Source organism: Canis lupus, chromosome 1, assembly GCF_003254725.2.
Source record: "Canis lupus dingo isolate Sandy chromosome 1, ASM325472v2, whole genome shotgun sequence".
Taxonomy (NCBI): Eukaryota; Metazoa; Chordata; class Mammalia; order Carnivora; family Canidae; genus Canis; species Canis lupus.
The window spans coordinates 52,942,723-53,231,080 of record NC_064243.1 but is presented as its reverse complement, the minus strand read 5'-3'; the positions used below and the strand labels follow the sequence as shown (position 1 = coordinate 53,231,080).

At 37.2% G+C, this 288,358-nt stretch overlaps 2 pseudogenes; one reads left to right on the top strand and one right to left on the bottom strand.

Annotated features, from left to right (window-relative positions):
- Nucleotides 1–19,692: 19,692 nt before the first annotated feature.
- Nucleotides 19,693–22,802, bottom strand: LOC112643467 (mediator of RNA polymerase II transcription subunit 4-like; annotated as a pseudogene).
- Nucleotides 22,803–232,875: 210,073 nt separating this feature from the next.
- LOC112643466 (heterogeneous nuclear ribonucleoprotein D-like) lies at nt 232,876–233,847 on the top strand (annotated as a pseudogene).
- The last annotated feature ends 54,511 nt before the right edge of the window (nt 233,848–288,358 follow it).

Sequence of the window (288,358 nt, the reverse complement as noted above, 5' to 3'; positions counted from 1 at the left end):
TTTTGTTTTTGTTTTTTTTCAAACTATTTACTCTTAAAAGTAGATCTTGGCATTAAAAGATGTGTTACTGTGTTGGGGGTACTGACAGAAATGGCAGCATTCCTGCATTCAATAGGAGAGGCAGACAAATGCTCAGAATACCACTGTGGTTAACTCTTGGTAACTAAGAGTTCTAGAAGGTACCATCAAAGCAGATGAAGAGCACATAATCCAGATGGAGGAGGAGGGGAGAAGTCAGGAAAGACTTCAGGACAAATCTCAAAAGAGAAGAGTTAGGTAAAAATAATAGTAGGAGTTCTCCAGTTTGAGGGGAGAAGAAGTTCCAAGGAAGGAGGAGTGAGATCAGTTTGGTGGGCATGGCTGCTACACACTGTGCTGGAATGGCCCATAGGGCCCCTGGAGAGCAGAGGCAGAAAGGTGTGGCCAGAAAGGTGTGGGACATCCAGTTTTGCCTCATCCAATCATTTATCCCACGAATAACTACTGAATGCCTAATGCTCAAAGCAAAGGACGCTAAGTGACTGAGACACAGTAGTAAATAGAGCGCACGTAAGAGTGTGGATGATTCCAGAAGCTCAGATTCTAACTGGTGGAGAAGGTGGAATCAGAGCCATAGCCCATCAACAACCACATTTCCACATCGCGACCTGTGCCAGAATGGAGGTTTTCATTCACCCTTGAAGGCACGTTGGAGCGAGCAATGGGAGCATGTTAAGAAGAGAAAACATTGATCATATTTTAGTTTGACAAGAATAACAGGCATTACAGAGGCCAAAGGAAGGGAGATTTCAAGGGAAAGTAGGTGTAGTAACATATGAGTACATATGCATGATGAGGGAAAATATCTGCTGTATTTACAGATAAGCAGTTGTATCATCAATGACAATCTGCTTAATTGTAAATATAGTTTACAGATATTTTAGCCCTTAATACCCATTATATTCTAGATCAGATTAAGTAGGAGAAAATGGCAGACACCAGGTTTTGGTATTGTGAGTAAAGCCAACAGACACAGTTCAATGGGAGCTCAGAATATGGCCAGTTAAACTCATCAGAAGAATTGAGACTTCATAGAGCATGGAAAATTGAACTGAAATTAGAGACTAGAAGCATATAAAGGAGTTTGGCATTTGACAATGTAATAGGAAATACAGAATATGCAAATTTGATGTTTTATCAGTCAGGATATTTTCAGTGGCAAGTGATAGAATCCAAAAGTTCAAATTAACTTATAAAATAAAAGATGTTGGCTTGATATCAGAATTGGCCACATCTCTAGCTTCAGACACATCATCGTGAATCTGTGTCTCCATGCCTTGGCTCCATTTCCATCGAAGATACCCTCATTCCAGCAAGTTCTCTTAGCACTATGAGACAGTTCTTAGTAGCTCTTGGCTTACATAGTTACAACACCATGGGATCTAAGTCAGAGATGTTTTTTTCTCTGAGCATCCATCTCAACCTCTAGATAGTGACTTTGAATTACCTTTCTCTGACCATGGGCCCAGACCTAGGACACTACAATGACTACTGACCTTTAGATTAGGTAATGTCGACTCTGACTGTATAAAACTAAGACCTAACAGTATAGGCAAGAATGGACCAAGATGGGTGTTGGTAATGGTCCGCCAGAGTGGGGAGGGATAATTCATCACTAATGTCATTTAGAATTCCAGGGACATGGTGAAATTAAAAGCAGACTCTTTTTTAAATTTTTAAATTCTCTATGGACAATGTTCTTGTTATCCCTCTCAACTGGTATATAACCAGTGTAAGGAGATATCTTTTTTCAAAAAAAATTTTTTTTTAAAGATTTTATTTATATATTCATGAGAGACACACAGAGAGTGGCAGAGACAGAGGGAGAAGCAGGCTCCTCACAGGGAGCCTGATGCAGAACTCGATTCCTGGACCTGGGATCATGCCCTGAGCCAAAGGCAAATGCTCAACCACTGAGCTACCCAGGTGTCCCTCAAAAAAAAAAAAAAAAAAGGTAATTTGACCATTTTGTTCTTTCAAGAACAGATTGTTCTTTCAATCTTGATTTTATGGCACTTAAGTAAAAGACAATCATTACAGAAGATAAAGTTCTAAGGAAGGGTATAAAATTAAGTCCTCAACAGCCTTGTAGGGTTAGAATGACTCTAGAGAAACAGAATCATCCAGTAGAAGGAAATCCATTAAGTGCGAATGAGAATCACCTGCTTTGAAGGACTATTCTCTTCTCATATTTAGCAGGATGTATCTTGTTATCACTCATCATTAAGGCAATTGATAATCTCTGCCAATCTTTAGAAATTTTATATCTGTGATCAGGCTTTGGGAATATATTTCTTTGATCATATTTCCTAAGAAGTTAGGCCATATGTCATTGGTCTTCAGTAGCTTTGGGGAGGACAAAGCATTCATCTGCTGTGCAAGTCTAGGCTCTTTAAGGTAGTACTTACAGAGAGGGAGAAATCAGGCTTTGTAAGGACAGGGAAATAGTGGATGAGTCCTGCATGAGTCCCAACCCCTGTGCATGTTCTAATCCTGATACTAACCAGGGATGATCCTGGGGAACTCACTTTACTACTTTATGATATGAGTTGCTCACCTGTAAAATAAAAGCCTGGGTTTGATCATTGCCAATCTATTGTAAACACTAATACTGTATGGAATCTAGAAACTTTATATTAAGGTTGCAAAAGTGTTTGGATACTTCTTTTATCTATGTATTTTTACTTTTTTCTAAAGAATCCTGAAGTCCTCTTAGGACATAAAGTTAATCTTTAGGATCTACGGATTCCAAATGAAGTCCAACATTAGCCCAGCCAGACAATGGAGAAATTGCAGAAAAGAAAAATATACTGAGTCAGTCATCATTAAAACGATTGCTTTAGGGTGTCTGGGTGGCTCAGTCAACGAAATGTCTGCCTTCGGTTCAGGTCATGGTCTCAGGGTCCTTGGATTGAGCCCTGCCACAGGGTCCCTGCTCAGTGGGGAGTCTCCTTCTTCTCCCTCTCTCTTTACCCCTCCCCTCCACTCATGCTCTCTCTCTCTGGAGTGCTCTGTCTCCCTCTCTCTCTCAAATAGATAAACAAAATCTTAAAAAAAATAAATGAAACAATTGCTTCATCGCTGACATGTTGCTAGAGCTGACCCAATGAAGTGTATCTGAACATTGTATTTAAGAGCTCTGTGCTGGTAAGAAGCTCTCTCCCAGAGCATGTGTAGTCTGAGTAATTGTGTCCATCTTTGTGTGTGTATGCATGTTTGTGCACTTGTATGTGGTATGTGTATATTATGTGTATTATGTGTGATGTGGTGTGTATGTGTCATGATATGTGTGTGATATGTGCACTTGTATGTGGCGTAGGTGTGTTGTGTATAGCATATGTGCTGTGTGTGTTGTGTGTATGTGGTATGTGTGTAGTATGTGTGGTGTGGTATGTGTGTCATCTGATGTGTGTGGTATAGTGTATGTAGTATGTATGGTGTTTGTGAGTATGTGGTGTGTGTATAGTATGTGTGTGGTGTAGTGTGTGATGTAGTGTGTGGTGTGTGTATGTGTCGTATTGTGAGTGTGTGCAGTGGAGTGTGTGTGTGTGTGTATGAATATGTGTGGTGTATGTGGTGTGTGTAGTGTGTGTGTGGTGTACTCTGTGTGTTGTATGTGTGATGTATGTGGTGTGTGTAGTGTGTGTGTGTTGTATGTGGGGTGTAGTGTGTGTGGTGTAGTGTCTGGTATAGTGTGTTATGTGTGTGGTATGGTGTGTGTGTGTCCACCTTCCCCTTCTTTCCTGCTCCTACGCAGAAGAGGCCTGAGTCCTGTCCTACTACTCACTCTTCCCAGGTTGGAGCACCAGGCGGAGGTGGGACAGCTCACCTCTAGAGCGCACATCATGTTTGTGCTCTAAGCAATGTGTGGAGCTGTGGTGGGGGGATACTGGTGGTTGTCCCCTTGGCCAGGGATGGAACAAAGTCACCTGCCCTCTGCATTCCTACTGATGGCAGCATGCTGACCTCAACTGTCCCACTGGTCTGTTTTTCAAGTGATCCTGAGGTGCAGGCAAGGAGGAGGGTGTTAGGTTTGGACCACCTCAGGCCCCAAGATGTGGAGACTCGTGAGTGTGTGCTAAGGAAAACAGGGATGCTCCAGTGCCATTTTGCACCTGTTTGAGCAAGAACTTGGTTGTGACACATCTTGCACTTGTTTCTAGGACTTCTGGGCTGATTTCCTGCCCCCAGACTCCCACTACCGGCCATCTCAGCCTCCAGCCTGCAGCCAGCAGCTCCTTCTCCCTCTCCCTCACTTATCCATGCCACTCTTTTGGCTTCATTGTCTGTAAGAATTAACATCAAATACTCTGTCAAATTGTCAACTTATGTCACACATTTGTTTTGATGTCAGCCTTGATAGGCATTTCCTTACTTGTATTTTCTGCTGCTTTAGTTAGAGATGGAGTTCATTTGCAGATAATAAAAATCCTAATGGGATCCCTGGGTGGCGCAGCGGTTTGGCGCCTGCCTTTGGCCCAGGGTGGGATCCGGGAGACCCGGGATCGAATCCCACGTCGGGCTCCCGGTGCATGGAGCCTGCTTCTCCCTCTGCCTCTCTCTCTCTCTCTCTCTCTCTGACTATCATAAAAAAAAAAAAAAATTAAAAAAAAAAGTTTTAAAAATCCTAACAGTAGTAGGTAAAATAGATGAATCTGAATTAAACAGTTTCTTTATCACACATCAAGAAGCCTGGAAGTGGTCATCCAAGTTGGAATTGTGGCGCTGTAATACCTGCCACCAAGAACCCAGCCCCTTCTGTCTTTTCCTTGGCAACCTGCAAAATGTGGTTGCTCTACTTCCAAAACCCCCGCTGAAGAATTTCTACATAGATCTGGCAGGCTGTGGTGTGTGGCAAAAGTCCGGAAAATGTCCTTTTATTAAGGAGCATGGTGTGGGTAGATACAATAGCATCTAATAGTCTCTGGAAAACCTGCACTTAGATCCTTTGTTCACACAACAGGACAGATGCCTTATGCATGGCATAAGTCCACTCTGGGGTATTTTGAATTTTAACAGGGACCAAGCATATACAATAAAGGAATTAAAGCACATTCTGAATGTGAGATATTAACCAATCAATAGAGTTGGCCATCTGGGGGGCTATGGGACCTCTCAAGGCCCTTGCCATCACATCATCTATGGAAAAGTTGACAATTCATTTAATTATTAGCATTAGTCCTTGACATGCTCAGCAGCTATGACCTAAGACAATATAATTTTAACATGATAATAAAGCCACAAAATACTGTATTGATATAATGATGTCATCACCAAAATGCAGGATCATGAAAGTATCATAAAGGCCACTTGGATGGTTTCTATTGTTCTTCTATTGTTGTCTAATTTTTATTGCCAGGTTCCCTTTTCCTAAGACAAGAGATGAGCAGAAAGAAAAGCCAAAGCAGGAAGTCATGAAATCATTAATTTCCTTTTGCTTCTTTTTGTCTTCAACTGTAAGAAGGAGTTACATGAATTTTTCCCCTGAGTCTGACCCTCCTATTTAAGACAATTCACAGGACATGTTAAACAGTTTGGGAAAACATGTATAATTGGTGATCTAGGAAAAGTATAAGAGTACCAGATATGACTTCTCCTCCTGCTATGCCGCTATGCCATGTTCCCATACCGTTGGGGAACTCACGTAGATGTTTGAATACATAGAATTGATATTTTTAACTTAGCCAGCTTTGTGTGAAGGAACTTTGCTACCAGGGAATTAGACAATGAGGTTAGCGATATAATAATCCATGTAATTTCATAAAATGTGATTGGAAAATATACAGTGCAATAATTTCCAATCAATGCACTGAATTTAATAATTGCACTTTAAGATCTTCACCAGTAATTCTCAGAATATTAACTTTTCCAACTACTGAGTCCAGGATCACACAAAGGATTTAACACTTTGAAAGTTGACGAGTCTATTTTATTAGCTAGTTCAGATCTACTTTCTTTCTTGAGACCAGAACCAGAAGATTTTCTCACTTACTCATGGGGCAAAACAGAAAAATAAAAGTTAGGAAGAACCAGGTATAAAACAACCAATCTATGGAGATAATTGAGTACCAGTAAAACACAAGGGAAAAAAATCAGAGGAAGGGACACAGTCTTGCCATTATTTGCACTTTTGGTGCTCTTGTTGGGGTGGAGTGGATTTATTCTAAAGTAAAGCATTCAGGTGACATAACGTCAGTTACCATTAAATTCCTTTAGTTAGTTTTAGTGAAAAACTACATATATTCAAAGAAATACCTGAGATGGGAGGGCTTTTTTTTTTTTTTTTTTTGCCTGCAGTTTGAAGTGTGTATTATAAACAATCCCTGTCTAACTCTTGATATTTTCCCTGAAGATAAATATTTATTCTGTGATTCATTTCTCGTGTAATAAAAAGCAAATTTAAGATTATTTATATCTGTGAATTAGTTAGTGTTTTTCTTGCCAAGTGCTAAACTTGGGCAATTTTCTATTGATTAAGTTTACCCCCACAATTCATCTATATTATTGAAAAGGCTTAAAGAACATTTATTATTTCATTTTTCAATGGGGAAAAGGAAAATAAAAAAATAGGTCAAGTGACAGAAATTGAAGAGTACATGGATGAAGCCAAAACAAAATCTCAGGCCCCAAAGTTCTCAATTCCTTGCCAAAAAACCCCTAAATTTTACTTCCATCTGCCCTATGTACAGGTTTTATTGGACTGGTACATTTCATTTTGTGATGTAATTGTTACATTGAAATAAACCAACTCAGGAGTGTCTTACCATCTTTCAATTATGAATCACTGTACTTCAATCTTTGCTTGTCCATCAGCCTATTTGCAGGACTCCAGTGACATCATTTTCCTCCACTTCAAAGTCCTCACTGACCTCTTCAGCTTGATGAGAAATCTCATGACTCCACCCACACTGTCTCCGACCAAGCCCATCTCATCAGAACCCAGCTATGACAGGTGCTGCTTGCTTCAGGGGGAGTCTTAAGACCACGGGTATAATGCCTCTTCACCTTTGGGTGGCAATTGAACCCACAAAAATATCTTTATCCTTTTGTAGGTTCTGTTTCATCATGAATGTTAACCAGAGAGCAAATGCTCAGAAGAGAAGCTTTCTGTAGTGGGAAACCTGCTGAGTAGAAGAATAGAGGTTCAGAGAGTGTCTTACAAGATGGAACATTCCTGATGGTGCCAGTGCGAGGTCAGGAACATGACTTTCTCCGTTCATTGCTTGAACTGCAGGCAATGGACACCATGATCATGTGTTGGGTGGTTAATATAAGTATACGATTTGGGGGGCTCATGACTTTTACTGTAGCTCTGAATCTGTGCTTCTGTTTCTTAAATCCTCAACATAGTTACTCACTGTCAATCTCTACATAAAAAGTTGTTTCAGACCCCATGCCCATAACACATTCTATTAATTAAGCTCCAGTATTTTTCTACAGTTCTTTAAAACATTTTAGAGGTAGGGGTATCTGGGTGGCTCAGTTGGTCGAATGTCTGACTCTTGGTTTTGGCTCAAGTCATTATCTCCAATTGTGGGATGGAGCCCTCATGGGACTCTGTGCTCTGTGCAGAGTATGTTCAGATTCTTTCTCTCTCTCCCTCTGCCCCTCCTTGCACATGCCCACTTTCTCAAATAAATACATACAATCTTAAAAAATTTTAAAAAGATAGAGTAAATTTCCACAAAATGAAGCGAACAGTTTTAAGTGTACACTTAGATGATTTTTGACAAATGCATGCTCTGGTATAACTGAAATTTACCAAGGTACATAGTCTTTCCTTCATTTCTCAGGGTTCATCTGTGTCTTTACCTTCAATTCTGTCCCAAGAGACAATAGTGTTTGCTCTTGACCACCATATATATTTTTTTAAAGATTTTATTTATTTGAGAGAGAGAGTGAGAGAGCATGAGCAAGCACAAGTGGGGGTAGAGGCAGAGGGAGAGGGAGAAGCAGAGAAGCTGAGCAGGGAGTCTGACATGGGACTCGATCCCAGGATCTGAACTGAAGTCATTCACTTCACCAACTGAGCCACCCAAGTACAACTCTAGGCCACCATATTTTTTTCTGTTTAAGAAGTTCATATAAATGGAACCATATAATATATACTTCTTAATGTCCAGTTTCCTTGCTCTATTCAGTACTTTGAAGTTAATTCACATGTATCAGTAGTTTGTTCCATTATTTTATGGCCCTATTTTTTAAATTCATTCTGCTGTGGATGAACATTTGGATGATGTCTAGATTTTGGCTATAATGAACAAAGCTGCTATGAAATTCATATATATATATAATCTTTTATATAATATTATATATAATTTTTTTTGTGGGTATATATTTTCAATGTTATTGTTTGCTTCACTGGTTAGAACCTCAAGAGCAATCTTGAATAAAAATGGTGAAAGAAGACATCTTTAATTTGTTCCCCATTTTAGGGAAAAAAGTATTATTTTTCCTATTAAGTATAATATTAACTATATTTTAAAATGACTTTTATTAATTTGAGAAAGTTTCCTTTTATTTGCTGAGAACTTTTATTAGAATAAGGGTTGAAATAAAATGTCTACAGTTTATTTGATAAAATTATATTGTTAATCTCATTATTCTGTTAATATGGTAAGCTAATTGATATTTAATTATTCGATCAACCTTACATTTCGAAGAAAAAACATTATTAGTCCTGATGTCTTTTTTAATGTATTTCTGTATTGGATTTATTCATGTTTGCTAAGTGTATTTTTATCAAGTTTCATGAGGGATATTAGTTAATAGCTCTCATTTCTTATGTCCTTATCTAGTTTGCTTTGGTTAAATAAAAGGAATTGGTGGTTTTTTCCTCCTCTAATTTCAGAAATGATGATAGCATTTACTTTTTAGTCTTTGAATTAATTTGCTGGTGAAAGCATCTAGGCCTACAATTTTTACTGGGGAATGGTTCTCAATAATGAACTCAATCTCTTTAAGAGATAAAAGGTGATTCAGATTTTCCATTCACCTTCAGTCAACTTTTAAAGTTGTATTTTTCAAAAAATGTGACTGTGACTATATTGTTAAATTTTTGGCAAAAAGTTTTTCATTCTGTTTCCTCATTTATCTTTTACTACTTATAGAATCTGTAGTGATATATCATTTTCATTATGATTTTGGTAGTTTGAGGGTTTTTTAAAAAACATTTTTCACCTTTACTCTCTTAAGCACTGCGGTTTGTTATTTTTTCCAATTGTCTATTTTCCATTTCATTCATTCTAGTCTTATTTTTTATAGCTTTCTTTCTACTAATTATTTTGGCTTTAATGTGTGCAACTTTTTCTAACTTCTTTAAGTGAGAGTTTAGCTTCTGGATTCTACACTTTTGTTTTCTGAGATAAATAGATAGAGGGAGCTTGGAGGTTGATCCTTCCCCAGGCTGGCAACTGATGAAATTGCAGCCCCATCAACGTCTGCATTGCAGCCTGATGAGACAACACAGTAAAGACCCAGCTAAACCATGTCCAGATGCCTAACCCACAGGAACTGGAATGATAAAGATGTGTTGTTTTAAGCCACTAAAGTTGCAGTAATATGTTACATAGCATACCCAATAATTGCTTTACTTTACAGTATTTTATTTTTAAATGTGAATTAATCAAGATAGTTGATAATGCTGTTCAGATTCTTTATGCTTGTTGATTCTTTGTCTTGTTCTCTGTTACTGAGAGAGGTATTAAAATCTCCTACTATGTGGGTTTATCTATATTTTCCTGAACTTCAGTGAGGTTTTGTTTGGTGTATTTTGAAAGTCTATGCTCAGCATGATATTAAGTTTTATTTGTCAACTCCTCTAGCCTGTAGTTCCCAGTTGTATCATTAACACTAATCTAGGGTATGCTGTGAATGTATTTAGTAGATAGGATTGATGTCTGTAATCAATTTGCTTTAAATGAGGAAGATTACTCTGTGGGTGGGCCTGATTTAATCAGTGGAAAAGCTTTAGGAGCAGAGCTAAGGCTTCTCTGAAGAAGAAATCCTAGCTGTGGACTATAGTTACCTCTCATGCTTGTGAACTCCAGCGTGCCCGTCCTAATGTTCTTCTGTACAGATTTTGGACTTGCCCAATAAATCCCCTCAGCCATGTAAGCCAATTCCATTCAAGAAGTCTTTATATATATATATATAAAATATATATATAATATATATATTAAATATATATTAAATATATTTATATTTATATATTCATATATATATTTATATTTTTATATTTATATTTATATATATTTATATTTATATATATTTATATTTATATATCCTAATATATATAATATATATGGAATCCTACTGATTCCATTTCCCTGGTGAAACCCTAATGGATACAGTCAGGTTCACACACATTTATGATTATAAAGTGTTCATGATGAATTGAACTTTTTGTCATTATGAAATGTTCCTCATTATCTTAGGTGATACACCTGGTCTCAAAATTTGGGTTGCCTGATATTAATATAAGCATTTCATCTTCTTTATGCCTTCTGCTTGCATAGTATAACGTTTTCTATCATTTTACTTTCTGACTGTCTCTAAAGGACATTTCTTGTAGATAACATCTAGCTGGATTTTACATTTTATGCATTGCAATAATTTCAGGCTTTTTATTGAAGTGTTTTGTCATACATATTGTCTGCTAATTTACTTCTACATAGACCATTAGCCCCACATTAATTACATAAATCGTAAAAAAATAAGAGTTTAAAATATTTTTGTTATGTTTTCATACATATGTTGATTTTGGTGGTCCTTATCTCTTCCTGAAGATTGCAGTTTTCCTCTGATACCTTTTCCTTCCTTGTGGTGCATGTCTGCTTGTGATAAGTTCTCTGAGTTTTTATTATTTTTTTAAATGTCTTTCTGTCTTCTAAGTTTTTGAGTATATTATCACTGGATATAGAATTTGAGGTGAGGCTGACATTTCTTTTTTTCTTTCCTTTCATACTTTATAATCTGGCATTCTATTGTTCTGATCTCCTTTCTTTTTTTCTATTATTTTTATTATTATTTATTTATTTTTTGCTAAGTCAGCTGTCATTTGTACCATTGTTTTCGTCTTTACTTTGTCTTTTCTAAATATCATCTCCTTATCTTTTATTTTTATAAGTTTTTACAATGATGTACCTAATTATGATAGTTCCAAAAGCATTTTATTTTGAAATTATTGCAGACTTACAGAGAATTTGCAAAAATAGTATGAATAATTCCCATATGTCCTTTATTTGGATTCCTCAAATGTTAAAACCAGATTTATTTTACATATACATATATGGTAATATACTAATATTACATATATTTTTTCAGAATCTATTAAAATTGTAGAGATATGCTTCCTTACAGGTAAATAACTGTGTGTTTCCTGAAGTTGAGGACATTCCTTTACATATCTGCAGTGCAATTAGTGTATTATGCTCCTGGTTAGCCACCTATCTTTATTTAAATATAATCAATTGTCCTAGTCATGTCTGTTTTAGCAGAAAGAAAAAAAAAAAAAGATCCAAGATCCAAACCAGTAATACCCACTGCTTTTAGTTCCCACTTCTTTGTCTGTTTTAACCTGGAACAGTTCGTTGGTCTGTGACATTTTGACAAGCAGAGACTAGTTATTGCATTCAGCATCCTCTGATCTGCGAGCGCTGGAAGCTTACTAACAAGTGGGTTCGGGGTTTGCACTTATAACTGGAACACAGGATGACGTTTTGAGTATGTTATGTCAGGTGGTACACCGTACATGCCCTTTTACAAATGATGTTAATTTTGATCATTTTGTTAAAGTTGTGTCTCCCAGGTTTCTCTAATATAACATTACTACTTTATTTTTGTTATTAATAAGTATCATGTGAGGAGATACTTTGTCTTTTCTAAATATCATCTCCTTATCTTTATGTGGTCAATATTTTGTTTCTCCTTAAATATTTCATCCACTATCTTTAGTACCCACTGATGATTCTTGCTGGAATAAATTATTGCTGTAATGAGTATCAAATGGTGTTTTTCAAATTTGATCATTCTTTCTAAATTAATGCTTTGGAGTTATAGAATGAGGGAGAGCTTTTAAGTTTCTTCTACTAATTTCTTCACTTTGATATTGAATCATGCATTCTTACTTTTTAAAAATTTTATTCATTTATTCATGAGAGACACACAGAGAGAGGCAGAGACACAGATAAAGGGAGAAGCAGGCTCCATGCAGGGAGCCCGGTGTGGGACTAGATCCCAGGATTCCAGGATCACGTCTGGGCTGAAGGCAGATGCTTTAACTGCTGAGCTACCCAGGCATCCAGCATTCTTACTTTAATAAATGCATTTTAACCAGTGGGAGCCCCTTCAAACTGGTTCCTGTGTCCTCTTGTCATGGTCCCATTATGTTTTCAACACTCTTAATTTTTGGTGTAGCGATATGCTCTATTTCATCCTATACTCCCCTAGTCTCAGCCCTGGAATCTATATTCTCTCCAATGAGTCCTGATTTATTTTAGTGAGAATAATACATATTATTTGGAAACCAACATTATGTTGTCTCATAATATGATGAGATAAACTCACTACTACTGGATATTAGGGCTTTAGTTCTTAAAAATATGTGCGTGTGCATACACACAACACATACCCCTGTTTATCTCTCAATATATCAACTATATATGTATTTGTTAATATGTACATCAAATCTACATCCATCTATCAAATCATGGGCTCATACTGGCACCTCCAATTCAAATGCAGTATAAAAGATTTACTCTCAACTCCCTCTTTATGCCTCACCTGGAAAGTCCTCGCTTCATCTGGCTACAATATATTTACTTATTTGCTCAATCCCAGAATTTACCAAAGTAGCATTAGAATTCCTAAGTTACACTCACTGAAAAAGAGAACAAAACCCTTATAACTATAGTTTAATATTTGTTTATATTCCAGTTTTCTGTTCAGCCTGAGGATGTCTAATTAAAATAGACTGGCTAAAAGTCATGTGGTTCAGTTATTTTCATTCTTTTCTGTGTGGTTATGTCTCTCATTTGAAATATAATTAGGTTGCCTTCTGTTTGCATTCTATTTTATTATTATCGTTAACTTTATTATTTAATTTTTTGTGTGTGTATGATACATAGAAATTATTTTAAAAGTTAGACTATGAGGGGATCCCTGGGTGGCGCAGCGGTTTAGCGCCTGCCTTTGGCCCAGGGCGCGATCCTGGAGACCCGGGATCGAATCCCACATCGGGCTCCCGGTGCATGGAGCCTGCTTCTCCCTCTGCCTGTGTCTCTGCCTCTCTCTCTCTCTCTGTGACTATCATAAATAAATAAAAAATTAAAAAAAAATAATAAAAGTTAGACTATGAAAAATAGTATACTGACTGATAGGGGTTACTTTCCATCTTTTCTCAGCTTTTCCGATCCTACTTCCTATTGATTTTTTGTTTACACATTCCGTACTTCTTAATGCACTAGTAAGTAGATACATATTTATTTTCCTTCTATTATAAAAGGTCACCAACTAAAGATATTTGCACTCAATTTTCACTTGGCAACGTATCTTGGAAATCAGTTCACAGAGCTGTTCCTCATTCTTCTTTAAAGCTGCATAATATACCCTTGTGTAGACGTATTAGTTTTTTCAACTCCTATATTATGGGGATTTTGTTGTTGCTAATAATTGCCATTTATAAACAATGTTGCCATGAACAAACTTATGCATCTGTGTGGTTGTATTGTTGAGGTGTATCTTTAAATTTAGAGTAAATTACTAGAAGTAGGATTGCTAAGTCAAAAGATAAACGCTATGTAGATTTGCTAAATATTGCAAGAACAATTTGCATTTCAACCAGCAGTGTAGGAAAGTGCTTGTTTCCCCAAAACCTTAACAAAAAAATGTCTTGTCACATCTTTAAATTTTTGACAATCTGAGATGAAAATGGTAACAGTGTGGCCATTCTTATATAATTTATTGCATTTATAACTCATATTTAATAAAATATATCTATCCTGATTATATAGTTTGATGACTTTTGACAGATGTCTACATTAGGGTAAACACCAATACAAGTTATGGAACGTTTCTACCCCCAAAGGTAGTTTATGCCTCTTTGAAATAATTCCTCCTTTCTACTTCTCATGACTGGTATGCTTTTCATCAGTGTGGATTAGTTTTTCCTGTTCTGCAATTTCACATAAGTAAAATCACAGCATGTGCTCTTTATCTGCCTTCTTTTGTTCAGCATCCTTCTGACTTTCATCCATGATACTGAGTATATAAATAGTTTTTTTCCTTTTAATTGCTGAGAAGTACTACACATATGGGTATATCACAAATTGTTTATCCCTTAACTTGATGATGGACATTTAGGTTGTTTTCAAGTTTTGGATGCCTGAATAAATCTGCTAGGAGCATCTGCTTAGAAGTGTTTGCGTGAACATATATATTCATTTCTCTCAGGTAGATATGAAGGGGTGTAATGCCTGGATCGCTGAGGATATTGATGTTGTTCAATTGCTTTCTAAATGATTGTACCATTTGGCACTCCCACACACAATGTGTAAGATTTCCAGTTGCTGGGCATCCTCTTTGCATTATCTCTTTCCTTTCTTTTAGCCTTTCTAGTATGTATATCACTGAGGTTTGACTTTGCATTTCCTTGATGAATAAAGATGTCAAAAATTTTTCATATTCTTATTGATCATTTTTGTATGTTCTTATTTCAGGAAATTGCAAATATTGTGCTAATTGTCATTTGTTGTTTTCTTATTATTACGTTGTAAGAATATATATTCTGAATACCATTATTTTTTCTGATAGGTATATTAAAAACCTTTTCTCTCTGCCCATGGCTTGCACTTTCATTTTCTTGACACTACCTTTGAGGAACAGAAGTTTTATATTGGATTCAAGTCCAATTTATTAATTTTTGTTGTATTTTTTTGGTATTGGTGTCCTAACTAAGAAATCTTCATGTATTCAAAGTTGAGTATATTTTCTCATATGCTTTCTTCTGTATGTTTTGTAGTTTTATTCCTCATGCTTTGGTCAATTTATGTTATGCTTTGGCAAGAATCAATTGCCCATAGACGTGCAAGGTTACTTTTGGATTCTTTATTGTTTTCTATGGTTTATATGGACGTTATGCAAAATTACCCAACAATCCTGAGGGAAGGTGTAGCAAATAGCATATACGATGATTTATGGGTGTCCCCATTTCATAGTGCTGGGGTCTCATGAAATTGGTCCACCTGATATCTCAGAAATCGACCTGGTCACTCAATAGTCAGTCTCCTCCTCTAGCATGGCTGTGAAGGTTTTTTATTATCCAGGCTAGGCTGGGGGATAGGAGTGAACTTTCCAGCCTATCCCCCATGGTAATTTATATCTCATTTAGCATGATCAGTTTTGTTAAATTCATTCTTTCAGTTCATTTTGAAAAGGGTCTGAGGGCGTTAGCATTATAAAAAAAGCAGTGTGTCTTTTGCCTCTGCCTTTTACTGATGCTATAAACTGAGGGAGTTGTATACCCTCCTGAGCCTCAATATATATAAAGTAGGGATATAACAATATACACGATTTAGTATCTACTATTGTCTAATAACACCCACTCCACAGTAAAATCTTATATATTAAACACTTATCAGTGGTATATAATAACTCACATCAAGAATTTCAATTAATGTTTATTACAATATTTTTGTTCTATTACATCTCAAACATTTTGTCTTTTAAAAAAATCTCCAAGTAGTTAAGTATATAGGCTCTATGAGATGTCCAGGGAGACAGTACTCAGATATGCCATTTCCATCAGATGTTCACTGAGCTGTCTTTAAAAGAACCCCTTTATATGCTTTCAGACATATCAAATCTACTTGATGCTTATAACATCTTAATTTGTTCTTCATTGAAAATTCAACTTCAGACTTCAAAGTGAGAACATAACACGAGGAAAAATCAGTACTTACATGCTCAGAGTTCAGAAAAACCAGGTTTTGTATCATAAGGTAGATCAATTTCATGCTTACATCAGGAAATCCGTGCCTTTCAGCTTTGCACTTTTAATTAATAACAGTATCTGAAGGTAATGACTCACGGCTTCTCAAATAAATGTGTACCATTTTCTTGAGTAATTTGCTGATACATCGGACATGGCTAGCAGAATTACATGCCTTTGGTGAAAGGCAGAGGGATCCATAATTCACATGAACATAAATTATTAAAAAGAAACCGTTACTGTAAAAATAATTCATGAATCAGACAACAAGATGACTCTTCTATGGGAAAGTATAAACATTTCTATTGACTACAGCGTTTTTTTGTGAATTTACATAAACTATAAACTGATTATTGTGTTTATATAATAGTTTAGATTGGCATGAATTTTCAACTAGTAGTCTAGTAACTTTATGGGGATTAGGAAACCCTGTGCCTAACCCTGTCTTTGAGCTCATGAATAGTAGCTTCGCATTACAGAAATATGTGATAATTTTAGTGTTTTAATTCCTGGGAAAGTCACCTAAGAGCTTATTGTAATAGATGAACTAAGCGAAATAAGGAATATAGCCTGAAAATAAATTTGTTACAGAAACTTGACTTCTAGGAAAGGACTCTATTGATTGTACAACAGATGCCCGCTACTTCCTCAGCTAAACCTCATGTTATCAACTGATAGTATTGGCATTCTGGTTCATAAATCAATCTCTCAGGAGTTTGGTTATAGTGAATCATTTTTCCTGAACTTGATCACCTCTGAATAAGCAGATAAAAACAGAGCTGTAGCGTTGTGTTACTGTTGTACTGAGACCACAGGCAGAGGCTTCCAGGCAATGAATTCTGCAAGTAATCAGTTCAACCCCCTGTTGATTGCTGCTGCTGAGGTCACGGTGGCATTCCATTCTCCACAGATGTGAAAGGTTTTTAGCAGCACACACCCATGAGAGTCCCTTTCAGTGGAGACACTCTTGTGCCTGACGTATTTCAGGTTGCCCTTTGAGGAGCTTTATTTATATTGTTAAGAACTAAATATAAATTTTACCTGCAGTGAGAGATTCAGGTTTAACACACTCGACCAAATACTCTTGAGAAGACCTGTTATTTTGCTCTTTCTTATTATCTCACTAGTGTCTAGACTTTATTCTTCTCCAAATTCCTTAAGCAGCTTGCTGTTTACTCAACATGCACCTTGGCTCAGAAAAGGGATTTGGAGAACGATAAATACTTTTTAGCTTAATGTGTTCATATCATGTCGAATGGCATTACAGAAACAGCAGTATTTTTTCTCATTCCAAAACAGGTATTTTCAATGCCTATGTGATAGCAGGGTGGGACTGCTTTGGAGGTGACAAGGGAATCCAATGAGGATTGGCATGTAGAATTTAAAAAGAACCCAAACAACCCACCTCATTAGTTAATGTGTTCAAGAATGAGCTTTCCAGCTCTGGGATGGCTTGAAGATGTGTCCTCATGCCACTGCTATATACTATGCTCTCCAGGTAACCAGGAAGGCTGGCTCATGTCTGCTTGTTCTAGAAGGCAGCCTGGCACTCACTGTATGAATGTTCCTACTTATAGAGAAATGAACTGGCAAAACTCGAAGAAGCACATAACAATTATACATCCACCTTACAAAATATGTAAGTATAGGGGCACCTGGGTGGCTCTGTGGTTGAGCATCTGCCTTTGGCTCAGGTCGTGATCCCAGATTTCCAGGATTGAGTCCCGCATGGAGCTTCCTGCAGGGAGCCTGCTTCTTCCTCTGCCTCTCTCTTTGCTCTTCTCATGAATAAATAAAATCTTTAAAACAAACAATATGTAAGTATAAATTTCTGACTCTAAGGTTGAAGGGTTTATTTGCCATTTGGGACAGCACTTCTAGACTCCTGTGAGTCTAGACACATGCACAAATTGACACGGACCTGTCACAAACACTCCCTGTTTTAATTAGTCGACGGTTACTTATCAAATGTCCACCCTGGGACAGATAATCTGCTCACCCTGAGAATAAGTGGTGGATAAGTAAGACAACAATCCCTGACTCTGGAAGCTTCTATTCTGGTGAGGAAGGTGGATGAAGGGATCGTGTGATGCAGAGATAACATACTTCCAGGACGGAGCTTCTAGTTAAGTGGGTGGTCCGGGAAGAGTTTTCTGAACAGGTGACGTTTAAGCAGAAAGAACCTTAAACATGTAAGTGAACATTTACTTAGGATCAGGTCCAAACACTTTATTCGGGCATGCAGGGAGGGATCTTCATCATCTAATTCTTGCTTCTCCTCCGGACTTCTTGTTACCGACTCCCAAGTTTTCAGATTTTCTTTGATCTCTTCACAGAACACTTTATAGTGGCCTCTGTTTAGTGCTAATAATTCCATATTATGATTTAATGGGATACCAGGAATTGTCATTTAAAAAATCATCATCATTAATAACCAGAGAACACTGCATAATGCATATCTATGAATGCAAAGAAAATAAACAGGAAATTTTGTCTGGTTTACAGTCACTTGAGAGTCCATTCTAGGCAAATACACTTTGTGTGTGTGTATATTTGTGTGTGTGTGTGTGTGTGTGGTGGTATTTGGGAGCCATTAGCTCATACCTTTCGCTTTCTAACTTTAGGAGAGGGTGAAAACATTTTTTAAAGAGACTCGGAGGTCATCAATAGGAAAGCAGCTCTGAATGTGCATTAGGTGTGCATTAGGTAGAGTAAGAGCTGGTACAGTTAATGGACCTCAGCCTTTCAGGGGCTTCACACAGTGAAGTTTTGGCACTTGCTCACATAGAAGTCCAAGTTCATGGTTCTGATCCAACCATAATGGCTACCACTCTGTGGTTGCTCACACTTTGCTCCTCCACTCCCCAATCAACAGAAGGAACATGACAGGGTGAAGAATTCATCTCGACTTTTCTTCTGCTGTGACTTTTTAGTGACAAATATACTGCTGTTTATGTTCTATTGGCAAGGACTATGTCCGTGGTCCTTTCTAGAGGCAAAGAGATGGCTGGAGTCCGTCACTCTGGCTGTGGCCAGTGTTTCCAGTGACAGCTCTATACTATGAGGAGAGGTGCATGAGTTTTCTTGTCCATTTAGCCAGGTAATATGTTTGCACTCATCTTCCTAAGGGGAATATTCTTGCCCATTCCCAAGGGAGACAACCCAGTGTCCCACCAGTCAGTACAAGTCCAGACCTCAGTACTATCTGCTGACAGTGTTTAAAAGCTGTCACCCCGTAGACAAGTCATGTTTACCTCCCTCACACCAGCAGTGATGTGGAACAGGTGCATGGTAACTGGAACACAATCTCCAGTGCAGAAAAGAATTAAATAATGGGAGGCAGATAGCTTCCACCGTCTATGGCATTTAAGAATGAATTCTGAGTAGGTTTTGTGAAGACCCTGTGGCTGATGGTGGATATTTTTTTGATTAACTCTAATTCTGCTCCTTGGGAGTAACTCTCTTATCCATTTTTCCCTGTCCTGAGGAGGTCCATCATAGTTGTATAGAACTGAGCAAACATTATTTAAAAATCTACAGCATGTCACATACTTTTAAGTGACAAGAAGAACATAGTCAATGGGGATGGGAAGTTTTATCTTTAAATATGATGGCTTAATAGTTTCAGGTAGCATTTGATTAAAGACCTAGAGGAACTGAAAGAGCTAGAACCAGAGGCAAAGTGAGGTCAGGGAAGAGCATTCTCGAAGAGGAGCCAGCTCCATAGTGGGTTGAAGTACAGCAATGAATCCTATGTTCCTGGAACAGAAAGAATGAGGACAAAGAGTCATAAGAAGTAAAGTCTCAGAAGCAAGAAGGGGATGTATCTTTGTGAGCCCATACTTACTACCGCATGGACTTTGGATTTTCTTTCGAGTGAGATGGGAATGCTTTGGGAAGTTTGGAGTAAAAGAAAAACATGACTACGCTTGTTACACTCCACTACGTGCTGGATGGAGATGGAAAGCAGAAGCAAAAGCAGCTGAAACAATCTGACATGGTCCAGGGTGGTCACCAACAAGCTGCCTTGGGCACTAACCCATCTGGCACCAATGTGCTTTACAATAAGGATTTGGAATGTCTGATCATCAAGTTGCTTTCCAATGCTGAGTTTCAGTGAATAACCACATCTTTGGCTATACAGTGATTCATACTACCTTTTTTTTCAACTTCAGATGAGTTTATGAAGATGGTTAGCAGACAAAAACCTAAAAGAATTGCTTAAACAGATGTGCACTGAATCCATGCAATGGCATGTATTCCGAAAGAGGTCTCAGACATCATTTCCTTTGTTTATTGAATACCCTCATTTCACTTTTTCACACGAGAAAAGTGATCCCTGGGGTAGTTTTGATTTTGGCGCAGCTGAGAAGTGCGAGTGCTAATCTTAGAAATAAGTTTTCCTAATTAATTGAATTGCTAGAAGTAAGACAGATAGCTGCAGATAGAGATTGCAATGAATATTTTGTCACTTTTTAGTGTTTATTTTTCCTGGTTGAAAAATTAAAAATAATTAATTTATGTATAGTAAAATTCTCCCTTCTGGTGTAGGGCTCAGTAAGTTTTGACAAATGTATATAGGCTTGCAATTACGACCACAATAAAGATTTTGTACAGTTTCATCACCCTGAAACATTTTCCTGTTCCCTCTTGTGGTGAGCCCTTCCCCCAGCCCACAGTCCTGGGCAGTCACTCATCTGTTTTCTAGCTCTATAATTTGCCTTTGCAAGAATGTAATATAAATGGAATAATGCAGTATGTAACTTGTGGGTTTGTCTCTTTTTCTTTCTAGCTTATAAGTTTTTGCTTTCTGTTTTAAGATCCATGTGTGTAATTTTTTTTTTTAATAAACACCTTTTCTTAGAGCAGTTTCTTTTTAATGCTTCAAGTTTTGATTTAAATTCTAGTTAGTTAACGTGTAATATAATCTTGGTTTCAGGAGTAGAATTCAGTGTTTCATCGCGTACCTACAACATGTGGTGCTCATCACAAGTACCCTCCTTAATGCCCATCCCCCATCCAGCCCATCCCCCACCCACCTCACTCCATCAACCTTCAGTTCCTTGTCTATAGTCAAGAGTCTCTCTTCCAGTTTGCCTCCCTCTCTTTCTTTTTTTTTCTTTCCCCTATGTTCATTAATTTTGTTTCTTAAGTTCCACATATGAATGAAATCACACGGTATTTGTCTTTCTCTGACTTATTTCACTTAGCATAATAATCTCTAGCTCCGTCCATGTCATTGCTCTTTTAGAGCAGTTATATTATTTTTATTTTATTTTTTAACAAACAAAAGTGAATTTATTTACAAAGGCTACAATAATTACAGATAGTACAAATTGAGACAATTTCCTCCGTTATTGTGACAGAAGCTACCAGCTTTCACTTTCAAATAAGAGTTTTGTTATTTTGAGATATTATATACATTCAGTGATCCACTGCACTTATTTTAAATGCTTTTCTGAATAATTCCAGGGGCTGATTAGTGATATGTACACGGGTCATTTCCCTCAACTTTTATTTCCAGACCTACTAAGTACAAGTCCAACTTAACTGGAATAACAGGGTAAAGAGGCACTAAAATGCTTTTTTTTCCCCTCAACAGTAGATTTTGATTATTCTTTAAATATTCACTTAGTGGTTTAGAATTGAAATCATGATTTTTGGCTTTAAAAAGGAAGCCCAGTGATTTTTAGTGGGCTGCACAATTCCACTGTAGCCAGTATTATTTGGCTATTTTTTTTTTTACAGGCTTGCAATTGTTTAAGAAACAGAATTCTATAATATTCAATTCTGTTTTGTTCGTTTTTTAGAGAGGGAGAGTGGTGGGGGGAGACGCAGAGGGAGAGAGAGAATCTTAAGCAGATTGCACGCACAGCGTGAAGCCTAAACAGGGCTTGATCTCATGACCCTGAGATCATGACCCAAGCCAAAATCAAAAGTCCAGTGTTTAACCTATTGAGCCATCCAGGTACCCTCCCCTCCTGCCCATGGTATTCAAGTCTGTATGAATTTTGTTTCTTGTTTTTTGATCAGAATCACTACTGATAAATGTATCTGTTGACATAGTCTACATCTTCTTCATTTTCTTTATTATGCCCCAGAGGTCTCAACAAACAGTGACTTCTGTGACTTGGTGGTAGCATATTCATTGGCATGGCATTTGACTGCCATGGGCATTGTGGAGCAAGGACATCTGGCAATCTCCCTGTAGCAAGTAAATCCCCTGGTAAATGAGCATTAACACCGTTAGTGGGAGGATTGTTCATTTGACCCACTAATCCACTTCTCATCTCAGTTCAGTCAGATATGGTCCCCTGGAACCCAGGTCAGTGGTGGCACACACAGGGTTACTTGCACTAATCCTATGTGCACACTTAATTATTTCTTCGGAGGAGATGGCAGCTTTTCTTGCTTTTTGTATTGATTTGAGTTTTTTTTTTTTTTTTTTTGCTTGGTAAACAACTGTTGCCAGTAGTTGCTCTACTTCTTTTAGCTATTTCTGTAGTTGCTGAACATCACTGTCTCTCTTCTCCACTTTCTTTTCTACAACTTGCATTTAATGATGGATTTTTCCTTGATTAAGTGCCAATTTCATCAGTTCTTGAAATTCCACATCTCTGTGAATTAATAATTCCAGGACCTGGTTTTCTTCTCCAGGTGGTAACAACTTTTGGTTTCCTGAAATTGCTAAGATTTCTCTAAGTTCTCTCAACAAGACTTCCAGCCACCTCTTGGCAACTCCTTCTCCTTGTCTCCACTCAAAAACCACTGCCATGCTCCCCACAGGCCCACAGCTGGAGACTTAGAGCAGTTTTAAATTACCTGAAAAAAATTGAGTGGAAGGGACAGGGAATCCCCATGTAACCCCAGCCCCCACAACATGCACAGCCTCTTCCACTATCAACATCCACAGTGCTACATTTGTTATAATCAATAGACCTACATTGACACATCATTATCCCCTAAAATCCATAATTTAACTTATGGCTCACTCTTGGTGTTGTACATTCTGTGAGTTTGGGCTAATGTATGATGGCACGTATCCATCATGATAATATCATATAGAACGTTTTCACTGCCCTAAAAGTCATCTATGCTCTGACCATTCCTTCCTCTCCTCTCTCCCAACCCTGGGTAGCCACTGATCTTTATATTGTTTCCATAATTTTGCCTTCTCCACAGAGTCATATAGTTGGAGTTCCATGGTAGAAAACCTTTTCAGGTTGGCTTCTGTCACTTAGTAATACCTATTTAAGGTTCCTCCATGTCTTTTCATGTCTTGATATCTCATCTTTTTTTTTAAGATTTTATTTTTTATTTATTCACAACAGACACAGAGAGAGAGGCAGAGACAAAGGCAGAGGGAGAAGCAGGCTGCCTGTAGGCTTCCTGTGGGGATCCTGATGCAGACTTGATCCCAGAACCCCAGGATCATGCCCTAAGCCAAAGACTGAGCCACCCAGGCATCCTGATATCTCATATCTTTTTATTGCTTAATAATATTACACTGTTTGGATGTACCACAGTTTGTTTATCGATTTACCTCATGAGGGACATCTTGGTTACTTTTAAATGGCAATTATGAATAAAGCTGCTGTAAATATTCATAGGGAGATTTTTGTGTGGATATATGTTTTTAACTCATTTGGGGAAATATCAAGAGCATGATTATTGGATCATACAGTCAGAATGTACTTTGTTTAGTATGAAATTGGCAATCTGTTTTCCAAAGTGTCTGTGTTATTTTGCATTTTCACTAACAATGAACCACAGTTCCCATTGTTCCATTCTCATCAGCATTTGGTGTTTTGAGTGTTTTGAATTTGGTCATTCTAATAGGTATGGAAAGGTATCTCACTGCTGTTTTAAATTTGCAATTTCTGAATAACCGTGGATGTAAACATCTGTTCATAAACTTTTGTATATTAACCTTGTATCCTGTAACCTTGTTATAATTACCTATCAGTTCTAGAATTTTTTTTCTTTTTTTGGTTGATTCTTCTGGATTTTTTACATAGGTAATTCTATTATCTGGGAACAAAGATATTTTTATTCATTCCTTCTCAATCTGTCTACCTTTTATTTCATTTCCTTGTCTTCTTGCATCATCAAGGACTTCCAGTATGATGCTGAAAAGGAGTGGGGAGAGGGGACATCCTTGCATCTGATATTAGTGGGAAAGCTTCAACTTTCACACCATTAAATATGACATTAGCTGTAGCTTTTCTGTAGATGTTCCTATCTATTTGAAGAAGTTCCCTTTTACTCTTAGTTTGCTAAGGGGTTTTGCTTTGTTTTGTTTGTTTTCAATTTTTTTTTATGACTGGGTTTTGGATTTTGTCAAATGCTTTTCCTGCATCTACAGATATGATTCTGTGATTTTCTTCTTTTTCAGCTTGTTGATGTTATGACTTACATTAATTTTGAGATGTTAAAACAAACTTGCATACTTGGGATAAATCCCATTTGGCTGTGGTGTATAATTGTTTTTAGACATTGTAGGGTTTGTTTTTCTATATTTGTTTGAGGATTTTGCATCTATGTTCATGAGAGATGTTAGTCTGCAGCTTTCTTTTCTTATAATGTTTCTGTCTGATTTTCTTATCAGAGTAATGTTGGCTTCAGAGAGTGAGCTAAGGATAGTCCTCTGCTTCTATCTTCTGGAAAAGACTGTAGAGACTTGGCATAATTTCCTTCTTAAATGTGTGGTAGAATTTGCTAGTGAATCCACACTAGCAAATTCAGTGTATTCACTAAATACACTGGGCCTAGTGCATCAGTGTCTTTTGTAACACTTGTTCAAGTAGTCTATTTCTTCTTGTATGAGTTTTGGCAGACTTTGTTGTGCAAGGAATTACTCTATTTCATTTGTGTTATCAAACTTGTGGGCTTAGAGGGGGTTTATAACATTCCTTTTCTATCCTTTTCATGTCCATATGATTTGTATTGATGCATTTCCTTTCATTTCTGAGATTAGCAATTATGTTTTTTAATCTTTTTCTTGTCTTAGCTAGCTGGCTTATCAATTTTATGATCTTTTCAAAAATTGAGTTTTGGGTCTTGTTAATTTTCTCTGTTAATTTCCTATTTTCAATTTCATTGATTTCTGCTCTAATTTTTAGTATTTCTTATGCTTACATTGGATTTAATTTGCTTTTTTATTTTCTCAAGTTGTTAAGGTGAAAGCTTAGAATTTTGATTATAGATCCTCCTTCTTTTCAAATATATGCATTTAATAGTTCAATCTTCCCTCCACTGCTTGTGCTGTATTCTACAAACTTTGAAGTTGTATTTTTGCTTTCATTTAGTTAAAAAATGTTCTACCCTTACTTCAGATTTCTTCTTTAACCCACATGTTGTGTTGTTTAATCTCCATGTGTTTGGGGATTTTCTTTCTCTGATTGATTTCTAGTTTAATTCTAATGTGATCTGATAGCATATGTAGTGTGATTTTTAACCTTGTATGTTTCATGGCCCAGAATGTGGTCTGTCTTAGTGAATGTCCCAGTGAGGTGGAGTAGAATGCTGATGATGTTGGATGAAGTAGTCTATAGCTCTCAAATGTATCCAGTTGACCAATGGTGTTGTCGAGTTCAACTCTGTCCTTACTGACCTTCTGCTGCTGAATCAATCTATATCTGATAGAGCAGAGTTCAAGCCTCATGTATAATATAGTATAGTCATCTCTTTCTCATTGCAGTTTTATCAATTTTTGCCTCACATGTTTTTATAGTGACATTTTAAGGATTTTATATTTTTGGAGGATTATTTTAAGGATTTTAAGGATTATTATATTTTTAGAGGATATAATGACTCCTTTATCATTATGTAATACCCCTCTTCTTTCATGATAACCTTGCTGTGAAGTTTGCTCTGTATAAAATTAATATATCTGCTCCTGCTTTCTTTTGATTAGGGTCTGCATGGTATCTGTCTCCAACCGTTTACTTTTCATCTATATATGTTTATATTTAAAGTGGATTTCTTGTAGACAGTATATATTTGGCTCTTATTTTTTGATCCAGTCTGATGATCTCTGTATTTCAGTTGATGTAGTTAGACCATTGATGTTTAAAGTGATCTTTGGTATAGCTGGAATAATATCTACCACATTTGTTACTGTTTTCCATTCTTTGTCATTTTTCTTTGTTACCATCTTTGTCTTCCACTTTATTTTGCCTTTTGTGATTTTAATTCTGCATTTTATATGATTAGCTTCCCCCCCTTTCTTAGCAATTATATTTCTATTGTAACTGTTGTTAGTGATTGCTCTAACTTTGCATATATATTTACAACTAATACAAATCTGTTTTTGAAGAACACTAAACTGCTGTGGGGTAGTGAAAATACCTTACAAGAACCAAGTACTCCTAATGTGTCCCTCTCAGTGCAATATCAGTTTTACCTAGCTGCTTTAAAGGAATCCATTTTCACTTCATGTAAAATAAGAAGAAAACAAATAGAAAGGTTATAAAATGTTGATGCAACCTTGTTTTGTCTCTAAATATTTTACTTGTAGACTAAAAGAACTGGACTATGGATTGTAATTTTTTATACTTTTTTCTCCCCTTGGCTCAGAGATATTAGTGGGCAATGATTTTGAAAATTCTTTTCTTAAATATTCTTAGCCACTCAGTACTGATAAATGTGAATAAAGGCTCACTGATATTTTTCCTTGAATTCACTAAAATGTTTAAATTTATTAAAAATTCCCAGGAGACCTATTTGTTTTCTGAATAAAAATTTAGAGAATTCAGGCACATCTTGGAATGCTATCAATTGAACTAGGCAAAGTTTGGTTTTAAGGAAGCTTCATTTTTTTTTCGACTTCCTGTATTAAAATAGTAACCAGGTAATGTGCTACATAACTCCTAGGGGTGTTATTCAAAGAGACTACAAAATGCACAGTATATTATGTGGTAGCCTTTTGTGGGAAATAACAAGTGTGTATGCACTGAGAAGGTGTTCCATTAATTCTGTCTTCCCCTTAACCACAGTCACTGTTGTGAGGGTAAGAAGGAAGAGAAAGTGTTGGAAAATCATTGTGGATTGTGTTCTATCTGTGTGCATTGGAATCCTACAAAAAGACAGAATGTTTCACTAAATAAGTTTGGAGTTCATCTTCAATCTTTTATTTATTTCTCTCATCTTTTCCAGGCAATCTTTAGGAAGATGAATGGTGTTGATTTAATTATCTTTTAAGCTGCTCTAGACCATAACTGCATGCATCCTTATTTCTGTGAGTGAATGATTGAACAGTTCTATTACTGAAACTATTAGATTTGGAGAGTTTATTGATTTGAAGTCTTGGAACAAGAATGGTCAATACACTGGTTTGGTACTTTAGCTCATTTAGATTCAAAAATTCCTAGAGATAGTGGAGACTGAGCTTCTGCTTTTGAATTAAAGATTACAATGGCTCAGCAATTTCAAAAAGCCTGAGCTTTCTCTTCATGGACTTCAGAAGATAATGTTAGAAGATCAATCTGTGCATGTGATTACAAACACACATCAGCCTTTGACATCAACTCTGTGAAATGAGTATGTCTAGCCTGATATAATCTGGGTCTTGAGAAATGGTGCCTTATGGTAATTGATTCCTTTACTTGAATCATCTTGGTAATATTTTACTCGGCCTAATAAAATTGGTGTATTCTCTGGTTAGATTTAAAATTGATCACCCAGACATCATTAGTAGAAAGAATTGATGAATTTTTTAAAAAATCAATCAACACTTATTGAATTTCTACAAGAAGCAGGGAACTATTGTAGGGATCATCTGGCTTTTGCTGAAAATCAGGTTATATTTACAAATTATTTTGAAAGATTTAAAGTAGAATTAAATTGGAATTGCTTATTCCAATCCAAAATGGAAATGACTTTCGGCTTGGCAGCACCAGACTCCTGGCCCTTGTTTTTAGGAAATGTACCAAGTCAAACCAACTGGAGATGGGACAGAACAGAATGCAGTGCTGGAGAAGGCCCAAGTAGAATGAATGCTACCAGTCTTTAATTTATGAAGCTTTGACGGTCTGAATTCCTCTAAGCTTGGGAGAAATTTTAGCCATTTTCACACTGCCTCCATGCCAGTAGGCTATAGGGGTCCAGCTGGCAGACTCAAATGTTTAGGTTGTTGGTGTATAAGCCTTCAGGTCCATAATGACTTCAGAGACCACCTTGGGAGCTGGTTAAGAATAAAACTGCAACCTGCAGACCTGTTTTGGTGGACAGATAACCTAAAAAAGACATGGAGGGGTCATTAGGACCTCTGTGTTGGTGCCAGCCATTTTCAATAACTCAGGAAACTCTTAATTATATAGGGAAGGATTTGAGCTTTTTATCAGAAATTTAAACCTCTCCAGGAAAACATGATTGTTTCATTTGCAATAAGTATCCTTGAGAGGAGGTTGCAAGTAGGGATTTGCCTCACAAAACTGTGGTTTTGTCTAGGAAAATAAGTTACCTGAAGATGAAGGCAACAATTTCTGTACCTGCTATTGACTCAAGGCTTTATGGTTGATAAAATTAGTTGTTTCTGATCCCAAATGTTGCCTTTGAGTACGTGGTGAGTAGGGCCTGCATCAGGAGACAAATGTGAGAGCCAACGTTATTTCTTTGATGTGTCTATGTAAGGAAATCTGGAGGAAGATGTGAAGGGGTTTTTTAGGGCAGAGGAAAAAATGACTCAAATGAAGGCTCAGTAGGTCTTGGCTGTCATATCAAGATCTCTTATTTCCTTGTTTCTCAAGCTGATTTACCCAGACCTACATTATTTGATGTGTCCAGTTTCTTCCCCAATGTGATTTTTCAGAGCTGAGTTCATTGTTTTTGAGATGATCTCAAAATGTGATATTCTCTTAACAGTGACCTGACATTCTTAATAGCAAAGAACCGAGAGAGGGGGAGAGAGAGAGAGATCCTCTGCTGACCTTGAGGGTATTTGTTTCTTGTGAGAAAACTGGAGAAGTAGATGTCTAGTAGTGGGATGGGGCAGCAGTAATTTCAACTGCAGTGCCGGTGTTATACAGAATGCAAGATAACCAAAGCCATTGGAGACAGGTGCGTGTTGGTTTAACTCTGTTACCAGTTCTAGTTCCCTCTTTGTTTACTCCCAGAGTGACAGGATATATCAATTCTTAAGCAAATGCTTTCTTAGGAAAAACGTATTTTGTTTAAATACGTATTTAAGACTTCATAAACAGTGGCATGAAATCTGCTAAATTTGGATTTCTAAACAATTGTTTGCAGATTGAGTAGAAGCTCATTTGTCAGGATCTTTTTTGATAGTATAAATAAGTGCTTCTACTAATAGAATGCATGAAATATGATTATAAAAGTTAGTACCGCCAGGGAGGCCTACCCATACGGCTGCTTAGGGATGCTGCTAAGGTAGGCATGTTGCACTCAACACAGTTCAGAACCCATACTATATTGGAAAAATTTTTTTCCTGTGTGTAATTTGTGCAAGGATACTTTTTAATTAACAAGAATATAGACAAATACAGGATATATGCAGACCTGTATGCATGAATATCTATCATGAATTCTATATTTTTAAACATATTTATTTATTTATTTATTTTGAGAAAGGGAAAGAGAGAAAGAGAGAGACTGAGAATAAATCTCAAGCAGACTCCACACTGAGCAAGGAGCCCAACATGGGGCTCTATCCTACGACCCTGAAGTCATGACCTGAGCCAAAATCAAGAGTCATAGGCTCAACCACCTGAGCCACTCAGAAGTCCCCACTAATTCTATCTTTTGATGTGAAAACTAAGGAGTTTGACAGACAATATTGCTGTCAAGTGTTCAAATCTTTTTCTGTTGCATTCTAGATATCTATGCTTTTGGGTTCTAGTTTTTTATTCTTCTACAGTTGCTTACTAGTTAAAAAATATCAGCCTTGTATAAAGATCTATGCTGGGACAAGTGTTTGGTGTAATTCTGAAGGTTTGAAGAACCTACATCCATTTTTAGTGTATTTCTGTCGTCTTTTGCACTAATGGTTGTTGCATAGCCATAACCTGAGCCACTCAGAAGTCCCCACTAATTCTATCTTTTGATGTGAAAACTAAGGAGTTTGACAGACAATATTGCTGTCAAGTGTTCAAATCTTTTTCTGTTGCATTCTAGATATCTATGCTTTTGGGTTCTAGTTTTTTATTCTTCTACAGTTGCTTACTAGTTAAAAAATATCAGCCTTGTATAAAGATCTATGCTGGGACAAGTGTTTGGTGTAATTCTGAAGGTTTGAAGAACCTACATCCATTTTTAGTGTATTTCTGTCGTCTTTTGCACTAATGGTTGTTGCATAGCCATAACCTGAGCCACTCAGAAGTCCCCACTAATTCTATCTTTTGATGTGAAAACTAAGGAGTTTGACAGACAATATTGCTGTCAAGTGTTCAAATCTTTTTCTGTTGCATTCTAGATATCTATGCTTTTGGGTTCTAGTTTTTTATTCTTCTACAGTTGCTTACTAGTTAAAAAATATCAGCCTTGTATAAAGATCTATGCTGGGACAAGTGTTTGGTGTAATTCTGAAGGTTTGAAGAACCTACATCCATTTTTAGTGTATTTCTGTCGTCTTTTGCACTAATGGTTGTTGCATAGCCACATGGGAATATGTGTGTATAACATCAAGAAACTTATTACCTAAAAAAAGACAATAAATCCCAGTCTTTTGAGCAGGAAGAGGCTAAAATTTTTTGAGCCCACAGTCTGGACAAATTATGTTTTTTTTCAGTCAATGTCTAAGTAGAAAAACAGAAGCCATGTTAGATATATTAAATGGAGAGAGATTTAACATAGGAAATCAATCACAAAAAGATTAGAAGGTCTGGAGAGGCAGAGTGGAGGGAAAGGTGGTTCACACTTGTGAACAAAGTTACTGCCCGTAACCTGGAGAGCTGTTTGCCCCATGGGTGCTATAGAAACCACGTATCTGCCCCTGAGCAGAAACCCCTTTTATGCAGTCCTGCTGGTGCTACACACCTCCCAGGGAAGTAACACATCTAAACCAGCCAGGCCTTGCATTCTGGCCCTATGGATGGCACCTGTGGTAGTCAGAATTATAATGTGGTGCCTATCCTGTAGGAAGCCTCTCCTCTTCATTGTGGGTGGACCTGTGAACATAAAGGATGTCACACCCATGATGAGGTTACATCATATGACAAAGGTGAAGGGACATTTGCTTAAGTAATAAAAAGCCCTGATCAAGAGACTTTGAGTTAATCAAAAGCCCATGGGTGGGCCTGGCTTTATCAGGTGAGTCCTTTAAAGAGTTTGGGAGGCAGAGCCACTGTCTCCTATTGGCCCTGAAGAAGCAAGTCACCATGAGTCTTACAGACACAAGGAAATAAATTCTGCCAATAAATGTCATGAGCTTGGAAGAGCAGGGATCCTGAGTTTCAGAGGAAATCCCAATGCCAGCCCACACTTTGATTGTGGCCCCGTGAGAGCCTGAGCACAAGATCCAGTAAGCTGATTCACAAAATACTGTGATAGAACAAATGAGTATCATTTAAAGCTGCTAAGTTTGTAGTAATCTGCTGTACAGCAATAGAAAACCAACAAGGCCCCATACATGGGTCGTTGGGTCAAAGAATTTATCACACCTTTGAGTGTAATTTTTTAAACTTGCATGGTATGTTTTCCAGTTGTTGCTCTGAGTCTTCAATAGTCCATTCCAATTGCTACAAGACAAATAGATTCCGGGTGTGGCAAAAGCAATGAATTCTGTGGATGGGAGCCCATTGCAACACTTTTCTTTCTGGGGAAAAAAATAGTGTGTGTGGGGGGGTCCTTGGTAGATGCAGTGTATCATGGAATACCATGGCAGTGAAGAGAGCATCCAGCAAGGCTGGGATGGTGGTTCTGGCAGAAGCACTTTGGGTGACAAAGGCACTTTCATACCCAGGTTAATTGCATACTCTGATAAGGCCAAACCTGAAGGAAGGCTTTGGTATAGCCAAGCTGCCAGAAGGTAGCTGACTGCTCCTCCCAGGGGTGATGTCATGCTGGGGGCTCCAGTGGCCTCCACTATCAGCAGTTGGGCAATCAGCTGAGTCTCTAAACAGATGAGCTGTGGTGATGAGTCTCTAAACAGGTAAGTCCAAGTTGTCAAAGTCCTACATAGCTCCTGTTCCTCTCACCCTGGCCATTTTCTACTGTGCATCAGCAAACACTTGGGCTGATGAGGAGCTGTTGGGGAGATGAGGAAAATGAGTGGCATGCCCAGAACATCACTCTGTCCACCTGATTTCTGAGGGCCTCCTCATCAGTGGGTGCACTTGGGTGAGTGTCCACACAAAGCCTTCATACATTATAACCATCCTGAGGGTCTATCTACAGATCTTTTCCCCAGAGGTTCTGGTCATCAGTATTTCCATCTTTTATTCCAAATTCCTTCTCATTTGGCTAAAATGAGAGTTGTTAAGTTGTTCACTATGAGTCAGCATGGATCCACACAGCTGGCCATCTTTCAGTCCTGGCAAATCGGAAACCCGATGTGCTCTTGGAAGTTCTTCCCACCTGGGGGATTTTCTTTTACTGCCACTCTCTGTGCCATCCTTGTGTGGGGCCATCATGTACAGTAGCATAACAGACCACAGAGAATCAAGGGCAAACCAGGCTCAGGTTCTTAACGTCCCTCTTAACTGGCCATTGGGAATCTCTGTGGGTCTCTGAGTGGAGGTCAAATGAAAGTGGGCAATGAACAAGTAAAAGTGCCATCAAAGGATGAGCTCCCAGCTCACACAGCATATTCATGCCTTTAGGAGCCACCACTGCTTCCTCTTGGGCACACATCTATCTTCCCAAGGTGTCCATCTGTCACTCTGGGGGACAGTGCATCGCTTACACCAGACCACGTTCTCTCCATGCTGTGCCCACCAAGAGTGGACATAGTGAATGTGCCTAGAACCAGAATCTTCCCACCCAGTGTGGAGGGAGGGAGCTGGAATCCCAATATTCTCAACTGAAGTGGGGTGAGTATGCTGGAACTCCAAAATTCCTCCTTTATGTAAAAAGAGGGAGCTGGAGCCCCAACATTCCCACTCCAACTACCAACATTAGTTATCGCTCTGGGTTCTCCTGCTGGGGGACCAGGAATTTCCCATTTCAGGCTCTTCTCACCCAGTCCTTCCTCCTCCTTCTCTTTCTCAAAGATGTCCTGCACTGTGATCTGAAGGTTGGCCACCTCTCTGGCTCCCTACCTTTCCCCCATCACGGGCTTTCCCCAGCAAACTGCCCCACTACCCATCCTCTCTCAGTTTCTGATTCCCAGAGAACGGCCACTGACACATTAGCTAGGGGAAATTAATTATAACTGTTATCCTAACTTTCCGTGTCAATTAATACTGTTTTACTAACTCTCTGAGGGAGAGAAACCCATTAAAGAAACCCATTTAATGGTGCTTAAAAACTTCCATTTATTGTTTTCCCTTTGTTTTTGGTGTATTGTTATCTCTGCTTGGATTTCAGAGTAATTCCTGAGAAGTTTATTTAAGGTCTGGGTGCATAAACAGAGATTACAGAGGAGCTGACTTGTGTTTAGGGGCAGCAGGCGAGGAAGCAGCTGTTGTGTTGTGTGGGCAGGGTATGGGGGCAGCAGGGTGTGGCCCCAGGCTTTCCGAAATGGCAATCCTACAAATAGCCTGTCTGTGGGGCAGAGAAACCCACAGCTAGCATTTGGGGAGCTTTTCAGGGAAAGGTTTGAAGTCTCCATCATTCAATTATGGAATAAATCTCCCTGTTTGCAACCTCTCTCCTCACCCCAGCCCTCTGCTGTATCTCAAATTTGTTTCTCAAATCTCTATCCCCCCAGGTTGAGTTTTTCCAGAAAATAAGCCTCTAGTTTTGTGGATTGGAGTTTGTCAGCAGTGGTCTGTGTGGGACAGGGAGCCAGAAACCTGTCCCCTCTGTGTGGAGACCCTGGTGGTCCTATGGCCTGCAGCCCACAAACCCCCAGCTCCCTCATCCCCTTTTCAGATGTTTCTGGGACTCCAAACCAGCTTCCAGCCCTTCCTCTCCTCAACACCTTTTATAGCTCAGTGAGTTACACCAACATAGTGTTCCCTGTCTAGGTGTCTCTGCTGTTTGGGTTAATGCCTCTTTTATTTTGCTGCCATGGTATCTGCAAAGTTTGGGACGGAAGGGGGCATCCATGTGTGTTCCATCCACTATTTGAAAACTGGAAGCCTGATGTTTAGTGTCCATCAGTGATTTTTGGTATTTTTCCCCTCCTTCTCCTCATGGCTAATGACTGTTTCTGTGCATTTACATCACGCACGGTACTGTACTCTAGTGAGCTGCTCGTCTTGTACACCCCATTAAACTGTTCCTGAGATGATCAGGGGCCAGATTTTGTGATTTTAACTCTGCATTGTGTCTTCACCTAGTAGAGGAATAATAACAACAAAATTGTGAAGAAAGAAAGATAGCGCCACGGTTGGGTAAACCTGAGGATATGTTGCATTTCTCTCGAGAAGATTTATCATTCAAATCAAGTGCTTACATTCGTATATGTTAATCATTATATTTGTGTGATATATATGAGCACAATGTGTGTGTGTGTGTGTGTGTGTGAGAAAGAAAGCAAAATGCAGGATATATTCCAGTGATATTCTGATTTATTCTGACTCACGAAAATTGCCTTTGATTTTAAAGCCATGTAGTCACTTATATAGATCATATGCATGCATAATCTTATACTTGAATATTTGAATATGACTTCATCAGAAGTTCATAAAGTTTAAAGTTTAATTTAAGAGTGCTGGGAATGGGAGTGTTTCCTATGAATAAAATTTCATGTTTTTAAATCTTAAATGGGCATTGGGAACTTTCTTTCATTGAACAGAGATCATAATTTTCAATCTACTTTTAGTGAGAGGTTTTCTCTTCTTCTTTTCCTCCAGAACAATGTCTCTGGAATTCTACAAATAGAAATATCTTATAAAATATCTCTTACTGGAGATAATTTGAAATTCTCCTTTTAAATAAGCACAGGTTATTCAGTCAGTATTTTTATCTGACTTGATTTTTCAAACTTCATACTGTAGATCTATTGATAATCTGGTCATCTATAGTACATATTCCTAAATTTGGACTACCCTAAATATTATACAGAACTTAATATTTTTTGCAAGACTAAAATTTTCAGTTCGTTATATATTAACCTATTTGAGAGTGTTCAGAATGCAGAAATACTCAACCTCTCTCTGATGCTTATGCTGTGGGACATATTTCCATAATCTCAGTACCAGAGGTACAATTTAAACTTGCATAGAGGTTAATATTATAGGGCTCTTGGGCCGTGAAGCTGACAGCTTCTCCCACACTTGAATTCTGATTTTTCTTCAGGAGGACCCTACATTTTCATTAACAGTTGATGCATATTTTACAGATGTAAGTGAGCTGCCTCGGGCAGCTGCAGAGAAAAATGGTTCTTTTCTGATTTCATCTTGTCTTCCTGTTCATTTCTGCAAAGTTTCCCATTTAGTCTAGACATAATTCTGCTATAGAGCAACGCAAGTGCAAAGTGAAGTCCAGCAGTCATGTTCGGTCTCTAAGACACCAGAGAAACCCTGCATCGGATTGGCTAAAAGTTTTTAGAGAAAATAAATCCTCGGCTGAGTTGTTTTGCCAGCCGAATTCCTTAGAGGGCAACAAAAACTATAATTAAACATAAAAATGAGGAGCAATTTAAATAGCACTGTATGTAATCTTGCACAGTTACACTGTATTTACATTCCTATTCTTAGGCCCTGCCCTTTGTTGACAAAATATTTTATCTGAGTATGGCAAACAGACAATGTTGCATTACTTTCAGGTGTACAACATGGTGAGTCAACTTCTCTATACTATGATGTGCCATGCTAGCCCAAGTGTAGACGGTGACCACCTGTCACCGTACCACAGGATTACAAGATGATTGACTATATTTCTTATGCTATGCCTTGTATTCCCATGACTCACTCATCTCATAAATAGAAGCTTGTATCTTCCCACTTCTCTTCACCCATTTTGCCCATTTCCCTCACCTCCCCTCTCCTTTGGCAACCATCAGATTCTTTGTATTTATAAGCCTGACTCTGCTTTCTGTTCATTTATTTATTAATTTTTTTTCTTTTTTCTTTTTTTTTTTTTTAGATTTCATGTATAAGAGAAATCATATATTATTTGTCTTTCTCGATGTGACTTATTTGGCTTAGGATATCTCTAGCTCCATCCATGTGTTGCAAATGGCAAGATCTCACCGTTTTTATGGCAGCATATTATATAATATATACCACATCTTCCTTCTCCATTTACCTATTGGTGAACATTGTAAATAATATTGCAATAAACATAGGGATGTATATCTCTTTCCAAATTAGTGTTTTCATTTCCTTTGGGTAACTACCCAGTGGTGGAATTATTGGATCATATGGTATTTTAATTTTTAATTTTTTTTGAGGATCCTTCATGCTGTTTCCCACCGTGGCTGTACCAATTTACATTTCCACCAACAGTGCACAAGAGTTTCTGTTTCTCCACATCCTTGCCACCACTTGCTATTACTTGTATTTCTGATTTTAGTCATTCTAAGAGGTGTCAGGTGATATCACATTGTGGTTTTGATTTGCATTTTTCTGATAAGTGATGTTAAGCATATTTGTATTTGTCTGTTGGCCATCCGGATGTCTTCTTTGGAAAAATGTCTCTTCAGATCCTCTGTCAATTTTTTAATTGGATTATTTGTGCAGTTTTTTTGGGGGGGTGTTGAGTTATATATGTTCTTTATATATTTTGGGTATTAATTCCTTATCAGCTATATCATTTGCAAATATCTTCTCCATTCGGTAGGTTGCCTTTCTGTTTTGTTGATTATTTCCTTCACTGTGCAAAAGGTTTTTATTTTGATGTATTTCCATTAACTTTCTTTTGCTTTTGTTTCCATTACTTTAAGAAGCATATCTAGAAAAATATTACTGATGCCAATGTCAGAAATTACTGCCTGTGCTCCCTTCTAGGATTCCTTCCTTCCTTCCTTCCTTCCTTCCTTCCTTCCTTCCTTCCTTCCTTCCTTCCTTCCTCTTTTCTTTTTTCTTTCTTTCTTTTCTTTTTTTTATAATTTTTATTTTTATTTTATTTTATTTATGATAGGCACACAGTGAGAGAGAGAGAGAGAGAGAGAGAGGCAGAGACACAGGCAGAGGGAGAAGCAGGCTCCATGCACCAGAAGCCCGATGTGGGATTCGATCCCGGGTCTCCAGGATCGTGCCCTGGGCCAAAGGCAGGCGCTAAACCGCTGGGCCACCCAGGGATTTCTTTCTTTTCTTTTCTTTCTTTCTTTCTTTCTTTCTTTCTTTCTTTCTTTCTTTCTCTTTCTTTCTTTCTTTCTTTCTTTCTTTCTTCTTTCTTTCTTTCTTTTTCTTCTTTCTTTCTTTCTTCTTTCTTCTTTCTCTCTTTCTTTTTCTTCTTTCTTTCTTTCTTTCTTTCTTTCTTTCTTTCTTCTTTCTTCTTTCTCTCTTTCCTTCCACTAAAAACTGTTTAGTTTTCCCAACACCATTTATTGAAGAGACTGTCTTTTCCCATTGTATATTCTTGCCTCCTTTGTCATCGATTCATTGACCATATAAACATGAGTTTATTTTTGGGCTCTCTATTCTGTTCCATTGATTGATGTTTCTATTTTTGTGTCAGTAGCATACTGTTTTGATTACCACAGTTTTTTAGTATATCTTGAAATCTTTAGATCCTTATTTGCTTTATATGTTTATTTCCACTCTCCTCTGACTCACCCTCACAATGTTTACACCTGTACTCCTGATATAATGGCACACGGAACATAAAGTTATAAAACATAAAGTATATAATAGTTTAATTTTTTTCTGAAAGCCTTTAAAAAGGCTTCCTCAGAGTTTCACAGAAAACTGTTACTCAGACAACAGAATGTGGATGTCTTTGGTGCAAAATGGTGGTTTATTAAAGCACAAAAACAGGACCCAGGGGCAGGAAGAACTGTTGCCCAGGGCTTGTGAGGAGTAGCTGATTATATACCTGCAGAGATGGGGGGAGGTGAGGAAAAGGGAGGTTTCAAGAAGATTTTCATATGCTAAGAGGACCTACAAGATACCAGAGGCCTGAGGCCCCTTGGTGTCTCCATGGTTGAGTGTCGGCCTTTGGGTCAGGTCGTGATCCTGGGGTCCTGGGATTGAGTCCCACATCAGGTTCCCTGCAGGTAGCTTGCTTCTCCCTCTGCCTTTCTCTCTGTGTCTTTCATGAATAAATAAATAAAATCTTTAAAAAAAAGATATTGGAAGCCTTGATATTGTCAAATTAAAGATGGTTTTTCCCTCCAGCAAGGCAGCAACCTTAAGACAATTGGAAGCTTCCTGAGGAATGTCACTTATATCTCACCCTGGGCAGGTTGTTTGTGGTATATCAGCTTGTGCTTTATCCTCAGCTAGTCCTCTGTTCCCCATCACTACCACTTCCAATCATTTTTCTAAATAATTATTCTGGTGGAAGAGGATACAACTGAATAAATGAAGGAATGAAAAATGATTTAAAAATGAATCACATGTGCTAGAGACCAGATATTCTACTACCTTTCTTTAAAAAAATTGAGATATATTTTTTATATTTATTTTTTAAAGGTTTTATTTATTCATGAAAGACTCAGGCAGAGGGAGAAGTGGGCTCCCTGCGAGGAGCCCATTGTGGGACTCTATCCCAGGACCCCAGGATCGCAACCTGAGCCAAAAGCAGATGCTCAACCACTGAGCCACCCAGGTGTCCCTAAAAATTGAGATATATTTTAAATACAATAAATGTGGAAATATTTTTTAAAAAAAGATTTTATTTATCCATTTAAAAGAGAGAGAGCATAAGAACATGAGCAGAGAGAAGGGCAGAGGGAGAAGCAGACTCCCCACTGAGCAGGGAGGTCAATTCAGGGCTCCATCCTAGGACCTCAGGATTGTGACCTGAACCAAAGACAGATGCTCAACCGACTGAGCCACTCAGGTGCCCCAAACATGGAAATCTTAAGTGTACAGCTCAGAAGATATTTACTCATATACATGCCATACGGATTAATACAGAATATTTCCAACACCCAGAATGCTCTTTAATGGAGCATCATAAGCAATATCCCTGCCAAAGGTAACAATTATTCTGATTCTAATTCCAAGATTACTTTGCCTGCTTTTAAATTACATCTAAATGGGACCATCAAAGATGAAGCTTATCCCCTCTAACTTCCTTCATTCAGCCTTTTGACTGTGAGATCCATCCATGCTGTTGTGTTAATTAGTAGTGCATTGTTTTTTGCTGCTGGAATCACATCCCTGGAGTAAATTCTAGTAGGTCCCAATATTATATGTTGGAATTTGATATGTTTTTTATATGTTGCTGGATTTGAGTTGTCAATATATTGTTTAAGATATTTGTGCTTGCGGTGGAGAAATAAACTATTCTGTAATTTTCTTCTTCTGTAAATCCTCAAAATATTTTGGTATCAAGGTATGCTGGCTTCATAGAATGAATTGGAAAGTGTTGCCCATTTTTGTATTCTCTGGAAGAGGTTGTGTAAGAATTGGTGTTATTTCTTCCTTGAATGAAAACATTTACCAACAGAATTATGAGACCTATAGTTCTTTCTTCAACAGATGTTGGAAAATTTGGGTTTTCTTTTATGTCTATGAATAGTTTCACAAATCGTGATTTTTAAATAACTACTATATTGCATCTCTTCAAATTTATTGGCATGAGGTTCAAAATAACCTCTTGTTAATCTTTTAATATCTCTAGTATCTGTAGTATCTCCTCATATTCCTCATACTGGTAATGTTTTCTGTTTGAAAATCAGTCTTACAAGTTGTATATAAATTTTATAAATGCTTTCAAAGAAACAACTTTCAATCATGTTGATTTCTTCTATTGTACATTTTTTTCATTCATTAATATTTGGTCTTTTTAAATTTTTTCCTTTCCTCTATTTCTCATCCGTTTAATTTGCTTCCTTATCTACTTTCTAGACATGAAAGTTTAGGTCATTGATCTTCTACCTTTGTTGTTTCCCCTCAAATATATTAATCTAAAGCTATGGGTTTTCCCTCTGAATACTACTTTAAATTCATCCCACTTATTTTTAGATATTATATTTCATTATTATTCACCTTAAACTCTTTTCTAATTTCCACTGTAATTTCTTTAGTGATATGTGGACCATTTAGAAATGTGTTACCTCATTTAATGCAATCCCTATCAAAATACCACGGACTTTTTTCAGAGAGTTGGAACAAATTATTTTAAGATTTGTGTGGAATCAGAAAAGACCCCGAATAGCCAGGCGAATTTTAAAAAAGAAAACCATAGCTGGGGGCATCACAATGCCAGATTTCAGGTTGTACTACAAAGCTGTGCTCATCAAGACAGTGTGGTACTGGCACAAAAACAGACACATAGATCAATGGAACAGAATAGAGAACCCAGAAGTGGACCCTCAACTTCATAGTCAACTAATATTCGACAAAGGAGGAAAGAGTATCCACTGGAAGAAAGACAGTCTCTTCAATAAATGGTGGTGGGAAAATTGGACATCCACAAGCAGAAGAATGAAACTAGACCACTCTCTTGCAACATACGCAAAGATAAACTCAAAATGGATGAAAGATCTAAATGTGAGACAAGATTCCATCAAAATCCTAGAGGAGAACACAGGCAACACCCTTTTTGAACTTGGTCACAGTAACTTCTTGCAAGATACATCCATGAAGGCAAAAGAAACAAAAGCAAAAATGAACTATTGGGACTTCATCAAGATAAGAAGCTTTTGCACAGCAAAGGATACAGTCAACAAAACTCAAAGACAACCTACAGAATGGGAGAAGATATTTGCAAATGACGTATCAGATAAAGGGCTAGTTTCCAAGATCTATAAAGAACTTATGAAACTCAACAGCAAAGAAACAAACAATCCAATCATGAAATGGGCAAAAGACATGAAGAGAAATCTCACAGAGGAAGACATAGACATGGCCAACACGCACATGAGAAAATGCTCCGCATCACTTGCCATCAGGGAAATACAAATCAAAACCACAATGAGATACCACCTCACACCAGTGAGAATGGGGAAAATTAACAAGGCAGGAAACAACAAATGTTGGAGAGGATGTGGAGAAAGGGGAATCCTCCTGCACTGTTGGTGGGAATGTGAACTGGTGCAGCCACTCTGGAAAACTGTGTGGAAGTTCCTCAAAGAGTTAAAAATAGATCTGCCCTACGACCCAGCAATTGCACTGTTGGGGATTTACCCCAAAGATTCAGATGCAATGAAACGCCTGGACACCTGCACCCCAATGTTTCTAGCAGCAATGTCCACAATAGCCAAACTGTGGAAAGAGCCTCGGTGTCCATCGAAAGATGAATGGATAAAGAAGATGTGGTCTACGCTATGTATACAATGGAATATTACTCAGCCATTAGAAATGACAAATACCCACCATTTGCTTCAACGTGGATGGAACTGGAGGGTATTATGCTGATTGAAGTAAGTCAGTTGGAGAAGGACAAACATTATATGGTCTCATTCATTTGGGGAACATAAAAAATACTGAAAGGAAATAATGGGGAAAGGAGAAAAATGAGTGGGAAATATCAGAAATGGAGATAGAACATAAAGACTCCTAACTCTGGGAAGCAAACTAGGGGTGGTGGAAGGGGAGGTGGGCAGGGGGACGGGGTGACTGGGTGACGGGCACTGAGGGGGGCACTTGATGGGATGAGCACTGGGTGTTATTCTATATGTTGGCAAATTGAACGCCAATAAAATAAATTTATAATAAAAAATAGAAATGTGTTACCTACTTCCCAAACATTTTTTAATTTTCTGGTCACTTTCTGTTATTGTATTCTAATTTGATTCAAAGTGGTAAGATAAACTGCATTTTTATTTCAATTTTTTAACTTAAGCTTTTTAATTTGAGTACAGTTAACAAACTATGTTTCATTCGTTTCAGATGTACAACATAGTATTGGGCAAGTTTACACATTATGCTATGCTCCCAAGTATAGCTACCACCTGCCACCACACAGAACTACTATGTTATTGACTATACTCCTTATGCTGTGCCTTTTATCCCCGTGACTTATTCACTCCATAACTGGAAGCCTGTATCTCCCACTCCCCTTCACCCATCTTGCCATCCTCTCCACTCTCTTCTCCTATGGCTGCCATCAATCAGTTCTCTGTATTTTAAGTCTGATTCTACTTTTGTGTTTGTTTATTCATTTGTTATTTTTTTTAAATTAGCCATATAGCATCTGTTTTGGTAAATATCTCATGGTTATGAGTATGAATTGCATAGTTGTTCGTTCATGGAGGCAAGTTGGACAATCATGTTATTCAAATCCTGTATACCTTCAGTGATTCTAGGCTTGCTAATTCCACTAGTTACTGAGAGAATTCTGCTTAATTCTCACACTATGAGTATGGATTTATACCCTGCTTTTAACCTGTATGAAAATAATTCCTCTTCTACATGCCATTGTTGCCATATGCTATGTTTCCCCACCACCTTTCCTAATTTTAAATACAATAGGTTCCATATTCAATCTTGTGTATTTTTAAAATTGTAGTTAACATTTATTTTTATTTCTTTAATCAATTACCGCATGTGTTATATCCAATAGAATTATGACAAATGGCAATGATGAGCTGGGGTACACTTGTTTGGGTGTATCTGTATAACTGGACCATTAATAGGCTTATACTGTTTAACTTTTAAGAAGGATGTGGGCATTGATATTTTTGTTTGTATTGTTTTTAGGACGTATACTGTTATTTCTCTTTTTACAGATAACTGTTATTTTAATCAGGAATAAGTGGATTTTGTTGCATCTATTAAAATGTTCCTAATGATTTAGGACAGTAATTGATTTTTAAGTTGAACTTATTTTTGCAATTTTCCATTCCTTCTACTCAGCTTTAATACTGTTACACTGAAAAATTGTAGCTTTTTTTTTTTTTTTTTTTTTTTTTTTTTTTTTTTTTTTTTTAGTGTTTTGCTTAAAACAAGCTGCTCCAACATTACTGAGTTTGAGTTTGGGCTATTTTTTTTTAAGATTTATTTATTTATTCAGATTGAGAGAGAGAGAGAGAGGCAGAGACACAGGCAGAGGGAGAAGCAGGTTCCATGCAGGGAGCCCGATGTGGGACTCGATCCCGAGTTTCCAGGATCACACCCTGGGTTGCAGATGGCGCTAAACCACTGCGCCACCGGGGTTGCCCAGACTATGGTTTTTTTAATGTGCTACAGTTATTCAGGTGTTACTAAAGGAGTTTTCATTAGGCAAAAGTATATTTTGGATCAAATTTTATGTATATTGGAAGTTTTACTTTTGAAGCTCAAGAAAAATTGTTATAAAAATTGTTGGTAAAACTCTTTGAACTTAAAATATTTTAAAGAAAAAAAATATTTTAAAGATAATTATTTTGTAATATTAGATGTATATTACATGATTATTGATTTTTCCTAATGTTCTTTCATTTTACAACATCCTTTTATTTTATGGCAGTTTTCTATTTATAGAACAATTATGAAGATACCACAGAGCTCCTGTATATCCTACACCCAGTTATTCTTATTATTTTTTAAAATAATTTTTAAAAATTTATTTATTTATTCATGAGAGACACGGAGAGAGGCAGGGACATAGGCAGAGGGAGAAGCGGGCTCCCTGCAGGAAGCCTCATGTGGGACTTGGTCCCTGGACCCTGAGATCACGACCTGAGCCAAAGGCAGACACTCAACCACTGAGCCTCCCAGGTGCCCTAGTTTTTCGTATTATTAACATTTTATATTAGTATAGTATATTTGCTATAATTAATAGACAATATTGATACACTGTTACCAACTGAGTTCATATTTTATCCTTAGTTTTTACATTCTATCCTTTTTCTTCTTCAGGGTTCCATCAAGGATACTACATTACATTTAATAATTTTGTTTTATTAATGAATACTAATTTCTTAGGACTACCATGACAAATTACCACAAACTGGATGGCTTAATACAACAAATATTTTTTAGGGTGTTGACAGGATCACATTTCCTCTGCAGGCTCTTGGACAGAATCCTTCCACGCCTCTCCGTAGATTCTGAAATTCTTGCCTTTCCTTGGCCTGTAGATGCATCGCTCTAATCTCTGCCTTCATCCTCTTTTCCCTGTGTCTCATCACATCTTTCCTTTGTGCATGTCTGTCTCTATGTCTACTCTCCTCTTTTTATAAGAACATCAATACTAATGGATTAAGGGCCCACTCTACTCCACCATGATATCTGCTTAACTAAGTATATCTGCAAAACTTTTATTTCTGAGTTCTGAGATGGACATTAGTTTGCAGGGGAGGGCACCTTAAGAAGCTCTTGGCTGTAATGGTTTCTTTGCTTTTCTTTGTTTTTGGTGATCTTGACAATTTTGAAAACTGTTAGTCAAATATTTTCTAGGATGTCTGTTAATTAAGATTTGTCTCATGTTTTTCTCATGACAAGACTGTGGTTATGTGTCTTTGGGGGGGGAAGATCACTGAGGTGAAGTGCCATTTTCATCACTATGAACATATCAACATGATTTATCACTATTGATGTTGACCTTGATTAATTGATTGAGGGAAGTTTTCTTTTAAAATTTATAATCTACTTTGGTAATTTTTAAAATAAAAGTTCCCCTGACACCCTGCTTTTCAAAATAATTAACATACATCTTACATACTACTATTTATCATGAAGTCAGGGGTTAACAGATCCAGAGACAGGGACAATGTATAAATGGATTGATTGCAAGACAAGTTCAGACAGAAGAGAATTCAGCCAAGCATTCAGGGCCTTGGCTGTTCCTTTGCTACTCTTGCAAAAATGAAATAACTGAGTCAAGGCCCTGGGCTGCCAGGTCCACTGAGTAGGAAATGAGGGATATGGCACAAAAGAGGAGTTTGGTAGATATTTCTTTGGACTGGAATGTGGTCATTGGTTATGCTGATTACCAACAGATTATATAGATAAAGGGAGATGAAATCAAGAGATAGAAGCATGGGAGTTTTAAATCAAAACTCTACAGGGCTGCTTAACTAATGGTTTCTGTTTCTTTTCTACCTAGGGTATAAGACTGCCCTAAAAGTTTGCGCTTAGCCAGTCCTACTCTATGTGATTAGGAACAGACAGGGAACAGTGACCAATCTCATATTGATGCCAGAGGGATGAGTCAGTCTTATTTCTAAATCTGACAGACTTACATCAGGTAGGGATTAGGCTGTGTGCAAAAAATTAATATCAGATGAAAAGAAGGAGGAGTGGTTTGCCAGCTAAAGGGAGCCAATAAATGGATAATGGATAAATGCCAAAAAAGAAAAGGAGGAAGATTTAACAGTAGCAAAATACACACTGAGATCTGAGAGCAGCAGAATGACATCGTCCGTATTACAGATGGCCAAAAGAGAGAAGCCTCCTCTTCCGTTTGAGGATGAAGGGCGGGAATAGATCCCAGCAGGTTTGGAAAGTGTTTCATCCAGATGTGCCTTGAAGATGCCAGTAGCACCTCTAGACGAATGCTTACTCGATGTAATTTTAATGTTACTTTGTCTTTTGGTTCATCTTTGAAAACTATGTCTCATACAGAGGACTCCGCATTTTGATTACCTTGAAATACATTTCATACACTAATGACAGAGATAATTCTTTCCTTTATTTGGCGGCTTTTAGAGTGAGAAGTTGGTGCCTGTAGCAGACACTGTGAGGTCTTGTCATAGGCCCTTAAGTTCTAACATTTCTGCTCAAGCTTCTTTTACTTCCTACCAACAGAAACTGCAGCTCTTAGCCTGACAGCTTTCACTGATGAGCAGACCTGACCATGCCTGGTATCACAGCACTACAACAAGCCAGAGTGCAAGGGATTTGGGGCCACCAACTCCCTTCCTCATTGCCACTCTGATACATGATAGAAAGTGGTAAGTTAAGACCCAGGATCCTTCACTCCCAGGTGAGTTACTTCTGAGGTGTTTGTTGTACACTGGCTTCCAGAATTCTCTATGAGGATGAAACTCTGGTTGACTACCATGACAGCTAGATTCATGATACACACTATAAAATTTCTTGAGCTTTCCTCCTTTTTCCATCTCATGTCCCCACTCTGGCTGTTTTTTTCAGGGATTATTTCCCAAATAAACTGCTTACACACAAGTCCTTGTCCCAGGGTTTATTTCGTGGGATGAGAATGGGACCCTTGTTACTGTCAACAGTAAGTGGTGCCTTTTGGTGCTCCCCTCACTGTTTTTCTTTTGTCCAGCTCTCATTCTGTCTCCCTCACTCTCCTCTAAGCAAAAACACTAGAGTTATGGGTTGTTACATATTCTTTGTGTTTTAGTTTATTACAGCCATTTTGTAAATGCCCAAATTGTCACACATTTAGTCACTGACAACACTTTCATGTTATCTCTTTAGTCTTTTTTTTAAGCTGTTATATTTTGGAGAAATTTTAGGTTCAAAGAAAACTTGAGTGGAAAGTACAGAGAGTTCCCATACACTCCGTGTCACCTCCCTCTCCAACACACACACACATAGCCTCCCGTACTATTGACTTCCTGCCCCTTTGTTACAGAAGATGGCCCGACATTGACACAATATTATCATTCAGAGTCCAAATTTACATTAGGTTTCACTTCCAGGGTTGTACATTCTCCCAAAATGGGCAAATATATGGGTTTGGGTGGATGTATAATGACATGTACCTACCATCACAGTGCCATGTAGAATAGTGCACTGCCCTAAAAATCCTGTGCCCCTGCAGTTTATCCCATCCCTCTTAGTCCCTGGGTCCCTGGCAGCCATTGATCTTTCTCACTGTCTTGTAGTTTTGTTTTTCCCAAGAGTGTCATGTAGCTGGAATCATAAATTATCTAATCTTTTCAGCTTGGCTTCTTTCACTTAGTGGTATGCATTTAATTTCCTCCATGCATTTTCATGGTTAGTGCTGAGTAATATTTTCTACTTCCTGAATATACCACACTTTCTTCACCTCCTGAAGAACATCTTGGTCGCTTCCAAGTTTTGGCAATTATGGGTAAAGCTGATATAAACATTTTTGTGCAGGTTTTGGTGTGGAGATAAGTTTTGAATACATTTGGGTAAATACCAAGGAGCATGACTGCTGGATTGTATAGTAATAGCATGATTAGTTTTATAAGGAACTGCTGGACTATCTTCCAGAATCACTGCACCATTTTGCTTTCCCATCAGCAACAAATGAGAGTTCTTCTTGCTTCACATCCTCACCAGCATTTGGTGTTGTCAAGGTTCCAGACATTGGCCATTTTAATAGGTGGGTAATAGAATCATGTTGTTTTAATTTGCATTTCCCTGAGGGTATATGACTTGAACATCTTTCCATCTGTTTACTAGCCATCTGTATATTTTAGTGAAGTCTGTTCAGATATTTATACAGCCCACTTTATAATCCAGTTGTTCATTTTATCATTGTTGGGTTTTAAAAGTTCTTTGTATATTCTTTCTATGACAGTCCTTCATCAGATTTGTCTGATTTTTTCCTAGTCTCATATTTGTCTTCTCATTCATGTTATTCATGCTTTTTAAAAAAGACATTTTCTATTGTAGGTTAACAAATACAGACAAACATGCACAAATCATATATGTACTGCTCAATAAATTATCACATGATGAAGGCAGCCTTGTAAGCAATACCTCAGATATTCTCATGATTCTCTGATCAATCATCACTGTTTAGGTAACCTCTATGCAGAATTCTGTTGCCATAGATTAGTTTTACCTGTTTTAAAACTTCATAGAAATGGGTTCATTCTGTGTCTGGCTTTTTTCACTCAAGGGTATATTTAGGGGCTTCATTCCATTTTGATAGTGGTAATTCATTCAATGTTTTTTGGTTGCATTTCATTGTATTAATGTAGCACATGATATTTTCCATTTTTCTAAATGTTGGACATTTAGGTTATTTCCAGGGTTAGTTATTATGCATAAAATTATGTTGAAAAATATTGAAAAAAATTTAAGGGCATGAATAACATTTCTTGTGTAAATACCTAAGAATGAAATTACTGATCATAGAGTAGGTATAAGTTTGCTTTATAAGAAAAAGCAAAATGCTTTTCCAAATTTGCTGTGACCTTTTACATTACTGCTAGCAATTTATGAAAGTTTCTGATTCTATACATCCTTGTCAGCAAAAGGTATTGCCAGTCTTTTTATTTTAGCCATTCCTGTGGATGTGACCCAGTATCTAAGAACTGGTATGGTTTGCATTCCTTTGATGATTGATGATGTTGTGTGTCCTTTTACATGCTTACTGGAAACTCATATTTCTTCTTTTGTTAAGTATGTGTTCAAGTTTTGCCAATTTTTAATTGCCTTCTTTGTCTTTTTATTGTTGAGTTATGTAAGTTTTTAATATTCTGGATGCAAGTCATTTGTCAGGTACATGTAGTGAGAATATGTTCTTGCAGTGTGTGACCTTCCTATTAATTATCTTACCGATGTTTCTGTTGAGCAGAAATGGTTTGAACTCCTTTTTGAATGTTGTTGAAGTCCGATTTATAAATTTTGTTTTATAGCTATTTCTTTTCCTCTGTTTTCTAAGAAATCTGTGACTGTTGCAAGGTAACTAACTAGTTAACTAACCAACTATGTATGGATAGTATTACATATTTATTTACATGTTTATATATATATATTTATATATATGTATATATATTACTCTTAGAAGAGAAATTTAAATGTAAAACTTAGTAATTTCCAGTAAATTTACATAGTTGTGCATTCATCACCATGATCCAGTATTAAAACTTTTCACCTCAAAATGAATCCTCATGCCTGTTTGCAATCATCTCCATTTCTACATCCAGCCCCAGGTAATGACGAATCTGCTTTCTGTAACTATAAATTTGCCTTTTTGAATGTTCATATAGATAGAATCATACAATACTGTGGAGGACAGAATTTAAAGTGGCCTTTATCACTTTCATCCCTTGGTATTATAATGGTGACTTAAAATGATAAAAGGGAGATTATTCTGGTGGGCCTAATGTAATCATTTGGGGTTTGGTTGGAGCAAAGGGAAAACAGAGATGATTTGCAATAGTAAGAGGATTTGATGGGCCCTTGCAGTCTTTGGAGAGGTAGGAGGTCCCATGTGAGGATGAGGGAGTGGTGTCCTGGAGTGGAGAGGGTCTCTGGCTGGCAGTGGGGGAGGCGAGGAGAGGGTGGCGGTATGAGGAACTCTGTCTTACAGTTGCAAGTACCTGGATTCACCAGCAACTTGGGTAAGCTAAGGAAGCAGGTTCTTCCCCCAGAGCCTCCACATATGGACTCAGCCTAGCAGATACCTTGATTTTCTAGCAGAAGACCCAGCTGAGCTATGCACAGACCCCTAAACTACAAGTGGGAGGTGCTCGATGAATGTTTTGCAGCCACTGAGTATTTATGATGCAACAATAGAAAACTGTGACAAATATATATTCTTTTGTGCCTGGTTTATTTTCCTTACATGGAGGCTCAACTATGTTGTTGAATGTACCAACATTTTATTCCTTTTAAATGATGAATAGTATTTAGTGCCATTTTAAATAGTTTTAATAATCTTTGTTAAGTGTAAGCAGTTAATAATACTCAAAGCAAAACAATTTAGTGCATGTATATTTATAGTGCGAACACATTCTATAAACGTTCAGAGGGGAGTGCAGATGAATTCATATTCGATGAAGATAAATTTGGTTAGCTTTTACATTTATAGTTTTAACTTTTACATTTAAGTCTATGATTAATTTGATTTGTTTCATATATCCAAATTATTGTTCAATTCATAACCCTCCAAAAAAATCACACCTAGAGGAAGTGATGGCCTCTGACTTTGGAAGGTATGGGAGCACTCACTATTAGAAATACATATTTTAGTTAAAAGGCTTGAATCTTGTTGATACGATTTCGTTGGTATTTTAAGACTTTTCATTTTCACATCTTTCTAATAGGAAATTTAAGTTGATCTAAGATTGCAGAGAATACCACGTAATTATACATAAAAATGACAGCACTGCTCTCTACATCATGTTTACTAAATTAGTCCCTTTAAGCTAAAAAAAATAAATGATAATTACAGACAAAGTAAGAAAATGTCAATGAAAGCCTAGTGAAAAATTCTGTAAGTGGTGCCAAAAAAGGAATATTGTTGATGTGTAGCCGAGAATCATATGAGACTCTGCCTGTTGCACAACACTTTGCCTCTTTCTGAAAATGTACTTATTTCAATTATTTGCCCCAAGAGAGAAAAACAGCATAAATTAGAATTTGAGGCAGTTTTCCAACTCTCCCCAATTTGGACACTAAATTTTTCTAACACCATTTGTTGAAGAAATTTTCTTTTCCGTATTTAATTGTTTGATGTTGTTGTTGGAAATTGATTTTCCATAGAAATCTTAGTGTAATTCTGGACTCTGTTTCATAATGTATTTGCCTATCTTCATTCAAACCCCATACAGTTGTGATATATGTCACTTTATAATGTCTTGAGATCAGCTTGTGTAACTTGCTCACTACATTGACTTTTCTAACATATAATCACAGTATATATTTCACTCTATGTAGGATTTCTTTAATGTGTGCTGCAAAAATTCTTGTAGTTTTTGGAAAAGATCTTGAACAACTTTTGGTGTATTTATTTTTAATCATTTAAATGTTTGATATTATTATAAATAGTACTGCCTTTAAATTTTATTTTCCAATTGTTCATTCCTTACACATAAAATTGCAACCAATTTTTGTATATTGACCTTGTATCCTGTTACCTTGTGAATTCACTTGCTAGGTTTAATTAAAAAATTATTTTGGATTTTCTACTCCCACAAGTACATTATTTATGAATAAAGCCTATTTTACTTTTTTTTTCCTTTCCAATCTCCATATGTTCATGATTAAAATTTTTCTAAAAGTAATGTGTTTGTGTATTGGAAATAGAAATACTATGAGATTTGGCCTGAGTGGTTCTACCTCCACCAAAACATTTTGTTTTTCTTACCCAGGAGCCCTACTATATAAGAGCAAATATTTCAGTTTTCTATACAAATATTCTATGGATTGGAGAGATTATGTAACATTACCAAGACCGATAGATATTAATTTTTTTATTTTGAGCTAGGATTTGGACAGGACCTTTCTGATATCAAAACGATTTTACTTTAAAACAATTTTGAGTATCGAACCTGTGATTTCTGTGATAGCCATTTTTTTATGTTGTATGCACAATATGCATATTTTCTGTCTTCTATATGATTGATTAAAACTGAGCAAGCAGAAAGATCTTCTATCATATCAACGAATACATGATATTCAACAAGTTATAAATCTACCCAAGCAGACATCAACCTTATTTAAGGGATGTCATCTTTAAATATTCCTAGTAAAAGTCCTCTGACATAATTGAATAACAAACAGATACTAGGTAATAAATACTACATAGATCCTTAAGCCACAATGTACAGTGTAAGAGAATTGTACAGATTATGTGCATGGAGCAATGATGGTCACATGAGTTTGGTAGGCTATTGGGCAATCTTTGTTCACCTATTTATTTTTTGATTTATGAAAAGGCATTTCTCAAATGCCCCTTGGGTATCCAGTTGGCAATGAATATAAATTTAAAATACAATAAACCCTTCTTCTCTATAACATTTTTTTCTAACATACTGAGAAAAGAAAATGCTACAGGGAAAGAATTTAACAGAGGAAATCATATGAGCATTAGACAGACTCATTAAATGTTGTACATTGGGAAATATAAATGGGTTCCACTGAATATTTAATCAAAATTAATTAAAAAGAAATCTCTCACAGACTTCTATTGACTTTCTCTGTGTATGTCTAAATAGTATTAGATCCTATAGCAAAGCAGGACTTCATTGGTATCTCTAAATAATATATACCTCACTCTTGGCATTATATATTATGTGTATGAAACATGGGGTTGAATTATATATGCATATAAAATGATAGCTAATGATATAAACTCTGCTGTCATGAGAGAATTGCAAATATTTAAAAGCCGTTCGTGCTTTCAATTTTATATTTTTTCTATTTCAATAGCAATGATCTATCAATATTTTTGTACTGCAGAGATTGCACCTGGTGGGAAGGGATAAGAGGATGAGGAGGGAGAGAAGGACCTGGGAAACATAGCCCACTCTCTGGATCACACAGAGATTATGGTGACCCAGTGGCTGGTGAGATTTGGAAAACCACAGAGAAGGGGAAGAGGGTGTGCTGGGAGAGCTAATGAGTATCAAGGGTAATATTTGGTTTTATTTAGCCCCAGGCCTTCCCGAAGCATTTGAACAATATAGGGACAGAGATAGAGATGGAGATGACACCAGTATAGCAAGATAGAATAACTGAATGATACTGTGGGTTTTCTTTTGCATCTCCCCATGTCACTGACTCAGGAACATAGTCTGCAGTGGCTCAGATCTAATGGACATTCTGTTATTTACTTAACCACATTTGTGTGAGTGGCCTCCCTGAAAGCTTAAACAGAACTAATGTCAGACTTTCAGCCAGAGACTCTCAATTATGGAATAGGAAAGAATTTTTTAGACGTCTGCTGAGGAAATTGAAAAATAATCATTTATTGGTCAATTCCTAACAAAAATAAATTACATTTAGAGGCGGTAGCTGGCAGCCTCTGACTTCAGAAAATATGGGAGAATTTATTGTTATAAATATGCACTTTATCAAAAGACTTTGTTCTGGTTGATAAAAAAGACTTGTTTTGTATTTTAAGATTTTGTGTTTGAGACTTTATGTATTTTAAGACTTTGAAAAAGAAATTTAGGTTTGCTCAAATTGTAATTATATATAGAAAAGCCACAGCACTCCTCTCACTACCATGTTACAAATTTAGTCCCTTGAGGCTAAACAATAAAGGATATACAGTTTGCAGTAAAGATAAAATAGGAAATCATTATGGACTCACTATGGAAATGTACAGTGAACACTGTGGGGGAAAAAAGGAGTGTAGGTGATGTTTAGTATAGAATCAGATGAGTTTTCTCTGTGGTTATGGCCCTGTGTCTCTTTCTGTGAAATGTATTTATTTCAATTATTTACACTGAGAGGAAAAGAGATGTCTGGAGACAATTTTTGGTTTTTACAATTGCAGAAGGCTACCACTGGCACTTAGTGAGTAGAGGACTGGCATCCTGCAATGCATGAGACAGAACCCCCCACCAGGGGAAATCTAACACCCTCCCCCTCCCATGCTCTAGAAGGAAGTATTTGTTTGAAGTTCTATGTAGACCAGCAATGGACCCTGGGCCTGTCACTGCTGACTTCATATACAGAGGTTCATGAATGCATAGCACACATCTCAACAATTTTTAACTGTACCTCACAGTAATTCTGAAGTTTCTTCAGACACATAGGTCCTTTGAATATTTCTATGACAGGTAAAAAAAAAAAAAAAACCATGGAATATGCACAGAGGGAAGCTATCTCCAATAAAGGTTAGTATTTTCTCAATATTAAAAGAAGTTATCTTCAATGGAGATTAATACGAAGGCTGCTTTAAAATACTCAAATAAGCTAGCATTTAACCCCCTAGTATTTACTCTATAGGTCATTTTAATCACTAACAGATGCTGATGATACTACTGAGAAACAGACAAATTCATATAGCCCAGCTGCCTCTGAAAAGTTTCTTGTAAAACAGAAACTCCCACCTGAAGAAAATGAGTCACTGTTTCTGTGTGAAAACAGACATTTCTCCTGAAAATAACAGTTTGCTTGGGCATGGAAATATTTCACCTCTCTGAAAGAGAAATGCTCAAAAATCAAGAAAATTTACCACGCGTTCCTTTAAGCTACTTTCTAAATTCAGGTTTGCCTTTTGCCAGTTGAGGGAAAGAGTTAATGTTGGCTTCATACTGTGTCTAGAGCCAGGAAAGTCACTTCCACAAGGATTCAGTGGCCATGTGTGTGTGAGTGTATGCATGTGAGGGAGTGTGCACACACACAAGAGTAGGAGGGTGTGCGCACACACAAGAGTAGGAGGGTGTTTGTGTGTGCCAATGTGTGTACAAATGTATGTATGAATGTGTCTGTGCATTTACACACTTGTGTAATCATGTGCATGTATGTTTGTATGTACATGTGAAGGAATACGTGCACACATGTGAGGGTATTTGTGTGTGCATGCAAATGTGTGCATGCACCTGTGCATGTACACACTTGTGCATGTGTGTGTGTGTGCAATGCTATAGAGTCTCTCCAAGGAAGCAACCAACTCATAGTACTAAAATCAAATGGCTTTTACAAGCACATGTGGAGAACATGCCCTTTGAAGAATGAAGAGGCAGTTAGTTTACTGAACAGGACCTCTTCGTGAGACAGTGTTTGCTCCCTGTGATGTTTTGCTTGATCATCAGTAGGAATTGGAGTGGGGCAGGATGGGTAATTGTAGAAGAAGCTACATAGACCTCTATCTCTTCAACTTCCCTGAACACTGATATTATTTCCAGATGGTCTCATATATCAACAGCATTTACTAATTGTGTAACTCTAGGTAAGCTGTGAGAAAGCAGCTTTCTCTAGAAGACAGACTCCTGATGTCAGCTCAGCCCTGTGTATTGTCTCTCCATGCTGTCACTGTCTTATGCCTGGAGTCCTAGAGATGACAATGCCTGAACTGTCCCATGGCATGTAGGGTCATAACTACAACATGCTGTATGCCAAATGCTGTTGTGGATATGGAAAGATCCTGTTGCTCTATAGTTTACTGTAGACTTAGATCTTGAGACATGTTTGAGATTGAAATTTTTCCTGGAAGAGAAAGAAGGCTAAAGAGAAATTTAAGACAAGAAAGATCATGGGGTAGTTTATGATGGAAAGGAAATAATTTGCTTGTTTTGGAAGAATTTGCTTCTCTTTGGTACATATGTGTCACCAAGAAATTCCTGTATTTCTCTTTTTCTCTCTCTCTGTCAGCCTGCTTGGGCCACCAGTAACAAAATGCCATACACTACGTGGCTTACATAATAGACGTTTATTTCTCGCAGTTCTGGAGGCTGGAAAATTCAAGACCAAGGTACCCGCTGATTGGGCTCTTCATGAGACCTCTCTTCCTGGCTTACAGACAGCCACCTCTCACTGTGTCTTCACATGGAATGGGGGAGGGGGAGAGAAATCCGATTCTGCTTCTATTTCTCTTCTTATCGGGATACTAATGCCTTGTGGGGACCTCAGCCTCATGACTTCATCTAATCCTAAATATCTCCCAAAGCCACTACCTCTAAATATTGTCACACTGGGGAGCAGGGTTTCCAGATGAGAGTTTTAAGGGGACACAATACTGAGTCCATAACACTCTGTATGTATCATCTCAATTGATCAACCTGTCTATACACACATAAGCTGTTTGTGAAGGGTACACACACATAATTGTAATTCTTATTCTATGGATTGTAAGGAACCAGTTTTGATTTTTATACGGAATGAGGAAGAACTCCATGAACAAGTCTGTATTTTATGGACTGTAAGAGTGAGGTTTCTAGTGGAGAAAGCTCACCTTGTATGCAGAAGGTGATTGAGGTCCGAGTGGAGCCAGCTGAGATCTGGGCAGGAGAGGGGGAGTGAGGGAACATTGCAGACATAAGATGGGTGAGTTTCGCTCATTAGTTGAATGTGAGTGCACAGGGAGACTGAATATGAATGAAAAATTCTGGATATTGCAACTTTATGGCCAGCAATGTCAGGAACCTAGATACTGAACACCAAAGGGAATGTGAACTGTTTAGAGGGAGAGAAAAGTGGAGGGTTATGGGCATCACAGTGTGAACCAGCACTCATGGAAGAGCATGGGATTTGAAGTCAAGCAAGTTCTGGTGCAAACATAAGCTTTCTTGTTATTAGGGGAAGCACGGGAAGCATTTAGTTCTTCACTGCCAAACTGAGATACTTGGGAGATGCCTACAACACCAGTAAAAATGAAAATACATAACTTATATTGTTTATGAATTATTCTTTGAGTAACTGGTAATTGTGCTAATATATGGTGAACACTCAGTATTGGTTATGAGAACCTTCTTCCCACTCTTATCAAGATAAATACAGTACTGGGTAACAGATATATAGCTTTATAGCTTTTGCTGAATTAAGGGCATACTCTCAGTTCTTTCCAAATAGCCATGCATTGAATTGTTAGCAAAATTCTCTAAGGTACTATTAGTATTTTTATTTTGCACATGAGCAAAAGGAGACACAGGAAAATCCAGCAAATAAGGTGGCAGAGAAGAAATCACTTTGGAAATGAGACAGGAGAAGGTGATACAGAAGCCAAGAAGAAAACCTGATGGAGAAAGAGTGGGAGATTCACTGTGTGTGCAGGCAGGCTGCTGGGAGAAGGATGAGGAGTATGAGAAGAATGAGGAAGAAGAGGAGGAGGAGGAAGAGGAGGAGGAGGAATAAGGGGAGGAAGAGGAGGATGAGGAAGACGAGGAGGATGGAGGCCGGGAAGGAGCTGGCCTGTGTGTTGCAGGGAGGGTGGGAGAGGAGAGGCAGGCAGCAGTGGGGTTGAAAATAGATGGAAAGTAAAGCTGTGGAAACAGAAACCAGTTTAGTAGCAGCAGAAAGGAGAGAGAAAACTATTTAACTTCTAAGGAGGTCTCATGATGGATTCATGGCCCGACTTGTCCTCATTTTAGTTTTTAGAAAAAATTATTTATTTATTTATTTATTTATTTATTTATTTATTTATTTATTTGTGGGAAGAGGGGCAGAGTGAGAGAGGATCTCAAGCAGACTTCAAGGTGAGCACAGAGCCCAATGCAGGGCTCAATTCCACCACCCTGAAATCATGATCTGAGCTGAAATCAAGAGCCGGACACTCAACCGAGTCACCAGGTGCCTCAAGTTGTCTTCATTTTAAAAACAGAAAAATGATACAAAGGTCTTGTTTGGGCAACACTGTAAATCTCTCTATGGGTGGAGTTTCTATCAATATACAGAACTGGAGATTCCTGATGCCACCTAGCCTCACATCTTACCACTCTGTCTTTAACGGAAATAAAAAATGTAAAACTAAAAATGGCTTCATCATCTAAAGCTATAATTGCTCCTTTAGTTTCTGCAGAACAGGCTTCATCACAGAGGAATAGTACAGTTGTATGCTTCACATTCCAAAGATATTGTTTTCAAAAATATTTTCTGGATTATATCTTTACAAATATTGCTTCCCTTTTCTTCTTTATGGGTAGTTGAGTTAGTTAACTCTTATTTTACAACATTCAACTGAAATCTCACATGGTGATAGGCTAGGGTCTCGCTGTCAAGGTCTGTAGGAAGCTGCCAACATGAAGAAGCACTAGGAGAGCTACCAGGAGTCCCTTAGGTCCTTAGGAGAGAAGATGGATCATGTGTCCACTTGGACACGCTGAAACACGGCGGTGCTGGTTTTGCCATCATTCACCCCCAACACACAGGATTGTTCTATTGATGAGTTGGCAGTGAGCATTTCCCGGAGAAACTCTTCAGCATGCTCTTTATTTTCTCTTTATTTAACTTCTGGTATTTGTTTCATGCCTAAGAAGACTAAACTGGCCAGGTGCAGTGGGCAGGTCAACTAAGGAGGGTAGCCCTGGAAGTGAGCTGAACTTCCACCAAAGTTGCATGTTTTTCAGAAGTTACATGTGGGCCCCATGAATTAATATTGTTTGTATCATGTGAGAGGGCAAGAAGGTAGAAAAATTGAAGCCCATTGAAGGGGAGCTGAAAAGTGGTTTCGTCGAAGCTGCACAAAGAAGTAACCTGATGCGGCCCGCACAAGGTGAACATTAAAACTACAACTGTGATGTGGATGGAATGATTACATCTGCAGGGTGCAAGGACAACTATGTTTCTTCCAATGCAGGGGTATGCTGGCACTCAGGAGAGCTGGCAGTGTGCAACTCTACCCATTTTTGTATTTGGTGACACTGCTTTGGCAGCATCAAATCAGCATCATAGGAACATTGGCAGCATGGAAATCAGCAAGAGCCACTGATCAAAGCCTTTTTTAGTCTTTGGAGACTGCTCATTGGATGTGTGCTGGCACACTACCACTTCAGTCTCCTCTCTCCTTCACCCTGGCCTTGTAGGGATCCAGGAAAATCACGAGCAATTTGGAGAAGAGGAAGTAGGAGAAAAGGGGAAAGAAGAGGTTCTCCCCAAGTGTCTTTGAAGCCCAAGATAGACTGGGGAAAGCAGAGGAACTCAACAGAGAATGGAGGTAGATTTACGTAAAATGGGATGTGATGGAAACTAGGAGGGTCCTGCAAGATAGCAGAGCTGATGGAGTTTCTTCAGGGGCAGGAAGCTGGGAAAGTCTTGGGAGTGTTCAGTGAGTAGAGTGAACAAAAAATAAACACATTTCATATTTTTATATCTTAAGTGTGTCTTTTTAAACTGGTTACAATTTGATGGAATTTTCCCTTGGCAATTGAATAAGACCAATTCTGGTATTTTTGTGATTTAGAAATTATCTTATTAAATATCATTTTATGTATCAGAGGATTACTCTTGTCCTTAGCTACTAGGAAAGAAATGCTCTTGGTAGCTCTCCTTTGAAGTCTCAAAACAATAATTTCTTGAGGAGTTTGTGGCTTAAAAGCCCTAAAATTAGAGAAACCTTAAAATAGTAATACTCACATGGGAACTAAGGCTTCTTTGTTTCATCAATGACAATAGTTAAAATCAAGACAAAACAGATAAGGAGTTACGCTTACACTTTGTATGTGGAAAGAATCAAAGGAATGCCACTCCAGTCCTGACAATGAGAAAAGTCTGGAAATATACAAATGATAACTTTCCTTGAGCCCATCAGAGAGCATCTAGTGTTCTTAATTGTGAATGCTGACAAGACATTCCAAGAAGAAAAAGGATGTATGAATGATTTCACCTTTCGCTGCATGTGGGAGAAAGAGGTGGCATTGTAAAAGTGGGTAAGAAGAAAGCAGATAAAATTTTAACACATTCTTGAGTGCCAAGTGTGGGCTGGATAACAGCTTACAAACAAGGAGCTCAGACATGAGAGGAGTCCAAACAGTCTAAATTCTTCCTCATGTTGCTTCCTTAGGTGTCCTTGAGGAAGAGAGGGGACAGGGCCAAAGGCTGAGGTGAGTCCTCCCTGGATGGTGCAGGCATCCCAGTGATGACCGGCTGCTGCCAGGGCCAGCTAACAAACATCACCCACTCCCTCACACCCTTCTCTATATGCGGTCAAAGCTTTGAGAGGAGGGGCAACTAATACTCTACCTACCAGCCCAGGCAAAGATCTAGTGCTTCTGGAAGAGGAAAAGTATAAGTAAAATGCACCTGTAATCTTGAGAGACAATAGAAACTCTCCTGCCCTTGGATCCAAGTGAGGATTCACTCTTTATGGGGTAAGATCAAAACTGAAAGGTTTCTGTCCCAGGGGAGAAAGGAGGAAAATCTCTTAGGCTCAGGACCATGCACTAACGCAAGGCAGGTGCTGGCACCATCTAGGAGCCTCCAAAGATACAAAGCAGAGTATAACTACCACTGGGACTAGGCCCAGGAATGCATAGAAGGCTCAACCTTCAACTCCTGAGAATACAGGGTTTGTCTAAGAGTGATGCTGGTTCAGAGGGAACTTCTGGAAGCAGAAATTCAGAGAAAAATCCTATGTCCTCTGGGGCTAGAGGCCAAGCACAAATGAGTAGCAATTGCTGTCGCAGAAGTTTGGAGCCTGTGGGGGTGATATAGGCAACAGAAGCATTAACAAAGCCCAGGTCCAACTCAACTAACTACATTGAATCTAACTTCCAGGCCAGTGGCCTTCAAGAAGAAGAGACGTGCCAGTTTTTGTATATAAATAAAATTGACCTCAATATCCATCATCTTATTCTATAACTTCAATAAAAAGTCCTGCATTCAATTAAAAAAAATGAGAAACACAGTAAAAGCAAGATGGAAAAAAAATCAAATGTCAAGAGATAGAGCAATCAACAGAACAAGATTTGGAGAAGACTTGAATGTTAGAACCATCATTCAAACAGGAACTGTGAAATCACTATATTTAGGTTAAAAGATGTGGTGGAAAAAGCATATAGTTCAACATGTATGGGTAAATGGGGAATTTCGCAGAAAGTTGGAAACCATAAAAAAAGAATCAAGTAAAAATGTTACAAATAATAATACACACAATGTCAGGGAAGAAGGGCTTATTCTCTGCACTTATCAGCAGACTAGGCATAAAAAAAGCAGACTAGTTGATGAACTTGAGATGGGGTTAGTAGAAGTTTTCAAACTGAATCACAAAGGAAACATAATATGAAAAAATAGAATAGCACATTCAAGGATTGTGGGACATCAAAGCATCTAAGAACATTGTAATTGGAATTTTAGTAAGAGAAAAGAGAACAGAAGGGATAGCAAGTGAAAGGTTTGCAAAATCAGTGAAAGAAATTAAACCACATGTTCAGGAACCTCAAAGCCTACCCATATCATGAAAAATCAAACTTGATAACTAGTCACAAAATAGGTAATCTCCAGGAAACCAAAGAGAGGAGTGCCTGGGTGGCTCAGTCAGTTAAGCATTTGCTTTCGGCTCAAGTCATGATCTCAGGGTCCTGGGATTGAGCCCAAGTTGGGTTCCCTGCCCCATGGGGTGTCTGCTTCTGCTTCTTCCTCTGCACCTCCCCCTGTTCATGCTCTCTGTCTCTTGCTCACATTCTCTCTCAAATAAATAAATAAATAAATAAATAAATAAATAAATAAATAAAATCTTAAAAAGGAAACCAAAGATAAAAGGCAATTCACAAAGGAACATTAGCTAGAGGAGCTAAGTAAAGTCAGAGCAGTCTCCTAATCAGCAATGATGGATGGTCAAAAGGAATGGAATGGCATCCTACAAGTATTTGAAGGTAGAAAAAAGTCAACTCAGAAGTCGTTATTAAATAATTAAGATGAAATATAAAATATTTATGGAAAAAAACTTGAAATAATCCATTGCTAGTAGACTCACATGTTAAGAAGTGTTAAAATTCTCCAGGTGGAGGATCATGATACAAGTGGAAGTTCAGATCTAAACAGAAATGAAGATCATTAGAAATAGTAAACATGAGGGTAACCATAAAATATAGTTTGTATTATTTTTAGGTCCTTCAAAAGATAATTGTTTAAAGAAAAATAATAGCAATGTATTATAGAGTATATGATATCGTGGAAGGAAAATGTATGAAAGCAATAGTGTAAAGAATGGTGAGGGGTGGAAGAGAGGAACATGGAAGTGAGCTATGGGGAAGATCTTAGCCACTGCAGAAAGTAGGACAGTATTTGAAATTAGACTATGACAGTTAAAAAGTATCTTGTCAACTCCATATCAGCCACTAAAGATAATTTTAATTATCTTTTTAGATAATAATTCTAATTTTTATTAGAATAAAAAATTAAAATTAAATTAATCAAGCATATAGGTAAAGAAGAGAAAGTAACAAAGAATGGATGGAGAAATAGAAACCACAGAACAAAATGGTACATTTTATTCCAACCATATTAATAATTACATTAGTAGTAATTAATAAGTATTAATAGTAACTGACCCATCAACTTTATTCCTAAGTAATGAGTACTTAAGAGTAATGAAATGAAAACTTACATCCACACAAAGACTCATACATGATTGTTCACAGAGTGATGGAGAGGCTCTCTATCTTCCATTTGTCAATATGTTTCAAACTGTAAATCTTTAAAGGGGACTATTTAACAAGTGTAAAATATACTAAATAAATCTCACTTAGAAATCTCAAATAGGTAAAAATGCTATTCCAAAAACTATAAAAAACAAAATACCAAAACAACAAAAATTATTTTTGGTCATTAAAATAGTATAATTTTATTTTGTGTTGGTTATCATTTACTCAAGATTTGTCTATATTTGTCTATGATTATGAGGAAATGATGTAAATTTAAAAATGAACAATTTAGCAATAAAATATTGACTATTCCTTGGAAGGAATAAGATTTTTACTATTCCCTGGAAGTCACATATTTACCATTAAAGTCACACATTTACCATTACACATAATCCCATGGTATTATTGGGATGCGTGAAGAATTAAAAAAAGTGACAATTTAAAATATTTTTTATGTTTTCTTAAATTTTATAATAAATTTTTGTGTTAAAATGAGTAAAATCAGGATGCCTGGGTGGCTCAGCAGTGAGCGTGTGCCTACGTGATCTGAGGGATCACGGGATCCCCGCAGGGAGCCTGCTTCTCCCTCTGCCTATGTCTCTGCCTCTCTCTCTCTGTGTCTCTCATGAATAAATAAATCAAATTTTTAAAAAATTAAAAAATAAAGTGAGTAAAATCTAGATATATCTCTTTAATGAGCTAGTTCCCTGCAACCCTCATGAAGTTATTATTACACTAATGTGTTTTATAATTGATGACATTTTAGAAATGAAGAAACTAGGTAGCAATTCAAGAATAAAATGCTGCATATTAGATCTTTTAAGTGCACTTTGCATGAATCCATCACTCCTGGAAATGCAGAACAACTTTAAAAATGCATTGTATGAGTTGGGGTTTGGTCTTTCTCTGCGACTCTTCTTTTTTTTTCTCATTCTCCCCTCCCCAGCCCCGACTTCTGTAAACCTCTAAGAACTATAAATTGAGTTTACTTGCCTTAACTTTTAACAAAGAACTGGGTCAAATTCTAAAAATAAAGGCGAGTAGTCCCATTTGGCCGGCCATGGCCAGTCCCAGATCAAATCAATATTGAGTTGTCCTGACTATATACCGTTGCTTCATTTCAGATTGTAAATAAGAACTAATGTTAGAAAGCTCACTGAAACAACTCTGGAAACACTCAAAGAAGTGATAGTTTCAGTGTTCTCGCTTTTGGAAATTGAAACTGACCCTGTGTTTGTCATCCTTAGCAGACCAAATTTTTAGCACTTTGGGGCTGGAGAATAAGACCAGGTTGCTTCTCTCACCAAGCCTCTCACCTGGCAGTAAAACTGTATGCATATTATTCTTGTTTCTCCTTTAAAACATCAATAGACTTTATATTGCATCATGAAAAGGTAGTAAAACATGAGAGCAAGGTTTATTTTACTGATGAGATGAGATACTTCAATATTAGCAATAGAAAATGACCCTGATTACAGAGGACAGAGTCTGGAAATCATCTCACCAAAATTCGCCAATATCTCTAGAGTTAAAACTTTGGGAGTGTGCCCTAAGGAGGTGAGCATAACTCCCCATTCCATAAATGTGGGTTATTTACAATGATTTCCTTACAAAAAGTACAGCAGGGAAAGAGGGGGGAAAAGCAGCCTTCCAGTGGAGAAACCTGACGCCACTGTCTCAGCCAGATGATCAAGGTCACCATAGACAGTGATGAGCCATGCTGACGGTGTGTAACCTTGATATGATGTGATGAGAATGACCTTCATCTCTGTGCTCTTCCTCTTCCAAGCCAAAACTGCTGTCTAATGTTGAAAAAACATCGGAGACATGCCAACTGAGGGTTGTTTGACCAAGTATTTGATGAGTATTCCTCAAAACAGTCATGAATACCAAAAATAGTCTGAGACCTGGCATTAACCAGGTGTCATGAGACACAAAGACAAAATATAATGTGGTATCTGGATGGTCCTGGGACAGGAAAGGACATCAAACAAAAGTAAGGAAATCTATGTAAAGTATGGTTTCTAATTAATAACAATGGGTTGATATTGATTCATTAATTATGACACATGTACCACATTTGTGTAAGAAGTTACTAGTAGGGGAAACAGAGGGTGGGCTATATAAAGATATATTTTCAATTTTCTGTGAATCAAAAATTTTCTAAAGTAGAAATTTTATTTAAAAGAATTTGGAGGAGGTATCTCATTGTGGTTTTGATTTGTATTTCCCTAATGGCAAGTGATGCGGAACATTTTCTCATGTGCTTGTTGGCCATGTCTATGTCTTCTTTGGTGAAATTTCTGTTCATGTCTTTTGCCCATTTCATGATTGGATTGCTTGTTTCTTTGCTGTTGAGTTTCATAAGTTCTTTATAGATCTTGGAAACTAGCCCTTTATTTGATATGTCATTTGCAAATATCTTCTCCCATTCTGTATGTTGTCTTTTAGTTTTGTTGACTGTTTCTTTTGCTTTGCAGAAGCTTTTTATCTTGATTAAGTCCCAATAGTTCATTTTTGCTTTTGTTTCCCTTGCCTTCATAGATGTATCTTGCAAGAAGCTGCTGTGGCCAAGTTCAAAAAGGGTGTTGCCTGTGTTCTCCTCTAGGATTTTGATGGATTCTTGTCTCATATTTAGATCTTTCATCCATTTTAAGTTAATCTTTGTGTATGGTGTAAGAGAATGGTCTAGTTTCATTCTTCTGCACCAGTGAGAATGGTGCAATTAACAAGACAGGAAACAACAAATGTTGGAGAGGATGTGGAGAAAGGGGAACCCTCTTGCACTGTTGGTGGGAATGTGAACTGGTGCAGCCACTCTGGAAAACTGTGTGAAGGTTCCTCAAAGAGTTAAAAATAGACCTGCCCTATGACCCAGCAATTGCACTGCTGGGGATTTACCCCAAAGATACAGATACAGTGAAACTCCAGAGCACCTACACCCCAATGTTTATAGCAGCAATGTCCACAATAGCCAAACTGTGGAAGGAGCCTTGGTGTCCATCGAAAGATGAATGGATCAAGAAGATGTGGTCTATGTATACAATGGAATATTACTCAGCCATTAGAAATGACAAATATCCACCATTTGCTTCGACGTGGATGGAACTGGAGGGTATTATGCTGAGTGATGTAAGTCATTTGGAGAAGGACAAACATTATATGGTTTCATCCATTTGAGGAATATAAAAAATAGTGAAAGGGATTATAGGGGAAGGGAGAGAAAATAAGTGGGCAAAATCAGAGAGAGTGACACAACATGAAAGACTCCTAACTCTGGGAAACGAACAAGGGGTAGTGGAAGGGGAGGCGGGCGGGGGTATGGGGTGACTGGGTGATGGGCACTGAGAGGGCCACTTGATGGGATGAGCACTGAGTGTTATACTATATGTTGGCAAATCAAACTCCAATAAAAACTATACAAAAAAATAAAAGAATTTGGGGGATACAGGCATGAATGCATCACTGCATTCTATTTCACGAATGTTGCTGTTTGAGTATGTCAAAATAAATGACATCATTTATTAAATGGAGATTTTATTCTTATGTATTTTTAACCTCATTTCATATTTTCCACATAGTCTTATTTACTTGCCGACACTCACTGTTCCCCAATAGTTGCTGGCAGAAATTCTGTTTTCATCATTTTCAACAATTGCCATATTTGCAGCAGAATATTTAGCATAAGGTGTGAGTATCATTAATTTGACCTACTTAAAATTTTGTCTCGAGTCAAAATAAGGCTTAAAGTATACAGAGTACTGCTCATTGTCACAGCAAGGCAGTGACAGATCCAGAATTAAAGACCCTATTTGCTGAAACTCTAATTTATTGAACTTTACATTGCACCTAACTCACAAAGTAAATCTTGTGCTAGGTCACATACAGTAAGATATACTTTGTAATTAATGCAATTATTTGAGATGACATCAATTTGTTTTCCTGTTGATATTAACATTACCAGTTGGTTTCTAAAATGAGATTCTGTGTTCTCCAAAAGGAACAAATAGTGACCAAAAGAATATTGGTTTTGTTTACTAAATATCATTGTTCATATGCAAATAACCTCACATGAAGAGTTTTATAGATTGAGAAATTGGGTCATTGTCTGAAAAGTCTTTTGCTTCTTTATTTTTGAGAGGTATGGAGTACCTTTTTCTCAAAATAGCTTTGGTGGTTATAAGTTCAGTGGAGAGTTGAGTATTTGTTAATAATAATTGACATGCAAAAATTATTTAGAGCAGAAAACCACTGGCCTAGCCTTCCCAAGTGTCAAGAATCTCTTACTTCATAATTGGAGATAAATCCCTTTGTCCTGGCTTTCAGGGTATCATTTGGAGATATAAACTCCATTAAAGAAAAAAACAATTTCCTCTTATACAATGTTCAGAATAAGGTGACAATTTTTAGTCAGTATCAGATATAAGCAGCATTAATGACTGTTGGCATCAAATGAGTAGTTATTCAATAGTCTAAATGTCTTAAAATGGATTCTGCTCTTTGTTGAATCTGTAGGGTAGATGAATCAGATAGACAATCCAAAATTCTTTTAAAAATCTACCCTTTCTTTTTCTGCCCAATGAATTATTTTTGAAAAATGGGACAATTTTTTGATTTAACATGACACAATTTATAACAAAAATATTTTGGCAACATTTTGTCGGACATGTACTTGATATTGACAAGTAAATACAACAGCAAATATGTATATGTGGCGGGAGGGGCAATGACCTTTGCTAGTGGGATAGTCCTTATCTATTTAAGTGCAAGTAGCAAGAATATTGTTCTCACCCACACAACAATAACTAGATAACCACAAATTGAAACTTATCTTGAATTCATCAGAGATCTGAAGTCACTGAGAAAACGAACTTCAAACCTGAAGAGAGACAGGTGTCTACAGGGAGAAACGGACCCCAAATATTTGCTTACCTGGACAGACATCGAAGAAAGAAGTCCATCAATAATTCTTAATGAATTTCCAGGAGCTGAGTCTGGGCTAGTCAGAGAATGTGAAAATCCTTCAGGTCACAGATATAGGAGTGTTGACACACTTTCATAGGCTCTTCTTCAGAAACCTCGTCAAGCACTACAACCTGAGGGGGATGTCATGGAGAATCCTGGGAACATTACCCTGTGGTGCTTCCTGGGGAAGGGAATGGCAATCTTCATAGACATTCTGCTCATACCTGTTCTCCCCTTCTTCTCAAGGGACAAAACCTCTAATCTGCAAGGGGAAGGCCTTGAAGCTGTTGACCAAGGTCACTGATGGAAATCCTACCGATGATGAGGGAAAGAGAAAAACAAAAGCTCTATGCTTTGTGATGGGGGATGCATTGGTAGGCCCACCACTGAAACTGCACGATACTGTGCTTATCAGAATCACACCTGCAGACCCAACATTAACTTGCCTACCATTAAGACTTAATCGGAACATTGCACCTATAACACAAAACCACCTTTATTCTTTTTTTTAAAGATTTTATTTATTTATTCATGAGAGATACGCAGAGAGAGAGAGAGAGAGGCAGAGACACAGGCAGAGGGAGAAGCAGGCTTTACGCAGGGAGCCCGATGTGGGACTCGATCCCGGGACTCCAGGATCATGCCCTGGGCCAAAGGCAGGTGCTAAACCGCTGAGCCACCAGGGATCCCCCTATTCTCTTAGAGTTCTGAAGCTCGCAGCCTAAAATCAAGGTGTTGGCAAGGCTGTGTTCATTCTAGAGGTGTCAGAGCTTTTCCCACTTTATTCCTTGCTTGTGGATGGACTCTCCCTCACATAACTCTCACCTCTTCTTTCCATCACCCTATCACTCACCTATACCCCAATCCCTTCTGCCTCCCTCTTGTAAGGATACGTGGTTATGTTTAGGGTACAGCCAGGTAATAGAGGGTAATGAGTCCATTAGTTTAATCACCACTGTGAGACCTTTTCACCACCTCACATTTGAGAATGGCACATTTTCAGGTTCTGGGGATGAGAATGCTTATAGCGTTTGGGGGACCAGTATTCAGTCTCAATTCCATTGCCTCAAAGAGTTGCTCCTTTCCCTTTGGGTTTCTGTTTGCTTGTTTTCTCTATATCTATAACACTATTTGCTGACTCTTCTCTCTAACTGAAACACTCTTATCCAAACTGCTAGCATTCTCTTACATCCTGCTCTCCTGGTCTCAGAAAATTCTCTTACTTTTTCGTCCTCTTGCTTGAAAGGAGTTCCTGACCTCTTCTATCAAAGATATACAGAATCATCTCTTTAAGGGATCTGAATTTTACCCCCCCCCCCATAAAGAAAGAAAGAAAAAGATTGAAGAGGGGAAGGAAAGAAGGAAAGAGGGAAGGAAGGAAGGAAGGAAGGAAGGAAGGAAGGAAGGAAGGAAGGAAGGAAGGAAGGAAGGAAAGAAGGAAAGAAGGAAAGAAGGAAAGAAGGAAGGCAGGCTTAATTTTAAGCAGTTAATCTTTTCTGCCTGCCATAAGCATTTGGAGAGACAAAGGAGCATATTGTCTGACCATCTGCTTGAAATGGGAGGAGAAAAAAATAGGAAGAAAAGACACAAACAACTCACTGCAGTTGAAAGTAGCAGGATCTGAGTTTAAATCTAGGTTCTGCCCCGACTGATTTGGGGCTTTGTGTGTAAAGCAGAGATGGCAATGCTTACCTCACAAAGCTGTTACAAAATGATCAATGAACTTGAAAATGCCATGCAGATATAAAGTTGTATTGTTTTATAAGGTTAGGAACAAAACAATCATTCAAGCTCCTCATTCATTTCTGTGCTCCTGCTCTTTTTCTGTTGTTTTTGAGCTGGAGTATATAGACAACTGTGACAGACCGAGCTGGAAATGTATTTTTTTTTCCTCTTTAAAATTGAGGAGAGCACACAATTCCAAAGCCATTTTTTAATTTTTGTGAAATAGCAGTGGATTGACCTGTACTAGGTGATTTTGCTGCAAAGCTATGTGAGACTAACCTCAATGATGCAATTGATTTTTTCATAGTTCCTTATGAAGCCCGTTAGGCAGGTTTCGAGGTGTCGAGTCCATTATTGCATGGAGAGCCATTGGCCCTTTTTATGACTGGCAATATAAGAAGGTTCATTAGCTCCCAGCACCTACACAAAACGAGAGCCAGGGTGGAGGGGCCAGGGCAGGCGCTGGGCAGAGGCTTTTCTTCTTCCTGCTTATTAGCACCTTTTAATGGACAGTAAATCACTACCTTCACTTGCCTGTCGTGGACTCCTTTCCCAAGGAACAGACACACACAAAGGGCCTTAGTGACCTGTTCTTTCCCTTCTCAGTGTGGTTGTTAAAAGTTCACAGTGGCAAAGGCAAAAAATGTTTGGAGAACATGGGAGAGGGCAGCTAGGTTTGGGCTTTTGCAGTTACTACTTTCCCTGCTCTGTGGCATGGACACATAACATGAACTGGTCAGGGTATTTTTGCTCACTGAGTTAGCGTAAATGTTTCTCAATTTAAGTGTACCTGTTCCCTGTATTTTAAACTATGTTCTCCTAAATGAAAGGTAACTGGGCAGGTATTTAAATTCAGAAGCATTGTTAGAAAGAAAAACTAAAAGCTGTGAAGCATTTTCTTCTGAATCTGCCAACCAGATTTTGGGGGAAGTACAATTAAAATTCATTCGTGACATTGGAGCTCTAGTCCCTAAATAGGCAAGTTCACAAAGGTCAAGGTGGCTTTTAGATGGCCTGAAAATTCCAGGGACTCTGATTCCACAACTTGGGTTCCATGGTTCAATATTTTGTTCCTTTTTAAACTTTCATCATTTCTTTATTTTATATGAAATATATCTTCTTTGGAAAGATATAATATTCAGGATGGGAAGAAACATAAAATCCTCTCCCGTATACTATACAGTTTCAAACATTATTGTGCATGTACTTGGCCATGTATAAGAATTGGGTTCATTGTTCCATGCACACTAGGAACAGTGTTTCTGATTAATGAATACAGTGTAGTCATCGTTGTAATGTGCACATATTGTAAAATTGCACAAATTCCTTGAGAAATCTTTAGTAAGTGTTTTGTTGCTCTCAGCATTGTTTTCATTTCCCCTCATCCCTCTTTTCACCCTTTTGCTATTCACATAGGAATGCAGTAAACATCCTCGAAGAAGGCACTAATGTGTAGTGTTTAGGCACACGGTTTGTGGGATCTCTGGGTTTTAACCTCTGCTCTGTTGACTATGCAGATGGCTGTGAGACCTGGGACACGTTTCACAAGTGCTCTGAGCCTCGAGTTCCTTCACATGAAAATGGGGATAGTACTCCATAGGGCTTTGTGAGGATGGACGTCAACACCATTTGTGGCTGTCCACTCCGTTCTTGAGATGCAGTAAATACATTGTTGTGGTGGACATTCTACATCAGCTCGAGATAGAACTCTTACTTGCAAAAAGCATCCAGTGGGATGCACACGCCTAAGCTGTCCTCCACAAAGCTTGTCCCAAATGACACCACACGCAGTGTGTGTAGGTGCCAATTTTCACTTAGTCTAATGAATGTTAGGTGTTTCCATTGATAAAAATATTTTAGTAAAAGATTTTCTCATTATTAATTTCCACATCTTTGGTTACTTTTTTTTACACCTATGTGCTTACTCAGCCTTTGTGTATCTTTTTTAGTGTCTTGTTCTGTATGCTTCCACTTTTTTTTTCTATTAATAACACCTTCTCTAAGTAGGAAGAATTGTAGTCTTTTTTGTGACATGGTTGTAAATATATATATTTTTCAAATTGCCACTTAACTTTTCATCCTTGCCTGTGTTTGCTTTTACACACCCATACAGGTCCTAAAATTCTTTGTGTCATCAAATCTATTAGGCTTTTTCTCTGAGATTTCTGTCTTGGAGGTCATCGTTGGAAAGTATTTCTCCATGCTCCAGTAGAAATCAGAATGCACTCAGATTTGCTGGTCTATCATGCTATATTTATCTAGAATTGCCAAGGAGTACCTGTTTTTGTGAAAAGATTTCAAAAATGTTATACACTTAAACCAACCGTGCTAAATGTTGACGTGAGCAACCAAAGGTTAGTGTAGTTTTAAGGGTCAATAATTGATGAGAATTCCCAAGTATCAATGTAAAATATTGCAGTGGTAGTTTTTACACTGAAGACAACCGTCTCCATTACGGATTATTCTAAATCAAACATTCCCAGGCATCTGGTAGTATACATACTAGATTTTACCTAGATGGTACCGGGTTTCTGACTGAGCCAGCTGGTCAGATTTCTTGTTACTTTTGGAAAATACCTGATGTTTCTAAGAAACTCTTTTATTGTCTAAGGTAAGTAAAAGGAACTAATGGACTGATGTGTGAATAGACATAAAATAGTTGGCTAAAAATAATCAGGGATAAAGAGTATTTGAACACATGAATGAACAAACTGTATCATATATCTATCATCTACAGAAATATATTTACAAATTTACCATTTACACAAAAATTAAGAATATGTATTATTTTTAAAAGCACATGGAGTGTGTAGCAAGGATAAATGAGACAAGACCCAAAATCTCAATATCAGAAATCCACAGAGGATGTAATTACAGATGGCATCAACATGAAAAAGCTCTTAAGATGATATTGTGTGTAATTACATCGATAAATTTGAAAGCTGAAAAGACATGGACAAATTCATAGATCTGGCAGGGTTTCCTGGTAAGGTTTTATCCTCCCTGACTCAGTGGTTGCTAGGTAGATGAAAGCATGCTCTGGCATTAACATGGTCTCTGCGCTGCTTTGTCTCAGCACTGTGACAGTGGCAGCTTCCTGGAGTTTTACTTGATTTGTAGGAATTTCTCTAAACTTTTCATTATTCCTGTTTTCTTTTACTATGTGAACCCTTTCCTATTTTCTCCATCTCATAAGTGGAAAATGGTTAAGATAAAATACTTTTGTAGAGCAATTGATATTACTTGGAATATCACTTGGAATCAATGGGTTTAATTACAAAATTTTAGCACCTAAAACTTGAGATAAAGAATTGAAGGCACATGCGTGTAAACCATTTAAGGACAAGTTTCTTCTGTTGGAAAATACTCCATCTCCAATTCCTTCATGGTTGCTGGCTCATGTATCAGCATGGTACCATTGTGACTGATAAAATGTGCACTCACAGATGTGCCCAGGAGGGGAGGCTGTGATCCACAGGCACTTTATAAAATTGGTTATGGAGGCAGTAGGTAGCTACTATATAACTTGGGAAGCAGCAGTTTTTGATTTTCAACTCAACTACTGTCTTCTTTTCTAGGATTTTCTCTTTCTCTTCCTCCTGTGACAAAATTGCGTTTTTCATCTGGGTTACCCACAATATGATTGTATCCTTTAAGATGATTGCTTTTTATGAGGTGGAATGCGGTTGTGTGGTACCATTTTGAGCCACACTGGGACTACCTTGCTTACTTACTCAAGAACTGCTGCTGTGTGGCATTTACATCTGTCCTCAGGAATCCTAAGGCAGCTGCACTCCGGTGCATGGGGTTGCAGATCACTGCAACCCTGTCTGCTCACATATCAAAAAAGGCAAAAGGGCTGTGATTTAAGAATAGCTATGAAATGTGAAATTCTTAGTTTGTGAATGCATTCTCCAATGCTTCTCTGATCAACAAAATCTTATGGAATTTTCATAGAAAATTGTGCTGGTTTCCAAAACTCTCTAGCAACTATCATCAAAGCAATTTCACAGTTTGTTTTTAAAGCCTAAACGAAATGATTGATTATCTTAGTTCTTCCTCTCTAATATCTCAATGGCAACTGCTATCCTTTTGGGAAACAATGTGGGGTAAGTTACTAAAATAAATGTGTTAGATTTTTATCCTTGCTCTTCTTTCTCTGAATCCACAGATCCACATACACAGAAGTGCACATGCACAAATACACATGTACACACATGTGTGTGTTTGCCTTGGAAGGAAGGGAAGGGACCACGGTCTTCAGACGGCATGAGGTCTGGAAGGAGGCTGCCCAGGGCTAACCACAGGCCTGTGAAACAGTCGGTGGACCAGATGGCTGCACCACTGCTGCCTGTGTTACCAGTGTGGACTTTCATCTTCCAAGTCACCTCATGGTCCACAGGATAGATGCTAGAACTCCCTCTCATGCTGAGGCTTGAAGGAGGAGGAAAGAAAGACCAGTGCCTACCACTTCAATGCCATAGCCCAAGGAGCTTTCCTGGATGCCTTGCTCTACAGCCACAGCTTAAATCTTACTGATAATTCTGCTCCAAAAGATAGGCAAAATATTCATTGAGAAAAATCTCTACCTTTAACAATACAGTGGGAGAAAAAAGAGAAAAATGAGTACTGGGTAACCACTATCAGCTACTTCATACATGCCTCTTGAGTTTTTTGCTGTGTATATATCATTTATTTAGAATAAAAATAATAAAAAGAAAAACTAGTGTTACAAGACAGTAAAATAAATGACCATGGGAGAAGATAATAGAATAAGAAAGAAAACTAAGGCAACAGAAACTCAAGCTCAACATGCATGGCTGAGCTGCAGTAGCCAAGCTGGGGAGTGACAGGGTTCCTGGGTCAATGGGAATCCCAGGTTAGAGAGCCCAGGTACTTCCATCACCATAGTGGGAGAATGTTCTGCTTTTTTGGGACATATAATAGGGTCTGTCTTCTGAGAACACATGGTCTATAATGCATTAATGCTCCTCCAGCTGCATGGTACCTGCCCCCTCCCCTCCCCTGCACATTGAGCTCTTACCAGAAGTGCGTGTTATCACTCCTTGTTTGCTGGAACCAGCGTTCTCTATAACTCCTAAAAGGAACCTGGGAAATAGTTTTTGAATTAATGAATACAAATATTCTAAGGATTCCCTAAGCTCTAAGGCATGTTGCTTTAATAAAGATTACATCACTTTAAGCCTAAAATTTGTTGTCTAGATTTGACATAAGAAATGTCATGCAGCATTATTTTTTTATTATTTTTTTATTAATTTTTTTTAATTTTTATTTATTTATGATAGTCACACAGAGAGAAAGAGAGAAAGGCAGAGACACAGGCAGAGGGAGAAGCAGGCTCCATGCACCGGGAGCCCGATGTGGGATTCGATCCCGGGTCTCCAGGATCGCGCCCTGGGCCAAAAGCAGGCACCAAACCGCTGCGCCACCCAGGGATCCCAACATGCAGCATTATAATAACCCAGCACACTGATTCTTTTTAAATGATAGTGTTTAAAATCATATGAATGTGTTTTAAGAGAAAGAAGTCTGAAAAAGGAAAAAAAAAAAGGAAATTAGGGCTATTGTGATTAAAAAGAATTAAATAAAACAACAGGAGTAGCTAGTTTGAAAAGTAGAAGTGTCAAACAAAGTAAAAGTCCCATTTCCCATTCTGGGGTCTCTCCCCAGGGATGATTGTTGCCTGCTTGTATCTTCTTCCTCCACATTGCTCTATCTACCAGTCTATCTATCTACCCGCTTACTATCATCTGTCTCTATCATCTATGTATCCTTTTAAATTTATAAAAAGTGTTTACTTTGCGAATTAACTGTATTTGGAAGAATTTTCCATTTCAGCACAAACAGACCCATTTTATTCTTTTTAAACACACATACACAAACACTGGATGATATATGTGTAGGTAAAAAATAACAAAATGAACATAAAACTGTGAAATAATACACACACATTTGTGTGTCCTTCTTGAGCAGAGGCTTCACTAATTTTCTCTCTGTGACCCTATTTTCAGTGGTCCACATCACATATTATTAAAGTCTCTTTCTGAAGGATACCAGGTGGTTTTTAATCACCTTGCTATTATAAACTATAATAGAAATAAATGAATATTCATAGATGACACCACACATTGAGAATGTTATCAATAAGATACATTTGTAATAGAATCCATGTGTTGAAAGTGCTTGTGATGGGTGATATTTCGGTTGATATGGACAAACTGTGCTTTCTAAATTTTGGTCCAATATACTCTCTGACCTACCCATTTGTAGGAATATCCACTAGGTAATGTTGCTCATCCAAGTATCTGAGAGAAAGTTAAAAAATAAAGTAGTGGTACATATTTGAGATCCCACTGATTGTCTATATTTATAGGTGAATAAACATCGGTACAATGCTAACAGTACTTACTTGAGATGTTTTCATTTATTTCAATGCCTTTTGGGGGGTTTAATAACTTTTCTAACTGGTTATTCCTGGTTTACTGAAAATAATTGCAATTAAATTTTAGATCTTGTTGCTTTTCTACTTGCTCTAACTTTTCTAATGTTTTTGGTTAATTCTCTGAGGTTCCAGGTATGTGTATATATATATGTATATACCTGGATGTGTATATGTGTAGATATATTAACATATATATATACATATATGTTAGATATGTTAATATTAATATATTCATTTTCTTTATCAGCAAATATAAATATGTGATTGTGTGTGAGAGACAGTTTGTGAGAAAGACAGAGAGAAAGTTTATAGAACTGTCATTCTAATTTAATTTTGATTGTTTTTTCTAGTTATTGCTGTGTAAGAATTTTCTTGAAGCCTTATAGAATCTTTTGTTATATTGCATTTCTTTTTGATCTCATAATAAAAGCATATTAATCAATTTTCTAAAAATAAAGCATCCTTGAATGAACCTAGGTCATTTGGTCATGATGTCTTCATTTTTAAATTAATGTTAATAATGTTAAATTTCATTATATTTTATTCATATTTTTCCTAAGTAATCTACGTGAGATTGGTTGCAGTATTCTATTGACTTGAAATTTTCTGAGATCAATGGCAGCTGGATTAGTTTAAAGAACTATCAAAAGTTTTCCTTTTTTCCAACGGTTTGAAATAGACAAATTAACATTGAAATAATTTCACTGTTGGAAGTTCCAAATGATTTTTATATGAAATCATCTGGACTTTATTCTTTGAAGAAAAATGTGTAACTGAACTCCTTTTAATGCTTCACATTATTTCTGTTTTGTTTTGAGTTTCTAGTATCTCTTGGAGCAATTTTGGTTATTTTCCCATAAGTTATGTTTCACAGAAATTTTAAATTAATTTTTATAAAATATACACACATATTAAAAATTGTTTTGTAGCTATAATTATATTCTCCTTTACTGTTGTGATTTTTGTGCTTTGAGTAGTGCTTTATCTTTTTCAAAAATAATTATTCTCAGCTCGTGGTTGATCCATTTACCACAGGATTTTTTTTTGTCTCTTTCATGTTTTCTTGCCTTTTCGATTTCCCCAATTGTTCTGATTTCCTTGCTTTAATGTTGTTGCTCTTAAAAAAAAAAAGAAAAAATAACCTCCAAAACTTAACACTACATGGTACGCACAGTTAAAGAAAAAAAAATCCTATTTATTTGTGTAATAATTTTAGACTATGAATTTTCCTATGAGTGTAGTTTTAGCCATATCCAATAAACTTTAATGTATAAAGTTTTCAACTATCCATTAATTTAATCTTATAAATTGTGCTCTTTTGATCCCTTACTTATATTATTAAGTTTGTGTTCTTGCTTTCCCAGGGAATAGAATTCCAATTTGCTATAGTTCCTGAAATGTGTGATTTTGGACTTAACATTGCTGTTCTCTGCTACATAAATATTTATGCAGAAAGCTTTACTGAACATTGTGCCCCCTCGCTATCATACAGTGTTTTCCTCGATCTCATTTACACCTTCTGCCCATGGAAAACCCATTCAGCTTTCTTTCTGTGAAGACTTTTCCTGGGGATTTTTGGCAACCTTTTGTACTTAACAAATACTAACATTTCTTTTTAACTCAGTCTTTGAGTTAACTTTATTTTAATGAGTTTGTTCTGTATTTATGTATTGATGTAGAGTAAATATTTGGACCTAATTCTGAAATCCTGAATCGTTGTGGTTTTGATTACCTTACCCATAATTTGACTGTATATTTAATAAGGCTCAACGCACTCCACAACAGAAAATCAGTTTCTACCAGAGTCTGTGCAGGAGGACGACCTCATGGTTCTGGGAAGACACTTTGGAGATGGTGAGAGGGTGGACTTCACTACAGAGGGACACCTCCTTTCTGCCCACAAGCCTGTCCCCAGACACACAACAGGGAAGAAACTCAAACCATGATTCGGCCTTTGTCCCTCTGCTGCTGCACTAGCCTCTACACACTGTCCCTGTCCTGCCTCTCTCATGCCCTGATTGTCATTTAGTCCCTTGTCTGTGGAGAGGATGGGCCTCCTTGGCCAGACTTCACAGATGCTGAGCCTTCCTGGCACCTGCCCTGCCTGGCCCTCGACTCCCACCAAACCCAACTGCTGACTTAGAACAAAGCTTCTTTGCTCTCCTTTTAAAGTTTTATTTATATTTGTGTTTGCTTGTTTTAAAAGATTTTTTTTTAAATTGTCCTTCATCCCATTGATAGTAGCCTCATTTTCTCCCCAAATAGTTCTTCTTGGAAATTGACAACATATATAAACTTATTAGAAATTCTTCATCATGCTCTGGAGCTCCAGGTTCTATGTGAACTGGATACAAGGTCCAAACATTTGTAATCGGATTGGTGAGTGGTATTTTGTTGTTCTTGTTGTAAGTTTGAAATTACAGTTGAAACTCTACCTTTGGTTTTCAGGTACAGCAACCGTATTGAATAGCATGCACTTTAACTGTCTGTAGCAAGGGTATCTGAACAGTTCATTTTTCATGTGTATCTTTCATTGAAAGAAAGTTTGGTTTCAAGAAAGAATGTTTAGAGCTTTTAAGACTTTGATTCTTGGTACAACTCTATACCTCTTATGTACCATAGAACATGGTGGGTGCAGATTCCCCAGGGTCATCTCTTCCCACTCATCTAGGATGGCTTTATCCCACTAATGACTTGAAGGTATGACTGTCCTTGGATGTAGTGCATGAACAGCATTTTCTAGAGCATTGTAAGGTAGCAACTAAAAAAGGCAGTATATTTTCCTAATGTTTGTCTGGTGATAGCACTACCGTATTGTTAATTTTTTTTTTTATCATTTGTAAATGTTTTTTTAAATCACATTTTTGGAGACAAGTGAGTACAATTGAATGAGTGCTGTGGCAACGTCTGTTTTCATTTGTAAATAGTTAAGTGTGCATACGAGGCAAGACTTCTGAATTTTTGGAGGATTTAGTCTTAATTTTTACTTTATTCTTAGAATATTAAGAATTGCTTGCCTTTTATTGACCTTCATTCTGAGTTAGATGTGCAGGGGTGTACTGATAGTTTATGTATATGTATTGCAGGTAGTTATCTAAATGATAAAAAGCTATGTTCACAAGGAAGAAACAAAAGTGAGCTTGGGTTGTCCCTTCCACTACTGAGTCATTTTTTCCCCTTCCTCTGTATCTGTTTCTTTATCCAAAAAATAATGGCATCTCAGCAGATGTTTTATTAGCATCTGGCATTAGTTATCTGTGTCCTTCACTTTTGGTGAATAAAAAAATCATCCCATTTTTTTTTACATTAGACATCTAACAAATATAAAATTATCAAATACTAAAATATACTAAACATCATAATGACATTGGACATATTTAAAAACTTTCAAAATTCAAAGAAAGGGCCCACCATAGCCAATAGGAATCCAAAATCTGAACTTGATCAGTTTATAAAAGATTATTTACAGTAAAAATTCTGAAGTTTAACATATGTATTAATAGAACTAACCCATTTATATATACACATTTCTATTTTTAGTAATGTATGCGAATATTTGAAGTGAAAGAATATTCATATTTGGAATAAAATTTTCTAAGAATGTTACATGTTTTTAATCATGACCAATTGTAATAATTGGTCCTGGAAATAATTGTAAACTTGCATGTATTTATCCTGGCATTATTTTAATTTTCTCTTTTATTATCTCTGTTAATTTTCTCTGGTAATTAAAAAAATTGAATTATAACAATGAGAGTGGCATCATTCTATGAATTATTATTTAACAACAAAGTTTCAAACATCTGGGCAGTGAGTAGCTATTTATTTGGGTTTTAGTGATTATTCATAAAGGTTCAATAAATAAATAATAAAGGATAATTTTATTTACCAGCTATGGAACTGTTCTCCAGCAACATTTTTCTTTGATCTCTGCCTAATTTTCCTCTTGTAAAAATTTGACATCTGACCTTTATTAGCAGCTTGTTTTTTATAATCATTTAGTAAAACCTGAAAATTCCTTTAAAAATCCAAGTATTCTAATCCAGAAAGAGCTAACGAATTCCCAGGTGAATTGATATTCTTTTGCCTGAGCTTATTTTTTTGAAAAAGATTTTTATTTTTATTTTTTTAAATTTTTATTTATTTATGATAGTCATAGAGAGAGAGAGAGAGAGAGAGGGGCAGAGACATAGGCAGAAGGAGAAGCAGGCTCCATGCACCGGGAGCCCGACGTGGGATTCGATCCCGGGTCTCCAGGATCACGCCCTGGGCCAAAGGCAGGCGCCAAACCGCTGCGCCACCCAGGGATCCCTGAAAAAGATTTTTAAATAAAGTATATATAAAAATAATTACTATCCTTCACATACAAAATTCCACATACAAAATTAAAGGATACTCTCTGCATTCACTAAACTTGCTGCTGTCATTCAGGACTTATTTAGAATAACTCCAAAATTAGTTTTGGAGGTTGGAACACGGTTGTCTGAATGTTCTAAGTGATAGCTGACTTTTTCTTGTGTGTGTCTGTGTATATGTGTGCATGTGTGTGTTAACAACCTACTATTATCCAGAGCCTAAAGTGCTTGGCAGTCAACCCATATAATACTATTTGGGACCAGAAATGAGATGTGCTTATAAAATAATGAAATTTATTTCATTTGATCTTCTGAACTGTTCCTAGAGTCAATTCATTCAGAAACATTATAAGACCACTTTGAACAATGCCAGATTCATTGTTATGAGTGCATAATCTTTTATAATGAATACTTTAAATAGAGTTGTAAATGATAGAACATCAATTTAGGTTGACCTAAGTCAAAACATAGTCTATCAGATCAAATGACCAAAGAGGCTGTCTGGCTCCACGCATGGCTTGACCAAGGGATTCAGATGTATCTGCTCTTGTTTCTACCTCTTAGCCTACTTTGAACTATGTTGACTCCATTTAAGCTCTAACCAGAAGTCCAACTGAGAAGATTTTGCCTCTACATGATTGCTTCAGAAAGATCCTGGGGCCCACTCTCAGAGGATCAAATTGGATCTAAGGAGATGGAATCACATTTTTTTTTTTTTTGACAGATCCTAGGCCATGGATCTATCACTAAATCAACTGGGCGAGGGAAGTTTAATATGTCCTTGGTCAGATTTGTGCCACATTCTCCATCCCTTGGCTGGTGTTGAAGCCCCACTCCAATGCCAGCAGCAGAGGAGCAGGGCACTTATTTGTTTCCTCAAAGCAGATCTATTAACTTAATAAAGGAAAATGGATGTTGGCTTTGGTGGAGCAATAAAATTGCCTACAAAGTGATGCATTTGAAGCCAAAGTTTTTGGTTTATATTTTTTGTTTTGTTTTTAGAGAGAAAGTGTGTGAGTGCAAACAAGGGGTGGGGAGGGGCAGAGGGAGACGGAGAGAGAGAATCTTAAGCAGGCTCCATGCCTAATGCAGAGCCTGACAGTGGGGTTGGATCTCACGATGCTGAGATCATGACCTGAGTCAAAATTAAGAGTCAGAGGCTTAACCACCTGAGCCACCTTGGTACTTTTGATTTATATCATTAAAGAATTTCTTCCATTATTGTATAGTAACCAATAATGTGAGAATTTACATATGAAGGTCTGCAAAAAAGTGAGTTTTAAGATTAGATTTATTAAAAGTATTAAGGAAATATGTGGATTCAAATTCATATATTATTTCCTCTCCATTCATCATACTCTGTAGAAAATCCAGGTAAAGAGCTGGTTTCACTATTATTATTTCTTTATTTGTTTAGGAAAACTGCACTTAACTACTTAGGCACAGTTCTGTGTTTAGAGACTTTCCCAGTATGACTTGAAAATTAAATAGTCTAATTTTTTCATTATTATAAATTTAGTTATAATCTGTAGAATATCCATATTTTTCATGTGTTTGTGTTAGAAGTTTCACTATATGGTGCTTTACTTTTTCTTACAATCAACTTGTTGCTATATTTTTGTCTGATAAGATACAGATTAATACTTGGAGAATTTATTATTAGGAAAGTGACAATTAAGTGTCCATTTCTTTTTTTCATACTCTATATTTGGATTAACCCCAAAGCATCCTTTTTCTTAGGGAAGTCACTAGACTACTCACTATTTCTCTCTTTTCATTATAAAGTTACATAATACCACTTATTTTCTAATTTCTTATTTTACTAAGCTATTCAATCCATTATTTCAGGATGGTGTCCTGAGAGAATGCAGAGAAAGGATTAGTAGAGATAATAGAGGAAATAGCCTTGATTACCAAGGAAGTTAAGAGTTAAGGGTTTTGAGGACTGATTGGTCAAATTTTGCAGTGTTGGTATTTGTGTTATATAGTAAGTGGAATTACATTGAATGCCTCAGATATGTATTATTTTTGTCTAGATTTTTAGTATTAATGAATAAAAAAGCATTTAAATCTGATAAACATTTTTCTTCTTGGTATAAAAGACATTATTTCATTCTTTAATGGATTTTGAAAAAAAGATGTAGACTGGATATAAAGTAAAAAACATATTTTTATTTTGTTTTTATTATTGAGTTTATTTTTTGGTCTTTCATGCTATTTACATACTTCTAAAAAATCCTATTGAAATGATTTTAATGGGTAAAAGTTGAGAAGAGGAAAGTTGTTACTATTGTATATAATTTGTTTTCACTATTTCAACAGTTTCATATGGAAAACACATCCATTAGCTAACTGCTAATGTGTAAAATTGGAAAATTTTCTATTTCTATAAATGAAAAGCTTTAAGAAAATATTCCTCAGATAAGAAAAGGGGAAATAATTTTATAGTAATTTGCCATTATTATTTCCTTTCACTACCTATTTGTAAAAATAATCAGTCACTAATTGTGAGAGAGATGGTACATTGTATCTGAAGATTCACATGCTCCTGTTTTTTTGTTTTGTTTTCTGTTTTTTGTTTTTTGTTTTTTGTTTTTAGGTGCTTGTGTGGGACTTTCTGTGTGGTTCTGGCCAGTGAGCTATGAGAGTTCATAGTGGTAAAGGCCAGGTGCCTCTCTCTATCTCTCTTCCTTGCCCACAAAAATTTCAAGGCCACATGTGCTATATGGCACTGCCACAAGATGGAAGATAGCTGGTCTACCTAATTTGTGCTTTGCATAAGTGACAAATACAATCATATTTTGTTAAGCTTCTGATGTTTTGAGACTTGAGCATTCTGGCATGTAAAATTGATCCAGATTCACAGTTCAAATTTTGTTTAAAATATTTGTCTGACTTTCAATTTTTAAATAGTTCACGTATAATTTTTATAAACAAATTTAGGGAAAAAACACTCAGTGCCATCAAAATTAGTACTATTATCCTTTTGATGGTCCAACAACATTGCCCATTTATATCTCTTAAGACTCCCAGGATATGAGATTGCCACACCAGTTCGTCATGCCAACTCTTTTTATTTCTAAAATCTTTGCTAGTAAGAAAAGTCTAACGGTCTCTGGCATTGCTTTATTTGCACTGATTGATAGTGATTCAGATTTTGTCTTGGAGTCACAAGTGATACTTTAATTGTGTTGTATTTTGTTCATTTTGTTTATTCATCTTTATAACAGATTAGTACTTTTCCTATTAATTTAATTTTAATTATGAAACATTCCAGAAGTATGAAGGGTTATAAGAAAGGTAAAATAAAGAATACTAGTGAACCTGCCATCCAGATTAAGGAATAATAAATGCAAAGGACTGTTAAAATCATCTGTGTTAACTTTATAGCTCTCATTATACAATCAGCCATATTTCCCTCCTGACTTCCTAAAATTAACCATGATCTTGAATTAGGTGTTTATTTTTTTTAATTTTTATTTATTTATGATAGTCACAGAGAGAGAGAGAGAGAGAGAGAGAGAGGCAGAGACACAGGCAGAGGGAGAAGCAGGCTCCATGCACCGGGAGCCCGATGTGGGATTCGATCCCGGGTCTCCAGGATAGCGCCCTGGGCCAAAGGCAGGCACCAAACCGCTGCGCCACCCTGGGATCCCGAATTAGGTGTTTAACATTCAGATTTATTTCTTTATATATTTACTTAACACATACATAAATTATACAATTTATGATATATGTGTTGATGTAGAACAGTAATTTACTAAAGTTTTAGTTGTGTCAAGTATTCTGTGCTCTAATTCAATTTTGTGCCAGTTCTTAGCAAGTAGTGGGTATCTTATAAATTTAAAACTGAATTGGGGAAATGTTACGCATTACTTAATTTAGGATTCACAAAGTTGCCTAAAATATTTGTGTAAATCTTCATCCAAGTATATGTATATATATGTGTATATGTACATATGTGTATATATATTATTATATATATTATATATATATATATATATGCTTTTCTCTTGGGATTATTTGAGATTATTTTTATTTCTTCTCTAAGCATGACTTTCTATTTTCTTAAATGTTATATATGTAGATCATAAAAATCAGAAATATTTACTCTCCTAAAAAAAGGTAACTATTATTTTTCTAACAGTCAATCTTTAAATTTATAAACTAGTCACTACATAAGTTTTAGCCACAACCCATACTGTATTTCAGATCCTTGTCAAGGAATATAGTCGAATGCTACAATTTAACAATTTATAAGTTTTTGAAAACCACAATGTGATATACAATAAAGTAAGAAGCACTAGTGAGGACTTTGAGAAATTGGACCTCTCAGACATTGCTGGTGGGATTGCAAAATGATGCAGCCTCTTTGGAAAGCAGTTTGGGGGTTCCTCAAAATGTTAAACATACATTTACCATAGAATCCTGCGATCCCACCTCTAGGTGTTTATCTTAGGAAATTGAAAATCTACATTGACACAAAATATCTATACAGGAACATACAACAATATTATACCTAATAGATAAGAAGAGAACAACTCAAATGTATATCAACTAATGAATAGATAAATCAAATGTGGTATATCCATAAGATGGAATATTATTTAACCATAAAAGTAAATGAAATACTAGTATATGCTATACATGGAGAGAACTTGAAAGAATTATGCTAAGTGAAAGAAGTCAGAAACAAATGAACAAATTTTGAATGATTCCACTTTTATGAATGTTTAGAATAACTATATCCATGGAAACTAGTAGATAGATTTGTGTTTGCTAGAGGTGGGAGGAGAGTGGGAAATGACTACTGACAGGTATGGGACTTATTTGGGAATAATGAATGTTATGAGATGAGATAATGTTGATGGTTGCACACCTGTGTGAACATACTAACAGGTCATACCCTCCCCCAATATTGTATGCTTGAAAGAATGGATTTTATAGCATGTGAATTATAGCTCAATAAATATTTTATTTATAGCAGCAATGTCCACAGTAGCCAAACTGTGGAAGGAGCCTCGGTGTCCATCGAAAGATGAATGGATAAAGAAGATGTGGTTTATGTATACAATGGAATATTCCTCAGCCATTAGAAATGACAAATACCCACCATTTGCTTTGATGTGGATGGAACTGGAGGGTATTTTGCTGAGTGAAGTAAGTCAATCGGAGAAGGACAAATGTTGTATGGTCTCATTCATTTGGGGAATATACATAATAGTGAAAGGAAATAAATGGGAAAGGAGAAAAAATAAGTGGGAAATATCAGAAAGGGAGACAGAACATGAAGACTCCTAACTCTGGGAAATGAACTAGGGGTGGTGGAAGGGGAGGAGGGCGGGGGGTGGGGGTGACTGGGTGGCGGGCACTGAGGTGGGCACTTGACAGGATGAGCCCTGGGTGTTATTCTGTATGTTGGCAAATTGAACATCAATAAAAAATAAATTTATTATTAAAAAAATCTTTTATTTAAAAAATTCAGAACTATATCATTGAAGTGCAGACATTTTTTCACTTATTTACTTGATCGGTTTATTGGATTATTATTGATATATCTGTTTTCCAGGATCCATTTAGAGAATATTTGTTAGTTTATGATCCATAAGGAGCTATATCTTATCTAAAAGTGTGAAATCATATTTAAAACTGATTCATTATTATACTTGTGCCATCACTCTGTAGAGCACTGTCATTTCCATCAGCTGCAGCTCTGAGACTTATATTCCCCAAAAGGAATAATCAGGCTAATGAGGACAGATACTGCCTACCTCACAGAGTTGCACCATCTGTCCCTAGACTCTTATTTTACATAAGGTTAGATGATTTGAATCCCACACCTAAGCTTTCTAACTTTGCTCCTAGTCTGAACTCCTTGACAAATTTAATACTGGCTCAAGAAAAAGACCTTGGGAGTGAGACTGCATGCATCCATATCACGAGAGAAAAATTATTTTGGATTTCACTTGTAGGCAGAGAAGTCTTGTCACTAATACATTGGAACTCAGGAACCCTAGTCCACAATATTTCCAGACCAACTTTTAGAACACCAACACTTGCTCAGAGGTAGATTCCTTCACCGGAGCTGCTTCTAGAATAATGTAAGCACCGTAAGATTCTGTACCAAGAAGGGGTATTTTGAGAATGCAAAATTCCTTATTAGAATGCAGCCCAGGAACTGTTTTCAGAAGCACTTGTCATCTAAAAGAGTATTACCATTTATTTGATAAAGGGGACCAGATATCTTTTTAGAGCAGAAGACCCTTGGCAGGTAGTCACAGAATACGGTAGTATTTTCAGGAGTACTCATAAATGCTTGAGTGTAGGGAAACAGTGATTCTGGAAATGGTGCACCTTCAGACAAATCTGTGCACTTTTGAATGGCTGTTCTGTGTACTTAAATCAGTGATACATGGTATCATGTCATTATCAGGGTGCTCAGAGTCAAGCAGGGCACATGTATGACTATATAAGTAAGGTGTAATGAGGGAAAAGGTGTAACCAAGAATAACATAAAGAGTGAAGCAAATTAAATGCAAAACAACTACTATTTGCCAGGTATAGAAGAGGGATACTGGAAAAATTAATATTGTGAAAATGTCAATGTTACCCAGGGCAATATACACATTTAATGCAATCCCTATCAAAATACCATGGACTTTCTTCAGAGAGTTAGAACAAATTATTTTAAGATTTGTGTGGAATCAGAAAAGACCCCGAATAGCCAGGGGAATTTTAAAAAAGAAAACCATAGCTGGGGGCATCACAATGCCAGATTTCAGGTTGTACTACAAAGCTGTGGTCATCAAGACAGTGTGGTACTGGCACAAAAACAGACACATAGATCAGTGGAACAGAATAGAGAATCCAGAAGTGGACCCTGAACTTTATGGGCAACTAATATTCGATAAAGGAGGAAAGAGTATCCATTGGAAGAAAGACAGTCTCTTCAATAAATGGTGCTGGGAAAATTGGACATCCACATGCAGAAGAATGAAACTAGACCACTCTCTTTCACCATACACAAAGATAAACTCAAAATGGATGAAAGATCTAAATGTGAGACAAGATTCCATCAAAATCCTAGAGAAGAACACAGGCAACACCCTTTTTGAACTCGGCCATAGTAACTTCTTGCAAGATACATCCACGAAGGCAAAAGAAACAAAAGCAAAAATGAACTATTGGGACTTCATCAAGATAAGAAGCTTTTGCACAGCAAAGGATGCAGTCAACAAAATTCAAAGACAACCTACAGAATGGGAGAAGATATTTGCAAATGACATATCAGATAAAGGGCTAGTTTCCAAGATCTATAAAGAACTTATCAAACTCAACACCAAAGAAACAAACAATCCAATCATGAAATGGGCAAAAGACATGAACAGAAATCTCACAGAGGAAGACATAGACATGGCCAACATGCACATGGGAAAATGCTCTGCATCACTTGCCATCAGGGAAATACAAATCAAAACCACAATGAGATACCACCTCACACCAGTGAGAATGGGGCAAATTAACAAGGCAGGAAACAACAAATGTTGGAGAGGATGCGGAGAAAAGGGAACCCTCTTACACTGTTGGTGGGAATGTGAACTGGTGCAGCCACTCTGGAAAACTGTGTGGAGGTTCCTCAAACAGTTAAAAATAGACCTGCCCTACGACCCAGCAATTGCACTGTTGGGGATTTACCCCAAAGATACAAATGCAATGAAACGCCGGGACACCTGCACCCCGATGTTTCTAGCAGCAATGGCCACGATAGCCAAACTGTGGAAGGAGCCTCGGTGTCCAACGAAAGATGAATGGATAAAGAAGATGTGGTTTATGTATACAATGGAATATTACTCAGCTATTAGAAATGACAAATACCCACCATTTGCTTCAACGTGGATGGAACTGGAGGGTATCATGCTGAGTGAAGTAAGCCAGTCGGAGAAGGACAAACATTATATGTTCTCATTCATTTGGGGAATATAAATAATAGTGAAAGGGAATATAAGGGAAGGGGGAAGAAATGTGTGGGAAATATCAGAAAGGGAGACAGAACGTAAAGACTGCTAACTCTGGGAAACGAACTAGGGGTGGTGGAAGGGGAGGAGGGCGGGGGGTGGGAGTGAATGGGTGACGGGCACTGGGGGTTATTCTGTATGTTAGTAAATTAAAAATAATAATTAATAAAATAAAATAAAATAAAATAAAATAAAATAAAATAAAAAATAAATTAAAAAAAAAAGGAAAAATAAATATTGGATGTGAGCTCCATAAATGAGTGACCAGGGAAGGGAAGGATGTTTTCATTTGAGTTAAATCAGCGCAAAGGCATGGGAGAAAGATGGATTTGTAAACAAAAAACTGGTGAAAGTGTAAGATGCTTGAGGAAGAGTACTTTTGCAACATAAAGCCAAGTTACAAGGGGCATTATAGATACTAAGGCTTCTCTTTCTTATTTTTGGAAGGCATTAACAGCTATTTGTAGTGTTTATAGTGATGAAAAACTTCAAACACACAAAGCAGGGAGAAAGTTGCTACATACCTATCACATAGCTCCAAAAATTATCAAGTCATGTTTAATCTTGTTTATCTATACAAAACAACAAAAACACACATATTCTCCATCTCCAAGATTATTTTGAAGTGAAGACAAAGTATCAATATTTTTAACCATAAATATTTAGTGTATATCTCTAAAAGATAAGGACTCTGAAAGAATATAACCATGATCTTACCTGAAACAATAAAAATAAATTGCAATATTAACAACAATGTGGTTGGTGTTCAATTGTCTCATAATTTTTATTTATTTATTATTATTTTTTATTTTTTAAAAGATTTTATTTATTTATTCATGAGAGACACACAGAGAGAGGTAGAGACATAGGTAGAGGGAGAAGTAAGCTCCTTGCAGGAAGCCCAATGTGGTACTCGATCCCCAGACTGGGATCACGCCCTGAGCCAAAGGCAGGCACTCAACAGCTAAGCCACCTAGGCATCCCTGTCTCATAATTTTTAAAGTTATTTTTGAAGTTGGTATCAAAGTGAAGTTCAGACATTGTCATTACTGGATGTGACTCTTAAACTTCTTAAATTGACAGGCACACCCAACTCATGTTTTCTTTGCAATTTTATCTGTTGATGAAACTATGTCCTCTGTCATGTAGACTCTGTGGGGAAGTCACTAATTGCATGCCTGTAGAATCCTTCATATATTCATCTCACCCTGAATTTTCTGCAAATTGGAAGTGAGATCTAAAGGCTTAAGAGGAAATCAAATTTCAGTAAGAATACCTCTTACAAGGTGTTGTCTGCTTCCTTCTGTCAGGAAATGGTTATATTTCTTTTGTGATGAGAAATGTTTATAAGGATGCTTTTAACTTTGGTCCACAGTTTCATTAGATGTCATAAAATGGTAATAATCTAATTATTATTCATTTATTCATTCTTCATTAATTAGCTAGGTCACTTCTCTGAAGAAAACTTATCACATTTGGTTATGCTGTGATAAAGCTTATGAAAGAAAGGCAAAATAAAGGTTTGATTTTTTTTTTTTTTGCTAGTTTTCAAACTAGTGAGTGGGTTCCCTAGTATCTTGGTAAGGTGACAAAAAAGCTTATTTTTTTTCCATTTATTTTAGATCTAAGAGATTTAAACAAATTTGTGGCACTCGATCGACTATGGTTTACACTTCATATTTTGACTATTTTTGACTGATGAAAGCTTCTCCAATTTGGCTACTGGGTCTTTTCATAAACATTTTTATGGGGAGATCCCTGGGTGGTGCAGCGGTTTAGTGCCTGCCTTTGGCCCAGGGCACGATCCTGGAGACCCGGGATTGAATCCCACGTCGGGCTCCCGGCATGGAGCCTGCTTCTCCCTCTGCCTATGTCTCTGCCTCTCTCTCTCTCTCTGTGTGTGACTATCGTAAATAAATTAAAAATTAAAAAAATAAAACATTTTAATGAAAATATAGAATGCATATCATTGAATTTGCATAAATTAGAGTACTCAGTTCAAAGAAACAGAATATTACCAGAACCCTAAAGGTTGACATTTGCTAAGTGCTAAGTACTGAGACAGGGGTGGAAGGCAGTACTGGAGATAATATTTCTGCTCATTTCACAAAACCATTTCCATGCATTAATTTTTACTTGGTAGAATTAGAAGTCTAGAGTCTTCCTTCCATTAGAACAATCTGATTTTGGAATGTATTGATTGATATCTAAAGGCATTCTAGGACCTGGAATAACTAATATTTGTAGATAATGAGCCATTTTTTAGAGAGGAAAATTTCCTTTTATAACTTATTCTTGTATGGAGAGCTCCCCCTTACATAACCTATTCTTGACAAGGTGTTGCTTCTCCTATGTGAGTCATAGCTCTGTATTCTAATTTGAATGTTGTTTGCTAGCCTTAGCTGTTTCAGGGAATGAAATCAGTTGAAGAATTTGCAAACAGGAAAATAAGTTGTGGTGAAATGTGAGAAACCAATATTTATGAAACATTATTATCTGTCAGGTACAGCCTTTGGCATTTTCCATGGGTATCACAACTAGCAGTTACCAGAAATTCCTGGGCAAGTAAAATTCTCCATCTCATCTGATAGAAACACTGAAGTTTTAAAAAGAGTAAAGTGACGCATTCAGGAGCACACAAATGGCAAGTTGTTGACCCTAGAACTAAAATCCTTTAAACTGTAACACACTTTTCTTTACAATATGCCTTTGTTCTTCTTCATTCTCAGGCTGCCATAAGAAAGATTGTGCTCACAGTCTCTTGAAGTGGACTGGAAACTTTCCCCAAAGTGTTCTGATATATCTCATTGATAAAAATCAATGAGTGTCCACAAAAGTCAATTCTATTAAATTTATAATGTTACGCTACCTCAAATTATCAATACTTGTCTATATCTATACAAGTCACTGAAGATGTAGGAAAGACACTGAGAGATATTCCATACATTGCTTTGTCAATACTTACTCTGCCTACAGGTTAATCATTACAAAGGACTGTGAGGCTCTTTCATTATAATTGAAATCACAGAACCAATCTCAAGAAAGGTCCAGAAAGATATCTTCACAAGACACAGGACATTAATCTATTGGAAGGCTGCTTCTCCTAGGGTTACTTGGAAATAGGCAGAATCATTGGAGACATTTTCTCTTGGATAATCTGGCTTCTAATGTTCATGACACATTTGGAGTTTCACTAAGGATATATATGGGGAAAATAAGTAACAATCCTTCTCTGTTCTCACTGTGGAGCCCCCTATTATTTTCATCCTCAGTAGTATCCAAAGGTAACTGTCTGAAGATCCACATCAGTGGCTGAAATAATTGTCAGAGAAGGCGAGCATATTACCTTTGCCAAAGGAGGCTAAACTTCAGTATTCCCTGTGGCTTCCATGTGTTCTGTATTTGTATCCCATGCTGATTTTGCCAATAATGCTTTTCACATGAATAAATCACTGTTTTGTTGAAGATTTTTACCACCTATTGATAATTTTACTTTTAATTAGTAAAATATAGGGTTTTTAAAAAAGATGTATTTAGGGACACCTGGGTGGATCAGCGGTTGAGTGTCTGCCTTCAGCTCATGGGATCCAGGATTGAGTCCCGCACTGGGCTCCCTGTGGGAGGCCTACTTCTCCCTCTGCCTGTGTCTCTGCTTCTCTATCTATGTGTCTCATAAATAAATAGATAAATCTTTTTTAAAAATATGTATTTATCTTATATTTATCTTAGAGAGAGAGAGTGTACATGAGTAGGGGAGGGGCTGAGAGAGAGGGAGAGAATCCTCAAGCAGACACCCCATTGGGTGCGGAGCTTCCATGTAGGGGCTCAATGTGGTGGCTCAATGATGGGCTCGTTCCCAGGACCCTGAGATTATGACCTGAGCTGAAGCCAAGAGCCAGAGGCTTAACTAACTGAGTCAGCCAGATGCCCCAGTAAAATATATTTTTTAACAAGACTAAGAGGTTTATCAGAAACAGATTGTGAATTGAATGTTCTGTTCTGTGGGGCTGCTGATCCATGGGTTCTTGTTTACTCAAATCAGAACGTAATAGGGAAGCCCTTTGGAGCAGGTGACAGAAACAGAGTTTTTCTTCTCAGTTTTAACATTTGAAAAAATCTCACCCAGGGGACACCCCAGCCTAAATGTGACTCATGCATATGCCTTACTGTCTACAAAGAACAGCTGCTGCTCGGTGTCTTCATTCTCCAAGGACAACCAGCTAATACCTCCATTAGTCCTCTTCTGTTGTAATTCAGTAACTGAAAATCAATTCATCCACAAGGAAATGGAATTGATGGAACATTATCTTTTAGATCCAGATGATCTTCTTGTTTTCATCCTTTAAAGATAATCTCTGTCATCGTTGCATATCCTTGCAGAGTATGTTCAAAGTGAGAGATAGTACCAGATAATCTAGGCAATTTGTCGTTGGATTATCATATGTTTAACAGAGAGTGCAGCTGTACTAAATAGTTTTACTGGCCTTGAGAACATGATGTGGAGTTTGACATCTTTATTTTTCATTTATCCCCATAAGAAAGCTAGAATTTGGGCAATGGAAGAGAAAAGTCTGCAAAATCACCACCCTCTCTCTTCTCAGTGCCATGTGGCCTTTCAAGAAATTAGGAAATGGGTTATCTCCTTTCTTCACTTTGTCAAAACTTTGTCTCAGAAAAGACTTTGTAGATTACTTAATGGAAAGATACAGGCATGTAGTTGGTGCTCCATAAATATGAAGGAAGGAAGGAAGGATGGATGGATGGATGGATGGATGGATGGATGGATGGATTCCCGGGAAATTAACTTGCATGGATTTAAAAAAATATATAGATAGATAGATAGATAGATAGATAGATAGATAGATAGATTTTATTTTTATAGCAGCTTTAGGTTTACAGAAAAAAATTAACATAAATTAAAGAGGAAGCCTATATATTTCCTCTTCCCCTACCCTTGGATTTCTATTATTATTAACATCTTGCATTGATGTGGCACGTTTGATTGATGGACCAATACTACTGTTACATTATTATTAATTAAAGTCCATAGGACTTTGATTAGGATTGACTCTTTGAGTTGTAAAGATCTATGGTTTTTACCAAATTCATAATGTCATGTATTTACCATTACAGAATACTTTCACTGCCCTAAACACCTGAGCTTCAACTATTTATCCTTCTCACCTATCCCTAAACTCTTGGCAACCATTGATCTTTTTATCTTTTCTAGAATGTCATATAGTTGGACTCATGTAGTATGTAGCCCTTTCAGACTGGCTTCCTTCACTTAGTATAAATTTAAGGTAAGATTCTCTGTGTGTGTGTGTATGTGTGTGTGTGTGACTTGATAGCTCATTTCTTTTTATCACTGAATAAAATTCTATTGTATACATGTACCACAATTTCCTTATCCATTAACTGACTGATGAACATCTTGGTTGTTTCTACATTCTGGCAGTTATGCTTCTATAAGGAGTCATGTGCAATTATTTATACTTGTATAAATACTTGGGAATGTGATTACTGGATCATGTGGTAGGGCTAAGAAAGCTTTGTAAAAAATTGGGACTGTCTTCCAAAGAGATTTCCATTTTGCATTCCCACCACTACTGAATGAGAGGTCCGGTTGCTCTACATCCTTGCCAGCATTTAGATCAGTGCTCTGGATTTTTACTATTCTAATAGGTGTGTCATATCTCATTATTATTTTGATTGTGCAATTCCATAATGACTTACGATATTGAGTATTTTTCAAGTGCTAACTTGTCTCTGTATGTCTTCTTTGGTGAGGTGTCTGGTCAAAGTTTTGCTCACTTTTAATTGGGTTGTTGGTTTTACTATTGAGTTTCAAGTGTTCTTTGTATATTTTGTATACAAGTCCTTTATTAGATAAGTGTTTTGTTAATATTTTGTCCTGATCTGTGGCTTGTCTTTTCATTCTCTTAAGAGTATCTTTTGCAGATCAGAAGTTTTTAATTTTAATGAAATCCAACTTATTAATATTTTTATAGGTAATACATTATTTTATTTTTTATTTTTTATTTTAATTTTTTAAAGATTTAAAAAATTTATTCACAAGACACACACAGAGAGAATCAGAGACACAGGCAGAGGAAGGAGCAGGCTCCATGTAGGGAGCCTGATGAGGGACTCAATCCCAAGACCCCAGGATCATGACTTTAGCCAAAGGCAGATGCTCAACCCCTGAGCCACCCAGGCATCCTAAAATTGCCTGAGGATTTTGAATCATAGTTATAAAGCCTTAAATAATCACACTTATAGGAAAATGTGGAGCCCAACATGGGGCTCAATCCATGACCTGAGATCATGACCCAAGCTGAAACCAAGAGTTGACTATTTAATGACTGAGTCACTCAGGTGCCCCCATAGGTCATGCTTTTTTTTTTTTTTTTTTTAGATTTTTTTTTATTTATTTGAGAGAGAGAATGAGTGGTGGAGAGGGTACAGAAGAGGGCAGAGAGAAAGAGAGAGAGAGAGAGAAGAAGAGGAAGAGAGAGGGAGAGAAAGAGAGAGAAGACACTTTGCTGAGCAGGAAACCCAATGTGGGGCTCAATTCCAGGACCCTGACATCATGACCTGAGCTGAAGGCAGTCACCCAACCGGCTGAGCCCCCAGGTCATGCTTTTGATGTTGTATTTAAAACTCTGCCAAATCTAAGGTGTTCTTTTTTTTATCCTATGTTATTTTATTATTATTTTTTAAAGATTTTGTTTATTTATTCATTTGAGAAGCAGAGAGAGAGAGAGGCAGAGACATAGGCAGAGGGAAAAGCAGGTCTCTGTGGGGGTCCCGATGCAGAACCTGATCCCGGGACCCCAGGATCATGACATGAGCTGAAGGCAGATGCTTAACCACTGAGCCACCCAGGCATCCCTATCCTATGTTATTTTCTAGGAGTTTTATAGTTTTGTGTTTTATATTTAGGTGTATTATCCATTTTGAGTTGTCTTTTGTAACAAGTACAAAGTGTAATGTCAGTGTTTAGATTCATTTTTTGTTCATGTGAATGTTCTGTTATTTCAGCACTATTTGTTGAAAGACTGTCCTTCCTCTAAACGATTGCCATTGCTCCTTTGTCAAAGATCAGTTGACTATATTTGTGTGGGACCATTTTTGGTCTCTCTGTTCTGTTTCATTGATCACTTTGTCTGTCATTTTACTAGTAACACTGTCTTGATCACTGAGGCCCGATGTTTGGTGAGACTGAAGTCAGGTAGTGTCATTTCTCTGGTATGATTTTCTCCTTTAATATGGTGTTGGCTTTTCCATTTCTTTTGCTTCTTAGAATAAACCTCAGAGTCAGTTTGTCGATATTCACAAAGTAACAGTGAGATCTGATTAGGATTTCACTGACTTTATAGGTCAAGTTGGGTAGAACTGACAGCAGTATTGTGACTTTCTATTCATGAATGTGGAGTATCTTTCCATTTGTTTGGATCTTATTTGTTTAAATCTTATTTATTTATATCTTTCTAAGATGGATACTTAGATAACTTAGTTTATGTCATTCAGCTTTCCTTATCTATGCATTCATGGCTGTACATTTCCTCGTCGGGACTGCTTTATCTGCATCCCATAACTTTTTATTGGTTATACTTTCATTTCCACTTAATTCAAAACATTTTTTTTTTCTTTGAGACTTCTTTGGCTCACATGTTTTTTTGGAAGTGTGTTGTTTAATCTCCAAATATGTGGGATTTTCTAGCCATCTTTCTCTTACTGATTTCTACTACAATTCTATTGTATGAAAGCATACTTCATGATGTTGACTTTTAAAACTTTGTCAAGGATTGTTTTATTCCCAGGGATGTGTTCTATATTGGTGAATGTTCTTTGTGTGCTTGAGAATGTATATTCTATTGTTGGATGAAGTAATCTAGAAATATTATATAGATTCAGCTGATTGATGGTGCTGTTAAGTTCAATTATATCGTCACTAATTTTCTACCTGTAGGATCTGTCCATTACTGATATAGGGGTGTTGAAATCTTCAACTATGATAGTGGATTTCTCTTTGCAATTTTGACTCATCTATTTTGACACCGTTGTTAAGAGCATACACATTAAACACTGTTACGTCTTTTTGGAGAATTGATGTCTTCATCATTATGGGGTGCTCATCTTTTTTCTGGTAATTTTCCTTGTTCTGAAGTTTGCTTTGTCTGATGTTAGTATAATTTTTCCATCTCTCTTTTGACAACTATTAGCATGGGATAGCCTTCTCTATCACTTCACTTTTAACCTATCTGGTTAAATAGCCTTTATATTTAAATGGTTTTGTTTTTTTGGGTTTTTTTGTAAACAACATATAATTGATTCTTTATTGGATCTTCTGAAAGTCTCTGTATTTTAATGTATGTATTTAGAATATTCACATTTAAGAATGATTATTAGTATATTTGAATTAATATCTACCATATTTGTACCCTATTTTTCTTCATTGCTTTTTTCTTTTTTTAAAAAATGACTTCCACTCCTTTTCTGTCTTCTCTAGCTCTGAGTATTTATATGATTCCATTTTCTCTATTCTCTTAGCATGACAGCTTTATGCTTTTTTCTTTTTATTTTTTTAGAGGTCACACTAGCTTTTGTAATATACATTTACAAATAACCCAAGTTACTTTTAATTTTTTTTTTATTTATGATAGTCACAGAGACAGAGAGAGAGAGGCAGAGACATAGGCAGAGGGAGAAGCAGGCTCCATGCACCGGGAGCCCGACGTGGGATTCGATCCCAGGTCTCCAGGATCGCGCCCTGGGCCAAAGACAGGCGCCAAACCTCTGCGCCACCCAGGGATCCCCCCAAGTTACTTTTAAATAACACTAGATTGCTTCATGGTTAGTGTAAGTACCTTATAACAGAGAATTTCTAGTTCCTCCCTCTCACTTCTTGTAACATTCTTGTCATTCATTTCATTTATCTACAAGATATAATCACTGGATACACTGTTGTTATAGTTATTTTGAACAAACTGTTCTATCAATTAAGAATAGGAAAAATAGAAGATATTATTTATCTTCATTTATTCCCTATATAATGCTCTTTCTATATGTAGATCTGAGCGTGACCAGTATCATTTTCTTTCTTTCTAAAAAACTTATTTTATTCTTGCAAAGCAGACCTACTGGACACAAAGTCACTCAATTTTTGCTTTTCTGAGAAAGTCTTTATTTCTCTTTAATTTTTAGATGATAATTTCATTGGATACAGAAGGATGGAGTTTTCCTTTTTCTTTTAACAGCTTAAATATTCCACACAACTCTCTCCTTGCTTGCATGGTTTCTTAAGATAAACCCAATGTATTTCTTATCCTTGTTCCTCTGTAAAGTAATGTGTTTTTTCCTCTGGCTTCTTTTAAGATATTCTCTTTGTCTTAATTCTGCAGTTTGAATATCATATGACCAAGTATAGATTTTTGGTATTAATCTTGCTTGGTGTTCTCTGAGCTTCGTAGGTCTATGGTTTGGTGTCTGTCATCACTTATCCATTTTCTTTTAAAAAAATTGATTTTAGGTGCAGGGGAATGGGGAGAGGGGCAGAGAGAGAGAGAATCTCAAGCAGATTCCATACAGAGCATGGAGCCCAACACAGAACTGGATTTCACCACCCTGAACACAACCTGAGCCAAAATCAAGAGTTGGATGCTTAATCAACTGCACCACTGAGGTGCCCCTACATTTCCATTCTTCACCATTTCACTTCTTTGTACCTCCTCTCTCTTTCTCTTTTTCTTTCCTCTCCCTCTTTCTCCTTCTTCTTGTTATTCCATGTATGTGTCTGTGTCTTACATCTTTTGCAATTGGCCCATGGTTCTTGAATTTTCTGTTTTATATTTGTCATTTTTTTATCTCTTTGCATTTCAATTTGAGAGATTTCTATGAACATCATCAAATTCGCTGTTTTTTTTTTCTTTGACCATGTCTAGTCTATTGATGAAGTTATCAAAGGCACTCCCCATTTCTGTTACAGTGTTCTTGATTTCTAGCATTTCCTTATGATTTTTTACTTAGTTTCCACCTCCTTGCTTACATATTCATGTTCTCACATGTTGCTTACCCTTCTGTTAGAGGCCTGAGCATATTAATTTTATATATATATATTTATTTATTTAAAGATTTTATTTATTTATTCATGAGAGACACACACACACACACACACACAGAGAGGCAGAGACACAGACAGAGGGAGAAGCAGGCTCCACGCAGGGAGCCCGACATGGGATTTGATCCCGGGATTCCAGAATCACACCCTAGGCCGAAGACCGGCGATTAACCACTGAGCCACCCAGGGATCCCCTAATTATATTTATTTTGAATTCCCAGTCTGATAATTCCAAAATCTTTGCCATTTCTGAGTCTGGTTCTGATTCTTGGTTTGTCTCTTTAGAGACACAAAAATCCAAAAAAAAAGGATTTTTGCCTTTTGGCATACTTTGCAATTTTTTGCTGTGGAAAGTGACATGGTATATTGAATAAAAGGAACCAAGAAAGATCCTTAGTGTGAAGTTTTTGTGTTTATGTGTCTGGAAGCTAGGCTGTGTTTACCATGTGCAGTATCTGTGGTGACTGTCTGAGGTTAATGTAACCTTCAGTCTCCATGTTTCTATCTCCCCTGTTTTCTTTGGGTATCCCTAGAACCTCCTGAAATGGGACTGAGGCTTGCAGTTCTTTTAGCTGCAATTCCCTGTTACCATGCTGAAATCCCATCGATTGGAGATAAGAGTAGGAAGGGGAGCATTCTGTAGTGAGGAGATTAGGTCCCAGTCTCTCAGTGAGCCTGAGTTGGGTATTTCCCTCCTCCCAGATCAGCTAGTTTCAGTAGAAACCCAGGCAGTAGGGCTCTGGTAAAATTGTCTTCCCTGAAGGCAAACCTTTGAAGGAGTACAGAGTCCTGGGCTGACTTCAGAATGCTCACTTTCTCTCACTTCTGTAGGATGCATGAGAGCTTTTTCTCAGAACTTCACTCTGAGGACACAGGAAGGTCCTAGTGGTAGAAGTGTGGGGCCCTCAAAACTGAGGTTTTTAACTCCCAGGCTCCTCTGCACTGAGCCTCCAGCATTTATTCAGTTTTTTTTTTTCATTTATTCAGTTTTAATTTAAATGTTTCTGCTCTATGCTTGGAAATGATTTCTGCTCCTGGATGTCTGTTGGGGGAAGCCGTGATTCTCTGTATGTGAATGTCTGTCCCTCCAGTTGTTCAGGCAGTAGTTTGCCTGTGACCTTGAGTCTCTGAGAGAGAGAAAAAGAACTGTTAAATTTCATTTCATTCAACTATTTTCTGGTTATGGGGATGGGAGTGATGCCTTCCAAGTTTATACATATCAGACCAGGAACCATGCAAACACTCTGCATGGATTCTTGAGTTAGTTAAACACCAAGCATAATTGCTTTTCTTCATTTTATTAATGTGGATGGAGTGGTAAGATGAAGGTGAGAGTATACAACTGATATCTTTGTATGGAACTGGAGCCATAACTCCTGTTTTCCTTTGATATGTTTAACTTGTGCTGAAATTCATGAAATACAGATCTGTGAATATTGCTGCTTAATTTTTTTAAAAAAGATTTTATTTATTTATTCATGAGGGACACATATAGAGAGAAAGAGAGGCAGAGACACAGGCAGAGGGAGAAGCAGGCTCCATGCAGAAAGCCTGATGTGGGACTTGATCCTGGGACTCCAGGATCATGCCCCGGGCTGAAGGCAGGCACTAAACCACCGAGTCACCCAGGGATCCCCTACTGTTTAACTTTCAACTTTATGTTAGAATTTAATATTCTATTTATTTATTTGAGAGAAAGAAAGAGACAGAAAGAGAGGGAGAGAGAGTAAAGAGCAGAGGGAGAGGGACAAGCAGACACTGTTCTGAGTGCAGAGCCTGATGTGGGGGTCAATATCAGGACCCTGATATCATGACCTAAGCTGAAATCAAGATATGGGCACTTAACCAACTGAGCCACCCAGGCACCCCTACATGTCAAAATTTATAAAATTGAAATTAAGTCATATTTATACATGGGTTATATAAACACATGCTATGCTCATATGTTCATGTATATTAATATTTATATATTTCATATCTATGTAGTATTGTCTTATATATTTAATTTTATATATGCTTATATATATAATATTTGCCACCTTCTATAAGAGGAAAACATTCTTAGGAGCTATAACTCAATAAACATATTACATGCACTGGGTTGAACAAGACAAGTCTAAAGCCCATTTTACCCCTTTCCTGTTAACGTCCTTGTTAGCCACTGACTATTTTATGGACATGGCTTACCTTGATGAAAAAGAGCACATGTTTTGGATTAAGACATCTTGGGAGCAAGTTTCAAGTCTACACTTGTGAGCTGGACAATCACTTTGGGAATGAGTCCCTTATTGACTCAATGGTAATGTTAATAACACTTTCCTTGTGTGATGTGCTATTGTGAATAAATGCACAAGGGTAGCCTGGAGCCCATTATGTTATGAATACACCTTGTTATTGATGTTTTCATCATCAGTGGCATCATAGTCATTGCAGTTTGTAGCATTTTTTTTTTTTTTACACTTTCTGTAGCTTTTTTGTTCAGCTTTAGGGGAATTAAAGAACACGACTGAGCACATAATCTGGGTGCGGTGCCCAGAAGCTCCTGGCTTCAACTCACTTCAATTTCCTGGCATCTCCAAGATCAATATGTGCAGCCCAGAACTTTCTTCTAGGCTCTGGAGCCATATCCCCAAATTTCTCATTATTCCTCTCTATCCAGGAGAATAGGGAAAACCAATTCAGTAGCTCATCTTTCCCCACAGATCAATTTTAGCCCAATTAAATTAGCAAATATTTAAACATGTAATGAAGGCTGATAAATTCAATGAGTTAGTACTTCTCTATACTGACATGTGAGTTTAAATTCCTTTATTAAAGCATTTTGGCTCTACATATCAAAACCATTCAGATATTCTTAACATTTATGCCAGTATTTTTGCTGTTGGCAATCCAGCCTAGAAAAATAATCAGAAATGTGGACAAATATTAGTGTGCAATTTATTATATCATTTCCTTGTAGCAGGGAAGTTATAGGGTATTGGCTATATGTACTTTCACAGTATAGAAAATGCCAGCTACATTATGTGAGGTGAATAAACATTGAACACAGTTCATCTGTGTGAGCATTTCAGAATAAACATTGTATGTGAGCACACTCAATGTACTCAGTAAAGTTCAAAAGCCTGCCTGGAAATGAGGATATTCCCAGTTGTTATTTTCTCCTCTATGCATTTCTTTAATGCCACGTTTTATAATTCTGATAAATTAAATATGAAAGTACGATAGAAAGAAGGAGTAGTAGCCCCACAATTATGAAAAATGTGTTTTATAAAGACCATAGGCTTTCTTAATACTTTTGTTCAGACTCCAACAGCTGGAGACTCAAACAGTGCACCCTGTGATTTGTTTGTGGTCTATTTTTAGGGTTATTATTTTAGTGCTTATTTAGTGTTCCTCATACATCAGACAAAATAGTACACATTGTAGCTCTCACTTTGAGAAAGCAAAGGAAAAAAAAGTCTAGGGAAAATGAAAGGAACAGAATATAGTGCCTGCTGAGCTCCTCAGATGGTGATGCCCAATATCCTTAGTAGCTTCCTCTTTAAAGCTCTTAAACTACATTTTAGATTGTGCATGGAGTGGCCATCCTTCCCCATTCTGCTGCAGCTCCCATAGCTTTTCTTATTTATTTATTTATTTATCTATCTATCTATCTATCTATCTATCTATCTATCTATCGAGATTGAGAAAAAGAGCATGGGCAAAGAAGAGCCGAAGGAGAAGGAAAGAGAGAATCTCAAGCAGACTCCATATTCAGCAGGAACCTGACATGGGGATTGATCTCATGATCCTGAGATCATGACCTGAGCCAAAATCAAGAGTGGACCAACTGAGTCATCCAGGTGCCCCTCCTATAGTTTTTCCTATAAAAGACAGAAGGAGCAGAGCAGGTGCTTAGCTCCTGGGAGACATGACCACTGTCAGGAGCCTGAGAAGGGAAAGATGGGGGAAGAGCCCACACCAGCATTTTATTTTCATTGTTTTCGTTGGAAGACCACATTCCTCTGGCCACTTAGATATATTGTTGTTTTCCTGTCACTGAGGAAAGGAGATTCTGAAAAGCTAAGTAAGGTTCATGGCTAGAGATGGCAAGGTTGGGCTGGGAGTCCCTGGTGTGTAACTCGGAGCCCACTTCCTTGTCACTCAGTCATTGTTCTGTGCTACTTTTTTGGGGATAAGAGAAGGAATCCTGTCTCAGCTCCCAGCTCCCTTGGGACTGAGTATGTGCCAGCCCCCGGGAAATGGGGGCAGAGCTCACAGGAGGCTCAGGGGTCCATGGGGAGAGGATTCCCAAGCCTGTGGGCCGGTTTTCCCCTCATCCAATACCACAAATCATGAGTTCTTGCAACCGTGCCCTCCTGGTTCCTGCTCTCTGCCTTCCCTGCGGTGAATTCTACACACTGTTGCCAGAACACAGCCCTGAGCAGACCTTTACCTGGCACAGAAAAGGTCAGCGACTGAGAGTCTGAACTCGTAACCCCACCTAGCATTCAGATCTCTTCAAATCCATCCTCAGGCAGCCGTCACAACTCATTTTCTCACGTGTTCTGTGTGCACCTTTGAAGCTAGTCCAATGGCATTGAGCTCACTTGCCTCGTCCCAGGCCTCCCCCATCCTCCCACCTCCAGGGACTCTCTACAGGCCCTCCCCCTGCCAGGAATGCCCTCCCACATCCCACATCTTTCAGCAACGGGCCGCAGCGTTGTCTCTCCCCAGCCGGGAATCGTGGTTTCCATCTCTTCTGCTCTCAACACATTCAACGTGAAAGCGTTCCAGGACGCTGGTCATGTCACTGTGCCACGGTGGGGGCGACGTCACAGAGCACAGTTGGCTTCGGGGTCCTCATTCTACACATGGACTTTGTCGCTTGTCCCGTGCGACCCCCGACAGAGCACTTTCACTGCCTTCAGCCTCGATTCGTCATCTGCAAACTGCACAAAGCAGTAACAAACTCACCGGGTTGTTGTCAGGAACAAAGGTGATACTGTCTTGTACCTGGCGTCTGGCAGATGCTGGACACATGTAAACACGCAGCAGCCGCAACATCAGTCTGTGGCTCTATTCGATGTCTTCTGTGTCCCAGCTCCTCTCTTCTTTACATTTCCCCTGTGAGGGGGTCCTGCCATCGTCAGCCTGCTGGAGGTGGAGAAATGGGGCACACAGGGACAGAATGATGCACCTGAGTCCCGTGGCACTGACAGGTCTGCACCCCCTCTCCGAGGGATGGCGGTGAAGCCTGCACTTCCCACCACACCCAAGTGCTGTCATCCTTGCCACCCTGCCTCCTCCAAGCCTCCTGTAGACTGATGGCCCCCAGGAGAAGGGAGCAGATGGGGATTCGTTTTATCCCTGATGTACACGATCGGCAGCCACTTTGGGGACGTAGAGAAAGAAACCTGAGCCTGGCACCTTCTGGAGGATGTAGATAGCATCCTGGAGTTCTTTTGCAGTCAGGATAGTGCCTATCTGAGTCCAGACGGTGACAGGGCGGTTCACGGCCACTCTCTTCCTGTTCACAAACACACGGATGCCAGGTAGCACCGAAATCCTACAGCCCATCAGAGTGTCCGTTGCACAGGTGTGCAGGCCTGTTCATTGCTTACTTATTCCATCAGGGGAGGGTAGCATCATTAAGTGACTAAGGGGTCACTAAGTCCTGCCCCCTTTAATTTTCCTCTTTAACTCTTCAGCTGGAAGAAAGCTCAATACATTTATCATCTCCATAATTCATTCTCACGGCACTGCCTTGCTGGGCTGCTTTGGCCAACTGGCTCTCCTCCGTGTCCTTCCATCCATGCCACTGACCAGAAATGTCCAGGAGTCCTGGTATTTCAGCCTCATGGGACTTTCAGGAATCACGCGTCATCCATTTTCTCCAGCAAAAGACAAGTCACTAAGATAACTTACTCTTATGGCCTTAATTTGAGAAATACATGAATTTTTTTCCCTGTATTTTATTTAATTCATTTTAATGGAATGAATGGGATGACAAGGAAAGAGTCTGTTTATTCTGTTCCAGCATAAATATTCATCGGTCAATAATCCAGGGAATTATCAACAAGATGAAGAAAATAAAGAAGTAAACCTGCTAAATATATTATTGGAAATATGTATAGCCATACTGGAAATGAGGAAGATTTGACCTCTGGGTGTTTATAAGGTTTTAAGCATTATTTCCTGGAGGATCCCTTCCAGATCACTTTCCTTTCACACAGAGAAAAGCAGTGTGGTATCTGGGAGCCCTTCAGGGTTAGTCCTGCCCACCCACCCCTCTGGGTGGTACTGCAACATTCACACACCTGTGTGTTTCATTGAAAGATCTTGAACCTACTGGTTTCTCCCTCCAGCTGTAAATGCAGCTCATACGGGGTTGGGACTTGCAGCTTCCCCCACTGCAACTCCTCCACTGCCTTCCAAGCTGCCCTGAGGGTTGCCATGCTCTTGGCACATGCCATGTTTGCATTTCTCTTGCAGTGACATCAAGCAACACACCCCAGGAGGGGCCGTGGCCACCACTCCCTGGTGCCCAGCATCCTGACCTTCTCCGGCAGTCCCACCCCAGTTGGCCAAGGGCTGAAGGCCGCACTAATTAATTTCTCCCTCCTCATCCCACGTGCTCATCTCAGGGTATCTGGTCTCTAAATCGACTTCCTGGTCCAAATTAGCTTAATGCACCACAGAAATCTCATCTCGACCTCGTGCCTCAGGCAGTAGGCAGTCTCCAGGGAGAAATCAAACACTGAATCAATCTGAAGAAGAAGAAAAAATAGAACTACTGCATCAAATTTATTTTCAGCACCTTCGAGATTAGAAAGGGAGAGGGGAAGAAGTAGCACTTCCCTGCGGAGTAGCCTTCCCTGAGGAGTGCTGGCACGTGTGTGTACGCGCTCGCACACAGAAGTTCTCAACACAGTCCTTGGCTCCTCATCAGATCCTGCTGGTGCCAAAATGCAAAGTGTGCATTTATTTGCTACATCAAGGCAGAGAATAAATCGTAAGGGAACGATCTAAGCAATTACCTCAAAGTTCTCACCAGTTGTCTCTCCTAATTTGGCCTTGCGCTCATGTATATACTGTTTAAATGTAGCAGTTAGGTAGGGACTTTCAACGTATAGCATGCCACTTGAGTTCAGAATATGTTTCTCAGCCCTGATGCCAGTCTTCGGCATGTCTGCTGGTGGATGGAACAAGGAGGCGGGAAGAGGGTTCATCTGCAGGTGTGTGAGGCTGAGCTGCGACCTGATGGGACCTGCCGCAGGGATGCTCAGGCTGGTTCCCCTCGTGGCCGGCAGGTGGCAGCAGAGACTCGGGATGGGCCCGGCACCTGCAGTCCCTGCTGTAAATGCCACCCCCCCCACCATTCATCTTCACCCGTCAGTTTCTTCATAAGTGCTTTCTGTAGAGCTGACCCTGAAATTGCATCATTTAATCCATAATCATATATTGCCAACGTTTCTCCCTTTTACCGCTTATCAATGGCATTAATTCAGAGGAAACAGGGACCACTGATAGCTTTGGGCAGCCCTCTGCATAAAGAAGATATTCATAAAAGGCAGGCGCACCGCAAGGACAGCCAACTTGCCCGAGACAAATAAATGAGTTTTAAGGGACTAGGGGAAACACACGGGAAAAAGAATAGACACTTTGTATTTCTTCCCTCCCTTTTTTGCTCTTCTTTAGCACATTTTGTTTTGTACTCAAAACATAAATTTTGTTTATGACATGTTCCCTTAGATGTCCAGTTGAATATTTCCCTATATTTAAGAAATCCTCTCTGATGTAATATTTTTAAAAACCCTTCCCCTGGAATATATAATCAAAAATTGCTGTCTAGGACTGAATTTCACATAGTAAAAATAGGCCCTGTGATTCCCCAGTCCCTTTAAGTGAGATCTGAGTGGTCTGTTTGCAAAGTAGAGGTCTGTCTGGGAAGCGATAAGATGCAAAAGTGAAAGTATTCCACCTACCACAAGTTCAAGTAACTTAGGGTTAAACTGATGAGCTGTAAGGAGAAAATAAACAGTTTTTTTCCCTTCAAATCTCACAAAATCCATGGGAGAGGGAAAGAATGTTCTGCTTATTAGAAAGATTGTCATGATCTCAAAAGACTCTAGATGGTACTACAGAATCACCCTGTGCCTTCAGCACTACCATTCATTACAGTCTTTTTTTCCCCACTTTTTAGGGCGTCTGGAGTGCTTACATCAGAAAATATATTAAAAAGAGAAGTTACAAAGGAAAAAGGCAATGCTGTAAATGAAATCAATGAGAAATCTGCAGCGTCTGAGAATGATGAGCTAGATGTCATATATGCGTTTAATTTGAGGCCCCATATTTAGAATAATTTTCAACTGAGTATAACAGTCAAAATGTTCTGGAAGTACTTAATGGTATTATGCTGCAGCATTAATGAATTATGCTAAATTGAAATGAGATTTTCATGAAACTTACCAGCAAAATAAAAGGAGACATAATTTGTCACGAAATAGGTGCCATGCCTCTTTTTCTCTGCATTAACTTTATGTGTAAGTGTGTGATGTAGGGATATATCTGCTTGTCATTTTAATTTCTTTCTAGTGAAGAAGCAGTTCTTTGCATGGGGCAATGCCCCTGGGTTCAGACACAGGTGTGCACATACAAGCCTACACACACACCTGAGCCAGGTCTCCTCAGATACCCAATGCCATATGTACTATTTTAAAAGCATGCTTTTGCCTCTCCAGAGAACAAAGTCATTAAAAATATCTCTCCTGTTGGAGTGTAGTGATGAAAGGGCAAAGAAAGCAGGTACAAAACCACAAACAAGTAAGGCATGATTATTTACAGAGATATTGGTCAGGGTGAGTTTCTTCCACATAAATACATGGCAGTGGCCCTTGGGAGAGGGTCTTCCTGCTTTGGTTCTGCACCTGCTGACTGGCCCACCATTGCCCTGAGGCTCCTCACAGCCACCGGAGCAGGACTTTGGGATGTGCTGTGGAGATTCTATTTCCACACTCTTGATTGTGCTATTTCCAACCCACCTCCCTCCACTCACCCCTGACCGCTAACAACTTTGACATTTGTTATTTTCAATATTTTCCTTTAAATTTAATCCCTACCTTTTCTATCATAGACTATCCCCTTCTTTTCAAAACACACAAACACATGCACAGACTGCCGTGGACTGTGCTACCCCATGTGACAGATCCTGTCCTGTAAGCTCTGCATCACATGACCGAATTTAAATCTGTACATAATACTTCCTCGGAAAAGAACACCACTTGACCAATAAAGATATTGAGAGTCTGAGAGGCTAAGTAGCTTGCCAAAGGCTCCAAGTCACAAATAGTAGAAAGAAATGAAAATATAGTCTGGTCTGATTCAAAATCCGGGGTGTTAACCATGATGTTATCATATTGTATGAAAATCATATTGTATGTAAAAAGAACATCAATAGAAAATTCAACAAACAAAAACTCTCTTCTGGATCCTCCATCTGCTTGTACCCACCTCATCACCATCACTGATTCCTTTATCGAAGTCTTGTTGCACACCTGTGTGCACCAGTCGCTGCTATCCTGGGAGTCACGGTATTGGGGAGTTAGACACAGATACCAGCTGTCACAATACACAGTGTCTGTTGAGAGAGGGCCCGTAAAGCACACTAAGAACATTCTTCAAAGACTACTCTACTCTTATTGGCCACATTCATTTCCTGACTCAGCTGAGCACAACCTGACTCTTCTCCATCACATCTCTGAAAGTTATTTTTCAGAGATCAATTACTTCCGAATTGTAGGTAACAGAGAATAGGGGAGTTTTGGGTCAAATCTAAAAGCAAAAGCTGGCCAAATTTGAAGGCACAATTCAGTTGAGCCACAGAGAGAGTTGGGGCAGGTGATTTTCTGGGGAGAAGACATAGATTAGAGACATTCGCTTGAATGCTAAGTACTGCATGCCCACTCCTGACTTTGCAGTCTGTGTTGTCCAAATCCCTTTAGCCATGCCTGCAATATTGAGGACTTCAGTTGTGATTGCCCATGACTCTAAACCAGTGCTACATGCTGGCTTTGGTGGGCATGGCTGTTATCAAGATTTTCAATGAGGAATCAATAGTGCACCAATGGTTCCATTGATAATGCTTGGGTGCCAGTGGTTTCCCTCTATCACAAGCTTGATGTCTGTTCTGCCTACAGCTCCATGGGAGCACCTGTCCCCGTGATCTCTTGGACAGAGCAGTTTACCACAGCCAGGCCAGTTCATCTAAATCGGGTGAAGTTCAGAGAAATATCACGAGCATCCTCACATTCCATCTGTGTGTGCAAGGTGTGTCTGTGAGCACGTGTGCATGTGTGCATAGGCACGCATCTGTGCATGCATGTGCATATGTGCATGTATGTGTATTCACATCCAGGCATGTGTGCCTGTGCACATGCATCTATGCACATATGTGCATCTCTGTGTGCATGTGTGTGTGTGTGCATCTGTATATGGGTACACATTTGTGTGTATCCCTGCCTGTATGAGTACATATGTGTATATGTACCTGCACACTCATGTGGGGTGGCCTGCTTTGCCATGGAAGGACTAACACCCAGGAGTAAGTTCCTTACCTTACAGGATTTATTTCTTATTCACATTATGAATATGGTAGCCGTAGATTGACCACAAACACATAGGTCCTGCTCAGCACTGCTGCCCAGTTCACTGTGGTGGTCAATCAAATGAATGCTGGTCTGAATCTGGTGGAAATTACTGTCTCTCTAAGCTTCTCGTCATATGTGGTATGTCATGTCCACTCATGTCCCACTCACTGGCCAAAGCCCCACAGCTTCTGAAGAGAGGTGACAGTGACACGGGGAGATATATGATCATCTTATGGAGAGCGAGTAAATAATTCAGAACAATAGTGTAACCTACCCCAATGTGTGCAGTGGTCCTCCTCCACAGTGTGTCCTGTGAACCTCGCTAGTGCAGGACATCCCCAGAGGTCAGCCACTACAACTTTATTATGCAGAGCAATGCCTTGCACAGAGAAAGCATTCAATTAATGCTTCTTGAATTGAATTGAAGTGAACAATATGCAATTAAAAAAATGAGAAAAGCCCACTTGTCTTTTCTTCCCTCATCCCCACTGAAGCAGTGTTTTTGTTTTATATATATATTTTTTTTCTATTGAAGTTCAATTTGCCAACATATAGTATAACACCCAGTGCTCATCCCATCGAGTGCCCTCCTCAGTGCCTATCACCCAGTCACCCCATCCCCCCACCTGTCTCCCTCTTCCACTACTCTTTGTTCATTCCCCAGAGTTAGGAGTCTTTCATGTTTTGTCACCCTATCTAATTTTTCCAGCTCATTTTCTCTCCTTTCTCCTATAATCTCTTTCTCTATTTCTTGTATTCCCTGTATGAGTGAAACCATATAATGTTTGTCCTTCTCTGATTGACTTACTTTACTCAGCATGATACCCTCCAGTTCTATCCATGTTGAAGCAAATGGTGGGTATTTGTCATTTCTAATGGCTGAGTAATATTCCTTTGTATATATAGACCACATCTTCTTAATCCAGTCATCTGTTGATGGACATCTGGGATCTTTCCACAGTTTGGCTATTGTGAACATTGCTGCTATAAACATTGGGGTGCAGGTGTCCCGGCTTTTCACTCTATCTGTATCTTTGGGGTAAATACCCAGTAGTGCAATCGCTGGGTTGTAGGGTAGGTCTATTTTTAACTCTTTGACGAACCTCCACACAATTTTCCAGAGTGGCTGCACCAGTTTGCATTCCCACCAACAATGCAAGAGGGTTCCCCTTTCTCTACATCCTCACCAATATTTGTTGCTTCCTGTCTTGTTAATTTGCCCCATTCTCACTGGGGTGAGGTGGTATCTCATTGTAGTTTTGATTCATATTTCCCTGAAGGCAAGTGATGCGGAGCATTTTCTCATGTGCTCGTTAAGCCCATTTGTCTTGATTAAAGAGCTTAAGAGCCTGTGACCTGAAGATCCTACTTCCTGCTTAGCACCTTCACTTAACAGCAGTGTGTTTTGGGGATGCAGCCTGAGATATGTGCCTCACTTTCCTTTTCTGGGAAATAAGTAACAAGGCCTGTCTTTAAGAGTTGATCAAAGATTAAGCTCAGTAACTTCGAGGTTTGAATGCTCAGGAAGCCCTTAGCACATATTGCTAGACCACTATGTCACGGGCTGTTACACGCCGTGTGGCTTCTCGGAAAATCCGTGTCTTCATCTCTGTGTGCATATTACTGCCTTTGGCTCTAAAGTTATGAAACGTGGAGTTTGGCATTTGGAATGTCCTATATCAGGATGACATAGATTAGAATATATAGCTACAATATACTTGCAGATTATATATGTAACCTCCCACTTACATAAAAGATGTTCCCCAATAAGGGAAAATTTATTTTTCTTTTCATCATGCAAGGTAATAATAGAACATTAACAGAACAATGGAAATTCAAGGCATTTAGGAAAAAAATGAGTGGGATCTGCTAAAAAGAGTGAATACCTGATAGTGACAGTATGGTAAGAGATTTCAACCTAAAGGTTAAATGAAGCCATTGTCCACGAATGCCCTTTTTATCCCTCTGCAAACCAGTGTTTCAAATGTAAAACAATGCCTATCTCAAGCTTGGGCAACATATTTTAACATATTGCTTTGCATTGATTTTTGTTATCAGATGTGAAGAGATCTGTGTTTGCTTTGAGGAAAAATTTCTTTTTTTATTACTTTTTATCTTTTTTTTATTAAAATATAGTTGACACACAATGTTACATTAGTTTCAGTGTACAAGAAAGTGATTCAACAGGTTTATACATAATGCGCTCACCACAAATGTAGCTACCATCTTATTTTATTATTTTAAAAATATTATTATGAAACACATCTAAAACAGTGGGCAGAAGAATAGAGTTTCTACCTTTAGAAATTGAATATCATCAATATGGGCCAAATTCCCATTTCCGAGGTTACACCTTTCTGGTCTTATTCTCTGATCTCTTTTCCTTATGAGAAATAACTTTTTGAATTGGTGTTTATCATATCTGACATTACTATAATTTTATTTAAAAATACATGTTATGTTTAAACAGTATTTAATTGCATATATTTTAAAATACTACATGATTGATATATATTTTTTTTTATTTATGATAGTAACAGAGAGAGAGAGAGAGAGAGAGAGGCAGAGACACAGGCAGAGGGAGAAGCAGGCTCCATGCACCGGAAGCCCGACGTGGGATTCGATCCTAGGTCTCCAGGATCACGCCCTGGGCCAAAGGCAGGCGCCAAACCACTGCTCCACCCAGGGATCCCCTACATGATTGATATAAACTACTTTTTTGCCATCACACATAAGAATATGTGTAAATATATGTCAGTATATGCCAGTGTTCATACACTTGAATTATAGCATATTATCCCATTTCATGAAAACATCACGAATGTGTACTCTTTCTTTTGTTAGTATTTTTGTCATTTCCAGGGGAAAAAGTACAAACGAACATTCATTGTACATGTTCATTTGTGATTATCTAAAAGGATTGCCTTAAAGCGTTAGGATTAAGGAATGGATTTCCTGGGCTACCTGGTGTTTGTTAACCACTTTCACTTCCACTTCAGTTAATATTTCCACATTAATCTCCAGGGAAATTGTATAAAGTTATAGGATCATCAATTATGCAAATAGTTTTGCTCCACATTATTCTTGATAGCATTTCATAATTTAATTTGTGAGAAATGATCATATTAAAAAGATAGTTACTTGTGATGTTGACATTCTCTTCACAAGTTTACTTTATATTTGGTTTCCTTTCCTGTGAACTGTGTTTTCCACTCCTTTTCCTACTGTGCTGATCATCTTCTCTCATTGACCTATTATACTGCTGTTTACAACACAGAGGATAGTTTTCCCTTCTCAGCCATACACATTGTCAATATCTTCCCCGAAAGTGAGTGCTATCTTTTCACCTTCTTATGGTGTATATAGATAGAAAACTACTTTTTAGTATTCATGAAACTGAGTTTATCAGTCTCTGCTGTGTAATATTTTAAAAAATATTTTTCAGGTGTCCAATATAAGAACTTTATGCATTTCTGGAGCACCTGGGTAGCTCAATTGGTTAAGTATCTGACTCTTGATTTGACCCAGATCATGATCTCAGGTTTGTGAGATGGAGCCCTGCATGCACTGGGCTCCATGCTCAGCAAGGTGTTTGCTTGAGATTCTCCTTCTCCCTCTGTCCTTCACCTCATTCTCTCTCTTTCTCTGTCTCTCTCTCTTTGATATATCACATCTTCTCTATCCATTCATCTATCTCTGGACACTTGGATTGCTTCCATATATTGGCTATTGTAAATCATGCTTCAATAAACATTTGACACATATATCTTTTCAATTTAGTGTTTTCATATTCTTTGGATAAATAGTAGTGGAATTACTGGATGATATGAAAATTCTATTCTTAATTTTTTGAGGGACCCCATACTGTTTTTTCACAGTGACATTTCACAGTTGGCATTCCCACTAACAGTGCACAACAGTCCACATCCTTGCCAACACTTATTATTTCTTATGTTTTTTTTTTTATTTTAGCCATTCTGACAGGTGTAAAGTGATAGCTTATTGTGGTTTGCTGTGTAATATTTAACAGTATTTCCCCAAATTATTAAGATATTTCACATAATTTTTCCAATATTTTAAAGTTTTTTTCTTTTTGTTTTAACATCTTAATCTACCAGAAAATGACTTTTGTGTAGGATTAATATACAAATCCAATTTGATTTTCCCCACTGTCTGACAGTCAATTATCTTAGTATCATCACTGATACATCATTCACACACCAATCTGCAATTTACTTCTGTCTGTATGAATTTTCTACGTTTTTGATGACTATCTCTTATTTCTTCCTCAGCCAGAAGAGGAATAAGAAGAAGGAGAAGGAGAAGAAGAAGGAGGAGAAGGAAGAGAAAGACGAGGAAGAGGAGAAAAAGGAGGAAGGGGAGGAGGAGAAAGGGGAGGAGGAGGGGAATTAAGTGATCATTAAGCATGTAACACATTAGACTTTAATTCTTGCAACAAGACCATTTTATTTTCACTTGTATTTTCCTTTCCAAAAATATCTTCTGCTGAAACCTTAGATTATATGTTTTGTTTTGACAAGGAGCCATACCCTCATGAAGATTTAGTGCCTTCTTGTAACCTGATTACTCACAGCCAAAGTCACAGCCCATCTGTGAGCTGGAAAGTAAGGTTCAGTGTCCTGGTCAACTTCTGGAAGCTGTTGGTACAATTCACGTGCACTTGCCTAGCGAGCAGGTGATTAGGATGTTTTTGCCCAGGATGTTTTTACTTGGACCTGCCACGGGTTTGTAATGTTTTGCTGGAAGGTGAAGAGTCATTGGTAGAGCATTAAGTTGACTATTTCTCTTCTTCTGCCTAGGGTAACACCTTTCTTCAGCCAGTGAACTGCTAAGTGGAGAAAGTAGAGCATTTCTGTTCTCAGCCTGCAGACCAACTGGAGCCCCCTGGCATGTTGCGGCTACCATTTGACACCTCCAGGGCTCATCGATCACCTGGACTCCTGTTATCAGAGCCAACATGCCTTTCAGCTCTTGGCTAAGGGCATGAAATAGCATGTGAAGATGTGTGCAAGTAACATAATTTGCCTGTCGTTGCTCTTCTAAGCAGTAATTTCTCCAATCAGATCTCCTTTCTGGAATTAAAAAATGAAATAAATATGAACTGATTTGTCTGATGCCAGCAAAGAAAGTATAAAACCAGTAACTAGTCTGCAGATATGAGAATGAAATCTCAGCAGCTCAATAAATTCCGTGGCTCATTATTTGTTATTCATCACATGAAAAACACAAATGCAAGGCCTGACCTTTCCCAGACAGCAGTGCCGCTCTGACAATAGTCAATAGTAATAGCTAATAGTTGTGCAATTTAAGATCTGCTGTATAATGATACATTTGTAAACACATTTTTTTCCTAGAGCAATGTGAATAGCAATCTACTGGCAGCAGATATAAAAATAAAATATCTCCTTCCTGCTGGTTGTTATCCCTCTCCTATAATTAGAATTCATGGGGGATTCATCCTGGGAGAGACGAGGCCCAGTGCTGATGAGCAGGGGCAGGGAGAGGGGCGGAGTCCGGCGTTCTGTGTTCTGTGGGCCCAGCTGAGAGTCTGTGGTTCCAAAAATGTTATTTGATTATTCGATGGAGGGCAGTATCTATGTTTGCAGTGTAGGGGATGGAAGAAATATGTGAGTGTTGGCAGAAAGTGGCATGGGTGACAGTGATGTAGTTAGAAATGTAGTCCGCAGCCAGGTTCACTTTCCAGTCAAAGATATTCTATCTTGGCATGTAATAACTACTTGTTACTTGTCCTACTTTTAAGCAGTTCTTCACTGTCCCTTTGTAAATATATACATACACCGAAAATCCTCTCGTAAGAAATAAAATACCAGCTTTTGTCATTTTAAAGGTGCGAATTTTATAAGCTCACTAATTTCTCCGTGGATATAAACTGGCAGTCCCTATTCTGGTACCTGCGCATCTGGTCCTTCATCAGGAAACCTGCCAAAACCATCAGAAATGCTTAACACAGGGTTTAGGCCAAATGCATGCTATCAATTCAGAGAGCAAAACCAGAACAATAACAGGAAGGGAATGGTGCTAAATTGCATCAGACATTTAATTATCCTCCTTCTGTACATCCACACTCTCACACACTCACATACCACTCACTGGAAGCTTTAAGATCAAATAAAATCACACTGTCTCTTCTGCACTCTGTAGGCCACATCTTCTAGTGCTCACAAACATCAGGCATGGACACGTGCCATAGATAACAGGCGCCCACTCTGGCCCTCCACTGCAAGAGTTGCTGTCTAGTGGGAGAGACAGAGAAGTAAATAGAAAAGTATTATAGCTCCTCAAGTAGACAGCTCTAGGATCTCTGAAATTTTACCTCTCAGATGCCAAAAAGCATTACAGATGAGACATCTACTGAGCCGAGCCTTGTCTATTCTCTGCCGAAGCAGATGCAACAGTCTGAATGATATGAGGCCTTGGAAAAGCAGCCTGGTTAGAGAGGAACCTGGACGTGGTCTCCTGCATCTGGGCTTCTACCGACCATGGGCATCCTGCACTGGATGTGGAAGGGAATGGAGGCAGTGGCAGATTGTGATGCCTGCATATGCCGAGGAGAGGCATTTGATCTATATTTGAAGGTAGAAAGAGAGCCATGGAAAGGCTCTTGGTTTGTTTGCTTTTTTTCTTTTTTTTTGAATCACCTCCAGTTCGTCTCAATGCTAACGTGTTTGGAAATCCATGCTTTATTCGTTCCTGTTCCCTCCTGTCCCCTTTCTACCTCCTTACTGATTTGATTGGGATTCTCTCCAAAAAAGAGCACTCACATTTTTGTCTTTGCATTGACTTCGAGGAGACTAATCTGTAATAATAAAGAAGACACAGAGAGGGCTTCTAAGAGAAATTGTGAAGAAGAAAAATCCTGAGAGCACAGCTGATGTCTGGGTTCGTAGCATAAGGTAAGGTGCAGAGCATCTAGGGTTGTGGTTTGGCTTGCTGGGTTAATGGTGCTGCCATACATCAAGAATGGTCAATGGGAATAACAGCAAGGTTGAAAAGAAAAACTAAGGACTTAATTTTGGGTTGTGCGGAATCTGAGGAGTCTTGTAGACATCCAAAATTGATATTCTTAAATATCTATGTATAACCAAGGCTTAAAGGGAATTCTGAACTAAGAGATGGATATTTCTGATCCAGTAGTATGAAGTTGAAGCCTTGGAGGAGAGAGAGGCTGCCAAGGTTATGGGCGAGAACTATGGGACATACTAACATTCAGAGGAAGAAAGAAGAGGATTCCCACAAACAAGGAAGAAAAGAAACACCACTGCAGATAAATAGTTTGGACATAGGATGTCATGGAAGCCAAGGAAAAGAAAATGACAAGAGGGAGGGGAAGACAGGGACTGAAATAGACCTGGTGGTCAGACAGGATGAGGAGGAAAGACCTGTGGCCCTGCGGGAGACACGGGGAAATTTTGGTAGAGCAGCATCACTGAGGGAGTGGGAGGGGGGCAGCAATAAGACTCCGTGGCGCACTAGTAGAGGCTGTGTTTGTGCAGCGGTGACATGCAAACATTTCACAACCAAGAAGGCACAGGCTCAGACGAATCCCAGTAAACGTGGGCAGTGACTCGGGAGCAGGGTTCTAGAGACAAAACCCTGGGCCAGGAGCATCCTTTCCAACTGTTGGGTTATGGGGATGTCTGGGTTCCAGGGGAGAAAAGCCAGAGTGTCAGAAGATGTGGGGACTCGGGGCAACACTTTACTTATCATTAGAATCACACCAAATCATACCTGCTGACCATCGGTCACATCTGGTGCCCCTGCACTTACACATGACCCTCATATATACATGGCTGAGAAAATGGCCTGCACACAGTTGCACAACTCCTGGGTGCAGGTGGCTGTCCCATTATGAGGGTGTGGCTGCTGATGCAGCTGCAGAAGAGGCCAGGGGCTGGGAGAGAGGTCGAGCAGAGCTGAGCTGTTGTATGGCCAGAAAAGGGGAAGGAAGCCCAGGATGCCCGGTGAAGCTCAGCAGAGACTGGATGATGTGAATGAGTCCATCTTGACATGAAATCAGAACCCCCAGGGATTAGAATATCGATGTTCTGCTTACCTTGTATCATCCGACAAGAGGGACTTGGTGAGAGTTAGGCTCTGTTCAGGGGATTCCTGGCCTGTGCCTTACAATGCAGAGAAATGTACAGATGCAGACTCTGGTCAGTTGTCCATGTTTCCAGCTAAACCTGCTTCTCCTTCATGAAGGGCGTGAGCTCAGTGTGTGGGAATGGTCATGGTTAGCCAGGCATTCATGGAGAGGGCAGGAGATGTCTGAAATCTGGTTGAAAGGAGAAAGAGCAGATTTTCAGGTGTGCAGGGGGGCACAGCTCCCAGGTGTGCAGGCTCCCAGGTGGGCTGTGGGTTTCTCTTCCAGTCATGTGGCACCTTGGCTGGCAATTCAACTCTCAGGAAGCACAGCGAGTAGAGGACAGAGTGCCTGGCCCAAGGTGCGCAGATAAACATTGACAATTAATTGAGATCCATATGAAAAATTTAGGTGCTCAAATTTTGCAGGGACATTCTTAACATTCACTTGTCTTTCTGGGAAATAGATTGAGCAGCTGCCTTGTTCTTCTCTGGGAAAGGACATCTGTGCCCTTATATAGAAGCCGCGGTCATTTTTCCAGCCCGTGGCCACATTTAGCAGCAATATTAATTTCGGCTTCTCACAGTTGCAGCTGTGAACAACTAAAAAAGGTCATTTTTCTATACTTGAAATATAGAACACATATTCATTTTCCAGTAGATTAACTTAATGATCAAAACTGGAAAAGAAAAGAAAACACTTTTTTGGGGGGGAGGGGGCAAGGAAGACAGCCACTTTCTCACCCCGATTCCACACAGAATCCACACGGTTTTGTTCCCTGCAGACATTCTAGTGGTCTCCGGAGAGATCTGTACTCAGGTTTTGTACTGCACGGCCGGTGAACAGGTGGAGGGCAGCAGAACACTGCCCTTGCGACAAGGAAGAGCACAGCTTCACGACAGATTTAGATGACTGTATGGAGTGGCTCCCCATGTCAATCTTGTGTGCACTCTGGGCACATCCCCAAAGATAGTTGCTACCACTTACGCTCACTTTGCCTTATATCTGTAGATTCCTTCTTTTCCCGATCCCCACACCTAGGTCTGGGCCACTTGAATTACTTGAAACACTTCTGCTGACATGTCACACTTCAGTGACTCTCCTTCCAGTTTCCAGGATGTTCAGAACATAAATACTTTTCCCAATCGCCGTGTTGAGAATGATGAAAACATTATGTAACCACTCTGGTCAAATTTACCACTGGCCATTCTTATTTAACTTCAACGAAAGCATCTAGTCACTTGGGAAACCTGCCATTCATTTCGGGAATTTGAACAAATGGTTGCAGATCCTTTTTGAGTGCCTGTGTTGTCTCAGCTACTGTGGGTTAAAATAAACACTAGAAAGTAGAAATAAGAGTTGGTGTAAGTGGAGTGTGTGTGCAAAGAGTCCGTGGCATGCATAGGATCACAGAGCAGGAATTTTAAAGGGCAGGCTAAAAGAGCAGCGATCTGGAAAACAGGACGCAGGCCTGGGAAGGAGGGTGGTGGTTCTCCTGTGCTTTAACTCCCCCTTGCTCGTACATCCTGTTTGAGCTCCTACTATCCCCCTCTCTTTATTTTCAGATTCCTTTTAACTTAGAAATGACAGGCACATGGTTGATATCACAACAGGTTACCTGTACTCACAGAAAGACTATAACAAGTAAATACCATTTCTGCTCCCAGAATACCTGCATAGAGCTGATCCGGTTGTTTATTAAGATTACAGAGAAAATAGAGATAAAAATACTTAGTAGCAAACCAGAAATTAAGAGTAATCACTGGGTTCACTTACACGCTCCCTTCTTCATGTGCAGACATTGTATGTGTTTGTTTTTTTGGCGCTCTAAGCAGTTACTATTTTTTCTCTCTCCTATCTTCCCTCAAAGGCTGGCTTTACATTAGAAAATTATTTTCTTCCATAATATTGCCTCATTTATTGCTATACTTTACATACTGCTCAGCTTTTTGTAACTAAGATGTGCATATTCTCTTCAGTTTACAACTATGCTCCACAAAGAAAATAAAACCCAAGTACTAAAATTCCATTCTTTACGATTGCAGGCATTGCAACATTTGCATCCTAAATTTTTTTTATAGGTCTTCTGTTTGTTGGGCTGTCAGTTTAGACCACACACACACAAAAATCCTTCTGGGATTTTGACTGAGCCTGTACTGATTCTATTGATCACTTTGGGGGAGAATTGACATTCTAACAATATTGAGTCTTCCAAACCACTTTTGTGGAATATTTTATGTAGGTTTTATTTATGTTTCTCATCCAGGTTTTATAGTTTCTAGTGTTCAGACCCTTCATATTTTTTTGTGGTATTTATTGCTTACTATTGCATTATGGTCATGCTATTATACATGGTATTTTATATATTTTAATTTCCTTTTGTTAATTGATATTCTATAGAAATACAAAGAGCTCTGTTATTCTCTACTCTGCAACATACACAACTTCTTTACTAGATCTAGTGCTTTATTTATAGATTCCATCAGATTGTCTCTGTGGGTGATGTTGTCATATACGAATAAAGATCATTTTATGGTTTTCTAATGTGGACATTCTTTATTTCTTTTTCGTGCCTGATTGCACTGGCTGGAACCTCAGCACAATGTGGAACGTAAGTTATCAGAGGAATATCCTCATCAGTTTTCCATCATGGAGTGTAATGCCAGCTCGGTATTTGTGGATGTCCTGTATTAGGTAGAGGAAGTTCCTTTTTATTACTACTTTCTTAAGGGTACTTATCAGGAAAGACTGTTGGATTTTTATCATATACTGTACATATTTTACTGTATGTACTGTGGTGACATGTGTGTTCTTCCTTTTTAAAAAATTTTTATTTTATTTATTTTTTTAAAAGATTTTATTTATTTATTCATGAGAGACACATACACACACACACACACACACACACACACAGAGAGAGAGAGAGAGGAACAGACACAGGCAGAGGGAGAAGCAGGCTCCATGCAGGGAGCCTGACACAGGACTCGTTCTCAGGTCTCCAGGATCAGGCCCTGGGCTGAAGGCAGCACTAAACCATGGAGCCACCTGGGCTGCCCTAAAAAATTTTCTAATATGTCAAATTCCAGTCTTAGATTTCTGAATATTAAATTAACTCTGCATTCTTATAATGGACCATACTTAGGATATGTTTTCCTTTTAATATATTGTTTGATTGATTTGCTAAAAGTATCATCAAGAATTTCTGCACTTACATTCTAAGAGAAGAGATTGTGGTTTCCTTATAATATTTTTTTCTGGTTTATCTGGTTTCTGGCTTCACAAGACTTGAAATGGATTCCTTTCTAACTTTCTTGATGAGTTCATGTGGAATACATTCTGTTATTAGGTGCACAAGTATTTAGGACTATTGCTTTTTTAGAGTAATTTTTTGATTAATTGTTATAAAATGATCTTTTTTTTTTTTTTTTTTTTTTTTTTTTTTTTTTTTTTTTTTTTTTTTTGCGTGGCAGTCCTTTTTAATCTGAAATCCTTGTCTGGTATTCATACAGAATGTCAGGTTTCCTTTTGACTGAGTTTAGCCTGATATGTCTCCTTCCATTCCTTTCCTTTCATCCAGTTTTTTTTTCATATATATTCAAAATATATTTATTGTAGTCAACATAGTTGGGTCTTGCTTTTTTATCTACTCTGACAATCTCTGCTTTCAGAATGTTATACTATTCATATTTTATGTGACTATTGATATAATTATATTTAAGTCTATCATTTCTCTGTTTTTAATTTTCTCCTTTTTTCTTCTATTTTTCTCCTTTCTCTCTTCTTTTGGATTGAGTATGTTTTCATGAGTCCCTTTTATCTCCTTGTTGGTGTATTAGCTAAAACTCATTGTGTTCTTTATTTTACTCCTCACGATAGCACTTTCAATATATCTCAAGATATCTTGACTTTCCTTTTGTTTTTGACAAAGATTTTCTGTGGATATAGATTTCTAGGAGGTTAGGCTTCTTCTGGGACTCCAGAGATGCTGCTCTCATCTCATCTGCAATGCTGGCTCTCTGTAATATTTAATTCCACTGCTCTCTATGAAGTTTCTCCTGTAATAGTTCCTCTGTTCACCTCAATCCATTTGGATGATTCTGTCCTCAACATCAGGTAGATTTTCATACATACACATCCAGTAATTAGTATTCTGCTAAATACTTGAAGGGACTCTCTGCAGATCTCCGGGTTTCTCTCTCTATTCTTTCCTTGTCTCTAGTCTCTCTGTATCTCTGTTGTCTCTCTCTCCTACCTCTAATATTCAGAGGACTCCAGCCAGCTTGTTCTCCCAAAGCACTTGCTCTGTCACTTCATCATGGAACCCACTGAATTCTGCTTAGCTTCCCTTCCTTGTGCTGTGCCCTGCAAACTGCTCAAGGCATTAAGCTGTGGGGTTACATGGTTCACCTCCTTTGTTTCCTATGTAGTAAGGATCATCTTCTTTCATTCTTTCATTGCCTGATGTTCTGCATCTTGAAAATCATTGTTTCATGTATTTTTTTAATTGTATCAGAGAGAGGGAACATCTAGTCTCTGTGTGTCCATCTTGGTCAGCCACAAAAGGATTAGTATAGTTGAATTTTAAAATTCATTTTGAAGGTGAAATGTCTTAATTGATTTGAAAATTATGAAGTTTTTTTTATCTGTTTAATAGGTTTTTCTTTTGATGAATATGCACTAAATAATCTGACAATTGATGTAGTTGTTGGACATGCATTTTCTTTGGAATCATTTTTAAAAAAGATTTATTTCTTTATTTTAGAGAGAGTAAGAGAGAGGGAGAGAGACGGGGGGCAGAGGAGAGAGGATGAGGAATCTCAAGCAGACTTCCAGCTAAGCAGGGATCCTGACATGGGGCTTGATCCCAGAACCTGAGATCACAACCTGAGCCAAAATCAAGAGCCCTACACTTAACTGACTGAGCCACCTGGGAGCCCCATCCTTGGAATCTTCTAATTCAATCAAAATGATAGCTATTATTATTTATTCATGAGAGACACATACACACACACACAGAGAGAGAGAGAGAGAGAGAGAGAGGAACAACTAACAACATTTTTAAAAAATGATAGCTATTCATAAAGAAAGAAAAAATTTATTTTCTTTCTAAATTTCTTTGGGAATAGAATATGTTTATTGGAACTGAAGATGAGTGCAAAATAGTTAAAGATACTTTCACCTGATTTTCTGTTGAGGTATAGAAAAATATCTTGACTGTTCTGGTTATCTATTGCTGCATAATGAATACCTCCAACACAGTAGCTTTGAAAAGCAGTAATTATTTTAAAATTAACTCCTATGGTACTGGATCTTGTCTAGACTCTAATAGATGGTTTTTCCTCAGGCAGGGCAGACAGAGGCTGGGCTGAGGTCATTTTGAGATTCAGTCACATGTTTGGAAGTTGATACTAGCTGTCATCAGGCACTTCAATTGGAGACAGTCTTTTGGAATGTTTACACATAAATCCTTCCTATAGCCTCCCTACTCCCCATGGCATAGTAAATGGCTACCAAGAAGGAGTATCTCAAGAGGACTTGCAGAAAATCTCTTGCCTAGCTTCAATAGTCACATAGTATCACTTTCACAGTAGCCACAGATCTATGCAGATACAAATTGAGCAGCTCTTGATGGTGCCAGGGCCCAACTCACACTGTATGAAAGACTTGTACCTGAGAGATCTTCTGTGGACTTCATGAGAAGTACAGTCTTCTGCACTGACCATCATTGCAATTCTTAAATACACTGATATAGCATCATATGTGGTACATGAGCACAAAGGTCTAAAAACAAAAAACAAAAAACTTAAGTTCATTCTGTGTTTCTTGGGCAATGAACTAATTAGGACTGAGATGTCCTCTTCCCCTAGTGATAAGTCCTGGTCCAGCTGAGCCTCTTCTGGAACGCTGGGCTTTCTCTCCAGGCTCCCCTGGGATAGCAGGCTTTCTTCCCCAGCACTGGGGCTTCACCTTCCCACAGGCTCTGCGTTTTCCAAGTGCTGAATGACCGGTTTTCCTACATAACTCCTATAAATAGTTGGCACCCCTATCCAGGTGGCTGAGTGCCAGACAGCTTCTGAAATGTCCCACTGACACAGTAACTCATCTTGCTTCCCTCAGAGAAAAGCAGGATATCATGGAGCTGTGCCCTTTCACAGAGTGGAGCACTTGGCCTCAGCTTCCCTACCTATGTGTGATAGGGAAGCAGGAGGTGACCTTTTCTTCTCTCAGCATCCTTCAGCCTTTTAAGCTTTCTTTTTCTCTCTATTAAATCCTTTTATTTAACCTCTATTGTGTGACTTTGTGAAACTTGTTCCATCCTTAATACACAATTGGCAGAAATATAGGTGAGTATCATGGTACATCCATAAGAAAGAGTAAAGGAAGACATCTTCTATGGATTCATATGTCTCATCAGTAGCACCCATGATGAACAACTAATGAAATTCTATTTGTTTCCTAATTTCACTCATACTTACTTGCTAGATTATTGATACCTATGTGATTTAGCAGTACATAGTACAGACTTGCTTGGCATAGAGTCAGTTTCAACAGTGATAGTATTTTAAACACTTCTCTTGTTTAATGTGGTATCTGGCACACAGCAGTGGTCCAGTGCATTTTGTTAAATGAATGCATATATAAAATTTTTTTTGGTCATTTTTAAAAATTTAACTTTTTTATTTAAATTCAGTTAGTTAACATATAGTGTTTCATTAGTTTCAGACATAGAATTCAGTAATTCTTCAGTTGCATATAACACCCAGTGCTCATTACATCCTATGCCCTCTTTAATAGCTATCACTCAGTTACCACATTCCTCCACCCTCCTCCCCTCCAGAAACCCTCAGTTTGTTTCCTAGAGTTAAGAGTCTTTTATGATTTGTCTCTCTCTCTGATTTCATCTTATTCGATTTTTTCCTCCCTTCCCCTGTGATCTTCTGATTTTTTTTTCCTTAAATTCCACATATGAGTGAAACCATATAATAATTATCTTTCTCTGATTCATTTATTTTGCTCAGCATAATACCCTCCAGTTCCACCCATGTTGATATAAATGGAAAGATTTCATCTTTTCGATGGCTGAGTAGTATTCCATTGCATCTATACACCACATCTTATTTAACCATTCATCTGTTGATGGACAATTGGGCTTTTTCCATGGTTTAGCTATTGTGGACATGCTGTTGTAAATATTGGGGTGCGGGTACATGGGATGGACCCTCAACTTTATGGTCAGCTAGTCTCCAACAAAGCAGGAAAGAATATCCAATGGAAAAGACAGTCTCTTCAACAAACAGCATTGGGAAAATTGGACAGCCGCATGTAGAGGAATTAAACTGGACCATTTTTTTATAGCACATACAAAGATGAACTCAAAATAGAGGAAAGACCTAAATGTGAGATAAGAATCCATCAAAATCCTAGAGGAGAACATGAGCAGCAACAACATCTTTGACCTTGGCTGCTGCAACTTCTTGCTGGACACATCTCCAAAGGCAAGGGAAACAAAAACAAAAATGAATTATTGGGACTTCATCGGGATAAAAAACTTTTGCATAGGAAAGGAAACAGTCAATAAAACAAAAAGACAACCTACAGAATGGGAATAGATATGTATTGGTCATTTTTATGGCTTAAGGTGCTTATTTGGATGGTCCCAAAAGTCACCCTGCATTTTGCGATGTGTCCTCAGTCATATCAAATTATGGTGCAAACATGAGTTTTATTGGTGTCTCATAGCCAAGACAATGCCCTAATGTCTGTTGGTCACAGACTTTACCAAGTCGATGATCTACCTATGATAAAAAGCTGGGAGTGTTGGGATGCCTGGGTGGCTCAGCAGTTGAATCCTTGCCTTCAGCCTAGTGTGTGATCCTGGAGACCCGGGATCGAGTCCCATATCGGGCTTCCTGCATAGAGCCTGCTTCTCCCTCTGCCTGTGTCTCTGCCTCTCCCTGTGTCTCTCATGAATAAGTAAATAAAATCTTTAAAAAAAGCCATAAACATTGGGGTGCAGGTGTCTTGGTCTTTCACTGCATCTGTATCTTTGGACAAGATGAGCACTGAGTGTTATAGTATATGTTGGCAAATCGAACTCCAATAAAAAAATATACAAAAAACATTTTAAAAAGCTGGGGGTGAAAAAATTTCTTAAGTCTAAAACTAATTTCTGTATAGATGACAAACAAAATATTAATACCTCTAATATTTAAAATACCTTTACAAATCTATAAGAAAAAAACCCACATCATTAGAAACAATGGATTAAGGATACATATAATCACTTCTCTGTAGAAGATACAAAAAAACAGATGAGCATATGCAAACATTGTTGATGTTTACTACAATGTCTTTGACTAGTCAAATTGAGAATGATGAAAATGAATGATACACATTATTGATGACAGTGAGGTGAAAAATGAAATGTTATGAACTTTCAGGAAGATGGCAAATTGATGCAAATTTTCTGCAAAACAATTTGGTAATATTTATTAAAATTGTTGATCAAGCAACTCTATTTATATAAAGATAGCTTGAAGAAAATCTTGGAAATATTTTCAGATTTTAAAATTTATCGTATCAGAACATTGAGATAAACTTAGAATCTATCCAAAGGAATTTTTAAAAATAGCAGCACAGTTAGCCACAGAAAATTATGTACAGAGTTAAAATATTATAGAATCATATTTCATAACATGTATATTTGCTTTTAAAAAGGCATATTTCAATACACCATATATTATTTGGTTTCTTTGAAAAACAGTCAAATGATAATAAACAGGAAAAGGATTTAACCTAAGAAATTGTAGAGAGTGCCCTTGCTAGAGTCATGACTGATTTTTATTATCTTACTGCTGCTTTTTTCTATGCTCTCATTTATATGGTGTAAATGTATTAATTTTGTATTGGGAAAGAAAGTCACAATAAAGACAAAGTCTGGCACTGAGTAGAACTGGAGGCTTTAATATCTTCTTTGATAGTGGTCTCCTCACCAAGTGAAATAGCAGGAAAGCCATCTGGAGCTGTGGTTTTGACAACATATGTACCAAATGTCTAAAAGCTTTTCAAATTCTCTTCAGCTTCACTTGGACAACTTATTGCAGTCTAAGTTAGATAACTAAGTGATTTCTCTCCAGTTATAGGTTAAATAGTTTGCCTACTTCAATCAGAATATAAATGATTGCTAATTAATAACTCATCCATTCAACATATAACCAACATTTATTGACTTTCTGCTGTTAGATCAGGCAACTGGGGCATTCATGATAAATATGACTGGATGTCTACCCTCCCAACACTTGATATTTGCATTACCACCACTAATCATTCTTGCACATTTTGACTACACACTAAAAATATATTTTAAAGTTGGGTAAAGTTGACAGTTGTCCTAATAATTAGCTGCATTGTTGCTTTGAATGTGTTGGTTTTTTTTTGTTTGTTTTTTTGTTTTGTTTTGTTTTTTTTTTTACTGTGGATAAAATCTTTTTAGGATAGATCTTCTAAAAGACTATTGATAAACAGGGATCCGTGATATGTGTAATTAACCTATTATAGATCTTCCCACCTAATGAAGACAAAACTTTGCAGGACTCCTACCTACATTACCCTTAACTCTTTCCTCTTACATACTGCTTTGAATCATCTTCAAATTTTATTTTTTTAAATTTTTAAAAAATATTTATTTATTTATTGAAATTCAGTTTGCCAGCACATAGTACATTATTAATTTCAGATGTAGTTTTCAATAATTCATCTGTTTCATATAACACCCAGTGCTCAACACATCACAGATCTTCACATTTTCTGTAGAAACATGACTCATTTTCAAAACTTAAAAAATAAAAAAAATATTCAATATTGAATGAACAAAGTTGAAGCTATCATTTTTTTTATTTTTTATTTTTTAAAGATTTATTTACTCATGAGAGACACAGAGAGAAGAGAGAGAGAGGCAGAGACACAGGCAGAGGAAGAAGCAGGCTCCCCGCAGGAGCCCGATGCAGTGCTTGATCTCGGATCCCGGGATCAAGACCTGAACCAAAGGCAGCTGCCCAACCTCTGAGCCACCCAGACATCCCAAAGCTATCATTTTTAAACAGAGGTGGTCATATTATTAATAAACAGATCTCAGGAGATACAGTACATTTGCCTGAATAATATGTGGGAGGGAGAAAGTCATGTACGTGAGACATGAGTAGAAACACATGAATTAAATTATTAGCCAGACTCCTTACTGGATATGAAATATAAAATTGCTTTAATATTCCATGTTATCTTTCAGCATCTCTGGAAACCTCCTCTCTGGTTTATATAGTGAGGTGAAAATGTCCATAATATACCCAGAATTCTGATGCAGGTATAAGAGATCAAAGATTTTCTTTCCTAAGCCAAGAGCTAAGATGAGAGGAATCTTTGTGAGTTTCCTGTTTCACCAGAGCAGCTAGGCAGTGATTATGGCCAAAGGCTGTCTTCCTTTCTTTTTATATTCAAGAGATTTAAGTCACCATCTCTCTAATCACAGCATTGAGTAGTGTAATAGACTTTTCTAAAAGAAGGTAAAAAAAAAAAAAAAAAAAACCCTTACCTTTTTATGATACAAATTCAGTGCCATATAGAACTAGAAATGCTTTTCAAGCTTCCTGGAGAAGTTCATCCTCTGCAGAAGGTGAGTAATTTGACATGGCAGTAACATATTCTCTTGGTAGAGAGAATGATTGAATCCTACTGCACTCTGCATTGGAGACAGTTGCACAGAATCTACTAGGCTTTATCTAAATGCAGTCCAGAAAATTATATTAATGAATGCTTGATGCAAATTTAACATTTGGAAATCCACCGTTTTGACTTTATATGATCACAATTTCTGAACTAGCCTGAAACAAACCTCTTTAACACTATTGTTTTCTTCATATGAAAGAAAATGTCATTCACCATCCTGAGTTAGTAGAAGCAGTGGTTAAGATCTGAGAAGCAGATATGCTGGACTTCCACTCTGTGTGCCTCCAATGTACAACCTGAACATTGGCATTCAACTGCTTTTAATTACAAACTCTTTGTCATGTGATTTCCTTGCTGAGAAATACATGCGAAGGTGCTTCATTTATCAGCACCATGACTAAATTGTGACAAGGAGGACAAGATGATTGACATGAGGATAAGGCCAAGGCTGGAGACAGATTGGACAGAACTGAGGAAGCTAATCGCCAACCCAGGGTGTAGACAATTAGGAGTGCTTGAGCTCTGCAAGTGATGGAAGTCAAAGTCAAGACAAGCAGTGAGCCAAAAGCAAAGCAGACACACAAAAGCCAATTAAACATCACAAACAAGGATTCCCAAGCCAGAAGCACGCAGCCATCAAAGTCACTGGTCAGACAGAGCAGAAATGGGCACCTGGGAATTAAGTGGACAGTCACGAATCGAAGAGTCTGGAAGAAACTGAGGACAAGACAGAGCAATCCCATTTATTCATATTCTAATGCAATTTTCTTAAAGGAGAAATAAAAGTCAAGGTACACCAGTGTGTTATGTCCATATTGTTACTGACATAGTGTTATATCCGTAGCATTATGTCCATTAAGCATAGTATTATGTCCATCCTGGTTCAGTAACAATGATGATGATGAGCACCATGAGTTTAAGGAGAGAGGAGGACCAATTTTTCATTTTGATGGTGCTCCATATCATGTTCATTTGACATGTGAAGAGTATTAGACACTTGGATATAAGGTGTTATATAAATATTATTTGTACTCTAAGCCTAAAGCCTTTTAATATATGAAATAAATATATAGAGACATATTGAATTAAAATGTTTGCATTTAAGCTAGGAATCTTTTATGAGAGTCAGGGGAGAAATCTAGGAGACATAATTGGGTAATAATGCTTCTACAAGGCTGGGTGTGAAGAGATAAGAGAAACATCCTTGCACAGATGAGATCCATTCAATTAATTTTCTTTAAGAGATTTTTACATTTCTAATGAATAATTTCCAGTTTCCAGGGGGGACAAACATCTGTAAAGAAACATGATGGCCATAAGTTTTTCTTGGTAAAAATTGTTTCAAAGAGGTATATATAGCACAAAACCTGTATATCAAGCTAAAGAAAATGTGTTTTCTCTTGCACTGTAAATTTATTTCATATTAAGTATTGTTTAACTGGAGGTTGGAAATAATTTTGGCCTCCACAAAATGGTCTAACTAGTGGTATTTAAATAATTACTCTTATGATATCCTTCCTGTCTTAGCCTCCTTACCTAACTCGCTTTGGTTTTTAAGCCATGCATCAAGGTACTGTAGCCGACAGGGCCAATGGCTACTACCAACTCCTCTCCACTTTGCCATTTGGAGCAGAGCTGCAGGTGTACACTGCAACATGTATTACCATTTGAGTCATGGTCCAGTAGTTGTACAGGTTCCTGATGTTATCACCTAAGTTAATCTTTAAAGTGATTGAATGTGATGAGATCCAGATGTGTTTCATAGGACCACCCAGGGTTCCAAAAGCACCACTGGTTTTTCTTAGTGGATAAAAAGCATTTGCCTTCAAGGTATTCCACTTTTGCTGGCCAGAATCAGTGATGAAGATGAAAGGGAACAATGATTTTCTGAGTGAGAGGAAAGAGGAATACAATCGTACTCACTGATCTCTTCACACAGCAATTCAATCTTGCTTTGCTTTCTTGTAAATTCCCCTAAGCTGTGTCATAGATGTTCTCTGTGACAGAGAATTTAACCTCTTTATTTCTTTGGACAGGAAAGGCAGTAGCTCTAGCCTTTTTGATCTTAGATTATAAACTTCTCGGGGGCATGGACTCTGTTAGTTTAATTCACCTCAAATCAAGCATAGCACCTTTACAGAGAAAACTCCATCCTTTTTATGGATGACTTTTGACTGCTGTTATTCATTATATATACGTTCCTTTTCACATCTAAGCTTCAGATTGGGGTGATAACTGCCTTAGTCTTTTGAATGCCACCAACAAGATGGTCGTTTTTCTAAATGCACATATAACTTATTCAGCAACATAATGGTTCCTGCATTTCCAGAGGGTTGTCTCAGAACTCTTTCCAGAATGCCTGGCCCTTTTACCGCCTGCTGGTCTTTTCACATGAAGTTGAATTTAATTCAAATTGGATATTATAATCCTGGAATGGCTTATATATCTGTGCCTTTGTATTCAAAGATGGTAATGGGGGTGGCCAAGAAAATCGGGATTTTTTAAGAGCATGGTGGAAGTGCTTCAGTGTTGCTATTGGGCTCTCATTAAATAAGTTGCTGGAAAGAACTAACCTAGTTTACACCTCTGCCTTTAGATTTAATGATCAGACTAAAGGCTTTTCTTTCAAAGAGCAATTGACCTCATAGGGCTGCTAACCAGAATAAGTTTGATACAGCTTGCCAGCCCTCCACAGTCTTACTGCTCAAAACTGAGGGCCATGGGTTAGCAGCATCGGCATTTCCTGGGAAATTTTTAGTAAGGCAGGAATCCAGGCCTTCAGGCTTACTCCAGACCTACTACAGTGGGCTCTGCAGTACAAGAACCCTAGGGGATATGTATGCACATTGAAATTTGAGAGTCTGGACTTCATATTTGGTCATATTGTCTGAAGTTGTGATTTAGTGGCCCTTTTGATTTTGCTTCTTGGAATCAGATACCCTGTTTCAACAGGGTCCTGCTGAGGTGGCTATTAGGCTCGTTTTGTGCACTTGACAGGTCTCATGGAGAAGAAGTCTCCAGGGCCAGAGGACTTCCCAAGTTTTGGGGCTTTGTTACTGGTGACTTGGTCTTTCAGCTACTTTGTATCTTGTATTAATTCCACTGCTTCTCTATTTATCTTGTTGTTGATGCAGCACAATAGAAAATAGCCTTTGTTCCTCTAAAGGCTTCATATAACTGCAAGTGACAAGAGATACCCAAGACCCGAGCTCTAGTTCAGTGTTTTGAAACCTACATGTCCTCATGCTTAAAACTGATGCAGATGTTGCTTTGAACCTCAGAGAGGAGTGCTCCAGAACTCTCATGTAAAATTAGTACATTCACCATTAAAAATGTCAGGTAAACATGCTGAACATTGTCATTGGTGTGACTTTATAATTAAATGGACTCTTGGGAAAACTTTTGGATAAAGTTGAAAGAGGTTACAAGCATATTCTTGACCTGTCCTTTATTTTATCTGCATGGAGTATTCATCTACTTGGAATTTTCAGGCTTCCTGGAATATGGTAAAAACGTATACAATAACAATAGAATAACAAATCCTCATCCACTGTTAGTTTTTCATGATTTCTCACAATGTTAGTTGCTCATGATTTTCATTTGAATGATGGTTTTACAATGTTTCAACTACAGATTCCTGAATGCTCAGGAGTAATATGTGTGTGGAATGAAGCATGATACGTTGATCCCACCAGGGATGCCCTTGTCATCTTTGCCTTGGTGTCATGGGGTGTCAGTGCCAAAATAAGTAGAAAAATGGTAGGCTGCTGATCTGCCTGGAATCCTCTCATGTATGATCATTGTTAGCCTACATTGTTTGGAATCTAGTTGGATGGCCTGGTGATTTCTCTCTTTCTCAAAGTTAGAGTTTTATTTTTCAAAGGTTTGGCTTTCTGCAAAGAGCTGCCCAGGTTAGGGAAGTTTAAGCAATACTTCAGTGCCACTTAATGCAGAGTGAGGCCTCTAGCACTGCCATGCTAATCATCCCTTACTCATGGCTGGGGAATAATCACAAAATACTATTTTTAGTGAGTATTGTCTCACAAATTCTGTGACACAATGATCATTTGACTATGGCCATTTCTGGATAGCTCTCTTCCATACTTTTGATACTGCCACTGGAACTTTGCACTGGGAACATTTCCCAGATGTCTAAACATATGCTCTGACATCTGGTTCCACGTCTCTTGCTTCATCATGGGCATAGATGGCCAATGAGAGAAAGCTGATTTTCATAGTGACTTTTTAAAAAAAGCTTAGTACAAATATTATGTGCAGCTGTAAATAAACTCCTTGGAACAATCAGTTATTACAGATGGGCATCAAAGCCTATTGCTCAGGTTAACATCTGCATCATTTAGAGGCTCATAGAGGTGACTATTAACTTATTAAATGTTGAGGGCCTACTATGCACCAAGCATTGCTATGACCTGAGGATGCAACGAGGCACATTGACACAACCTCTGTCTTCATGATTCTCACAAATAAGTGTGCAAAACAGACACTAAGTCATTAAAAAAGTACTATTTCACTTATATAGCTGACAGAATTTGCACTGCATAGAGATAGAACCTGAAGAATCTTAGGGACCTTGGCTAACATTTTGAAAGGACTCATTAGGTCATATGGAGCTCCCCTTTTAAGACTAAGGCAACACCTTCTGAGAGGTGTGTGACTTCTTTCTCAGTCCCAGACAGCCTGTGTTCCCACCACACAGAAGTGGGGGAAAGGTGAATGTTGTTATGTGTAACTGTTAGTGAGTTACGTTTCTCCACACTATGAACTTAAACAGCACAGTGTCTGAGAACACATACTTACTATGGCAAACAGGTTGGAAAGTTAAAACTTAAAAAGTTTTTGAGGGAAAAAATAAATATCTGTGCAATTCAAGCTGGTGAAATACTGTGTGGAGACCTACCATGAAGAGACACCTCCACCCTGAGGGGCTGTAAGGCTCACAGAAGCAAAGCCTGTTCCATGGGACAACTGTGTGAGGATTGGAAAATTAGGAGTCAGCATGAACACAAATTAGGAGTCAGAGTCACATTCCTCTCTGAGTGTTGGGGATTTGGAATAAAGGTAGGATGGGGAAGAATTCTGAGGGAGATCACCCTCTGAGTTCTTGATGGGTCTTGAAAAAAGTGCATGGCTGCTTCTGTTGCGGAGCTAGAGAAAGGAGGTACTTCCAGAGAACCCCTGGGAAGATTTTGTGCTCTGAACTCAGAGAGTATCAAGAATTGGCTTTCCTTAAAGAATTTAATTTTGTAGAAGCTTTCTTTGGGGTTCCAAAGAATGTCATGTTAGCACACATGTCTAGCATTCTCCTTCAGGGAGAAAAAAAATTATTCATTTTTAGCAGCCTTAAGATTACCCCCAGAGGTGTATACAACACAGTCTGGTCTAATGGTGACCAGTGGCCAATGAGATGGGAACAAAAAAGCAGTAATGGGAAATAGACTGTTGCAAATCCACACAGGGCAATGCTCTATTAAGGTTGTGGGTTCTCAAAATCCAAGTGATAGATGAGAAGATAATTGAAGATGGGGACACACAAGGGAGTCCTCCTAATGGACACTTCAGAATAATATTGAACCAATTATGTCCATTTACTGCCTGCATATGAGGAAGTTGGCTTCTGAATGATTCATGGTGGTATGTCGTGGTGAATAAAGGAAGATGCTTAGAGTTTGTTAGCTGTGATATTTCCAGGGAGAGATTTTGCAGAGATGCATTTTGTTTGTCTTTTTATTTAAATTAAATTAGCCAACATATAGTATATATCATTAGTTTCAGATGTAATGTTCAATAATTTATCAGTTGTAAATAACACCCAGTGCTCTTCACATCACCTACCCTCCTTAATGCCTATCACCTAGTAATTGCATCCCCGCCACCTCCCCTTCAGCAAGTTTTTTGCTATAATTAAGCCTCTCATGATTTTCTCCCTCTTTGAAGACTTCCCATTCAGTTTTCTTTCCCTTACCCTATGATCCTCTGCATTGTTTCTTGTATTGCACATATGAGTGAAACCATATGATAATTGTCTTTCTCTGATTGACTTATTTCACTCAGCATAATACCCTCCAGTTTTATCCACATTGATATAAATAGTAAGTATTCATACTTTCTGATGGCTGAGTAATATTCAATTATATATAATATATATATATATATATATATATATATATATATATATTTTATATATATATACCACATCTTCTTTATCCATTCACCTGTTGATAGACATCTGGGATCTTTCTATAATTTAGCTATTGTGGACATTGCTGCTATGAACTTTGGGGTGCAGGTGCCCCTTTGGATGACTACATCTGTATCATTTTTGGGGTAAATACCTAGTAGGACAATTGCTGAGTTATAGGGTAGCTCTATTTTTAACTTCTTTAGGAGTCTCCATACCATTTTCCAGAGTGGCTGTACAAGTTTGCATTCCTACCAATAGTGTAAGAGGGTTCCCCTTTTTCCATATCCTTGCCAACATTTATTGTTTCCTGTCTTGTTAATTTTAGCGATTCTGACTGGTGTAAAGTGGTATCTCATTGTGGTTTTGATTTGTATTTTTCTGATGCCAAGTGGTAAGCATTTTTTTGTGTACTTGTTGCCTATGTGTAGGTCTTCTTTGGAGAAATGTCTGTTCATGTCTTCTGCCCATTTCTTGACTGGATTATTTGTTTTTGGGGTGTTGAGTTTGATAAGTTTTTTTATAGATCTTGGATACTAGCCCTTTATCTTATATGTCATTTGCAAATATCTTCTCCCATTCTATAGGTTGCCTTTTAGTTTTGTTGATTGTTTCCTTTGCTGTGCAGAAGCTTTTTATCTTGATGAAGTCCCAATAGTTCAGTTTTGCTTTAGTTTCCCTTGCCTTTGGAGACATATCTAACAAGGAGTTGCTGCGACTGAGGTCAAAGAGATTGTTGCCTGTGTTCTCCTTTAGGATTGATGGATTCTTGTCTCACATTTAGGACTTTCATCCCTTTTTTAGTTTATTTTCATATATAGTGTAAGAAAATTCCTCTATATGCAGCTGCCCAATTTTCCCATCACATTAATTGAAGTGACTATCCTTTTACGAAGTGGGATTTATTCCTGGGCTGCAAGAGTGGCTCAACATTTGCAAATCAATCAATATGATACATCACATTAATAAAGGAAAGGATAAGAACCATATGATTTTCTCAATTAGTGCAGGAAAAGCATTTGAGAAAATGAAGTATCTCTCCTTGATTAAAACTCTCCACAGTGTAGAGATAGAGGGAACATATCTCAACATCATAAAAGCCATCTATGAAAAGCCCATAGGGAATATCATTCTCAATGGGAAAAAACTGAGAGCTTCTCCCCTAAGGTCAGGAACAAAACAGGGATGCCCAGTCTCACCACTGTTGTTCAACATAGTGCTAGAAGTCCTAGTCTCAGCAATCAGACAACAAAAAGAAATAAAAAGCATTCAAATTGGCAAAGAAGTCAAACTCACTCTTTACAGATGACATGATACTTAATGTGGAAAACCCAAAAGACTCCACCCCAAAATTGCTAGAACTCATACTGGAATACAGCAACATGGTAGGATAAAAAATCAATGCACAGAAATCAGTTGCATTTATATACACTAACAATAAGACAGGAGAAAGAGAAATTAAGGAATCAATCCCACTTACAACTGCACCAAAACCTGTAAGATACCTAGGAATAAACCTATCCAAAGAGGTAAGGAATCTGTACTCTAAATCCAACGGAACACTTATGGAAGAAGTTGAGGAAGACACAAAGAAATGGAAAAGCATTCCATTTTCATGGATTGAAAGAATAAATATTGTGAAAATGTCTATGCTACCCAGAGCAGTCTACACATTCGGTGTAATCCTTATCAAAATACCAGTGACATTTTTCACAGAGCTGGAGCAAATAATCCTAAAATCTGTATGGAACCAGAAAAGACACTTAATAAGCAGAGGAATGTTGGGGAAAAAAAAAAGCTGGTGGCATTACAATGCCAGACTTGAAGCTCTATTACAAAGCTGTAATCATCAAGACAGCATGATACTGGCAAACAAAAACAGACACATAGATCAATGGAAGAGAATAGAGAATCCAGAAATGGACCCTCAACTCTATGGTCAGCTAATCTTTGACAAAAACAGTAAAGTATATCCATTGGAGATGATTGTTTTTGATTGCTCAGTTCAAATAATGTTTATTCAAAACTGTATCACTGAAGACCGGAAAAGAGCTGCCAAGGAGGAACAAGGAGCTCTTGGGATTATGGTCTCTTAAGTGTCAAGAGATGAGAGTATTTCAAAAAAAGAAGTAGTAGGCACGTGTGATGAATGCAATTGACAAGTCAGATAAATACTGAAAAGCATCCACTGGGTTTGTCCACAGGAAACCATTGGAAACTTCACCCAGAGTAGTTTCCATTGGGTAGATGCCTTCATTGGGTAGCTGTTTCCACTGGGGAGATGTCAATGGGTGTGGAAAAACAATTGGATTTTGTTTTCTAAATATCGATAATTTGGAATGTTGAACAATTTATTCAAGGTTCTAGTTGTGGAGGCTTGTATAAGAATTTCAGTTCCTGGGATGACTGAGTGGCTCAGCAGTTGAGTGTCTGCCTTCTGCTCAGGGGGTGATCCCAGTTCGGGGATCGAGTCCCACATCAGGCTCCCAGTGAGGAGCAGGCTCCCAGCCTGTTTCTCTCTCTGCCTGTGTCTCTGCCTCTCTCTCTCTCTCTCTTTCTCATGAATAAATGAATAAAATCTTAAAAAAAGAAAGAATTTCAGTTCCTTATTCAAAAATCTCATTAGAGGTACTTTAGACTCTGGAGTTTCTGATGTAATGCTAACAGCATTGGTGACATTGTCTGAAATGGAGCAGAGGTCTGTTGGCTGACAGATGTTTCCATTGAACATTCTCAGGGGTGTGGCTACTAGTCTCTTAATCCTTATGTCTCACCGATCGAGCTTGGTAGTTTGAGCTTGGAAGTCCCATATGATTTTTTCCTGAGTAACAAAGAACATCAAAATATTAACTGACACTTCATTTTTTCCCTCACTTAATTATCAACCTCAATCTCAAATGCAAATTGTTTGGCACAGCATAATAACTCTAAATGTTTTCATCACTGTCTAATTGGTATCAATCACTAATAGCAAAATAATATATTTAAACTGTCTGGCACAAGGGTGGTGCTTAATAAATAGAATCCTTTATTAAATAGATCCCTAATAGTAATATTACTACTGAAAATATTGGGGGGAAAAAGCCCTGATTTAATTACATACAGAAAAGATGACCTTGACTTTTTCTTTTATCATTTGTACAGAAGGTTCTATCTTCTTAAGAATAAACTTGTCTCTCACTTCTTCCCTTATATCCTTGAGTGAGGCTGATACGAGATTATAACAGGGATTTGTGGATCTATACCTCTAAGCCTCTGGCCATGGTATTGTAGAACAGATTCAAAGAGTCTTGGGTGATACTTGGAAAAACTACAACTATGTGTTACTCATGTTAACACTCCCAGGTCAAAGGTTCGAAAGTACCTTTGAGGGTGTGATGCGATGATTATGTCCTCTCCTCTCTGCACAATACAATGCTGAATGTTTGAAGTTTATTTATATAGTTTCTGGTAGGTTTGGAATCAAGTACTCAGTCTTTACAAAATTCCATATAACTATTCCTTGTTCTCTTCAAATATACTTGAAGCGATTTGTGCTATCATTATGGATATGGTACGTTTACCTTCTCAGCACCAAGCTAAGATTTTAAGCTAATTTAGAAAAACAGGACATATACTAAAATGAATCAGCTAAATCATTTAAACTCTCGAAAAGAATCTCATATTACATAAAAAATGTGGGAATTCAGGTCAGACTTGGGGATCACAGCGTATTTCATAAAGGACATCATTTTATTCAATAATGAAAACAATATTATGTTTATTGAGTGCTTATTCCATGCATGACTTTTAAACAGGAAAGGTGTATTATTTATTTTGTCTAACAATCCTGTAAGGCAAAACTACTTCCATGTCCAATGCCCATATGAGAAAAATAAATATAACTTGCCTACTTTCACACAACAGATAAAGTAGCATAACTAGAATTTGGGGCCATGTCTGTTTACTCCAGGGACTCTGCTCTGCTCTCTGCATTACATGGCCACTCTAGAGCAAATATTTATTCTTAGAAATGTTTATATTACATAATTTAACTTCTAAGTGTTTGTACTCTGGAAATAATCACATATGTATTCCAAATAGTTTTCTAGAAGCATCTTTGGTCTCACATTTTAAAATAACAAAATATTGAAAATAACCCAGTGTACAAAGATAGATTATCAATTAATAAATACAACCCCAGATTATTTTATTTTATGGAGATGATGTAAATGAACATTTTAAAGCTTTGTATAAAGTACTCTTTTAAACTGAAGAATTGATGTGCTTTTCTTTGTATCTGTTGATTAAAGTTAATAAAAAGGATTGTTATAGATATTTTCCTTTAGGTCAGAAATATGGCCATCTATTCAAATAGGGCCGCAGCATCCCTGGATTTTATCCAACCTCAAGTCCTTTCCGGTCTCATAGAAACCCAGTCTCCCACACTGCCCTTCTTTTCCCTCCACTCTCCTAGACCTCTGTGCTGTGCTGTCACTGTAAGGTTGAGTAGACTCACCTGGTCTGTGCTTACACTGCTAGCTTCTTGATTCCAGCATCTGATTTCATCTCTATTTTTAGCAAGTGCCGTAGCAACCAAGGCATTTATAATAGTGTGTCTCAGGGTGCAAATCAAACTCAATAACTTTTAAGTCAGACAAGGTGAAATGTTCTGTCAAACCCGACCACTGTGAACTTCTGTAGACCCAACGCTAGTCAGGGAGAGAAACTGGTATTGATTATCTCCTCTTTACTTGGGAGGCGATTGGTCTTTGTGAAGCGTTCACAGGAAGGAACTAGTGGGAATTTAGCTACAGTTCCTGACCAGTATTGGATTCTTGGCAACTAATAGGTTCTTTGGGGAAATCCCTTGCTTCCCTTAGTCCCAAAGCATATTTGTCCCAATTTTAAGTGCTGTGAGCTGTCTTGGAGTTTGGTTCAATGTATCCTATTGCAAATATTGAACACAGAAGTCACATACATATGAATGTGTGCAAAAGAGACCAGGGAAGCTGACTGTGGAAGATCCAAAGATACCCTGCCTGTTTGGGATGGGAGCCCAGAACTCTGCCTGCATTCTTGCCATCACCTATAAATCAGTAGCATTGACTGCTGGTCTGCTGAGGCCTAGCGCTACCAGAGACTGGAGGAGCAAAGTGTGATAAGTGCCTGCTTTGAGGAAGAGCTCCTGAGACACCTCCTTTCCAAGAGCTGAAGTCTGGGAGTTGTTTCTGTGAGATTTCAGACAGTCATCCAAGCAGCCAGAATCCTGCCCCTCTAGGTAGTTCACACTTGGAGATATACAAAGTCCACTGGTAGTGAGCCTCTTGGCATCTCTAGCCATAGGGACAGTACCACTTTTTCATTTTACCCCCTTCTGTTCCTGCCATTTGTACTCCGCTCATGCCTTATTTCAAATCCTGATCCCACCGTACCAACTTGGTCAAGCGCAGTAACTTCCTCATTTCTCTCTTTGCTCCAGCTCTGTTGCCTGTAATAAATCCTTTGCCAAGAAGTCAGATTATTCTTGCTAAAATCACACCTGATCTTGATTGATACTGCCTAAAAGTACCTGATGATTTCCCACTGTCCAAACATGGATAAACTGCAGTTATTCTTTATACACATATGTGCCTACATTCACATATGCACACTTAGATAGGGTTTAATCTCTACATTTGGTTTTGATCAGGATTTAAAGTAATATTTTAAATATTTCTCATTTAATTTTCTTCACATAGGTAAGATTTTTGAACTAATGTATGTTATTCCATCCATAACTGTACTACAATATATTTAGCAAACCCATTATTGTTGGGCATTTATTTCATTCCAATTTTCAATAGTGTAAATAATGGTTAATAAATATTATATTAAAACACAGAAATCACATAGAAATCTTTACTTTAAATAATCTGATCATTTGCCGGGACTGAATCAATGGAACAAAGTAAATGATTATTTTGGTATAACTCCACATTTGTCATATATACCTTTCCTAAGTCAACATTTAATATGATAAATGTGCAGTGCTTTTCCTTGGAAAGTTCTGCTTCTGCAAATCACCAGAGAAGCATTCACTTTCAAGTATAAAAGCATATGCTTTGGGGTCATGGGTGGGGGAAAAATCATGCAGATTTTAGCACTTAATGCAAAATCTCGAGGTAATATTAAATGTTAATTTGTCTGCCTATCCTAGATAACATGATAAATTCTCAAATTATCTTTTTTAAGGGAAATTGCAGAATGAAAAATTTGAATGTGTTAAGTCCTCCAATTGCTTCTTTTTAGGGGAATCACAAAATAAATATTTGCAGTGTAAGAAGGGTCTTAGTAATTTTCACTAGGAGAAGCAGAAGATCTCAAGCCTCCCTTCTCCCGTCTACAAAAATAGCATGCAAATACCATCTCAATGTTGCAGTATCCACTGAAATGACATACGTGGGAGGAGCGGATGGAGTGGATCATGACAGAGTAAAAGGATATTACATGTCCACTGGTTCTCTCCTTTCACTTTTTCTTTCCCAAGTTCACTGAGGAAAAGATTCAGATAAACAATTGTTTCTTTGGCCTCTAGCTTCTAGTCTAGTCTGACTTTCAGATGAACAACAAAAAGATAATAATATTGTGAGAGGGAGTTGATGATGAAAGAAAATTCACTTCTCTCTGTATGCATCAGTTTGGTCTTTTCTACTATACCGAAGCAAAAGGAAATTCACTGGGTAATTGCTACACTATTGAGGATTGAGATTGTCTAAGATTTTTCATGGAGTCTAGTATTGGTTGAATAAGGAGGGCAGTGCCTACTATTCCAACGTATATCCTTCCTGAGAAATTATTTGCACACTGGGCACCTGCTTGTTGATAAGAATGGGGACTGTGTTCTGTGCCAAGTGAAACATATTGGATAGGCATGGGAGTAAGGAAAAATTTGTTGAGTTGGAGCCATGGGTACATAAATCTCTGGGAAAGGAAAGTTGACAAGTGCCTTGTGTGAATGATTTAAAATAGCTATTTATTTAATTAGCTACAGGAAAGGAATGATTATATGCCTATATTTTGTGGATTTTAGATAGTGGAAATTTTAAATATTTCATTGAAATTATTTCACTAAGATTTTTACAATGAAGTTTAATTTTACAATAAGAAAAAATGTGTTCACTTCAGATCCTGCAAATCTCTCTTGCTTTTCTAATTTATCTTAGGTGCTTTACTTTTTGTTTGCTTATTTTTGCTTTTATGTAAGAGTAAAATTTTTAAAAAATGCCTTAAAACCTGTTATCCTGGAAGAAAAGAAAAAGGAAAAAGATAAGATTGTTATCCCATTTGTCCATGAACAACAGAGACGAGAATGAGATTCAAATACACGTCTTTTCTCAGGGATATATTCATTTTCCTTGCTGTACAGACTCGGACGACAAACTTCAAGAAGTGATATAGTTTTCTAAGCAAGGGTTATGTATACCTGTGACAGAAAAAATCCTTTGGTATTTTTCACTACATTTTGTTTTACATGTGCATCTACACTTTAACATAGATACAGATCTATATGCTGGCTCATAAAAATGAAATCATTACCTGGAGTTGTGTTGTTGTGTTAACAGCTCCATTGTTAACTAAATCATATTCCTTTCCTGCCATTCTCCCTTCCCGCCTGTCTGTTGAGTTGGGACATCTGTAATCTCCTGCTCTTGGACTAGTTCAGCAACCCTGGTTCCCAGGCCTTCTGACTCAGAGTGGAGTTACACCATCAGCTTTGTTGGATCTCCAGTTGACAGATGGCAGATCATAGGACTTCTCAGCCTCCATACTGAGTAAACCAATTTTGACTGAGAAAGAGGGAAAGAGAGAGAGGCTATTGGTTCTGTTTCTCTAGAGAATCTTGAGTAATACATTTATTTTGCAAAATCCAATTTTCACTTCACACTCTCTGAGTCACATGATTTCTTAGAAGCATTTGAACTGGTTGATTCATTCCTCCTTCTTGAAACACTACACCTCTCTTGAACTTACAATATTTAAGTTTTTCTCTTACTGTGTCATTTTGGATTTTCATCAGCAATGTAAAAGAATTTTATATGCTTTTGTCAGTACTTGGTTTCATCAATTTTTATTTGTCATTCTAATAAACATGCTGTGGTTTCTTATTGTGGTTTCAATTTTCTTTTTCATAATAACAAGAGATGTAGGGCACTTGTAAATATATTTCTTTGATATCCACTTGTCATCTTTTTGGAGTATATGTTCAAATATTTTGGATATTTAAAAATGAATTGTTTGTTTATTATTACATTTTGAGAGTTCTTTATGTATTTAGAATACAATCCCCTTTATCAAATATGTGATTGATGCATATTTTCTGCTGGTCTGTGGGCTATTTCTTTTTATCTAAGAGTGCTTTTCAAAGACATAAGTTCTTAATTTTGGTGAGGTTCAGTTACTCAATATTATCTTTTATGGGTCATTTTTTGGTGCCAAGTCTAAGAAATCTTGGCCTTAGTAAAAGCCACAGAGATTTTCTTTTCTTTTTTTAACTGGAGTTCAATTTGCCAACATATAGCAAGACACCCAGTGCTCATCCTGTCAAGTGCCCCCCTCAGTGCCCATCACCCAGTCACCCTCACCCCCCACCTACCTCCCTTTCCACCACCCCTTGTTCGTTTCCCAGAGTTAGGAGTCTCTCATGTTCTGTATCTTTTTTCTGATATTTCCCACTCATTTTTTCTCCTTTCCCCTTAATTCCCTTTCACTATTTCTTTTATATTCCCCAAATGAATGAGAACATATAATGTTTGTCCTTCTCCGACTGACTTATTTCACTCAGCATAATACCATCCAGTTCCATCCACATCGAAGCAAATGGTGGGTATTTGTCATTTCTAATGGCTGAGTAATATTCCATTGTATACATAGACCACAGCTTCTTTATCCACTCATCTTTTGATGGACACCGAGGCTCCTTCTACAGTTTGTCTATTGTGGACATTGCTGCTATAAACATCGGGGTGCAGGTGTCTCAGCATTTCACTGACTCTGTATCTTTGGGGTAAATCCCCAACAGTGCAATTGCTGGGTCGTAGGGCAGGTCTATTTTTAACTCTTTGAGGAACCTCCACACAGTTTTCCAGAGTGGCTGCACCAGTTCACATTCCCACCAACAGTGTAAGAGGGTTCCCCTTTCTCCACATCCTCTCCAACATTTGTGGTTTCCTGCCTTGTTAATTTTCCCCATTCTCACCGGTGTGAGGTGGTATCTCATTGTGGTTTTGATTTGTATTTCCCTGATGGCAAGTGATGCGGAGCATTTTCTCATGTGCTCGTTGGCCATGTCTGTGTCTTCCTCTGAAATTTCTGTTCATGTCTTTTGCCCATTTCATGATTGGATTGTTTGTTTCTTTGCTGTTGAGTTTCATAAGTTCTTTATAGATCTTGGATAGTAGCCCTTTATCTGATACGTCATTTGCAAATATCTTCTCCCATTCTGTAGGTTGTCTTTGAGTTTTGTTGACTGTATCCTTTGCTGTGCAGAAGCTTCTTGTCTTGATGGAAGTCCCAATAATTCATTTTTGTTTCTCTTGCCTTCATGGATGTATCTTGCAAGAAGTTACTGTGGCTGAGTTCAAAAAGGGTGTTCCCTGTGTTCTCCTCTAGGATTTTGATGGAATCTTGTCTCACATTTAGATCTTTCATCTATTTTGAGTTTATCTTTGTGTATGGTGTAAGATAATGGTCCAGTTTCATTCTTCTGCATGTGGATGTCCAATAGATTTTCTTCTCTACTTTCTTCTAGAAAAGTTTGACCTTTCCATTTATGATTCATTTTAAGTTAATTTTTATAGGATGCAGGATACGAATAATTTTTAAAAAATATTTTCCTGTAGACATCCAATTCTTCTAGCACTATTTTTAGAAAAGGTATTGTTTCTCCATTGAATTACCTTTGCACTTCTATCTAAAATCAAATGATTCTCTATATGGTCCCATTCCTGGGCTTTCTCTCCTGTCCCATTGATCTTATATGTAAATACTGCCTCCAAGTATACTTTAGAATAAATACTTAATTTCGATGCTGTAAGTTCTCCAATTTTGTTCTTTTTCAGAATTTGCTATTCTAGTTTGTTTTTTTAAATTTATATTCAGGGAAGCCCGGGTGGCTCAGTGGTTTAGCGCCGCCTTCAGCCCAGGGCCTGATGCTGGAGATCTGGAATCGAGTGCCCCCTCAGACTCCCAGCATGGAGCCTGCTTTTCCCTCTGCCTGTGTCTCTGTATCTCTCTGTCTCTTTCTTTGTGTCTCTCATGAATAAATAAACAAAATCTTTTAAAAAATTATATTCAATTAGCACGCATAGTACGTCATTAGTTTCAGATGTCATTTTCAATAATTACACAACTGATGAATTACTCCAGTTTCTTTTTATTTCTTTATAAATTTTAGAATCATTTTGGTAATTTATATAAAAATCTCCTCTACTATCTACTTCAAATTGAATTGAATCTATAAGTAAGTCTTGAAGATCGATGCTGTTTGATATTGAGTCTTTAAATCAATCAGTGTGATGTTTCTCTCCATTTACTTAGATTTTCCTTGATATTTATAATCAGTATTTTGTAGTTTTCAGTATACTGATCTTGCACACATTTTGGAAGATTTATACGAAATGATTTCATGATGTTTGGTATATTTTAAATGTTAATATTTATAATTTTAATTTATTTTTTTAAAAAAGATTTTTTTAATTTATTTATTCATGAGAGACACATAGAGGCAGAGACATAGGCAGAGGGAGAAGCAGGCTCCCTGTGGGGAGCCTGATGTGGGACTTGATCCCAGCACCCAAGGATCATACCCTGAGCCAAGGGCAGATGCTTAACCACTGAGCCACCCAGATGTCCCTAAAATTTTAATTTTTAAGTGGTCATTGCTAGGGTGCTATTTGAAAATTTACCTTATGATCTGTGTGATCCCTAAACTAACATCATAGTTCTAGTACTTTCTCTGTGGTTTTTTGTGAATATCTAGCATAATAATTATGTTGTCTACAAACAAGAAACTTTTATTTCTTTCCCATCTGTATACCTTTTGCTTCTTCTTTTTGCCTTGCTACACATACCAGAGCTTCCAATAATTTGTTGAATAGGAGTTGTGTGTGTACAACCACACCTATGTCAGATCTTAGGGGTAAAGTGTATAATCTCTTACCATTATGAATAACGTGACGCATAGGGTCTTTGTAGATAGCTTTTACCAGGTTGAGGAAGTCTGTTTCTATTCCTAGTTTGTTGAGAATTGTAACCAAGAATACAAAAAGAGAAGAGGAAGATGTCTACGATGGAGCCAGGAGATATTCTAGCCCTTAGAGTTAGGAAGAAGAGGGCCCAAAGAATGCATTTTAGCAGAAACAGCAACTGAAGGATGCGTTCAGGAATTCAAAGAAAGGATGTTGGAAGAGGTTGAGGGAGATGAAATGTGACCATTGGATTTGTCACATGGAAGTGGTTTTTAGTCTCAGTAAGAGCAATTTCATTGGAAGGAAAACTAGTGTAGCAGGAGCAAATATTAAGTGTTAAAAGGACAACTACCGACTCTTTCAGTCTTCCTTTCTGCAAGGGGCCAGGGGAACGGGGAGATTTCCTAAGACAGAAGTGAATGTAAGAGCAGATTTCTCACAGTAGTACAACGCAGCATGCTTTCATGCCAGAGGACATGATGTGAGAGAGAAAGTGAAAACAAATGGTGATAAAAGAGAGAATGAGAAAAACTATGGATGTGTCGAAAATTCATAAAAAAACAGAAGTAAAGCCAATGAATCATCACAGTAGTAATCAGTGAAAGTTTATTGTGCACACACCAAACAGACAGTTTGCAAACTGGGAGCACTCAAACTGAAGCATGGAATGAGGCTCTGGGGTCTAGAGTTATAAAGCAGCTTATACAGTGAGAAAGCACTGACTGTTTATTTTTCACAGGGATTGGTTATAATATCAGAATTTTCTTAAATGATAGGGAGTTGGCCAGTGGTTACCTCATGTCAACCTTGGAGAACAGTTCAAATTTTGCTTATGATTTCCAGAAACAGAGCAACAAATTAGTCTTGCAAAATGAACTAAATTAAGCTTTGTTTGTATGACTAAGCTGGTTTTATCTGCTCAGGGAATTTTCAAGGCTTGTCTCTGTTCATTTTTTAATTGTAACAGATGTAAATTCATGACTAAAGCAACAATGAACAGGAGTCAAAGCAAAGTCAGGAGGTCCTGGTCTTTGAAAAGAGCAGGAACAATCCTTTTAGTTTTCATATATACAACAAACTATTGTTTTTTGTCTAACATGAAACAGAAAGAGCTCATAAGATAAATAAGGGGAGACCAGATATCCAAATAGGAAGAATTGTGAAAGCAAGGGTACAAAATCCACAAAAGAGAAAATATATAAATAGCAAATAGAATCATTTTTAGGGGATCCCTGGGTGGCGCAGTGGTTTAGCGCCTGCCTTTGGCCCAGGGCGCAATCCTGGAGACCCGGGATCGAGTCCCACGTCGGGCTCCCGGAGCGTGGAGCCTGCTTCTCCCTCTGCCTGTGTCTCTGCCTCTCTCTCTCTCTGTGACTATCATAAATAAATTTTTAAAAAATTAAAAAAAAATAGAATCATTTTTAAAAGCCTCATTAGTAATGGTAAATAATAATAACAATAATCCTTTAACTCCCACTGAACTCAACTATAAAGCCTAATAGAAAGCAGGTACTATTGAGAATTCTGGATAGTGCATGAGGTCAGATGGATCAGGGATCACCAGAACTCAAGCACAACCCAATGATGATGAGGCACTCTTACATTCTCTCTAGTATCCCCCAGTATGGGCAAAACAGAATTTCAACCTAGATGTGACCATGCAGTGCAGGTGGGACAGATCCAGGTAAGACTTTCTAGTTCCTGTTCATGAAGTAGAAAGGGAAATTTCTAAAGATCAGAAAGAATGGGAACAATCCTCCATGATTTTCTTCTTCCATTTTCTTTCTTTGTTTACACCTCAGTCCCTGGCACTGCAAGAGTCAAAATTCCCAGGAAGGGAGCCTTCCTTGTTTGGAGGGACCTGTGGCTCTGGGAGGGCAGCGTTAGATTCTGTGGCTTACATCCCTTTCCATGCAGCCTGTCACTGCTAGGTCCAGAGGCAGTACAATCATGGAAGTGGAGAGTTTCTGGCAGAATTGAAAAGGAAGCTGTGGGAAGGGGAAAGCACTGAAGAAATAAATAATAGATAGGGAGCAGCTTGGGAGATTGGCCCTGTAAGTAGGTTTGTGAACTCCTGTGTTTGTCCCTTTCTGGGTGCAACTTAGCTTAATGAGCATACGTCAGATGCTCAGAACTAAGCTAAAAGGTGGACTTCTGGCCAAGCCCCAGACTGACCACTGGATGGCACAGAACAGATATCACTGCAAAGCTATGAAAACAGAGCTGACATTTCAGCTGCAGCCCACAAACCTGTTGACATTCTCCATAGAATATAAACGAGACCCGGAATCCCATAACATAAAATGTCCAAGATACAAACCAAAATTACTCAGCATGGGAGGAACTGAAAAAATCTCTACTCACTTTGGAAAAGATAATTAAAAGAAATAAAAGGAAATAAAGAAATAAAAAATTTTAGAAGCCAAGTATATATACGGATTTATATAGTAAAGTTAACTTTTTTAGTGTATCTAGTGGGGAACTTAAGGCCAGTTCTTAAAGGCAATAAAAATCCATAGAGCCTTTTAATAACTAACTCCTCTTATGGGTTAAACTGTGTCCCTCCCCAGAATTCATATGTTGAAGTCCAGACCCCTAGGATGTCAGAATCTGGCTTATTTGGAGATAGTGTCTTTAAAGAGATGATTATGTTAAAATGAAGTCATTAAGGTGGGACATAATCCAATATGACTGATACCCTTATTAAAAGGAGAAATTTGGAAATAGATGCATGGGAAAAATGCCATGCGGAAGTTGGGGCATGCTGTCACAAGACAAGGAGCCACCAGAAACTGGAGGGAAACAGGAACAGATTCTCCCTTGGAGATCACAGAAAGAATCAGCCCTGCCAGTTCCTCGACTGTGGGCTTCAAACTCCAGAACTTCGAAGAAACGCATGTCGGTTGTTGAAGCCATTCACTCTGTGTTGCCTTGCTATGCTTTGTTATATATAGCAAGCTGGGAAAACTAACCTGCCTTTTATGATAAGAACTTAGGAAGGAATTAGTGACATTGGTCTTGAAGAGGGAAATACGTTAGAAGCCATAAGTAGACTTATTTTCCCTATTTCTCTGCTAATTCCAAATAAATATATAGCCTATGTATAAGACAAACATAAAGAGACTCTGAAAGGTGGAGAGTCAGAAAATGGGCCAGGGACTCAGGACCAAGAAATAATATAATGGTGGGTTCTGAGTTATTTTTCCTATCATATCCCCTAGACACGGAGCCAGCAACCCGGAAACAATGGCAGGTGTACACAGAGAAAGCAGTCAGCTTCTCAGCCAAATGACCAAGAAAGGAGTGGCCTGGGTGATCCTGGTGCCCATCGACATTTCTCCTAAATATCAGTATCCTGTTTGTGATACTGCACTAGGGGTTTGCAGGGTGCCATCATTGGAGAAAGCTAAGGACAGTATACAAAAGGTCTCTGTATTATTTCTTAGGACTGTATGTGATTCTAAAATTATCTCCAAATGAAAAATTTAATGAAAAAAGGAAGAGAGGAGAATCTAAGAGAGGAGGGGAGTAATTATAAAAATTGCGTGAGAATGCACAGGAGCTTTGATTTAATCATTTGTATTCACAGTCTGCTTCTTGTTTTAGTAAATGGTAAGCATTTTATCAGCCACACCTGTACAAGAATGAGAGCGCATGGACTATGGAACCAAGCTCCCTAGGTCCATATCCTGGCTGTAGGGTTTCCTAGCTTGGGCAGGCTACTTGCTCTCTGAGGTACAGTTTCTTTATCTTTAAGACAGTGATTGAAAACACTGCCAGATTCAATGTTTGCTTCTTGGATGGCAGGGATGAAATTAGTAAATGCACATTGACACTTTCCATCAGTGTTCTCCACGTTGTCTGGTCCGTGGATCATTCTTTGTTTGTTTGTTTGTTTTTTCTTTCAGTAACCTGTCTCTAAGCAAAGACTCATTTCTCTTGGAGCTTATGATGTAGTGGATGTCAAATGCACGTTAGGAGCAAAAATCATTTGTTCAATTGAAATTTTAAAATATGCTTTAATTTCAAATAGTTGGATTTTTAAACAATAAAATTATTTGTAGGTGTAACTCTAAATACTCTCTTATTTATAATAATATTCTCAGTAGAATAAAATTAGTCTATTCTTGAATTATTCTATCATCATGTAAGTTGCAAAGAAATATGCAACCCATTTGTAAGCACTAAACTATTAATTTTTTCTGGTAAAAGATGTTATTTTACACAAGGCTGAGATACAATTTTAGTTAGTATGATTTACCTTATTCTTTATTTTTCCTAGAATCAGTGACACTAGATTTACCTGTACTTACTGGGATAGATTTGGTGAGTATTGCCCTCAAAAAAACCAATTTTGGGTTTAGGTTGGTAAAGCATCAAAACATGTTCATATTATATCTAAAACATTATATTTTTTTTTCTTGTAGTTTTGTCACTAGCTAAGCATTTTATACCAGACAGATTCAGTTTCCTGATGCCAAGGTAGACTTTACATTTATCTCACAAAATATTTATTATGTGGTTTTTCTCAATTTGCATTTGCTTATAAGAGTGTTTGATTCATTTTGATAATGTTACTGAAAGATTTCTCATATGAAATTCAGTCTACCAACTTCAATTTAAACATGTACAAAATATGACTTCACTTAACTATTTCATTCTATTCATAACTGGCCAATGATTTGAGCCACTATTCCAAGATTTTATGTCACATAAGTTAAATTTAAGTCCATGCAGGAAATGTTTTCTGAGTTCCATCCTGTACAGGAAAGGTTACTAGATGCTGCAGATAAAAACACAAGGGAAAGAATCTTAAATTCTGTTATCATAGGGGAATGTATACTGAAAAGCAATCAGGCAATTATAATACTATAGTTCAGGTAAATGGTTGTATGAGGGGAGAATTTACTATGAATATTTAACTCGATTCTTAACTGGAAACTGAGGATTGGGCATGTCTACCTGAGGAAGTAACAGTAAAATTGAGACCTATCAGCATAGAGAATATAGTCACTGATATTGTTAGCAGATGCAAGGTGTATAAACCATGAGAAATTTTGAAGGTAATGGGGGGATTTTGAAAGATTTTAAAGGGGGAATGCCTTAATAATTGTTTTAGTTTAGAAACAGTACTCTTAGTGTAGTGGAGGGAATGTTCCAGAAGATGGCCAAATCTAAGTCTTATAATCCAAACCATATCTCAGAGCCCTGAACCATTGATGGTGGCACTAGAAATGTGGAGAACTTGATGAACTAGAGAAGATCAGAACCTAAGTTTAGTAAGATTGGAAATTGTTTCTCTGATGGATGACAGAGCATATGTGAAAGATGACACAGATTCCTGAGTAAAGCAATTTAGATGCTGGCTGTGCCTCACCTTCCAAAGGCTAGAGCTGTTGCTCAGAAGTGGTGGCCCATTACGGAAATCCGCTGCCCACGCGCAGGAATTCATGAGTAGTTCTCAGCAGTGGGAGGTACACAGAAACTATATGAATTATGTATAGGCTAAGGAAACAACAAAGTGGTTTTGCCTTTCCCACTTCCTCTTCTGTTATTAGATGGATAGAATGCCCAAGATGGCCATGGAATACAGATGACAAATATGGCAGGTCCTTTTCAACTTAATTACTCTTAATTATCTCTTTCACTCCATTTAACTCTTGAATTACCTGAAAGAGTAAAAAATTGGCACCTTGAAGTACAGCTATAATAGAAATCATCTAGTGTTCAGATGGAAGATCACAAGGAAAAGCCATATTTTGTATGCAGTGGTAAAACATTTAATAAAATGTCACATAAAAATTTGAAAGGCAACCCATATGCCTGTTGTGGTATAGTCTGGGGGAAGAGATTGGAAAGAGTCAAATATGGTATAACTTAGCTTTTACCTTCTGCTTTTAGTAAGGCATCAAAAGAAAGAGGTGAGCTTAGGCAAAAATCTCTTGAGAGAACAAGTAAAAGAAAGTTAATCAAAACCATTGGGACTTTAAAGGGTTTGAAAATTCAGCTGCCTCTGATCCCAACAGAAAGAGGCAAAACGGGGGGGAAAAAAGAACCAATTGAGACAGTAAGTATTCATTAGGACATATAAGTTATTCACAGAGATTCATACCTGAATTCTTCCTCTGCTCTAAGCCTAATTTCAGATGGTCTCAAGATAATTAACATTAAATTGAGAAAGAAAAGCTTGGGAGAAAGAAAAAAATGTAAGGTTTGAAAGTTATGTCTGGTTGGGAAAAAATGTATTTACTGGCACACGAAGCTGACTGGAGGTAAGTAAATCAGAAACTAACTAAATTTTAAATTTAATTATAGTGTTAAGAAATGTAAAGCTATATTTGAGCCCCCAAAGTACATCAAGAGAAGGCCCACAGAAGCTGTGGAGCCCCCAGGAAGGGCATAATTAATAGAAGTCTATCAAGTTTTGCCATGGAGAGTGAGGAGCAGAAAAAATTCCTAGGAGTGAGCTGGGACCACAGAAAAAAATAGGCAAGGAACAGAGAAGGTTAGTGGCTGGGAAATTGGTTTTAAGGTGACCAACTATCTTGATTTGCTTATCACTTTCCTAGTTTTAGCACTGAGAGTCCTGTGTCCTGGGAAGCAGTCAGTTCCAGGCAAACTGGAATGGTTGGTCACCCTATGAGTTCTAGGAATGTTTTTCTCCAGGTAAATCCTATGATAGAACAATGGGACATGGTTAGAAATATAAATAGAAATGTGGTTGTATTGACGGATGCTGATTCCAAGACAACTGATGGGAAGAATAGTAGGAGTATCTGGCAGGTAGTGGGGAAGAGACTAGAGGTCAAGGTGAAGTCCAGGTGTGGCCACAGTGAAGTCCAAGATGTAGTCCAGATTTTTTGTTGTAAAAATCTTTGAAGCATAGTATAAGAAATCATGAATAAGAATATTGAGCAAAAATATCTGGTTCCTATAAGTGATCTGTTTAACTTCAAGGCTTAATTTATGTGGAGACCCTAGTTCAGTGAAAGTCTGGGCCAATGTATTCCTTTGTCTCTACCTGACTTGTCCCACAAATATAAGCAGGATGAGAACAGATGAATATAAGGGCATTCTGAGTAAGCATTTCTGTGCCTTTCAGTCCTAGTTATTCAATATAAAAGCCTCTGTAAAAGTGTGAAGTTCATCATGGTTAATGTCCTGGCTTTGGCCCCATCACCTCTCCCTAATGGTACTAAACTAGAAGACACCAAACACGCCTGATCTATGAGGTTCTTTCTTTAACAAGTTGAGTGAGTTGAGTTAACCAAAGAGTTACCTCCAGAAGACATAGCAAAAAGCAAAAATGGTTTTTGTTTAATTTTACTGTATTTATTTACTGTATAACTGATGTTAACAGGTTTGAAAGAAAGCATGGGGTTATGGAAGGCAAATTTTAATTCAATTCAAAGTGTATAAAATGGAGGATTATGAATAATGTGCAAACAATCAGTCTTACTGGGGGGGTTAGGTGATAAGCTTGGGGATAAATTACATTGTTTAAGCTCTTATATTTTCACATTTGTGTAAGACAGAAAGAATCAATTTTTATTGACAAGACATATTCTAGGCTGTTTACAAATGAGTACTCACTCACTGATTCATGGTTTTCTGTGTGGTAATGTGATTGGAAAATTTTGCACAAACCAAATTGCAAACAACAAATTGGAACTAAGCAATTGTCCTGATCATCTGAGTCTCAAAAGAAAAAAAAAAAGAAACTAGTTAAATAAGCCACCTTTCTTGAGTTACTCTCTAATGAGATGAATAAAAATGATTTTGAGCACTAAATGAAGACTAAATATAACTTGTATAGCAGTGCTCATACCAGGGAGAGCAGCCTGGAAAGATAAAGAGATAAATGATTGCTCTGTATTATCAATGTCCCCCCTGTACTTACTGTGAACTACCTTATAGAGGACACTTAGGGCACCATTTAACTGGATCCTTGTACTTTTTGTTCATTGTTTAGAGGCGTTGAAGTTCATCAAGCTAAATCTATGGCTGGCAGTTACCAGGAGAAAATAGCAGTATTATGTATCAGGGTCTTGATTAAATAAATCAGCTAGCTTTAGACTCTGCAGAACCTGGAGTAATATAGCATAAGCCTCATTAAGCATAGCAGGTGAATGATCATGTAATGGTGGGCTTCATTACCTTCCATCATTTGTCTGTATTTTTGTAGAGGGCATAGGTTATTAAATGACTGTCAAGGGAAACAGGACAAGGGAGATGAACAAGTTCTGTTATATCAGTCTTATTATTTGGCTTTGCTTAATCTAATTTAAGTTCCTTTAATTTCATTTAGCAGAAAAAATATTTCTGAAATACCACTGATAGATCTTAGAAGGGTAAATAAACAATAGGAAGATATGGGCAATATACTGGGAACTTTTTTTCTGAATTCTTCAGAGAGATTTGGGGGAGATTTTTGCCCTTCAACTAGTGGGGAAAAAATGTCCTTTTCTTGATGTCTTGATTGTGGTTGTGGTTGTTATTAAGCAGGCCCCATTGAAAGTCAGGTAGCAAAATCATTTTGGCCCCACCATCTCTGAAAGAAAAAGGAAACTCCCCATAATCCCCAATTCTATGCAGAACAAAAATTTATTTCAAAATTAAATTTGAAATAAAGACATTTTCAGCTAAACTAAGCCTGAGGAGCCCTACTACTGGCACATTTTCACTAAAAGAACTGTGAAAGTAAGTTCTTCTGGCAGAAGAAAAATAATACCAGTCGGGAAGGGAAAACATATAAAAACAAATAAAGAACTCTTGAAATGATAAATATAAAAGTAAATATACAATTTTTTCCCGTATTTTAAATGACTATAATAAATAACTGACTGTCATAAGCAAAAATATTAATGCTAAACTTTGAGGGCATATGAGACAGTAAAATGCATTTCAAAAATCGCATAAATGAGAAAATACAAATATACTATTATAAGGTTCTTAACTTATATCTCCTCCCACTCTCTGGGTTGCCTTTTAGCTTTGTTGATGGTTTCCTTTGCTTTACAAAAGCTTTTTACCCTGAGGAAGTTCCAATAGTTCATTTTTGTTCTTGTTTCCCTTGCCTTTGGAGACATGTCTAGCAAGAAGTTGCTGCAGCCAAGGTCAAAGAGGTTGTTGCCTGTGTTCTCTAGAAAATGTGATGGATTCCTTTCTCATATTTAGATATTTGCTCCATTTTGAGTTTATTTTTGTATATGGTGTAAGAAAGTGGCCCAGTTTCATTCTTCTGCATGTGACTGTCCAATTTTCCCAAACACCATTTGTTGAAGAGACTGCTTTTTTCCCATTGGATATTCTTTCATTTTGTCAAAGATTAGGTGACCATAGAGTTGAGCAAATGGCTTATCAGATAATGGGCTAGTAATCAAAATCTATAAAGAACTTCTCAAACTCAACACCCAAAAAAAACAAAAAAATCCAGTAAAGAGGTAGAACACATGAATAGACATTTCTCAAAAGAATACTTACAAATGGCTAATAGACACATGAAAAAATGCTCAACATCATCAGGAATCAGGGAAATACAAATCAAAACCACAATGAGATACCACCTCACATGGGTCAGAATGTCTAAGATGAACAACTCAAGAAACAACAGATATTGGTGATGATGTGGAGAATGGGGAAGCATCTCACACTACTGATGGCAATGCAAACTGGTGCAATCTCTCTGGAAGACAGTATGGAGGTTCCTTAAAAAGTTAAAAACAGACCCAAGATTTGCACTACTAGCTTTATCCAAAGAATACAAACATAAGGATTTGAAGGGGCACATGTACCCCAATATTTATAGCAGCAATATCCATAATAGTCAAAGTATGGAAAGAGCCCAGGTGTCCATTGACAGATGAATAGATAAAGAAGATGAGTATATATATAGTGTGTATATATGTGTGTATATATATACATATATATATACACATACTGATAGATGAATAAAGAGTATATATGTGTGTGTGTGTGTGTGTGTGTGTGTGTATACATATCATTTAAAAATAATGAAATCTTACCATTTGCAATGATGTGGAAGGAACTAGAGGATATCATGCTAATGAAATAAGTCATCAGAGAAAGACAAATACCATATGATTTCACTAATATGTGGAATTTAAGAAATAAAACAGATGAACATAGGGAAAGGGAAAAAATAAAATATGATAAACACAGAGAGGAAGGAAAACCATAAGAGATTCTCAACTATAGGAAACAGACTGAGGGTTGCTGGAGGGGAGGGGAGGGCGATGGGGTAACTGGGTGATGGGCATTAAGGACACTTGGTGTAATGAGCACTAGGTGTTATATGCAACTGATAAATCACTAAATTCTATCCCTGAGACTAATAATGCATTATATGTTAAATTGAATTTAAATAAAAAATTTAAAAACAAACTTCTTAAGTTATTTATAAATTGGTTAATGTTTTAGAAATATACACCATTATAAAATAAAAATATACTTGAAAAATCCTATGGCAACACAAAGATATTAGAAAAAGAGGTATAACTAACAGACCCATTATAGAGATAAAATGGGAACAAAGAATACTCAACTGATCCAAAAGAAATTTTAAAAAGTAAATTAAATAAATAAAAGAATGGGCAAGGGATAGACAACTTGAAACATAATAGATTTAGATATAACTATATTGATAATTATGTGCAATCAAATCTTATAAAAAATAATGCTGAAGCAATTGGGCATCCTTGTAAAACAATAACTGCTACCATATACCAACGACAAAAATTAGCCCATAATGGATTATAGCCTAAACATAAAACTTAAAATATAGAATTTCAGAATTAAAAAAAAACTCAAAATAAAAAATGAAAACTAATACCAAAATTTTGCAACACTGATTTAAGTCAAGGCATTTATTAAATACAACACAAAACACTCAAGCCATAAAAGAAAATTTGATAAATTATATATCATCAAATTTTAAAACTTCTATGACTTGAGAAACACTATTAAGAAATTTCAAAGATAGTCCACAGACTTGGAGACAACATGGGTATAGCATATATTTTTACAAAACACTAGTCTCTAAAACATATGAAGAACTCTTACAATTCAATAATGAAATGAATTTTAAAAATTGGCAAAATATATGAACATACTTAACTAAAGGAGAGACATGGAGGGAAGGTGAGACATGAAAAAGCATCCAAAAGTATTAGTCTTTATGGAAGTGCAAATTAAAGTTACAAAGAGATATTTGTCTTGTTTTTAAAAATTTATTTATTTATTTTAGAGAGATGGGAGGAGGGATAGAGGGAGAGGAAGAGAAGCAGACTCTCTGCTGAGTATGGAGTCTACACAGGGCTTGAAGTTAGGCTCCTGAGATCATGAACTGAGCTGAAATCAATAGTTGGATGCCTAACCAGCTGAGCCATTCAGGTGCCCCTGAGATATTTCTAAATATTTGAATAGGTAAAACAAAAACATAACATTTTATAATATCAAATACCAGCAATGATGTGTAGCAACTTGGATTCTTATCAATTTTTTATGGAAATAATAATGGCTTATGCATCTTGAGAAGAAGCTTGGCAGTGTCTTAATGTACTTTTACTTTTAAAATTGTGGTTAGATACATATAACATAAAACTTTTTAAACATAGTTAGTGGAAGTACATTCATATTGTTGTGCAACCATCACCACCATCCATCTTCCAAACTCCTTTTATCTTGCTTTAAGTAAAGTCTGCACTCATTAAACAATAACTCCTCTTTCCTTTATCCTCATACCCCCTTGCAACCAACATTCTATTTTTAGGGTTTATGAATGTAATTAATTGTAGTAAATCATATAAGTGGAATTATGTAGTATTTCACTTAGTGTAATATCCTCAAATCTCATCAATGTTGTAGTTGTATCAAAATTTTCTTCAAGTCTGAATGATATTCTATTGTATGCATATACCACATTTTCCTTATCCTTTGATTGATACTTGTATTGTTTCTATTGTGAATAATTCCCTGTTTTCAATTTCTGTGGGCACATAACATAGTAAATGTATTTTTAATTTTTTGAAGAAGTGTCATCCCATTTTCGATAGTGACTACCATTTTACATTCACACCATCAGTGTACAAGGGTTCTAATTTCTCCATATCCTTGAAAGAACTTATTATTTTCTGCTTTTTTAAAATGACTTAAATTTGTGGATTTAATTTGTGACCTAACATATGATCTGTCCTGGAGAATGCCCCATGTGCACTTGAGAAGAATGTTTATTCTATTGTTGTTGAGAATGGTGTTCTATAAATGTCTGTTAGATTGAGTTCATTTATTGTGTTGTTTGAGTCTTCTGTTCTTTTTTTTTCCAGATTTATTTATTTATTTTAGAGAAAAAGAGAGAGAGTGAGACCATGAGAGAGAGGGGCACAAAAAGAGGGAGAAGGAGAATCTCAAGCAGACTGTGCTGAGTGTGGAGCCTGATGTGTGGCTTGACACAGGGCTTGATCCCATGACCCTGAGATCATGATCTGAGCTGAAATCAAGAGTCATAGGCTTAACTGACTGAGCCACCAGCCGCCTCTCAAGTCCTCTATTTTTTTACTTGTTTTCCTTCTATTTTATTCGTTACATTCTATTAATTATGAAAGTGTGGTGTTAAAGTCTCCAACTATTGTTAGAACTATTTCTCCTTTCAATTTTGTCAATTTTTTGCTTCATAGGTTGTGATGGTCTGTTATGTGCAGAAATGTTTATAACTGTTATATTTTCTTGCCATACTGAAACTTTTCTTTTGCCAGATACACAGTTCTTAGTTGACAGTTTTTCCCTTAAATGCTTTGAAAATATCAGCCTATTTATTTCTGGCCTCCAAGATTTCTAGTGAGTTGTCTACTGATAATCTTACTGAGAATCCCTTGTATGTGATGATTTGCTTCTCTCTTGCTGCTTTCAATACTCTGTCTTTTGACAGTCTGATTATGAAGTGTCTTGGTGTGGGTCTCTTTAAATACATTCAGTGTGGAGTTTGTTGAGCTTCTTAGATGTTTATACACATGTATTTCATTTCAAATTTGAGACGCTTTTTGGTCATTATTTTTTCAAATAATCTCTTTCACTCTCTGTCTTCTTCTTGGAGGACTCCCACAGTGCATATTTTAGTCCACTTTATGGTTTTCCAGAGGTCCTTATCTCTGTTCCCTTTTGGAGGGTTAATCTTTTGGGCATGAATAGTGACTTTCTAATTTTCCCAGTTGTTTTTGAATGTTCCAGCCTTAGGAGTCAGGCTCCCAACAGAGAAAAAGAAAAAAGAGAGAGAAAAATGAAAAGGAAAAAAAATGTCAGTTCTTTAAATTCTGTGGGAGTCACTTCAGCCAAATGGGGGAACTTTCAATAGTAGGATGGGGGATTGTACAATGATGTCTACCCATCACTGCATCTGCACTCTGTGATCGGAGGAAGCAATCAGAGAGCAGAGCACAAATCCCCAATATTTGAAGGGCAGAGTCCTTTTTGTCCTACTGTCTTTTATGCAAGCTGACATATGCCTGTCACAGACCTAGGAGTGGTGGATGATAGCTGATACAATTTCTCCCAGAATCTTCTTCAGCATTTTCTTGTTGAGCTAAATTTGTACTTTTGTCCCAACAATCTCACTTCTAGGTATTTACCCAGAAGCAATGAATATGTATATCTGCAAAATAAAATGTATAGAAATATTTTAAGGGTTTTTAAAAATCATTTCCCAAAACCGGAAAAAAAATCACCTCCCAAATAATTTTCACCTTGTGAATAGCAAAAACCAAACCAAACCAAACAAAAAACAAACAAACAAACAAACAAACAACACCAACCTGCTATACCCATATAATGGCATACTACTAATCAATAAAAATGAATGGGAGCTTCTGAACAGAGAAGTTGGTATAGACCCATTTTCCATGCTCCATCCATTAAGTATACCTACAATGCAAGTTATGTAACACAAAAGACAATAAAATGAGAACTCTGACAGACAGAGGAAAGTGAATTGGCTAGAGACACCAAGATAGGAATAAATGCGTGGTGGTACTTCTTCCTAGGATCCCCACCTTATCAAACAAAATAAAATGGCTCAGACCTGGTAATTTTTATCCTTAAGGTAACAATAGAATGAGTCACATGTATGATTATCCATCCACCAGGTCAAATGGGAGTCTTGATGACAACATAGGAAACTATAACAGTACCAGTAAGAGGTTTCAACCAGAAGCCTCACTGACAATAAGTATATAGGGGAAGCTATCTCCGTCTCCAGTGGGCTCAGATTCTACTCCCCTAGCCAGAGAAAATGTCCAACTTAAGAAACTGATAAGAGGGACCCTGCTACAACAAGCACCCAGCCCAGGAAGAACTCTGAAAACAGAGAAATTAGACTAAAAGTAATAAATAAGCAGAGCTGAAGGACCTGTGGGGCAATAACAAAAGATCCAACCACTGTATCATCAGCCTCCTTAGAGGAAGGGAAAGAGAGTGGGGCTGAAATAGTATTGAAAAAATAATGGCTGAATCTACCCCAAATTTGATGAAACATAAACCCACATAACAAAGAGGTTGAGGGCAGCCTGGGTGGCTCAGTGGTTTAGCACCGCGTTTGGCCCAGGGTGTGGTCCTGGAGACCTGGGATCGAGTCCCACATCAGGCTCTCTGCATGGGGCCTGCTTCTCCCTCTGCCTGTGTCTCTGCATCTCTCTCTCTCTCTCTCTCTCTCTCTGTCTCTCATGAATAAATAAAAAAATACTTTTTTTAAAAATTAAAAAAAAAACAAAGAGGTTGAATAAACTCCAAATAGGATAAACTCAGAGAAATCCATGAAAAGATACATTATGATTACTGAGAACTAAAGATGAAGAAAAAAATCTTAGAATCAGAAAGGAACGACATGTTCTCTAAATGGAACACAAATTCAAATGACAGTGGATTTCTCATCTGAAACCTTGGAGGTCAGAAGGAAGTAGCACATTTTCAAATGATAAAAGAAATGTCAGGGTGTTTGGCTGGCTCAGTCAGTAGGTAGAATATGCGACCATTGATCTCAGGGTTGTGAGTTTGAGCCCCATGTTGAGGGTAATCTCTACCCTCAAAAATAAAATCTTAAAAAATTGTTAACCATGGATTTTATTTCACTTGAAACTGTCCTTCAGGAATAATGGGGAAATAAAGGCATTGTTAGGTGGAGTAAAACTAAAATTATTTGTCACTCACAGACCTACTTGTAAAGAACCACTAACATAAATTCTTCAGACAGAAAAGAAATGCTAAGGGAAGGAATCTTGGAGAATCAGGAGGAAGACAGGAGGAAAGAGCAGAAATACTGGTAAAGGCATTAGACTATCCTCTTCATGGGGTTTTCTTTTTCTTTTATTTATTTGACAGAGAGAATGTGCATGCATAAGCAGGGAAGTGGCAGGGAGAGAGGGAGAAGTGGATTCTCTGGACTCTGGGATCATGACCTGAGCTGAAGGCAGATGCTTTACCAACTGAGACACCTAGGGTCCCCACTCCTCATGAGTTTTTAAAAATCATATATGATGGTTACAACAAAAATTCATAACACCATCTGATACTTAAGATGATATTTACAAATGGGAAAGGTAAAAGAACTTAAATGAAAGTACAATTGGCACACAACTCAAAGTGGTAAAACCTTGATATCACTAGGTACAATTCTGAAAATCTATCATCTTTTCAAATGTTTAATTTAAAAAAAGAAAAACAACAATTGTGAATAACCAATTATGAAACAACAATAATGGCTCTCAAATACATAATGATAAATGAGAGAAGGCAGGCCCAAAAGGCTACAGAATGTTTGATTTCATTCATAAAGTACTGGAATATGCGAACCTCAAGAACAGAAACTGCATCCATGTTTACCAGGGGCTATAGTGTGAGAAAGATGATTGATAGCATAGGGGCACAAGGGAATATTTGTGGATATGGAAATATCCTGTATCTTGATTTTTGTGGTGGTAACATGATTTTATGTGTTTGCCAGTATTTATAGACTTTACCCCTGGAAAGACTGTGAAATTTACTTTGTAATTTATACTTCAAAACCTGCATTAAAATATATATATTTATTTTTTATTACATCAGAATGTCTAGATAGCCAAATTTCCTTATCATATCTACATCTGGCCTCTGAACCAGATGAATTATTAGAAGGGGATATTTAGTGTCTTTATTTGGTCTTCTGGTTTCTGGTTTACTTCCATGAAATCATCTCCTGTAAGTCTTTTTCCTCTATCCATTTTCAAATGCTAGTCTAGGCTTACTTACATGGTTTATCTAAATGTATGAGTCATGGTAAATTCTTTGTTTATTGTCTGCCAAAGGTTGTGCTTAGTACTGGTCTTAAGGATGTAAGATGAACAAACCTTGGTTTTTACCTCTATGAATCTGTTCCTTATCTTACATGATAATGGGACAATCCCAGGTACCCAAATTGGAAACCTGGGTTTGACCCCAGGTTTTTTCCTTTCCTTTCCTGAATGATGTAATTGAACCCTAATCTTGTCCATTCTACTTCCTTGACTGCCTTCACATAAATTCTCCTTGTTCATTCCTCGCTGCAGTTTCCTTACACGACACCACCGTCACCTTTACTTTGAACTACCACAACCATATCTAACTGACATTTTACCTCAAGTTCTACACTCCTCTAAGCTGTTACTGACAAATATTCTGTGTTCTTCTCTTCCTCCTCCCCCTCCTCCTTCTCCTCCTCCTCCCCTTTTTTCCTCCTCCTCCTCCTCCTCTTTCTCCTCCTATTTTTTTTCCAAACACTTGGCTAAGTCCTTGTGTATAAGGTCTAGGAGAACAGAATCCCTGCTTGAGAGGGTAAGGGATAAGGAAGAGGCATTGGAAGACCAATGATGAACACAAGCTACAAACATTTTTAGACAAGTAATAAAAGAGTTCTTATATAAATATGTGAAGCTACCCCAGTTGAGGAACTAAAAACTAATACATACAAGGGTGTGGGTTCTCTTCTGTAAAAACAGGAGAGAATACATCATAGGGCATTCTAATCACCAAGATCACTTAGCAATAAACTCTATGTTCTGTGAGTCTGTTTTCTTTTTTGTTATAACAGTCTTACAAATTTTATTCTTCTAAATAACTCTATTTTTATAATAAACATATTTTTGAAACTTCATTGGAAGGGGATCATTGGCTCTGTATGAGCCATAAAAAGAATTAATTATTCTTTTGGTATTTATCAGAAAAAGAGCAATTTAACTAACCATCTTATATATCAATTTGGGCTCTACCTTACAAACTCCATGAAGGCAGGCTAGAAAAGCTCCTCACTCATCAATATGCCTCCCATTGTGTCTGCCACTTAGTATTCTCCATTTATCATTTTTGAAGGGATAAAAATGCAATAAAATTATGCTTTTATTGAATCTCCGTGATTCATAATGTTAAAAACAAATTCTGTAGGCTTTCAAAGCTATTCAAAATGAAGAATTCAATCCTTAAACAACATCTCATTGCAAATATGTAAAGGCATCTCACTGAATAAGTTTAGTGTCTCCCAAAAGGATGTCTTAACAGTGAGTGTGACCATGTCTATGCATAGTTCTGGCAGTTTTTGTCAGCCATTACCCTGTAACAAGAATAATAATGGCTGGCATTTATTGAGTGCTTCCTTTTCTTCAGGTACTTTTTACATATGTCATTTCTATACTTTCAGTTAATGTTTATGGTTATCCTATAAGAAAGATCTTACTTAGTCAGGATCTTACAGTTCCTGACTTACAGGTGAGGAAATGGAAATACAAAGATATTAAGTGACTTACATGAAGTCTTGCAAGTAGAAAGCAGTAGAACCAGGTTCATTCTTGAATTGTGCTCCACATGGTGGCATGCCACTTGCAAGAAACCTCTAGAGAGAAAATAAAAACCCAAAACCCTGCAAAATAAGTCTTCCACCTACTGACTGCTTGCATGCTGGATAATCTAGTTTCTATTATCTTTCTAATTATAGTATTACATGCAACTAAATAGTACAAGACGAATCTGTGGCTGTCAAGTTCATTGTGTACAGCTTGGGTTGGGAAAATGTAAGGATTAGAGATTCTGTAATGGAAAGATAAGAGTATTGAGACCAAAGGAATATCTTAAGATCATAATGTCCTGCCATACCATCATAACCTCATGGTAATTTACATCACATTAGGATTAAGTATTGAGGAATATCATAACATCAGTAGCAATGAATACACAAAAGAGAGAGCCTTGAAGGGCTTTAGCTACTATGAATTTTTTTGAAGATATACTTATTTATTTTAGAGAGGAAGGGCTGAGAAAGAGGGAGAGAGAATCTCAAGGAGTCAGTGTTGAGTGCAGAGCCTGACATGGGGCTGATTCCTCCCCTTTTGACCCTGAGATCATGACCTGAGCTGAAACCAAGAGTCAGATGCTTACCCCACTGAGCCACCCAGGCACCCCTACTATGAAATCTTAATTAGCTCTGCAAACCACCCTAAATAAACATATGATCTAAGACATATGATATTCAGCTTCAAGTAAAGTTCTACAAACAAGCATTTCTCCCTCAAGTTCCCTTTATGCAGAAATTTAAGAGCCAAGCACTGATAAGCAATATGAAAAATGTGGAACAACAATATTTCTGGTTTTCATTCTTCATCCATCCATTCCTTCCCCTCTGGTACACACATTCACATACACCCACACACATGCACACACATAGAGTACACCCCTTGCAGAAAATAGTGTAATATAATCATATAGCAAAATTAGGAATATATTTCCAATGAACCTCAGCCTGTTCCAGATCTCAGGATAAATCTTGACTTTATTTATTTATTTATTTATTTATTTATTTATTTATTTATTTATTTATTTATATTTGAAAGAGAGAGAACACAGTGGGAGACTGAGAGGGAAAAGTAGATTCCCTGCTGAGCAGAGAGCCTGACTCAGGGCTCGATGCCATGACCCTAAGATCATGATCTGAGCCAAAGGCAGATGCTTAACCATCTGAGTCACCCAGGTGCTCCTAAATCTTGACTTTTAATCTGAAAACTTTCACATGTGAAAAAGTTACCTTAAAGCACACACAGATAGCATTTTATGGTCATACTTTATTTAATATTGCTGCTGTTCTATAAAGACTTAATTAGATTCATCCAAGCTTTCATTCAACAGACACATGATTATCATTGCTAGAAAATTACATAGAAGAGAGACAGTACCTCTCTGTCTCCACACATTTTTATACACTCTATTAAAATCCCTTACTTGGCCAATTATATTTCTCTGTGCCTGGTTACTCAGGCATCCTTTATGTCACACTAATGCCTGTGAAGGTCAGTCTACATGCTGTCAGGTAGCATTAGAGAGACTTCCAATTTTATTTCTATATAGGTTCTTCCTGAAGTCCCTATCATTAGACACATTTGCCTGTGGAGCTTCCAGTTGGGCACATTGGGGTTTATGTCACTATGACAGGTCACTAAAACTTGCCAGTACCACACTGACACAAATAGCCTTGCATTTTGCTTTTGCATTTGTTTTAACCTTAATGAAGCCTTGTGCTGGAAAGATAGACTGGCATAGCAATGAAGAATGAGTCATTACAATCTTCTGCAATCCAGAAGGAAATGTCAGTGAAGCAGCTCAATCTTCATTGCTTTTTATATCTGAGTGCCAGGTGGATTTTAAATTTCTTTAAAATACTTCCACTAATCAAGGTTCCATTCCAGCCTTCCTTCTTCCTCAAAATCTGCAGTCTCTTTCCTTTCCCTTCCCTTCTATTTAGAGAAAAAAGTAATCATTTCAAAGAGTATTTGTACTGAATTTTTGTTTTGCTTTCCCAGAAAATCATGAAAAATGTAGTTGTGCATAAATTGGAGACATTTTAGCCTAAAGTGATACAGTTATGAGACAAATTATTAATCTTTATTATTTAGGTGAAATACAGATATTAACATAGAAGAAATTAAAGTGCATTTTGTAAGAGCTTACATATTTCAGATGTATGCTTATTGACACAGGTGTTCTTTTAAAGAATTTCTTAAAAAAATGAGTTTCTATGGCAACCACATTACATTTAAGACCAAAAAGAATTACCTGCAACTCAAATTGGAGAGTTTCAAGGTATATTTAGATAATTCAAATAAATTGCAACAATGTAATCTGTGCTAACACTCTAATATTATTCAGTTCTTCTCTTTTTCTCTTTTTTGGTAACACATCTAAATATGCCTCTCCGACTTAGTGAAGACTCAGGGTGTAGAATCCAGATTGACAGTTTTTTGTTTTTTTTTCCTTTCAAGGTCTGCCTAAAATGGTAATCAACTATGAGTGCACACAGTTATACATACGTTTCCTCACATCCGCCAACTGTGTTGTAAAACTATAAATGTTATCATTCTAATGAATGGAAATATTAACTCTGCTTTTGTTTGCATATTCCATAATACCAGTGAAGTTCAAGAACTATTCATTATTATCAGCTATTTTCTTTCCTTTTTTGTTGCTTTGTTTTTATTTTGAGGGTGTTGTCATTTTAAAAAACTAATTTATAATTTTTCTTACTTTTCACCAGATTATTCTTTTGTTATGTATGTTGAAAATGTTTTCTGCAGGCCTTTATTTTTTAACTTGGCTTTTAAGGACATATAAAATTACTTCATTTTGATGAAGAGCATCTATCAAACTTTGCTAGGCTTTGGTTTAGGGTCTTCTTTATAAACATCTTTCTCCCTCTCTTAGCCCATTTGGGCTGCTATAACAAACTATTACAGAAGGAGTGGCTTATTAACATTAGGAATTCATTTCTTACAGTTCTGGAGGCTGGAAGTCTCAGTGCAGGGTGCCAGGTGAGGCCCGGGTTACAGACTTCTCATTGTGTCCTCACAAGATGGAAGGGACAAGGGAACTCTTTGGGTCTCATTGATGAGGGCACTAATCCCAACATGCAGGCTCTACCCTCATAACGTAATCACCTCTCAAAGGCCTACTTGCTAAAACTATCATGTTGGACCTCAAGATTTCAATGTGTGAACTTTGCAGGGACATATTCAGACACATGCTCTTCCAACTTCATGGAAGAATATACATCTTCATCTCTATACTTCATTTCCATACTGTTTATTTAATACAAATACTACACTGTTTTAGTAACTCGAAGTGTAAAATATGTTTTCATATCTTAAAGGAAAAACTCTTCATCATTATATTCCACAATAGACTTGCCTCTTCTTGTGCATATTTTGCATTATATACATACATTTTAGGATCATTTATCAGATTCTGTGAAAAAATCCTGCTAAAGTTTTGCCTGTAATCATGCTGTATTTATTGACTAATTTTAGAGACTGGAGAACTTTGCCACGTTGACTCTGTGCCATGGACATAATACTTCTCTTAATTCAGGCCACCTGTAATATTTCTAATTTTCTTATTAAACATTGCTTACTATTTTGTTATTTCCTAGGTATTTTATTTTATGCTTTGTTTACATTCTTACCTCTATATTTTATCACTGTTATTTGCTGGTATGAGATATTCCAAATATGGTCACTTTCACAGGGACCAGAGATTAGAACTTCAACATGTGTTTTGGGAGACACAACTGAACCTATGACAAATGGTGTCTATGGTTCTAGAAAATATTTGTAACTTATTTAAATGTAATTTTTGAGAATGAGGCAGAGTCAAAAGTGTTAGTACAATTTAGTGTTTAAAGCATCATACAGACATACAGTAATAAAATTGATTTCCAGTATGTCTGCTAAATTCCTCTATGAAGAAAATTTTAAAGCCTATTTAAATAATGGTCTATTTTATTTACAATTTCTGATAGATATGATAATATCTGAGCCTTGATACATCTTGTTACTTTATTCTTACAGTACGCATATCTAAGTCACTTCTAAACTATTGGTGGTTTGAATTTTACTCTTGTCATAACACAGAATCCAAATATCCACTTTCTAGCAACTGGTGCTAGTGCACTGAGTGGTTGGTATGTTGATATTTTATATTTATTTTGGCTTAAAAAATAAAAGTTCAGGGTCTAAGCAAGAATGACAACATTTGAAATATTGGATACATAGAGGTGATGCTTTAGAGTCACCAGAGCTGCTTGACAACTGGTTTATATCTCTGGTTTCCTGCTGTTGAAGATCCAGAGGACTTCAGGAATCAAAGAATTGCACCATATTTAGGAAATCAAGGAAAATGAAAATAAGTTCCAAATAGTAATTCCTCTAGAATTATGCTTCTTTTGAGCAGTATAACTTCCTATGTGCCCAGGGCATCAGGAGTTACTAAAAGAGGCATACTGTCCTATTTGAGCACTTACATGTCTGATGCTTACAGAACAATTGTATAAATGTATGTGAATGAGCAAAACTGGGGCAGTAAGACTTGGAATATTTTCCATTCCTATCTTGTAAATTCTGCTATCTGTCCATTCAGCTGTGGATATAGAAGTTCAGACAAATATTAAAATAACACCGGCTCTGGATTGCTTAAGAGAAGACTTTTCTTCATTTGTTCTGTCCTTCAAAATTGTTGACATTTGACAGCAAGTACCTATGTGAAATCATGTCCACCCTTTTTTCCAAACAATGAACACTTAGTCCCTGTCTAGTGTAATAGCTAAAATTCTAAGAGCTCGGAATATCTTCTGGATAGTCAGTCAAATTTGTTCTGACTTATGTCATAGGTGACACATATCTGGCTGATAACCACATAACTCTTTTCCAACAAGAATGAGACAGTACTCTGCATTCTATAAGGCTTATTCTGACTAAGAGATAATATTTAATTTTCTAGCCTATTCAAAGGAAAAGAAAACTGTGGAAGAAAGTAAGACCGCAGTCTTGCAAGACAGTGTTGAATATTACTGTTATACAGTCTGATGGCTATGGAAAACTTCTTGACCTTGGACACTTACTAAATTTGTAGGGTAGTCAGCTTCCATTGCTGACTTATTTATGTAAATAACACTGAAATAGATGGGCATTCACCTTATGCAAGAATGTATTTACATTGTTTCTTTTTAATTTAGTAGCTACAACACACAGTGATGAAAATAAAGTTATACAAATTGAATTGGCTGACTAGAAAGAGGATGTATCTGAATGGCACTTTATTATTTATTTTGTTGGCACTTTATTTTTGACCTGGGATATCATATTATATTAGGCCTGCATCAAGAATAAAGACCAATGATGTATCTCCTGTCACCCAATTTTCTTCTCCCATAGATTGCAAATGGGTAAAAATGTAATAAGGCATACTTACTTTATTCCTAGTAACTGGAATCAAAACCAAAACAACCTGAGTTTTTGGACTTAGTGGCTCAACACTGATGGAATTTGGTTAAGAATAAATGTCACTAACTAGGTGGCAGTTGTAGCACTGCCATTATTGTCATTTACTAGATATAGTTAGAGCAGCCATCAGTTGTCAAATGGTAAGGATTTTGTATTTGCTTCTAACCCAAAACTGTAGTGACATGAAGATTACTCTGTGATGGATGATAAATAAGTTTTCATACCTTTAAAAAATTCCCTTTTTTTCCTTCATAAAAAATCAATATACCAAAACCCCCAATAAAGCAAACTCTTAGGTCTAAAGGTATAATTTGTGTCTGAAAATATGCCATTAAATGTGACCTCTTCAGGTAAATTCCAACTCTTCAACACTTCAATGGTAGGTCTCTGAGGCAATTTTAGGACATCTTAATATGATCCTTAATCTACCATAAGTGCATACAGATCACTCTATGTGAACTTATAAGGTCATATTACCAGTGAAATCCTGTATTTGTTTTTCCACTGCTGTAGCATCAATGTAGCCAAATGGCTCATCATGGCAGATGCATTACAACCTATTATTGCACTTCATATCCTACTCATTTCTTTCGGCATGCTGTGCTTTGGCCACACAAAATTCCTTGTATTTCCCATATGAGCATATCTGCAATGTTGCACATGCTTTTCCTTATACCAAGAACCTTCCTTTCTTAATCACCCTACAAGTAAACTACTACTACTACTACTACTACTACTACTACTACTACTTCTTCTATTTCTTCTTCTTCTGAGACAGAGGAGGAGAGAGAGAGACAGAGAGAGAGAGAAAGAGAGAGACAGAGAGAGAGAGAAATAATGAGTGGGGGTACAGAGGCAGTGGGAGAGAAAGAATCTTAAGCAGGCTCCACACTCAGCATGAACCCCCAAATGGGGCTCAAGCTCATCACCATGGTTCAGATCAAGACCTGAACCAAAATCAAGCCTCAGATGTTTAAAGCATTGAGCCATCCAGGTGCCCCATAAACTTCTAAGTGCCTTTGGAGCCACTGATCCATGAGAAGCCTCAGACACTCTTAAGGGTGGTTAATCACTCCCTCATCTGTGATCCCACCATGTATGATTGACTTCTTTACTGGAGCATTCATTATGTGCAACTAAAATTCATTAATTTTAAGTCAGCATTCTTGTGCTTCTACAGACAGGGATGTTTGTTTATCTTTATATTGCCTAGCATACCACTTCACATGTAATATCTATCCTTTTTGAAATGCTGGCTGCATGCATGCTCACGATTTCTGTCTCTGACTAAACTCTTTCCTTCTGTTCTCTGTGTATTTGATATGACTTAGGGATTTTACAATTGCTTACCACTGAGGGAATGACCTAAGCATTGATAATAATGGGAAGGAAGATGAAAGGAAGAGAGTGAATATCAAGCATCTGATAGTGCTCTGCTAACATTTGTGTGGACCTCTATAAACATGCACTTTCAGTAAGTATAGGATATGTGGTGTTGACTAACCTTTATTCCCACCTTACATTTGAAATGAAATTTCAAAAACAAACAAACAAAAAAAGGTTTCAAATGAAATTTCAAAAAAAAGAAAAGTTGACTAACCTTTTTTCCCACCTTACATTTGAAATGAAATTTATGAAACTACGACCCCTCCGAGTATTTTTATCTTGGGAAAGAAAATGGCCATGGGATCTAAAGGTGACACATAATTTGACAATATACTTTTTGTATATTTTTATTGGAGTTTAATTTGCCAACATATAGTATAACACCCAGTGCTCATCCCGTCAAGTGCCCCCCTCAGTGCCTGTCACCCAGTCAGCCCATCCCCCCTCCCACCTTCCCTTCCAATACCCCTCATTCGTTTCCCAGAGTTAGGAGTCTCTCACGTTCTGTCTCCCTCTGTGATATTTCCCACTCCTTTCCACTTTAATCCCTTTCACAATTTTTTATATTCCCTGAATGAATGAAACCATATAATGTTTGTCCTTCCCCGTTTGACTTACTTCACTCAGCATAATACCCTCCAGTTCCATCCACGTCGAACCAAATGGTGGGTATTCGTCATTTTTAATGGCTGAGTAATATAAATGGGTAATGTCAGCATACTGTTTCATTTCTAACTATGAGAGAATATTTGCAGCAGACCACTCAAACAGTGAGATCAATTACAAAAACTGCATAAAACACAACCAAATAAAAATATCTGTTTGACAGAATCTGAAAGCTATAAAGGCATTCAGGACTTAAGAAGCTAAAACTGAGAGAAGAAAAACTCATTGAGATAAGTCCCATTTTTTTTTTTAATTTATTTATGATAGTCAGAGAGAGAGAGAGAGAGGCAGAGACACAGGCAGAGGGAGAAGCAGGCTCCACGCACTGGGAGCCCGACGTGGGACTCGATCCCGGGTCCCCAGGATTGCGCCCTGGGCCAAAGGCAGGCGCCAAACCGCTGCGCCACCCAGGGATCCCCAAGTCCCATTTTTATGTACCTTTTCCCCCTTAACTTATTTGTCAATTCATAGCTGCCTAAAGAGAAACCAGAGCAATCTCAAAAGAAACTGTTACTCCAGGTGACAAGGGGATGGGATGGTAGTGTGAACCACATTTGGCATTGAATTATTAGCTTAATTTTAAGCCTTGCCAACACTGAACAAAAAGTGGCTGGTAAGGTAATGAGAAACTAAATAGAGTGATTAACATTTTCATGGTGCTGGGGAAATAAATTGGAGTTCAGGGATTGCCAATGTGGAAGGACCTTAAAAGGTACTGTAGGTTAAGTTGGAAACCTTAGAAGTTTAGACCGTAGGAAAATGTGTGACCCCAAAATAAACCAAGACTCACAAAGAACCTCCACCTCGTAGAATCAGGTTGATTGCTGATGGCAAGAAGGTGATTTTCTTCTGAACTTATTACTGAAATAAACAAAACTAAACCTAAATAAATCCCTTATGAAAGAAAAGAGTGTCATTCAGAAACTCTACATTTTTATACATATAATGCCAGTATGTAATAAAAATAAATGATGGGGAGAGCAAAAGACAGAACCTAGAGAAGATGAAAACAAAACAAAGCAAAGAGAAATAGATTAAGTGGGGATAGAAAAATTTGGTTTATCAGACATGAACTTTAAAATAACTGGGACAAACATATTTCTAAAAAGCACATGAAAATAAATATAAATTTACCTGTAACCTATGTCAAATCTTCAGGTAGAATGTTTAAAGGTGAAAAACTCATAACTGAAACCAAAAAGTAATGAATAAACAGTTTTTAACAGCCAATGAGTTGAAACTGAAGAAAGGACTAGTGGTCAATAGAAATAATATTTTCTGAAGCATGAAGAGAAAAAAAATGGAAACTACAAGGTCTTAGACACATATTCGACATAGACAATATTTTAAAATGTTAATGCCTGAGCATTTCCCCAAGCTGACAAGAGACATCAAGATACCCATTGACAGAGTATCAAAAATCCCAAGTAGGAAAAGAACTATAAACCTATATACACAGCATAGTAAAACTATTAACTAAAGTAAAAAGAAAAATCTTAAAAGTAGCCAAAGGGAAAAAAATGAATATCATCTTTCAAGAAGCAACAAGTCCAATGCCTACCTTTTTGGAAGAAATGGTAGAAGCCAGAAGATGAGAGAAGGTCATATTTAAAATAAAATAACTATCAAACTAGTATTTGAAAACCAGCTTGCAAAAATAATCACAACTGGTAGGAATTGCAAGGTCCCTTCAGTCCATCCTTCTCATTGATGATTTGCTGATTTCTGGATGAGAAAAGGACTCTGAATAGTAGTTCAATAAAAAAAAAAAATCTTGGACAACTGATACAAACAAGGGTAAGTTTCTCATCTTTGCAATTATTGTGGCTTTGCCTGAAGCTGGACCCAGGGAAGTAACTTAGTTGAAGAGACAGAGACACACAGAGACAGAGACAGAGAGAGAGAGAGAGAGAGAGACATATCTTTCTCTCTTCACACTCATGCACCAAGAAGTCCATGTGAGGGCACATGAGAAAACAGACATCTGCATCCAGGAAGAGAACTTACCAGAAAACTGATCCCAGGAAACACAGAGAGGGGCTACAGGCCTCCAGAACTGTGAGAAATAAATTTCTGTTGTTTAGGGTGCCTGGCGTATGGTAATTTGTTACGGCAGCCTGAGCTGCCAAATACAAGCATCTATTTTAGCTATGCTCCATGAGTTAAAGGAACACACACTTGACATGGATAAAAATATAGAAAATCCCAGCAGAGAGATGACAACTATAAAAATTAACCAAATAGAAATGAGCCTCATAGAATAGAGATGGTAGTGAAAAGAGTCCGTGAATTTGAAGATATTTCATAGGAATTGTCCAATCTAAGAGCAGAACATACAGAAAAAAAAATAAGTAAAGTGAGCAAAATCACAGGCATTCATCAAAAGTTTAAGATGGGGGCATCTGGGTGGCTTAGTAAGTTGAGCATCTGCCTTTGGCTCAGGTCATGATCTTGGGGTCCTGGGATTGAGCCCTGCATCTGGCTTCCTGCTCAGCGGGGAGTCTGCTTCTCCTTGTCTCTCTGCTCCTCCTCCCCTGCTAATGCTCTCTCCTTTTCTCAAATAAATAAATAAATAAATAATCTTTTAAAAAGCTCTAAGATAGTACCAGATAGTACTAAGATAGTACCAGAGAGAAGGGATAGTGGGATAGAGTAAAAAAGGCTAAAATTCTCAATGGCCAAAAATTTACCAGCTTTGCTAAAGATATAAACTTTCAGGTTCAAGAAATGAAGTAAGCTCCAAAAGGTGAAATTCAATGAAGTCACATCTATATACATCATAATCAAACTGCTGAGAAACAAAGATAAAGAAAGCAACTAGAGAAAATGATACAGAAGGACAATGCTTTGAATATTTCAGATTTCTCTTCAGGAAGTTTAGAGACTAAAAGACAGTGAGGGAAAATCTTCCTGAAACAAGAAAACAGAAACCATCAGTCCAGTATTTCATATTCAGCAAGAATTAGGAGGAAATTTCAGATGAAAAAATTTAATAGAATGTATTAACAGCAGATAAGGCTTGGTAAATGAGTTTCACCAGAGAGTTAATCCTGTTGGAAACCTGGATATTCAAGAATTCTTATTCAAGAATTCAAATTCAGAAATGAAGATACCTGTTCTGTATCATGCACACACGTAGCCTAAACACACAAGAGAAATGAATGCATAAATACCACATCCTCTTCCCACAAGGAAACTAACTCATGTATCTATCTGACATTTTCCCAAAGGCATTTCTCATGATACTATAATCATTACATCTTCATCATCACACACACAAACACTTACACAAACAAATAAAGCTTAGCACCCTAAAATAAATAACAAAGAATAAAGGCAAAATTTAGAATTTTCTAAAAGCTGAAAGCTGAAAGAATTTGCACCAAAGGAGGGCAGCCTTTGTGGCTCAGCAGTTTAGCGCCACCTCAGCCAAGGGTGTGATCCTGGAGACCTGGGATCGAGTCCCACATCAGGCTCCCTGCATAGAGCCTGCTTCTCCCTCTGCCTGTGTCTCTGCCTCTCTCTCTCTCTCATGAATAAATAAATAAAATCTTAAAAAAAAAAGAAATTGCACCAAAGGAAATAGAAAAATAAGTTCTTCAGGAAGAAGTACAGCATAGAGATGCAGACAGTAACTGAAGCAATAAGGAACGGTTATATGTGGTGTAAATTTAAATGCATATTGTCTATATAAGACAATAATAATAATTTCATGTTATGCTTAATATATATGGAATTAAATAACAAAATTAATAGAACACGAAGCAGCTAAAATTTTCTAAAATTCCTGCCCTGAAAACAGGTATTTATTATATATATCAGACATTACTAACTTAAGGTTATTAATAAGGTAACCCATAAAATAAATTAATTAAAAGGTAAAATGAGATGGTAAAAGTAGATATTTTATTATACAAAAGAAAGTAAGGAAAAAAAGGGATTGTAGAATAGAAAGTACACAGATTTAAATGAAGTGTCAATTGTAAATTTAAATGGAATGGATTAAGTACTTCAATTGAAATATAAATATTATGACTGTACTAAAATCCTCAAATCAATATTACTTTCAAGAGATTATTAAATATAAAAGTCACATAAAGCTGGAAGTAAGGAAAAGTTTAAAGAATCAATTATAACTCAGAGAATTAACTTAATAATATCAAAGGAGATGTTAAGGTAAGAAGAATTAGTAAAAAATAAAGGATATTTTGAATGTTATGTATCAACTTACTGACCAAATACAGCAATGATAAATCTGAATGGACCTAACAATATAGCTTTAAAGTATAATATAATGAAAACTAACGTAACATTGTATGTCAACCATATTTAAATTTTAAAAAAGTACGAAAAAATAAAGGAAATTCAATGACATGTGTTTTGTAATTGGTATGTTATTATAATAAAATGTTCGCACACAAAATAATATAATAATGGATAAACCTGAAAGGAAAGAAAAAAAGCCATAGCCAGATTAAGATCCTCTAATGTATTCTTCTTATTATCCAATAGAATGAGGAGATTAAACAAATTCAGTGAGGTTACAAAAGATCCAAACGATATCAGTAAATCTAGGAGCACCTATGTGACTCAACTGGTTGGACATCTGCCTTCCGCTCAGGTCATGATCTCCATATCCTGGGATCAGGTCCCACTTGGGCTTCCTGCTCAGGGGGGAATTTCACTTCTCTCTCTCTTTCTCTCTCGCTTTCCCTCTGCCCCTCCCCAATGTTCATTCCCTCTGTCTCTCTCAAATAAATAAAATCTTAAAAAAAAAACTCAACATCAATAAATCTGACCTAATTGTCATATAGATAACACTGCATAGAACTGATAAGCTGTCTTTAAACTGGCTACAAAACCTTTCATTCTTTTTTTTTTTTTTAAGACTATTTTATTCATGAGAGACCCATAGAAAGAGGCAGAGGCATAGGCAGAAACATAGGCAGAGGCAGGCTCTCTGTGGGGAGCCTGATGTGAGACTCAATCCCAGGACTCCGGGATCACTACCTAAACCAAAGACAGATTCTCAACCACTGAGTCACTCAGGTATCCCAACCTGCCTTTCATTTTAAGAGAAATAACTCCAAGTATGTTGTCTGAATATAGTGAGATTAACCTAGAAATCAATTAGGAGTAGGTAAATAGAAGATCTCCAAATGTCAGGACATTAATTAGTATATTTTTAAATTACCAGAGTTAAAGAAATGATAATGGAAATGAGAAAATATTTTGAATTAATTTGATTAATTAATTTAATTTGATAATTAATTTAATTTGATTAAATGTGTGGGATACACATCCAGCTGTAAAGTCATAATTTGTGGGCATTTCCTTATGTATACTATACTTCAACCAAGAGATTCCTTAAAAATAAATATGATTCCAGTAGAAGTAAGACAAATTAAGACATTAAGGTGTTATTTTACTACTCCAGGTCAGAAATAATGATATTTTAAAACTAGGTGGTGGTGATATGTAGACCGAATCTGATTATGTATCTTTTCAACAAAGAACTAGTATCCAAAAGATATAAAGAACTCCTACAGATAAACAAATAAATCTGTGTTAAAAACCTAAATGGATGAAACCATATGATTGGACTGCTCCAATTGACTTACTTCACTCAACATAATAACCTCCAGCTCCATCCACATCAAAGCAAATGGTGGGTATTCGTCGTTTCTAATGGCTGAATAATATTCCATTGTATATATATATACCACATCTTCTTTATCCATTCTTCTCTCGATGGACACTGAGGCTCCTTCCACAGTTTGGCTATTACAGACATTGCTGCCATAAATATTGGGGTGCAGGTGTCTCGGCTTTTTGCTGAGTGGGAAAAATCAGAGAAGATGACAAAACATGAGGGACTCCTAACTCTGGGAAACGAGCAAGGAGTAGTGGAAAGGGAGGTGGGCAGGGGGATCGGGTGACTGGGTGACAAACACTGAGGGGGGCACTTGACGGGATAAGTACTGGGTGTTATATTATATGTTGGCAAATTGAACTCCGATAAAAATATACAAAAAAATCTAAATGGAACACTGTGAAAAGAATATTCAAATGGCTAATAAGCATACTAAAAGTTACTCAACCTCTTTATAGATCAGAGAAATATAAAACAAAGCATTGAACTAACCCATTCTACCCACTTTGCTAACATGAATAAGATAGAAACTACCAAGGATTGGCATGGCTATGTAGTAACAGCCCTCACACACTTCTTATAGAAGGTGATATTTTTCAGCTTTAAAAACCCTTTGACTCTATCTTTAAAAATTGTGTATATTTATATCTTATCCTCTTGAAATCTACTATTATTTCTTGATAGAATTTCATGTATTTATGGACCAAAAACATGTACAGTATGTTAATAGCAGCACTATTTAGAATAAGCAATAATTGGAAAAATTCAATTGTCAACTGGATACATTTTAGCTTATTCAGACATTGATGTATTATGCAGCAGTAACAACTCACAATGAATCCCATAAATACACAGGTGAGTAAAAGAAGTCAGATACAAAAAACGAATGTATCAATCCATTCATAAAAGTTTTTAAAAAGGTAAAACTCACTGATGGCTTATGAGCTTAATATGGTGGTTCCTTTAGAAAGGAAGTAAGGGTAGTTACTGCCTAAAAGATGTGAAGGATAGATTTTGGATGCTGGTAATATTCTATTTTTCAATTTGGTGGTTATATGAATGTATCTGCTTGGTGAAAATTTACTTAGCTGTACACTCAGATTTTTGAACTTTATTATGTTAAGCTGTGGTTGAAAACTTTACTTAAAATTGTGTCATGCAAAAGGATATATTTTAACAATAGTTTCCAGCTAAAAAATTAGAAGGTCAAAATATCATTGCATTTTGAGAACCATCTTTACCAATTTTTAAATTGTTCAAAGTTTTTCAATGTTAATATGACTAGTGTTTTTAAAAAATTGGTAAAATTTTTGGCTTTATTATACTATAGTGGTAACATTAAATATTTTAAATAAATTAGACAATGGCTAAAATGATCAGTGAGTTTACCTGCTTAAGCATTATGTAGTGATTAAATGATGTGTCATTAATAAAAGCATAGCATGCATTTAAAAGAGATAGAAAACATGCAGAAGAATTGAGTAGATCACTTCTGATAAGTCCAAAATTAATATTTTTTTCAGTTTTCAGACATGTTATTTAATAAACTTTACTAATGATGTGTAATGAGTTATTTGAATATCTAAAAAGCAAAATTTGTTGAGGCTACATAACACTTGGTTAGAGAAAAATTTAAATGATCTGAAAAACTTTAGAAGGATATAATAAAACTATATAACTGGACAGTTAAGTGGCAAATTAAATTTTTATGCAGCCTGGAGGATAGAATGCACTTTAATCAGTTGAACATCTGCATCTTGATTTTGGCTCAATTCATGATCTCACTGTCATGAGATAGAGCCCTGTATCAGGCTCCACCTTCCACGTTGAGTCTGCTTGGGATTCTTTCTCTCCTTATCCTTCTGTCATTTCTCCCTCCCCGCTCTCTTAAATAAATAAATAAATAAATAAATAAATAAATAAATAAATAAATAAATAAATCGGCTTGGTGAAAAAAGATCATTCTATATAAATCTAGTGTCTATTTCTAGTGGTTGTAATCACTTAGAAAAATAAATATTGAGGATGTTCTTGCTTCTCATTTAGACAGTTATTGAGTACTTTCCATGTTCTTTACATTCTATATACATCATCTCACACTTCGGAATTATATGGAGTAATCAAGGACCAACCAACAATAACCAAAATATTCCTGAAGAACAAGACAGGATTTATTCTATTATATATTTAGAATATAATATAATATAAAATATAGTGTAGTATAGAATAGAAGAGAATATATATGTAATATATACATAATTTACAGATAATATGGCTAATGGATAACACATATGATATATGCTAAGTATTTCATATATACTTTTGTAATACTATATTACATTCTATGGGTGGTATAAATGTGGGGATAAAAAAAAACAGACCAATAGAAAACAAATGTCCAAAAATAGATCCACGCCTATATGAACACCTGAAATATGTCAAAGCTGTCACCTCATATGAGTGAGGAAAATCATCAATATATAGTATGGGGAAAACATTCAGTTATTCAAGTGAGAAATAAGAAACAGTTCTCTATTGTAATTGATAAAAATTTATTCCATGTGGTTAGTGACACTTGAATACAATGTTTATTTAGTTACTAGAGTTGTATTCAGATCAATATTCTGCATCTATTAATTTTACTCTTGTTATGTAAGAGGTTAAAATGATAAGAATAGGAAGCTGGGAAAAGGAAGTAGGTGAATTTTCTGTACTATTTTTGTAACTGTTCTATACCTCGACAATTCTTTTAAAATAATACAATTTTTAAAACATATTATAAATAATATAGAGTCAAAAATAAATTCGATTCCATATGACTTATGGATTTAAATATGAATAGTAAAACAATATTTTTGAAATGACAATATAGAAGAATATTTTTAAACTTTTGCAGTGGGAAGTACTTTCTCAAATAAGATTTAATGAATGCAAACCATAAATAAATATATTGATACATCCAACTACATTGAAAACAAGAATTACTGTACATTATAATTTTTGTCTCATTTCCAGTTGCCAGAATAACCTTTTTTTTTCTTTTTTTACATTTAACTTCGATTATCCACACAGAGTACATCATTAGTTTCAGATGTAGTGTTCAATAATTTATCAGTCACAAATAATACCCAGTGCTCCTCACATCATCTGCTCTCTTTAATGCCCATCCCCCTGTTACCCCATTCCCCCACCTACCTCCCCTTCAGCAATCATCAACATTTCCCAGATTTGAGTCTGTCATGTTTCTCTCCTTTTCTGATTTTTCCCCTTCCAGTTTTCCCTCACTTCTCTTACCGTCCTCTGTACAATATCTTTTATTCCACATATGAGTGAAACCATATGATAATTGTCTTTCTCTGACTGGCTTATTTCACTCAGCATAATACCCTCCAGTTCTAGCCATGTCAATGGAAATGTAAGTATTCATCCTTTCTGATGGCTGAGTAGTATTCCATTGCTTTTTGTGACAATGCAAAATAACTCACATATTTCTAAGTAAATTTTGAGGATCCTGTTGAGAATCATTGGCTAACTTATACCAAACTTTGGATTAATTAAATTATGCCTGGAAGTAGTCTATTTAATGGAGGCAACAAAATAATAGTTCCTTATGTCTGTTTTGTCTACCACTTTCAAAGTACTTTCTTCATAAGACTTCTCAAAAACTGGAAAAAGCAGGTATTTCTACTTTTCAGATAAATTCAGCTTGAAAAAGTGATTCACTGTAAGTCAAACAGCCTGTGGGTAGAAGAATGAGTCTTTATTCAGCTCTATGTTAAACCATCTCACCCTTGAAATGGAGTGGATCTCTCCCACATACGACATACGCCACCTTGGCTGCTTTCAGCAGAGGGAGGCATAGCAGTGTGCAGTGGTTCCGCTGCCATAGTTCATGACTTCTTTTCCAGGAATCCGGGGGGAAGCAATTGTTTTCCCTGGCCTGTGCTTCACCGTGCAAGCAGCCTGTCTCTGAGATGTGCACCCAGCATTTCTTGAAGCCTGTGTGATATATTAAGAGACCGTGTTCACTGTTGAAGGCAACCATCTGTTACAAAGTGCTGACACATTTGTTCTGATAGCAGCACGGGGAAGAAATCGAAGAGTGCTGCAGCGAGGTGCTAAGGGCAGAGAACAGCTGACAGCCCCCAGCCCAGTAAGGACACCAGAGAATACTCTACAGGAACTGGGAGCGACCAAAAATCTCCCGTGCAAGCAATCTACTTGTGACCCCTAACACACCATCCAAAGCACAAAGCAGAAGCAATTTTCTGTTTCTCCCCTAAGGAGTGTGTAGGGAATGTGAGGTAACCCTGGAGAAGCACACACAAGCTCACCCCTCCCTTTTGGAATAAACAATTCTAGTATAAGACTCTATCAAATTCTATGATTGGAGACCCCTCTTTTTCTAGGCAGAAGATAAGAACAAACTTCTCTACTTCTTAGCATGATGGTGCAGCAGGTGAGAATGTACATGATGAGGGACACCCTGACGGGCCTTCATGGTAGTTGAGCACTGCAGCAGGCGCATGAAAGGGGCATGATAGGCAACATAATGGACTTCAAAATGTCCACAGCTGAATCCCTGGAACCTGTGAATTTGTTATGTTCTGTGGTAAAGGGAATTAAGATTGTAGATGGAATTAAACTTCCTAATCAGGTAACTTTGGGACGAGATTATACTGGATTATCTGAATAGGCCAAGTGTGATCACATAGGTCCTCAGGAGTGACACAGGGAGGCAGAGACAAGCCAGAGTGCTATGATGTGAGACTCAACGAGCCACAGACACCCTTAAAGATGAAAAGAGGCCCCCAGCCATGGAATGCTGACAGCCTCTAGAAGCTGAGAAAGGCAAAAAACTGGATTTAGTCTCAAAATCCTCAGGAAGGCATACAGCCCTGCTGAGACCTTAATTTTAGCCCAGTGAGACCTGTCTCAGACTTCTGACCTTTGAGCCTGTGTGATAATAACACTGTCTTTTTACAAGTCATTAGGTTTGTGATTTTTTTTTTTAAGATTTTATTTATCTAAGAGAAAAAGAGATAGAGATAGCATGAATGAGGAGGAGAGGGAGAAACAGGCTCCTTGCTCAGCAGGGAGCTTGACCCAGGACTTGATCCCAGGACCCCGGGATCATAACCTGAGCTGAAGGCAGATGCTTAACAAACTGAGCCACCCAGGTGCCGCAGTTTGTGATAACATTTTTATAGCAGCTGTAGGAAACTAATACAGGGTTCCAGAGCTATTGGCGCCTTTCACTTTTGTGGCAGGATGCAGCCTCAGAGCAGCAGGTTGATAAATTTAGCAGCAGTGACTTAGCGGTGAGAGAGAAAGATGTTTCATGGCTGCATGTGTCTGCATCATGTGTCGAATTCTATCATAATTGGAGCTCTCCCAATTTAGAGGCAATAGAAATTATAATCGAATGACTTCCTCTTTGGGAATAATTCCAGTGTTCTGGTGAGAAGAAATTATAAATGGTGTCCAGGCAAATTAATTTTGGCTACAGAATGAAGGATTTTCTATCACACATTGCACTTCACATTTATCACACGTATAGTAATAGTGAGAAGAGAAGAGCAGAGCATTAATGCTTCAAAGAAGGATGTGAGATTAGCTGAGGCCAACTAGGCCAGCTAGTATCCTCTTTTGCTTTATTCCTTCATTTGCAAACATGTTTTGGAAGCTGCGCTCAGTGTGGAGATGACAAAAAAATGACCCAAGTTAGTTTGTGCTCTCAAGAAGTTAATTGCCCAGTGAAGGAGACAATCCTATGGATGATTAAAATACAGCATGGCCAGTGCTTCCCTGGAGGTATGAATAGGATGCCCAGAAACAAGGAGGTGGCATTTGAGTATACCTGAGAGAGAATAACCAGCAATATTTCACAAAATGATCATCTTGCCTGTACCCTCATTGTATCCATGAATAACCTCTTTTTTTTGAATAACCTATTCTTGCAACCAACATCATAGTATACTGTTCTAATTATTTACTTATCTGTCTTCCTTGGTTTTCTTTATGTCTTTAAGGAAAAGGGCTATATTTTTTTATTATTTGAATTCTTGGCACCTGCCTCAGGTTTTGGCTGCTCTGCTGATGCTCAATAAAGTCATTCCTCTGCTGGGTGAATAAATAAATGACTGAGTGAACAAATGGATGAGTCAGTGAGAGGGTGAATGAATGAATCAGGTGACAGGTGACCTGATGGATGTTGAAGTCCAAGTAAACAGTCTGTGGGTTGGGACAAAAGATCTTGCAGGTGGGCGCACTGGATGGCTCAGTGGTTGAGCATCTGCCTTTGGCTTAGGTCATGATCCAAGGGTCCTGGGATCAAGTCCTGCATTGGGCTCCCCACAGGGAGCCTGCTTCTCCCTCTGCCTATGTCTCTGCCTCTCTCTGTGTCTATTACGAATAAGTAAATAAAATCTTAAAAAAAAAATCTCACAGGTAAATCAAACAGTATTGTATTGTTTGGGTCTAAATTTCAAAGACAACCCTAACACTGCACTATTCTTGCCTAAAATAGCACCTAAATCTGGGTGCTATCAAATCTGGAAATAATACACTATCTCTGGGGTCTAAGGAGGTGAATGCATAAGCATTGTGTCCTTTTTCTCCCAATACACCATCACAATAGCTCATTCTAATGACTTAGAAATGTAGTCCTTGACATCAAGGCTCTGGGAAATGGAATATGGAAACTGCTTCCTTGCTTTGTCCCTGGACTCTGCTACCTTTGTTGCCTCGCCATCTCCCTCGGTCTACTACCTATTCTTCTTTTTCCTTGGTTCTTTCCTTTGTTCTCATTAGCTCCTCCTGAAATCAAAATCACTCTAAGATCCAGAATCAAAGAAGTAAATGTAAATATTTGCTTGCTTCTAAGGGGCTAAGAGACCCTAACACAATTAGAACCAGAGTAATCATAAACCATTCTTGGTACTTCCAGAATTCACATCTCTAGTATATCATGTGTTTCTTTGGGCTCAATTTTCTTCCTCCAGAAAAATGAGGTCAAGATAAAAGGACCAAAGATCAGAGTGGGCATGGGAGTGAGGTGCTTTTTCCCCAGTGCTGTGTCAGGGCCTGTCAGATAAGAGAGGTTTGGGGCTAGTTGGTTTTTGGGGAAAAGTTGTGACTAAACCTATGTACAGTTTTCCCACTGATCACTGTGAGTCAAAGAAATTTTTGTTTAAATATTCATGTAACAAAGTTATTTAAATTGCGTTTTGGTGGTAACATACTGTGGGCATTAATGAGCTTTTATGATGATAGCTAATTATAGGAGGTGTTTCAGATGGGTTAACAAGGTAATTTTTGAAATTTTAATTAATAACTAGCATTTATATGTCGTCCTTAAAATATGATTTTGCATATATTTTATTGGAGAAGAGAGAAGAATTTCCGCAGTTTGTGAATTTTATTAGGAACTTGATACTTGTTATGTGTGTATATATTCCAAACAACATACAACAATTATCGCTTGGACTTTTTAATTTATAATATTAGTCACCAGTTTATAGATTTGCAGAATCATCACTCCTAGAGTTATAAAAATGTAATTTTCTGCCCTGCTAGTTATTTTCACATAAACACTTGAGTACATTTAGGGGTTACGTTGAAGTCTATCTATTGGTGATACAATAGAATTTGCCAGAAATAACATAAAGACATAAAGTCCCAGTACATAGTGTAGGTGTCTTTTGAGCTAAGTGGTAAAAGTTGTGACAGATTTGGACCTGGTGCTAGTTTACTAAATTTATTATACCCAGTATTATGAATGATTTTATAGAAATATGTAAATAATGTACACATCTTTATGGGTTAATAATTTTTCAAAAGCAATACCAAAGTTTCAGGAGAGAGGGATTATATGAAAACACTGATGCTGGTTAAACAAGGAATTTACCTATTAAATAGAAGAGAATGGAATCGACCTTCAGATTCTTGACTATATGCAATTTAACAGATATGCACACAGAGTGAACTAAACAAGGGAAAGTAACCCAGATTGTCTTCATATAGTGTCCACATAACCAGGAGGAAATAGAAAAGTATTATGGGAAAAAACACTATAAACATTCTCATAAGACTCATGAAATTTACCTTGTAAATTTTGAAATATATAGTTACTATATTTTTGAACACTGTAAAAATTATAAAATTTTAGTTGGAATTGCAAATCATTAATTAGATTATCTCATGGAGTCTTGAAGTTATTATATTCATATGTTCCATGCTACACTTGATAGATGATAGATAGTTACATACATACGCGCATATCTTATACTGTGAGTGAGGGATTGGAGTCAATGACATATTTCTCTCAGTATTAAAGTTCCTTGATACTGTGGTTTTAAAGCAGCTACAAAATTATGCTCTTATTTTTTCCTTTCATGCAATTAGCAAAAGATCTGAGAAATGGAAAACATATATCAAAGAAGTGCCAACATCCAACATTCTTGAGAAACTGGGCTCTAGGGCTTAGAGGGACTATCAGGCTAAACTATAAAGATAAGGTGTCTTTTAACCTTCTTTGACTACAAGATTTGAATCTGTTTGAATGTGACCTTCAGGTTCTTAAGAAGTTCTATCAGAGTCACTTACACATGAAGCTTGATAGCAAATGGCAACACAAGATCAATAATGAGGAGGTCCTGAAGCAATGAAGCCAGGGATCCTGATACAGGCATGTCTGCAAGACGACTGACAGCATGACATCTGAGCAACTCCGGAGCATCTCAGATGAAGTAGGGTCACCCCGGGAAGCATGAGCTGAGAGCTGGCACAGTGACATATGGAATCACTCCTTCGGGCAGAGTTGTAGCAGCAGGTGTGTATCAGTGTGCCAGGCAGCAATGTGAGATAGAATGACTCATTTTGGGGCAAGAAAGGCAGCCATCCAAGGGGCAGAACTTTAGAAAATGACAGGTCTTAGAGTTGAGGCTACCACTGTGCTCCAAAGAATATGTGTCTACTATATTAAAATAGCTGCTGTGCACGCTGTCAGGAGTGACATTTTGGAAAGCAGTCAGTGAAGGGCAAATTCTTTGAGATGGCAGCTTCTGGGTAGTTGTCAATACAGTGGACACTTAAACAATGTCACTAGAACAAACTTGATAAGAATAATTTGTTTATTAAGGAATTTAAATGATCCTTCCAGTATCTTAGTGCTTGATGGTAATGATGATGATCTCTGAGGAGGTGAAAAAAAAAAAAAAACACACCTAAGATAAGGAAAGGAAACCACAGATACCACAGTTGAAAACAAAGGACAAAAGAGCACGTTCTATACATTTCACTATCAGAACAGGTCTTAAGATTTAAGGTTGACCATGAAAATACTGAAAAAATAAGGTTTTGCATTTTGCAGACAAATTGAAATGTGAACATTTTATTGGGTATAAGGCTTCAAACATAGGATCTCTCTCACGTATCTTTGCTACTATAGATAACGTTGGAAATATATGATGACACAAGCACAGTTCCCCCAGGAGTGAGACTTTTGATGACAGCAAATACCTTGACCTAACGTATCCATCAACATTTCAAAGTATTTGTAAATTCCACAAAAATCAGATTCATCCTTTTATGAAATATTTGTAAGCACAGGTCATATGCAAGGACTAAGCTAGATATTAATGATACAGGAAAAGAAATATCTAATTCTTGTCCCCAAGGAAAAGGAGGCAGTAGCACCAGTCATCTTTCCATCCTCCGAAGGAGACCATCAAGGGAAACAATAACTAAAGCTCATGGCAATAGTGCTATCATTTACTTTATAGATAGTATAATACAGAACCAGAGAAGAGAATGCTTTTCACGTTTTAAGATAATTAAATCTGTACTGATTTAAGTAGTAAGTAGAAGATGGAAAAGCTGAGTCTTGATAAACACAGAAGACTGGCCATTTGGAAAAATTTGAGGATAATTAGCTAAGGAACAGTCTTGGAGGAAAGACCAGCTTATTACGTTTTCTGTTAGCTCGAGAAGGGTGATATTATTATCCCTTCCAAATAGTTTAGTCTCAGGATATCTTTACACTTAAATATTATTGAAAATACCAAAAAGCTTCTGTTTCCCTGGGTTATATTTGTCAATATTTACTGTATTAGAAATTAAAACAGAAATTAAAAATACATTCACTAATCTATTTTAAAATAAGAACAATCAGCTCATTGTTAGCATAAACAACATATTTTATGAAAATTACTATATTTTTCAAAACAAAAAAAGGAGTTAAAGGAGTGACATTGTTTTACCTTTGAAATATATTAATATCTGGCATAATAGAATACAGACGGTTTCCCATCTGCTACTGTATTCCATTTAGTGCAACATGTAGCTGTGGTTTGATTTTATATGGAAAAATCTAGTCTCATGCAAATATAGATAGATGGAAAAGGAAGTAGTATTTTTAGTAGCTTTTCTGGACATAGTGGATATTCTTCTTTGATATTACACCAAAATTCAACAAATGGTAGTATCGCAGTTTAGTCACAGTGCAGAATCTCAAAGAATATCAATGAGCTTTCAGTTTATTCTATCTTATATTGATCTACCTTGTACTTTCAATGGATTTTTTACCCAAGCATAATTTAGATCATTTGGAAAATGCTGTTTCATTGAGCTATGCAGATCTTTCAAATATTGACTCATTTTATTGTACGATATTTTTAAAGATCACATTTGTTAATATCACTGCTGATCTTATTAGAAAATTAGAAATATCAGGAAGTTTTTAAGGTTATATTGATGGATATTCAAAAAACTATAAAAAAGCTAAACATTCATCTTATTTGTTAAATAAATATTTCTTTTTTCTTTGTATATTTTTAGTAAAATTATATATATTTTAAATGTACAACATGATGATTTGATATACATATACATAGTGAAATATTTACTATAGCTCAGCTAATTAACTATCATCTCCTCACATAGTTACCACTATTTTTCATATGAATGCCCCTGAAAGCTATTCTCTTAGCATGGGTCCAGTATTCTATACAGTATTGACCGTAGTCATCATCCTTTGTACTCAATCTGTAGACTTATTTATTCTTACATAATTCCAACTTTATACACTTTAACCAAATTCTTCCCATTTCCACCACCTCTCTAGCCCTGCTAACTACTATTCTAGTCTCAGTTCCTACCAGTTCAACTTTTTTTTTTCAGATGTGAGATCACATAGTATTTGTCTTTGCCTTATTTCACATACCACAATGTCCTCCATGTTTGTTCATGTTGTTGCAAATGGCAAGATTTCCTTCTTTCTCATACCTGAATAATATTTCATTATATATATATATTATATATACATACATATATATTATATATACATATATAAAATATGGCATCTTCTTTTTTTCATGGTGAGGATTTTTATTTATTTATTTTTGTTTTATATTTTTTTATTGAAGTTTGATTTGCCAACATATAGTATAGTACCCAGTGCTCAACCCATCAAGTGTCCCCTCAGTGTCTGTCACCCAGCCACCCCTTCCTCTGCCTGCCTCCCCTTCCACTACCCCTGTTTGTTTCCTAGAGTTAGGAGTCTCTCATGTTTTGTCACCCTCTCTAGTTTTTCCCACTCATTTATCCTCCTTTCCCCTATAATCCCTTTCACTATTTTTTTATATTCCCTGTGAGTGAAACTTATATGTCATTTTCTTTATCCATTCATCCATTGATGGACACTGTGTTATTTCCATATCTTAGCTATTGTAAATAATGTTGCAGTGAATATGGAGTGCATATATCTCTTCAGGTTAGCAATTTTATTTCTTTTGGCTATATACCCAGAAGTGGGGTTGCTGGATCATATGGTAGTTTGATTTTTAATTTTTCAAGGAATTTTCAAATCATTTTCCAATTCTATTCCCACCAAGAATCCTGGGTAACACTTGTTATATTTTGTCTTTTTGTTAATTGCTATTTTAATAGATGTGAAGTAATATCTCATGGCTTTGATTTCTTTTTCATTCATGATTAGTGATGTTGAATATCTTTTTATACATCTATTGGCCACTTTTATGTCTTTTTTTGAGAAATGTCTATTCAGGTCCTTTGCCAATTTTTAAAAATATTTATTTTTAGAGAGGGGGAGGGGCAGAGAGAGAGATAATCATCAAGCAGATTCCCCCTGAGCACAGAGCCTGATATGGGGCTCAATCCTAGGACCTTGAGATCATGACTTGAACTGAAACCAGGAGTCAGACACTTAATTGACTGAGCCCCCCAGGCACCCCCTTGTCCTATTTTTTAGACAGCTTATTTTGAGGGATGGAGTTATGTGTTTGTAAATATATTCTCCCATTCATATCTTGTCTCTATACTCTGTTGATTGTGTCCTTTGCTGTGCAGAGCTTTGGTTTGATGCAATTATATATGTCTGTATTTGCTTTTGTTTTCTGTGCTTTTGGAGTCATATTCAAAACTATCATTGCCCAAAACAAGGCCAAGAGCTTTTGTTTCGTGTTTTCTAATAGTTTTATGGTTTCAGATTTTACATTTAAGTCTTTAATCTATTTTGAGTTAATTTTTGTGTCTGGAGTGAAATAAGGGTAAATTTTCATTTTTTTCTGCATATAGTAAACCAGTTTTCCCACCACCATTTATTGAAAAGACTGTCCTTTGCACATTTTATGTTCTTGGCAAGTGTGTTGAAGTCAATTGACCATAAATGAGTGGATTTATTTCTGAGTTCTTTATTCAGTTCCATTGATCTATAGGATTGTTTTTATGCCAGTAGCATTCTGTTTTTGTTACAGTACTTTTGTCATCTATTTCAAAATCAGGTAGTGTGATGCTTTTAACTTTGTTCTTGCTTAAAATTGTTTTGTCTCTTCATGGTCTTTCGTGGTTCCATACACATTTTAAGATTGTTTTTGTCTATTCTAGGAAAAATTCCAGTGGGAATTTTGGTAAGAATTGCACTGAATATGTAGATTGCTTTGGGTAAGATGGACATTTTAACAATATTAATTCTTTCAACCACAATCATGAAATATCTTTCCATTTGTTTGTGTCTTCTTCAATTTCTTTCATCAGCATGCAGATCTCTCATCTTCTTGGTTAAACGTATTGTTAAGTATTTTTTTATGCTATTGTAAATGAGATTCTCTTCTTAATTTCTTTTTGGATAGTTTGTTGTTAGTGTATAGAGATGTAATTCATTTTTTTTTAAGATTTTATTTATTTGTTCATGAGAGATGGAGAGAGAGAGAGAGAGAGGCAGAGATGGAGGCAGAGGGAGAAGCAGGCTCCATGCAGGGAGCCTGATGTGGGACTCGATCCTGGGACTCCAGGATCATGCCCTGAGCCAAAGGCAGTATTAAACCTCTGAGCCATCAGGGCTGCCCCACAATTCATTTTTGTATGTTGATTCTATTTCCTGCAACTTCACTAATTTTTTTCATTTGTTTTAATGGTTTGTTGGTGGAGTCTTAGGGGCTCTTTTATATACAAGATAATGCCATCTGCAAACAGAGGCAGTTTTACTTCCTTTCTGATTTGGATGCCTTTTCTTTCTTTTCGTCTTCTTGTTTTTCTCCCTTTCTGCACAGTTACTTTGGCTAGAACTTCTAAAACTATCTTTATAGAAGTGGTGAGAGTGGGCATCCTTGTTTCTGATCTTAGAGGGAAAGGTTTCAGCCTTTCACCATTGAATATGACATTAACTATGGAACCTGTGCTATTCATACACCTTATACGTTCATATATACTTTTTATATTTTGACAGAACAAACACTTTTCACATGCAGAATTCAAGCTTTCCTAGATCCACTGAACAAAGTCGTAGTATTTTGAGGTCACAAACTCGTGGTCAAATTAGGCTTACAAATGTGTTTAGCATGACTCACATGTGCTACACCTCACAGTTCTTTAAATTAGGTGGCGATATCTAAACACCAAGAAATATAAATATTTAGACTTTTGGTCTCTTTGAAAATTCACAGTGCATAGCCAGGTAAACCTTCATTGCTTCATGGCAACATCTGGATGAAGCAGGTTTGAATTGTCCCTTTTACTCTGAGAATGCTCTCTTCAACTAAACCCGGGCCCCATTCCATACTTGGCCATTCCTGATTCATCTTATATTTTTCCTGCTCTGCTCATTGATGTCACCTCCCTGGTCTTTGTTGCCAGAATCTCAGAATAAACAGGGGGAGAGAGAGTGAGCCAGGTTGCAGCTGATTTCCTCTCAGGCATTGCTTCTCTTTTACTTTTTCCTTCTATTTCCCTGGGGCACTGTTTGTTGGCCATAGACCATGCTCCAGCAGGCTAGACAGCTGCTATACCTGATGAGGGCTGGTTTGCCCAGAGAGGGAAGGAAAGAGAACAAGAGAGAGCAAGAAAAGGAGCCCAGCGAGATAAGTTATCTTCACTATGCTGCAGATTCTCCAAGTATTTTAATGCTGACAAAGCAGGCATGATTTGGTAAAAGATGCCTATAAGGTTTTCAGTGAAAGACTTTATAATCTTTTTTAAAACTCTTTTTGCAAAGGAAACCTTTTATTTTTTTAAGATTTATATATTTATTTGAGAGAGAGAGAGAGAGAGAGAGAATGAGGAGGAGGGACAGGGTGAGAGGGAGAGAGAGAATCCCAAGCAGATGCCCCACTGAGTGCAGATTGAACTTAAGGTTCAATCTCAAGACCCTGAGTTCACAACCTTAGCCGAAACCCAGAGTCAGATGCTTAATCCACTGTACCACCCAGGCATCCCAAAATCTCATGTCAATGTATAGATCTGCTGTGACACTTGTGGAGATTTCTAGGCATTAGAAATGTAATGAGTATACAGGAGCAGGGCTCTTCACTGTCCCGTGGCCCAGTGTCCACCTTGTTTACATGAAAACTTGAGCTGTCATTGTTCACTGGGCACATAGGCTTGTGATCAGTGAAGAGGTAAAATCGTTTCAAATGGACTTATCAAACTACAGCTTTAATTTTTTTTGTTATATTGTATCAGATAAACAGGAATGTGCACAAATCATAATTATGCGGTTCAACAGTACTCCCTACATGAACACACCCATGAACCTTAATCAAGTTCCTTACATTTTTTACTTAATGATGTAGCTAACATTAGGCCAGCTTTAAAAAATTTCCTTCAGAAATACAGTCTCCAGGGGCACCTGGGTGACTCAGTGGTTGTGTCTTCCTTTGGCTCAGGTCGTGATCCCAGGGTCCTGGGATTCAGACCTACATTAGGCTCCTTCTGAGGATCCTGCTTCTCCCTCTGCCTGTGTCTCTGCCTCTCTCTCTGTGTCTCTCATGAATAAAAAAAAAAAAAAAAAAACTTAAAAAATATATGTATATAGTCTCCTGATTCAAGTCCATTGTTATGATTCTATCTAGCATGGTAAAGAAATGGGATCTCCAATGGACTAGAAAAAAATTATTGTGGAGGTTTTCTGTCCCTACAGAGCATTCAAATCCACTCTGTAGGATAAGTTTTTCTCCTACACATGAACAAAATCTAGGCCAAGTGCAAAATAATTTTTTAGTTTACTTTTTTAGTGGTAGAAAGTTTTTGATCATTTTCATCCTTCCACAAGTGCTCTCACTTCCATAATTTTAGTAAGAAAAAAAAATATTCCAAATTAATTGGAAATTAAATCCATTGGTTTGAGCTTGCTTGCATGGAGGGGTCCAGATATTAAAGAAGGGTTGATGTGGCCTGCTTTCCCACCTTATTTAAGATTGTTTTCTGATTCTTCTGAGCTCAGGGATGGAAGTTTGGAGTAAAGCTGTAAACAGGCAGGAAATAATTTTACTTCTACTGGTACCATCCCCCAAACTCCCAGGATTTGGTCATTATTCAAAGCTGCCTCTATGTTTGATGCATGATCAACTCCTCAAATTCTTTTCAATACGTTACTGAGTGTTTCGAGGACCCTCCCATGGCCACAAAGCTCTTGTACTCAGATGATCTGTGACTCTGGCTGTCTCCCTCAGCCTTTTGTGGTCCACCCAGTAGTTATGATCCTATTTCCATTTTGAGCATTTTACCTGGGCCAAATCTAAGGTTAATCCAAAGGAAGTTCTCCCTTCCAGCTCATGTCTGTGAACATGAAATCCTAACAAATTTGTTGCCCCACTACACACTGGGATACTCTCTGTACTCATATTGTTCCATCTTCAGAGTACATGGGCATCCCAGAACTCTTCCCTGTAAACTTCTCAGCTAGGAGGCAGACAGCAATTGACATATGTCAACCTCTCCAATGTTTTCCCTGATATTCTTCTTGATATGGTTTTGCAGGACACACTCTGTGCTTGAGGCAGCTCTGGAGGAAGGAGAATATATGGTTTCATTGGAGCTAAATCAGAAAGCTGTCCTAGCATCATTTTGTTACTTGGTCTATGGAAATCTTTTTGAAATCTGGCTGTCAAAATAAATTTACTATCCTTTTTTGCTCAGATTCACTTATAAATTTTAAATGCAGATTTTATGCCATTAATTCTCAAATTAATGGTTGGAAGGGAAGGTCATGGCCAGGGATAAAGTCCACCTGGTAGGCCAACAGATAACTGCTCCTGAGCTGACGTGGTCTACAAAACAAAACTCCTCATGTATGATTTGATTGCATTGCTACCTAACTATATTATCAGTCAAAATCTATATTGTGTTCACAATTATGTATCATGAGTGCTTTTTTTCAAATGCTGTGTAGAAATCCACAGATATTAAGTGCATTTTAAAAAGAAAGTCTATTGAGAAGAATATACAAGAAATGCACCAAAAAACGAGGTAATGAAAGGAAGCCTTTAAAAAATTATTTGAGATTTCTTGGCAGGAGCTTCTGACTGAGATGCTAGAAATTGAAAAACCTAGTTTTAATATCATTAGAAAATTATCAGTGTGAATAAAAGGCAAATTACAAAGTGCGAAGAATATTTATAATATGACAGGCAAATGATTAATGCTTTTTATTATTTTAAAACCCCAAGAAATCAGTAAGACAAAGACAATGTCTCCATTAAAACTGGCAAAAACTATGAACAAGTAATTCATAAATTACTATGATGAAATCCAAATTTGTTAATTATCCAAGAATTGCAAATATAAACAAAATGAGAAGCCATTTTTTATCTTTTAAACTGGCAACGGTAAATGGTAGTGCTTGGTGTTGGCAAAGGTTCAAGATATTCTCATGCAAAGCTGATAGAAGAGGAAAAAACGGTTATATATCTCAATTTGGCAAAGTAGATAAAAATGCTTACAATATGGATACCCTTTGACCCATCAATCACATCTAGGAATCTAAATCAAAGAACTAACCAAAGTTGTGTGCCAAGATTAGCCACAGAAATGCACAGCATTGCTTCTAATATGAAAACTTTGAAACCAAAATTAAACATGAAATACTAAACATGAAAATTAAATATGAATTACTCCATTCTTTATAATGGTGTATCCTTTATCCACTAAACTACATGCAGAAAATTAAATGAGAAATGAACTATTTTTTGACAATTTGTATTTATTCAACATGTACATTATGTGAGGGGCTTTTTTAGGTTTTGATGATAAAGGGATGAATAAGATGGGTAAAGTCCCTAATACCACAGACTTTACTTTCCAGTGAGTTCAAGCTAATTACAGATGGCAAACACTTTGATAAAAAATAAAGCAGGTTCTGGACTAAAATAAAACAAATTAGGTAATAGTATCTATTGCATGATCCCATTTTAAGGGATAATTCTATACATAGAAAAAGTTTTCATATACAGAGAATAGATTTTATAGTTTCACTTTTTTTGGTTTCTTATATGTTTAAAAAGCATACATATTTCTCTTTCTTTTAAAGACAAGTAGTCTTACAGCAATACATAAATCTGGCTATATGCATGCATGTATGTGTGTTCCTTTTGTAGAGAAGTCTGTATTTCTTCTCACTGTTTTTTGCTTAATTGCACAGGTGTCTGCCTGTTTCTACTTTATTGGCCCGTGGTCACCCTCATTAGCAGCCCAAAATGCATCATTCTAATTTTCCTCTTCCTCAGTGCCCTGGTCATACAGTATTCTAAAGACAAGCAAGTGTGGAAATGCAGGGTAATTCTCAACCACCTGGACACAGGAGATGCTGGAGAAATTTGTTGTTTCCCATTCCTCAGACTGACAGTTCTGGAAACCTCCTGTATGATTCCCAGTGGTCCCAGCAGATACAGGCTCTGGATATTACAGCCCTATCGGCCTTTGCCATTCTTTCTGTTTCCTCGTACCTACTTAGGTGCCACTTTCTAGAAACTCAGTTTACCCAAGTCCTGTCCCAGGTTCTGATTAAAATAAAATGTCAGATGTACTTACAAGGGTTTGTGGGTTTTGTTTTTGTTCATTTTATAAAAATGAGCTTTGTTATAGAAAATGTTTTGCATTGTGATTCTTTTTTTACTGGAAATTCCTCTCAGCATGGTAATGCATATTAATATATCTCTCCCACTTATTACCTCTCCCACCCTCCCTCCACGTCTGCCTCAGAATTCATATGTACCTAAGAGATGTGATGCATAATACACAGATACATAGATATAGATTATATATAAAAATATATGTTTATGATCCTAGTTCTTGATTTATCCTTTTCCCACCTCAAATAAATCTGGAAGGAACCTTGGTATGTTTTAGTACTTGCTTTCCGTGGGCTAAATAGAGAGTGAGAGTTCTTTGTCAGAAGTATGTCAACAGTATTTTAATAGTATTACACGGTGGCAGATGGTAGCTACCCTTATTGTGAGCACAGCATAATGTATAGACTTGTTGAATTGCTATGTTGTATCCCCGCAACTAATGTAATATCCTGTGTCAGCTATACTCAAATAAACATTTTTCCCTAAAAAGGTAAATAGGTGTTAGCATAATCTAATATCCTTTTCTTTATAATTTTAATAATGATGTTGCCAATTATTTTCTTTACCAAAAGGTAGAATCACTTCCCGTTTTCATCAAAAATATATTAAAGTATTCTTTACCATACAAAACCTACTGGAAATAGGCTTTATAGCTCACATTTTCCAGTTTAGTGTGAAATGATATATTATTGTTACTTTTATTTACATTTGCCTATTAGTGAATTTCACTTTTCATATGTTTCACGGCCTTTACATTTATACTTCTGTCAATTGTTATATTTAATTTTCTTTCCTTTATTTGTTCTTTTTTTTTTTTGCAAATTTGTAGTATCTCTTTATATCATGATAATAACACATTGCCATCTGCATAATACAGGTTTTCCACCACACATGTTTGTCTACTGGCATTTTTATGATAACTTTTGCTCTACAAAGGTCTACATTTTTCTATAACTCAATATGCAATTTTTTCTTTGAGAAATACCTAGGTTTTAGGCCTTGATTAAAAAGAGAATTTCTTTGACTCCCTTTTGTACTCTGCTGGGTTTTATCTTGGCATTAACTCTTTTCATTTTGTTTTTAACATTCAACCACCTAAAATTTATTTTGAAATGAGGTCTAAGATTTGTGTGTGTATAGAGCCCTTATTTTTGTCTTCTATATAGACAGTCGACTGTGACAATACCATTCATTAAATAAGCCATTGATTTTTTATTAGATTATGCTAACACCTATTTCTATATTCTGATATTCACTTTTGTTCCAGTGATTTATTTTTCTAATTTCATGTTTCAGTAGTGATCAGTTAGCTTATGCTGAGTTTCAAACATCCCCCAAATGTCAATGTTTTAAACCAACAAATGTCTATTTTTGCTCATTATGCATGTTCAGTGCAGCTATTTTGAGATCCATGGTGAACTGGTCTCCAGTCACACACATCCTTCCACTGTCTTATAGCAAAGAGAAGAGAGATATGACCAGGCATTCACGGTGTCTCTTCCTGGAAAGGACACACTAAACATTATGCTAAATATATTTTATTGATCAAAGCAAAGCATATGGCTATATTCCTTGAGAAGTGATGAGGAAGGAAAAGGAGAATTAGAATAGCTGTGAACCATCATAATGTTTATCCTTACATACATGTACCAGACTGATTTTATTTGTCTCATGGTACTGTGGATTGGTATCTTTCATCAGTTAAAAAAAAAAACCCTGAATGTTTACCTCTTTTATTGAACCCATACTATCTTTACTCTCCTTCTGGAAATTCAAATAGATTATGGTCAATGTTCATAAATAGTACTCTATATACATTATTTATTATTTTATTTATTATTTATTACTTTTTTTATACCTCTTTGCCCTTTATGATGCATTTTAATTTATTTTGAAATATTATCCTACCAACTAATTTCTTCTGCTATGTGTATTTTTAAAACATATTTATTGAGTTTTAATTTCATTGTCAACATTTTTCACTTATAACATTTGCTTCTTTTACAAACCTGCTAAGTTGTCTTTATTCATTCCCAGATTTACCATTTATTTTTATTTTTTTAAGGTTTTGTTTATTTATTCATGAGAGACCCACACAGAGAGAGGCAGAGACATAGGTGAGAGAGAAGAAGGCTCTATGCAAGGAGCTTGATGCAGGACTTGATCCCAGGACCCCAGGATCATGCCCTGAGCTGAAGGCAGGTGCTCAACCACTGAGCCACCCAGGGGTCCCTAACATTTATTTTTTAAATTTAATTTGTATTTCTTTAACTAGAGTAAAATAGTTGCTGTATCATACATGTCTGACAATTCCCGTGTGTAAACGGTGTTAAGTCTATTTTCTTCAATGCATTTTTTTTCTTATTTTTGGTTATGATGTCTTGATTCCTTGTGGGATTAGGTATTTTTGATTGTTAGGTGCTAGTTTTCCTTGAATAATCCTTTGTGGGGATTATTTAGGGCACAGGATGTAGATGTTATCATTTGAAAAACATTTGAATTTGTCTCTCCCTGGTGCCTATAAATATTTTAATTTTAAAAAATATTTTATTTATTTATTCATAAGAGACACAGAGAGAAAGGAAGAGACATAGGCAGAGGGAGAAGCAGACTCTCTGTGGGGAGCCTGACACAGAACTCAATCCCAGGACCCTGGGATCATGACCTGAGCCAGAAGCAGACATTCAACCACTGAGCCACCCAGGTACCCTATAAACATTTTAAATTGAGGCCACTTTTCGTTAAATTGATGGCTATTGGTTTTGCAGACCAATCATATTATATACGTTGGGATGCAAGATGAACAAATGCAGTTTTGCGTTCAAAGAAAAACATGGTCTCAGTGAAGGGATAGAGAACTTGAGTGGAGAAAGAGAAAATATAAGAACTAAAATTCCATGCAGTGTGATAATTGAAATGAAAAATTCACTAGATAGATTCAACAGCAGATTGAAGACAACAGAGGAAACACTCAGTGAAGCTGAGGATGGATAGGTTGATAGACATTAGCCAATCTGAAAAAAAAAAAAAAAAAAAAAAAGAGAGAAATGAACAGAGTCTCAGAGTCCTGTGGTACCAGGTCAATGTGTCAATACAAATGTAACTGGGGTTTCAGAAAGAGAAGAGTGAGAAAAAGGAACAGAAACAACAATTTGAAGAAACAATTGTTAGAATTTTTCTACATTTAGTGAAAATGTTATACAGATCCATGAACCTCAACAAACTAAGTAGGATAGAAGCAAACAAAAATCACCTGGGAACATTGCAACTGAACCATTGGAGGTTAAATATAAGGAGAAATTATGAAAACAAGAGAAAACACTCCATAAAGAGGAGAAAAAGACATAATCTATCCTCAGTTCCTTTTAGAAAAAATAAAAGCCAGAAAATATTGGCAGAATGTATTTAAGCTGCTGAAAAAAAGCAATAACAAAATCCTTAAAAATTTTTTTTTGATTATAGTTGACACCCAATGTTACATTAGTTTCAGGTATACAACACAGTGATTCCCAGGCACCTGGATGGCTCAGTGGCTGAATGTTGCCTTCAGCTCAGGTCGTGATCCTGGGGTCCTGAGATTGAATCGATCCTGGGGTCCTGGGATTGAATCTCACATCAGGCTCCCTGTGGGGAGTGCTTCTCACTCTGCTTTAGTCTCTGCCTTTCTCTGTGTATCTCATGAATAAATAAATACAACCATTAAAAAAAAAAAAAACAGTGATTCCGCTTCTTCATATGTTATGCTGTGTTCATCACAAGTATAGCTGCCATCTGTCACCACAAAACACCATTAAAATACTGTTGCCTATATTCTCTCCATGCTGTGCTTTTTGTCCTCATGACTTATTCACACCATAACTGAAAGCCTATATCTTATCTCCCACCCTCTGCCTCCATTTTGCCCATCCCTTCCCTCACCTTCCCTCTGAAGATCAGCTTGTTCTCTGTATTTGTAAACCTGATTCTAGCTTGTTTGTTTATTCATTTGCTTATCTTTCTAGATTCCACAAGAGTCAAAACTCAAGGAAGAATTCTACCTGCAACTAATTTTTCCTGAATAAAATGAAGAGGAAATATATTTTTGGTACCAGAGAAACAAAAATGGAAACTATTTGCCACCAGAAGAAAAAAATCCTATGAAATGCTAAGGAAGGTCCTCCAGGCCAAGGGAAATGACCCAAGATGACAAATCTAATCTACGAGGAGGAACGAAGAGTTGCACGAATGGTGAATATGTGAGTCAACATGAAAGATTATCACATACACACACACTTATGGACACACATGCACGTATCGACACACACACACATGTTCACACGCTTTGAAGGTTAATCACAGCAATGGCCCTGGAGTTGACCTGAGCTGTTTTGTTGAAATAAGTAATGCACCTGCATAGCGCTGACACCTAGTGAAGACATTAAAGATATTGATTAATTAAAATGCTATTTTTGTGACGAGGGATCCAGGGGGAATTCAGGGTGGTTTGTGCAATAGAGTTGATGATTTGTGCTGGGTCAGGTGAGAAACCCAGCAGGCTCTGCCCTGGGGGATGGTTTTATTTATTTATTTATTTATTTATTTATTTATTTATTTATTTATTATTTTAAAGATTTTATTTATTTATTCATGAGAGACATAGAGAGAGAGGCAGATAAACAGGCAGAGGAAGAAGCAGGCTCCATGCAGGGAGCCTGATGTGGGACTCAATTCCGGGTCCCCCAGGATCCTGTCTTGGGCTGAAGGCGGCGCTAAACCCCTGAGCCACCAGGACTGCCCCGGAGAGTGGTTTTATATCAAGCTGGCCACAGTCCATGTGAAGAGTCAGGTATAAGATGCCCTGGTTGAGAATCTATTTTGAGGTATTCCATGCACATGTTAGTGATTCTGGATTTGAAAAGAAAGCACATCCAGCTGTGAGGCCCTGAAGAGAGAGGACTATCAGGGCTGATGTTGGTCTCTGTGGGACCCGTACAATGAGGCAACCTACAGATATCCTCACCTTCACGTATTTGCTACTTGTATCCTTTTCCTGAAGGAAACGATTCATCAGTATTGCCATCTGGAGTCCCATGAGTCTCCTTAGGAAAAATGAAACCATGTGAATGAAGCCACTAGTGTTTGATCTATTTCATTAAAAGATAAAATGGCTGTTTAAAGCAAAAATGATAACTTTTTTTTTGTTCAGTTTATGATGTATGTAGATAAATAGGACAATAAACCCTACAGATGAGTGTTACAAACATACTGAGCAGAAGTCTCCTATTTTACCTGAAGTAATTGAAAAATACTGTTAAGACTACTATCATAGATTAAAGATGCATATTGTAATCACTAAAGAAACTACTAAACGGTAATTCAAATAAATAAAACAAAAAAGCCAATAGTGGGAATAAAATGGGATCCCCAAAATACTTAATTAACAAAAAATGATGGGGGCAAGGGGGAGCAAAAATGAAGCCAAACAGAAAAGTAGTAAACAATTAGGAAAATGGCATACTTACACCCAACTGTATCAGTAACAGGTTTATATATAACTAGATGGAAGATTCTAATCAAGACAAAGGTTTGCAGACTGGATTTGAAGAGGGCCAACTCTAGTCTGTCTACAAGAAACATCTAAAACAGCATAAATACTTTTAAAATACATTAGAATTAATATGCCCTGAAAACAAACAGCATCAGAAAGGAGGAAAGGCTATAAAAAGCTCGTAATGATCAATAGGCCAATACATTAGGAAACTATAACCATCACATACGTACATATAAAACTGTTCTAGGGGATCCCCGGGTGGCTCAGTGGTTTAGCACCTGCCTTTGGCCTAGGGCATGATCCTGGAGACCCGGGATCGAGTCTTACGTTGGGCTCCCTGCATGGAGCCTGCTTCTCCCTCTGCCTGTGTCTCTGCCTCTCTCTCTCTCTCTCTCTCTCCCTCTCTGTATGTCTCTTGTGAATAAATAAATAAAATTTTAAAAGAACTGTTCTAGCTAAAACTGATAGGATTTAAGGGGGAAATAGACAAACCCACACACAAATTTGGAGATACTAACAAACATAGTGGGCAATATTAATTCATCTTTCTTTGTAACTTACTAGATAATCAGTGAAAAATAATTCTGAATAAAGTAGATCTGAAGAACCCCCCCTTAGCCTAGTTGACATTTCTGTAAAGGTACATCCAACAATTGTGGAATGCATTCATTTCATTTAAAGCCTACTGGTGTATAGACAATATCTAGACATGCTACTGTGTCTCTTCTCACTGTTTACTCTGCTGGGTTCATACACTATTGTTTCTTTGGCTTCATTGTTTATTTTTCCTTTCTTTTTGATAGAGTCTTCTTTTTTAAAAGTTTTATTTATTTATTTGAGAGAGAAAGAGAGCACTAGAGCAGAGAGGGGACAGAGGCAGAGGAAGAAGCAAGCTCTTTGCTAAGCAGAGAGTTCAACGTGGGGCTTGATCCCAGGACCCTGGGATCATAATCTGAGCTCAGGAAAGATACTTAACTGACTAAACCACCCAGGTGCCCCTAACAGAGTCTTTTCTCACACAATTTTCTGAGAGCAATATACTCAGAATGTTTGCATAACCCTTATTTAGATTTTTCTTTTTCTTTTTATCCTGACAATTATAAATGTGGTATTTGAGCATCTCTCTCTCTTTTTTTTCCCCTCTTTGTTTCCAGCTTTGATTTTTTATCTGGTAGGATACTGGATTTTCAGTTGAAAAAAAATTTAAGATATTCCCCCTATATCCTCTGAATTATCCCCAAATCATGCCTTGATTTGATCCTTAACTCTTTGTGTCAATCCTCTCTGCAGATGGTGTGCTATTTTAATTTTCAGGCTCAGCTCACTCTTTGTATAACATTTTCCTGCCTTACTATCATTTAATTAATTAATTAGTATGAAGAATCAAATGATTCTTATTGAAAATAAGTTCTTGATCTGTCTATACTCTCTTTCTGAAGCTTGTCTTATGAATATTTTCATTATCGTACTTTACCCTCCAACTTTTTTTTTACCTTACCTTCCGATTTTCTAATGTTTCCCTCAATATGTCCATTTTTTTTTTACATTTATGCTCTATGGGTTTGAAATTTCTTGAACTTGATTTTGCGAACCACAATCTCAATGGTGACTGTTTTTCTTCAACGCACCTATTATATTTTATAGGAGAAGACCTCATGCTTCTTCTTCAGACCCCAAAAGATGAGTAGATATTTGTGTGTTACATGTCAACCTTAATGTTCTCTCTCTCTCTCATAATTTTGTGGGGTTCATCTGTGTCCCCTGGCAGATCAATATCCTGTTTTACTGCAAGTTCTCCCTCTCTCTAGCTATTTGGCTGCTCAGCCTACCCTGGATAGTTGTGCTGTTCATTTGCTTGTTTTATAGGAAGCTCTCTCCTGCTCTCTCTGTAACTATGACATATAGTTGAAAGAATATCAGTTGCCTGCTGAGGATTCAGAGGAGATTTTTGCTTTCTGTCCCCTATCTTTCCTGCATAGATGACTCAACCCCATTATTGAGCTCCCTCCATCCAGTCAGAAATCCATAATTGTTACATGATAGAGGAGTGATTTTGTTCTAAGGCCATGTCTTTATGATGCCTTTGAGTCCTTTTCCCAGGGCCATGACATTGTTTCCCAATGTTTACTGAAGGGGAGGAAAGCCTGCAGGGCATGCTTGTTCTCTTTGCAGAAACCCCCATGAATCCGCCCCCCTCACTTGGGTCAGCTTGCACTGCAGCTCTCTGTTTAGGAATGACCCTGTCCATGTTGTATTCCCAGCAGAACTATTTCTCCAACCGATGTGCTCCAGAACTGTGAGATCGCAATTGCCTTTCCTCCAGTCCTTTTGGACACTAGGTCATCTTGAAATTGAGGTTAAAATAGATTTGTGAAGAATTCAGAACAAAGAGGGATAACCTCAGCAACTCTGTACTATAGGGAATTCTTTAGAATCTTGTGACTTTTCAAAGCACACGTGAAAAAAATAAATCTTTTTTTTTTTTTTTAATTGGAAGCAGGAAGAAAATGAAAGAGCAATGGAGGAGCTTTTCTAGAAGTTGACCAGACATGACTTCCCATGATGGGAAGACCAGGAACATGGACAAATTACAGCAGTAATTACGTGAGACTGGGCAGGTAATAGCACTGAGAAACATAATTACAGTTTTTCAGGAAAAAGTGCCAGGATAACTTTGAGATCATACAAGTTACAGAGCGAGAATCATTGTATTGTGAGCCTAATAAGAATCATCAGTAACAAAGATATTGAAAGAAATTTTAATATATATTTTTGGTTTCAGAATTGATGACATATGCTCAAGTAATACACTAAGTCAGATAGCATTTCCTACAAATAACTCGACAAGCTTTGCCAGTTAATTATATTATTCAACTAGAAATAGAGGAAAAAATATTGTATTCCATGTAAGATGTGAAGATGACCTGAGACAATTTACCTATTATAATAAATATTCTAATCAAGTTTTTCCTCCAGAATAAAACCAAAATGTAATGCATTGAAAATAAATCATCTTTATTCAAATTTTAATTTGTACCACCAGCTACTGAAGCCTTTCTATAGAAACACCATACATATAGATTCATGAGAGAAAGCAAAAAAAAATTTAAAAAGTCTACATTGTTGCTGCTTGTCTTGCAAAAGAATTTCTAGGGAAATGCCAAGTTGACACGAATGTGAAAAGAATTATAGCAGGTGTAATACATGGCCATTTAAATAAATGGTATTGATCTCCACTTATCATAAACTGAAAAGCCCAAGAATCATTGACATTCTCGCTATTGGCTTTTTTCTCTCAAAATCTGTTCTAGAAGATAGCAATTTGTTATGACAACCTGTTCTATTCATTAGGACTAGAAAGAATCAGGCATTTGTCAATATGCATTCTGAGCAATGTATTCAGTGCAAACAGCATACTGTGGCTGAAAATTAGTCTGCAAAACCAGCTACTTGATACATTAGGTACAATGCAGCATTTATACCTTTTCTGTAGAAATGGCAAAATGCAAGAAGAAATTTTGCTTTTTTTACTGAATGCATGTATATATCCATTTTCTTCAATACAGTAAACATTGGGTTGTGTTTTGGAACAGAACATGTAAATGGCAGTAAGACACATACACATAAATTCAAACAATCTTATCTTAGGTATAATGGGTTGCTGAGTTTTATCTAGATAAAAGTTCTATGGGTCCAAATAGTCTCAGTTATTATGTAATGACAAACAATCTCAGTGAATTACCCATGAAAAAGAGAGTATTCTCTCACACATATCGTGTGCTTTGGGTCTGTAACTCACCAGGGCAGCTGCCCCATGTGTTGGCTTGATATTCTGGGCAGCATCGATCAGGGCTTACTGGTAGACATTTCCAAAGTGGTACATGTTTCTGAGCTCACAGCACCATAGGAAGAGCCACCTGGAGAGGGAGCACCAGCTAGGAGGCATGTGACTGCTATGTTTGTGAGTGGCTCAGAGTGGCTTATGTCACTTCTCACCACCAGGGCAAGTCACGTGTTCCTGCCTTTAAGGGGATGAAGAAATAAGAAGATGCATGTGTTGAGGACAACTGGACATTGCTGAACAATGTCTACTTTCTTTGCTGCTCTGCTGAATTCTTCTGTCTCTCAAGTTCACCAATAACCATGTCCCCATTATACAGATAGTGAAACCTTAATATCATAGTATGCATGCAGTAAGGACTCAAACCCACTTCCTTTTCTGATTCCAGAGCTTACTTCCCATGCCATTGTTTAGCATTATGATTTGCTTCCTTTTGCCAATTACTGGCTGAGTTCTTTTATTTTAAAACCTACTATCTTAAAGTGTTTATGAAATGATTTTAGAGGTCACCTGGGTGGCTCAGTGGTTAAGCATCTGCCTTTGGCTCAAGTCGTGATCCCGTGGTCGTGGGATCGAGTCCTGCATCCGGCTTCCTGCGGGGAGCCTCTTTTCCCTCTGCCTGTGTCTCTGCCTCTCTCTTCATGTCTCTCATGAATAAATAAATAAAATCTTTTAAAATAAAGGAAATGATATTAGAAAATGAAGAGTGGGAAAGAACGGCACAGAAGCTGGTCTATAACCCATCCTTTCTATGGGAGAACACTCAGGGTGAGAGGGAAAATGAGAAAAAAAGGGAAAAAAATGATTAGAAGATCTCCTTTTACACCTGCTAATATGAATTCCGATAGTACTTACTGGTGGAAGATAATGAAGAGTCCTTATCTCCAGAATGCCTTTAGCAGGTTCTATCTGCAATGTTTGTATTTCTTATATTAAACCAAGTTTATGTATTATGGTTTATTGAATTATGGGGCATGCCCACGTATAATATCCACAATAGTATATATTTATAAAGGTATAAAATGGAGACATTTTATGCCCCAGATATCTCCCCTTGAGTGGGTGGTATCTAATCTAATGTTAGTTAGAGATCTCACAAGTTCAGTCGGGTAGAGGCTGTCCCGATGCAACAAGGAATGACCTGGTATCCTCAGGCCAACTCAATGCTTCAGTGTGTCTCAACACTGTCTCTGTTTTCTGATTTATAGGAAAGTCTGATACTTTGAATCTCCAATTCTTTAGGAAAGATTTGGCCATCCCAAACTTTGTGCTGTCCTGATATCTCTAACCAACTTTACCACCTGTCTGATTTATATTATTAATACATAAGAAATAGGATGTGCTCTTTTTGAAATTTAAGTGTTACATACAGTTTGGTTTCTGAGGTAGAATTCAGTGATTCATCACTTAAATACAATGCCCAGTGCTGATCACAACACGTGCTTTCTTTAATACCCATCCCCTATCTAGCCCATCCCCTCCTGCCTCCCTGTATCAACTCTCAGTTTGTTTTCTATCTTTAAGAATGTCCTATGGATCGTTTCCCTCTCTGTTTTTTCCCCTTGCTAGATGTTCATCTGCTTTGTTTCTTAAATTCCACATGAGTGAGATTATACAATATTTGTCTTTCTCTGACTTATTTTGCAGACCACAATACCCTCTGCCTCCATTGACATTGTTGCAAACGGCAGGATTTCATCCTTTCTGATGACTGAGTAGTATTCCATTATATATATGCCACATATATATCCATTCGTCTGTCAATGGACATCTGGGATCTTCCCAAATCTTGGCTATTGTTGATAACGCTGCCTTAAACATTGGGGTGCATGTGCCCCTTCGAATCCGTATTTTTGTATCCTTTGGATAAATACCTAGTAGTACAATTCCTGGGTCATAAGGTAGGTCTATTTTTAACTTTTTGAAGAATCTCCACACTTTTTCAGAGTGGCTGCACCAGTGTGCATTCCCACCAATAATGTAAGATGGTTCCCTTTTTCCTCATCCTTGCCAACACTGTTGTTTCTTGTGTTGTTGTTTTAGGACATTCTGACAGGTGTGAGGTGGTATCTTACCATAGTTTTGATTAGTATTTTCCTGATGATCAGTGCTATGGAACATCTTTTCATGTGTCTGTTAGCTATCTTGGTGTCTTCTTTGGAAAAGTGTCTATTTGTGTCTTCTGCCCATTTTTAATTGGATTATCTGTTTTTTTGGGTGTTGAATTCAACAAGTTCTTTACAGATTTTGGGTACTAACCCTTCGTTGGCTCTGTCATTTGCAAATATCTTTTCCCATTCTGTAGGTCATCTGTCAGTTGATTGTTTCCTTCACAGTACAGAAACTATTTCTCTTGATGAAGTCCCAATAGTCCACTTTTGATTTTGTTTCTCTTGCCTCGAGCAACGAGTTTAGTAAGAAGTTGCTACGGCTAAGGTCAAAGAGGTTGCTTTCTGTTTTCTCCATGAGGATTTTGATGGTTTCCTGTCTCACATTTAGGTCTTCCATCCATTTTGAATTTTTTTGTGTGTATATTGTGTAAGAAGGTGATCCACTTTTATTCTTCTGCATGTTGCTGTCCACTTTTCCCAACATCATTTGTTGAATAGACCTTTTTCCTTTGGACATTCTTTCCTACTTTGTCAAAGATGAGTTGACCATAGAGTTGAGGGTCCATTTCCGAGTTCTTTATTCTGTTCCATTGATGTTCCAGATGTTCATTGATATTCCATTGATGTTCCATTCATGTGTCTGTTTTTGTCCCAGTACCCTACTGTCTTAATGGCTGCAGCTTTGTGATACAGTTTGAAATGCAGAATTGTGATGCCTCCTGTTTTGTTTTTCTTTTTCAACATTCCTCTGGTTTGTGCATATCGAGCCACCCTCGCAGCCTAGGAATAAATCCCACTTGATCATGGTGAATAATCCTTATACTGTACTGTTGGATTTGATTTGCTAATATCTTGTTGAGAATTTTTGCATCCGTGATCCTTAGGGACATTGGCGTGTGATTCACCTTTTTAGTGTGGTCTTTGTCTGGTTTTAGAATCAAGGTAATGTTGGCTTTGTACAATGAGTTTGGAAGTCTTCTTTCCATTTCTATGTTTTTGGAACAGTCTAAGAAAAATAGGTATCAGATCTTCTTTAAATGTCTGGTAGAATTTCTCCGGGAGGCCATCTGGCCCATGGCTTTTGTTTGTTGGGAGATCTTTGATTAATGATTCAATTTCTTTGCTGGTCATAGGGTCTGCTCAAAATTTCTATTTCTTCCTGTTTCAGGTTTGGTAATTTATATGTTTACATGTTTCCAGGAATTTTTCCATTTCTTCCAGATTGCCCAGTTTATTTACATATAGTTTTCCATAGTATTCTCTTCTAGTTTTTTGTATTTCTGTGATAGTGGCTGTGATCTCCCTCTTCATTCATCATTTTATCTATTTGGGTCCTTTCTCTTTTCCTTTTGATAACTCTGGCTGGGGCTTTATCAATTTTATTAATTCTTTCAAAGAACCAGGGTTTAGCTTCGTTAATCTGTTCTACTGAGTTTTGTTGTTGTTACTGTTTGCTTGTTTGTTTCTATATCATTTATTTCTACTCTAATCTTTATTATTCCCTTTCTTCTGCTGGCTTAAAGCTTATTTGCTGTTTCTTTTCTAGTTCCTTTAGGTGTAAGATTAGGTTGTGTTTTTGAGATTTTTCTTGCTTTTTGGATAAGGCTTGTATTGCAATATACTTCCTTCTTAGCATTACCTTTTTATATCCCAAAGGTTTTTGGACTGCTGTGTTTTCATTTTCATTTGGCTCCATGTATTTAAAACATAACCATTTGAAAATAAAATAAAATAAAATAAAATAAAATAAAATAAAATAAAAATAAAATTTTTCATCTTTAATTTCCTGGTTAACCCATTCATTATTTAGTGGGTTCTTTAACTGTGGTCTTCCCATATTTTTTCTTGTGGTTGACTTCAAGTTTCTTAGTGTTGTGATCTGAAAATACCCATGGTATGATCTTGATCTTTTTATACTTGTTGCGGGCTGATTTTTTTGTACTTGTGATCCCATATGTGATCTATTCTAGAGAATGTTCCATAGGATTGTGTTCTTGTTTTGGAGCTACCTAAAGGTAAAAACCAAGCTTTTTTGGATTTCTGAACAGGGAGACCAGGAACCTGCAGGCTGCCTCCAGGGAGGACTCAGATGCCCTTTGAGGGATCTGAGGAGTTCTGTAAGCTGAGTGATTGAACATTTTGAGTCAGAGGAATTGCCTATGTTCTAGGTCAAGGCAACACATCTTTCAAAATATCACTTTTATTTCTGGTAAGTGGGTGTAATAAAACCAGCCTCACAGAGTTCAGGTTTTTGGAACCTGAAAAAAAATCTCCTGACTTTGTGTTGTCTTCCTGACCCCTTCCAGGCAACAATGTGTCAAGTCTGTGCATGACATTGATTCTATTTGTGTGTTGGACACAACAGATTAAATGAGTTCTAATCAACAGGCCAAGCACTATCCCCACACCCAGGGCAAGTGGAACCTGAGTTTGGCTATGATGTTGGTGCAGGGCTTACCTAGCTAGCCAGCCCCCAAATTCTCCTGTGCTGCTCCCCCTTGGCTGAGTGTCTAGGTTCACTGCACCTAGAACATCTTAAAAAGTGTCATGGGCTTCAACACCCACTTTCCAGCTCTTTCTCTTCCTGTGTCTTCCTCCAGCTATTTTGCATTCTCTTCCCTTTTAAAGCTCTGCCATGTAAAATATACAAAAAGAGTTTTATAGTTATTTGTAACCTGATGGACAAAGTAAAAAGTCTGGTTACCAATCCTGTGGATAAAGACAAGCAGTTCTTAAAAACAAGTCTGACTTCCTTTCCTTATAAAAAAGAGCACTACTATGCTTGATCCTTCTTCCCACAGACTGTGTGCTAGGAAAGAAATAATAAATCTACGTTTAATTCATAACTTCTACTATTATTACCTAGATCTTTGAGAGGATGCCATTCTACACGTATGCAAACAACAGTTCTCTTATACTTTTCAAAATGATTGCAAACTACTAGCAGGCAGAGGTGACATTTTGTACACCATTTTTTTTTTTTTTTTTTACCAAGACCTGCATGCAGGCCTTGAACATGATAAATAATCTCTATGGATTCCTACTAGGGTACAGAGAAAGCTTCCCTTAGTTGAATAACATGCACTTTATATGCAAACTTTATAGCAAGTAGTTTTCTGTGGAGCCAAGACCTGGAATATATCAAAAGTTATGTCAGAACATAATTTTTCCATGGTCACATACTTTGTGGGGGTGGCATATCTGTAGTTAAAGTTATAATTTAGCTATAGCTGTAATACTAATAGCACATTAAAGTGTTGGCAGGGCTGCATGAGACAAACTTTTTCAATTTTAACCTATTTCCCAAACTTACTTGAATCTGGACTATTGTCTGTTTAGATCAGGGCCAGTGAATGTTTTGCTTGCAGGCTCAGATAATAAGTGTTTTAGGTTTTACTGGCAAAAAATTTAGAGTATTGTGTAGGTGTTTATATAACCATTTAAAATATAACCATTTGAATATAAAATAAAATAAAAAAGATAAAATATAACCATTTGAAATGTAAAAGACCATTTTTCACTCATGGGCCATTAAAAGAGGAAGTCAGACAAATCTGTTGAGCAGATTCACCAATCTTCAGTGTAGAGACTTCATTGACTTAGTGTAGCAGAGTTTTGGACACCCACAGTAACATAAGTGCTAAATGTATTTTCAATTATGAAACTTGACTATTTAACTCAAAACTTGCTGAATTGTCAGGAAAATTCTTGCACACATATTTGATCCCAATTTTTATGGCCGTTAATTCCACTTGGAAAAAGACACCAATATTTCTCTGCTTTCTTAAAAATCACACGATGTTTTTCAAATTGTAAAAGAATCACATACCAAGTAACAAGAAAGAGAACAATCCCACAACTCAGAGATAAATATTCTTAACAACGTGTTATGTATCTTCCAAAGCTTTCTAATGCATATTTTAAATGGTAATATTGATTCTTTTGAAGCTGCACACAATCCAGGTACTTGAGGATCGCAACGTTCGCGATAAAGAATGTGTAAGTATAGCTCGGAGGGGCACTGTCATTAGTCTAGGGTGGGCTGACCGTAAAACACACTGGTGATTGACTTTCCATTTTAATGGATTTTTTCACAAGTTTTAAAATACTTTTCCCCTAAATTTCTGTTAATCAAATGAGATGTGGGCCAGATTGAGCAGATACCACTGTCCAGGCCGAATTTCCTTTTATGTACATGGTAGTATTGTTAAATCAAATTCCCTCAACTCATGGTGTCATAGCTTGTGCTCTGTGTGAGCTGAAACATGCTGCCAGCACAAAGGTAAAGCAGCTGGTCACCCTGCTATGCTAATGCTTGCAGTGCTGGGAGCAGCCTCTTCTAGTGTCTTTTCATGAGTTAAAGCTGAATCAAACAAATAATAGAGTTCACTGCCATAGAGACATGTTGCTAAGATCTGCATTTCAGTGTAATTTGCATTTTATTAAATGCAGTTTGTTTTATCAGAGCTTATCACCCATTAATTCACAGTGAGGTTCTGTACCCACAGAAATTCCTTCTGAAAACTTTTATGGATATGTTGTAAAAGTTGCAAATAGGCACCATGCTTCTCAGATTCAGAATCCATCAGTACTTCAGTGACTGCCGATTACAGCAAAGGCTGCCCTTCTGGGCTGCTTGATGGGACAGGGTTAGCTGGTGAGTCTTCCATCCGTTGGTCTAAAAATGCATGATTTCAAAGCTCTCTACATAAATTTCCCTGAGTGTTCAAAAATGAAGGAATACTGCCAAGGGAAGAGAGGCCAAATCCTGCCAAGAAGCAGAAAGCAGACAAAACTGCCAACAATTTATTAAGCACAAATAACAAAGAAATATGGCTCATGTTGCTCTGTCCTGCCAGCTACGAGCCACTTCCCGATTTCTGTTAAGTTCTAATGTTGACAGAGAAGCAGTAACACACACAGGAGATTGGAAAGGCCCTATTCACCAGTCCTCATTTCAATCAAACAAAGTGAAAGGTAAGCAGGTCTGACAGAAAACAGTCGACGAGAAGAATTCCAGTTAACAGAAAGGAAGGGCAGACAGGAAAAAACAGAAGGAATCTTCAGAGGAGGATGGATGCATCTAGTGATTGTTTCTATCACTAGATTTCCTAGCACTGACAGGCTAGACTCTGCTGCTAGCAGAGAGAGGGTGCTATACAAGGACACTGTACAGTTTGAGTCTTAAGAAGAACAGGGCTATCTCCTCTAAATGGAATGAGCCTAAGATGAAGTGATTCCAGGAAGGATGTGCCAGCCCCGGCATCCCACAGCAAGGGGACATCCCCAGTGCCTCCCGAGCCTGCTTGAGCACTGTCTACCGGAAGGATATAAGCAAAGCAACATTGTTCAGGCTCCAATTCACTTGCAGCTTTCATGCAGAGCTCACGCTGAAGCCAAATGACACTGTTTCTGTCAAAAAGGGACTGAACAGCTAGAAGGCACAGAGGTGGCCTTATGTGCTTCTAAAAGATGGGCTAATGACTTAAAGCAGCAGGTTGTAGTGTCTCTGTTTCCTTGAGATAGCAACAATAGTGTGGAAACATTCTCTTCCCTTTGGATGGGCAGAGATGGGAGGGGTAGGCTAAAATGGTCATGGTGGTCCTGGGTGCGCATCATGCATGTTTTACAGTGAGATTGGAACCCAGGTCCTGGTTTCTGTGTCCTGAACCAATGTATATGATATTTTGGTGATTTGACCTAGATTAGCTAAAATGACTGATCATTTCACAGAGAAAACTTTAAATTACAGGCTTGAATTAAAGTTGGTTAAGATTTCGTGCGTCATCTACCATTTTACCTATGCAATTTGTAACTTCCTTCAGGTCATTTTCTTCTTTCAATCTTCCTGAATATTATGAACAAAATTTTTGTATTTCGCCCAAATTCCTAAGTTGAAATATAATCCCCAGTGTGATGGTCTTAGCAGATGGGCTTTTTGGAAGATGATTAGGTCGTGAGGCTGGAGTCCTTTTGAATGGATTCATGCTCTAGTAAAAGACACTCAGAGAGCTCCTTGGCCCAGTTTGTCGTGTCAGGTCACAAACTGAAGACAGCCTTCGAGGAATCAGGAAGCATGCTTTCACCAGACTCTGAATCTGCTACTGCCTTGATCTCAGACATCTGAGTACATGGAAGTAAACAAGAAGATACTGAGGACAACACTGAGGATGTGTGAGAAGGAGCCAGACTTGACTAGTGGACAGGAGATGCTCCAGGGCTCTGGGCAGTGATAGTGCCATCCCCAGCCTAGGCTCATCAATCTAAGTCAGAGGTGGAGTTTGTCTATATGGTGCCAGCCTATGATTTCCTGACTTCCAACTCTGTCCCTCTTAAATGTCCTTGCCGACATCCCCGTCCATCCTCTGAGCACCGGAGCCCAGCTTCTCCATCATGTGTTCTTGGCGCTGGCTCCCCCAAAGTTGAGACCAGGGATTCCCCAGGTGATAAGACCCTTCAGTCTGTTTGTGTACCATCAGTCCCACACACAAATTGTCACTCGGGTGGTGATTGGCCATACAAGTGACTATTTCATTCAAAACTTCTCTTCCTTAAATTTACTCATCTTTACTAATATTGCACTGTATGTTAAATAACTGGAATTTAAATAAAAATTTAAAAAATAGAAGAGTTTTACTCTTTAGTTTTATTGCTAAGAACATGGTGATCATGAAACATGCAGCATGATTGATACAACTGACAAATACAGACAATTCTTGCACCTCAAAATACTATCTCTAAGGTACTAAATTATAAAAATGATATATGAGATGCAATAATATTATAACAGGTTGAAATATATATACAAAGTATATTTTCTTTTTGAAAACATATACATGAAGCATTTTAAGATGAGGTAAATTAAACAAGATAGCTATAATAAATATAAATGACATATGTTATATGGGATTGTTCTTAATTCTCAAAACTTTGGTGATTTTAGCTAGATAACATTTCAAGTGTAAGCAAGATAGTTTCAAATACTTTTTGTTTTGAAAATGTAACAAGTGGTCATAAAATATTATTTACTGAAGTGTATATGTATAAAATACAGGATAAAGTATTGGTAGTCTTCATTTATAAAAGTTGCTTGCAAATTAATCAATAAATAAAACCACAAGAAAACTTGAACATGTAGCTCATAGAAAAAGAAATATAGATAACCAGTAAACTTAGAAAGATCTTCCATTACAGAGATAATCAAAGATGTGTCATCTAAAAACAATGAGATTATTAGTATGTTAGCATGGAAAGATGGTTTGAGACAGTAATGTGGTAAAGCAATATGTACAGTGTGGTGATGCACCAAATAAATCCGGCCCTGCAATTACTCTTTAAAAAATATTTCCTTGGGAAAATATAAATTATGTATGCAAAGATGCCAATACCAGGGATGTTTACTATAGACTGAAATAGGAAATAAAAAGAGCCTCTGCGTCCAGTCATAGCACTTTAAAACATAAGGAAGCTACTGAAAATGTTATAGAAGAATATGATATGAAAACATATTAATAATATACCCCATGTGATAAAGTGTTTCCAAGCTCTGAAATTGACTTTATTATTTATAAAATTTAAAAGTTATTAAATATTCCACTGATTTTAGAACTTCATAAAAATCTAGTAAATCCTAAAAAATACCATTTTTATTAATGAGTTCAGTGTTGCATGTAAAGTGCCTCCATAGAAAAATCAAGGAAAAGTAGCTAATAATAGTAATATTTAAAATAAAAATTTGATCACATTTTTTGAAAGATTTTATTTATTTGAGAGACAGAAATAGTGACAGAGCGCATAAGTGAGACGGAGAGGGAGAAGCAGGCTCCCCGCTGAACAGGGAGCCTGACACAGGGCTCAATCCCAGGACTCCAGAATCATGATCTGAGCTGAAGGCAGATGCTTAACTGACTGAGCCACCCAGGTGCCCCGGTCAACACTTTTTTGTGTTATTTGTCACATATTTATGGAAAGAATAAGATTATCTTCATGGAGAAGTCTTGTATGCTTTTGAATGTTATTTCCTGCTGGATACTTTTCTCAAAGTTACAAATGTAGCTACTCAAAATATTACATACTTTTAATGCTTTCAGCATTTATTTGACTGGTGCCTACTGGGATACTCCCCAGTTCACTGAAAAAAATCCCACAACAATGATCAGTTTATTCATTCAGACTTTAATTTGTTCCTTTCTGTATGTTGTGTAGAATTACTATGGTATGGAGAAGTAGAATCCATATGGAGTATACATGTTATGTTTTGTATATTTGAATATTAACAGAAAAAATGGCTATACTCAACAAGAATGAAATATAAATATTGATAACTATTTTAGTAAATAAAAATGTTAACATATGAAGGAGTGAAATTAGACATGTTACATATGTAAGAAACAGAGAGAATGTGTGAGGAGAAACCGATATAAATTTAATATAAACATATTTAAATATGAATGAAATAATAATAAATAATACATTAGTAATAATATTTTTAAAGAAATATTTCCATCATGCAAGAATGTAAAATAAATACAGTGAAAATTCTGTTTGGTTTGTGTTATTTGATCCAGCAAAATGAGGCTTAGACTAAGGGACTAAACCAGAATCATACAGCAAGTGGAAGGGTTGTTAGTTTTGGTTACGTTGCAAATTCATCTGTTATTTTAGCATTGTGCTGAGAGTGCAGAAAGCACTCAACAAATATTTGTTGGAAGTGTAAATAAATGTTTGCTAATTTTAGTTTGCCCTTATTTGCCTTTTTGGAGTTGTTGCAAATCTATTTATTTGCTCCCGGTCCTGGGGAGGCCTGAGGAACAAAAGCATTAATGAAGAAACTCTTTAAGGCTGAATGCTATATATTTCCTTTCTCATTTCTCCCCCTGTCCCTAGGAAACTAAAATATTAATTATAAATATCCTCAATTTATATCATTTTGGTTCCTAAAGATAGAATTGTGACTCTTGCTTGTGAATCATAATTTAGAATATTAATAAAATTCTCATATCTCTTTCCAAAATCATAAAAAAATGTCTCAGAAATGGTAATTTTTTTCCCTGAGTAAATTCATATATTTAAATGAAAGTACCCCCAAGATTCTATAAATAATATACATACTTAAATTACATGAAAAGCGGTTGAAAAACTATTGATGCTTTCATTATTAGTTTTCAGAAAGAATCTTAATATTTGCAAAATAGAGAACTCAGCAAATATCAACAAAGCTCAATCTACATTTTGAGAAGTTCTAACATTTCCTCAAATTGACTGAAAGATAATTTTGGGACTGTAAAATGAGAATAAATATGCAGAAAATATAGCATGTAAAATATTCCTACTAGACCCAAGATCCCAAGGGCTAACAATTAATAGTTTGATTTAGAAAGAACTTTGGTTCTGATAACTATTGCTTTGAAACATCACCAGCGTCTGTAACGTGCACATGATTTGTTGTTTTAAGGCATACACATAGAATACTGAATAGAAGCATACTAGTCTATAATAGATTAAGTTGATTGGCTTTGCTGGCAGATGTGACACAACATCACTGCTCATTATATAGTTCACTTAATTGGTTTTCTCCTGGAATACATACACAATGTTCTCTTAATCTGCTCTACACCAGGTACTTAAAATCAAATCCTTTGAATTATTGTCTAATTGTCAGTTTTTTTTAAGATAGTGGCTATATTCTGGGATTTGTTTATGATAAAACACTTGTTTGTCCTTTGCATGGAGATTCATGCATGACAACAAAGGTCGTTTCTGCCATTTTCAAGCATTAACTTCTTGTTAAAGTGAAAATTCACTGATTTTGAAAATCAAAAGGTACAACAGGGTACAGCGTTTAATAAGAATATTCTTCTCTTTGGGGAATCATTTTTGTTGTCATGTTATATATGGCAGAAAGGTCAAATGATGGATTTGAGTAAGTATTACAAATCTCAGTGATTTATGAAGGGGATATCTGCAAAACACAAGCAGTCAGACCTCAGTGAGATTTATTTTAGTTGCTTTGAGAAAACAATGATCAAAATCTCTGTTTAAAATGGCTTTAATGTTTCTGTTCTGTAACTAGAAAATTAATAAACAGTGTTTGCAAAAAGACTTTGAGCTGTGATTTTTGTGATTATGGTTTAAATTGTAAGAAAAATCTAGGCTAGGGAAGAACAAGTTAATATTGTGTTTGAAAAGCAGCAGTTCCTGAAACAGCCTCTCCCTAATTCTCATTAAAAGATGAATGAAGACACAAAATAAAATGAGAACTCAGAATGCTGTGAATATAGACCAAATAACCTGTACTCAGAATCTAGGAGGAACTTCCTGCAACCTGAATAAAGCTGGATTACCTTGTAACTTTTCTCAAAATGGTACTGTGTTCCAAAATCAAACTAACAAACAAAAAAACCAGCTGGATACACAGTAAGATAATCAAATAGCAACTTAAATGTTCATGGCCACCCTACAAAGAAGTGCCAAAACAAAATTATAATTCATGACACTCAGCAGAAAGACCTAAAATTATTTTTATTCACCTGAATCTCTCTGAATTCTCCTAAAAATTGTTCATGAGTCTCTCCCATACATCTTTCTTCCTCAGAAAACCTGCAGTCCACTCAGCTCAGGAGAACCTATACTCTCAGTTCTGCCTTCCATACATGGTCTATCCAATCGCTATTAGATGTAAGACTATTTCAGGGCCTTTTCTACTGTAAATCAGTCTAACCTCTCTTGTTCTTTTAAAGTTTGTGCCCTACTAACCCGTATTCAAAAAAGAGCTAGGAATTAAACAAAGAGGTATAATCACAGTTATTAGGAAGATAGGGAGAGATATATTTCTATTCTTATATAATTCCATTGAGCATAACTGTTTGGGGGAAATTTCAGCAACCTACCCACTAACCCCATGAAATAAATAAGCTGCACTCATTGCCAAGAGAAAATATAAGCAAACAAAATATGTCATTTAGAAAGAAAAGCACTGAAAATCCCCTTTTCCACATCTTTTAGAATTTATTCATGTAAAATAATGAAGCATGTCTTACAGCATACTACTCATATTTCAATAAATGATCTATCATTCATCAGATCTTATAATACAGTCTTAAAGTATTAACATTGTGCATCCCCATTACAAGTTGTCCCATTTGCTAGTCATTTGGTATATCAAAGGCCACTTTTTCACAGATGACTAGAATAATAACATTTCCTTAAGAATGATTATTTTTGGAGTTATAATTTAGGTCTTAATAGAAGACCTACTTATATATTGAGATATTTTGCTGAAAATATCCTTAAAGACATACATTTTTACTAGTCCCCCAGATAGCTATTATTCACATGTTAGACTGCTATTATTTGTTTCAGTTTAATCCTAAATTAAAATATGAAATTCAAGTTTTGTACCATTTGGGTCTCTTAATTTTTTCCATTATTGTATGTTGTATATAAGTAGGAGTGTGTGTATGCACTCACTCATATAATATCCAACCTACAACACAATTATTTAACTCTGCCATTTTAGCTCAAAAGCAGCCATAGATGATGCATAGATAGATGAACATGGCTATATTCCAATAAAACCTCATTTATCAAAATAGGCAACCAGCTGATGGGCTACAGTTTGCCACCCCTGGTCTAGTGGGAAAGAAGAATAACATAAACAAATGATAATTTTCATTAAAAACAGAGATGAAACCATAACAAATAATTTAATAGAATACAGTAACAAACATGTAAAACTGCCTTGATGAGTTTATTATAAAAGTTGATATATTTTAAGAGAGAATTGGTGACCTGAAGATAGGTCAATAATAATTATGTAATTTAAAAGAAAAAAATAAAAATATAGAAGTGTATGGTAGATGTGTGAAATGATATAAAGGATCTAACATGTGTATAATTGAAATACCAGAAAGACCAAAGACAGAGAAAGGAGCAGGAGAAATATCTGAAAAAAATAATTGTTGATTATTTTTTTTTTTTACGTTTTTATTTATTTATGATAGTCACAGAGAGAGAGAGAGAGAGAGGCAGAGACACAGGCAGAGGGAGAAGCAGGCTCCATGTACCGGGAGCCTGACGTGGGATTCGATCCCAGATCTCCAGGATCGCGCCCTGGGCCAAAGGCAGGCGCCAAACCGCTGTGCCACCCAGGGATCCCTGTTGATTATTTTTTAATCAAAATAAAAGATATCAAACTATACACTCAAAAGGAAAATACAACATGAACATGCAGAAAATCTTTAAGACAACTAGTGAAGACACATTTCATACAGAGTTCAAAACAGGAATTACAACAGACTTCTCATTAGAAACCATGCAAACCAGAGGACAATGGAATGTCATTTTTAAAAAAATGCTCAAAGAAACTCAAACAAGAATTCTATATCTAACAAAAACATGTTTTAGGAAATCTATATCTGAAACTATATGTTAGCTAACTGAATTTAAATTAAAAAATAGGGGTATCTGGGTGGCTCAGTTGGTTTAGCATCTGCCTTGGGGTCAGATCATGATCTCCAAGTCCTAGGATGTGTGCCACCTTGTGCTCTTTGCTCAGTGGGGAGTCTGCTTCTCCCTTGCCTTCTGCTTATGCTCTGTCTGTTAAATAAATAAATAAAATAAATAAACAAACAAATAAATAAATAAAAAATTTAAAAAGAAATGAAAGGAAAAGAAAGATTTTAAAAAAGGAATGAAGGGAAAATAAAAACTGAGGGTAAATTATAAATTGCATAAGCTATAGATGAAGCATTGTGGTAGTATTTGAAGGTATATTGTGATAACCTGACAGATTTATAATATAAATGCAAGTATAATCACTAAAATATCTAAAGGACAGTGTAATAAATAAGACACAAGTGAAGATAAAATGGAATAATTTTTTAAAATTATGTAACCCTAAAGCAGGTATAAAAGAAGAAAAAGGAAACAAAAAAGAAAGGAAAAAATAGAAAATATAACCTAGCAGCTTGGGTAGAATTTAACCCAACAATAAGAATCACATTAAAGGTAAATGATTTATACATACCAAGTAAAAAGAAAAAAAAATATATTTCATAAAAACTAAGAAGTGTATATGGTTTTTGTAAGATATCTACTTTAAATAAATAAGTAAATAAATATCTATTTAAATATAGATAAAAATAGAATGGAGAAAGATACTCTATGCAAGAAAGTTAGATTATATTAATATTAAATAAAATAGGTTTCTAACAAACAATGTTATGGATAAAATTGGATATCAAATAATGATAAACATTCAACAAAGTCAATATAAAACAATGGTCCATGCACACACACCTACCAATAAAGCTTCAAAGTAGATGAAGTAAAAATTGATCAAAAATGGATATAACTGAGAATATATTTTTGTTGTTGTGTTGTTGTTTTAAACCTTAATAACACTCTTTAAATACTTTTTATGTTTCTATTATACTTTTCCAGTTTGGATTTCTTTTTCTATTTGGGCCAGAATGGGTAAATAACATTTATATTGGAAACGTTCCAGTTTACCTAGGTTTTAAAAAGATTTACATCTTGTCATAAAAAGAAGTCTCTCATGATATTTTAAAATCTGAGATTTCCTTAATTTGGTATTTATTTGTTACTTGTTATTTCTTTCTTTTAAGCTTTTATTTAAGGATAACTGGGTAACTCAGGGGTTTAGCACCTGCCTTCGGCCTAGGGCCTGATTCTGGAGTCCCAGGATTGAGTCCCACATCAGGCCCCTTGTATGGAGCCTGCTTCTCCCTCTGCCTCTCTCTCTCTCTCTCTCTCTCTCTTTCTCTCCCTCACTGTGTATCTCTCATGAATAAATAAATAAAAATAAATAAAATATATAAATATATTTATAAAATATATAAATTCATTTTTATAAAAATATATAAAATAAATAAATAAAAGTAAATAAAAGCTTTTGTATTTATTTATTCATGAGAGAGAGAGAGAGAGAGAGAGAGAGAAGCAGAGACATAGGCAGAGGCAGAAGCAGGTCACATGCAGGAAGTCTGATGCGGGACTCAATCCCATGACTACAGGATCATGCCCTGAGCCAAAGACAGATGCTCAATTACTGAGCCACCCAGGTGTCCCTGTCACTTGTTGTTTTTTATAGTGTATTTGTTTTTCCATATCTTTCTATCAGTTAAGTTAAAGTTTATATATTCTGTTGAGTTTAAAATAAAACATTTTTGAATTTTTGCTTCATTCTACTAACTTTTTTGTTTTCTAATTAACTAAGTTTTATTTTTATATAGTTACCCCTTTTTATTTCCCTTGTGCTTTTTGTAGATTTTAGAGTTAGATTTCAAAAAGTGTTTTCAACTCCTGACACCACTGTTTCTCCAATCTCTGTGGACACCAACTGGGTGTTTTACAAATTACTTCAGTTCTGACCCCCAACTACTGGAAATTAGTGTACAGCTTCCCAGGTTTAAGGGCACAGTCCCACATGACTATCCCTACTTCAGATTGTTTAGTCACGGTGTCAGTTTTGTATTCCTTTAAAGTAAAAGTTGGTTTAAATTATATTTTAAAATTATCTTATAGGAGCACCTGCATGGCTCAGTGGTTAAGTATCTGCCTTTGGCTCAGGGCATGATCCCAGAGTCACAGGATCAAGTCCCAATTTGGGCTCCCTGCATGGAGCCTGCTTCTCTTTCTGCCTATATCTCTGTGTCTCTCATGAATAAGTAAATAAAATATTTTTAAAAAGTAAAATTATCTTACAGAATTGTGCTTTTTGCATTTATTACCTTTCAATTTTATTGCCTTGGCATGGAATTTTGTTATTTTATTATTTTGGATTTTTTATTGCCAAGCCTATTGTCTATGTTGGTTGACCATTTGACAAACGAATAAGCTTTTCTCTGTATTTTTGGGGCCTAGGGTACAATATATAACATAAGCTCTTTTGTATTGACCATGTGGTCCAGGTCTTCTAAACCACTTCCATTTTATTTTTTCTACTTAATTTGTCTTAGATTCTGTGTTAAAGACTATACTTTGTGTTTCTGGCTACCAAAAAAATCAGTATGAATACAAATGAACCAAATATTAAGATCAAGCAATTGGATTCAATTTATTTACTCTGAATTACTATAAATAGTAGAAATATTTCTATATCGTTTTATGCCTCTAGCATAATCTCTATTCTAGAATATGATAAGCACAGCATAAGGAAATAAAATTACAGACCAATTTCACTCAATAATTAAAAAATATCAGAAAATCAAATCCCATATGCATATAAAGAATGATACATCACAACAAAGTGGGATTTATTCCAAGCCTTTAAAACTGGGTAACATTTGATTATTAATCAATGTTTCTTTTACTACATTAAACATAAAAAGAAGAATGGTTAAATTATTATCTAAGTAAATTCAGAGAAAACATTAAAAAATTAAATACCTTTTCTTGATTAAAAAGTATTATTAAACCAGGAATATGTGAGTACTGTATTACTTGAGAAAGAATAACTACTGAAAAAGCATTAATATCCATAGTAAAATATTTATCTTTCCCACCCTTGAGATCAGGAAGAATAAAGGAATCTTGTTCAATAAAGTGCTTATTGAAGTACATAGCCTTCGCTATGAGGTAAAAATTTTTAAGAACCTATATGGATTTTGAAGATGGAAATAAGCCTGGTGTTATTTGCAAGCAACATGATTATTTTTCTAGAACATTCAAAATAATCTACAAACTGTTTAAAATAAGTATGCAGACTTTATAAGGCTATTGGCCAAAAGGTCACTAAAAAAAATCAATTACATTTTATATATTAGCAACATATATTTGGAAAACATACATTTCAAAGATATGCCAGTAGTATTGCTTCAACAATATCAAATACTAGGACAAAAACTGTTGCAATATTTCTCAATTGCATATTCATGTATTCTTCTGATTCAATATTGGAAAAATGTCAATTATCTCCAAAATGATCTATTAATTAATTTCAATGTCAAACAAAATCCATGCAACTGTTTTTTTTTTTCTTTTTTTGTAGAAAATGACCATTTAGAAATGGTATAATGATACCAAAATTATTGTGGAAATGAAAAGGCACAAGATTAGCAAGGATTGTCTCAAAGAATAAATTTAGAAAACATACATTCCAAAAATGAAGGCTTATTATAAAGCTACATGAATTATAAAGCTACATTCTCTACATTGTAGTAGAGAATGAGTGTTGCTGTGTAACCATATTCTCTTATGAAAAAAAAACGTATTTCACATCCTATTTCAGACAATACACAAAATTAAATTTCAGGTGGTATCTGAATTTTTAAAAAAGATTTTTATTTATTTATTCATGAGAGACAGAGAGAGAGAGAGCGGGAGAAGCGAGACACAGGCAGAGGGAGAAGCAAGCCTCATGCAGGGAGCCCGACGTGGGACTGGATCCTGGGTCTCGATCCGGATCTGGGTCTCCAGGATCAGGCCCTGGGCTGAAGGTGGCGCTAAACCACTGAGCCACCTGGGCTGCCCAGTATCTAAATTTAAATAATGACCTTTAAAATAAAGAATCATTTAGCAGAAAACATAAAAGAACATCATTATGACTGACGTTGGGGCAGATTTCTTAAAAAAATATAAAATAACTAACTGTAAAAGAAAAAAATAAACTGAAGTGTATTAAAATGTATCATATCAAAAGAGATTAGATACTGAAAAGGCAACCATCACAGGGAGAGAAAATATTTTTAATACATACAAGCAGTAAGGGACTCTAGAATACACAAACAACTCTTAAAAGTGAATAAGTATAAGATAGACCATCCAATAGGATAGACAGAACTCAAACAAATATCTCACAATGAAAATATAAAAAATCACCACTGTGTTCACTTGTTCATCTGTTTGTCATTAAGGAAATAAATATTGTATTGGTAAAATACCATTACAGAGCCACATTTTGGCTAAGATGGAAAAAACTAAAAACTTAACAAGCAGTGGGAAGAAGGTAATGTAACCAGGACTCTCATACAACACTGATGAGGGTATAATTTGAAGACTGTTCTGGAAGCTCTTGGGCAGCAGCTACTAATGTTTAACATATGCAGATCAATTCCATCACCATTCCACAGTTCTGCAATATTTAACAGAAATGCATACCTACAGTCACCTGGGCAAGAATGCTCATAACAACATTCTTTGTAATAGATATGAGAGTAACTTGACAATATGCATTAAATGCCTTGAAAAGATCCATTCTCAACACTATTTTAAAAGAATCTTACCTAAACTTATTATTAGAAATGTGAGTAAAGATTTATGGAATTACTTATAAAAATAAGACTGGTACTGTAAGTAATGAATGAAGGTTACCAAGATTAAGACTTATTCTTAAGATAGAATATTATACAGGCATTAAAAATCACATTCACAAAGATTATTTCATGTCAACAGTTAAGGTTTCCCAAAATGTGATCTGAAACTCCTGAGATGGAGACAATAGGCTTTCAGGATACATACAGAACATTTACACATAAATGAGGCTAAGATGGACAATCCAATAGAAAGATGAGCAAATTATTTTCATAATAACATTAACATAGTTTCCTTTTTACTCATTCTTTCATTAGTGTACAGAAAACAAAATTTATTGAAACTACTATTGTCTTGGGGTTATTATGTACACATATCAAAATTAGCTAACTAGGAAATTAAATACCAGATTTTATTTAATATATACATTAATCAAAACAACATATTACAACCTGTTTTTTTCATATTGCAATCTATTGAATGAAGAAGCATGTATGAGAGTCCAGCTATCTTCCTTTAAGCCAGACAGCAAAGAAATTTGTAAAAATGTAAAAAAATGCCCCTTCTCACTAATATTTTGTTTGGGGAAACATAGTTAAGTGTCTAGACAACATATTATTTTTGTTAACATGCAATGGATTACTGTTATTTTTAAATGACTGAATAGAATTATTTAAATGACTATTTAAATTTATTCTCAATTTTAAATTCTATAATATATCTTACATAAACCAAAGTTCTCGATGGATGCAGTAAATTTTATTTTATTTTATTTTATTTTATTTTATTTTATTTTATTTTATTTTATTTTATTTTTAATTTTAATACATTTATTTTTGTGTGACTCTTAATAAAACACTTTCAAAACATTCTGCACATTTCAAGCCACTTAGAACCGCATTACATTCTATAAATGTGATTTGTTGGGATGAGGTGCCAAGATGCCAAGATGTCTCTGTACAAAGATGTACAATATGCACAGTCACTATAAGCAAGCTGTGCAAAGCAGTCTAGAACACTAATTCATGCCAGAGCTTAGAAAACATCTCAACACTTAACACTAAAGCTTGAAACTGCATTGTTGCTTTTTCCAGGGCAAATGATTATTTTATAAACAAATATATGTATATGTCATATAGAAAGAATAGTTTGACTCAGCTCAGCCAGCACCATGCAGCTGACTGGATACATTACAGGACTGCTCTTCTAGGCTTCTTTCTCCAGGGCACCATTTTGCCACCCTCAATGGTTGTCTCATCACTGAGCTGCCACCGCCACGGATGCAGTAAATTTTAATAACATTGTTTCAGAGATTAGAATGATTGAAAACTACTGGCATAGGTAGTAATAGCACAAGAAATTAAATACAGTTGACCTTTGGACAATTCAGGGGTTAGGGACACTGATTCCAACCCCACTAGTTGAAAATCCACATATAACTTTTGAATCCCCAAAACTAATTAGTTTTGGTCAACAATAGAATACTGTTGACCAGAAACCTTACTGATAACATAAACAGTCAATTAACACGTATTTTGTGTGTTATATGTATTATATACTTTATTCTTCTAAATAAAGGAAGCGAGAGAGAAGACAAATGCTATTAAGAAAATCATGAGGAATATGATATTGTATTACAATATTGTACTGTATTTATGTAAAAAAAAAAAGTCTGTGTATAAGCGAACCCATGCAATTCAAAGCCATGTTGTTCAAGGATCAACTGTGAAAACACAAAACATGAATTGACTGCCTGGGCTTTGCACTTCCATAATAGTGAGCTAGGAAAGGAAAGTCATAAAGGAAACTCCTTTATGACTGTGTTTTCTTACCTTTTAGGTGTGAAAATTAGTCATGTCTTGTTGGTTTATTGCAATGATGAAATGCAGTAACATATTTGACCTTTGTATATCATAAGCCCTTTTTTGGTGTCTTTAATTTTTAATCATAATTGATTGTTTTCATATTAGGAAACATTTAAAATTCACCTTTCTTATTGGAAAAATTTTGTTAAAATAAGTATTATGAAAACATAGAGATACAGAGAGAGGACAGGAGAGAAAGAGACACAGAGATTACATTTGCCACAACGAAGAAAGTAAACTGTTTATTTCTAATTGTAAAATGACCACTAAGAATATGCTAATTTGTTGCATTTTTAATTGATCACCTTAATTGAAAGATTTTGGTATCCTTAAAAGGAAGTCTTAATAAGGTGACTCTGTTGGTAATGTGGAACTCGCAAGTGACTTAATATGTATAGATTAATAAAATCAACGTGCTTTTGTAGGGTTTTATTTTAGAGTTGATTTTGTTTAGTTTTTATAAAACTAAACTTCAGGCCAGGTGATCTCATTAAACCTCCAATACTGCATCACTAATATTAATATCACAGTCAACTTGCTGCATTTGTTATGGAAGAAATAAGGACTCTCACATAAAATGCCATAAAACAAATAAATACCTTGAGCAATAAAAACTATAATTTAGTAACTGAATATGTATAGTTTTTTAACCATGATTTGAAGAGAATTTTTCTCTACTCATTAATATTCTAGCTGACCACAAGACTAATCCTTTTCAGATTCAAGTAGGAAATTAATCAGGCATCTGATTTTTATTTTGTCTCTAAACATCTGAAACTATTAACTCTTTTTTTTAAGATTTTATTTATTTATTCATGAGAGACAGAGAGAGAGAGAGAGAGAGGCAGAGACACAGGCAGAGGGAGAAGCGGCTCCATGCAGGGAGCCCAACGTGGGACCCTATCCCAGGTCTCCAGGATCACATCCTGAGCCGAAGGCAGGTGCTAAACCGCTGAGCCACCCAGGGACCCCCAGCTCCTTTTTTTTTTTTTTTTAATTTCTTTATACTAAAGGGTGATCCCAGGTAATTCTTTAAGATTCCTTGTTTTCAGATTTATGATTCTTTGGCCCTATGTTCCCTGAAATAAAAATGGATTTTTTTTTTACTAAAATTCTTTTGACATCTTCACTTTCATAACCTAATCCACTCAGCCAACATTCCTTTTCAATTATCCAATGGCTGCTAAGATGTCATGTACAATTTTTCATTTAATTCTGAAACTGCCACTGAACATATTTTATAATTATAATAAAGCAAAAATGTTATTAAAATTGAGCAGGAATTGTGTTTCCTTTGATTTGCTCTGTGTAATATTCTTTGAAACAGGCTGACTCAATCGCATGTTCAAAGGCAGTGTTTGTCTAGTAAGCATTCTGGAAAAATGACAGGTCTACCGCAGAGACGAGTATCCATGGGAAAAAGAAATAAGAAGAGCACGAGAAAATGCACGTATTGTGAAAAGGGGATCCCAATAAATAATTCAAACATATTCTGTCCAGATACTTTTGTGAAATGGAAATTGGTTTTGTGCGGGGGTTTTAAGTTTATTTGGTAAGGAAAATGAGCTTTGAATGATCATTTTTTATTATTAATCTGGCAGCTTATGCTAGTATAGCACTTACGAGTTATAACAAATTACTTTCTTGCTTTGAACTTTACAGCAGCCTGTGAGAGGGTCTTTAAACGGGAAATATTTGCACATGAGGAAGCGGGCAGAAAATTTAGTTAAATTGCCCTAATTCGTCCTCATGTTAAATTGAACCAGGCCTTTTTTCTCTGAGTACTGTTTATTTCCTTCTCATTAGGACTTCTTCCTGTCTCCATAGGAAGGGAAAAAGAAAGGAAACAAGCCATTATCTATCCACAAGCTTGCCTGGACATTCAGGAAGGCAGGTTTGTTATAATTTAGTGGCCACATTATTCATCTCTGCTTAAATATATACTCCGTCAAATGTACTACAAAATATAGCATACATACTATACTATACTGCAAAGGTAGTTTTATTTATTTGTTTGTTTGTTTATTTATTTATTTATTTATTTATTTATCTATCTATTTTTTTTTTTAAAAGGTAGTTTTAGTTTGAGCACTCTCCAATAGAATACTATGTTAGATTATGAAGTTTTACTGGAAAATCCTTGTACTCATGTTAGCTTGGTAGTATTTCTGTGTGTGATTTTTTTAAGCTTTTAGCAATAATTTAATTTACAAATCCTCAAATGACACTCACATGTTTTAGGTGGATGAATAGAGAGATAGATAGATGATAGATATGTAGTTGAAATAGTGTTAATTGTGCGGTCTGTATCCATGTGTAGTGTGTGTAGGCTTCATTCCACCTCCATGCTGTCATTATAGTAATATTTCCCGACTTCTACTATTTTTGTTAATTCATCCCAAAACCTGCTTCCTAAGGGGTTTCCTGCAGCTTACATGAATCCAAATAATGCACCACAATGCTGCACAATTTCTGTGGGGTGCACGGGAGAGAAAAGGCAGGACCAAGGGAGTGGGGGAGCAAGAGAACTGAGAATGTTCCTGCGGTTCTGCACCTGCTTCTGCACCTGCTTCTGCACCTGCTTCTGCACCTGCTTCTGCACCTGCTTCTGCCTCCGCTCCGACAGCCCCGCTCATGGCTCAAGTTTTCAGAGCAGGGCCTTCAACTTGGTTTCAGATTTTTAGAGACGTCACCCAGTAGAACCAAGATCAGATGTCTGATTGTTGGGCCCGTTAGCTAAGACCTCAGGGGTGGTGGGGAGAAACCGTCCTGTCCAGAGGTGGAGAGACCGGGGTCTGGCACCGGCCCATGGGGTCCCCACCGCCTCCTGGCCTGGCAGGCTTGAGACACCGGGAACACGGGAAGGGCAGCCACCCCCCCCCACCCCCGCCCAGAGTCAAGCCTTCAGTCATCATCTCCGACCCCCCTGAGCCCAACACTCATCTGCTCTTGCAGCTCTTGGCTACCTGTGTGTCCACCAGTGGAGGAGGCAAGAAAAATAAATAAATAAATAAATAAATAAATAAATAAATAAATGGTAGCAGCAGCAGCAGCAACAGCAACTGTCTAACAAACAAGCATCTGGTCAGCCCTTCCTCTTTCGGAACTGGCCGTCATTAATTTTCCTGTCATTCTTTTTATATTCAAAAACCGAGGGGATGCAAGAGTTAGAGCTCTTTTTCCATCTGTTGCAGCTCCTGTCATATCTGTAGATGGGAACCACCTTGCTCTCACGAGGGTGCTGGGGTACAGGGGAGGGAGGTAAGAGGAGAGCTCCTGTGCTTCCCTCCAGCCTCCACTGTGATGGGGGGCGGGGTAAGAGGAGAGCTGTAGCCTCCCAGTGCTTCCCTCCAGCCTCCACTGTGATGCGGGGGGCGGGGTAAGAGGAGAGAGCTGCAGCCTCCCTGTGCTTCCCTCCAGCCTCCACCATGGTAGGGAGGTGGGGCAGGGGGGCGGTAAGAGGAGAGCTGCAGCCTCCCTGTACTTTCCTCCAGCCTCCCACCATGAGCAGCACCTCCTTAGCAAAAAAAAGGAGATTTCTTTCTACTCAACGTGAACAATTTTATTCAACAACCACCACCAAAAAGAAAAATCATTTTTATTTTCAAAGCTTTAATAACCCGGAATTACCTGAAATAACCATGGTAACATGTTCTGAAGTAATATACATTGCTTACATAACCATAGAAACAGTACTAAAAACTGGAAATTACCTATAATTTATCTCTGTTTCTTACCATGACAATAATATAATGCACATTTCTCCCAAAGCACATATTTTGGGTATAGTGCCAATCAAGAAGTTACTCAAAAGTTACTTAACCCTTTCCAAAAGGTATCCATTGTTGATTAGTTGTTAGGGCTAGTTCTTATTAATACTTTTCTGGACATGATAACACAACTAAACACACACACATACACACTCAAGGGAGCAAATTTTAAATGAAGGAAAACCAGATACTCTGAAAGTTACTAGTATAGAGAGAGCTCTATTCAATAGGAGTTAGAGCAACTGCTTATGTTATGTTGTCTAGTTTCAATTTTTTCATTTGGACAATATGCAATACTTCTATTTTTCTATATATTTATACATCCACAATTGTGCTACATCCGTACTATGTTTTTCACCAAATCAAATGGCCCATTGGCTAATTGGCCTGCTTAAATTGACTCTAGGTGCCCTATGCTGGGGTCAGGTACATGCAACTGCCTAGCCAGTATCGCCACATAATGGCCTGTGGACACCAGGGGGGGCCCTCAATGTCTTTAGCCCCACTCAGGTCTGAATCACATGTTGGACCCATAAAACACCCGAATCTGTGCTGATGCCTCAGCTTCAAAGCTACCAATCCCAATTCAGATGCTAGAATTCACAGGTAACCCCCATTTATTTTGGCTTTGTAGATTCTCTGATTATGTATTTTAGGGAGATTTTTCAACAATGTCCTAGCATAAATAAAGGCCCGTAACCTTTTTTTTTTCTCTTTTTTAAGATTTATTTATTTATTTATCATAGAGAGAGAGAGAGAGGCAGAGACACAGGAGGAGGGAGAAGCAGGCTCCATGCTCGGAGCCTGACATGGGACTTGATCCCGGGACTCCAGGATTGCGCCCTGGGCCAAAGGCAGGCGCTAAACCGCTGAGCCATCCAGGGATCCCCAGCCCATAACCTTTAATTTAATACCCTTGAGAATGATATCCATTCACCTAATGCTTACAGAAAATATTTTTAACAGCTTTATCAGGATATAATTCACATACCATAAAATGTACTTGAGTGTAGAATCCTGTGTTTTTGAATGTGTTCACAGAGTTGTACAGCTGTGGCAATATTCTCACGGTAGAACACTTTTGTAATCCCCAAGGAAGAGCTTACGCCTTAGCCGTCACTTCCCATTCTCATTCCCACCCACAGGCTAGGCAACAACTAATTTACTTTCTGAATTTATGTTTCCTTTCATCACCATCCTAGTGAGGCAGCAATAGGAAAAAAAAATATTTGCAATTGGGGAATTTAAATAAATGGCATATGGAAGCTCTTTGAACTATTTCTGCAATTTTTTAAGAAGTTTTAAATTATTTCAACACAATAGAAAAAGCCTTTCTCCCTCCTCTTTCTCTTCTTCCTGCATTTCCAGTGACCTCTTACGTAACGGGTTATTCTGAAATGTAGATATACGTAAATGTATATAACATAGACATCAAATACTATGAATGTGACACACAGTCCTTAATTGACATTGTAGGTCAAATATGGTTATGGTTTTTGCGCAACTTTCTTTAAGGGGTGGAGCCTATGTCACTGCCCCTTAGATCTGACCTGGCCCTGTGATTTGCTTTGACCAATGGAATGTGGCAGAAGTTAAATGATGGCAGTTTCAGAGTCCAGGCCTCAAGAGCCCTTCAGGCTTCTGGCGGCAGTCACTTGGCTTGCTCTTGCTGCCATGTCAACAATCCTGGGCTTCACTACTGAATCATGGCAGACAAGCAGAGAGAGAAAGAGGTCCAAGTAACAGTCAGCTCCAACAGCATGAACATAAACATTGGTGTCAGGCTGTCCTAGAACCCTGTCCATAGCTGAACTGCCCACTGATGCAGTCATATAACTAAGCCCAGCAGGACCAGCAGAAAAATCACTGTTGTGCTGAGCCAGTAGGATTTGAGGTGATTTTCCATACAACAACAGGTAACAGTGAACTGTGGGTGTCTGTTGTATATGCACATGTCAATTCCTCAGCTAGTCTTCTCTCTTGATGCTTTCTTAGACACTTTATACCTCTCAGTCTCCAGTGAACCTCTGACGATACCAACATTGATTGCCTTTTTCAAGCCTTCTTCTTGACATCTCTCAAATGAAGAAAGCATGACTACAGTGGTTTTGTGACAAAAACTTTACGGAAAAGCAATTCCATGTACTGAATACTGATATACCAAATAGCATAGGTCTCTGAAAGTCTAGCTGAGGACCGTGTGTCAGTATGTTAACAGGGCCATGCACCTGATGCCTTCAGCTCACTGCTTTCTCATAGTTGACTTGCTTTTTAGGGGCAAATTATTCCTACAGATTTGGCCCTGAGATCCAGTGGTCTTTAACCCCCAAACAGTGTCTGGCCCTTTGTATATTGTCAATAAGTATTTGTAAAATTAATCAGTCAATGACCTCTCAGTACTAGCTATATCTTTGGATGGGTGTGGCCCTCAAAATCTGGTTTGAGTCTGTGTCTGGAAGCCATCTAAGGCTCTGGATTTTGAGACCTTGCCCCTTTTGGCTATTTTTCTACCTATCTATCATCTATCTATCTATCTATCTATCTATCTATCTATCTATCTAATCTATTTATATGAATGTAAATATGCATTTAAACTCAAAATTAAGCAAACTTTAAGATTTAGGAATTTCACAGTATCTTTACCATTTCTTAGGCTCATGTCTTTACCAAAACTTAATGAATTTAATTTGGATATTAGACTGTCAATATCCCTAATTACTTAATATTGTGACAAACCTAAAAACAGAAGAGCATAACACTTACCTTTTTGTTTTAAAGTGGTTGAAAATTTTGACTATAGCAAAAATAAAAACAAATGTACCAAAAGGCTAGAGTTGATGTTGTGCTCTGGAGATTATCTATGAAGACAGTAGGCAGACAAGAATTATGAAAATAATCAAAGCAGGGGAGCTGCTTCGCCAATCAACTGTTTTTTCCTATTATTGCAATATCTGTATGCGTAGCACCTCTGCCTGTTAACAGACTACAACCATTCATGCTGCGTAATGAAACTGAATTGTCTGGTGCCTTATTTTATGAACCGATAATTTAAATCTTGCATTTTCCTTTTTCTGTTTATCAGGCTAAGTATTATATAGTTTTTTTTTTCAGTTGATTTAGGGGAAAAAACAAACAGAAAGTAAATCCTTATAATAGGATCTTTCTAGTGGTTCTCCTGCTGCCCCATGGTAGTAGTTTGGGCTTCCCAGCTGCCACACTGAAACCTCAGACCACCTATGGGTATCAGAAAGCCCCTGAGTCTCTGTTAGTTTGTGGGATAAATTCTGTGCAAAGACAGAGACAAAGAGAAGCTTTATACTGTATGCATTTAATGCTCTTTATTTCTTCCTCAGTCATAAATGAGAGCAAAAAAATAATTCCTACAAGAAGTGAAGAAGAAAGATATTTAAAAAATAGGCACTGGGCCAGTAACCATAGTGCCCACCCTAATACCAAGGACTTCTTCCTTTCTTGGACATAATGCAGAAATTGTTATAAGGCTAAAAAGGCAACAGAGTCAAAAAGGGAATTAAGTGGATTCTATGTTTATTCTTTAATGTGCATAACTATCGCACAGTGCCAGGGAAATAGAAGATCCTCAATAAATATTGATTGAATACATGCAGATATTCAGTAACTTATTAAAAGAATAGGACTTTAAGAAGGAACACTGAATAACAACACTGGCTCCTCAAATGATTGGGTAATCAAACACATTTGTTTCATTTTAGATAATTTTCAAAGATTCCAAAACTGAAATATCTTAAGCTGCAGCCTGCATGTTAGCCAGCCCTTACGTGGTGAGTTTGCATTACTTGTGACTTGTTCACCACACCAGTTCAGGGGTTGCTTACTTTGCATCAATAACCATGTTCAATGCAAACAAGTGAAATAAAATACTCAGTAGAAGGTTTAATAGCAGAATAGAGGGCTGTCTTATTTAGCTTGAGCCACCATAACAAAGTACCACAGATTGGGTGGCTTAAACAACAGACATTCATTTCTCACAGTTCTGGAGGCTGAGAAGTACAAGATGAAACCCCAGATGATATAGTTTCTGGTGAGGCCTCTTTTCTCTGCTTGCAGACAGCTGCCTTCTCTAATTCCTTACAAACCCTGTCCCCTGTGCATACCACAGGCATGAGGAGAAGAGAGGAAAGAGGACAGGGGAAAGAAAGTTGGGGAGATACAGTGGATTTCTTGCCAGAAACCATAAAGACCAGCATAAAGCAGCACAAAAATTTTCAAATGTTGAAAAAAACCTGTCAATCCAGAACTCTATAACCAGGGAAAATATCCTTAAGGAATGAAGGGGAAATCAAAGCATTCTCAGATGAAAGAAAAGAAAGAGTGTTTGTTTTATGTCAGAAGACCTGACATAAAAGGATAGCCAAAGGAAGTTCTTTAAATATAAAGGAAATGATAAAAATTAGAATATGAGGAAGGAAAAAGAACATAGTAAGCAAAAATATGGGTATATATGTTATATAGTGATAAAAGGATCAATCCACCAGGAATATATAGCAATCCTAAATATGTATGCCCAAGTCAAGAGAGCTGCAAAATAATAAAGCAAAAAAACTAATTGAACTGAAAACAAAACAAAACATTTTATAATTAAATATTCATTCATGAAAAAACTCTCAGAAAATATAAGAAGAGACTTCAAATTGATAAAACTATTTACAAAATGCAGTGAGTATTACACTTAATTATAAACACTGAACGCTTTTTTCCAAAGATCTGAGGCACAAATGCCTTAGGAGTAAGGCACAAATGTCAGCTATTACTACTCTCATTCAAATAATAGTACAGGCGGCTGCTGCCGCGACCCAGACTGCACGGCAGCACGATCCGGCTGACAACTCTGCCACCATGGAGGACATGAACAAGTTCAGCAACGCAGAGGAATTCGCAGAGGGATCCAAGATCAATGCAAACAAGAATCAGCAGGATGACGGTAAAATGTTTATTAGAGGATTGAGCTGGGATACAAGTAAGAAAGATCTGACTTAATATTTGTCTCAATTTGGGGAAGTTGTAGATTATATAACTGAAACAGATCCAGTGACTGGAAGATCAAGAGGATTTGGATTTGTGCTTTTCAAAGAGGCTGCTAGTGTTGATAAGGTTTTGGAACTGAAAGAACACAAACTGGATAGCATGTTGATAGACCCCAAAAGGGCCAAAGCTTTAAAGGGAAAGAACCCCCCAAAAAGGTTTTTGTGGGTGGATTAAGCCCAGATACTTCCGAAGAACAAATTAAAGAATATCTTGGAGCCTTTGGAGAGATTGAAAACTTCCCGTGGATACAAAAACAAACGAATGAAGAGGATTTTGTTTTATTACATATACAGATGAAAAGCCAGTAAAGAAATCGTTAGAAAACAGATATCATCAGATTGGTTCTGGGAAGTGTGAAATCAAAGTTGCAGAACCCAAAGAGGTATATAGGCAGCAACAGCAACAACAAAAAGGAGGAAGAGGTGCTGCAGCTGGTGAAAGAGGTGGTAGTAGGGGTCATGGACAAGGTCAGGGCCAAAACTGGAACCAAATATTTAATCACTGTTATGACCAAGGAAATGGAAATTACAATAGTGCCTATGGTGGTGATCAAAACTATAGTGACTATGGCAGCTATGGTTATACTGAGTTTAACTATGGGAACTATGGATATGGACAGGGATATGCAGACTACAGTGACCAACAGGGGGTGGCAATCACCAAAACAATTACCAGCCATACTAAAGGAAGATGTTGGATAAAACAATAGGAGATTGCTTAAAGTTAACCCATCTTGTAGGACGACATTGCAGATTGGTCTTCTGTTGATCTAAGATGATTATTTTGTAAAAGATTTTCTAGTGTATAAGACAAAACCGTGTCCAACTGTATATAGCCGCCAGTTAGTTTTCTTTGTTTTTATTTTTTCTTTTGCTATCTGTGTTATGACTCAATGTGGATTTGTGTTTATACAAATTTTATTTGTATGATTTCATGTTAAACCTCAAATAAATGCTTCCTTATGTGATGGTTTTTCTGTGTCAGGTACTAAATAGCTCTGTGAAAGTGTAATTTAAAATAAGCAGGGTTCCCTGGGTGGCGCAGCGGTTTGGCGCCTGCCTTTGGCCCAGGGCGCGATCCTGGAGACCCGGGATCGAATCCCACATCGGGCTCCCGGTGCATGGAGCCTGCTTCTCCCTCTGCCTGTGTCTCTGCCCCCCCCCCCCCTCTCTCTCTGTGACTATCATAAATAAATAAAAATTAAAAAAAAAAAAGAAAAGGATGTGCTAACATCTTCCACCATGCTTGTGGATTTGTCATGTCCTGCCTACATGCCTTGTCATCCCTTATCTACATGTGGATGAGAAAAAAAATTTAAAAAAAAAAAATTAAAAAAAAATAAAATAAGCAATTGAGGTGCAGTTTATTTTGTAGAGAGTTTTGGTCCATAGGGAGAAACTGTAGTCCTTTATGAATAGTCAGCTACAGTGTGACCCTGTTCCCCGTTTTTCTTAGATATGTATTATCTTCTAAGGCTTCATTTACTTGCTGAGGTTTCCACCACAACTTTGATGTTTCTTCTCTGTGTATCTGGAGAGTTTGTCATAGGGTCATTAGTGGAAGATTTCCAGCTGACCATCAATCTTCTGGACTGTGTTTTGGAAAAGTGCACCTTCTTGGCATAAAGAATGTTGGTAGCTCCTTTTCATGAATCGAAAAGATTGTGGTTTGTTCCTATCTCTGGGAAGCCATTTATTATATGCTAAATGGAATCAGTGGTCTGCTAGGAAGAGGTTTGGCTAATCATAATACCATGACTTTAATTGTTTTCTTGATTAAAATGTCCAGATATACACAGGGAAAGGCACTATTAAACTGTGTATAGGAGCTACAGTTTAAGAGTATCAAAGATAGTTAAATTAACAAACATTTTGGCAGATAGGTATGAGGTTAAATTTAGCAAAAGTTAGATTCAGTTACTTGGAAGTGTAGTGCCTGAGGAGATTAGTTGTATTCTGTTGGTATGTCACAGCAAGCACCGAACTGAACAAAAAGTTTTCTATTGGGACATTTTTAGGAAGCTATTTTGGGTGTTAACTGTTAAAGTGGTGTGAGCTCTTAAAAGAAGTCATGGTAGTAGATTTCATCATTTTTAATGCATTAGTGCATGAGCTGAGTAGTTAAGCATACCCAGATTCAGACATAGGAAAGAGTAGTGGGGGGAAATATACTTTAAATTGTATGTATGTCGGTGCAAATCTAAGTGACCGAGTCATTAAAACAGATTTTCCTGGTGCATCAAAAAGCAGTTTTAGCTCTAGATTTTGGAGAATTTCCTGGGTAATTTCAGGTTTTGAATTTTACATTCAGTGTAGTTGGTTCTAAGATTTAAGTTTTGTTTCTGTGGTTCCACATTAGCCTCTAGTATTGACATACATATTCACATGCAGAATAGTTGACCTCACCTTCAAAATGTAAATTTTTTATGCTGATGAACCTGCCTTTTGTTTTATTTGGTGCCTGCAACTTACTTTGTTCAATGATGTTTGTACTTACTGGCTATCAAGTTACAATGCACTTGGCTTCCTTTTGCTCTTGTTTTGCTATTTGACCTTAAAACTAGGCCAAGTACAATGTTGGTTATTGCAAGGGACTGTTTATTCTTTCAACATGCAACCTTAGGGAACAGGGAGATTTTCATTTTAAGTTATGTTGTCAAAAGTCTGTAGGTGCAGAGTCTTTAGGGCAGTGAATCCTGTTAAGTTCAAATTTATGAATAGGTGACAAGTTGACATTGAGATTGTCTTTTCCCTGAGCAAAAATGAATAAAAGCTTTTTAAACAAATAAACAGCTCCCCCCCCCAAAAAAAAGCCCCACAAATAATAGTACAATACAGTGAGAAATAGTAGTGCAATACAATGGGGAAAAACCAATAAAAGGCATATAGATCTTAAATAAATGAAACTTTCTATTTCAGATTGTATGATGATCTATGCAGAATAATTCTAAGAGGGCTACAAAAATATTACTAGAACTAATGTAGAGTTCAGCAAGATTGTAGAGTATAAGATAAACATTCAAAATTTAATTGTATTTCCACATACTAGCAATGAGCTCATGGATTTAAATTAAAATTATAATACTATTGATGAGCATTTATAAAATGAAATATGTAAGTGTAGAACTAATAAATGGATAAGACTCGTATACTGAAAACCACACAATGTTAATAAAAGAAATCAAAGATCTAAATAAGTGGAGACATACTATGCTCATTACTTGAAAACCCAGCATCATAAAAGTGCCACTTTTCCTTAAATTTAAATATAGATTCAACATATTCCTTTCAAAATACTAGCAAAACATTTAAGTGATAGGCAAAATTAATCTAAAATTTATACAGAAACTAGAAACTAGTTTACCTGTGAGACACATTTAAAGCAAGACAGAGAGGAAAATTTATAATATTAAGTACATATATTTGGAAAGAAGAAAATCTCAAATTAGTGATCTAAGCTAAAATTACTTTTAAAAAAAGAATAAAGAAGAACAATTACTCTATCTAATTTCAAGACTTATTACTGAGCTGCTATAATCAAAATTATGTAGTGTTGGTGAATAAATAGACACATACATGAATGAAATAGAATAAAAACTTTGGAAATAGAATCACATAAATATGCTCTGCTGATTTTTGACAAAGTGCAAACACATTTCTTGTTTTATTTTATTTTATTTTTTAAATATTTATTTCTTTTTTTATAATAAATTTATTTTTTATTGGTGTTCAATTTACCAACATACAGAATAACACCCAGTGCTCATCCCGTCAAGTGTCCCCCTCAGTGCCCGTCACCCATTCACCCCCACCCCCCACCCTCCTCCCTTCCACCATCCCTAGTTCGTTACCCAGAGTTAGGAGTCTTTATGTTCTGTCTCCCTTTCTGATATTTCCCACACATTTCTTCTCCCTTCCCTTAAATTCCTTTCACTATTATTAATATTCCCCAAATGAATGAGAACATATAATGTTTGTCCTTCTCTGATTGACTTACTTCACTCAGCATAATACCCTCCAGTTCCATCCACGTCGAAGCAAATGGTGGGTATTTCTCATTTCTAATGGCTGAGGAATATTCCATTGTATACATAAAGCACATCTTCTTTATTCATTCATCTTTCGATGGACACCGAGGCTCCTTCCACAGTTTGGCTATTGTGGACATTGCTGCTATAAACATCGGGGTGCAGGTGTCCTGGCGTTTCATTGCATCTGTATCTTTGGGGTAAATCCCCAACAGTGCAATTCCTGGGTCATAGGGCAGGTCTATTTTTAACTCTTTGAGGAACCTCCACACAGTTTTCCAGAGTGGCTGCACCAGTTCACATTCCCACCAACAGTGTAAGAGGGTTCCCTTTTCTCTGCATCCTCTCCAACATTTGTGGTTTCCTGCCTTGTTAATTTGCCCCATTCTCACAGGTGTGTGGTAGTATCTCATTGTGGTTTTGATTTGTATTTCCCTGATGGCAAGTGATGCAGAGCATTTTCTCATGTGCATGTTGGCCATGTCTATGTCTTCCTCTGTGAGATTTCTTTTCATGTCTTTTACCCATTTCATGATTGGATTGTTTGTTTCTTTGCTGCTGAGTTTAATAAGTTCTTTATAGATCTTGGAAACTAGCCCTTTATCTGATACGTCATTTGCAAATATCTTCTCCCATTCTGTAGGTTGTCTTTGAGTTTTGTTGACTGTATCCTTTGCTGTGCAAAAGCTTCTTATCTTGATGAAGTCCCAATAGTTCATTCTTGCTTTTGTTTCTTTTGCCTTCATGGATGTATCTTGCAAGAAGTTACTGTGGCCGAGTTCAAAAAGGGTGTTGCCTGTGTTCTCCTCTAGGATTTTGATGGAATCTTGTCTCACATTTAGATCTTTCATCCATTTTGAGTTTATCTTTGTGTATAGTGCAAGAGAGTGGTCTAGTTTCATTCTTCTGCATGTGGATGTCCAATTTTCTCAGCACCATTTATTGAAGAGACTGTCTTTCTTCCAATGGAGAGTCTTTCCTCCTTTATCGAATATTAGTTGACCATAAGGTTCAGGGTCCACTTCTGGTTTCTCTGTTCTGTTCCATTGATCTATGTGTCTGTTTTTGTGCCAGTACCACACTGTCTTGATGACCACAGCTTTGTAGTACAACCTGAAATCTGGCATTGTGATGCCCCCAGCTACGGTTTTCTTTTTTAAAATTCCCCTGGCTATTCAGGGTCTTTTCTGATTCCACACAAATCTTAAAATAATATGTTCTAACTCTCTGAAGAAAGTCCGTGGTATTTTGATAGGGATTGCATTAAACGTGTAAATTGCCCTGGGTAACATTGACATATTCACAATATTAATTCTGCCAATCCATGAGCATGGAATATTTTTCCATCTCTTTGTGTCTTCCTCAATTTCTTTCAGAAGTGTTCTATAGTTTTTAGGGTATAGATCCTTCACCTCTTTGGTTAGGTTTATTCCTAGGTATCTTATGCTTTAGGGTTCAATTGTAAATGGGATTGACTCCTTAATTTCTCTTTCTTCAGTCTCATTGTTAGTGTATAGAAATGCCACTGATTTCTGGGCATTGATTTTGTATCCTGCCACGCTACCAAATTGCTGTATGAGTTCTAGCAATCTTGGAGTGGAGGCTTTTGGGTTTTCTATGTAGAGTATCATGTCATCGGCGAAGAGGGAGAGTTTGACTTCTTCTTTGCCAATTTGAATGCCTTTAATGTCTTTTTGTTGTCTGATTGCTGAGGCTAGGACTTCCAGTACTATGTTGAACAGCAGTGGTGAGAGTGGACATCCCTGTCTTGTTCCTGATCGTAGGGGAAAGGCTCCCAGTGCTATCCCATTGAGAATTGTATTTGCTGTGGGCTTTTCATAGATGGCTTTTAAGATGTTGAGGAATGTTCCCTCTATCCCTATACTCTGAAGAGTTTTGATCAGGAATGGATGCTGTATTTTGTCAAATGCTTTCTCTGCATCTAATGAGAGGATCATATGGTTCTTGGTTTTTCTCTTGCTGATATGATGAATCATATTGTTTGTTTTACAAGTCTTGAACCAGCCTTGTGTCCCAGGGATAAATCCTACTTGGTCATGGTGAATAATTTTCTTAATGTACTATTGGATCCTATTGGCTAGTATCTCGGTCTTTAATTCTCCTTTTTTGGTGGGGACTTTGTCTGGTTTTGGAATTAAGGTGATGCTGGCCTCATAGAACAAATTTGGAAGTACTCCATCTCTTTCTATCTTTCCAAACAGCTTTAGTGGAATAGGTATGGTTTCTTCTTTAAACATTTGATAGAATTCCCCTGGGAAGCCATCTGGCTGTTGACTTTTGTGTCTTGGGAGGTTTTTGATGACTGCTTCAATTTCCTCCCTGGTTATTGGCCTGTTCAGGTTTTCTATTTCTTCCTGTTCCAGTTTTGATAGTTTGTGGCTTTCCAGGAATGTGTCCATTTCTCCTAGATTGCCTAATTTATTGGCGAATAGCTGTTCATAATATGTTTTTAAAATCGTTTTTATTTCCTTGGTGTTGGTAGTGATCTCTCCTTTCTCATTCATGATTTTATTAATTTGAGTCTTCTCTCTCTTCTTTTTAATAAGGCTGGCTAATGGTTTATCTATCTTATTAATTCTTTCAAAGAACCAACTCCTGGTTTTGTTGATCTGTTCCACAGTTCTTCTGGTCTCGATTTCGTTGAGTTCTGCTCGAATCTTTATTAACTCTCTTCTTCTGCTGGGTGTAGGATCTATTTGCTGTTTTTTCTCTAGTTCCTTTATGTGTAAGGTTAGCTTTTGTATTTGAGTTCTTTCCAGTTTTTGAATGGATGCTTGTATTGTGATCTATTTCCCCCTTAGAACTGCTTTTGCTGCATTCCAAAGATTTTGAATGGTTGTATCTTCATTCTCATTAGTTTCCATGAATCTTTTTTAATTCTTCCTTAATTTCCTGGTTGACCCTTTCATCTTTTAGCAGGATGGTCCTTAACCTCCACGTGTTTGAGGTCCTTTCAAACTTCTTGTTGTGATTTAGTTCTAATTTCAAGGCATTATGGTCTGAGAATATGCAGGGGATGATCCCAATCTTTTGGTATCGGTTCAGATCCGATTTGTGACCCAGTATGTGGTCTATTCTGGAGAAAGTTCCATGTGCACTTGAGAAGAATGTGTATTCAGTTGAGTTTGGATGTAAAGTTCTGTAGATATCTGTGAAATCCATGTGGTCCAGTGTATCATTTAAAGCTCTCGTTTCTTTGGAGATGTTGTGCTTAGAAGACCTATCGAGGATAGAAAGAGCTAGATTGAAGTCACCAAGTATAAGTGTATTATTATGTAAGTATTTCTTCACTTTGGTTATTAATTGATTGATATATTTGGCAGCTCCCACATTCAGGGCATATATATTGAGGATTGTTAAGTCCTCTTGTTGGATAGATCCTTTAAGTATTATATAGTGTCCCTCTTCATCTCTCACTATAGTCTTTGGGGTATTTTTAGTTTATCTGATATAAGGATGGCTACCCCTGCTTTCTTTTGAGGACCATTTGAATGGTAAGTGGTTCTCCAACCTTTTATTTTCAGGCTATAGGTGTCCTTCTGTCTAAAATATGTCTCTTGTAGACAGCAAATAGATGGGTCCTGCTTTTTTTATCCAGTTTGAAACCCTGTGCCTTTTGATGGGATCATTAAGCCCGTTCACGTTCAGAGTTACTATTGACAGATATGAGTTTAGTGTCATCATGATATCTCTCAGTCCTTGCTTTTGTGGATTGTTCCACTGAACTTCTTCTTAAAGGGGAATTAAGACTCCCCCTTAAAATTTCTTGCAGAGCTGGTTTGGAGGTCACATATTCTTTCAGTTCCTGCCTCTCTTGGAAGCTCTTTATCTCTCCTTCCAATTTGAATGAGAGCCTTGATGGATAACGTATTCTTTGTTGCATGTTCTTCTCATTTAAGACCCTGAATATATCCTGCCAGCCCTTTCTGGCCTGCCAGGTCTCTGGAGAGGTCTGCTGTTACTCTAATCCTCTTCCTCATAAAAGTCAGGGATTTCTTTTCTCTTGCTTCTTTAAGGATCTTCTCTTTATCTTTGGAATTTGCAAGCTTCACTATTAAATGTCGAGGTGTTGAACGGTTTTTATTGATTTTAGGGGTGGATCTATTTCCTGGATCTGAATGCCTGTTTCCCTTCCCAGATTAGGAAAGTTTTCAGCTAGGATTTGTTCAAATACATATTCTGGCCCTCTGTCCCTTTCGGTGCCCTCGGGAACCCCAATTAAATGTAGGTTTTTCTTCCTCAGTCTGTTGTTTATTTCCCTAAATCTATCTTCATGGTCTTTTAATTGTTTGTCTCTTTTTTCCTCAGTTTCCCTCTTTGCCATCAACTTGTCTTCTATGTCACTCACTTGTTCTTCCATTTCATTAACCCTTGTCATTAGGACTTCTAGTTTGGATTGCATCTCATTCCATTGATTTTTAGTTTCTGCCTGATTAGATCTAAATTCTGCAGTCATGAAGTCTCTTGAGTCCTTTATGCTTTTTTCTAGAGCCACCAGTAGCTGTATAATCATGCTTCTGAATTGGCTTTCTGACATTGAATTGTAATCCGGATTTTGTAACTCTGTGGGACAGAGGACTGTTTCTGATTCTTTCTTTTGAGGTGAGGTTTTCCTGCTAGTCATTTTGCTCAGTGCAGAGTGGCCAAAAACAAGTTGTATTGGGAAAAGGAGAAAAAGAGAGGAGAGAAAGAAGGAAAGAAAAGAGAAAAAGAAAAAAGAAAAAAGGGAAGAAAAAAAGAAAAAAAAAGAGAAGAAAAAGAGAAAGTAAAAGAATGAAAGAAAAAAAAGGGTGGGGGGAAGCAAACAGAAATCAAAAAGCAAAAAAAAAAAAAAAACCACCAGGGAGTATCTTCTGATTCTGTATACTTTAAGTCCCTTGACTTCCCCTGGAACTTGTCCGTCTAGCTGGTCTTCTTGGGGAGGGGCCTGTTGTGCTGATTTTCAGGTGTTAGCACTTGGGGGAGCTGCTCAGCCCCCTTCCTGGTGCAGGGCTCAATGGGGGTTGTTCACCCCGTGAGGCCCCAGGAGGAACAACTGCAGTGGCGGGGCCAGGTCTGGAGCCCTGGAGTCAGCTTCCGCAGTAGCTACAGAGCTCTCTTTCTGCAGGGCCTGGAGGCTCCGGGGCGGGGCATCCTTGCTGTCCTGGGCCCTCCCGGCCTCTGCCTGTCCTGGGGGGAGTCTGGATCCTGGGCTGTGTCCCGGCGCCCTGTGCTCGGGGCCTGCGCTGTTGGATTCGTGCTCCGAGCTGCTCCCGGAGCCTCACGCACTCCTGGGTCCCGCCGAGCACGCTGCAGCCCTTAGGGAGCTTGGAGCACTTTCCCGGGGCGCAGGTGTCTGTTAGTGTCCCAGGGAGCCCGAGGGCATCCCCGTCCTCCTGGGGTCCTGCTCCAACTCCCTGCAAGCCCCTTTCTGCCCGGGAAGGTTAGTGCAGCTCCTGCTTCTCCGGGACAGGGCTCTCCTGTCCTGGGGACACTTGCCCTGGCCTTAGCCCAGCTCCTCGCGGGGCCCCTCCCCCTTGGAGGCCTTTTGTTTCTTTATTTCTTTTTCCCCCGGCTTCCTACCTTGATAGAAGCTCGAACTCTTCTCTCTGTAGCATTCCAGCTGTTTTCTCTTTAAATCTCAGGCCGAATTCGTAGATTTTCAGGATGATTTGAAGGTTATCTAGGTAATTTGGTGGGGACAGGTGATTTGGGGACCCTACTCTTATGCCATCTTGCCCCTCCCCTCAAGATTTATTTATTTATTCATGAGAGACACACAGAGAGTGGCAGAGACTCGGGCAGAGGGAGAAGCAGGCTCTGGGATCAAATCCTGAGCTGAAGGCAGATGCTCAATGGCTGAGCCACCCAGGCATCCCATGCTTCTTTTTAAAAAATATCTCTGTATTTATTTGTAAGAGAAAGAGAGAGAGAACACATGTGAATGAGAGAGCAGGGGAAGGGGCAAAGGGAGAGGGAGAGAGGGAGGATCTGAAAATCTCAAGCAGACACCCTGCTAAGAGAGGAGCTTGATATAGGCCCCCATCCTACAACCTTGAGATCATGACCTGAGCTGAAATCAAGAGTCAGATACCCAACCCACTGAGCCACCCAGGCATCCTTGCAGAAACATTTCAATTGGAGTAAGACAGACTTCCAATAAATGATGTTGGATATTATAAATGCAAAAGACAATAACAGAAGAAAACAGAATCTCAATTGAAATCTCACACCTTATACATAATGTTAATTCAAAAATAGATTATGGGGGCACCTGGGAGTCTCATTTGGTTGAATGTCTGCCTTTGGTTCAGGTCATAATCTCAGGGCCCTGGGATTGAGCCCTGCATTGGGCTCCCTGCTCAGTGGCATGTCTACTTCTCCCTCTGCTTCCTCCCTCCTGCTCATCTCATGCTATCTCTGTTTTTCTTTCAAATGAATAAATAAAATATTTAAAAAATAGATTTTGAACTTCAATGTAACAATCTAATTATAAAATAGACAAAGGACAAAAACAGAAATTTAATCCAGGGGGATATATAGAAGGCAAATAAACACATAAAAGTGTTCATATCTCAACATAATAATAGCCATATGTGAAAAACATGCAGCTAACATAATACTTAATGGGGAAAAACTGAGCTTTTCCCCTAAGATCCGGAATGAGACAATGATGTCTACTCTCATAATTTTTATTCAACACAGTACTGGAAGTCCTAGCCACAACAATCAGACAACAAAAATAAATAACATACATTCAAATTGGTAAAGAAGAAATAAAACTTTCACTATTTGCAGATTACATGATACTATATATAGAAAACCCTAAAGACTCCATCAAAAATTGATAAATGAATTGAGTAAAGTCACAAGATACAAAATCAATGTACAGAAATCTGTTGAATTTCTATACAATAATAATGAAGCAGCAAAAAAGAGAAATTAAGAAAACAATCCCATTTACAATAGTGCCAAAAATAATAAAATACCTAGGAATAAACCTAACCAAAGAAATGAAAGACCTATACTCTGAAAGCTACAAGACACTGATGAATGAAATCAGAGACTACACAAATGGAAAGATATTCCATGCTCATGGATTAGAACAGATATTGTTAAAATGTCTACATTGCTTAAAGCAACTGGTATATTTAATGTAGTTTCTTTCAAAATGCCAACAGCATTTTTCACAGAGTTAGAACAAGCAGTCCTATATAGTTTGTATGTAACCACAAAAGGCCTCAAATAGTTAAAACAGTCTTCAAAAAGAAAAACAAAACTGGAGGTATCATAATTCCAGACTTAGTTATATTACAAAGCTGTGATAATCAAAATATATGGAACTGGCACAAAAATAGATACATAGATCAATAGAACAGAATGGAAAGCCCATAAATAACTCCACAATTACATGATCAATTAATCTTTCACAAAGAAGTCAAAAATATCGTTGGGAAAACTGGACAGCTATGTGTAAAAAAATAAAACTGTATCACTTGCTTACATTATACACAAAAATGAACTCAAAATGGATTAAGAACCTAAATGTGAGACCTGAAACCATGAAAATTCTAGAAGAGAGTACAGGTGGTAATTTCTCTGTCATTGGTGACAGCAATAACCTTCTTGATATATCTCCTAAGGCAAGAGAAACAAAACAAACTATTGAGACTACATCAAAATAAAAAGATTCTGCAACACAAAGGGAATAACTAACAAAACTAAAAGACAACCTACTTAATGAGAGAAGATATTTGCAAATGACATCTGATAAAGGGTTAGTATCCAATATATATAAAGAATTTGTGCAACTCAACAGCAAAAAACTTAAGTAATTAAATTAAAAATGGGCAGAAGACATGAATAGACATTACTCAGAAGAAGACATATGGATGGCCAACAGACATGTTGCCATGAAAAAAAGATGCCATGAAAAAGATGCTCAACACCACTCATGACCAGGGGAAATGCAAAGCAAACCACTATGAGATATCATCTCACACCTGTCAGAACGGTTAAAATAAAAAACTCAAGAAACAATAGGTATCGGCCAGGATGTGGAGAAAAAGGAAACTTTTGCACTCTTGGTGGGAATGCAAACTGGTGTAGCCACTTGGAAAATAGTAAAGAAGTTCCCTTAAAAATTAAAAATAGAACTATGCTATGGATTCAGTAATCCCACCAGTGGGTGTTTTCCCAAAGGATACAAAAACACTAATTCAAAAGGATATATGCACCCCTATATTCATTGAAGCAATTTTTACAATAGCCAAATTATGGAAGCAGCCCAAGTGTCCATCAGTAAATGAATACAGATAAAGAAGATGTGGTGTATATATACATTATTCATCCATAAAATATTATTATTCAGCCATAAAAAAGAATGAAAATATTATTCAGCCATAAAAAGGAATGAAAATATTATTCAGCCATAAAAAAGAATGGAATCTTGCCATTTGCAGCAACATAGATAGAGCTAGAGAACATAATGCTAAGTGAAATAAGTCAGTCAGAGAAAGACTGACACCATATGATTTCACTCATATATGGAATTTAAGAAACAAAACAAATGAGCAAATGAACAAAAAAAAAAAAAAAAAAAGAGACAAAGTAAAAAGCAGACTCCTAACTACAGAGAACAAAGTGGTGGTTACCAGTGAGGAGGTGAGTGGGAGTATGGCTGAAATAAGGGATGGGAATTAGGAGTACATTCCTCTTGATGAGCACTGAGTAATGTATGAAATTCTTGAATCACTATATTGTATCCCTGAATTGAATATAACACTGTATGTTATCTACACCAGAATTAAAATAAAAAAAAATAAATGTAAGAGAAGAAAAAAAAAAAAAACAGGAAACATCTAGTATATTTGCACTTCTGACTGCGATGGAATAATGGGACCAGATTTTCCTCTCCACCTCTAGCAGAGAAAAATACATCCAACAGTGGATGGGAAGACAATTCATATCAGACTAGAAAGGACCATAATCCCTAAAAGAAGGGAAGGAAACAAAGGAAGTAAGCCCTATATTTGCCCATTTTTTGCCTTGTGATAGTTTACAAGCCATGGTGCAAGGAGGAGAATTCGGGAGGAGCCCTGCAGAATCCCTGAGTTGTCAAGAAAGGGATGAGAGTATTGGGAGACCAATGAGGCTTAAAGTCCCAGAGGAGAGATGGCTGCACAGCCATCTCCACAGGGTTCTTGTGGATTGTTTAGGGAGACATGAGTCCAGGGAAAGAAGCACTAAGAAAAATTAGCAGTGCTGAGAATAGTGCCTCTTTCCACGAACCAGATCAGAAGACAGCAAGGTCATGGAGTATTACTGAAGAGCACACAGAAGGGTCTTGACATGGTAGTGGGGAAAAAGTAATGTCAGATTGAGCACTGCTATAGTTTGCCCCCAAAAGTCTTAGAGACCCACAAGAAGCAAACTGTTTCTAAGCAATTGAACTCCATCCCAGAATAAAGTTCTAGGAAACATACAGGAATAAAAAATACTAAGCACATAGGGTAAAATGCACAAACTCTGGCATTCACTTAAAAAACTATCATACATGCAAAGAAACATGAAAATGACTTATAATGAGGAACTAACTTAATCAACCGATCAAACTGTCCCAGCACTGATATAGATGTGAGAATTAGCAGAAAATTACATTAAAACAATGATTATAACTGTGTTTCCAGGGATCCCTGGGTGGCTCAGTGGTTTAGTGCCTGCCTTCAGCCCAAGGAGTGGTCCAAGGGTCCTGGGATCGAGGCCCACGTTGGGCTCCCTGCATGGAGCCTGCTTCTCCCTCTGCCTGTGTCTCTGCCTCTCTCTCTCTCTCTCTCTCTCTCATAAATAAATAAAATCTTAAAAAAATAACTGTGTTTCTATATGTTCAAAAAGTTCAGTGAAGATGTGGAAAATATAAAAAAGACCTTACTCAAACTTGGGTAGAGGCAGAGATTACAATGTATGAAATGTAAAATTTTCTGAATAAAATTAAAACTTGATCAGACTTTGCAAAGGAAAGATTAACAATTGTGAAGACGTAGAAATACAAACTATCCAGAATGAAATTCAGAGAGAAAAATAAATTTTAGGAAATGAGCAAAGCAGGTGTGACATGTGGTGCAACTTTGAGGAACCCAGTAAATGGCTAAACATTCCGTAAGAGTTTGGGGCTCAGAAAAAAATACTTGAAAAAATATTTTTGTATTTAATTTTTTCAAATCAATTTTTTTGAGTAAAATTTTTTTCCAAATTTAATGAGAACTTCAAACCCACAGTTCCAAGAGGCTAAAAAAAAAAAAAAAAAAAAAAGGAAAGAAAGAAACCCCAAACCCTAAGCATAAGAAATATAAAGGGAAATCCACCAATGCACAACATAGTCAAGTTGCTCAAAAGCAGCCAGGTTAACCCAACACCAGATTATACATTTATTGTTTGTTTATTCTCTGACAATTCTGTTAGCATGTGAGTGTGTAAGTTATCTATTGCTGGGTAGAAAACTGTCCCAAAGCTGGAGACTTCAGAAAGCAACATTTGTTATCTCATGATTATTGTGGGTCAGGGATCTGGTGGCTCAGCTGGGGATTCTGGCTCTGAGTCTTTTTGATGGTGCAAGAAAGTCATGGCAAGCGTCTTCTCATAGAACAAGAGAAGGAGCACCAAGGTGGAAGCTACCATCTCCTTGCAACCTAATCTTGGGAGTGACATCCTCGTACTTTGTCCAGTCTCTGGGTATTGGGAAAGAGTCATTAGGTCCATTCTACACTAAAGATGGAAGATATTACATGAGAACATGAGTATCAGTAGGTGAGTGTCATTGGGGGGCCACTTTTAGTGGCTGCTTATCATAGTTAACTCCATGGGACTCATTCTTTGTCTTGTGTATGACCAATTCCCAGGCCCTAGTGCAAAGTAGATGCTGAAGTTCATGGACGGGATGGATGGACAAACAGTCTGATAACTGGAAAACTTATAGTGTAATTATGTGGGCTCAAACAACTTTAACATTATCATCCAATGTCACCTCTATTAATAATCAATCACTTAGGACAGTTGGTGGTACAAGTTTCTGCCAGTAGCCTTTAATTTTCAGAAACCAATGGTTCAATTTCAGCTGAATTAATGAATGGATATGCTGAATTCTATTAATTTCACTTTTAAACAATGTAATTAAATAGATTTTTTTCCATTACATCATTACATGGTGGCTTGTACTTTTATGAGAAAAGAAACAACAGAAAAATTCCTTTCAGAGTCTTGGAAATGGGAGATTTAACTTTGATAATTCCTCTAGTATTTTATAAACTGCTTGTATTTATGTACTAATGAAAAAATATAAATCCACACATATTTCACTTCAGGAGAAATAAATGAAGCCCAGTCCTGGGAGGCTTGTCTTTAATCATGAAATGTGCAACATTTGGCTGCACTGAATTAGCCATTTGTCTCACTAATGTAAATCCTCAAGAGCACTGAGGGCCTGAGCAGAAAAATCCATGGAGCTGCGAATGTGCCTTCTAGGGGTGTGAGCATGAGTTAAATGCAGATACAAAAAGGTGCCAGCGAGTGGCTCCCTGAACATATTTATGTCAGGGAAGTCCTAACTTCTGTGATTCTTTTTATCCCAAAAAGGCCCTGTGAATATATTCGTCAGAAACACCGCACATTTTCAACTACAAGACACCAAATAAGAGATAATAAGCTTCCATCATCTTGTGATTTATCCTCCCATTCTGTTAGGGAAGTGTTGACAGACTTGCTGGTTTCAAAGACCCAAATGCTTGTCAGCTTGTCTTCTGCATCTGTTTCTCCACTGGGTGTTATCTCTAAGACCACAGAAGAAAAAAGTCAATATCAGAATACCAGAAATGCAAACAATTAACCCCCCTCCCTGGGGGATCATTTCTATCATAAATGTGGTCATTTTGATTAACTTGGTCCACCTATTGTTATTGCAAACTATTCATCAAAGCAGGTTGGTCCTGCACAAATGCCATTAATAGTTGAGACAGCCCAGCTCAAGACTCGGTAGTAGCATTAATCTTCCCAGCTGTGCATTACTCATGCTACTTTACTCATCTAATCTTGTAGGCCTTTAAAAAAAATCACATGCTTGCCAGATAGCCTAGAATTTTCAGATCAATTTACCCAGATTTACTCTCTTCTCTCGTCACTCAGTTTATACACAGAGGGGATGGTTACCAGCAGTATTAAATCCCATTTTACCCCTAATCTTCTTTAAAGGTATTTATTTTTTATTTGTTTTCCTTACACTTCAAAATTATTCCATTGTTTAAAATATCACCCCACTTAAACATAGTAAAAATAGAACTGCTTTTAAGAGAAGTTCCTTGAGAATTTTAGGTACAATTATACAGAAATGAGAATGTGGGGTCACTTTCTTTGTTATTTTTAATATTGCAGAAATTAAAAATGATTTTTAGAGCTTCAGATCATAAGAAACATTGAAATTCTAATATATTAAATATTTATTATAAAAAAATAAAACTAGAGAATGGAAAGAACATAGATCATAGGGAACATAGATCTGATCTTGAAATCAAAGTCCCTTCTCAAAACTGAACCCATAAGAAATGCCAAAGAAAAAAAGAAACAGTAAATATAAATTTGGATTTGAAGATGTTGAAATAATCACAAAACTAGTTTTTAAAAGTTTATTTGCATTTAAAATGCAAATAAGGGGCAGCCTCAGCGGTTTAGCGCCGCTTTCCGCCCAGGGCCTGATCCTGGAGACCTGGAATTGAGTCCCACGTTGGGCTCCCTGCATGGAGCCTGCTTCTCCCTCTGCCTGTGTCTCTGCCTCTCTCTGTGTCTCTCGTGAATAAATAAATAAAATCTTTAAAAAAAATGCAAATAAGAAAAATGATTACCACAGATACAACTGAGAAGGGGCAATAAATTATTGTAGAAAGATTCCATGTAAGTAGATAAAAAATACTACAATTTAATGGAAAGGTAATCATTAAAGGTAATGACTATTAAGGGGCCGGGGGGATCCCTGGGTGGCTCAGCGGCTTAGTGCCTACCTTTGGCCCAGGGCGTGATCCTGCAGTCCCGGGACGAGTCCTGCATCGGGCACCCTGCATGGAGCCTACTTCTCCCTCTGCCTGTGTCTCTGCCTCTCTCTTTGTGTCTCTCATGAATAAATAAATAAAATCGAAAAAAAAAAATGACTACTAGGGAAGAATTACAGATGATTAATAAAATTGTTCAGCTTAATAATGAAAGAAAGGCAAATTAAAACAAACATTTCTTGCTTGAGATATTAACAAAATTTTTTGAATGGCAGTAATCAAATTTTGGAAAGGTCAGAATAAAATGAGCTCTCATATTTTTTGAAAAATCTGATGTTTGGAGAGATGATGATTTAGCACACACTCTCTTAAAATGTTCATTACCTCTTCCGAAGTAATCTAAGGAAACTTAATCTGGGCAAAGATTTTGATATTTTATATGTACATATATATAACAACATTATGTATGATAATGTATACATACATCATACATATATTACATATATATAATATATGCATATAATATTACATATATTACATATATGTAATATATAATTATATACTGTATTATAATATAATATGTAATACTAAAACCTTAGAAGCAGAGTAAAATACCCATGGGCAGAAAAATTGTTAAATTATTAAATGTTCACTTCATAGCAAAATTATCAAATAAAATATTATGAATATCCTAAGTTATATTTTCAAAGATTATTTAGTTACATATAAAACTGATTATTATATATTAAAAAACTCAACAACCATATCCATATATGTAGGTGTACATTCTGTGTGTGTAGATACATGTAAAGAAATACATAACTAAATATATGTATATACATAAACCATAATAAATGACATTTATATATCATATAATAATTTAAGCATATATAATAATATATATGTTTGTTATTAATAATTTTATATGTGACTATATATAACTAATATATAGTGGAAGAAAATGAACTAAAAGTTAAGCATGATTAATACATTTGAGGATGATTTTGTATTTCATTTGTTTATCTTAAGTTTTTCTGTGATTAATAGTTTGAGGGAAAATTAAAGAGATGTATAAAGTGAAAAGCAAGGTTTGCCTTATGGAGACACTGTTTCCCTATATTGACTTGGCCCTCCCATTGCACATGTGTCTGCACCACTCCTCTGACAACTGGACAGGCACATCTCACTGTGATATCTGGGAGTCTGAGCCTAAGACCTTGTGTGACCACTTGATAAGACTTTGAAAAGGGACCAGGAAAGAGTCTTTGCAAATGGTGTTGGGTAAGGATCTGGAGTATAAGGGGCACTAGCTCTTCCTTAAACTTCATGCTTCCTTTATGACAGTGCACAGCCTCATATACAGCTCATAGACACACACACACACTTTTTGATGGCAGAAAACCAATTTCTTTTCAAATCCTAAGCCACTTTCAATATCCTTAGCAGCTGTCTATTGGATTTCCCTGTGAGGTAGAGTTTATTCATTTTATTTTTTTAATAAAGATTTTGTTCATTTATTTATTTTAGAGAGTGAGAGAGAGTGAGCAGAGGGGGAGGAGCAGAGAGGGAGGGGCAGAGACAAGCCCACACTCTGAGTGGGAGCCCACATGGGGAGCTCAACCCCACAACTTGGAGATCATAACCTTGAGCAGAAACCAACAGTTTGAGTTTAATGGATTGAGCAACCCAGGTGCCCCTCTGAGGGAGAGTTTAGAATGGCATACTGGGATCTTTGTGGCCTCACCTACCAGGCTCGTCACAGAATTACCATAGGACATAGGCTGCACTTAAAGGCTTGAATAAAAACAAAAGCAGTGATGATTAATTTCTCATAAATTCCAGTCACCCAGGAAGTGCTGCGCATTGCATTTGTAAAGTGGTCCCTGGGCATATATTGCCTGGGGACAGAAAGCACTGATTTGGAAGGAATCCGTAAGTTCTGTGGATGTTGTGAGCTGTGTGTAATGGAATTTTGTTCTTTCAATTAGAGATGAACTGTCCACTCCTCGAGTGAATGATGGTGGGCAGAGGCGCTCAGAACCATCCCCAGGAGTAGAAAATATGGTTGAATGCTTTAAGATGTTCAAAGTCTAGAAGATAGACAAGTCAGAAGTTTACCTAAAATTAAAACTCTTTCTTTTTGGCTAGATGTTCATGTCCTTATGACAGAAATGAAACAGAATAACATATTGAGCAGGACTTACCAGCAAGATTTGGTCAGGGTCCTGGGCCTGTCACTGCCACCTCCCTCAGTGTCCACCAGTTGCTGTATTCTTTGGATGTTTCCAGGGAAGTGGTGGTATTCAATGGCATTGACCACACCTGCACAGGCCCAGGTGTCCATGAAGAGGTAAAGTCTCTGGGAACATTCTCTGTCTCTGGGAGTTTATAATCTTACTAGAAGAACAGCAAAAAAAAAAAAAAAAAAAAAAAAAAAGAAATAACTTGATGATTTTTATTTTATTTCCACTTCCAATTTGTTCTAACAAAGCAGGACATTGTGGGATGCTGAATTATTTAATGTTGCACCTGGAGGGGAGTAATTATCAGTAATTTTCTTATTTAATGACAGATTTATTAATCTTATGAAGTTACCAAAGTAAATATTTTGAGACATTAAGAAGTGACATTCATCTACACAATTACATGAAACTTGTACAACTAATAACTTAAAATTTATGTACTTAACAAAAGAAATTTCTTCAAATATGGAAACATTGGAAATGTAAACATTTCTACTTATTAAAATTTAAGTCTAATACATCTTTCAAATATTTTAAACTCTACAAAAACAGTTCAAATATACACAAAATGTTAAAATGATTGCACAAATATAACCTTATCCTAAAGAAGTTACAAAGAATATTAATCCCATGGGATTGTATTGTTACTTATTCTTATTCTTCTCTAGGATAAAATCTACACTTTACAGGGTTTGGGTACCTTTGATATGCTCAAAGAAACAAAAATATCTTTTTTTGTGCTAGCCATAGTTGCAAGATCTGGGTTATCAACTGAATATTTTAGGTAGGAAAATAGGACCTGCTTGTGTAACCAAAGCATAAGCTTTAACAATAAACTTTACTCATCACATCATAGAATCTCTCAGGACTTTGCACGTTTTTCCCTGAAATTTGATTTTTGGAGACTTAATGTCTTTCTCAAAGCCAAAGTATTCTACAAGTTATATATAAATTATCATTATGAACGTCCATTAAAATTCCATTAAGAGAGTCCACATGGTCTGTTCAAGTATTTAAACATTTTTTTGTCTATTATAATGACTTATCTAGAGTTTTCATTATTTAGAATCATAATCATTTCATCATTAAGTATCATTTAGAAACACAGCTTTCCATTGTTGTTAATAAGTGACCATTGTAGATTAGTTCATCAGTCTTTTTCTAGGACTTCCTGCCTTACTCAAAATTGACTGGGTTGGCTGGGGTAGAAACAAGCAAATTATTTTATGAGAAGATATATAATGCTGGAGAATAAACTACATATAATCACACTCTTGTACACTCAAAGTTCAGTAATGATTTAAACTTATTTTTTAATATTTTCTTTTTTTAAAAAAATTTCATTTATTTTTTTGAGAGAGGGAGGGAGAGCATGAACAGGGGAAGAGGCAGAGGGAGAGGGAGAAGCCGACTCTCTGCTGAGCAGGGAAACTGACCCAAGTCCCTGAGATTATGACCTGACCAAAGGCAGACACTTCAATGACTGAGCCATCCAGGCCCCCTTAAATTTTCTTTTTCAGTGCTACATATATCTTTTTATTAAGTTTGTACTTTGTCTTCTGAGTGTAATTATAAATCCATGGCTTGATGCAAGCTCAGCTTGTCCTAATTTCCTATAACATAATCATAAATGTTTTGAAGATCAAATTATCATAACTTAGTTGGTAGAAGCCCTTTCACTTGGCTGGTTGTATTTGCTTTTGATAATACTCCTAACATTCCTGAAACCACCCTTGTTTTCTGGGTGTGACAGGAAGTTTCAGAATCATCTGATGTTTTCCTGTCCAGATACAGAATCAAGAATACTTAAAAGGTCCTGCTATCCATGAAAATTGGTGGAAGGCAAAGTGCTACTATTGTTTTCATGCCATTTTTAATAGTGACTTGGGCATTTTCACCAATGTTCTCATTAATTTTATGAAGGCAGGAATTTTCAGAAGTCCTTAGTCTGCCACTCCTGTTAATATCACTGCTAGTTTTCTTATCAGAGCTTTCTTTGAGTGAGTTTTTCTCTATATTTATTGTGTGAAAGACATAAAATATATTTCTATGTATGGAGAAGCTTGCATTAAAGACAAGTATACAAATGAAATCTAATGATTATTAAAAAATGAGACCATTTATGAAGGTGTGACAAAGAGAGTGGTGGGAAGCTTTGCATGCCATGAACAGGCATTTAGCAATCTCCTTTATACCAGGACATTCTAGCACATGCTCCGTGTGTAGTGCCGTGTTTCCTTTCAGAAGATAGTCAGTGTAAGGCAGTAGTCAGCATAGGTCTGTCTTCTGTGTCACTTCTCTATATCTGGGGAAAGAAATTCTAGGAATGAGATTCTCCAAGCCTGAGTGATCACTTAATCCTGCAAGGTTGGGAAACCTGAATGCTAAGAAAGAGAAAAGAAAGTATCTATGGTTATCATAGTGTGTATTAGGCGCTGGAACAGAGGTTTACAAAGATTGTTTTATTTACTTATCATAAACTTCTAAGATGAATATCATCATCCCCCTTCAGCAAATGGTAAAAGTGGAGCTCAGAGTAGGTAGGTAATTCACCAAAAGTCACACAGCTAGTACATGAACTTCCACTAGGCCTTTGAATTCTCAGGGGATGTCTTTGTGTTGTGTAGTTAGAAACCATGGATTTAAAAACTGTATCCTTTATACACTATGTGACCCTGAAAAAAAATCACAGCTTCTTTGAATCTTCTCTCCTTAATTATGAATTATACATATTTCCTATATGCCTGAGGGAAATGATAGAAAGTAAGTGAAGAGATGACTATGACAGCATCTACTTCAAAGCTGGTCACTGAGGAAATGGACCCACAGTGTGTTACCGAGGCTGCACAGGACCTAGGTAAATGGCAGTGTACTTGGGAATTTGTTCATTTGTTGTAATCATTTATATTTGCTTCACGTATGTGAGAGCTCAAGATGGGGCTAATTAGTGGAATGAATGTAATTGCTAATGGCACAAATTAATATAATAATCTGCCATTTATACTAAAATGTTCTCAGATCATACTGCTCTCAAGAATCTGAAATTTGGCTAAAGGGTTATATGATTTGGGGGCCATGTCCCTCTGTGTCTCCTATAAATATTTATCATTATCCTTCTTTCTAAAGTATATGTAAGATGGAAAACAATGAAATAATAGCCTCTCATACACATACACACAGCCTCAGAAGTCATTTTGTTAGTTGATACCACTTGCTTAGGGGGCTCCAACAGTTACGTTGGCTTCGGGCACCTCCCAGCACTAGCTGGAAGTCTCGCTGTGAGGTGGCTGTGACAGCTCCTGCGACCATCTGTTCTGGATCAATATCTACTTGGAAGGTGTGTGCTCAGCCAGGGTCATCTTGATGGTCCTGGGATCTCAAAGAAATGCCCAGGTTTCTGCATATTGCAGTGATGGTGCCCGCATGACATAGCTCTGACACATTCATGAGGGTGTCCTCACTAATTGGTCCTCCAAGCACAGGTCTATAGGAGATTTCTAAGAAAGGCTTTCTTTGGGTTGTCATTGTGGTCTCATCATTCACTCCTGGAAACATCCAAAATCAAGCAACATGGGTCTCAGTCGTGTCCAAAGCCTCTACCTTAAAGTTCATGAAATACCCTGACATCAAATTCAAAAGGCAAGAGATTGGTCTTTTATCATAGAAGGTAAGCACTCCACCTGTGATCCTTGGTTAAGTATTTATATTTGTCTCTGGACACCATTTAGTTTTTTATGGGTTTTCTTTGCCATGGCTGTTGGAATAGCTTTGCCCTCCCCAGTGAATGGATTCCCCAGCCTGGAAGGAGACCTCAGGTAGGGTCCTGAATTGCTGCCCCTGGAGGTAGGCAGGAGAAGCTGGGGTGACCTTTTTGTGGGGACATGGGGGACTGAGCTTCAGACTCGCACTAATAATCTTGATCAAGTTACTTGACAACCCAACACCTCCCTCTTCCGCAGACTGGGCCAACTGGATGGAGCCTTTGGGTTTCAAAAATCACATTTGTTGAATAAAATTGTATGTAAAACTCTGATATGGGTACTCTGACCTTAGCTCCAAAGAGGAGTTCCTGGTATTGAGTGCTAATTGCACTAGTGTGAAGTACGGCAGAGAGTGCCCATCAGAATCTTATTTTCCTCTCTCCCCCTGTGCTGTTTCTTCAAAGTTCAGCAGGGATGCGACACTGAGATCTGGCTGTGCTCAGACTCACATGTGCTGCCAGGGACCTGGGGTTGTTCATAATGATATATATTACTAAACATTTACATATGTCATGGATTCTAAAAGATGTTCTAAGTACTGGTGGGCAATGATGTATATGTAAAATGTCATAGAAATGATAGTTTTGTTTATTTCTTCTTATTATTTATACCTTTTACATTTTCTTGTCTTTTATCCTGATTTATGAGAGCCAAGCATGAGGGCTGTAGACAGCAGCAGAATCCTTAGTCTCCGAGCACCCAGACAGGGGAGGGAGTCCAGGCTGAGAGTGTCACAGAGGCCAGGCTGTCACTGGAGGCTTCAGGATATTGTCCTCTGTCCTTAGTGGATGACTCATGTGACAGCAAGCATTTTTCCTGCCTGGTCCTACCCAGTTTACAATCCCAAGTCTTTCTTAGGATTTTGTAAGGTTCCAGGATATTTCCCAAAGTATCATTTTCGGCTTAAATCCATCCTTTAGGTTCTCTTTCTTAAAAAAAAAAATAAATAAATAAATAAATAAAAATAAAAAAAGAAAGAAAGAAAGAAAGAAAGAAAGAAAGAAAGAAAGAAAAAAGAAAAAGAAAAACAAAAAGAAAAAGAAAAAGAAAAAAGTCACCAGGCAGAGCATGGCAGTGGTAGAAACACGGTTCAGGACACAAACAGGGACTGGTGACTCCATTTGAGCTTCAGAAACTCCTGGCTCAAATGGAGTTTACTTACTGGCTGGGGGAAGACAAGTCCTTAGACTTTTATGCTAAATGACAGCATGATAATGACCAGATGGATAATCCAAAGGTCAGTGCCTGTGTCTTGGGGCAGGTTACCTCAAAACTGCCCCTTTTGCCAAGGCAGAAATGGCCTCAGACCATGGTTCAGGATCCCAACAGTTGGTGGGGCTCAGTTTTCAAGCCCCAGAAATTCTCTTATCCATTTCAATGTCAAAATATGATGATCCTAAAATCATAACTATGTAAATCTAGTGTGAGAACTTGATCAGAAATTTTAGCATTAACCCTTCACCAGACAGCCTTCATATGACAGGATCCTTCTCTTCTCTCCACAGCAGGAAACTGTGGTTTCTTGTTTCCCCAACAAAAATAGCATCCTAGTTATGCTGTAGATTCTTCAAGGGTAAAAGTTGTGTCCTATGACTTCCATGGTTCCTTTGGGGCTGTATTAGTTTCCAAGGGCTGAGGTAACAAAATGCTACAATCCGGGTGGCTAATGCAAGGGAAATGTACTCCATCACAAACCTAGAGGCAGAGTCTGACAACCAGTGTCAGTGGGGTCGTGCTCCCTCTATGCCCTGGGGGACCCCTTCCTGCCCCTTTTGGCTGCTGTGATGCTGGAGACCCAGGGTGTTGCTTGGCTGGCAGGGGCACTGTTCTACTGTCATCACATGGCTTCTCTCTGGGTTTCTTCTTCTTGAGAGACACTGGTCATGTCGTGTGAGAGCCCATCCTATCCCAGCATGACCTCACCCTAACTTGGCTCCATCGGCAAAGTCCTGGCCTCTAAGTCAGGCCACCTTCTCCGGTAGGACAGCTAGCCCTTCAGCATGTCCTTTGTGAGGGACACGTCTCAGCCCTTAACAGTGCCTGACTGGCAGGGCAAAATCAATATGCTGTTTTGAGTGCATATTAAATATGTTTCTTTTCTTCCAAATTTTCCCTCACTCACAAATAAATCAGCCACCCACGATTTCCTTTCTCTCCTACCTCCTTCAACTGTATGATTTCAGCCTTTCTGCATATTTAACTGGGGAGTTCACTATTCCCACCTGACACAATCAGTTCTTTCTTGTACTTGAGAAAAAGCTGCGGGGAGTCTTTCAGCTGGGTGTGCTTCTCTGCCTCCTCCACCAGCACGAGGACAACTAGACCTCTGATCTTGGCATCGTTTCTTGGATCAGGCCTCCTCCTCATTTCTAGATATAGAACCGCATAAAACAAGGGACCTACATATTGTGTGTCTTATGAGAATGTTTCCTGCGCTAGCCGATTCATTTCTTCTCTCCTCCTCTGGCTCATCTAAATCCATCACCTCCCCCTACGTGGCAGAGAGAAAACATCTGGAGAGGAGTTACAATGAGCACAGCACTGGGGAGAGAAAAATGAAGCTTTAACTCTGTGGCAGCCAAATCCCCATCCCTGTAATGAATCCCCCTTAGCCAAGTGCTGACGGGAGGCTCCCGTACAGAGGAATTCATAGCAGTAAACTCACAGATCTGCCCCTTGGGCTGCAGACCAGAGACATGTTTGATTTGTGTGTTTGCTGAAGCTAAATAACAGACAAGATCTTTTCTCTACCTTGTGAATAGACACAGAGGAATCCACCAACTTACGGAAAGGGGAAAATCCACCCCATTAACAAATGTGGTTCTTCACACCCTTCCCATTGCTTCAGCCTCAGACGTGCTATTTGGAAGGGTGTATAGATTACATCTGGGAAGCTTTCCAAACTGTCTACAAAAAGAAAAGAAAGGAGGAAAAGATAACAAGCCATATTAAGCTGGCCATATTAACAAGCAAACTGCTTTTCCTTTAGTTAACCACAAAGAGTCTGTGGTGAAGAGGGAAAAGTAGTAATTTCTTGGGTTTCTCACAGAGGATTAGGTTTCCGGTCTATGGGTTTTCCTGGATCTAATCCCTCATGTGTTCTTACCGCTGGCTGTGTGTGCTGCCAAAGTTCTAATCAATTTGCTGGCCTAACAGGGAGCAAATGTGAGAGATGGGAGGGTCTCCCCAGATGCCATGCATTTCTGCTTCTTGGACAGACATTCCTTGCTCAGAGTAAAAATGCATGATCATCTGCACTCTCTGAGCTCAGTAGTAGCTAGGGACACATTTCATGGATCATCCTCATTCCTAAACACGGTAATAAATAATGTACCAGTAACTAATTAAAGTCGCTGGAAAAGTTTCATGAATAAAATTTCTGTGAACTGCTGAACACGTCGTGACAGATTCCTTTCATTCAGAATTGACTCTGTGCCAGGCATGGCGTAAGCAATTGACAGGCATTTCCTGATTTGCTCTTCACCAGATGTCCATCATGGTGGGACTGTTATTTCTGATAAGAAATTGAGCATCAGAGGGGCACTTGAGTGTCTCAGATGGTTAAGCATCCACCAGTGACTCAGGTCATGATCTCAGGGTCTTGGGATCGAGCCCTACATCAGGCTTCCTGCTCAGCAGGGTGTCTGCTTCTCCCCTTTCCTCTCCCTCTGCCTCTCCCCATTGTTTGTGCTCTTTCACTCTCTCAAATGAATAAATAAAACCTTTTTTTTTTTTAAAGTGAGCATCAGAAAGATTAAGCAATTTGCTCAAAATAACAGAGCTAAGACATGGGAAAATTAAGATTTGAAACTAGGACCTCAGTTTCAAAAAGCTGTATTTTTCATACTGCACGATGTTGAAGAATATAAGGAAAGAAAGTGAGAAAATGGAGTGGAAAGGCAGGATGGGGCAAATGCCTTACTGTGAGTCAATGAAAGTCTCAGAATAAGGCAAATCCTAGCGTGCAACCAAATGATCAAAAAAAAAAAAAAAAAGACAGCAGTGTCATAAAAGAAGGAAATTCTGAGCTGAATTTGGAGTTAAGAAAGAAATATTTAAGAGAAAACCCTCCTGTATTTCTTTATGTGGAATTCCTGTTTTAGAAGTGCAGTTGTTGAAAAAGAATCACAGAGAGATAACGAGATAATTGGGACTCGGGTACACCATTCCATAACCTGTGGTGATATCAGGAACGGAAGGTGGGGAGTAGAAAGCACAGCTCTATTTGAATGGAGTTTCATTGATTTCATCAGTTAAAATGGCTTACCAGTTGGCTTTTGATAATTGACATCCCTGTGAACAAAATTAGAAGTAGAAGAAATAGCCTATAGCCCGAATTGGGTTTATAGTCACTACCTGATTTTTTTCCCCTGGATTCAGGGAAGAGTTTGGAATGACCTAAAGACCACTTTTTTAAAATGTGTTTGAAAATAAGATGGAATGTTCATTTCGACTTGAAAGTGCAGGAATCACAGCATGTTGCCCAAATAGTGGTGCTCAACCTCCAGTGCTAGAATAAGACAGGATGATGACGGAAGCCTGTCTGCGAGGTTGGGAGGCAGTTATTATGGGATATGAAACCTGTACTTTGAAAAGCTGACTGTTTTTATGTTTCCTGTCTCTTCTTTGCTGTTTCTCTTTTATTGTCTCTCTCTTAGAGTTTGTTAAAGATCTTTTGGAAAATTCTGACCTGTCTCAACTATTCTGGAGAAAACCGGTAAAGAAGTGTCTACCTATGTGTAGGGAGGATTTTTTTTTCTAGAAGACTGTCGTATTGTTGTGTTTGTGTGTGAAATAATTCATATTTCCTGTACTGCAGTGCAGTATATGATTTTTTTAAAAGCAAAAGTAAGATAAAAGAAATATATATATATATATAATCTTTCCATTCAAGAAGAACCTTCGTTAATACCATTATATCCATTATATATATCCTTCCAGGATCATGTGTTCACAATTATGTATATACTTGTTACATAGACGGATGGGCAGACTGATAGCATAGTGAATCATATTGCACACGTTTTTTAACCATTTGGTCACAAATCTATTTCACAGCATCAATTTCAGTGGCTTCAGAAAGGTGAATCCTGTGAGGAACCTCTACCATATTTAGCCCATCCATCGCTCTTTCCCAATCTGGCTTTATAAACAATACCATGAAGATCACAGGATACATTTTGGCATATATTTCTTCTAGATCCTAAATTTATTTCCATTTTTTCCCAAACATCTCAGAATGCTCATTATTATGATATCTCAGAAAACATCTCTTTTAAGTGTGTTGTTTTGTCATATTTTCAATATTCCCCCTTTTCCCCATATAGCAACAAATTAAGTTATCTCATTATATGCCTTGTTTAATGCAGTGATTAACACATCTATTCACATGGTAAGAATTGAAGAAAATTGTGAGAGACTGTTGAAAAGTGTAGTAACTGTTAATAGTTACCAACTGTTCATAGTGCCTTTGCTTAATTTATATGGAAAAATTGTGTGTGCAGCCGCAATTGCCAATATGAAATTTTGCCAACAGTCATGATCATTTTTGCCTCAAGACCTGTGATTGATCTCCACCTTGGGTCAGAAAGGATTTCTCCCTGTGCTTTAGTTTTTTATGGTTAACTCCATCATGGGGGCTTTCTGCTTTCCTCTGGAACATCTGGCACCAGCTGCTGTCACATGCAGAACTCCTGACTCACTGGACCATTAGTTTTTGTGAAGAAATATGTGTGGATTTACAAAAGGCACTCATGAGTGCCTATAATGGAGGCCATGTGTTATCAATTGGAAAGAAGGGAGAAATTGGCTTTGCTCAGATCATTACAATTCCCCAACTGGAAACCTCTGTCCTAAAATAAACCTAGCACATACTGGGGTTATGTGGCCTCAGAGATCTCTGCCAGATTCCCTGAAGTAGATGCCATCCATACACACTTGGAATCGTCAGGTGAGGATTCCCTGTCCCTTGGGGTTCCACAAACCCCAAGGAGTCAGAGTTCACTCATAGCAGAGAAAGCAGCTGCTCCTTGGCAGTTTTAGGAGTACTGAGAAACATCCTCTGACCCCAATAATTCCTCCTTGCTACCTTTAGCAGCTCATTTCCAGCGTCAACTTATTTTTCAACTTCATTATTCTTTTGCTTATGCATTCAAAGAGTAATGCCACCAGGAAAAGTCACTTCTAACCGAATGACGACTAAAATTAGTCTATGAGGCTTCTTGTGAAATGACAGCTGTTTGTATGTGGAGAAGAGTTCGGAGAACAGGTGCAAATTAATTTCATGTCAGTAGGATAGCAGAGCAGTTACAGAAAGCATGTCTGACGACCCAGGAAGCTGAAGCTGGTCACTGAGTTGAGAGCCTTGGGGCCAGAGGAGCACTGGGATCTAGGGTTGGGGCCCCTTATCACTGCTTTATCTGTGATTCTCAGCACTCATATCTCTCCTCTCCCTAGAATGGCTCTCTTTCCCTTTGGTCTACTCCACAGCATATCCCTCTATTATAACACATTGCTCCGCCCTAAGATTATTCACTTTCATATTGAGCTTTCCAGAGTTCTGCTGGTCCTAAAGAAAGGGACTGTGTTTTGTTTTTTTTTTTTTTTCCTGTCTGCTCTGTTTTTTTTTCTCAGTGCCCTTGAAGGTAGCTAATGCATGGCAAGAGTTCAAAACATACTTCTGAAAAAGGAAGGAAGGATTCTCAAAGTAGAATGCGTGGGTTTCCTACTTAAAACATCATCACTATACATTCATACCTTTTTAGCAAAGAAATAGTGCAGGTGTGCTGGCAGTAATACATGCATTGTCTTGTGAGAGAATGAGAGTCCCAGAATTTCAGAAGCATCTGATAGAGATTCCTTGAACTTGTTGACTACTGTATGATGAAACCATAAATTAACAGAACAGCAGGGATGCAAGAGAGTGGTCTATTTTGCTCCTTGCGAGTGGACCTATGATACAACAGGCTGACCATTGTTCTACAAATATTCAATGCACACACGGTACAAGTAAGCACCACTGTTCCCTGTCCTGGTATTATGGCACTGAACAAAACAGAGTGGCAGCCTCCCTGGAGCTTCCATTCCCATAGAAAAGAAAAATTCTTGGTAGTAAAATATAGTTTGTCTGAAAGCTTTTAAAGCTATGGAGAAAAATAGACAGGGGATGAGATGAGGGTGCTCAGTTGTTATCTGATGCAGGGTTGTAAGAAAGGGCTCATAGAAGCATAGTCTGCCTATAATTTGGAACCTGGAAGGATAAAAAACACCAACTGGGTGTACACTCAGATAATGTTCCAAACTGTGGCTTTGAAATTGTGTCTTCAGCAGGTGAGTGTCTTGAATACAAAGGTGGTGAACCTACTGACAGCACTAGCACTGTGGGAGCTGTTCTGCCCCTGAACCTGTTGCTCTACATGGCCTCATGAGAGCTGCTGTCAGGTTTGGAGAACAGAGAACTAGAGGAAGAAGGTCTGAGTCTGCAGGGTTCACACAGTGTTTGGAAAAACTTCGGGTACGAATACTTAGGAATTGACTAAAAGCCAAAAGGCCAGACACCTGTTAATTTTTAGAAGCAATTTCATTGCTAAAGAAATTGCATAGCTGGCAATAGCTCATTGCTATAGCTATTGCTAATATGAGCAATAGCTCATATCTGTTAACCTCTAAAATACTCTGGAGCCCCCAGTCTTGAAGCTGTACCAGAAAGTAGGAGGCTAACCTAAATTTTTAAATTCTGACTTATGTCTATTTTGTAGTTCAAAGAGAGGCAGGTAGTTGCTTCTATCTATGAACACATTCACCCTCTATTTGAGAAGTGTTTTATTTGTTCCTTTACCTTTTATTCTTTTGGCTTGTGAAGCCACTCTAGAGCACAAACCTGGCATAGTTAAGTTAGAGGCATATGGCCTAGGGTATATATCATCACCCTCTGCCCCACAAAAACAGAGTGTAGGTTTAGAAGCAGACTTGAAGATTCTTCGTGCAGCCTTGTTTGTGATGGGGAGAAATAGTGGGCAATCAGGGTTTTAGAGACTGGGGAAGGAGACCTGATAAATATGGTTGCCCATCATGATGTACTATGTAAAAGCCAATATTAAGACTACACACACATCCTGCACTGTGGATAGAAAATATATTCGTTGTGGTAGTTACAAGCCTAAAACAACAACTGACACCAAATGATATAAATGCAGCAGAATACAAACCTATTTCTTGCTCAAACCTATTTCTTTCTTCAGTTGGGTAGTACCAAGCTGAGGGATGGAAGAAGGGGAGGGTAGGCCTGACATAGCTATATTCTCTATGTACCTCCTGCTATATTGGTTTATCTTATTTTTTATTTTTTCAAAAGATTTATTTATTTACTTTAGAGAGAGAGAGAGAATAAGTAGGAGGCATGAGGGATACTTGGGTGACTCAGAGGTTGACCATCTGCCTTTGGCTCAGGGCTTGATGCCGAGGGTCCTGGGATCAAGTCCTGTATTGGGCTCCCTGCAGGGAGCCTGCTTCTCCCTCTGCCTATGTCTGTCATGAATAAATAACTAAAATCTTTTAAAAAATGTCCTGAAGATTTAAGTTTTTTTTTTGTTTTTCCACTTATTCTTCTAAAGGTTTTTAGGAAAAGCCAAATAAAAATGAAGAACTCGACTGCCACCATATCCTACCTGAGGCAGATACAATCTTCCCTTCATTTATATGCTATTTACAATGAGGTCACCTCCTATGCTGTATTGCTCTCAAGTGGTATCTAAAACAGTCTGGGAGATGGACAGACAAATAGAGATATATTTAGAAAAAAAGTATGATGAGAAATTTTGATAAAAGGAATGAGGATTATGTGAAGACAATTAGGAAACAGAGGAGGAAGTTTTAAAACAAAACTGCTTTTTAAAACTCCCCAAGAAAATAAAGCCACACATACCTTTCCCCCCTTTTCCACCCAAGATATTTATGAGGAAATGAAACATGAAGTTAATTCAGATTTGGTAATGGAAAGGTTGGAGGTTTAGACCTTTGTCTTCTATTTTAAACAGAGCCCAAGTGCCTTGAGAGGTTTAATGTAATCTTCAACAATATTCAATAATTCAAGAGTCAATGATCCCTGAAACTAGGACTGGGGAGCCAGCAGGAGGCGAGGCCATTTCTATCCTCCCTGGTTTTCTCAGCCTCTCTCTTTCAGATTATCCATCTTCTTCTCGTGTAAGGCAGTGGCATCCGGTGAGATCGGCTCATTGAGCACATGTCAAGCTTTGAACATGTGGTAACTACATACAAGTAGAGGGAATGGCTTTCAGTGAAGTTGCTGGGCTACTTATCTGTGCTCGAAGCCTGGGAAGCACACCTGTGTGAGAGACTCCACAGAGGTGGGTGGATGTGGTGGGTAATGTTTGTATAAAGTCTCCTCCTGATTTCTATTTCCTTAAAGAAATAGAAAGTTGTTTTGTCAGCCAGGAGTGAGAATAGATGAGGTAATGAAGTTGAAGATTTGATTTTCTCCATGCATTTATATCTCTGTACGGTCCATTGAGAGTTTTAGGATTGGAAGCATAGGCCATCTAACCTTGTCCCTCAGGTAGGCGGAGGGTGCATCCTTCTCTAAGCTATGGTCTAGAAGCAGAGGCTGAGTCCCCTGCACATCAATGGGCTGGCTGCTCCCTTGCCATTGTGCGTAGCTGTGTAAGCTGTGAAGTGTTTGCTGCCAGGGCCTCATTCTCCTTGTATTCCCATTCAGACCCTGTCTCTGTGGGTTGTGTAGTCTGGACTCTGTGTGTGGCTCTGACCAAGTTTCAGGCAGATTAAAGAAGTAGTGGGTGGAAGGATTGACTCAAGGGTGCTTGGCAACTTTCCCAAACCCTCCGATCAGGTGAACATGACATATTTCCAACTTTGCTTTGGTATTCAGTCCGCTTTCCTTTGTCACCTAGAAAAGATGCCACATCTCAGGTTTTCTAAGGTCCAAAGGAAGATTTCCACTTTCTGTTTTGGTTTGTTTTCCCAGTGTCTCTACTCTGAAGGAAAGGCATGAGAGGAAAAGTCTAGACTGTCTAGCCTAGACCTGCACTGACATCTGGCTCCAGCTATAGCCTTGGGCAGATTATTTCTTCTGCTTTAAAGTAGGTGTACAACATCTCTTCTGCAGGCATATTTTGCAGATAGGATATAATGTACATAAAGTATAAAAGTCCAGTTATTAAAGTGGTACAAAGTAAAATGTAGCTGATGGAAGTTATCATTTCTTCAGTTCTTACTACATGGCCATTACTGTGCTAAATAATCCACACATGTTATCTCATTTATTCCTCACAAGAACCCTACATGCAGGTTCGGTTCTAATCATTTTTACAGAAGGAGAAACAGAGACTTAAGGAGGAAATATGACCTCCCCTTAATTACACAGGTGAGGTAGTAAAATTGCTTTTTAAAGTTGGCCAGTTTGACTTTAGACCTTGAAAACTACCCATACTGATTGGTGCTATCATCCCCTTGGCTTCTATCACCTGTGCCTATGCCTGCCTTGGTTTCAAATTGTTGCAATCTAAAAGACAGTAAGAAGATAATGAGAGGAACTTATGTTTATCCTCAAGGAAAGAATGACTTTGAAGAATGCCAATGTGTTTTGATAATACAAGAAATTCAATGAGATGCAGTACACTTGCAGTTTGGAAATGACAAATTTTATTTTAAATTGTGAAACTGATATATTTTTGAATTCCAAAGTTAGAAAACAAAGCCCTGGGACAGAAAAATATTGTTCCTGTGCAAAGAGAGGAAAAGGAATCAGGATGAGTTAAATAAAGCCAGGAAAAATTGAGGAAAAGAGAATGCAATTCTTAATGTTTATAGAGGGAATCTTTTGCCTGTATGTTGTAAATACGTGCACAAAAAACAAATCAGAATTTCAGACGTAAGAAAGAAAGTATAAGAACTTTAGTAAACAACAATCAGGAACTATGTAAGCTTCATAGGCCAACATAGAATTTCCGGAGAGTTCTTGAATTTTTAAAGATGTTTACAAAGTAGAGCTAAAAGGTCTAAAACCTATATCCTCTTAGTATTCCACTGAGGCTGTGGATGCATTAAATAATGAGTTAGAAGTTTGCAGGAACCACTTTGTGGCAATTGCAAAGCATAAAGCATATTTAATTAAATTAAGTAATCTCTATTTAGATGAAAATAAATCATTTTAGTGCTGACTGTTTTTAATGATTCAGGCTGTCATTCAAAAAGAGGACAGGAAGCTGATAAAGTACTTAGAACTCTACTTATGGGGCTTTTATAGCAAAGCACTAATGGGATTTTTCTTGCCAGGGAAATGCCACATTTTATTAATAAATGATTCTGAAACACTCACAATAATTAATAACATACATCGCAAAATGTGCCAAAAAGGGGGGAAAGAAAATTTTAAAGATGTAAGCATTTTTAAATGTATAAAAATGTCTTTAGACTATTTTAAAAATTATGGCTATTTGATCCATACATAAGCAAATTTCTATAAGAACATTAATAAAAAAACATAAAACATCCTTACTAATACTTCTTTCTTTATGTTAATATACGTGACCCTCTCTTTTGGCTTTCAACAATATAAGGACATACCACTGAGGATTCTGGGAAGATAGTAAAGTAAGAAGTACCTGAAATTGGTCTATCCAACGAGCCAACAATTGCCCCAGCAGAATCTGATGTAACTATTTTGAAACTCTGGAATCTCCTAAAGGGTTGCAACTTCCAGGGGAAAGTCTAGGATGGTAAATTGCAGTTAATTTTGGTCAATTTTAGCTCTTAACACAATAGCAACCATTCATCCCCCACCCTCAGCCCTATGGCAGACAACTGTGCACATGTTCACAGAGCAACATGTTGCAAGAGCCAGGTGGGCAAAAAAGACTCAGACTTCCAAATATTGAGGATCTGTGCTCTGATCACTGATTGCTGCTCTGGCCAGAGAGGTACAAAGGCAACTGCTGTTGTACTTCTCCTCATTGGTACATGGCACTCCTTCTCTGGCTGAAGTGACTTCCAGGGAATTTCAATTTCAAGGGCTCTTTTGTTTCTTCCTATTATTTCCCTTTTTTTCTTGTTTGGGAGCCAGACATTAAAGACTAGGGCATTCAAGAGCAACTGCACATATTGAGAAAATTAGACAGTAACTGTGACTGCCCAGGAAGAGGCATAGTCCCACAAACCAACCAACCAACCAAGCAACCAAGCAACCAAGCAACCAACCAATCTTAAGTTAACATGTCAAACTGATTCTTGGCACATAGACAGCCTACACAAATTAAAAAAAAGAAGAAGAAGAAGAAAGAAGAAGAAGAAGAAAAAGAAGAAGAAGAAGAAGAAGAAGAAGAAGAAGAAGAAGAAGAAGAAGAAGAAGAAGAAGAAGAAGAAGAAGAAGAAGAAGAAGAAGAAGAAAAGAAATGATAGCAAAAAGTTACAAAGCATAAAAAATGAGGAGAATCTGATTTCCAGAATTATTCCATTGTTAGATTCAAATGTCTGATTTTCAATTAAAAAAATTACAAGGCATTTATATATATATATATATATATATATATATATATATATATATATATAAAATCATGGTATGGCCTATTATAAGAAAAAACCAACAGAAATTGTCCCTGGAAAAAAATCTTGATGACATATCTACCAAAGACTTTAAAACAACCAATGCTCAGAGAACTAAAGAAAAATATGGAGAAAGTAAAAAAAAAAAAAAAGAAAGAAAAAATGTGTGAAAAAAATGGAAATATCAACAAAGAGACAGAAACCTAAAAAGAAACCAGAAAGAAAAAAAAAGAAAAGAAAAAGAAACCAGAAAGATGTTCTGAACTTGAAAAATACAATGAATTGCAATGAAAAATCCACTAAACAGGACAATGGGAGATATTGAGTCTGAGGAACAGAAAGGAAAAAAGATTAAAGAAGAGTTTCTGGTGGCTAAGGGACCTGAGAATACCAAGTAGATCAACTTAAATGAGGGCATCCCAAAGGAGAAGAGGGAGAGAAAAGGCAGAGAGAATATTAAAAGACATGATGGCTTAAAAATTTCTAAGTTTGATAATACACATGAAAATAAATATCCGGGAAGCTCAACAAAATACAAGATGAATTCCCCTTTCCCTAGTTCACTGGTACCCTAAAAAACCAGCAGCCCACTACCAGAGTGACAACCAGCAGTCTCGTAGTCTGGGGAAGGTGCAGAAGGTGATTAGAGCTCCTGAAAAACCCAGTTCCTATGCAACTGTTATTATTTGACCTGTCTGGTGTTTCCCTGGAAAATTATACTCACAGACTTGTTTTTATTTGATGTAGAGCTCACTCAGTGGGACTAGCCTTTCTCCAGGGTTGTTTGTTGGAAAACATCCACAGCAACTAATCGACATTGCAGCTGCCTGAGTGGGTGATAACAATTGGGAAAAACAATGAAGTGAACAAAAAACCTTAAAAGGAAATGGTTAAGAATTAATTGTCCATAGGGGGCTTTGAAAAGCTTCAAAATATTCCTGAGAATCTAGAAGGCCCACACTACTAGCTGGGTTTTGCACCTGAGCAGGGCTGTGTACATTCTGAACAAAAGATCCCTGGGCTCTTACCTCTGGCTGACCTTGAGGCTCTGTACAAGGAAGAAATGAAAGCTGAGGCAGAATTTGTAAACTATGTGCCCTAAAGTAGAAGAGCCCCTCAACAAAGGCTGATAACAGGCATGGAAGGAAACTTCTGTCTAATCAGGTGACCACTAAGCTGAGGAGAGACTCCAGTGGCTACATATGACAAAGAATTCATATTACAGAAACTGTTTTTAAAAAGGCAATAAGAAAAACAACAGAAAAACATTGACAAAAACAAACTCTGGAGAGTAAGGATGTGATTTCTGAAATTATCACATAACAAAAAAAATCTGGCTTTTGAAAAAATGTATACAATATGCAAAGAAACAAGGAAGTATGGTCCTTACACAGAGAAAAAATATCTATAGAAACTGTTTCTGAAGAAGCTCAAGCACATAATTTATTATACATAAGTTTTAAATCATATATATTAAATATTTTCAAAAAATTGTTTTCCAAAGAATTAAAGAGAAGTGTGTGTTGTCTCATCAAATAGAGAAATAAGATAAAAATTGTAAAGAAAATCAAGTAGCAATTCTGTAGTTGAAAAAACACAATAACTGAAATGAAAACTTAAAGATTTTATTTATTTTAGAAAGAGAGAGAGAGTGAAGGGAGGAGCAGAGATAAATGGACAAGCAGACTCCATGCCCAGTGCAGAGTTCAATGTGGGGCTCAATCCTACAACTCTGAGATCAAGACCTTAGCTCAAATCAAGAGTTGGAAGCTCAACTGACTGAGCCATCCAGGTGCCTCTGAAATGAAAATTTAAGTATAAGAACACAAGAGTAGATTTGAGTTGCCCCCCAAAATGTTATTTTTTAAAAAAGATTTTATTTATTTTTTTTATCTGAAAGAAAATGAGAGAGTCAGAGAGCCCAAACAGAGGAAGTGGCAGAGGGAAAGGGAGAAGCAGGCTCCCTGCTGAACAGGGAGCCTGAGGTGGGGCTTGATCCTGGGACCCTTAGATCATGACCTGAGCCGAAAGTAGACGCCTAACCAATTGAGCCACCCGGGTGCCCCCTAAAATATGTTATTTTAACTGAGGTATTATTAATAATCTACAGGAAAGTACTAGAAAATCCTCAAAAATGTAGTAAAAGTATTTTTAAGGAATAAAAATAATAGAAATAATAGAAGCCATAGAAAATAAAAATATCTATATTACAGAAAAGAAGGCAGTAAAGAAGAATTAAGAAGGTAAAATAAAAACATAAAGAAAACAAATAGCTAAATAGAATTCATAAAGCCAGTTTTATTAATAAATATGGTGTATATAAATGGATTAAATAATCAATCAATAGGTAGAAAATAGGGCAGCCTGGGTGGCTCAGTGGTTTAGCGCGGCCTTCAGCCCAGGGCATGATCCTGGAGACCTGGAATCAAGTCCCATGTCGGGCTCCCTGCATGGAGCCTGTTTCTCCCTCTGCCTGTGTCTCTGCCTCTCTCTCTCTGTTTCTCATGAATAAATAAATATTTAAAAACGATTTAAAAATAGGTAGAGAATATCAGAATGGATTTGAAAGAAAACATTGAAGTATATGCTATCTGCAAGAGATGTAGTCTAAATTCAATGACACACGCACACACACATATCAATGAAAACAGACTTTAAGAAAAAAATTATCGTTAGAAGCAAAGGAGGATATTTTATAAAGCTAAAAGTGTAATATTTAAAAACATGTATGCACCTACCAACAGAGACCCGAAATACAGGAAAAAACCCTGACATAATTAAAGAGAAGATAGACTTTCAAGAGTAACTGTTGGAGAAGACAATGCTCTCTTTTTAGTATGGATAGGAAGATCAATACAGAAACAAGTAACATGAGCAATGCTATAATCCATTACAACTGTAGAATTTCAACTCCAAAATAAAGGATTACACATTATCTTCAATTGCACAATGAACATTCTCCAGAAATCATATATTAATCCAAAAAACAATGAACACCAATTTAAAAGGGTTATACGTGCAAATATTCTTTAGCCATGATTACTACATTTCAAAATAGAAGGACATTTTGGAAATGCACAACATGTGAACCCTAAAGGGCACATTGCTAAGTAATGAGTTAATCGAGGAAGTCACAAGAGAAATAAAAAAAACTTTTGGGGATCCCTGGGTGGCTCAGCAGTTTAGCACCTGCCTTTGGCCCAGGATATGATCCTGGAGTCCCCGGATCGAGTCCCACGTCGGGCTCCTGGCATGGAGCCTGCTTCTCTCTCCTCCTGTGTCTCTCTCTCTCTCTCTCTCTCTCTCTCTGTCTATCATGAATAAATAAATAAATAAATAAATCTTAAAAAAAACTTTTATGTGAATAAAGATGAAAACACAAAATATCAAAACTGAAGAATTCAGCTACCATAATGTTTAGGTGGAAATATATAAATATATCTACTGAAAAGTAAGAAAATCTGAAAATCAATAACCTAACCTTGTATCTGAAGAAACTAGAAAATAACCCTAGAATTAAAAGAGAAGGAAGGAAATGCTAAGAGTGGAAATACACGAAACTGAAAATAGAAAACAATAGAGAAAAAGCAAGGAACCCAAGAGTTGGTTCTTTGAAAAGGATCAGCAAAATTAATAAACCCTTAGATCTAGAATGACCAGAAAAAATTTTTAAAAGGCTCAAAGCACTAAAATCAAGAAAGAAAGAGTATAAAGTTTACTTCTGAAGTAAAAAGATCTATAGGGTAATATTTTAAATAATATTATTATATGGTGATTTCTATACAATAATATTAAGTATTTATCTTGTACCTGTTTACCAACAAATCAGGTAACTTCAGAGAAATGGACATATTCAAAGAAAGATACAAACTATTAAAATGGACTCAAAAAGAAGTAGAAAATTTCAACAGACTTATAAAAAGAAGAGAGACTGATTAATAATTCAAATCTCTCTCTTCTCTCTCTTTCTCTCTCATGCGCACATACACACACACACACACACACACACACACACACACACACACAGCTTGGATCCAGTTGGGTTCATTGGTGAATTCTACCAAGCTATTCAAGAAAAATTAACATTAATCTTTTAAAAACTCTTCCAAAAAATTGTGAGGAAGGAACTCAAATTATTTATGAGGCCAGTATTACTCTCATATCAAAATGAGGCATCACAAGAAATTACAGATATACCTTAGGAATCACAAAAATCTTCAACAAACTGCCACTGCATTGAATCCAGCAAACATATAAAATGAATTCTACACCATGACTAGATGGTATTACTCCAAGAATGCAAGGGAGATTGAATATGTGAAAATTAATCAATGTAATTTTCCCTATTAGTAAAGAACAAAAATAATATGGTTATCTCAATAGATGCAAAAAACAAAAACAAAAAACAAAAAAAAAACTGATTTGCTACTATTAGTTTGAACAGAGTGCTATCAGATAAATTTAAGAATAAGAAAAATGAAATGTTCTGTTTTTACCTTTATTTCTTCTTCAATGCTTTTTCTTTGTTTACGTAGTTCTGATTTTCTGAATTATATTATAATCCTCTCTGAAAAACGTTTAAAACATTTCTAGAAAGGCAGGTCTATTAACAACAAATACCCTCGATTTTTGTTTTTCTGAGAAAATTTTTATTTCTCCTCCTCTTTTGAGGAATGATTTTGCTAAATACATAATTCTAGATTGATGGTTTTATCTTTAAACCCAAAATATTTTATTTCACTCTCTTTTTGCTTGCTGAAGTCTGAAGAGATGTCTGATGTAATTCATATAATTGATCTTTTCTACTTAAAGTGTTTGTTCCTCTGGTTTCTTTCAATATTTACTCTTTTTGTTTGATTTTCTGCAAATTATGTATGACATGCTTTGGCGTACATTTTTAAATGTATTAATTCTAATTGGTGTTCTCCAAGTTTCCTGAATGTGTGCTTTGGTGTCTGTCACTAATTTTGGATAACTCTCAGTCATTATTACCCCAAATATGTCTTCCTTTCTTTCTTTTTTGTAGCATTCACAATATGCACATTACATCTTTTGTAACTATCTCACAGTTCTTGGATATTCTCCTCCATCTTTTAAATTATTTTCTATTTACTTTGTAGTTTTGGAGGTTTCCCCTGACATATCTTCAAGCTCATTGATTCTTTCCTTAGCCATGTCCAGTCTGATACTGAGTCCATCAAAGACATCCTTAATTTTTGGTCACAATACATTTTATTTCTTTTTGATTCTTTCTTTTGAGTCCCTATCTTTCTGTTTATACTCCCATTGTCTTCTTGCTTGTTCACTTTTCCTTTAGAGCCTTCAGTATATCAATCACAATTATTTTAAATTGCTGGTCTGATGATTCTATAATCTCTAGCATATCTAAATCTGTTAGTGAGGCTTGCCCAGTCCTTTAAACCAGTTTCAAGTTTTGCCTTTCAGTATGCCTTGCCATGTTTTGTTGAGAGTCAGACATGATGGGCTGGTTTAAAGGAACTGAGGTAAGACTTTAGTGTGAGAGTTTGTTTTTATCCAGCTAGTCCTTGGACTGTTTACTGTTTGCTCTCATGTTGTAGGCTAAAATCCCCTTGTTTTTGTCTCCTGTGTCATCTTAGGGTTTCCCTGGAGACTTCTTATGTAAGCCCCGAGACATGCAGCTTGCTCCACTGTATTCCCCAGGTACTAGTGCCAGTGGCAATTTCTGATTCTGGGCTTCTGCTTCAGTAATCTGTGATTCACTCTCTATCTCCTCAATTTGGGAGGAAGCTGTTTTTCCTGTGACCTCATTTCTCTGATGGATCTAAGAAAAGTTGTTGATTTTCAGTGTGTTCAGCTTTTTTTGTTGTGAGGATGGAAGTGGTAATTTCCAAGCTTCTTAGGTGCTGAATCAAAGTCTAAATACTTTCTGAATAGTCTTCAGCAAAGAGTTATATTTACCTTTCCAGGCTTACCTTTCCAAGGTTCTAATCTTTCTAAGTAGTAATTAGAACACCTTTTCTGTTAATGTACCATTCAGTTATTTAAAGAGGAGGTAATATGATAATTTAATGATTTCTATTATAATTCAACTTCTCAATGTATTTAAATCAACTTTTTCTTACTTTTATTATAACATACTTAAGTATTCTTTTTCCATATTACCTTTACTGTAAAATCAGATTCTTCATAAGTTTGGGAAAAGCAGAAGATGGAAGTATAATTTGAGTTAATTTTCATAGAGAGCCTTATAATGTTACTGAGCAATGATTTTATAATTTTTAGATACTTTGAAATCCATATCTGTGTTACATTAATCACTGAAATATTCTAATCACAAATGATCAATGATGTATATTTCTATGACAAAAGTAATAAAAATTGGAAGATAAGGCTCCCTTTGAGTTGAAACACTGAGCATCTGTATCGTGTGACACAGTTTAGGTGCACTTTAATGGGTACCTTAATGACAATTATAAACTCATCCAAAACCATTTGATGGGTCAAAACCTGACACTTGTTTTAATGTATAATTCTAGATTCTGGTACTTACAGGTGAATAAGGATATAAATTTCTTCTCTTACAGCTTCATGTTCAGATGTTATTTATAATGAAAGCAAGTTTTAGAAAAATTACTGCCAAACACAGAAACACATAACATCAAGCAAATTAAAAATGGTCATATAGCATATAAAGTCTCACTGTCTCATCTAGTCTCCTCCAACTATTACTATGCATGAAATAATATCTTGGAAACTTGTAATAGTATTCAGGCCTCTCTGTCAGAGGACCAAAACCTCTGTGAAGTAAGAAGGGTAAGCAAGAGGGTCCTGGGCTGTGAGCCTTGACCCACAGCTTTTTGGTTGCTTTGTTGGAGGCTTAAGCTTCAATCACATATTGGATCTGGAAAATATTAAAAATTCTTGCCCACTTTTATTATCTCCAACATTCTCATTTTTTCAAAGTGATTTATTTCAGACATCATTTATGATAGTTACAATCCCCCACCCCCAGTAGACTTTAAAAAACCAAATACCATTCTGATGCAGTTGATTTCTGATTAGGGTATTTCAAAACCCTGGTCAGCAGCCCTTTTGAGTAGATTAAATTTGAACACACACACCACTGTTTATAATGAGAGATTTGGTAACTAGTTACTTCAGAGATAGTATAAAGGCAGGGGAATTTGGGAATGAGTTTAGATGAAGGGTAAGCAGAAGGGAGAAGCCACCAAAGACAAACCAATGGTGCTGCCTAGGGCAGACCCTCAAATGATAGAATGACATCTCTTACTGTCTTTGCTGCCAGATATTCAATATGGTCATCAGTCCTGCCAGCATAATGTCCCAGGCTGGCCCTAGAAATCTTATTGTCATTCAGTAAGGTGCCATTACTGAGCAAGGACGTGTCATCAGCAGTCTCATCCACCCTCTGGCTGTCTCTTGTGTCCATAAAAGTTGTCTGACTTCATTTATCCACCTGTCCAGGCAGAACAATGACAGAGAGGGCAATACTAATAGTGACTCTCATGGTAGGATATTGGATCTTCATAGGGAAAGGAAAGATCAAGATTTGAGGGTGGGTGAAGTAAAGAGTATTTGGATAGAGTTTTTATTTATTTTCCCAAGTGGTATTTTCAAATAAGCAAAGTGGAATTCAAGCATTAGTTTTTTAATTACTTAGCAATGGGTAAATGGAAGAAAGCATTTTCAAAATAAAGTTGAGATAGAAATGGAAATTAGCATTTAAAAGGATTATTTATTTGGGTACTCTACGTGTTATTCAATTGTAAACTTTTGCTCTCCCACTCAAATTGTTGGTCACAATGAATCATGATTTTAAAAAAAAGCTTCACTGCACAGTTGTGTTTTTTTTATCTGGTTTAAGGAAAAAATTATGAAAGTAATTGTTTTTGGAAATTAATGAAAAATTTCAGAAATTGCCTAACTTGAATTCCAAAAAGTCAGATTGCACAGACAATGACTTTAAAACAGCTAATGCAAATTTAGGTAGAGAGACAATTATAGAAAATAGATTAAATATAGATTTAATAAGAAATTGGAATCTATAAAGGAGGATAAAAAAACACTCGAAGTAAATGATAAAACATATATAATTGAGAACTCATCAGATGGTGTTAACAGCAGCCTGGACTGAATTTTAAACAAAATTAGTAAACCAAAAGACAGATCAATAGAAAATTTAGAAATTAAATAGTTGTATTTAATGATACAATTTAAAGAAAAAATAAATAAAAAATAAAAATAGTAAAAAGCATAACTACTAGACAGGACATGTTTAAATAGATTTATATACACGCAATTGGAAGTTGCAAATGAAACCAAAAACTGATTACCTAATAATTGGGCATTTTCCAATGATGACGAAATGTATCAATGTTAATGCCACACAGAACAAAGAGAAGAAAACCACGTGTAGGTGTAACATAGTCAAATTGCTGAGCATCAAAAATAAAAATTGGGAAGAAATGAACACTGGGAAAAGTAAAGTTGTGGATGAATATAATAGAATGTTAAGTGTTTAAACAAAAAACAATAACTATGGATTTGCATTTATAAGAGCTGTAGAATAAAACACATGGCAACATCAACACAGAGATCCAAAAGAGGTGAAATGATTTAAAATATTTTAAGACACTCGTATGATTCCAGGTATGGGAAAAAATAATTTAGGAAATAGTCTAATAAGTTAAAGTCTAGATTTTAATATCTACATTTTTAATTAGACAATAATACCAAAATGTTATGAAAATTATATAATGAAAGAGAGATAATTAAATGAAAAAAATAGTTGATTATCTGAAAAGAACACAGGAAAGGAGGGATAAAGACACACAGAACAGATAAGACAAATAGAAACAAATAGTGAGATGAAAACCTTAAAGGCAGAAATATATTAAAAGGAAGTGAATGAAGCACTTCACTTTGGAAGATTAAGCATTGTTTTCCTGATCAATTCATGTACAAGTCTGTAAAATTGCCAGCTGAAACTAAAATGGTGGTAAACTTCAAAGCAGAGATTTGATAAACTCTCCATTTTGAGATTATCCAAAGAAGCCAATCAAAGAGAATGGGAATGAGTAAACTGGAAGATTGGAAAGAAAATAGAATAGTATCCTGTCCTGAAATGATAATGTTCAGGAAGGAGATTTCAGAAAAGCTGACTTCTGCTAAGACAGATAAGCTGAGGACAGGATTCACTGTCTTAAATCACTGTCTGTGGGCACCTGGGTGGCTCATTTGGTTAAGTGTCTGCCTTTAGCTCAGGTCATGATCTTAGGGTCCTGGGATCAAGCCTTGCGTTGGGCTCCCTGTTGGGTGGGGAGTCTGCCTCTCCCTACGTTTCTGTCCCTCCCTCTCACTGGTGCACGTGCTTTCTCTCTTGTGTAAGAGAGAAATAAAGAAAGAGAAATAACATCTTTCAAAAAAAAAAAAAGAAATAGTGATATGCACTGATATACAATGATATGTATCCTATGTAATACCCTTATATTCTTTGTGAACTTTGAGAGAAAAATATATGGGTAGACTAGAGTTAAAATGGGAGCTGAGGATATGAAAACCAAGTGCTCTGGTGCTGTTTTTTAGAAATCTGGCTGGACAGAGATCCAGGGAAGGGATATAGTACTAAAAGGTCAGGAGATGCAATGGAAGAATTTTGTTTTTTTCATGAGAGATACTAGAGCTTGCATTTTAAGGTGATTTTTGTTGAAGCACAATGTACATACAGAAAAATGCACAAATAATAAATGCATCGGTAGGCAATCTCTAACAAAGCTAAAACACTTGTGTGACCAGCCCGTTTTATACATGCATCTTTGCAAAAACCCAGGAACTTCTCTCCAATTTCTTCCTAGTCATCACCCCTTAATGAAAGAAGGCAACTTTCCATATTTCTATCACCATCACTTAGCTTTGCATATTATTGAACTTTGTATAAATGAAATTATAAAGCATGTGTTTATTTTTGCCTGGCTTCTTTCACTCCTTCTTACATTTGTGAACCTTTTCCATGCCATCGGGTGTAACAGTTTACTCACTTCCATTGCTATAAATACTACATTTGTTTCAATGTATCATATTTTATTTTTGCATTCTATTTTGATATTCATCAGGTTATTTCTGGCTTTATGCAATTATGAGTAAGATGCTTTGCTATTCTGTAACGTCTTTTTTGTGGAAAACTGTCTTCATTTTTCTTGATTAAATACCAAGGTGTGGAGTTCCTTGGTCAAAAGTTTGCATGTTCAGCTTTAAAAGCCAAATTTTATTTCCAAAATAGTTAAACCTCTTTGCACTTCCACTCACAGTGTGTGATGGTTTCAACTGATTCACGTTTTTGCTGAAAACTTGTTAATACCTGTCTTTTTTTCATTTGAGGCATTCCAATAGATAATATAGGTCTTTCTTGTAATAGTTTTAAATCGTATTTCCTGATGAATTCTGAAGTTGGAGTTCCTTTCATTTGAAACTTCTGTTGAGAAGGGCCTTCTCAAATCATGCTGAGTAGGCTAGTTTTCCTACCTGCTTAGGTCTTCACACCATTGTTGCAAACTGGGTGACCATGTTAAGTGTGTGACTATGTCTGAACTTTCTTAGTCCATCTGTTCTATTCATCTATCCACGTTATTAGTATGTCACTCTTTTAATGTCTGTGGCTGTGTCAGTCTTCATTTCTTCTTTTTTTTAAAGATTTTATTTATTTATTTATTTATTTATTTATTTATTTATTTGAGAGAAAGAGAGAGAGAAAGAAAGCACAAATGGGAGGAGGGGCAGAGGGACAAGCAGACTCCCCACTGAGCAGGGAGCCTGACCCAGATGTAGGGCTTGATCCCAGGACCCTGAGATGAGGACCTGAGCTGAAGTCAGATGCTTAACTGACTGAGCCACTCAGACACCCCAGTCTTCTTTTTTTGCAGTAAAAGATCTTTAATTTTACTCTTCTTATATTGGACATTGGTCTTCTCATAAAAAATGTTAGAATTTGCCTGTCAATCTCCATATTTGGCTCCCCCAAATCAGCTGGTATCTTATTTAGGATTGTTTTGCAACTACAGATTGTTTTGAGAACAGTTACTTCTTTACAACATTAAACCTTCAATGTGGGATGCCTGGGTGGCTCCGCAGTTGAGCATCTGCCTTTGGCTCAGGGTGAGTCTCAGGATTGAGTCCCACATCGGGCCTCCTACATTGCATGGAGCCTGCTTCTTCCTCTGCCTCTCTCTCTCTGTCTCTCATGAATAAATTAATAAAATCTTAAAAACAAAAACAAACAAAAAACCTTCAATGCATAGAAATGCTATATCACTTCATATATTTAAGTCTTCAGTCATTCTCAGTTATGTTTTATAAATTTCTGAGTAAAAGTTATTCACATCAATTAGATTTATTGTGATATTTAGATATCAATGGTATTAATTAATTTTAAAATTGACTTCATTTATGTGTATTTATTTAAATTTGTGCCTTTTGTTCTTTTTAAATTTATTTGGTTACTGCTTTTGTGTAGTTGATTTTTACATTATACTTTTTTTACCTTCCTATATCTTAAGCATATTTGTTATTTTCTCATTTTTTGTACTGTTTCCCTTTTATTTTATTTCTTAAATTTATTTTTAAATTAGTTTCGGGAGTAGAATTTAGTGATTCACTGATTGCATATTACACCCAGTACTCATGCCATCAAGTACCCTTAATCCCATCACCCAGTTACCCCACACCCCCACCTCCCTTCCAGCAGGTCTCAGTTTGTTTCCTAGAATTAAGAGTCTCTTATGGTTTGCCTCGTTCTCTGGTTTAATAACATAAAATAAGACTGTTATTTTCTTTAATAATGGATTCAATTTTCTTTCAGCTAGTAGAAGTTGAGGCATTTTGAGTCTGAGTTTCAGACTTTATGAGTGCTGGTCTATTCTTAGTTGGCCCTTGCTGCCAAGGAAAAGCCAGTCGGAGGTCTGGACAGAAAGCCCACGGTGTTTACAAAGCCCCTCCTCTTTCAATGGCTTTGAATTAATTTCTGCCTATCTAGTTCTATGTGGAAGCCAAAAGCTTTAACTTCTTAGCAACAGCTTCCTCCTTGGTTTCTCTGACCTTTGAGCATCTTAGAATTTGACCATGGCATCAAGGGAAAAGTCTTGAAGAACACACAAGTCTGGTGCACCTCGGAAGCTTTGGGAGTCCTTCTCCACTGAGAAAAAAAAAACACTGTACAGGAATAAACAGGAGAGGATGCTTGTGCAAGCAGATGTGTTTTTGAGTTGTTGAAAAGCGAGGTGGTTTTACCACATACTATATACTCAATAAAGGAGGAAGCGTTATAGCTGAGAGTGGACAGCTGGTAAAGTGAGGGTCAAAGAGAGATTGCACAGAAAGAGAAAGGTTCAGAACTAGTGATCTTTAAAAGAAAAATGCACTTAATAGAAAAACCTGGGGAACTGCCAAGCAAATTACATAATTTTTCCATAAGGCAATTCTCTCCCCTGTTTAATTTATCCAGACCTTCTTTCAGGGTTGATGCAGGCTCTTAAGAAAGAATAACTACATTATGTCTTTAAAGACTACAGAGTGTTACAAAAATACAAAGGCACAAATAAACATAGAGATGAGTGAAGGAGGAAGTGGGAGTTGGGTCAAGACATCAAGGGAAGCAGAGGAAGGAAGCATGGTCAAATTCTTGTAATTGGCCTGGGGGGACCTAGGGAGTCCTGATTCAAACATCTGTGTCCTAGAAGGAACCACAAGCCTGTATTTACTAGGGATGAAGGGGTTTGGGGGTGCTTACCAGGGGGTCAGATCTTGGAGTCCTGCTGGTGTACCAGGAAAGGTTTGGAACCCTTGTGCAATTTTGCAACGCAGATGCAATCATAGAAGATTGTCTATCATCATTTATTTATCTGAGCATCTGAGTATTCTGCATCTCTGAAGCAGAGACAAGATGGAAAAACAAGAGTTAAGATTCATTATTGTTATTATTGTTATTGTATGTTTTAATAAATGCAGACTCTCAACCTACTGTCCCCAAAGGGGTTCTGCAATCACTAGGCATTTAGCCAAACTATCATGTATTATGCATAAGCCTGCTTTGTTTACTTTAAAAGATATTTAAGAGCTGTTCCAACTGCATACTGCACCCAATCTCTATAGCATCTGTGAGCATTCAATTCTACTTGGGTAGCCCTTTCCATCTTGAAAGCTTAAGACATATGGTTTTGCCCTCACAAGGCTTCTTTGATTCCCATACTCTCACTGTGATGTGTCATGATCAGAAAGGTTAACCACCAGTGCAGTCCTGTTGACTCTTGAATACCAATCTTGTGTAGAGCTCCCTGTATGTAACTCTACTATTGTACAAATCACCGTAGGCCTGTGGCTTCACGTAGTTGCTGTCCTTCTTGAGGATAGAATCTATAACTGGAGCCATGGAAGGATTCAGAATTTTCTGGAAGATACTAGTTATGTCCCAGGTATCTAGGTGATAGGATTAGTTAGTGCTTTCAGCAGTATGTGCTTGAGGAGAATATGGTTGACTGAATGACTATTTCATCCATTGGTAACATGTGAACTCGCATTTGTTGAAATAGTATTATTTAAAAAAAGAAATATTATTATTAAGTACCTACAGTCTGCAATGCTTTGTGTGTCCATTAAACTTCTATGAAGTCAATGCAGTATAAAGTATGGTTCCTCCCCGTCAGTAATTTTTAATTAGTCAAAGAAGCAATCCATACACACATAAAGCAGTTTTAATAACAAAAACTAATATTGTATAGCATTTAAAGTTTACAGAGAACTTCAACCACATAGAAGCCTCATAAAATTCTAATAGTAGGTTAAAATGACTTTTATAATCTCTTTTTTAAGGGTGTTGAGAAACTGAGTTTCAGAGAAGCACATACTGGTAAACGGCAGGGTAAGGCTTGAGCTTCATGTGAATGACCTGCCACCACTGGATCTGGGCAGTGGGGAGGCCCAGACAGCACACAGCTGAACAGCACTGCAAAGACCTGGTTGAGTGATTGAGTGTGCTATAACCGAGGAACCGAGATGGTGGAGAGGATATTCTAATCCAGAATAATGGGAGCCTGAGCTCTCACTCAAGACTCAGTATGACATATTCCATGGAGAGCCCAGGGCTCCACCCAAATAAAGCAGAGGTCTAGGGTTTGGGTCTAGTGGAGACAAACTTATAAGAAAATAGGATTGAGTGGAGATGATCAGATACTGGAAACATTGCTGGATTTAAGTAGGGAATTGACAACACCAGAAGCATTTTAATTCTGCTTGCTGAATGGTTTATTTCATTTAAAACTTTGGTAAAAGAGTGGTTGAGTTTATGATGTTTTACATAGATGATGATGTATTATTTTTATAAAGTTTAAAAAAATCTCTTTAATCGTCACCTTAATAGAGCTGTAATTTTACTCAAAGCTAAGAAAATTGAACCCTTATCTCTCTATATATTTAGATTAGAAGGAGGCAGCTGGGCTTTAAAATGGTCCCCATGCATTTTTCCCTTCTATAATTTGGCAAAACTGTAGCGACCTCCTCTCCAGCATTGGCCTCTTTCCTTGTTTTAACACAATGGAAGTGTTCACATTTTTTCCAAAGGACTTATTCACAATTATGCAGCCCTTTATGGAAGCTTCCTACAGAAAGTCACACAGAGTGATGCAGGCACCCTGTTTGTCTGGGTTCCTGCCGAGAGGCAGCAATTTAATGAAAACAAGGAAGCCAGGCCACATCGTGAGTAAGATTTTAATGTGTGAGCCAGCATACTAAAATGTTAACCACCCTGCTCATATCATTCACATTAATGAAAATGCAGTTAGTCTGACATACCAAATGCACTTAATTTTAAAAGCACTTCTCATTCACACACCAACCAGATTATCTGCTATCTTTTATCTCTTTTTTTTTCCCTTGAACCTAAGAAGATGGGTCAGAGAAAAATATGCTTCCTGTTTTTGTACTGAAAAAGGGGGAGAATTTTTGCAAATAGCAATGAAATATTATATTTCCACCCTGAGATTTAACATTATTCAGAGGAATGTATTTAAATGAGACCAGCAATGAAGCATGAAATATTTCGTTTCCTGATCCAACCTTGCTCACTCTCTTTTATTGTTTTGGTAACATCCTGTGAGAGGTTGCATTCAGACGATGAGTTCATCCCCTTTAGATTTGCAGGCTGTTTACTTTACTATATTTTAATAATTATGTAATTAGCTCATCATCTCTCCCACACTCAGTATTTCCCTCCTAGCTACTTGCTTTGTTTACTTTAGGGACTTTTTAAAGTTCTGTGTGCAGAATTAGTAAGTGGCATTATTTATCTCTTGACTGTTTTCAAAGAGTCTTTCAGACCTGGAACACCTTTATCCACTATTGATTCCCGGCCACTTTGACGATGATGTGGTCCTTAGTAGCTACCGATTCCAGGAATCAATTTTAAAAAATACAGTTCACTCTTTATGCTGTTACATTTTGATTTCTTAACTTATAGATTCTGTATTTGAAACCATTTCTAAAGAAACTTCCAGTCAAGAGTGTTAAATTACTAATCAATATCTCATGATATGGAAAATAGGGAACAGAACAGATTCAGAACAGAAAAAAAACAAGAGGGCAGTACCGACATTTTCCTTGATTAAATAATGACAAAACTAAATAAAGAGTTCTAAAATCTTGAATGAAAATGGATGGCAATCCCACCCCCCATCCCTGTTTTGTTGGTGGTAGCGGTTGAGCAGCTAAATAGGAATGGCCATCTGCAGACACTGCCAGAGGATGAGGAGGCAGGTGAATACTTCCTTTCAATGAGGATCTCAACAGATAGAAATGATTTCATAGGGGCGCCTGAGTGGCTCACCTGGTTAAGCATCTGTCTTCTGCTCAGGTCATGACCCCGGGGTCCTGGGATCAAGCTCCACTTGGGGCTCCCTGCTCAGAGGGGAAATCTGCTTCTCCTTCTCCCTCTACCCGCCCATCTCTTTGTTCTCTCTCTCTCTCAAATGAATACATAAAATTAAAAAAAAAAAAAAGTCTTAGTCCCGAGATTGTAGGAGGCTCTTAGCCAATGTGCCCAGCATTGAGACTGTAAGCAATAAAATAAGCGTAAGAGTGAGTTATAAAACCTACAAAAAAAACAGTGGAAAAAATGCATGTAGATTGATTAGGACTTCCCCCAAATCTGGGAAGTCAAACTAAGGAATTACCAAGTGATAGAAATTCAATTGAAATAGGTTTCAGGTTAATTAAAAGAGCTCTGAAACAATCAAAATTGTTCTAGAAAGGTAATATACTGCCTCAGCAAGCAACACGCTTTTCATGAATTGAAATGTTCAAACACAATATATCATCATGTGTGGGTTTGTTTCAGGATAGACTCAGACATCAGCTATATGATTATACAAAATTACCTAAAAGATCCATTTAATCCATGGTTCAAAGCTTCTTTATTTTGAAACTTATTTATTAGCTCTTAAAACAGATACTATCCTTGCTATTTGTACTAGGAAGATGAAAGGATGGTCTCTGATTTCACTCATGTTAATAGAATGGGAGGAAGGATGCCTACAGTCAAGACAGAACCAAAGCAGAGACAATAAATAAACAAGACAATTAAATGAGAAAGGCACGTAATAATCCTGGGGCGATGACTGTACCTCATTATTATTTTTACATAAATTTAATTATGAACTCCTGCAGGTAATCCTCAACTTCCTAAGGTAGTTAAAGAGAGAAAGTATTAATTCACAGACTTCTGTATTTTCATTTCGTTCAGTTTTATGTATTGTTTTATTTTCTTTCAGGCTTTTGTTTTGTTTTGTTTTACCTATGGCGTACTTAAAAATGTATGTTTAATTTCCAAGTATTTGGGGGTTTTCTTGTTGTCTTTCTATTATTGATTTCTAGTCTGATTCCATTATGGTCAGACAATATCCTTTTTGTGACATAGTTTCTTTTAAATGTGTTGAGGTTTGTTTAATAAACTAGAATATGATCAATCTTGGTGAATGTTCCACACATCTTTAAAATAATGTGTTTTCTGCTATTGTCAGGTGGGACGTTCAATAAAGCTCAATTAGATTCTGCTGATTGATGGTTATTTGCAGACTATTGAAAAGTTCCTCTTTAGAACTTTTCAATACCTTAAGAAATACCTTAAGAAAGCACTTTAGATAATAACTACTACTTAAATTTTGTTAAAATGCCAGATATGTTGCATTCTATATATAAATCTGATATGGTGTTAATTATAGTGTGGATTCCCACACTGGTTTCCCTCAGAACACTGTTTCAAAGGATTTTAATAATTGCTTAAAGAATTCCATTGCTGTGAACAAAATGGTAAAATAAATGTAGAATTGGGCATTGCTAACACATTTCTTTACTACAGTAACTTTTCAGCACTATTAATATGGTAATGTTAACAGTAATCTGAAGAGGGCCACCAGTGGCTGTGTGTGTTCTTGTGTGGTGGTCACTGTAAGCCAAGAATTTATCTCACTTTAGAAGTGTTCCATTAGAGCCAGTCTAATGAGTACCTGGAAATGGCATCACTGGGCAGTCTCCTTGACGTCTTATGAAGGGGGGTGGGAGAGGATCTGGAAGGGTACACAGATGATGATGATGATGTCATGCTGTGTGAGGGAGCAGTGAACGTCTGTCACTGTTCCTTGAAAAGAGTTTGGCATATGAAATTTCTGCAATTGCTGCTTCATGCTAGATCACCCCTGGGAGCAGTGCTGCTGCCCAGGTTCTGTGCAGAATGTCTTGTGCATTCTGCCTATGGCTTCTTGTCCTCCAACAAGAGGCTTTACTTCCTTTGCCTATTTGCAGTGGGTCAAGATCCAAACAGTAAGTTACATGCTTCTCTCCTTCTCTTCTGTGCCCCCTCCCCCTTTTTTTCCTCAGGTCTGAGAAGTGAAAGGTGAGGAAAGGAATACAGACATTCCTGAGGTCTATGAGAGTGGCTGTTGCCTCCCACAGAACTAGACCATAGAATGGTGTCTGCATTTTGAGCGCATCTGATGCATTTCACAGCGCAGTAGCCAGAGATTGCCACAGAAGTACTTCTTAACAAACTATCTCCAAACCCGGTGGCAGATACATGTAAGCACTTTTCATGTTCCTGAACATGCAGACAAGTATCATTTGCTGATGATGGAGGAAGTGTTTGATGGCTAACCCTACTTCTTTTTTTTATTTTTTTTATGATAGTCACAGAGAGAGAGAGAGAGAGAGAGAGAGAGAGAGAGAGAGAGAGAGAGGCAGAGACATAGGTAGAGGGAGGAGCAGGCTCCATGCGCCGGGAGCCTGACGTGGGATTCGATCCCGGGTCTCCAGGATCGCGCCCTGGGCCAAAGGCAGGCGCTAAACCGCTGCGCCACCCAGGGATCCCTAACCCTACTTCTGATTGCTGGTTTCCCACACTTAGTTCCTGCTGTAACTGGCTCAAGTGTTCTCAGGTGTTGTTACTAGGCCTAGGCTGGAAATCCATCAGCTCTCTGGAATAGGGTTTCCCCATTTTAAATCACCATAGCCCAAGAGTGAAGCCATATTGCACAGCATGTGAAGGCCTCTGTTCACATCACATTTACTAACATCCTACTGGCCAAAGCAAGTGATGTGGCTGAGCACCACATCAAGTGAGTAAGAAGCATCCTCTGCTCTTGCTGGTGGGTGTGGGGAAAAGGCAGTGAGTATCTGTTGAATAGTAATGCAAACTATTACATAAATCCAGAGCCTCCCTCTTTTTTACTATACTTCTAATCTAGCTTTTCCTATCAGCTCAAATTATTTAGGGGGACCAAAGGGAAGAAGATATTTTAATTAAATAGAAAAAGAGGAGAAATCACATCAAGTTTCCTCAGGATAAATATTGATTTCAAGCAAAGACAACAAATTCAAGGTAAATTATGGATGAAATAACTATACTTGGGTAGACAACCAGGGCAAGGATAATGCTCTTCCAAGATAAAAAAAAAAAAAAAAAAAAAAAGGAAGAGTGCCTAATCTGTTTCTCCTTTGGTTTCCTTTATCTTTTATTCAGTTGACTATAGTACTTGAACAATAGGAAAGCAGAAGGATGAAGCAATAGAGATGCCTTGGTGTGACACTCATCTATACCTATCCTGTTCTCCTCTGGCATATGATCTACTTAGTTTTATATATATATATATATATATACCTTTAGTTTGTTTTGTAAGATGAAATTTGTTCCTTGTGTGTTCAATGCTTGATTGGATTTACTGCCTGAGGAAAAATAGATTATAAAAATAACACCTAGATTCCTAGATTGTAACATTCTTAAATTATGGAGGGTGATTACTTTTTCCCATAAAAAGTAATATATGGATTGATCTGCATGGGTGATTGAGCCCAAGAACTGCAAGTCTCTCAAGTACATGGTATCTTTTTTTTTTTTTTTTAAGATTTTATTTATTTATTTGAAAAAAAGAGTGAGCAAGGGAGAGAGAGGACAAGCAGGGGAAGGACAGAGAGAGAGCGAGAAGCAGACTCTTTGCTGAGAAAGGAGGCCAATGTGGG